At 40.4% G+C, this 288358-nt stretch overlaps 1 protein-coding gene and 1 pseudogene across 5 annotated transcripts; both read left to right on the top strand.

Annotated features, from left to right (window-relative positions):
- The first annotated feature begins 50294 nt into the window (after positions 1-50294).
- On the top strand, positions 50295-285827 carry MCTP2 (multiple C2 and transmembrane domain containing 2). 5 transcript variants are annotated; one of them, XM_026510399.4, is made up of 23 exons: positions 50295-50399; positions 102468-103005; positions 115944-116006; positions 117173-117281; positions 139318-139460; positions 140246-140322; positions 140756-140867; positions 144966-145001; positions 155149-155313; positions 157547-157677; positions 168355-168541; positions 170917-171010; positions 183831-183933; positions 186261-186363; positions 201953-202054; positions 204485-204559; positions 206633-206752; positions 249352-249474; positions 252561-252602; positions 265750-265859; positions 276589-276698; positions 282556-282653; positions 284830-285827. In XM_026510399.4, the coding sequence occupies exons 2-23, from the start codon at positions 102538-102540 to the stop codon at positions 284896-284898; spliced, it is 2640 nt and encodes an 879-aa protein (XP_026366184.1). In that variant the 5' UTR covers positions 50295-50399; positions 102468-102537; the 3' UTR covers positions 284899-285827. The 5 variants fall into 5 exon arrangements, with proteins under 5 accessions (XP_026366184.1, XP_057159608.1, XP_057159607.1 ...); XM_057303624.1 differs by lacking the exon at positions 50295-50399 and adding an exon at positions 50444-50496; XM_057303625.1 differs by lacking the exon at positions 249352-249474.
- LOC125282955 (60S ribosomal protein L7-like) lies at positions 207754-241106 on the top strand (annotated as a pseudogene).
- Positions 285828-288358: the final 2531 nt, after the last annotated feature.

Genomic DNA, 288358 nt, shown 5'->3' with positions numbered 1-288358 from the left:
TGAGCCAAACCAAGAGTCCATTGCTCAACCAACTGTACCCCCAGGCACCCCACATGCGAATTTCCGAGTGTGCAGGCGTCAGCACTCCTAACTCCTGTGTTATTCAAGGACCAACTGTATAAGTATGCACACATGTACGTACACATGTCTGGGGACACACACACACACACACACACACACACGCACCCAGGACAAAAGGCAACATTTAGGCACAGCCGAGGCTTTTTATGCAACTTAGAGCAGAAAATCAGACCCAAATCAAATTACTCTGGGCTTTCTATTTTCACGAACTGTGTGAGATCCTGGAAAGGAGCCTCAGAGATTTCCGCAGCAAAGATGAGCAGAGTGGTAGATCTTTGGAATAAGATGTGCTGAAATCTGGGGCCCCCTGAGCAGCGTGGATGGGGGGACCAGAGCGACTGCACTCCTGGATACGAAGATGCCCGGTGCCCCTGGATACGGAGATGCCCAGCACTGCTGAGTGGGTCAGTGGCATCTGCCACATCCCAAGGAACGGGTCTGCTCAGAAAACCTCATAATGAGTCAGAATGTTCCAGGAGAGAAGGATCTGTGTGGCTCAGTCGGTTAAGCATCTGACTTTCAATTTTGGCTCATATCAGGATCTCAGCGTTGTGAGATCAAGCCCTGCCTTGGGCTCCATGCTCAGTGTGGAGTTTACTTGGGATTCTCCCTCTCCCTACACCCCTCTCTCTCCTGCTCGCCAGCATGCACACTCTTTAAATAACTAAATGAATGGATGGATGAATGGATGAATAAAATCTTTAAAAAAGAATGTTCCAGGAGAGCAAAGAACATCAAATGATTGATGGGACATTTCAAACAGGAATAGGGCAGGGGAATGCGTACGAACATTAGGCCACCCACATCCAGGTCTAATTTTGGCTCCAATCCTCAGGGGTTGTGTGGCCTTCTGCAGGGACCTGTCCCTCTCTCTGGGCCTCTATGTCTTCTTCTCCATAGTAGGGATGATACATGGGATTGTGCTGAAGAATATCTGCTCTAGCTTGCCCCAGTACCCAGTATTAACTCACTTCACCCTCACAACCAACCCACAAGATTGGAACCATTAGCCTGGTTTCACCCACAAGCAGAAAGAGGCACAGAAGGTGGCGTGCCCAAAGTCTCGATCCCAGTGAGAGGTGGCTCTGGAGGTCCAAGCCAGGCCTCTGACCGCCCAGCGTCCTTCCAGTCCTTCCCACGGTGCTGTGGGCCTCCCCCCTGAAGCACATGGTTGTAGGAGGTCATCTATGCAATTTCACTCTGCATATGTCCGCATTTCCGGCAGTGAGAGTACGTGACTTGTCCCGTCTTAAACACCTACAGCCACACTGCCCTGACGACCTCCCTTCCCCCTTCTGATGACACGGCAGCCTTGGCCTGAGCAGTATGTCACATACATTTCCTGCTGTTTCTACGATGTCATTATCATAGCAGGTGGGACAATAGAGTTACACAAGACCACAGAGAGCTGTCAGAGGTCCCCTCGAAAGCCCACCGAGTGCTTAATTAAAGTTTTTATAACTTTTTATACGGGTGAAGGAAACTTTCAGAGAGATGTAATTAAATCGCTAACAAACATACATAAAAGCAGGTGAAAAGAGACTCCAGCGTTCAATAAATAATTGTCACCATCTGTCCCCACTCACGGACCCATCTTGTTTATTATGGAACCTAAGGAAGCCTCAAAACATGGGCGATTTTGGCCACCAAAATATGCTATTCCTAGAAAATATACGTTTTCATCTCCTTTTTTGAGTATAAAAATGAGGATATTGTGCCTTATTGGCAACCCCTGAGGCTTGTCATTGTCAAATCTGGCCAGGATGGGAGCTTCCCTGTGTGCAGGCTGTCCCTAACCTTGGACCAGTTACTTCTCTTCCTTGGGGTCCCCTTTCTCATTTATAAATGGGCCCAATGGTTTTCTCTCCACAGGCTGTGCTGGGGCATAAATAAATGAGCAGATGTTAACAGACTTAATACATGAGTAATATAAACACTTACTCTATCTGCAAAAATGCCTAAGCGGGGGAGGGATACAGATGTAGGGGTGATTTCTACTCAGGGTGGGGACTGTGGTGAGGCAGGACACTCTCAAAACAAAACCCATAGGTGGGTGTCGCATCAACCCGGATCACATACCTGCAAGGTTCTTTACCCATCTGGGACCCCAAGGTTATCAACTGAGCTTATGACCTATGTAGGAGAGCTGTGAAGATAAAACTGAACGATGGCCAGGAATAGGGACAGAAGGACAGTGGGAGGGGGGCCCAGGGCAGGAGGAGGCTTTCAAGATTCCCATCTAGGGGCTCCTGGGTGGCTCAGTCGGTTATGTGTCCGGCTCTTGGTTTCAGCTCAGGTCATGATGGGAAGGTGCTGGGATGGAGCCCTGTGTCAGGCTCCCCACTCAGCAGGGAGTCTGATTGATGTTTTCTCCCTCTGCTCCTCCCCCGACTCACTCTCTCTTGCACTCTGTCTCTCTAAAATAAATAAATCTTAAACAAACAAAAACAAACAAAAAAAAACCCCCTCCATTTCTCCCCTTTCAGCTCCTCCTCCCAACGCAACCCCCAGAAATGCAATGGTGTTAGGAGGAAGAGAAAGCACAGGGTGGCCACCATTAAAAGCTTTGATTTCTTTCCCTTTTATTGCTGCTTCCCTCTGCTTGGGACTTGTGCTAAGAACTTGGACTGTGCGATTTCATATCATTTAAGAAGGAAAGGGTATTAGGGAGCTGAAGGGGCAGCCACTTGGCAAACATGAAAGCCTGCTCCAAGACATCTTTATAAGCTCTAGCCCCGTCGGGGTGCTCCTCAGAGCTGCCTCCCCGCAGCGCTAACTGAGCCTTCAAGACCCAGCTGCTTATGCCCTGCCCTTCAGCACGGGGCTTTATTTTATCTTGTGATTGCTCGGGAGAGCTACAAACAGCATCCAGGGGGCAGCAATAGATAGCCTTACCTGTTTTCATTGTCATTTTCGGTTTCATTTGGGTTCGGCTGCCTTAAGCACTGGAAAAGCTTGACTTAAAAGGCTGGGCTCTGCACTTCCAGGTTTATCAAAATAAAGCAGAAGTCGAGCCAGCTAGTTTTAAAGGCACAAAGGAAAACACAGTTTGGTGACAGGAGGTTTTGAATTATAGTGGGCAAAGATAGCTGGCTTCTGCCTCAGATTTTAAACATCCAAATATTTAAACTAACTGGTATATTTAAAATAACTGCCCCCATAGCCTCCATCCGAATTCTCGTGCCTTTGTTATCAACGTAATACAAGCCACTCGGCCTCAGGTCCTCATAAATTCCAAGGCTTAAACCGCACAGATTGCATTTGGGATTCAATGGCACATTCTAGAATGAAGAGTGTTTTTGTCCAGATGCTTTTCACTCAGGTATTAGTAAAGCAGCTATCCGTTTTTGAGACTTTAATTTGGAAATGATAATAGTTATTTACGGAGTGCTTTAATGTGCTAAGGAGGGACCATTCAAGGACTCTATATATAATATCATTTAACTCTGACAAAACCGAATAAGATACACAGGATGAAGAAATTGAGACTCAGATAATCAACTTGCCAAAATCAAATCACTAGTAAATAATGGAGATCCAGAATACAAGAAAGAAAGGGTATTGGAGATTCAAGGTGACAGTCGACCTTTCACATTCCCAAAAGTCATGCCTTGTCCATCAGGCCGCACCTCTGATGTTTGCAGAATAAAAATTGCCATATTTCTCCAAGTATAAGATGACATCAATTGTAAGATGCTCCTTTGTGTATCACAGGGGGGGAAACAGTCTGTGGATTAAACTGACGATTAATTCCAAGACATGTTCTGACTTCAGAGATGTAAAAACGTAGGGAAAAAAGGCCCTTTGAATATTCATGAAGAATGATCCTTTAAAAGCTAGCCAGTCTGAAATGTAAAGAAAAGAATAGTTAACTGCTGGCCCAGCTTGAGGGCAGCCTGATGGTGGAGGAGGTATTCTGGTGCTCTCTGGCTTCCTCCAAAGCTCAGGGTAAAATTCAATTGCGGCTGTTTCAGGATTTTACCTGCAGGTGGCAGTGCAGGCCACTGGATATGGCCTTTGGCCTTCCCCAGGGCTGGGTTTCAGAGGAGGACTGGCAGAAACATGTTTCCACAGCTTTAGTTTTTATTCACTCTTCTGTGCTGTTCCAAACCTCAGGGTCTTTTCCGCTTCCTTTTTCTACTTTCTGGTCTCTTCTTTCTCCGCATTAACTCTTTTTCTACCCATATTTCCAAAGTTCAAAACAGGTAGACTTGTAATGAAAACAAATGCATCCTCCTTTCCCCCCCAAAATCCAATCAGAAGTTTGAAAGAAGGAGGAAGCTGGTGTCTTATTTCCTATTATTCTATGATGTTTGGGTGTCTTGATTATACATATCTGGAGAATATCCTAGATATAACCTCAAGATAGAGATTATTCTAGGGGCGCCTGGGTGGCTCAGTGGGTTAAGCATCCAATTCTTGGTTTTGGCTCAGATCGTGATCTCAGGGTCTGGGATCGAGCCCTGCATCTGAACTTGTCCCTCTCCCTCCTTCTCCCCCACGTGCTCTCTCAATCTTAAACAAATCAATAAATAAAATCTTAAAAAAAGAAAGAGAGAGAGAGAGATTATTCTAACTAGAGAACATTTCCCAGGTAGGTTTTCCTATCTCTCAATGTAGCTGGTGGTCAAACCCAGTCATATCACTCTCCTCCTGGAATCCTGAAATACTTCCCTTGATTCTACACAACTTCTCCCACTTCCTTGCATATCACCTATACCAGGCTCCAGCTACCTGAGAACACCTGTGAACACATCCTGTGTCCATTCGCAACTCCAGGCCTCTCCCTGAAATGTTCTTCCCCTTAGTCTCTGCCCATAAAAAAGGCTCATTTTTCAAAACTAAGTTCAAGTTCCTTAACGAAGTGTTTGCTCACAACCTCATTGCCCTCCACCATCAGCTCTTTTTTTTTTTTTTAAGATAGTATTTATTTATTTGACACAGAGAGAGAGAACACAGGCAGAAGGAGAAGCAAGCTCCCCACTGAGCAGGGAGCCCAATGTGGGGCTCGATCCCAGGACCCTGGGATCCATGACCTGAGCCGAAGGCAGATGCTTAACCGACTGAGCCACCCAGGCGCCCCCACTTACAGCTCTTAACAGCTCTCTGTAAATATGTTCATTGGTATGTCAGTCTCCTCATTAGATTTCAATGTGGCAATCTTCCTTTCTCTGTCTGATTGATATCCATATCCTTAGCACCTCCCACAGGACTCAGATTCTAATAGATACTCAATTGATATTTATTGAATGAATGAATAATTGAATGCCTCTTTTCTAAAATATACCAGAACTGACAGGAAAATTATTTTTAACTTTTGCACATTAAAAGCTTTTAAAACTCTGGACATCTAGACCCCATCCAGACCAGCGAAATCAGAACTGCTCAACTGACACTTGGGTTGAGCCCAGGTGTCAGTATTTTATAAAGCTTCCCAGGTGATCTCAAGGTATGACCAAGGTTGAGAATCACCTCCATGGCACTGGTTCTCAAAGTGCAGTCCTAGGACCAGCATTAGAGCATTACTATCATCTTATTTGAAATGAAGATTCCTAGGACCCACCCCAAAATGTAGAATCAGAAATGGCAGGGGTGGGGATGGAGGGAGTTGACAAGGCCTGTGTTTTCACAAAGCCTTCCATGATACGAAGTCAAGTTTTAGAAGCACTGTCTCAGAGGTTTACTATAAATAAGTCTGTAAGACTGTGTGTGAATGAATCCCTCCCTCCCTTTTTTCTGATTTGATTCTGGCCCCTGTTTCTTCCCTATGGCCCTGCTTACAAACAACAAGCCACTTTCAGTTGAAGATTTTTTTTTCCCAATCTAGTTTGGTCTTACGATCAACATCAACTTATAGTAAAATAGCTTGAGATCTTTTATGTGCTTTTATTTTCAATCCTTAAAACAACCAGGGAGGTATTCTCGTGGCTATTTTTCGAATCATGGAACAGAAATGGACAAAACCCAGCGTACATGGAATTTGTACCACAGGCCAGGTGTGATGCCGCGGTGCCCCATCATCTTACAATCAATCTAACATTCATCCCACAGATGAAGAAAGAAAGGCTGAAGAGAAAATGATGAGTCCACGGGGTAGAGCAGAGATTCGAACCCAGATCTGTCCTGCCATCCGGTCGTTCTCAGGATTTTCATGACCCCTATTTCGCTATTTTGCCCCTAATCCCATAGTTTTAGTGAGGAAAATCTGCTGCTCTCGAGAATTCCTGGCTGGCTCTCAAGCAAAGGTGGTCACTTGGAGCACAGTTCAGGGTTTTCTTTGTCTCTAAGACCCCGGAAAGAGGCATGGTTTCAATGCATCTAGGGTTAGAGGGGCAGTTTTCTTCTAAAATGGCTACTTCTGTGAAACTCATATGCTTTATTCCAAATCTGTGGTCTGAATTCTTGGAGTCATTATTAACACGGTTCCTTCTTGAATCATGAATGGTACTAAGGTTGTACAGGCTCTGTGTTAGGCGCTGTAGAGGACCAGCAGTGGCAAAGACAGACAAGGCCCCATTTGCTTACCCCCAGGAAGAACCGTGTATATAAAACTAACCAATGAAGACGTGAAGTCTAGATGCTATGACTATGTGATCCAGGGCAACAAGGTAGGGAGGGACTTCTGTAAGTTCAACTATACTGCGTGTGGGTCTTAAGAGGTCTTTTGAACAGAAAGATCTTTGAACCTACACTTCTCTATTTCGGTTTTGTTGGACAACTGGTAGGGATGGTATTTACTTGGGAATTTGAGTAAATATTCCCCAGTTTGGAAGAGTCAGCCTATGAGAAGATGCAAACCCAACATTCTATTTATAAAACAGTTCACCTCAATCATCAAACCTCTGTCTTCGGCAAATGGCCAGCAAACGTCTTCAGCAATTACACCAGTCAGAGGAGAGTTTCCATGAGACTTCTGTGGGCCATAAAGAATCTGATGCCATCTAACTGGAAGGCATTTCCAGCGAAGGTGGCTTCATGTACAAAAGCATCAGAACGGACTGTCACGAGCACACAGCAAACTGTCAGGTCCATCTCGGGACCCAGTCTGTTCAGTGACGCTCATTCATCTGGGAGAACCATCCTAAAGCTTAAATCCAAGCTGTGGGGCAAGTAAGGCACCAAAGGGGGACTTTCTGTGCACACACTCCACTTGCAAACACGTGAAGGAGCCTAAACAAGAATTTTTTTTTTCAGTCTTTTAAACATGAGAGAGCTTATTAGGACAGGGAGGACTTGCTAAGCTAATACAACAGAGAAACTACATATGCAGATAGGTACATAAACTGGAAGAAAGATTTGCCCTAAGGATATTTGTCAAGCCCAGATAATTTTAGATTTCCTTCTGACAGCCTAATGGGGCAAAGAGGATAGGAATGACAGGCGTGGCAAGGTCTTTTTTTTTTTTATAGTAATGGAACTCTTCTAAAATGAGTTCATTGTGATGGTTGCATTATTCTTTCTATATGTTAAAATTCATGGACTTGTACACTTAAAAATGGATGGATTGTATGATATGTAAATTGTATCTCAATAAAGCTTGGGGAGACTCAATTGCTGGGTTTTATTTATTTTTTTAAGATTTTATTTATTTATTTATATGACAGAGAGAAAGAGAGAGAGAGAGCGCGCACACACAAGCAGGGAGAGAGGCAAACAGAGAGGGAGAAGCAGATTCCCTGCTGAGCAGGGAGCCTGATGCAGGATTCGATCCCAGGACCCTGCGATCATGACCTGAGCTGAAGGTAGATGCTTAACTGACTGAGCCACCCAGGCCCCCCCTCTCAATTGCTGGGTTTTACACCAGTAGGACACAGGTTGAGTTTCAGAGAAATTTTAATACAACATATGTACTCTCTAGACCTTTCACTCAATTTTTCTGTAAATCTAAAACTGCTATTAAGAAATCATCTAATGAAAAGAAGAAAAGAAACAGCTTTCCCTGTGGGCGTTTGGCTACCTCCTCCCCGCACCACCAGCCTGGTCAGAGCCTCTGTCCTCTCCTCGCATGGAGCCCCTGTGGTCTGAACGTTGGCAGCGTTCACGACCCCCGGACTGGCCTCGGCTGACTATTCTCTTGTTTCTCTCTCAGGTAAAGGGACTGAGGAGGACAAGTTGCTCATGCTGGAGCCCCCGGGATGGACAAGGAGGCTCTGAGCTGGGTCTGCCAGAGAGATGCCAGGAGAGTGAGACAGGGTTTAATGAAATGAAAGGTGGCAAACTGAGCCCAAAAAGGATCTGCTCCCTCCCCCAGAGGCCCACTTCTGAAGACTACTTTGTGGACCAGAGACCCTTCCAGGGGCCATCTTGGGGGTTGTGGGCTGAAGATGGAGAACCACACAGACCACTGTGGTCACCCCTACAGCAGACCTAATCCCTTCCAGGAATACTTGGATTGAACAAGGACATATTGATTCCATAGAAAATCCATGAAATTTTAAGACTCCGCCAGTTCCAACTCGTTTCTCCTGACTTGCTAGGATTGGAATCCAGGTCTCTTAGTTAATACCTTTGGGGAAACCCTTTCACTCCTGGGCACCTGCGTGCCCAGAGTGGCCTCACACAAAGAAGTGGGAGCCTCAGAAGAGAGATCCCCGGGACCTTCATGGGCAGTGCCAGGCTTCTCTGCAGCAGAAGGAAGCTTTAAATCAGGAGAATGAGCCCCACTCGGGAATGGGGCCCCTACCACTCTGCCCTGAGAGAAAGGGTCAAGGCCCGGCCCTACTTTCACCCCCTAGGTTTCCTGTCAAGCCACGAGTGGCTGGGTACCTGGCTATAGTCAGTCCTTTCCACCTCCCCCCATGCCTGTAGAAGTGAGATCACTTTCCATTTCAGGGCAAAGTTAGGGGGAAACTGTCTTCTAGAAGCTGGCTCCCCTCCCCCTTCCCCAGCCCAACTGATCTGCTCTGGTTGTTTACATTCTAGACAGAGCACCCCCCCAGGGCTCTGAGCTGGCAGTTGAGACCCACAGAACCCTGGCCCTTGGAGGCAGAGCTGTGGAGCCCTACACAGCCATGGAGGCCCTGCTGCCTGCCCTCAGATCCACTTTCCAGTTGGTCCTAGAGCACCTGCGGGGTGCTCTGCTGGTAATTTCCGAAAGCTGGAGACACGTTTCAGATCTCCATGAGTTTCCCTGGGAGATCCTGGTATATACTGCGATACTAGTTTGGACAGTGAAGAAACGACACATTTTAAGAAGTGTGAAGACGCTAGGCAAATGGTGTTTTGCCCACGCTGAGGTCTGTGGAAAAGGTCGTGAGAAGGTGGGACCAGTGACACAAGCTGATGATGCCCTAGGGCTGCCCGGGGTGGAGGCCAGTCTTCCCACACTACAAATCTTGTGCTTATCAGCAATAAATACAAACCACTGTAGGCTGTCTCTTCAAAACACTGTTGACTTTCTGAAAAAGTCACAGAAGAGCCAGCTTCCTAAACTTTCCCAAGTGACTGGTGACCGACCCATCTTAAAGGCATCAGTGAAGAACGGAAAACAACTTTGGAAGAAAATAATGGATGATTTGAACGCAAACACTCAGGTCCTAGAGAGTCCAGAACTCCTCGCCCAAGAAATTGCGAGATGGAAGCAGAGACTCCAGGAAGCCGAGCAGGAGAAAGAAAGGCTGGAACGGTCGAACGCAGGATTGCAGCAGGCCCTGAAAGATAAAGCCAGCCAATTAATACCACTGGGTGAAAACCTTCTTAGGACCATCCCCTGGCCTGATCTCCTTGGAGATCGCTTGGGTCATGTCAACTGGGAAGTCAAGCAGAAGAGGGAAGCAGAAAATGACAGTCACCCTGTCCATCGGGCAGAAGGTGATCTGAAGGGTGTCACTGATGATGCTGATTCCAATGTGTCCCTTCAAAGTGCTGAAGAGAAAAATGAGGAACTAGCCAGAAAACTGTGGGAAGAAAAGCAAATGAATGAAGAGCTTATGGGACAAGTAACAGATCTTCAGGCCGAGGAAGCCTCTTTGCAGAGTGAAAATGCACAGCTTGAAAGTGAGATTCAGCAGTTGAAATGGAAGCTTCAAATTCTGCCTAAATTATATCAAGAGTACACCAGGCAACTTGAGAGAAATTCGTCTGAGAAGGAAGCGCAGTGCTCAGACATTGAGAAGAATCTTTCCTACATGTATAGAAACATCGAGTCCATGTATCAGATTCGCAACTTATACAAGAAGATGGCTGAAGACACCAGCAGAGAATTGGAGGCAAATACCTCGCACTATCTAAAGGGGATCCTCTTCCAAGCAAATAAAGCTCGAGAAAGCTGGATGGCATCTGTGCTGACAGAGAGAAACTTCAAGGAGCTAAGAAAAGAAAATGATCACAACAGGCAAACATTGGCCAAAGCGGAGTCCAACTTCCAGCCTTTCCCAAGTGGCCCTGTTGCTCCTGATGCTCCACCGGCCGCCCACAGAGGCCCAGAAATATCAGGGGACCCCCTGGATCATCAGCACCCCCAGGAAGGAGAAGAGCTAGACCACGAGGGCACAGGCATCCAGGGACACCTGCCAGTTTGACTGAGCTCACCGCAACGGGGTCTTGAACTCCCACAACCACGTCATACCATCTGCACGTGTTCTCTGTCTTTAAAGTAATTTTGACTTATCTCTTTTTGGTTTAGATACTGTTATTTAATTGATACTACAAATGCTTTTATTCAAGTAGATTTAGCATTATGGTTTTCAGATAGTATTTTTCCAATAAAGTGTCATTTCCTGTAATTCTTAAAATATATTATTTTCACATCATCAGACCCTCTAGAATTAGATAATATAAATTTATAATTTATATTCTATATAATGCATTATATATAATATAAAATTCAATATAGATTTGATTTTGTATTTATTAAAGTTAATTACTTTAACATTTATTGAAATTTGGCATGGATGCAAACATTTAAACCAAGAACATTTTTCCATGGCATGAGCATTTTTCGTGTGCTATTTTGATAGCACGAGCATGTATTAGAAGTCTGCACAAGCAATATAACATTTACCTGAATAAATTTTGATTGTTTTTAAAAAATTAGAAAAAAAAAAACCCTAAACAGAAATCCCGTATTCCAACTTCATAATATTTTGATTAGACTAGCCCTAAATTCATAAATTAACTTGGTGAAATTGAAAGTTTACAAACAACTTTTTTCTCCTTTTGTTAGCTTTTTTAAACTTTTTTTTTCTTTTGTTTAAGATAGTGTTTGCTGTTTAAACATTTCTAAGTTGTGTGCAGTGAAAATAAAAGTTTTCCCTTGATGGCAAGCAAACACACACACACACACATCCCCACCATGCAGATTGCAAGGCATTTTGAGTCGGTATGGTAGTAACAGAGGAAAATATAACAGTAAAGATAGCTGCAAAATTTTTAAAATTTTTAAAGAAAGAAAGAAGTCATGCTCACACAATTTGTATACTATGCAAAATATACCTAACTCCTATATACACAAAAGGAGAGTTGCCCGATGTCGGACGCTCAATTCCCCGGAGTTGTGGAAGGAGAAAGGAAGAAAAAGCAGGAGAGACTCCCAGGTGCTGACGGCAAGGGAAGCTGTTCCCACCCCTGGGCCTGCTTGGAGGGAGAAGGGGGGAAAGTGGTGCCACCAAGGCCCAGTGGGGGGCTGTCCTCAAGGAAGGCAAAGCAGGCAGGGAGCAGGAAAAACAGCCCCTCGCCCCACTGGGGTCCTTCCATTTGCTGCAGGTACACGTAGACGCCACCAGAGGGCGTGGGAGTGCAGGCCAGGAAAGAGCACAGATGCAACTTGGAGAAGGAATAGCATTCTTGGGTCTATTCCATCAAAAGTGTGAGTGTGTGTTACTGTGTTCACACATGGCCGTTTATTTAGTACAGGCAGACCTCAGAGATTGTGCAGGTTTAGTTTCAGGCTGCCACAATAATGCAAATGCCACAATAAAGCAAATAATTCAATAATTAATATTTTTCTGGAAATCATTGTGTTTCTGGTTTCCCAGTGCATATAGAAGTTATGTTTATTACACTATAACCTAGTAAGTGTGCAATAGCATTATCTCTAATAAAAAAGTAAAAATTAAACAATATTTAATTAAGAAATATTTTCTTGCTAAAAAAAAATGCTAACCGTCATCTGAGCTTTTAGCAAGTTGTAATCTTGTAGCTGGTGGGAGGGTCTTGCTTTGGTATTGACGGCTGCTGACTGATCAGGGTAGGGGTTGATAGAAAGCTAAGGCAATTTCTTAAAAGAAGACAACTATGAAGGTTGCCCCATCAGCTGACCCTTCTTGTCACAAAAGACTTCGCTGGAGAGGGCAGTGCTGTGGAGGGATACAGAGAAAGGAGCACTGTTGGGTGGGAATGTGAAACAGCGCAGCTGCTGTGAAAAACAGTGTGGAGGTTCCTCCAAAAATTAAAAAGAGAAACACTATATGACCCGGTAATCCCACTTCTGAGTATGCATCGCCCAAAACTGAAATCAGTATCTGAAAGAGGGATCCGCATTTCTGGGTTCATAGAGCACTGTTCACAGTAGCCCACGAGAGAAAGCCATCCAAATGTCCACCAATGGGTGGACGGATAGGCTCCGAGAAGGTGGTATGAATGAATAAAGAGAATGGAATATTATTCTTAAAAGAGAAGGAAATTCTGTCACATGCTATAATATGGATGAACCTTAAGGATATTATGCTACATAAAATAAGCCAGTCACACACACACACACACACACACACACACCCCAAACATTGTCTGATTCCCCTTATATGAGATCTCTAAAGTCATTGAAAAATAAAAATAAATAAATAAATAAATAAATAAATAAATAAATAAATAAATAAGTCAAACTCCTACAAACAGAAAATGGAACTGTGGCTGCCAGGGGCTGAGGGGTGGAAGCAATGGGATTGTTATTTCCTGGGTACAGAGCTTCAGATTTGCAAGACTAAAATTTCTAGGCATCTCTTGCTCAACTATGTGAGTTTAGTTAATAATACGCAACTACCAAACTTAAAAAGAATTAAAATGGTACATTTCATGTCATGTGTTTTTTGCCACAATTTGAAAAAAAAAAAAAAAGGAATGTGAGTGTAGGGGTGTGAGTGGTGGGGAATTAGATTTGAGCTCTGTCTCAGACCAATGACTTCACATCTCTACATTTCCGTTGAAGGAGTTGATCTAAATAATTTGTAAAGGTTCTGTCCAGTTCTAAAATCTAACTGCATTGTACTTATAAAGAGAATATCTTAGCCATTGACTCTAAGAAAAAGTCCTTTATAGCACAAAATGTTGACCTCTTAACTTCCAAAAAATCCCTCCACTGCACCTCGTCAATCTTATCAGAGAGACAATCAATTCACGTTGGAGGCTCAGTGGTCAGCATCTCACTAAAGCAATTTGATCAACATCTCCCTAAAATAATTCATGCTGAAAATAACATGATGATAACTTGAAAAAGGACAATGTCTACCTCAAGCCGAAGGAGTACCTAATTATTACGTATCATATTACGTTCATTATACTTTTGATCACTAATCTTTATTGAATGTGTATGAGAGAGATCATTAGAAGAAAGAAAATTATCTCAGAAATGACCCTGCTGTCAAATGAAAATGGTCTGAATGCAGGAATGCAGGAAGTGATAGAGGAATGGAAAGAAAGGAGGACCAGAGATAAGACAGGTTGAGGAAGGAACTCGGTGGGTGTTAGACACAGAAAAGGATCAGAGGTGTTTCTAAGGCTTCAGTATGGAGGGATAGGGGTAACAATGACATAAGCAATGTTTGTAGAAAGGATGGTGCCTATGTCGAAACACACAGGAGAGAGATTGGGTCCAGGGATGAAGAGGCATCCTGGTGAGACTGAATGGGTACTTTCACACGATGTTTTGAGAGAGAAAAGAACAGCAAGCCTTGGGCCGACCCTTGGTGCTCAGGAGCAGCCAACCCAAACCCTCACACTTGGAACAGGTGCCTTACGTGTTACACAGGGTAAGGAATAAGAGAGCTTATGAATAAGGACGAAGAGGCCCAGACAGGGGTGTAAACAAGGAAGAGGAAGTAGCCAAGACAGAGAAATGCAGCCAAAGGAGCCGAGGGTGGGACAAAAGAGGGCCCTGGACCAGAAGGCAGAGAAGGGGTTGGTGGGGAGGTGTGGGTTAGTGGTATCTTTGCTGCAGAAAGGTATGGGAAGGAGGACGTCCAAAGTGCAAACATTTCTGAAAAGGCAGGAAGAGAAAGATTTCTAGGCTCCGATGAGAGAATTAAGTCTGGAAATCGGGGAGGGAAAGGCGAAAGAATGAGTGTAGAAAGAAAGGCTCTTCGTTGGAATTTATTGTCATAAGCCACAACAAAAGAACTTTGCTAACTCAAGTAAAAAGGAATTTATTTGGAAGGCTATGGGGCAACTCCCAAAATTCATTAAGAAGATCAGATAACCAGACTCAGCAACAGGGCTCACGAAGGGAGACTGGGCCTAAAAAAGACGGGTAAGCTCAAACCACAGCATGAGATTGGGTTAGGCCCCCACCACTGGTGCTACTGCCCCTGGACACACACTGAGAACACATGTGTCATCCGGCCACAGCTGCTGTCACCTCAACGCTGGGAGAGCCTCAACTGTTCTCCCAAGATTCAAAAGCCTGGTGGCAAGGGTCTTCTCAGCTAACCCTCCATCATTGCCCTTTCTCCCGCCGCCATGACTTTTAAGAGTAGCTGACTAGTCTGCTTTGTGAGACATACTTGATGTCCCCCCAGGACACCCAGGGCAGACATTCTTTCAAAAATTAAGGCTCTTACAAAAACAAAGCAAAACAAAAGGCTCATCCAGTCAAAAGTAGCCAAAATAAGAGACACTTGTCTACCACTTCCCATCTCACCATTTCCCAGTCCTGCATTTCAAAAGCAAAACCAAAACAACACATATGATGCAAAAGGTTTCTGCCTCACATAGAAACAGTCTGCCTTTGCACCACTGGAAACACTCTACTTCCCAAACCAAGTCACTAAAATCTCTCCACACCATCCAAGCTCCAGCCCCGAGACCCCTGACTGACACCCTTTCCTTTGGTTTTCATTCTCTAGCAAGCTTGGTCTGGTATTTTGCAAACCACAAAGTAAGGACAAAGTCAGACAACACGAACGCATATGTAAACTTGGTGGAAAGCGATTTAAAAGAAGGAAGTTAAAACATTGACATGAGAGAATAAGGAAGGAAACTCTGGGTAATGGCTCTAGTCGTCTTCTCTGTGGCAGGTCTCTGCTGTGGGTAATACTGATGGCTTCCCTATCCCAGAGCCCTCTCCACGTCTACCTTGCCTTCAGCCAACGTGCTGGCAGCTGGGGGGCACTTAATCATTGGGGTGGCCCTCAATATCGCACAGGAAGATTTCAGCGCTCGGTCATCCTGCATGTGTTGGGTGACAGCAGTCTTTTCAAAACTGCTTTTCACTAACTTTTTTCTTTCTTTTTAAAACATAGTTTCGCTCTATATTGGGCAAGAGCAGAAGTAAGATTACTTGATAGTAAATCAACCCTACCATATAATTACAAAATGGTGCTCTTCACGCATTGTAAGATTTCAGTTCTCAGCCAGCCTATGTCTGATTTCTTCATGGGGACTAATGTAATATTATAGTAAAGATGGCTGTATCCCCACCAGGTAATTCAAATCCCCACTTAAATCCTGCACAAGCAGCCCCAACTTTTCTGTTATCAAAATAAAGACTTTAAGGGGCGCCTGGGTGGCACAGCGGTTAAGCATCTGCCTTCGGCTCAGGGCGTGATCCCGGCGTTATGGGATCGAGCCCCACATCAGGCTCTTCCACTATGAGCCTGCTTCTTCCTCTCCCACTCCCCCTGCTTGTGTTCCCTCTCTCGCTGGCTGTCTCTATCTCTGTCGAATAAATAAATAAAATCTCTTAAAAAAAATAAAAAAAATAAAGACTTTAAGACCCAAGATGGTTTAAGAACAAATGAAAATTCCATAGCCTTAAACCAAACTCTAGCTTTATCTGCATAAATAGTAAGCAGTATTTTCCTCTGATTAAACCATCTTTCATTCAAAGAAATAGTTCACACTTGAAATTCTCAGGCCCTATGCAACTGCTATGGGGTAAACTGTGTCCCTCCAAAATTTACATGTTGATGTCCTAACCCCAGGTAACTCAGAATGTGAATGTATTTGAAAATAGGGCCTTTGAAAGAGTGATTAAGCTAAAATGAGACAATTAGGGTGAGCCTAATTCAATCTGACTGATGTCCCAATAGGAAAAGGAAATTTGGACACACAAAGAGACACCGGGGACAGACACCCAGAGAGAGAAGGCAGCCACTTGTAAGCCAAGGAGCAAAGCCACAGAAGAAGCCAAACATACCTCTACCTTGATCTTGAATTTCCAGCCTCCAGAACTATGGGAAAATTCATTTCTGTTGTTCAAGCCCCCCTGTCCGTGGTACTGTGTTTTGCAGTCCTAGCAAACTCATACAGCAACCCGTTCAGAGAGACCAACTGAATTAGTCAAGGAAACAATACGTGAATTACCATCTGCTTCCATTGGTGTTTTAAACATTTTTCACATGTCATGAGTGTATGAATTTTGTAATTCCCAGTAGGAAAACATACTTGAAAAGCCTAATGGCAAATCAGTTGTAAAATGTTTCTGCCGTGTTGGGGCAGGCAGTAAGGACTGTCTTCAAAGTCCCCCGGCTTACTTTATTAGAAGGCCAGATGTTAGCTGCTTGCATGACTGCGCCCCTCATTAAGGGATCTGTGTGGTTTTTCTTTCAGCAAAGGCTTTATTTGTTTACAAGAAATGAGGCCTGACTTCCGAATTCAAGTGACCATTTATCGATGACATTCGTAAGTGTCCTGGGTCCACTGCCCTCTCCTCAGACTCTAAGACAGGGAGTGTCGTACAGGTGACTTATGAATGAAGTAATCCCAAGGGAAAATTTCTGAGAAAGTCAGAAAGTGAGGAAAAGAAAAAGGAGGAAGCTAAATAAGGACACGCTTTCAGGCACAATTTTACAGACGATGGCTTCAGGTTTGTCCCACGATGGGGATCACGGGATCATTGTTGTATAATTTGCACCGCAGCCCTGTCTTGACCCAAGGCAACAGACTTGGAGCTTTCAAACTCCCAAATCCATCAGTCACTGGCTTAGAGAAGAAGAAATTCCCAGACTCCTACTCTCTGATGTTCTTCACTCTTCTGGACTCTTGGTTGGGTTTCTTTCAGCACTGTGCTGGCACCCTTACTGGAATCCGGTTGACACACACCAGAACAGCGTCATGGGCTGCTTCTCCCCAGTGTCTCAGAAGAATGCGTGCTTTCTCCTGCCACCTCAGGCTGGGTTGAATTAGGACTTACATTCATGGGCCTGTCATGGCCTCCAGTGGGGACATTTAGCTTTTGCAGTCTGAAAAGTCCCTTGCATTCTTGGCCTTTACATTGACTAATTGAGAATTTGGCTAAAGCAGGCATCAGAGAAACGTGAGTCATATGCTGATACAACTTACCTGTGCCTACAGGGCCTGCTCAGGCCTAGTCTTTACATACTGCTTGCACATGGTGATGCTTTGCTCAATGAAATATGTACACAGGTCATAGTGAGTGACTCAGGGCCTAGGGTCACCTGGCTTTCCATAACCAAGAGTTCAGTTTTTATCAAGGCCCAATATCAACCCAAAAGCTCTTTCTGTAGAAGAGAATAAATTCCTGCTAAAGAGTAACTTGACTCAAACCTCAGTGGTCTGGGAGTCTCCTCTTGGGGTCTGTCACAGTCTCCTACGGTATCTTGGTCTACCTCCAAAACGTTAACTGCCATTTCTCAGATCAGCTTGGACTGCAGTCAGGACCATCTAGGGAGAATTTTTCTGGATCCCATTCCAACTGGGGCATTGTATTAATTTTCTGGGGCTGTTGTAATAAATTACCACAAACGGGGTGGCTTCAAACAGCAGGAATTTATTCTCTCACTGTTCTGGAGCCGAAAGTTAAACATCAAAGAGTTGGCAGGGTTGGTTTCTGCTGGAGGCTCTGACGAGAATCCGCTCCATGTGCCTCTCCCAGATGCTGGCGCCCGGGGCACTCTCTGGCGTTCCTTGGCTTGCAGATGAATCACTCCAATCTCTGCCCCTGTCTTCGCATTGGCCTCCCCTCTGCGTCTGCTTGTATCCTTCCCTTTTCTTATAAGGATATTTATCACTGGATTTAGGGTACATATTTTTATAAGAATGATCTGAATCTAGGATGGTTTCATCTCAAGATCCTTGACTTAATTATATCTGCAAAGACTCTTTTTCCAAATAAGATAACATTTACTGGCCCTAGGGTTTAGGACGTGGACATACACTGCAACCCACCACAGAAGTATTTCTGATGACTCAGTTATTAGCTTTAAATATCCATCCGAATATAGCATATATTCTTGATAGTACACAGTACAAGGTAAACAAAGGACATGTCCTTTACTTCGGAAAAAAAGTATCCCCACGTCTCTCAGACTACGAAGTAGTAGAGTTTTCACAGAATTTATGTTCCATTCCATGACATACGTGAGTTTTTTTAAGGCCAAAGAACTTTCTTGTCTTCATATCCTAGCAGCTCACGTCACCAGTATATTTGGCCTGCGTAATATGGCATGAATGAATAAGACAGTCATGCTTCTGAAGACTAAGTTGTGGCATGGAGCCAAACAGTTGAAATAATTCTGAGTGAGGTAAGATGGTTATGGCATGCTGCTAGATATCTACCTAGGTAAACTAAACTATCCCGGTGGATCATTAGGAGGACTTTTATTACTTTGCTCCTTGAAAGAGATCACAGCCAAATAATAACTGCAGTTGGAGTTAGCACCTGCTAAGCTTCAATAATTCACTTTCATTCTCCAAGGCCAATCCGAGATCAATTGACCTGGCCAAATCTGAGCGTTAAGTAAAAATAAAATAGAAATCACCATCCTCACAGCACGTGCCCTACTTAATGCCCATCACCCAATGTGATGAACACTGCATTTTATACACAACTGATAAATTATGGAACACTACATCTGAAACTGACGATGTATTATATGTTGGCTAATTGGATTTAAATAAAATGTTTTTTTAAAAAAAGAAAACACCACCTTAATATTTTCCCAGAATTTTTTTTGGGGGGGTGGGGCATAGCATTAACTTCAGACATTTCTCCATAGAAATTGTGATACCTCTGCATTATTAATTTGATAGCTGGAGGGAGCTCCACAGGCTTCTACTTGGCTCTTCTTACCTTAGTAGCTCTTGTATCAAAATCTGGAAGGCATGTTCTTCCAGGATAGAGGGTATATGTAGCAACTACATGCTCACCAACCAGATAATTGATAACAAAAAGGGTTTGTGATCTACTGGAACCATGAGAAGCATTTGTGACTCAAAACTCCATTTGCTTCTTGACCCTTGTAAGACTCTATTGTGACCAGTGCAAAGCAATGGTACAGCGAGATCCCAAGAATTGATGTTACATATAGCCAGTGTCCAGTGATCCTTGGAAGATTTGAGTAGCTCATTCTCCTTAGGGAAAAATAATCCTGCTACATAGCTGATGGGAAGTTAAATAAAAGATTCAATATGTGTATTTCTGACTTTTTTTCAAAACCTCACCCAGTCCGGGAATCAGGCAGTGAGTTATAACATTCTGATCCAAACTAGGCCTCTAGTCTCTCCAGATCAGGAGTTATTTTTCAATTATAAGAACCATGGGAAAGGGGATTTCCACTTAGGGGCAGATAGACTCTTCCCAATATTTTTCACTATAGACTCTTCTCAATATTTTTCTCTGTTCCTCTTACTAAGTACAGCTAAAAATCCTGGATGTCTTCTCTATCTAAAGGAGAAACAGAAAAATCCACAAATACAGTTGAAGACTTCCAACACCCCTGTCAACACTTGATGAAACAAATAAATAGAAAATCAGCCAGTATAGAGAATACAAGATACTGACAACCAATAGGATCTAACTGATATTTATAGAATACTCCACCCAACAACTGCAGAGCACACATTTTTTAATTGCCTGTGAGACACATATCAAGATAGACCAAATTCTGGGCCATAAAAGAAACCTCAACAAGTTTAGAAGACCTGCAATGATTCAGAGTGTGTTGTCCGGCCACAATGCAATTAAACTAGAAATCACTAATGGAAAGATAACAGGAAAATCTTCAAACACTTAGAAACTAAAAACACTTCTAAATAATACATGGATCAAAGAGGATGGCTCAAGGGAGAAAATACATTAACCTGCATGAAATTATGTAAACCCATCATTCCTTCTTTTAAGCTGTCCCGGGTATGAGAGGCAGCTGTCTGATTCTATATTTCTGGAAGAGCTCATGCTCCATAAACTTGCTGATGGCAGAGACACCATGGCCCCAGTACTGACCCTCAGTGGGCATTTTTTTCCATATGACCACATGCAATAATTACATCAATTATTTAAATGTTTAATGTGGCTTTCGGAATCCTATTTCTTAAGAGAAAAGAAATTTTATTATCTTCAGCCACACCTCAGCCAGAGAGACAATCCCAGGTTGCTACTACTATTCTATCCCCTTAGGCTATACTGTCCTCGAGACACTCCTGCATCCCACACTGTAGATCGTTGGGTGTAGGGACACTCTGTTGTATACAGTAGAGGCCAACTCTGCTGAAGGAGACTTGTTAGCGTCCAGAATTGATGGGAAGCAAGGTAACCAGGCTTTGAAACTCAGCTAGGACAAGGAGAGACCAGACAACAGGAAGAGTAGTCATCTTCTTCCACAGAACTGTCCTTTTAGTTTATCTCCACCAGCAACACTATCACTAGACCTCAACATCACCATTGCGGGACTCTTGATGCCGCCATAGCCCCCCTTGAATAATGTTCCAACTGTCCCTACAGGACACAGGCACTGCTTCAGGAATAAAAGTCCCAGGCAATAACATCCGTCTGGCTCCCGTGCTACCAAGTCAGGATTCACGACTGGATTACTTGACTCCACCCCAATAATTATGCTATCGTGCTTCCTAAGGATGGCCTTTAAGATCTCAGTAAATTAGAAAATTTGTGTGGAAGTAAGGATGATGGGTGGATAGAGGAGATGAAATTGATAGGCTAAAGAAGGTGGATTAAAAATAATCTATTATTAAATTCTTTATTTGCTTCTACCCATTGATTGGCAGCGGGGATGAAATGCCCAGACCAAACTGATATATTTTATGGTAAAATTTACTTTATTACCTTACTGAAAAGACCAAGAGTAAATCTGACTTTAATTGATAATTAATCAAGAGGTTGGTGGTCCAGTCCTTGGTTTTTGTCTACTTCTCAGAATCCATCCCAGTGCCTACTCCTCAAACTCAGTCTTCTACTCCACATGGTGACAAGAAGGCTGCTGCTGCTCTGGGGTCCTGGTCCTCTCAGCTTCAAGCCAAGTAATAAGAGGAAGAAGGGTCACTTTCATATGAGTTCAGCAAACCCTCAGTGTTTTTCGCTGTATTAGCCCAGAACACATTCCCTAAACCCTAACCTGTCACCACAGCCAATATGATGTTTTGCATCGATTGGCCAGGCTGGTCCAATTCCTAACTTTTGGAGGGCTCTAGAGCAAGGTTATAAATAGAAGCCCACAGAGTATATGTCAAATTTTTTTAAAATTATAAATCAAATTGTATGTTAAATAAAATATATTCCACCGTCTTAACAATATACCTTAATGATAACCTGGGAGGAAAGTCTGCATTTAGAATTCTCAGTGTCCTTAGAGTTCTGCTCTGGAATATAGCATCGTAGAAAAGGGTAGCCCAAGGTCTGTTGAATTCTCTCTCCTTTTTCTGGCTCCAGCCTGCAGCCTGAAGGCCGCATAGGCACACACGTGGTCACTCTGGCATGCACATCCACACTTGGTCCACAACACCACAAACAGCTAGCTATTCCCCACCCAGGTAGCACATACCAGCTGCCTGGGCTGCCCTCGGGAGCGGGGCAGACCACCATGTGACTTGGGAGCAGGTAGTTACATTTAGGCAGGTCATTTTGGATCCTGGATACTTAGATCTAGAACATGAACAAAAATGGGAAGTGTGGGGTCCTGTTGGGCATATCGACTGGGCTCAGTGTAGTCTCCACACTGTGCAAATGAATGTGATGCAGGAGAGCTGAAGCAGAATCCAAGACGGGATCCTCCTTGAGCAGATGTTGGGGCAGTGCTGAGCAGAGGGTCAGCTACTTGTCCGTCCATATAGCCAATACCACGGGAAGCGCGGGGCCATTGAATGCAGATCTAGGGGCGGTTCTCCAGGAAGAAATTAGAGACGGTCCTTGGACTTTGGATAAATGGATATCGGCTGGCCAAGAAATAGCAAATGCCAACTGCACGCATGTCATTAAATATGCTTTAAAATTGGATGGGTTTTTTGGCTCCCACTTTGTTGCTTTTCTGTGTCCACTGTGGGTCAGTTTAGTTCCTTTCCAATTTAAATCTCACTGCTTGCCTCCATTAGCCCAGTGCCTTTCCCTGCTGCTCTAATGATTCTGGGCTCTGACCCAGGCAGAGATTCCACGGGACTCTCTCATGGAACATTACCCCAGCCATACCCCTTTGCCTCTCGTCTGGACAATCATAACTGCCTCCTTATGGGTCTGGTTCCCTGAATCCAGTTTTGCTCCCTCACCCTTATACCCGACCCTCTCCCCCTCACTGCTGCTGTCTTCTACCAACAGACGTTTTCCGTTCTGTAGTCAGAGGAAGAATCTTCTAAAAATAATTCTTAAAACGTAAATGTTGCATCTGCTATGAAGATCCCCAGCCCTCAGGAAAACAATGCCCCTCAGTGTGGTTGGCAAAACCTGCGTGGTCTGGGCCAGGTTAACCTCTCTTCATACACCTCTCTCCGCTCTGCCCCACGGGCCCTTCTTCCTCCTCAGTCATGGGGGATTTCATTCACTTCTTTGGATCTCTCTCTCTCTCTCAATCTCTCTTTCTTCTCTTGACTCTCTTATCTCCATAGTTTCCCAAAGAATTTTTCCCTCTCCCAAATCCATTTACATCTCTCTCCTTTCCTTTCACTTTAATTAAATAAATACTCATCATCCTTTAGCTTTTAACATAAAAGTAATAACCTCTGGGATGCCATCCCTGACTCCCCAGTACAGGGTGAGATCCCCAAATGCAGAGCTCCACAGAGGATGCAGCCTCATGGCAAGTCGGATTGTGTGTACAATGACACATTCCCTAAATTAGGCAAATTCACAAAGAATACCACCTTCGGTTCTCACCAGAACTCTAAGAGGTGCTTGGTTTTATTACTGCTTGGAAGATGGGGAAGGACTTAGGACCTTCTCCAAGGCCTAAAGCCTAAAGACTGAAGCCTAAGGACTTAGGAACTGCTCCATGGCCAAGGCTACATGGGTAGCAACATTTTCTCCTCCAAATACCATGAACATCAGCCTGTTATTTGCATCCCTGGTGTGTCTGAGTTTTCCTGACAGTAGAGAGATCATGGTTTCGGTAATTCCTAACACACCATCCTTGAAAGCCCAGGATGGTGCTGGCTGAAGCCAAGAAAAGAGTCAATTAGTGCTCTGTTTGGAGCTGCTTTTTGTCTGTATTACTTCACTCCCTGAAGACTCCTTCCCTTGTTTATCCACGGAAGTTCAGCAGACCCCCTGGGGCTCGCTGTAACGTGGAATAATAATAATTAGTCCAACAATGGCAATTCTATGATAACTTCACTTTTATCTCTGTAGATGCCCAGACACCTTGCCAACACTCAGTCGTAGCTCTGTCTGAAGATGGGACCAACTGTGGGAGGAAGTGGGAAGTCCCCCTATAGAAGCACATGTTGGAAAAGAAAATTGGTATCTGCTTCCTGTCCCTTGTGCATGCATGATATGTGGGGGTTAACAGAATGCACTTGTAATGTATAACTTTATGCTGACAGATATAAGCTTGGCAAAGGCAATTTTGGGGAGGGGAGAGGGATGATTGTTATCACATTTGGAGTGCTCTATGTTTCAGAATTTGATTGTAAATCAATTTATTCATGGCAATCAACTTGGAATGAAGGGTTTCATGGGGTGTAGGACTTCCGGTTTTAAAGCTGGGACAGTCCAGAAAAAATTGGATACACTGGACACTTTACCTAACACAGACACCAGCTACATACCAATGTTTGGCAAATGACCTGCTACTTATTTTTGTAAATGAAGTTTTATTGGAATACAGCCATGCCCATTTAATTATGAATGGTCTATGGCTGATGTCACACTACACTAGCAGAACCCAATAATTGTTTAGAGGGAGACCATAGAGCCCACAGAGCTGAGCGTACTTGCTACCTGGCCCTGCATAGAAAAAGTTTGTCCAATCCTGATCTCTATTTCACTTAGAAAAGATCTTGAAGACGAGTATGCAAAGATGTTCAAGGATTCTGGGGTGCCTGGGTGGCCTGGTTGGTTAAGGGTCCTACTCTTGATTTCAGCTCAGGTCATGATCTCTGGGTGGTGACATCAAGCCCCGAGTCAGACTCTGTGGTCAGTGGGGAGTCTGCTTCTCTCCTTCTCCCTCTCCCTCTGCCCCTTCCCCCACTTGCATGCATGCTCGCACACGCTGTCTCTGTCTTAGATCGATAAACCAATTAATCAATCTTAAAAAAAAAAGATGTCTAAGGATTTATTAGAGATGACCAAACCCACATTCTTTCACAGATCAACCACCATAAAATGGCTTTATATAGCGGAGTTTTGATACAGACATCCAATGACTTCTTAAGAAGAGGGGAATGCCAACCCCTCACCAGAAAGACCAAGAGAACAGTTGCTATTTTATCTTTTTTTTTGTCTAGGTTCTCTTTGTTTTGGGATTTAGCTTCCTGCTGTTCAAGATAGTTTGCAGAATGATAGAATCTCTCAGTGTTCAAAGTGTTGTTTTGTTTTTAATTTTACTAAGTTTTTAATTTTAATCCCAGTAAAATCAGCATACAGTGTTTTATTAGTTTCAGGTGTCCAATATGCTGATTCAACTATTCTATACATTACTCCGTGCTCATGATGATAAGTGTACTCTTAATCCTTGTCACCCATATCTCCCTTCCCCCACCCACCTCAGCTCTGGTAAACTTCAGTTTGTTCTCTATAGTTAAAAGTCTGTTTCTTGATTTGTCTCTCTCTCTCTCTCTCTTTTCTTTGTTCATTTGTTTTGTTTCTTAAATTCCACATGAGTGAAATCATATGATATTTGTTTTTCTCTCTTTTGCTTAGCATAATACCCTCTAGCTCCGTCCATGTCGTGCAAATGGCAAGATTTCATTCTTTTTGTGGCTGAATAATATCCCAGTGTATATGTGTACCACACCTCCTTTATCCATTCACTTATCGATAGGCAATTGGGCTGCTTCCATAATTGGGCTATTGTAGACAATGCCGCAATAAATGTAGGGGTGCAGGTATCCTTTCGAATTAGTGTTTTTGTATTTTTTTGGTAAATACCTAGTAGTGTGATTACTGGATCATAGGATAGTCCTAGTTTTAAATTTTCGAGGAAATTTCATACTGTTTTTTCAAAATGGCCACACCCCTTTTCATTCCCACCAGCAGAGCACAAGGGTTCCTTTTTCTCCACATCCTTGTCAACACTTGTTGTCTCTTGTGTTTGTGATTTCTCAGTGCTCAAAGTTTTAAGATATTTTTTTTTTAATTAGGCTCCACACCCAGCCTGGAGTTCAACGTGGAGCTCGAACCCTGAAATCAAGACCTGAGCTGAGATCGAGTTAGACACTCAACTAATTGAGCCACCCAGGTGACCCAAAATTTTAAATATCAAGTTTTTAACATATAAATTTATATAGATGATTGTCTCCCAAGGCTATTCCTGCTACAATGTTGGCTGCTTGCTTTGTATATAAAAATGGACTCTAGAATTGGACTCTGGTTCAAAACATAGCTTTGCCACTGACTGGTGAGCAGTCTTGAGTAGTTTCTACTCCTTTGGACCTCAATTTTCTCATCTGCTTCATACAAATACTATTATGGTATGTTAAAAGAATTAATGTAGCCAGAGTACTAAGCGCCAAAGTATACATTATAAGCATTCAATACATTTAACCTACTGCTTATTAACATCACCATTACTAGTAACTCCTTAAATCATTACTTGGTCTGAATTTATAAACTTTCACTTCCTTCTTGGTGCCTGTATTAGTCAAGGTTTTTCAGAGCAACAGAACCAATAGGAGATAGATAGATAGATAGATAGATAGATAGATAGATAGATAGATAATGATTTATTATAAGGAATTGGCTCGTGGAATAGTTCAAAGACCTGAGCGCTGGTGGTACAGATTCCGGGTCAAGTGTGAATTTGGAGAACCAGGAGCACTGAGGGCAGGAGGAGATCTCAGCTTCAGCTGTCAGACAGGGAGAGATTCAGGCCTTTAAGGGATTGGATTGGATGATGCCTACCCACACTGCATGGGGCCATTTGCTTTAGTCAGTTCACCTTTTCAAATGGTAATCTCTTCTGGAAACGTCTTCACAGGCACACCCAGAAATAATGTTTAATCAGTCATCAGACACACCCAGAAATAATGTTTAATCTTGTGGCCCGTCAAGGTCCACTCATAAACTTAACCACCACAATGTTCAAACTAAAACACATCACCTCCTGGGCAAACAACTGAACACAGTGGTAATACCTTCCCTCACAGGTCTTCCCGAGTAGCCCTTGCCGAGAGATATTTGTGTTGAACCTCTTGGGACCCACTCTGTCCCACGTGGCATCCCATTTCCATCATCTCCACAGCTCAGCAAGAAGCAGAACTATCCCTTCTCCTGACCTCACCTGAGCACGCCCACATCCCACAGTTAGGGAGCAGTGCGCTTACACCCAAGGCCTGTCCTTTTTCCTAAGTCCAGTGCTTTCTTAGCTGTATTTATTGTCTCCTGTGTCTTTTGAGACAATCCCTAGTGCAAAGGTTAAACAAAAAGCATTAGGCAGTCTTAAACATTGAAACGTTGCTCAAAACTTCCTTAGTAAGGGCAAAATAAACTATTTCTAAAGGAAGAAAGATGAAATTCTATGTATTCAGGTTGAACTTGCTGTGTCCTAGAACATTAGGCTTCTGGGAGTACCTCGATGGCTCAGTCGATTAAGCATTAATCTCTTGATTTTCAGGTCATGATCTCAGGGTCTTGAGATGGAGCCCCGAGTGGAGCTCTGTGCTCAGCGTAGAGTCTGCTTGTCCCTCCACCTCTGCCCCTCCCCCCACATGTGTGCTGTCTCTCTCTCACATTCTTTCCAATAAATATATATATATATATATATAAAAGAAAATTAAGCTTCCAGCATTGTTCTCTCAGACCTCCCGAAACCTCACAGAGATTAGAAGACATTTCAAGATTAAGCATATGTGTCAGAGAACGAGGATAGGAAGGCCTCTTAAATCTCCACTACAGATACTGACTTTAAGCATAATAGTCCTTCAAGGAGAATGTTTAACTGACAGCGTAGTTTTTTTTTTTTTCCCTTTCTTCAGCTACGTCTTGTGAAACCTATTTTGACCCAGAATGTTTATTGTGGACCATCAGTGAATTTTTGGGTTGAAGGGGACTTTAGGGGTAACTTTGAACAATGCCATTTTGTTATGAGCGACAACTGAGGCTCAGGGAAGCTAAGTGACATGCCCAATGTCACAGCCTGAGGAGGAAGCCCCACTGATGGGACCTAGTTCTCTTGACTTTTAGTTCAGGGTCTCTTCGGCTATAGATACTTGTTATATTTTTCTACCAGCTACAAATGGCTTCCCAAGTCACTTTCTCAGAGAGCCATGAGCCTGGAGCATTAAGGATATGCTGTGGGGAAGTCAGCCAAATCCTAAACCCCTCTCTCTGGCCTGCCTGGTCCCAGCCTTGTTTGAGACCCGGGTGCTAGCTTCCATTCAGACTCCCTATTTTTTCTCCTCTCTGTGCTTTTTTTTTTTTTTTTTCAACTATAAGTAGGATTGATAAAGTTTGCTTTTGTCTGCACTCAGGATATTACTCAATACAATACAAGGTCACTTGTGTGAGTGGGAGTCAACATATGGTAGTGATTACGTGATAAAGGAACAAAAGCCCAGCGAGGGACACAAAAGCACATTTTCTGCTGCCAACCAGCCACACTCACCGAGGGAAGCAAATAGTCTGTGTGTAATTCTGTCAACAAGCCTGAGGCACAGACTCTTGAAAATCCCAGAAGTGGATCTGTGAGTGAGGGGAAAAGCACTAATGAAAGAAAATAGAGAAATGAACTCTGTGCAGAGCAGAGTCGCTCCCCATGGCATGGTGATTGGGGCGCAGGCATCCGTCCACACACACTGGGGCTGAAGTCCCGCCTCCCACCCTTGTGAACTTTACATTGTTGGTCACGTGGCACAACCTCTTTGAGGCTTAGTTTATTTTCAACAACAACAAAAAGGGGAATACTAATAATGGGTACTCTGCTGAGTTATTGTAAGGGCTGTAAATAGTGTCTGATGCTGGGCATTAGAACTCAAGACATGTTAGCTATTATTATTATTATTATTATTATTATTATTATTACCAGCACCTGCCATCATCATCATCCTAGTCTAAGGCATCATGATTGATCCTACCTAGAAAAGATCAGTAGTTCATAAAAACTTCCCAACGAGTTATACATACAAACTATTTACATTTTACCGTATGAGTGTTCGTGGATACAGTCACACAATCTTTTATCCAAAATCACAGGTCATACACGCTTTAGAATTCAGAACTTTGGAAATTATTGGATAAGTTACACAGGGCACAAAGTGCATGCTGCGTAACAATCCCAGTAAATTCTGGGGTAGTGTCTTGTCATCAGTCACATTCACTGCAGTGTCAGGGGTTCCCCAAACCACCTCCAGACCTGGTGATTTGCTAGAAGGACTCGCAGAACTCAGTATATAGTCACGCTCATGGCTATGATGTATTATAACAAAAGGACACAAAGCAAAATCAGCGAAGATTACAAAGCTCCAGGGGCAAAGTCCAGGGGAAGCCAGGCGTAAGTTTCCAGAGTCTTCTCCCGGGGGGGCCACATAGGATGCACTTGATTTCCCCAGCTGTAGATTGTGACAACACATGCGAAACGGTGTCTGCCACGGAAGCTCGTTGGAGATTCAGCGCCCAGGGTTTTTACTGGGGACTCGATACATAAACACCTCGGCCTTGCACAGACCAAAATTCAAGACTCCCGTAAGGAAAAACAGGTTTTCAGCATAAACCACATTGTTTCTATGAACAGCTTAGCGTAGTAAGCCACTCTTATGAGTCAGAGAGAGCGGCAACCCTTCCAAACGCAAGTTCCCAGATGCCAGTCATGGGCCAATCATGCAAAGAAAGGGGGAGTGGTCTCAGGCCTGCTGTGCTAACTTTTCCACACGGTTTCTGTAGCAAAATCTGTGAATAATTACATGAAGAGTCATAAAGTCTCTCAGCAGCCTCATGCCACTTTGGGTCAGGCTTCGCCACCAAATCAATTCAGACTAGGTCGGGTCTTGCTGTAAAACATGTCATGAAAATCTCTGGTTTTCAGAGCTTCTTGGGTTTTGGAATTGCCATTAAGAGATTAAAGCTCTGTTTTGTTCCTTCTCTCTCTCTCCTTTCTCTTTCTTCCTTCCATTTTTCCTTCGTCCCTTCTCCCTTTCTTTCTCTCTCTCCTTAACTTTACCTTTGCTCAGTCTTATTACTAAGTAAAATGTATACAGTTGCACAAAAGTCAGGAGGTGAGAAAGGCAAGCGCTTTATACCATTCCAAGCTTTATACCACACACGGTGGTTGAAGGGAGATTGTGACAAATGTTGGGCAAACCCTAAAGCAATGACTAAAATAACCAAATGGTACAGCTTAATGAGCCAAAAAGGAGATAAAATGGAATCACAAAGTTATATTCAATTAATTCCAAACAAGATAGAAAAAGAGAGAAAGGCAAAAACCAAATGGGACAAATAGGGAACAAACAACAAGAGAACAGAGTTAAACCTAATGATATCAATAATTACATTAATGGTAAACAACCCAAGGATTCCAATTTAGAAGCAAAATGTCAGATTGGATAAAAAAGCAGACCCACCTTTACGCTGCCTGGGAGAAATGATCTCTGTAACAATGCAAGTAGATTAAAAACAAGGATGAAAAAATATGTTATGTTCGCACTAAAAAACAAACAAACAAACCCCCCCCAAAAAAACAAAGCAAAACAAAACAAAATAAAACAAAAAATCAAACAGAGTGGGTACATCAGTATCCCACAAAGTAAATTTCAGAGAATATTTGTAGGGATAAATAAGGCAATTTTATGATGGTAAAAATGTCCATCAAGAAGACAAAACAACCGGAAATGTTTAGGTACCTAAGAGAGCTTTAAAATTCACAAAGCTAAATCCACTGAAACTGCAAAAACAAACAAATTCACAAAGAGAATCAGAGATTTGTATCCCCCTCCCTCAATAATTGAGAGAGTGAACAGACATAAAATCAGCCAGGATATAGAAAAATTGAACAAAATTATCAACAAACCTGACTTATTTTACAAACACAGAGCAATCCACTCCAAAACGTCAGAATACACAGGCTTCTCAACCACACATGGAACATTTTATGAAGTTATAATTCGTCCCAGAAAACAATCGCAATAAATTTTAAGCCAGAAAACAAATCTCAATAAATTTTGAAAGATTCAATTCATGCGAAATATGTTCTATGATACATTTGGAATTTAATTACAATTCAAAACCAGAAAGATTTCTTCTAAAATACAGAAACTAAGTAACATACACTTAAGTAATCCATTTATCAAAGAAGTAATCAAAAAGGAGAATTAGGAAATGTGTTGAATGGAAAAAGAAAATAAAAACACAGCATGTTAAAATTTGTTGAATACTGTAAAATAACACTCGGGTGATATTTATACCACCAAACAATTCTATTAAACAGAACACATGTCTTGAGTTAATAGCCTATGTTTCTACCTTAAGAATCTAGGGGGGGAAAAAAGGAAAGGCACATTTGATCCAAAATAAGAAGAAAGCAAATAGAAATGGAAATCAATGAAACAGAAAACAGAAAAAATTATTACTGGAGATAATATATGAAAGTAAAATTATTTGAAAAAATTGATAATATGTAATATTGACAAACTAGCCAGGCTTGATGTGGAGAAAAGTAAAGAAGACCCAAATTACTAATGGGACAGATTACATTACAGCTAATTCTATAGATATTAGTGAACCTCAAGGGAATTTTGTGGGCTTTTTTCTATTTTATTTTTTAGATTTTATTTATTTATTTAGAGAAAGAGAGAGAGAGAGTGAGGGGGGCAGGAGGGGGAGAGAATCCCAAGCGGACTTCTTTGCCCTGAGCATGGAGCCTGCCATGGGGCTTGATCTCATGACCCTGAGATCATGACCCAAGCCAAAATCAAGAGTCGATCTCTTAACAGACTGAGCCACCGAGGGGCCCCCAAGGGCATTTTATAAATAACTCTATGTCAATAAACTTAACAATGTAGACTTTGGATTAGGCGAAAAAAAAATTTTTTTTAGCTCCAACTTCAAAGTGTGGTTATAATCAAAAATTTTTTTAATATACTTCAACATTTTTAAAATGTCTGCTCTTCAAGCAACACTGTCGGGTGGATAAAAATATAAGCCACAGACTAGGAGAATATTTGCAAAGCTTAGCTCAGATAAAGGATTTGAGTCCAGAATATGTAAAGAATACTCAAAACTCAACAAGAAACAGCACAATTTTAAAAAATGTGCAAAACGTCTGATTGAATATTTTACCATAGTAGATATATTGATGGCAAATTAGTATATGCAAACATGCTAGACTCCGACAAGTCATTCAAAAACGCATAATAACACCACAAGGAGATATCACTACATATCTTTTAGAATGGCTAAAATTAAAACCCATACAAAATGCTGGCAAGTGGGTAGAGAAATTGGAACTCTCTTATACTGCTATTGGAAATGTAAAATGGTACCTCCACTTTGGAGAATCATTGGCAGTTACTTAAAACATTAAACATCCGGGTACCATATGATCCATTCTACTCCTAGCTATTTACTCAAGAGAAAAGAAAGCATATGTTCTTTCAAATACTTGTATACAAATATTCACAGCAGCCTTATTTATAATTGCTATACATTGGAAAGAATCCAAATGTCCATCACCAAGTGAATATATAAACACATTATGGTATACCCACACAATGGAAACAACTCAGCAGTATAACTGAATGAGCTGTTAGTATACACTACGGCATGGATGAATTGAGAAATAATTATCCTGAGTGAAAGAAGCCAGATAAACATAGACTATCTTCTGTAGACTTCATTTATATAAACTCTAGAAAACGTGAGTTCATCTACAGTCACAGAAAGCAAGGAAGGGGTTGCCAAGAGGCACACGGAAACTTTGGAAGATGGATATGTTCACTGTCTTGATGGTGGTGATGGTTTCGTGGGTGTATAAATAATTCAAAACTTTAATAACTGTATACCTAAACATGTGCATTTTATTACAGGTCAACAATTAAACAATAACATTGTATTAATATGTCAAAATTATTAAATTGCATACATTAATATGTAAAGTTTATTAAAGGTCAACTACACCTCAATATTTTCTGAGGGTTACAAGGAATACTGGTGTAAGATCCATTTCTAATAACACATTTAATACACTGATCCCGATGAAATTGATTTTAAAGTTTACAAGGGTCTGTGAAAGAGTGCTTTCACAATTTTTCTAAGTTAGTCCTTCTAACCAAAACACAGTTCAACTAGTTAATAAGTTTGCTACACATTTTTGACTTTTAAGACTTAAATGGTTCTATTTGTGTAAGTCTGTCTACTCCCCAATGAAAACCGCAAACACAGCAAACGCCCATCGATAGACAGTGCTGGGAAATGGGTCCTTTAGTGAAGTTGGCATTCCTGGCAGCAAATCCTTGTCATTTGTGTATCCATGGGGCCACCATGGGGCCACCCATCCCTGGAGCTCCAGCCTGTGAGAGGCAGGTGCAGGAGGCAGCCGCCTAGTGCCAAACTTAATTATTTATTCAAAAATATTCCTTTAATATGGGGCATTCGGTTCCCTTTAATATTTCTTCTGAAAGGAAATAAGCATGGCCCATTTTAAACCACCCGTAAAATAAGCAAATTTAAAAAAACAAACAAACAAACAACCCAACTATGTTCACTTTCCTTTGTTCTTTATCCCCTCCCAAACTCACCTAAAAATAAAAGGACTCTGTTTTATAGGAAAAGATCGATGCACACAGATTTATTTTCTTAAAATCTGGCAACTTGACAAAGAAAAACTGCCGATGTACAGACTGCATATGTGAAGGAAAAAATCACACCTCAAAAAGAAAGAGATTAATTTTCATTCGTTGTACACGTATTTTATTTTTTTAAAGATTTTATTTATTTGAGACAGAGAGAGAAAGTATGAGGGCTGAGGAGGGGAAGAGGGAGAAGCAGACTGCCCAATGAGCATGGAGTCCCATGTGGGGCTCAATCCCAGGACCCTGAGATCGTGACCTGAGCCAAGGGCAGATGCTTAACCAACTGAGCCACCCAGGAGCCCACGTTGTATATATATTTTAGAAAAGACCTTTGCCACATGAATTCATGCAGGAAGGTCTGTCTGACATGTGATCCTTTTATCCTTAAAAAGAGGATTACGGAGACTTTTGTAAAAATCTATCCATAACTGCATGAGTTCGAAAGGACTGGGAGAGCCTGAGGCTCTGAGACACAGCTGGGTCTCCTTAATTTTGAAACTTACCTAGGCCTTTTATGTCATTGCATCGGGGCCATGCATCTGCCGAAGAAATGCTGTCACTCTCTACTGGGCTTGCTGTAGGAGGGGCGAGGCATGACTTAGCAAAACTTCTTTGCAGATTACTGGAAGACTGTGTGTTCCTCCTGCTCTGGCTTGTGCTGGGATAAACCAAGCACCATTTAATAGGGCTGGTGGTTTTCTTGTCCTTTCCTGTTTGGAGAAGGAAATTGACAGTAGAGCACGCCAGGTCACTGACTCATGGTCAGTGGAAACTACCAGAGTACAGAATAGAGGACCATACCCACTCTCTAAACTTCATGCTCTCCCTACTTGTGATGAAATACCCAGACAATATCCAAAATTATTCTTAAAATTTCTGAGAAATCATAGGAGGGTGAGGGGAAACATCATCAGTGATAGGTGGGTACCCTGGAACCCGTCCCTACCCCCCACCATCAGGATGTGACAATAAAGGTATCTTTCTAAAATTTAGACACCAGTCTAGTCAATAGAAAAACCAGACCAGCCCAGACGGCAGGACATTCAACAGGACACCAGGCTAGTACTCCTCAAAAGTGTCAAGGTTGTGAATAATAAGGCAACCGTCACAGACTAAAGGAAACGGGAGACGGGACAGCTAGGTGCAATGTGGTCCCTGGAATGAATACGGGAACAGAAAGAGCCTGTTAATTAAAACAAAACAAAACAAACAAACAAACAAAGCCTGATGAAATCTAAATAAAGTCTGGAGTTTAAATGAAAGTAAATACCAATGACAGTTTCTTAATGGTGAAAAATGTACCACGGTATTTTAAGACATTATCAGTGGGGGAACCTGGATGAAGGGTGGATGGGAAGTTTGTGCACTGACTATCTTTGTGACTTTTCTGTCAATCTAACATTACTCTAAAATAAAAAGATTATTTAAAAAGCTCAAAAATATTCTGACAATGGATGTTGCTGAAATTGAAGTGTCCACAAAGAAAATTTACAGCTGACAAGGATGATGGGTGAATAAATGAAATAAAGTTATCTAAGCAGATAACTTAAATCGTTGCCTCTTTGCTCTGAATTTCATTGTTCCCTTCCCCTTCCTGCCCTCCCAAAAAAAGTCAGAAAGGCATGTGAAATTAACAAGTAATTCAAGTTAAAAAAAAAAGTCTTTAGAAAGATAAAAGCCCCCGTGTTTATGTGGCAGGAAGAGCTGGACAATGGAAAAGGTAATATTGCAGTTTTTTTTTCCTGTGCTCTTGCGCAAAAACATCTCCAATGTAACACACAGCATATAATTACTGTTTACACATCTGTCCCTACCATTACACCTTAATTTCCTTGCACGGCAGTTTCTATAGGTTAAAAAGTAGTTTGGGCAATCATTAGATTTAAACATAAATAAATCCCAGCTTCCCAACTTACTAGCAAGGACTCTGAACATTTCTCTAGTTTGAATCATAAAATAATGTAGTAATAACTGATCTTCCAAGGTGTCTAGGAGAATTTCATAATGTTTAGCACTGAGCCAACCCATACACACTCAATAAACGTTAATATCTTTTTTCATAATGGTGTAGAGAAAAATTTGTGCTTCCATGGGAAAGGATGCATTGTCTATGAAAATCCTTCCAGATTATCTGATCTTAGCCTTCATTGCCCTTGAACTATTTTATAAGTTGGTGAATTTTTGGTAATTAATAGCAATGCAGAATAGTTGTTGTGTATAGTTATGTAAATTAAGTCTGTCCATTGAAAAGACAACACCCCCCCCATTCAAAAAAGTGACTTTGCATCCATCCGCATGTTCATTTCAACATTATCTTACTTCATCATTTGAGAAGGTCAGCAAGAGGACCTGACTGCCAGTTGACCCTCAAGCTGGCCTAGGGCCACTGGAGGCTCCACACCCCTGTCTCTGGAATGTATGCTCTGCCTACTATTCCCACAGTGGGAGCCTTTCCAAGGATGTAACCTTGAGAGAGAAAGGTGTTGTTGAGGTCATCTGGAAAATATACATGACTGAACTCTATTAAGGCCACTATGTAAACTTTTGAGATTCACAAGGCAGGTGTAGAGATCTCATCTTGGGGCTGTGCAAGGCAAGCTTGGTATGTAAGTTCCCTTGTTTGTTAAACCTGCCACCTGCCAATCAGGAGTGGCCTGTTTCTTTAGTCTCTCCTTGACATCCGTGTATAGCGAACAGTTTGCTTGCAAACTAAGATCAATATAAATTAGTGTGTGTGTGGTTTTATTTTTTGTTGTTGGTTTTTTGTTTTTTTTGTTTTTTTTTTTTTTAGCTTCCCCCTTTGAACCAGGTTGTAACATTTTACAAGGGTCCCCACGTTAGTAACAAGTTAAATAGAATCTCTGACACTTACTCATTTTACATCCGTAGAATAGCCATGATGTTACCATTTTTTTAAAAATTATCCTTTAATAAGGATATGTATGCTATTTCATTCATCTCTGCTTTCCCCATGTCTATCCCGAAATAAGATGCATAGTAAATGTTCATCGAACAGGGATGCCTTGGTGGCTCAGTTGGGTAAGCCTCCTACTCTTGATTTCGGCTCAGGTCATAACCTCAGGGTCGTGAGATCAAGCCCGGCATCTGCATCAGGCTCTGAGCTCAGCCTGGAGACAGCTTGAGATTCTCTCCCTCTCCCTCTGCCCCTCCCCCTGCTTACACACTCTCTCTAAATAAATAAGTAAACAAACAAATAAATAAAATCTTTAAAAAAATGTTCATCAAATAGAATTGACACTGGATATCAAATACATGGGCAGTTAGGAGGAAGGGATCTTGCAAGAACATTGGTCTACCTATTGAAGATCTTCACAGAGCTGTAGAGAAGGCTGAGTTCCAGTGCAAAGTCAGCAGTATTTTGTCTGCGGGAGGCAGCTGCAGCCTTATCCATTAAGACCCAGAACCCAGCTGGTTTTTGCTTAGGAGGAAATGCAGCTACTTCGTGGCTACGCAGCCAGGAGCAGCCGTCCCCATTTACAGGACGCCGAGGAGGCTTTCAGCGGACGTGGTTTATCGTTAGCATTAGTAATCCTTAATCCATGCCAGCTAATTCCCCCAGAGAGTCAAAGAGCTCGTGCTATCTCCAAAGGCCTATGCGAAATGCTTCAGACCACATTTTAGATTCAGACCAATCTAGGTTCAAATTTCAGTATGGACTGGCTACATGACCTTGGGACTGGGGAGGGTCATTTTCATGGAAAGCTGGGTCTAGCGCACAGTGGGACTCAATAAAAGTAACACTTCCATTGCAGTCACTGGAGAATTGAGGTCAAGTTCTCAATTAAAAAAAAAAAAACCATTTTATTTACTTGATAGAGAAAGAGAGTGAGAACGCACAAGCAGGGGGAGCAGGCAAGGGAGAAACAGGCTCCCCACTGAGCAGGGAGCCCGATGTGGGGCTCAATCCCAGCACCCTGGGATCACGCCCTGAGCCGAAGGCAGATGCTTAACAGACTGAGCCACTGAGGCACCCCCGAAGTTCTCAATTTTTGATGACTCAGAAATTCCAAGGCAATTCAAAAGAGAAGACAAGATAGAGTGTAATTATTTTATTTGAATGAATATCCTAAAATTGCTTTCATTCATCACCGTAGTAGTTTAATGATCATTTCGGCCCCCTGCCTTCATTTCCCTACTGGAAAGCTGATGCCATGAGGGGTCATGGAGGGGCTTTCCCAGTGTGGCACGGTGAGTGCATGTCAGTGGAGGCATGAGAACTTACTCTCCCAGCCTCTGTTGCAGATCTCTTTCTGAAATACGGCAGCAACTCCCAAGTCCAGGATGGAGGGCAGCAGAGCAGCTCTCTGCTTTAAACAGCCCATCAGAACACAGAACACTTCTCTTTAAAAAAAAAAAAAAAAAATTAAAAATACAATGCAACGGGAGGACAGGGAGGATGTAGGTGCCACTATCAGTGTACCTGAGACAAATGTTCTGGACCTGAAGTCCCTGCAATTCTGTACAAGGCCACTGACTGTAATGGCTTCAAGAAGCTGACCTCTTGGCGCTTTGTCAATTACACCAACTATTTTTATAAAATATATTAATGGAGCAATGATTCTATATCATCATGTTCAGTAAAGTGGGGGAATGATGCTCGCCCAGTTCATGCCAGCATTAAGACTGCACTTCTCCCCCCACAAAATTATGGAAAAGAAAAAATCTGACATCTGTATACTTGTTAGCTCACAAAAAGCCTTCTCTGGAAGAGGGAGCAAAATAACTGCTCCGCTTTTATTTTGTTCTTTTAATGCCTTTGCTACTAGGCGTGTGTGTGTGTGTGTGTGTGTGTGTGTGCGTGTGTGTATGCACATGCGTGTCAAGCTTCTCTTTTCAACATTACAGTAGGTATTTGGAGAATAAAACAGAAGGGAAAGACCTTCAACCCCTATGAACTAAAAACCTAATAAAAAAACACATATGTCCAAACAAAAAGGTTTGTTCAAACATGTTTATAGCAATTTTGTTGATAATAGCTTCAAACTGGAAATTGTCAGATGTCTATCAAGAGACTGGATAAGCGAACTGTGACATATCATATTCATATAACAGAATATTACTTAGCAACAAAAGGACAAATTACCGATACACAGAGGAGAATGCATGAATCTTAAAAACCATGAGGAGAAAAAAACAAACCTTCACACAACAGAGTACAAATATATTATCCCATTTATTTGAAGTTCTAGAATAAGCAGAGCTAATCTGTGATGAACAAACCGTCAGAACTGGGTAGCCTGTGTGTGTGTGTGTGTGTGTGTGTGCGTGTGTGCAAGACAGGGAAGCATTGACTGGGGAGAGGCAGGAAGTATGGAGGGTGAAGATAATGTCCTGTATCTTGGTTGCCCAGATGTACTTATTAATCAAAACTCAGTGAATTTACACTTCAGATTTGTATTCTTGAATGTATATAAGATTTATATTCAAAGAAAAAAAATCTAGTTAAAAAGTACTCTAGTTAAAAGTAAACAAGGTGGGGGAGAATGCGGGTGCGGGGAGGGGTGTAAGAATGTCCGCAGTTTACTTTGAAATGTGTCCCAACTTTAACAGATTGGTGGAGGGCTAGAGAGATACATAGTTGTATAGATACGTAACAAAATGTCTAGTGGAATCTAGGTGGTAGATGTAAAGGTTTTCACGGTAAGTTTAACAGGTGTGTTGTAATGTTTGAAATTTTTCATAATAAAATGTTGAAAAAAATCCAACGAATTTAAGGAATTTACATGAAATGAACCTTATCATTATCATCATCACCATCACTGTCATCACTACTATATCCAAATACTCAATTTGTTGGGAGTCCACTTTGGTTCAGATGCATTCAAAATATTTATTAACCAAAAATGAATCTTGGGGTGTAGAGAGTATTTCCAACTCACTCAGAAGGGAAATTAATTTGCTTCAAGTCTCCAGCTAATAAATGGCTGACCTTGAGCTTATAGTCTATACCAGGTTTGTTGTATTTGTTTATTTGCTTATTATTGCTTTCGCTCTTCTTAGGACCACCCTACTTCCCCAGTGTGGGTCAAAAAAACAAATGAAATATGGTACAAGCTTCTACAGACTCAAGTTTGAAGTTTTGTTGTTCAGACTATAGGATACATTGGGTAAATAGGAAAAGGAATAATTAACGTGGATAATAATTTCATGGAGATATATGGATACATTAGGAAAGGGAGCTAATTTGAAGTGGAAATTCACATGACTGATGTTGTTTGTTCTGCAAATGGCTCTCGAAGTGTGAAGTCAACCGTAGGACAGGAGCGGCTAAACTGGATTTGGGATGCACAGGAAAACTGTTAGTCAAAGATAACTTGGATATACTGGAATTACCCACCTGAGTACAGTAACAGAGAGCCTGCCACTTTTACAGAAACCTTTGATGATACATTTGCGCCTTTGTTAGGCTGACGGATGAAAGACGCATAAGGGTACTTCGGATCATGAGTCATATCTTTGATTGCTTGCCAGTTACCTTGGAAGGCAAATTTGCTCAGTGACTCCGTGCTTGGTGGCTTCATTTCCCAGTTGCTTTAGGTTCTGTGAATCTAGAATGCAATGCGTTCTTCTGCAAGTGTCTTGAGGAAAAATCAGCGTGTTCTTGGTATAGTTCAAAGAGAATGAGAAGCAGTGTCCTGACCTTGCTAAGTGTCATTGGGACCTGGAAATTTGCTTGGTCGATGTTAAAGAGACAGGCCCATAGTCAAGAGTGGTGAGCCCTGAGTGAAGTCTTAAATATCACCCCTACTTACACAAAGATACTGTTTAGTACTAGGCAAAGACTGATTAAGACTCAAGCACTGGGCTCATAAAGGCTTATACTTAATGCAAGTAGACTGTTTCTCAGAATAAGATGGCATATGTGGTCTAAGTCTCTCCTTCTTTGTTTTCAGCTAGATTTGGTCAACTCAGCGAATCAACACTGATGATGTCATGGCCCCAAGCCCTCTGACTGCCTGTTAATGACATTGTAAGAGGGCTGGACCTGCTTATCAGAGCTGCCAGCAAGATATTTATTATAACCAAATTGAAAATAATAATAGCTATACATTGAACTTTTTGGGCAAAAATACTAAGAACATTTGATCTGGTCCAGTCTCTCTTCAGGAAATTGTCTGAAAAATGACACTATAATTTGATAAAGAATTGAGTTATGAACTCAGATATCCTGAGTCCTAGTGTATTTCTCTATAATTAAAATTATTTTTAGTTAGGTTTCTTGCACAGTCACTGAGAAGCAATAGGTTTGAGATCAAGTCAAATATCTATAGGATGTGACCTCAGCTTCTGGCCATGAAGAAATAAAAGAAACTAGATTTACCCTCTCACCACTGTAAGAGAAAACAAAAAACAAAACAAAACAAAACAAAAAAAAAAAACAAAGAAACAACCCAATATATATGAGACAATGGTTCTCAGGCGTTAAACAAGAGATAGCACAGTACTATGATCCCAGAGAAAAGGGACAGATATGCGGTAAGGTCTGTGATTGACCCAGCTTCCTCTCTCGTGAATTTCCAGTCCGCAACCTGGGGATGCGGAGACCAAGCAGAGCCCGGTGGTTTCTCATATTTGAGGAAAGATTTGGGAGGCCATGGTAGCCAAAATTTGGGTGTGTTGAGGGGGCAGTATACAGAGGGAAGATCTATAGAGAGGCAGGAAGAGAGGAGAGATACAGAGATCTACAAAGGAGTCCCTTCAAGTGTTCAGCTGAAGGCTAATTAGCTCCTGCGTACAAGGAAACGGCCAAGATCAGGCAAGAATCCCTGGATGGAGCAGGTGGAAAATCCCTGAAGTTCATACAGGGCCAGAAATAGTTCAAGTTTCCATAAGACAGTAAGGCAAGATTTCCTAATACCAGGGTTAGAATCCTTGGAGGGTTTAACCCCAGATGAGAGATTGTTCCGTATCCGCCCATCAAAGCTTAAAAACAACCCTCAAGAGAATCAAACTATTTCCAAGCAAACTTAATCTGCATTCCAGAAAAAAAAGCCCCCAGATATTTAAAGGAATCATCATTTAAAAACATCAGCACCTAGCGATAAAAGATTCACATTGCATGGCATTTAATCCAGATTGACAAGGCAGGCAGGGAAGCAGGAAAAAAGACCTATGACAAGTAGGAAAAAAAATTAATAGAAAAAAGCCCAGAAGCAAAACAAATGATAAGAATTAGTAGACAAGGAAGATAAACAGTATTATCAATATACTCTCTGCATTTAACAAAGTAGAAGAGAGAATGAGCAGATAGGAAAAATAAAAGATATACAAAGAACCAAAATCAAAATTTTCAAAATGAAAAATAAAGTGTCTTTTGAAAATCACATTGGATAGGATTACAGCAGAGAAGATATTGCAGGGGAAAATTAATTAACCTGACCATAGAAATAGAAACTATTCAAAATGAAACACACAGGAAATAGAAGCCTAAAGAAGGAAAAAAAAAAAAAAGTGAACAGGACATTTGTGAGCTCTGGGACAACATTAAGTCACCTCACATATATATGTGTGTGTATTATTATATATGTGTATTATATATGAGTATATTAAGAGTATATACATATAGTTTTCAAAATGAAAAAAAACGGGGTCATAAAACATTTGAAGGATGTTTGAACAGATTATTCATCACACACTTATTGTGTGTCCTAATTAGGCATGGTTGGAGGTCTCTAAATTTATAATCCTGGTCTCCTGGTGTTCATGTTCTTGTGTAATCCCCTTTCCCTGCATATGAGATGAATTTATTGGTTTGCGTCTAATAAATAGAATATGGCAGAAGTGATAAGATGTCATTTCCAGGATGAAGTTGCAAAAAGATGGTGGTTCCATCTTGGTCTCTTCCTTTCTCTCCTTGGACACCATTGACCATAACATGGGGACACATAGGCCACCCATGGAGGTGCCCATATGGTGAGGAATTATGGCCTGCCAACAACCGTTTGAGTGTTTTGAAGCCGATTCTCCAGCCCCATTTGAGCCTTGATATGACTGTAACCTCATGAGAGATGCTGAGCCAGTAACATTCCTCCTGGCCACACCAGGATTCCTACTCCATAGAAACTCGGAGATCGTAAATGCTTGTTGCTTTGAGCCATTCCGTTTTTAAGTAATTTGTTACATATTAATAGGTAATTAACATGTTGAATATATGCATGAATCTAAAATCAAAAATCTTATATTCTATAGTTTATCCTTGAATCGAGAAGGTTTTCCAGAAACATTTGCAAAACAAATGAATGTATGAAAGATAAGACAGGTACAGCAAATGTGTCATAAAAATGAAAGCAACTGTTCATGCTTAAAGCTTTATGATTGGCAAGGATATTGCTATGAGAGTTCTTGGGAGGAGGGACTGCTTCTGGTTGAGAAAAGAGGGGATTCTTTTAGGAGGAGATGGTATTTTGGACCTTGAGGGGATAGAATTTGACTACGTTTTGCTGACAATGAATCTAGGCACTTGGAGTGAAAGACTCAGTCAGAAGGTCTGATGGGAAACCAAGGCTTACATATAGGAAACCATGAGCAGAATGTAGCATGAGAAAACAAGAGGAAATATATTGATGGAATAAATGCAGCTCTTTTAGGCAGATCATCATAACTTCTGTTTTGGCCTCATGTTACAGAGATAGTGCATATTAACACAAAACAGTAGTTCTTGCAAATAACTCTTTTATCATTATACTTTCCTTAGTCACATTGAGCATATGGTATCTCCCTGAGTTGAATTTACAGGCATGAGCTAATGAGCTTTCTTATTCTCACAAAATAACAGATGAGACACAATGGTAGACTACTAATCTCTTCATTAAGCAGAGTATTTCTGTATTTCAAAAAGCTGCAGTGACTGGTATACCTCAGGAGACGTGTGATCACAAAGAAGAAAAATCCATTTTCTTGTCTGACTTACATCACACCTACACGTAGTATGAACTTTGATTACATTGGGCCCCTTTGACTGATTGTCTATATTATTTATCTTCACACTTTGGTTTTCTTGCCCTGATGGTTTATAGTAGTTTTTCCTTGCCAATTTAAATTCTAGCTTGTTTCTCCATACTGTTCATTGATCACTTGCTTTCTCATTTTTAATTTCCGCCCTTTAGAGTCCAGTCACACTTTTCAGGGTGCTGCTAATTCTGTCCTTTATTCTCCTGCCATGTTTCATCATTAAGTGACCATGGAAGTTTCCAGCTTGTTGGGGACACAAGCCTCCTTGAGCATACCTGGCTAAAATGTGCATTTCAGAGCTGTACAAACCGTGAGCAGAAAACAGCACAATGACCCCACAGGCATTTTCCAGATTTTATTTATTTATTTTATTTGAGAGAGAGAGGGAGAGCGAGCATGCAAGTGGGGGGAGGGGCAGAGGGAGAGAGAGAGGGAGAACCTCAAGCAGACTGTGCTGAGCAGGGAGCCCGACTTGGGGCTTGATCTCCAAATCCTGAGATCATGACCTGAGCCAAAACCAAGAGTCAGATGCTTAACCCACTGAGCCATCCAGCCCCCCACCCCAGACGCATTTTAAATGCTGGTCCTCTGAGCCTACTCCTTCTGACTCAATTTGCAGCTCTCTTTAATTTAACAAAACTGACGTTTATGCCAAATACCAAAACACAGTTTGTTCAGGTGAAATAACATGATGTTAGGATTTGCTTGGTTCTTAAGAGAAGTGATTAGTTTTTATTACTGGGGAAGGAAGAGAGCCTGTAAGAAATGAGGAATTATAGACACAAAACTTAACAAAGGCCCAGGGTGTTTTAATCTCCTGTATGGGCACATAGCTTGGATTCCTACCTTAGTTTTATGGGATTCCTGAGCATGTTTTATCACTGAATGTGTGTGGTAAAGCATACTCATTTCTATATATAAGGCCGGGATTTTCAAATGAGAGTCACTGAAGTGGAACTCCATTCTGCAAATTCATCAAGTAGGGACCAGTTTCACCAAAACCCATCAGGAATAAGGAGAGAGGTCACAAACTCATTTGGAGGGTGGGTGCAAAGATCATTGTAAAAAGTTCAAAGCTATCACTACGTTTGTCCGACATTGAATCAGCTGAGAAACTCCCTTTCCTTTTTGATCTAAAATATATTTTGTATTTCACTGAATAGGTTTTCATCCTTCCCATTCTTTGTTTTAAAATCAACCTAATAGAAGTTCAAACTGCCAAAGTTATTTTTTAAACAATAAGCCCTTAACAGAATGTATAATTTTTTAAATATAGAAAAAAAGATGGAGCACATATATACTGAAAATTAAGAAATTCATTTAGTATTAAGGTCAAATTTCTTACTATTTTAAAAAAATACTTCATTTATTTATTTCCAGAGAGAGAGAGAGAGAGAGAGAGAAAACAGAAGCAGGGCAGGGGAGTGGCAGGCTCACCGTTGAGCAAGGAGCCTGACATGGGACTCGATCCCAGGACACCAGGATCATGACCTGAGCCGAAGGCAGACGCTCAACTGACTGAGCCAGCCAGGCATCCCAAATATCTTACTATTTTTTTTTCTCTGTTTTGGGCCCAGAGTTTCTCAGAAGATACAACAATAGTCATAATTATGAACCGGAAAAAATCAGTAAAGCAGGTAATTGTTTACCAAGTCAGCTTGAAAATATTATTATGCACTTAATAAAGCCCATGTATTTCCTGACCAATTTTCAATCCATTAATTAGTGATTCTGTATTTTCTTTGTAGGTCATCATTACAGCCAGTAATTGGGGGCTCGATGAATGAAAACTTACTCAAATTATATGTCCCAACACTCACAAATACAGATTGGAGACTTCAAGTCCAAAATTTATGAATGCCCTCAACTAAAAGCGTTATTATTTCTTTGCATGTATCTATATTTTAATTTTCTGATCACTCGAGTAAACAATCACGGAAGTATTGCTAGACAGGTCTGGCTTCATTGCCTGAATTGATCTCCTGCTGGCGAGGCGTGTGTTCCTTGCAGTGGTGTGCACTAAGATTTAATTATGAGGATCTCCTCTCTCTGCACTTGGGGCTGCATGGAGTCACTGTGTTTGTGAATTCCCTTGTGTATTTTCTACCTGGGCTCCTGCACCCGACTCTGTACTTCACTTGCTGAACCCTGCAGGTGCTATCATGCTATTATGTTTATTCGTTTCCATGTATTTCCCCTTCAACAAACTGTGAGCCCCTGGGGGGCAGGAGCGATCATATCTTATTTATGTATATCCATAGTGTTTACCTTAGGGCTTGACACATTGTTGGTCAGGGGATAGGAAGAGCCACCTGACTTCTAGCCTTATCTGGCCAGCACAGAGTTAATAAATCAGTTTGAACGCCTTTAGGGGGGCAGTTTGTGGGAGTCTCTATTTTTTTGTTTGTGGCCAGTCACACATTTATTTCACCAGCCTGGCCCCTTGTAGGCATCTCAGTCTGTGGCCCTCGTTGTAGCTATTCAAAATATAGTTATGTGAGCGAATGTGTCAATGAATGTGCATCTAATTGCACAGAAAATTACTATTCCAAAATACTGGTCCTGAAAATTCCTTTAGTTTCATCTCAGACTTAGAATAGTAAGGGTAGAAAAATATAACTTTGTTATACAATGTACAAAAAAAACACTGCAAAGGTAGGCCTCTCTGAGCATTCTGGAGGTCAAATTAGAGAGGTAGACCAGTTCAGCTGTGCTATTTGCAGAATTCAAGGGATGCAAAAAAACTCAACTGTATGGAAAAGCCTAGGTTTGCATACCTGAGATGACTGACAACTTCTACCTTAGATCTTCTTAAAACAAGCACTGGGATTTGAAGACTGATAACTCTGGCCAATATCCCAAGTGCAAATCCAACAACTTATTTCTCAAGACTAATTCTAAGATGCTTTAAACTAGGGCCAATGACAGCACACTAGAGAACAATCCAACAAAGTGGTTCCACGTGGGGCCACAGCAATGCTGTACGATATGAAATGCTCTTGTTCTGGTTTAATCTGGGGGAAAGTTTAAGCAGCGACTCCCTGGATGGAGTTCACATCACCAGACATAAAAATATTGGTGATGACAAAGTATTCTTGAGCAAGGTTAAGCTTCACCTGAAAAACTAAATTTGAGTCTGCTTTAATTATCCAATAAATGGGGGACTAAGGCTCTAAGATTTACTCTCCCATGTCTCCAATAATTGTAACTTTTTAAAAGCAACTGTTACCAGATGTTCATCTTGGCCACAAAAATTCTCACCCTTGAAAACTATAATATCTATGAAAATGTAACTGAACAACTTACTACCTGTGAACATTTCCAGCTGATTAGTTTGTGTTAAATAAATGTCTGGGTATTTGAAATATTTTTTTACATAGGCTTATTATTAATAAGACAATTAACTGTTGGTGTTGGTTTCCACAGAAGGATTTTATAATAAATCTTCCTTCTGAGCAATTAGAAAGTAAGACTCCTTTTCTGTTAGGGTCACTCCTTTGTTCAAGAAACTGAAACCCTACCAACCACTGCTGGTTTTGTTTTTTTTTTCTTACCAACTGCAGGAAAACATGTAGTTAAGTGGCTGAGCTAGGAGTGAGTCACTAAGTGTGGTCTCTCTACACCTGCCATTATAAAAAGGGGATATGTTTTCTATAAACTGTCATGACAATTACATGATAAGAAGAAACCGAACTGAGTAAATATAATAATAAAGACGATTCGCACGAACAGTACCAGGAATGCCATTTTCTCAAGGCCATGTAGCAAAGCGCATTTGCTTCTTAGGGCACACTGAACATCTGCCATGTGGATAGGGTGGATTAAATTTTGCCTTAACCATGACATGGATTTCACCTCCCGGAAGGTCTGGATCTATATATTTATATCTCAGTTCTTTTCCCTATTTCAGCTTTTCTTGGCCCAGAAATGACGAGAAGCACCGAGAAAGGAAAATGTGAGGGATGCTGAGTGTCAGGCTTTTATGTTACTGTCAGCAGATCTCACGAGCCTTTTTCTTGGGCTTTCAAGGGATTCGTACTTCCAAGATGAGCTTTGAGGGCTTCAAATAGAGCTGGACTGGACTGACCACGTGGCCAGCTCTCGAGGGATGGCACAAGGAGTCCTGTTGTGATTCTCTAGGAGCAGAGGAGAGCTGGAGCTTTTGACCCTACGCAGTTACAGACAGGATCTTCTCTGTTTTAGAAAAAACAAACAAACAAACAAACAAACTCCTTTAACTCCATGGGCAGGGATCCTAGGTGACTATAGCCACCGAACTTGTCCTATTTAAATTACTCTTGCTCATTCCAACAGGCACAGTGGCATTACTAACAGCTCCAGGGCAGCGCTCCTGCAATGTGACAGGCAGCCTCAGCTGTGGTAGCAAAGAGCACATGGGATCTGCAGAAGACACATCTACCATTCAAAATGGAAAAGAACAGGTGACACTATTAGATCGCCATGCAACCCAGCACATGTCGTCTAGCATCTAAGAGCAATCGTATCTGGTAGGACTCTCGCCTAAATGCGAACAGTGGGAAATCCGCACCTCGAAGATCACATCCATGATAGAGTTGTTACTTCAGGGGCTATACATCTTGCTGTTCATGTGAATTAAGAAAGCAAGACAGAGAAGACCTGAGATTTTACGTTATTTTTTTAGAAAAGTAACAATTACGACATCGAGGACAGTGCCTATAAAACTTGGTTCGAAGTTGTTTACATCAAGAAATTCAATGTTATGACAGTGTATTGAAAATTTATCCGCCACATATGTGAGCGCAGCTGCTGCTCTAAGTGCTTCTTGTGGTCACATAGTGAAGCCCAGTTGGTTAAAGCAGTGATATTATTTCCTGGATGGAACACACTAGAAAGAGGCAGGCAATATATTTGGACAATTAAAAAAAAAAAAAAAAAACCAAAAAAAAAAAAACTTCAAGAAAGCTTGACAGAAGAGTATCTTGTGGTGAGAGATGAGGAGGTATGACCTTAGATTTCTGTCTCTTTAGATGTTTCACTTTCTGCAGCATTTAATGATTGAAAAATGCTGTTAGCCATTTTCAGCTTGCGGTTGGGCTGCAGGAACCACAGAACAGAAACCCCGCTGTGGCAGGAGTTGGAAGCAAAAAGCTTTTTTGTGTGGGTTCACTTAGTATTTTAATTCCATTGTATTATTAGTGGGCTTCCAAGGTGTGGCGGTTATATCTCCTATTTACTGCTCCTTCCCTCCTTCCTGTATCCTTCAGTCCCCCCAACCCCACCCCACTACCTTCCCTGTCTAAGGCAGGGGAAGCAGCCTGCGAGAAGGCCACCTGTGGGAAAACCCAGATGTGCCATAGGCTCTGGGGACACTCCTCTGACTCCGCTAACTTGTTTCATACCTTCAGGCCAATGGTTTCGTGGTTCTGAGGCTCATTTTCCTCATCTTAAGCCAGGAATATTATGAATTGTTTCACAAGTTTGTGAAAATTAAACGTGATCCCGTGTTGCAGGCCAAGCCCAGAAATCAGTGAACAGTGAGCTGTTCTGTTCATTCACTGGGAGCTGCTACTTTAAGTATTCTTTGCATGAAGAGGGCAGCTCCCTTCGCCCAAGTTCTCATGTGTTCTAAATGCTTTTTCTCCTGGCCCCCAACATTTCTTATCGTACTATTATTCTCATTAGACAACGTTTCATAAGTGCGGTTCATGGGCCAGGACACTGTGGTTAAGTCCTTTATGAAAAGCACTTAATTATTTCTCAGAATCCATATAGTAGCTATTATTTGAATCCCAATTTATTAAAGACAAAATGGAAATTCAGAGGCATGAAGTGAACTCTCGGGTTTATACCACCAGTTGCCAAGGCAGGACTTGATGAAGTCTCTCTGACTCCAGAGCCTAGGCTCTTAACCACCAATTACACCAATTAAACTCTCCAGCTCACAGGCCACCCACTCCCACAACCTATAGAACGCCAGGTCTGTCCCACACCCAGTTTGGCTCCTGTAACTCTCTTGCATCTAATTTCTGCTGTTCCGTGGGGGTGGCGGGGTGTGTAGTTCTGACCTTCCGGGAGGCAGGGATCATTTCCCGCGTATCGCGTATCGTACCTCCTCCTGAACCACCCAGCGCCTTGCAGGGCAGACTCGGTCGGTACACAGGAGACAAGGGCTCCTCAATGGAAGGGAAAAGAAACTGACCAGGCAGAGATCAAGAGCAAATAAAGTGCAAGAAGAGTACAGCAGGAAAAGGAGAGGAAGGAGGAAGAAAAAGAATTCAAGGGAAAGGAACCAAGGGCAAATATTTGCTGAACGCCTTAGTGCCAGTCATTGGACCTAAGGATCTCTAAGGGTCTCTGAGTAGAAGTATTCAGCGCGCTGGGTACGGAAATCAGCCTAATGTTTCCAGACCAGGAACCAAGGCTCAGCAAACAGAGCTCAGCGCATCTGGGTGGCACACAGGGCAGGGGTTTAATGGGGTGCCTGGTTCTGGTACCTCCTGCCAGGGTCAGAGCGGTAAAAACGCAGGTTGCGCTCTCCCCACTGATCCCTTAGGGAGTGATGGCACAAAGGGGGCACTCCTCTGAGTATCCGCGAAGACACGTTACTCAGCAATTGTAAGTTTGCAAGTCACACTTGTCCTCTTCCCTCACTTTGAACTCAGCTCCCCTAGTCACTGCCAGACTGCTGGGGCACATCTCCCTCCTCTTTCGAGCCAAGCCAGAAGAGTGAGTTACGAGCGATCTCTTCGTCTTCGCCCCGCCCGGGCCCAGGGGCTGCAGCCGGCGGAGCCAACGGCAGCCGCGGCCGCGCTTAGGTGGGAGGTGGCTCCAAGGTGACGCGCGGCCGCCTCCGCCCCCTGGAGGCGGGGCTAGCGAGCGGGGGCCGAGGAAGTCGGACCGCCCGGGAGGTGCCCCCGCCCTCGCCGCGTCCCAGCTGCTCCTGCGCGTGCGAGCTGCGGCCACGGCGGGTCCCGGCAGGTGAGGGGCGCGCGCCGGCTCCTCGGCGGCCCCGGGGACGTGGCCTCGGACAGGTGAGGGCGGCGCGGGGCTCACCTGGCAGCGCGCGCGGGAGGGGCGCTGGGGTAGCCGCCGGCTCTCTTCCGGGGCGGGCGTCTGCTTGCCACCGAGGTGAGGCGCTGGGGTCCCTGAGGGTCGGGATGGGAATTCAGTGGAGCTCCTTCCCGGGAGCTGCGGGTTCTGGAATCCAAAAGGTGTGCCCAGGACGGGAGGCAGAAAGCCGAGGCGGGTAGTCCTGGAGAGCGCACGAAGGGCGGGCAGCTTGCTCCAGGAATTCTTGGCTTTTTAAAGGACACATCTTTGGTCCCCTTGGGGCGCAGTGGAGTTAGTCACTGCCACCGCCCGGACTCTTTCTGCAGAGGTTAGCCCCTCATTTCTGTGGGATTTGATGCGCTCCCTTCGTGGAGACCTGAAGGTTCCACTTTGGTTCCTAGCGCAGGCGTTTGCGCAGCTGCACAAGAGCGGAGAGCCTTAGGAGACTCGTGTAGGTTACAGAGTGTCTTCAACATTAAAAAGAAACCCCAGAAAACCAAAAAACCCCAATACGGTGATAGTGGTGGTGAACTTGAGAGGCGATTGCTTCCGCAGTTAGTTCCTCAGCGCCCGGTCCGTTTATCAAGCAAATGGGGACGCCGATGGCTTTTAGAGATGGTTGAGTTTCCATAAACGGGTTAGAACATCTGCAGGAACTTCTGTGCGATGGCTGAGGGTTTCAGCGGCGTGTAGGTACTTACGTAAGTGTGGACTGGAAGTTACATTGCCAGGGGCCACTTCGAGTTTCCAAACAGCTTTCAGGTGAACCCTGGCACTTTACAAAAACCTGCTTCCCAGCACACTGGCAGACAGGTTTGTCGATTATGATTTCCATTGCATTCATTTTTCGCTTGGGTCAGCAGCATTTCAATTCAAAAAATATTTGTTGTATGCCTTTTAAGGAGGAACCCCTGTGAGAATCAGGTTGGTGTGCTGTTCCGTAGCACAGGTGTTGATACAAAGGGGCGCTTAGGGCACTCACTCCGCACAGGTGGGTATTCAGAAAGAGCAGTGGCAGGGGGGCACCTCTTTAATCTCTGGTAATAAGCCTTTAAATGCAGGGAGAATGTAAATCTTTGAAGAATATCCGTCATTAGCCTAGTCTGACATCCAAACGGACAAGGACAATCAAAAAACCATCCTCAAGATAAGGTTATTAAGAATCCATTCTATGCCACCCACCATGCTGGGCACTTTATCTTGTTGGTATTATACCAACACCATGTAGGTATTATACCCCCCTGCACAGGTGAGAAACTCAGGCAGAGAGGAATCCAGCAGTTTGTTGAAAGTAATTAGCGGGCTGAGAGCTGAATGTGGGTACTTCTGAGCACAAAATACATGCTTTTTCACTATTCCATGGTGCTGTGAGACGTATAGTGTAAATCTGGCAGATTTAATGGAAAATAATTCAAATGTATTTTCCTAAAACAATCCATGTCAGCTAAAGTGACCATGATGAATAAATTGAGTATTGCTTTCATTCTCTTTGTGTGGTTAAACTATGACCAGTCTGGGGCAAGAGGATGAACAGCCATTTTTTTTTTAATATAAAGTTTATTATGTGTCTTCCTTAACATATTTTTAAGGACCCAAGATATCAAGAGGCACAAATCAGTAAAACTTTGTAGGTATTCCTTGCGTACTACACATTGAAGTAACAGTTATTTTTCATATTATTCATATCCTTTAACATATTTCAGCTTGATTCCATATCTTCCAGATGAATAGAAAACACCGTTGTCACCTAGAAAGGACTTTGTGTGTGTGTAGAAATCTATAATCATGTATGAATATACATAACATTTGTTTTAAAAGATATATCTATTTTTCCTTAAATCTGTCTCTAGAAGTGTAGAGAGTACTGCAGTGCACTTATCTGGGAAGGAATCCTAATATTCCTAATTTAGCCTTTGAGCGAATGATCCATGACAACTCGTAATTTCTTTAAATTCCTGTAAACCACAAAAGTGATTTTCAAACTACAATTATACTGTACAGGATGAGAATGAAAATAGTCTTTAGAATTTTAAATATTTCCTGACATGGGGAGCACTTGCTTTCTTAAGCCCTCGCCATAATTACTAATAATTGTTAGTGATTACACACAGAAATTGAGGGGGTTTCATAATTAAATTATCTTACGGTGTTGGGAAAAAAGTCTCTTTTTGGGTGGGGGAGAGGCTTTTTGCCTGTGTTGGGAGGCTCAGGTAGGATATATTCTGCCTGGGCTGTGCCTGGCACAATTTTTATTTTCTCTGTCTTCATTTGAGAGTGAAACCGACAACACACCTTGAACTCCTCTTTAGGAGTATTTGAAATCCTGCCTAGAATGTGTTTGTAGAAGTGTGATTGGCTTGGTTAAGATGCTCTAATCGAGGGGCTGAGAGTGATGAATGAGAGAAATTTCCAGAAAAGCTAAAGGGCCAGGGAGCGGAGTATGCATGAGATGTGAAATGGGCAGATCTAGATTTTGTGACACCCGAAAGGCAAATGATTCAGGGATCCTCTTTAAGAAAAATCATGCAAAATTAGTTACGAAAGTGAACGCTTCAATAGAATGGAAAAAGAAATGATAACCGTTTGCTGGAGGTTTCTTTCTCTTTCTGCTGAGATCTTTTTGGGCAGTTTACCAGAAATGCTTACATAAAAATGCTTCCTGATTGCAACCCTCTCTGCCTGAGAACACTGAGCATCTCCTAGCAGCTTGTAGCACTCATAGAGGCCTCTGCCAGTGAGAGGCCAGACGCGAACTCTCCATTATCGTCAAAAAGTAAGAGGCCAGTTGTGGCTGGAGGCAAAGGACTCATGGCTCGTTGAGCAGAGTAGAGGTTGGTGGCTGGGGTGGGAGGGATATTCGGCTTATCGGGGACTCGGGGCATTTCATATCTAGTGAAGAGTCTGGAGGGGAAGGCCCAGCGCTGACTTCTAGGACCTTCTACTTTGCTTGGCTCTCCAGGGATGCCTTTGGCTGTTGGCTCTCCCAGCTCTCATGCTACCAGTCATCATTTAGTGAGGGTTTTCTATGTCCCAGGCACTGACTATGGTGAGGTCCTTTTTGCCCGGGAGCTCCTCGCCTCATGGAGCTGATTTCAGTATGACAGCACAGTGTCATAGGTGCTGGCCTGGAGCGTGGAGGGCTGCTGATGGGCTGAGTGGAGTTTGGAATTGTTGGTGGAGTTACCAAGATGAAAGAGTCCAGGGAGGGCATTCTAGGTGCATGAAGGGCTGTAGAAAGCCAGAGATTGGACCCACACACTCTCCTCCATGGATGCAGTGAGGCCCCTTAGTGCTTCTCAACATGTCCTTCCAGACCAGCTGAACCCGCGTGACTGGTTTTAAGGTATTAGAAATGGATATTCTCAGCCCCCATCCCAGACACTCTGAGTTGGAAGTCCTGTGTCTGGGGCACAGTGATCTGCATTTTGAGAAGCCTTTCCGATTGTTCCAGTGTATGCTAAAGTGTGAGACCCACAGCTGTTGGTGTTTCAGAGAGCTGGTAGGGCGTAGACTCCCCTCCCTGGGGAGATGGTAAGAGGGGAACGGGATTCATACTAATGCTAACATATTATGATTGTAATATGAGTATCATCTATACCATGATCTCTGACGTGTATTGAGCACTCAGATTGTACTCAGGTGTTGTGCTAAGAAATAGGAACTCTTTTGGGGCACCTGGGTGGCACAGCGGTTAAGTGTCTGCCTTCGGCTCAGGGCGTGATCCCGGCGTTGTGGGATCGAGCCCCACATCAGGCTCTTCCGCTATGAGCCTGCTTCTTCCTCTCCCGCTCCCCCTGCTTGTGTTCCCTCTCTCGCTGGCTGTCTCTCTCTGTCAAATAAATAAATAAAATCTTTTAAAAAAAAAAAAAAAAAGAATGTTGTCATTCCTCCTAGTGGGAATTTCTAAAGTTTCAGAAGCAAATGGACACAATTGCATATATGTGATTGAATAACATGGAAGTCGCCCTCTTCCCCGTCATGATTATGGGCTCATATGGATTCCCCCCGTGGGTGGAAGGTGGCCTTGTTTTGTAATGTGGGTTTCATCTGGGTATTAGCATGGGGCCTTTCTTCTAAAGCCCACCTCCCTGTCCCGGACACAGAGGGCTTGAAGGTGATGGTGTGTTTGTCCACGATGTCCTGGAAGGTATCTAGAAGAGCTGTGCTTTGCATTTTCACAGGTTTCTTTTTTTTTTTTTCTCTCTGAAAACGATTTTTCTCCACACTTCTATGTATTTTATCACGAAATACCGCCATCATTTCAGGAAGCATGAAAAAAATACAGCTATAGATGTGAGGACATGTGTGAGTGTGTCTAATGGTGGTTTGCTTTTGGGTGTGGACCTCAGGTTACTGAGTCTTTGCTTCTCCTTCAGAGACATATGCTTAGACAAACATTAATTTGAGCGTAGGGCAGGCAGCAGAATTTAATTCTGGGAGTGCTGGCGGTCTCAGCCATGCATTCATGCATCCGCATGGTCATTTGTCGCCTGCCTAGTTGTGCTGAGTGTGAATGTCAGGCACCGGAAGGAGATACAGAGGTGGCTGGACAGATGTGATCCCTGAAGACCAGTAGGACAAACTTGCTCTGCAGTGCTGTGGCTGAATGGAGTCAGATGCCCTAATTCCTGCAGTGAGTCAGCCGGAAAGGAGTTTAAGAAGTTATCTTAGTTCAGGAGAGAGGTTGTAGGGCTTGGCTTAAGGCAATAGAGAAGCAGAGGTGTGTGAGGGTTTGAGAGATTATCTGGGAGATTGCGTAAGTGACCAGGTAGATGTGGGTGATAGGAGAGAGGGAGGACTGGGGCTGAGGTTTGTGCCTTGGGCCCCTGGGTTGGTGTTAGCACCACAAGTCAGGACTAGATGGTTTTCAAAGAGTAAAAATGAGTTTCATGGACATAGTGAGTTTGAAATGTCTGGGTGACTCCAAGACAGAGGTTTGGGTGCATTGAATAATGCAGCAGATAGCACAACTGAATAATTCAGCGGACTGAGTAATATCAACAAATGAATAATGCTGTCTCCCAAGGAGAGGGTGGAAGGGAGAAGCAGGAAATGTGGGCATTTCTCCCGGCGTCAGCAGGGTAGGCACAAGTTCCAATTCCGTTGATGTGAAAGGTGAAAAAAGTTTACTTCTGCTCATTCTTGAGAGGGTGGAGATAAATTTTCTGCTCACTTTGGCCTGTCACATGGTTGGTAGCCTGAGATCTGGCCCGTGGGGGGAGGGTGGCAATATGGAACAGCAAACAAGGGCTGGGCGGAGCAGGGGTGACAAGGGGCTTGTTGAAAGTTTGTTTGCAGAATTGGAGCCCATATAATTGTCATAAGGTAAAATGCTTGCCATCTTTCCCCTTAATCAGTTATTTTCACTTGTTAAAAGTACTCACTATACCTATCATAAATATTAATATCATATTTATTATATATTTATATATCATATATATCCTATTTATTATAAATTAATATGTATCATATTATAGCTATCACATGTATTATAAATTAACTAACTGGATCATCTTGTAGATCATACAGATTGGCCAGTGCTGCTTTGTAGATGCTGCTGATACCAATATTACAAGATTAATTTTTGTACAGAATATTAGGTTTCCTTAGGTGCTCAGGGTTGAGCCGAAGTCTTGTTTAAAACCTGTGTTACAAAGTGGTTGAAATAAATAAATATGTGTTCTTTTATCCAAAAGCTATTAACTGAGCATGTGTTATGCAGAGTATGTGCTAGAGTTTTCATTGTGAATCAGACCGATAGCTTCCTGTCCCCTGAGAGCTTACAGCTAAGATGGGAGGTCGGACAGCTTAACAGGTGCCTACAAGAAAGTGTGCTGTTTGCTAAGGATAAGGCACAAGGTTCTGTGGGAGCCAGGCGGGAAGGGGCAGCCTCCAGAGGCCGGGCTGCCTACACTTAGCAGGACTGGTTGGCTGGAGTCAGCCAGCGGTGGGCAGAGATCCCCCTGCGCAGGGGGCCCAGCACCGAGCAACGTTTGGAAAGAACAGACAGGTTTTCAGAAGTTGATGGATGGATGCTTTTGAGGAGCTAAAAGTTTATGATCAACCTTGTCCATTAAAAGTCAGAAATACGAGAGGTTGTGATCTGGTCAGGAAAAACTAGAAAAGAAAGTATTACACTTATCTGTGTGACTGTTACCACGTTCAGAGCCAAGAAGCAACTGAGGTGACAATATAAAAATAAAACGAAACCCCAATCAGACCGGAAACAAAAATAAGGATTGTGAGGATTATGTGATGATTTGTGTTTTGAGTGGTGATTGGGAGGGGACTATTTTTCGCATCCTGAAAGATGTTGGTGTTTAGTTTGAGAACTTCATTTATCGGAAAAGGACACTGTATTACCTGGGCTGCAGTAACCAACATCATTACTGTAACAGTCTTGCCTAGTGCACAACGTTACGTAATTATTACATATATACGTTTCTAGTCTGAAAATGGCCTTCGGGATCGGTTCTTCCAGATCCTGTTGCTACTTCATGAATGAGCTGGGCCCCGAGGTGCCCCAGGCTTGCTTACCTTCACCTGATCAGTCTGTCAGGTGAACGTGTCTGTCTCTGTCCTACAAGGACGCACTTCACTTGAGCAAGAATCCTTGCCTGTTGCTGGAACAGGCCCTATAATGAACTGTCTCCGTCTTCTCTAAGTCTATGTGTCACTCATTTTGAAGATTTTATTTATTTGAGAGAGAGAGAGAGAGAGCACGAGTGGTGGGGAGGGGGAGAGGGAGAGGGAGAAGCAGACTCCCCACTGAGCAGGGAGCCTGACTCAGGGCTCGATCCCAGGACCCCGGGATCATGACCTGAGCCGAAGGCAGACGCTTCACGGACTGAGCCACCCAGGCTCCCCTTGCGTCACCCTTCTTATTTCCTCTCTGGTGTGGTTGTCATACACTTTGTTCCTACAGAGTTGAGTGTTTTGGATATTGTAGGAATCTTTGGCAGAAGTTGCTTACAGCATTTTAGGCCTGTCCAAACAGGCAGAATTTCTCTGACATTTCTTTCTTTCTCTTAAATCTATTTGGGCTGGCACAGAAATGTTTTAGCTTTAGCAAGGAATGAGAAAGAAAGGAAACCCAGGAACTTTCCTCTGTTAATATTTGAACCAGAAGACATGGCAGAACTGAGAAGGCCCATGATAAATTGTTTCTAAACATCATGAACTATTTATGTGATTAAAAATAAAAAGTTTGAACAGGTCGGTGCAGCCCTGGTCATTAAGAACAGATTGGTATTTCGTTGCTTTGTTAACTGCTTCCTTTCCAACTTCCGGCTTTGGGTCAATTTCTGCCTTTATCGCTGTGAGCTCAAGATCGTAATGTGTAATTGAGCGCTTAGTTTTTGTGTTCATTGCCAGTATGTGCCTTTTCATTGACAATGTTTTTTCTTTTGGTGGAAGAAGTTCTTTTGTTTTCCCTGGTTTATAGGACATATGGACTCAGTATATGTCAGGATATATTTCATTTCATGTGCCAGCTCCCTGGCACTGCTGAGCTTCTCCTAGGAACCTTATTCTCAGGAACAGTGCTGGGTAGGAGTCATCCCCATTTTAGAGATGAGGACACTGAGACCCAGAAAAGCCATGTAAGTTGTACCGGGTCACCCAGTTGGTTGGAATTTTACTTTTTTCCCCCCTACTGTTCCATCCCCAGCCAGGGCTACTGTAACCATTCCGTTCTGACTTATTTTGGGGGGAAGTTGTTTAGCCCCAAAACCAGGGAGTCTCCAAGACCCATGACAACTAAGACACTAGGTGTTTCTTGGTATCGTGGGTTTGGAAGCAGCTGCTCAGTGTATTCCCAGGCTGAATGCAGAGTTGAAACCCTTCACCGCAGATTCTGCTTTAAAAGCCACATCGATAAAGCTTTGGAATCCTGCTAAACCCTGTTCTGGAGATGGATTTGGCAGGATCTTGATAAATATACCACGTTAGAGCAATTTCCTGCCAGAAGATTGTGAGTACATGAAGCTAGATGCTCTGAAAAGGTCTCTGTCTTTCATCTGACCCAACTGATGCCTTAAACACGTAATTGTTATCATACATTCGTGTAGCAAAGCAAGCAGTCACGTAAGTGTAAACGCCATGGTGAATTCCATGTGAGAACAACCCCGTGAGAACAACTTCACTGTGTTTTTATGCTTTTTAAACTGATGTCAGCTTTTAAGTATATACAGATGTTGACATTTTAAAACCCAGATAAAATTCTCGTGGTGCTGTTGATTGGATCTGGGTGCTTTTTTTTTTTTTTGCTATTTATTCATTTATAAGTATTAAGCCCAAATGAGATCTTTTAAGGGTCTGCAGTGTACAGATAGGGTTGGGATATTCTGGTTGATGTGGTCTTGGAGAAGCTAGAGTTACTTCTGCTGAATGTTCTGCTTATCCCCATGGGGACTTCTGAGATACCTCTTGGGAACCTTCCTTTTATCTAGATAGAGAGTCTGCGTTCTCTTAGAACACGGAAGCAAATTCAGAATACATATTTCGAGCTCTATTCATTACACTTCCTCTCGGACTGTATTTTACCTTTCTGCTGAAGCTGATTTGGTGGCCGTGGGAAGCAGCAGGATATGACCAAAGTTGCCCAGCACCTGTCCTCATGTTCACCCATCACAGCTTCATGTGCCTTTGAGTAGAGCACTCATCAATGTTGTCTGTATTCAATCCAATTTGAAGTCAGTCTCTTACAGGGGCGCCTGGGTGGCTCAGTCAGTTAAGCATCTGACTCGTGGTTTCAGCTCAGGTCATGATCTCAGGGTCATGAGATCGAGCCCCATGTTGGGGCTCCCTGCTCAGCAGGAAGTCAGCTTGAGATTCTGTCCTTCTGCCCCACACCCCATTCACACCCCCCCCCCCAGATAAATACATCTTTAAAGAAAAAAAAAGGAAGTCAGTCTATTTCATGATATGCAATGAATGATGAGTTTGTTGTTGTTGTTAAACTATTTTTTTAATGTAAATTTTGCTGAGCAATTCTGGATGTCTTGTTGGTATAATTTTGGTAGTGTCTCTGGTTTGTAGTAACATCCTGAATCTAGCCAGATGGAAAGCCTGCCCTGGCTATGAGATTTTTTTGTTGTTTTATTGTTGTTGTTTTTTGCTAGTGGCTGTGGGTTAGAGCTAATTGTCTTAGTGCTTATAAATCTTTGGTTTTATGGCTGCTTTTAAGATTACATGAGAAAGCATGTATGGAATAGTGTAGAGCAAAACTGCTTTTACATACACACATATATTCGCACTGTATGCTGCTATAGGAATATATTTGTTTTCTGTTAATAAGCACCAAATACATACTAGGGTTTCCGCTACAGAGATGTCTAGTCTGGGCTGAGTAACTTTTCATTGCATCCCTTTCTGCACAATTACAATTTCCTAAAGGCATACCTTGAAAAAATATTGCCAGGGTTAATTGGAGGCTGGGATAAGAGGGCTTTTTCTGTAGTCTTTAAAATGTCACTTAAACAAACTCATCCTCGGACGTGAGAATATTAATACTTTGCATTTGTTCAACTTGGTAAAGCTTTTAAAAAGTCTTGGTATTTATTTCCAGATTTTATCAGCCAAACATCTTCTCCATTTGCGATCAGGAGAACTAGTTCTTCAGCACATGCTACCTGAAACAATGGCAGAGAGGAAAGTGTCCCGAGTGTTTCTGTCCACTCAGTAAACCTTCCTGGAAGTCACTGCAGATGGGGTGGGCATGGAGTGGGACCGCTTAAGACATCCTCCAATAAGACAACGAAGGAGGCTCACACTGTAGCTCCCTTGACTCACCATGACTCAGTTACTGGGAAGAGCCCCAAGTCTGGACAAACCCTGGACTCAAATATCAGTTCTGCCATTTGTAGGACTTCAGTGTCTCCAGAGCTCTGGTTTCTCATTTGTAAAGTGGAGTTTGCAAATACTTACCTGGGGGTGCTGTGAATATTAGTCATGATCCCTGCAGAGTCCCTTGTGTATAACAGGTACTTTATAAATTCCTGTTATTCCAGGAAAAGAGGGAGTCTGGGTGCTTGGCCGTAAGCAAACCTGCAGACTTTGGAGAAGCGAGTGTCTACAGTGTTACTGTAGCTTTTCCCCAGGAATCAGACACCTCTGCACTGTTGGTGTTTGGCTCTATGTTGCCTTCTAACCAGAAGAATGAGAAAGGAGAGGGTAGAAAACATGAATGGGAGCTGGTACTAAATTGCAGAATTTCAGTTCAAAAATTAGCTTGAGACAGATTATTTTATTTTATTTTTTTTGGAGACACATTTTAGGGAGCGATAAAAATTGCCTAACACCAGTCCATTTTACCCAACGGGAGGCTCTTATTTGTAGAGTTGAGACACTACCTCCGTCTTTTTTTCTTTAGATTTTTACTTTCACTTTTAAGGTGTTTTTCCTTTTGCATTTTTAAGTAAGTCTTGACGTTAGAAAGCTGATATTGGACATGCATGCATTGATTGTGTGCTGGATTTAGCATTTTCTTGGTGATTATAGTATAATTTGATGAAAGCCCAGCCATTCCTTGGGGAAACCAGACAATGTTTCCTAAATATCTATGGACGAATTAATACCTTGGAAGGTTGACTTTGGAAGGTGACACCTAATGGCTTCATTGGGTTCACAGCCTGCATTTCTGATTGCTAAAAAAGAGAAGAAAAAAAAAAAAGTATTGATTCGCTAAGGATTTCGTGTTTAAATGGAACAAGGGGGAAAACAAAAGTAGTGTCTGCTTTCCAAAAGCACATCTCCGTGGAGAGTCAAGATAGATCTTCCTGAAAAGATGATTAGTGGCACCGTCTTGGGAGCAGAGAGGCGGGCGAGTTCTGTTTGGACTGAGAAGTGGAGGGAAAATGGGACTTGAATCTGGAAGGATGGGGAGTAAGTGACCCTCAAAGTCTTGTAGAGGTCGCTGGGGAAAGATCAGATTGTTTTCTTTTCTTTTTTTTTTTTTTTTAAGATTTTATTTATATTTAGAGAGAGCGTGCAAGCGAGAGTAGGGAGAGGATCTCAAGCCGACTTCAAGCTCAACTTGGAGCCCCACTCGGAGCTCAGTCCCACCACGGGAGACCATGACCTGAGCTGAAACCAAGAATCGGAAGCTTAACCGGCTGAGCCACCTAGGCGCCCTGAGATCAGCACGGTTTATATCTGTTCCTCTGACACTGCATGGCCTCCTGCAGTTTTGCTGATAGGCTCTTTACAGTGCTGCCCCTTTTAGGAACGGAGACTGTGCACAGGAAGTTAGGGGACAGAGATAGAGGGACAAGGTGGCACAGAGAACAAGAACATGCATCTGGGCTGCTAGGCTTGCGTGTGGCCCTGCGACATATTCACTGTGTCACATCGGACAAGGAGCTTTCTGTGCCTCAGTTTGCCCATCAGTGAAATGAGGCTTCTGCTGGGATCTGCATTATCAGGTTATACGAATTAAAGGACAACATACCTAACATTTCATACGTGACGCGCCATGGTGAGGAGTAGCTGCTGCTGCTGTTCTGGTAAACATTGTCGGTGGGAGGCTCATTTTAGCTTTAAAGAACTACAGTATGTCCTGTTTGCTGGTCCTAATAGAGCCTAGTGATGCATCATATTTAAAAACTCATTCTCAGCACTTCAAGCTCAGTGGGGAGATTTGTTTTGGGTGTTTCAGGGTTGCTCCACACCTTTTTCTAACGGGTAGTCTATGAAATGAGTTGCAGAGCACATGCCATGAGAAACTATAGAACATTGGGAAAGTTCATTTGGGAATTATCAATTGAAGCTGTCATAGGATTGTGTCCACTTCATCGAGCTAGCCCTGGCATTGATGGAATCCGAGAAGCAGGGGGAAAAATCGATATAAGCTTTTTAAAAGATAGATGGTTTTAATATTGATAACAGTGTTCTTTACCTTTTCATTTGAGAGATGTGGCTGTAATGGAATGCCACATAAATACTGATGTGTACTGACTGCATCTGATATGAGTAACCCCTTGGGGTATTGAGACAAAAAGTTCAGTGATCTGGGCAAATGTCACTTTAATGCATCACTAACAGGTTGAGAAATACAGTCTTCAAATAAACCATACTTCATATGAGTGTAGGAAATACCCTTTAATCTGTATTCTAAAAATCTTTTAACCCACAGACGAGGAGAGACTTGGTCGTGTGTGTGTATGACTTGTTTTAATTCATCTGTGGCAGTTTTCTACATTTGCTTCAGATGTTTGGATCAGTTTGGAGGTGATTGAGGCATGTGTCTTGGAGATCTCACCTGTTGCCTTTTCTCCTGCTGGGGACACCAGCTGTCTCAAGACTGAAAAAGGATCTCAGCTTACCGAAATCCAAATGTTGATGGGAGGAGAGAACCGTGGCTGGCCGTGTAGCTTTGCAGTCATGCCCCGTTCAAGGGCCCATCAGCCCTTGGTGGAGAGTTTCAGAGATCCCCAGTTCTGTGGGCTTCTTTCTTTGCTGGAGTTCAAGGGCTTCGCTGGCAACCTCTTGACTGTGACTTTGTAAAGGTGATAAGATAAGTAGATCATTCCATTGATGAAATGATTGGGGAAATCCAGAGGGGAGGCTCGGGCAGATAAAATGAGCTCCATCCTCAGAAGGCTACACCTAGGCTTCAAATGAGGCTGTGTTGTCATTACCGATTGAATCTGCACCCAGCACATGAACCCCTCCCACACCTTATCACAGAGCAATCAGTATATTACCCAACAATAGTTATTTAATAATGAAACATTTATTGAAAAGCTTAACAGTTGTGAAACTTTTTTGTGTTGATGGAATATACTGGTCTCTCTGCTGGCTTGGAGTTCTGATAAATTTTCAGTCCTGATAGTAGAAGGAATTGCCCTCTGAATGAGTTCATTCATTCATTCTGTTCAAACTAAACTACTGTGTACCAGGTACTGTTCTAGGTGCTGAAGATGCAGGGATGAGTTAGTCACACACATCTCCTCAGAAGACTTAGTTATTGGGGGTGGGAGTGGATAGGAGAGACCAAATAAACCAACTAATGAAACAGTTTTGATTGTGAAGGCCATGATGAATGTCAGGTGTGACAGGAGATTATGGTGCAGAAGTGCAGTTTCATACTAGAGGGTCAAGGTCAGGGTGAGGGTGAAGGTTAAGGTTAAGGTAAGGCTCCTGGGGCTCCTGGGTGGCTCAGTCGGTTAAGCATTCGACTCTTGCTTTTGGCTCAGGTCATGATCTCAGTGTCGTGAGATCAAGCCCCATATTCATCTCCGTGCTGGGCATGTAGCCTGCTTAAGATTCTCTCTCCCCCTCTCCTTCTACTCCTCCCCAGCCCCACACTCATGTGCACGCTCTCGCTCTCAATCTCAAAAAAAAAAAAAAAAAAAAAAAAAGGTAAGCCTCCCTAAGGAGGTGATGCTTGATCTAGACCTGAAAGAGGTAGGTGTTTGATCTATAGGGAGAACAGATTATATCACTAACAGGTTTGAACCAACAAAACAAAATCCCTAGACCTTCACTCCAAATGTTTGCCGTACCCATTTTTTCCCTTGTTGAGGGTTGCCACTTTCTCCTTCACGCAGGTGTTACTGTCAGACCTGGTAGGACTGAACATCATGGAAAGGATGGCCTCTCCAGGGCGAGGTCTTCACTGTGGGTTCAGTGAGCCTTCCCCCTTGCACACAACCCAGGTCGACAAAACTTTGCATCCGGCAATAGCTTCTGTTTTTACTTGCTGCTTACACTGGCTGGTCAGGTGAGCCCAGAGCTGTGGCTAGGCTTCCTTTAACTTTCCTTTCATGGCTAAAGCGTATGTAATTTCATGTGACACTTTTAGCTTTCTGCAAATGACACACTGTTCTATTCTCACTTGGTCAAGATTCTACCCACTTGTGTCAAGACACCTGCTGGTAATAAGAGCTTCCTCTTCTTTCATTCTGACTCTTTTCAACTATGGATTATTTTTAGCCTTTTCCTGTCAATTACGAAGCTTGAACTGTATTGAGTATTTATAGAAAATGAATTAAAGCAGCCAGTGAGGCTTTGCAAAGGTGCAAGTGTCTGACTCAAAAATCCTTTATGCTCTGTCACTGGAAACTCTTTCAGCAGTGTAGACCCTGCCATAGTGGCTTGAGAGTACACAACAGTATAATTTGGCCCTTAGAATAGAAAATAATTATAAACCAGCATTACTACTTTATAGGAAAGCAGAAATTTACTAAATAACATATTAAACCCAAACCTAGATGCTCTTCAAACACTTATGTAGATAGATTATTATACAGGTTGTTTTCCCTCTGGAAGTTTCTGTCCTGTATGGAGACAGTAAAATGTGAAAACTTTTAACTGGAAATAAATAAGAATTCTAACAACCAAATAACAGATCAGATTAAATAAATGTCTGTCATAATTCTCTGACACATTTGCACCAGGTGAATGAAGTGACTGCATTCAGTTTTAAGAATTTATTTCCAGGGGTGCCTGGGTAGTGCAGTCGTTGGGCGTCTGCCTTCGGCTCAGGGCGTGATCCCGGAGTTCCGGGATCGAGTCCCGCATCGGGCTCCTCCGCTGGGAGCCTGCTTCTTCCTCTCCTACTCCCCTGCTGTGTTCCCTCTCTCGCTGGCTGTCTCTCTGTCACATAAATAAATAAAAATCTTTTAAAAAAAAAAGAATTTATTTCTAGAGTATTAATTCTAAAACTCTCTACCTGGACTTTTCTATTGTGGCTGTGGGACCAGAACTAATTACCTATGTCATGTTTTGAGTTGCCAAGGCCTCTTGAGTTGATTGTTCTAAGGAAAATCATAGAATACTCTTGATCCTTGGACAGGATCTATGTTTCTGATATTAGTGGCTAGACAGAGATAGCAATTCATTGGTCTGGAGCCACTGTTCCCTTTTCTGAAGCCTAGGGCAGATTTTCATGCTGATAACATCACGTTTCCCACTGAGCCTCAGAATCATTTGCAATAATTGCTCTACAGGCAGCTGCCATCCTTTGATCCGAGCTGGCCATCAGAAATCCAGTTGTCAGCCAAGGTGATTTTGGATTGAACTTTTCCTTTCTGTTGGAGGAAAGCAGACACACACACACACATATGCAAAATACCAGTGCACACATCACTTTTATTTTCATATGCATTCATTGGACAAAATGACATGTCAATACTAAAGGGAATACAATTTTTAAAATTAAGAAAAAAGCAAATATTCTCTGCTTTGAAAAAACTGGCCATTAAAAGTTTTTCCATGTTTCCATCTGCCTAGTTCATACTTACACATCATTATACAGTGCTATAAGCAGAGTTTAGGTACAATTTTGTAGTTTGTCTTCCATTTAAAATTATAAATCATTTTCCGGGTGGCTACATAGCATCAGAGAAATACATTTTAATGGCTGCCGTAAGATTAGTGGTTCATTCTGTCCACAATGCGTGTAAATCTGTACATCTCTGGAATAGTATTCATTCTGCGCTAAATTTTCTAGGCTTGTAGTATGTTTACATTTTACATTAACCCAATTGTCATCTTGTACAACCGTGCAAAAACTGTCTATTCTTCACCTGCGATCACGGACTAATTTAACATTTCACATCGTGAGCGTGTATTGGGAGTTAGTATGAAGCCTGTGAACCATTATTATGGTATGGATTTTCTTTAATATACTCAGAATCTAAAAACACATTAAGGTAAATCACTGGGCTCTCCAAGGAACTAACACCGTGGAATAACCTTGAAAACAACTTTATCTAAGTGAATTTATACCTTACAGTGGGGGACTGAGAGTTGTTTATTTTTCCTTTTATTAGCTCAGTGAGGGTCTTTGTATCTCAGTTGTTTAATTGACATGAACTCCACAAGGTGAAATCATTCAGAGAACAGTCCTAAAGTTAAGGGAAAAGTGGCTCAAAAGAATACATTTTGATTTTTATGTTTATTTATAGAATTCAGTGTGAAGGGACCAAGATAGCACAATCGACAACACAGCCCAACAACTCCGGGGCAAAAACGATCCATTCTAGGAAAAAAGCTGTCTCCGTTGTGTTATTAAAAGTGAATTGGTGTCGAATATTTATAGAGTGAAAGGCAGTAGAAAATGTCCTCATAGTCAAGTTTTAGCAAATATTTTATCCAAATGAGAAGCCGTATATTGATATTTATATAATGACATAGAAGGATGGCTATGAAAAATGATTTGAGAGTAGTGGCTCTTTGACTGCCGGTGTATAAATCTGTGGAAAGTTCACATATGTGTTTAGGCTGGAAACATCTCTTAAAAAATCAGGACAGCTCCAGCCCTGTGCTTTCTCTGTCATGCCTCAGCCCCCACCTCAGCTCAGCCTGCGTAGGTCTTGTTCCTTTTTTGACACCTGTGGCCACCTGGGTGTTTTGACCCTGTTATAGTAACATATATATCTTATTATTTTACCTAATGCAACCTCTTTTTTTTTTTTTTAAAGATTTATTTATTTATTTTAGGGGGGTATTTGGGCAGAGGGAGAGAGAATCTTAAGCAGACTCCACATTGAGCACGGAGCCTGATGCGGTGCTTGATCGCATGACCCTGAGATCGTGACCCATGAGATCATGACCCGAGCCAAAACCAAGAGTCAGACTCTTAACCGCCTGAGTCACCCGGGTGCCCCTACTGAATACAACCTCTTCAAGGTACCACTTTATAAATCCATATGGTTACTCCACCGTGGCTTAAAAATCAGTTTTCTAACTTATGTAAATTTTGTTTTAAACATTGGTAAAATAAACATAAAATTTATCATCTTCACCATTTTCTGAGGGCATAGTTCAGTGGTATTGAAGTCCATTCACATTGTTGTGTAAGCATCACCACCACCCATCTCCAGACCTGTTTTCATGTTGCAGAACTGAAACTCCGTACCCAAAACAGCCATTTCTCAACTTTCCCTACCCCCAGCCCGTGGCAACCACCATTCTATTCTCTGTCCCCATGAATTTGACTACTCTCAGTTAGTAGAGTCATATAGTATTTGTCTTTTTGTGACAGCCTTATTTCATTTAGCATAATGTTATCAAGGTCCATCCATGTTGTAGCATGAGTCAGAGTTTCCTTCCTTATAAGGCAGAGTGATATTCTTTTATATGCATATACCGCATTTTGCTTATCCATTCATCCAGTGATGGACACCTGGGATGCGTTCATCTTTGGCTATTGTGAATAATGCTGCTATCAATAGGGGTGTACAAATAGCTCTTCAAGTGCCTGATTTCACTTCTTTTGGGTATATATCCAGAAGTAGAATTGCTGGAACATATGGTGATCTAATGTTTAATTTTTTGAGGAGCCATTACCCTAGAGCCTGTACCATTTTACTTTCCCGCTAACAGGGCATAAGAATTCCAGTTTCCCTCAATCCTCACCAACACTTACTATTTTCTGATTTTCTTAAGATTTTACTTATTTACTTATTTGAGAAAGAGAGCGAGTCCGGGGAGGGGCAGAGGGAGAGAGAGAATCTCAAGCAGACTCCTCGCTGAGTGTGGGGCCCGACTTGGGGCTGGATCTCACGACCCTGAGATCATGACCTGAGTCGAAATCAAGAGTTGGATGATTAACCAACTGAGCCACCCAGGCGCCCCTGTTTTTCTTAATAGTAGCCACCCCCATGGGTATGAGGTGGTTATTTTATTGAGGTTTTGATTTGCATTTCCCTAATGATTAATGATATTGCATGCAACTTCTTTTTAAAAAGTTTACTGCAGGTGCAAGACACAACCTTTTTCCTTGTCATTGAAAGACAATTACCTGGAGAATCAAAAGCTCTGGGCTTTAACCATATCTCTATCCTAATTAGCCATTTGACCTTCAGTTCTATTTAACAAATTTTAATTAGACCTCTGCCATCCAAATAAGACATGAAAACGGTAACTTAGAGGGAAACATCAATTGTAAGATTTTTGAGGGGGGTGTGTCTATGATTAAAATCTGAATTTTGCATATTTACAATGTCCACTTATTTGCTTTTACATGTCTTCATTTATGACTTTAATTTTTAAAATTTAGCCTATCTTAATGAAATGATACTGTTCATTCACAGCATCTTCACTGGCATATTCTTACGGAGTATCTCTTTCCTCCTCACAGCAGAGCATCCTGAAAGGGTGTCTCTTGTCATATCTTTGCTTCCTGCCTTCCCAGCTTGCTGCCTTCTAGTTCCTGTGTCGCCAAGGTCTGTGCAGCCCTCCCAGTAGCCAAAAACCATGGATGCTCTTCTGCCTTCCTCAGTCTACTTCTGTCAAGTATTGAGATGGTTGCTCACTCCCTCATTGAAACTTCTTCTGCTTTCAGCTTCCTTGATCCTGGTTCCTTTTCCTCCCTGACTCTCTTGTGTCCGCCTGGCCAGTCCTTAGTGTTCATGAAGAGTTGCCTTTTCTCTGTGCTTCCACTAAAAGTCTGTGATACCTGTAATTCTGTCCTTAATCCTGTTTTCTTTTCACTTTACACACTCTTGGGAAGGGGAGGGATGGTCCTATCTTCCTCATTTCTATCCCAGACCTTGTTCCTAAACTCTAAACCTGAATATCCAGTTGGTCTATAGTCTGTCTCAACTTTGGTATTTTATCAGTCTTTGAGCTGAACACATTCAACATGGAAATCATCTTGCCTTCTGTAAATAACTCTTGTTCTTATTTCCCTGTGTTAAATGGAGTTCCATTAGATTCCTTGCTGCCCAAGAAACCTTAGACATTTGCCTTTGCCTCAGCCCTACCCTCCCAACACATACAATAGTAGATGACATATTTCAGCTTCTCCATCAATCCCCTAATCTTCATCCTAATTACTATTCCCTTGGTCCAAGTTCTTACTGTGATAGGTTGATACATCTCTTGTGTGTTCCATTAGCATCTCATTCTTAACACCTCGTAGGTCATACCACCTTGTATTGGAGTTGCTTTATCTGCCTCTCCTACTGAATTCTGAATGCCTTGGGAGAGTAAGTAGTGTGTATTTTGTTCCTTGAGCCTAGGGGGAGAAAACACATACCTTCGTTCCCATTGCACTCTATTTTTTTTAACTCATAAAAAATATGAGCAGTATGATAGTCCCTTGTCTTTTCAGGTTATAGATCTAATTCTATTGTAATATTCATGCAATTAGAACCATTGAAGTCCAAAGATGGAAAAAAGGTTTCTCACCAGCTTAAAAAAATCTGGTGTTGTTCTAATTCAGTGGTGGGGCTGAAACCAACATCTGCTTTTAACGTGCCTCTATATGCTCTGCAGCACACCGTTTACTTTCACCTTCAATGACTCAGATTTTAAACTGTATAGATCAAGTTTGCACGTGTGTGGACAAGGAGGTTGGAGCCACGGTGGGTGACATGATAGAAAATTTTGAATACCTCGATGATGGATTAGTGTTTTCTTCATAGGGTTTGGATCTTCTTGTAATTCTTTTCTAAATTGCTTCTGTTTATTATTGCTACTTATTTCACAGGATAGTTAAATCCCATCCCTTTTTAATTAGCCTTTGTAATTTTCTGTACTGTTTCCCACTGTAATGCACCAATAATTATCATGTCCAGGGTGTCTCTTTGGATTTTTTAATTCTTAATAGAATTATTACTGACTTACCCCGAAGAGAGATTTGATGATCCCCAGTTAGGGATGACAAGGTAGTCTGTAGGTATAAGCACAGATTTTGTGGTTATAGAGAAAGTGGTTCAAATCTTCACACTGCCACATATTAGCAGACAAGATGCTTAATATTTATAATCCTTGATTTCTTCTCGTGTTCATTTTATTTTATTTTTTTAGAGAGGGGGAGAGACCGTGGGGTGGGCGAAGGGAGAGAGGAAGAGAGAATCTTAAGCAGGCTCAAAGCCCAGCAGGGAGCCTAGATGCAGGGCTGGATCTCACAGCCCTGAGATCATGACCTGACTCGAAATCAAGAGTCCGAAGGTTAACCAGCTGAGCCACCCAGGTGTCCCTCCTCTCATATTTAATAGAGTAATTTTACTCACCTCTGTTGTGGTTTGAGAATTCGAAAAATTCATAGACAAAGAGTTCAGTGCAGTGCTTACCCATAGTTACTACACAACAAAGGGTCACAAGTTATCACCCATAAACAAATTACCCACTTGAATTGGAAATTTAACAAATGTGTCCAGTATGTGATTTCTTGAAACAATGATTTCATATGTGGGTGAAATTGACGTCAACACAACTCAACTATACAAATGTTAAGAAAACACAGATTTTATATTCTGATAAATACTAAGTTACAGACATATTTGTTGGATGAATGAATGAATTTAAACTGTCATGCTTGCCCTTATGAAAGTAAGGCTTTAGTTTGCCATTGATCACAGCCTTAAATGATTGATGATTCTTTATTTAGAAATGAATGACTTTGCCAGAGAGAATTTCCAACTCTGTTGCATTGCTTGTAACTTCAATAATGCCACTGTATTATTTCTCTAAAGCTTGCAGTTTTCAGATGGGTTTAATCTGAAAGTTAAAAAAAAAAAAAAGGTGTTATGCTTGGGAATGGTAAATGAATGTGGTGCCAGGCTTGGCCAAACTGGAATTTATGGACATACAACTTTTTAGAAGTCTCCATTTGGGACATCAGACACATTGTTCCTTTTTCCCCTAACGACAACATTTGGTAGATTATTATTGATCAATACTTTTAAAACTAGTTCCTAACTTTTTGATCTTACCACTACACACTAATTTGCTTGGTGAGATGATCAGTTTAGTCAGGACTGTTGACAGAAATAAATCAAATATATCTTTAGGGACGATAGCTAAGTTTCAAGTTTTGTCAGGCAGGTACTTTGGAGACCTACCAGTAAAAAAGGAAGAGCTCTTTAGAATTGTTACTATTTTTAGTAGAGAGCTGGCTTTCATCTCTACAGCTAAGATCTTTGGTATTAGAATCCATTTAATATAGAGGGCTAGAAAGTTAACTTTTTTAGCATTTTTGTTTTTGCCAAGCTCTTCTCACCATCTGAGACAATAAATACTTTAATCATTATTTATTTTATTTGTACCTGTTTTTGCCAAATAGTGAGATAAAGACCCCCAAGAATGGAGACTGCTTGCCATTGGGAATCCTGGGGTGCTTTGGTAGGAAGGAGTGGAGAAGGGCTCTGGGCTTATGCAGGATAGTATTTTTTAAAAGATTTTATTTATTTGAGAGAGAGAGAGAGAGAGTGAGCGGGGAGGAGAGACAGAGGGTGAGGGAGAAGCTGACTCCCTGGCTGAACAGGGAGCTCAATGCGGGGCTCGATCTCAGGACCCTCTGATCATGACCTGAGCTGAAGGCAGATGGTTAACCAACTGAGCTCCTCAGGCTCCCCTAGCAGGATAGTTTTAAGTCAGGACCAGGCGAAGCTGGGACCAGCTCTCTACTGGGCGCTGTTCTGAAGTACCTATTGGGTATCCCAGTAATCTTTGTTCAGGAGGCAGGAGGAATACAGTGCATTTGGGGGGAACTGGTCTGAAAGAAATCATTTTCAAAAGTAGTTGTTTGAAAGCTCTAACATGATCTGGGGAGACATGTTTTCTGCTGACATGCAGCTGGAATTCACTGTTAATGGTCACAGTATTTTTGGTCAGGGTGACTTTTATTTTCTCAGATGTCCTGAGAAGACTTTTTTTTTTTTTTTTCTTCCTCCGCGCTGTCCAGAACAGTTCCTGACATATGGTAGGAATAAAATACACCTTTCTCTCCCCTACCACCCCATGTCTGCGGAATGAATAACAACTTTTACTGATGACACACTTGATTGTCCTTAAGCTGTTCCTGTACCCAATATGCGACTCCTTTCAGCCAGAAATAGAAATCCCAGTAAATACTTGCAAAATTTGCCTGGCGTTGTTTAGGTTGGGAGGCTTTGATAATGTCACAGGTGCATATCAGGAAGGCAACCTGTCTCAGGGATGGGTGTCTTTTCTGTGAGTGTGATTCTCAGCGAAGCAAAGGACCTCTTTGTAAGGAAGTGTAACCTTCCTGTTTTCTTCTTTCCCGAATGGATGGAATAGGCAGTGTAATGTAAAATGTGGTGTAGGGTTGGCATTTCCAGCAGGGCTATGGATCCACTCTTATTGACATCTGAATGGCCAGAAAGCTAAAAAAGGAAAAAACAAATAGCAAATGAAAGTCCCTTTGATCCTTTACTTCTGGCTGGTCTCCTTCAACTCTTGCTCGATATGGGACAGGCTCTCCACAGCAGCTATTGTGATCCTTTAGAAACACAGAACAAATCAGATCTATCCTGTGACCAACCTTCACCTCTCCATCCTCCCTGCTGCCTTGGCTTCCCCGCTCACTTAAATCTAAAGTCTTGGGGCGCGTGGGTGGCTCAGTTGGTTAAGCGCCTGACTCTTGATTTCAGCTCAGGTCATGATCTCAGGGTCCTGGGATCGAGCCCTGCGTCAGGCTCCTTGCTCAGTGGAGAGTATGTTTCTCTCCCTCTCTGTCTGCCCTCCCTCCCCCAAATAAATAAATAGATCTTAAAAAAAAAAAAATCTAAAGTCTTTGCTGGCCCCAGGTCCCTCTCTGATGTCATCTCTTCATACTGTCTGCCAGATCATGTAGTCTGGCTATATTGATCTCTTTGCCATTCTTAGGATACGGGGAGCATGCTTCTGGCTGTGGGGCTTTGCATGGACTCCTCTCTCTGTCTGGAATCGTCTTCCCCAAATAGCCAGGTTTTTCCTTTTGTCACTTAGGCATCTGCTTCTATGTTACCACTTCCTCTGTGAAATAACTCCGTATGCCCCCCACACATATACAACCCTACAGGAACACAAGCCTCCAGGAAGCAGGTCCCCTGTCTGATCTGGCCACTGAATTGATGAGTAAATAAGAGGTCAAGTCAGACTTGGAAAGCTGATCCTGGGAGTTAATTCAAAAGAGGAACTTTCAGAATTTGTGATAGATCAGACCAAATTTCAACCTTATCTCCTGTACATTTTGCAACTGTAACAGTGGTGTACATTAACAATGACCTGGGAGCATCCCAAAGTAAAGTCATTTTGTTTTGGGGAACATCACCACTGAAAGGTTACTTATGGTCTTTTCTGCATATTGACCTTTCCTTGTGCTGCAGGGTCATGAGAGTTTCTGATCCATGTCTGTTATTCGTGAAGTCACAGCTAAAGCAAGACTTCGGTTGACGAGATTTCTCTAACACTGCACTATGGTAAATGGATTTATTTTAATGTTGTGACTTTTATTTTCTGCTCTAATTATGAATGACTCCTCTCTCAGAGGAGATGCAAATCTTTTTTTCCTACCTCTGCCCCATCACCTGGGTCCACAGAGAGGCAGCTGTGTCTACTTTTGAAAATGCAAATGATATGAATGGTTTGGAGGAAGCAAAAGGAAACAGTGCATAATGTAGTTTGTAAGTGTTAGAGTAAACTTGAGACAAATGAGATCATTTGTTGAAATTAATGCTTAATGGATTTCCCTACAGAAACTCCCTTTAACAGAGGTGACAGCAGTATTTACCGAAAACCCTATTTGAATCACACTTCCTTTTTTTTTTTTTTTTTTTTTTTAAACAAGCATCTTGTGTATTTAACCTTGTCTGGGTTGTTTTATGTTTGTTACCTGATCCTTTTTTTTCTGAAAGAAGAGACACAGTTCTGAAAATAGTCTTTGCCTAAAGGGGAAAAGCAAATTCTTTTCTTAGTATTGTAATTTTTTTTTTCAGCAGGATTTAATTGTTTAGGTGCTCTAGAAACGTTCTCTTCATGTTCTTTTGATCATACAGCCTGTGAGCAGATAGTTTTTGAGCAGACACACCCAATATAAGTTTACATATTTGCTTATAAATTATGTACATGTACTATGTGCTGATATTACATGTATTATTAAACGCTCACCAAAATAGAAATTAAACGGACACATTAGATCCGTCTGAATGGAAGTTCCAATATTTTCTTTGCCTGTCCCAGGGTTGTCCCGGACACTCCCTGCGGCATGCTCAGTCCACCCTGGCAGACTCCCCTCCCCACCACCACAGCCTAGAGCACCTCATGGGCTTTGCCAGACCTCAGTAAAAATGCAGCATGAAAAGATGTCCAAAATCTGCAGAGGGAGGCTGGAAGGAGAATAATTTGCTGAAGGTTCTGAAATAAGCTCATTGAACTCTCAATTCTTCAACTTCAGAGAGAACGCAGTGGGGAGGGGTTGGGAAGTCCAAGCTGATGTCATAGGAACACTTAGGAAGCTATTTTGTCTATCCCCTTCAGTGCGAGTCTTGATAGGTTTCACTACGGGGGTGTGACTCAACCACTATTTAGGTTGTTATGTAACCTACACGTAGCTCCCTTTCTAAAATCCCCAGTTCTGAATTCCAACAAAGAAACCTGGCCTAAGATTTTCATAGAAGGGATGGTATAATTGTGCTGCTGTTACTTCTAATTGGAAGCCTGGATTGCCCTGTGCTTGAAGTTCTTGCTGGAAGAGGATTTTGTAAAGGGTGCTTTTGGAGTGTCCTGGTTACTTGTGAAGGCTTACTGAAGTCTCTGCTGTAGAAAAGAGTGTATCTGCCCTGATTTGATCACTTGTACCAGTATTGCCATTTATACTTTGTGATTGGGCAGAACAATAGATGATTCTAGTCTAACCCTCACGTACCATAATGCCCTCCTTACTGCTGCATAGTTGGCTCTTTCCAGATTCCATGCATTTGGTGAGGAGCCTTCTCACCTCCCTGTTCTTTATCCTTCTAAACCCTGCTCTTCCCCTTTGGCTAGTCACCAGCTGGGTCATTTGCTTTAAACACACATAAGAATATATGAAAAGATTCTGCCTCCACCTCCTACACTTCATCTGTGAGTCCAGCTTCCATACTGATCATTCCTGTTTATTCTACTCATAGAACTTTGATGTATCCTTCCTGGGGATTCTGGCCCCTGAGCATCTCAGTGGAGAAAATCTCTGCAAAATACCTCTCCAACTCTGAGTCCAGCGGTACTTCCTCCAGAGTGGTATATTCAATTCCAGAATGTTCTCCTGTCTCTTCGCCATTCCTTCCCCAGTCTGCAGTCCACCCCCTGAGGCCATGCCTGCTGTTCAGCTGTGGGTACCATCTCTTGATCACAGGGCACACCCCTCATGGACAAGCTGGCACGCTTCCCAGAGTGACAGCTCCAAGCCTCGTTTTCCTCCCGGCCTCCCATCTCTCATCACAGGTGGAATGGCAGGACTTGCCGGTGGTGGCCAGGTAGTCAGTGGGGTTTCAAATGCCACATTAAGGACTTTCAACTGTTTCCTGCCGACAGTACTGGAACCATTCAAGGGGATCGCATCTCTGCAATGCTACTGCTCTGGTGGAGTGGAGGAGAGTTTGCAGAGGAGAGAAGCTTGAGAGAAGAGTCAAGAGGCTCCCAGCTCTCAGTTCCCCTCGGTACCCTGTCTCTCATTCCAATTTCAAAATGGTAATTTCATTGACTACTTTACCACTTGAGTTAGTGGAACAGCCTGGCAGAATGGAAAGCACATAGGCCCTGAGCTAGGCAGCTGTGAGTTTCAATGACAGCCCTGCTACCAAAAACAAGGGGGTGACCCGGGGCAAATTCATTTGAGTTCCTTAATCTGTAGAGATTTTTTAAATTTTTTCATCATCCCTACAGGACTTTATGAGTATTATATAAATTTAATTTGTGGCCTGTAACTCAGTATGAGGGACGTAGTACATACTCAGTGACTGTTACTCACTGTTTATTTACCCCCCACCCACCCCTATGAGATGGTCACGCTGAGGTCTGACTTTGAGACATCCAGGCATATGTGGGTGATTCTTCCAGTGTTCCAAATATGTCTCTGCTAATCGTTGTAGATAGCATTGGCTGGAGAATGTTAATAAAATATATAGTTTTTCTTTTTTTTTTAAGATTTTATTTATTTATTTGATACAGAGAGAGACAGCGAGAGAGGAAACACAAGCAGGGGAGTGGGAGAGGGACAATCAGGCCTCCCGCTGAGCAGGGAGCCTGATGTGGGGCTCGATCCCAGGACCCTGGGATCATGACCTGAGCTGAAGGCAGATGGTTAGTGACTGAGCCAGCCAGGCGCCCCAAGAAATAGTTTTTCTAACTGTAGACGAGGCTGTCAAATAAAATCCCTGCTTGGCTGGTTTTTCTGTCCCTCTGGAGTGAATTCATGCTATAGTTCACAGTTTAAAACTAGTGATAAGTTTGTTTCCCATTATATGCAACTTTGGATGGGACATCCTATTTAAACGAGTGTGGTCAACGTGAGGTTGCATTTATTGGAAATTAGATTTATTTCAGGACTTTTGAAAAACATTATAATGATGTTACGTTATATACATTTCTTGTATATACCAGTTAATCTAATTAGGCAACTAATTACTTTTGCAAAACTTTAAGTCAGTGTTTTATTTCCTTTCCCTCTAATTACTGTCATTATACATTGTATTCCAGCAATATAATCTACTATATTCTTTTATTCAGAGTAATGTTGCTTATTTTAAAATTAAAAAAATTAAATTATACTTATGGGGTGCCTGGGAGGCTCAGTCATTAAGCATCTGCCTTCGGCTCCGGTCATGATCCCGGGGTCCTGGGATGAAGCCCCGCGTCAGGCTCCCTGCTCAGTGGGAAGCCTGCTTCTCCCTCTCCCACTCCCCCTGCTTGTGTTCCCTCTCTCGCCGGCTGTCTCTCTCTCTGTCAAATAAATAAATAAAATCTTGGGGCGCCTGAGTGGCTCAGTCGTTAAGCATCTGCCTTCAGCTCAGGTCATGATCCCAGGGTCCTGGGATTGAGCCCCACATCGGGCTCCCTGCTCCGCTGGGAGCCTGCTTCTTCCTCTACCACTCCCCCCTGCTTGTGTTCCCTCTCTCGCTGTCTCTCTCTCTCTCTCTCTGTCAAATAAATAAATAAAATCTTAAGAAAGTAAATAAATAAAATCTTAAAAAAAATTAAATTTACTTAAAAGGCTTTTAGTTGCAGTCACATAAATAATTATAGTGTTATTAAGGACCAGGAAGTGAAACTTCATAATATTTTCATTGTACAATTATCATTAAATACGTTATTCCAGTGTACCCTTTAATATGTATCTTTGCTAACTGAGCTTCATTTGAAAAGAATTGCTGGAAAATTGTAGTTTTTTTTTTTTTTAAAGATTTTATTTCTTTGACAGAGACAGTGAGACAGGGAACACAAGCAAGGGGAGTGTGAGAGGGATAAGCAGGGTTCCCACCGAGCAGGGAGTCTGATGCTGGGCTCGATCCCAGGACTCTGGGATCATGACCAGAGCCGAAGGCAGATGCTTAACGGCTGAGCCACCCAGGCGCCCCTGGAAAATTGTAGTTTTAAGTAGCGTGTCTAGTGTGTGTGTGCATGTGTGTGCGTGCATGTGTGTGTATGTGTTTCCTGATCTGTCTTTCCACAACTTGTAACACGAACTGTTCTTTTGGGTGATCACTAGGAAACTGCTGGAAACATATTGGCCTAGCATCACTAATTAAGATCAGTGATCTCTAAACTCACTCTTAATTTGAACTTTAATTGTGAATGCAACATTTATAGGAGTCATAGCTGCAGTGCTTATGTGTTCAATTTAATATGCATTTAAAATATTTATTGCTCCTCAAAGCATTTTATATATTTATTTATTCTTAAAGATTTTATGCATTTATTTGAGAGAGAGCATGCACGCATGAGTGGGGGATGAGGAGGGGAAGAGGGAGGGGACTCTCAAGCAGACTCCCCACTGAGCACGGAGCCTGGAGCCCAGTCGGGGCTTGATATCAGGACCCTGAGATCATGACCTGAGCTGAAATCAAGAGTGGGATGCTTAACTGACTGAGCCACCCTGGCACCCCACATATTATTATTTTAGTTGCAAAATGAATTGGGCATAACATTCCTTTATGGAAAAAAATTCTGGATTATTATTTCATCCTTATAGTACAAAACAGACTCTTGATGTAAAACTTTGTGACCATAAACCTGTTTCTTAAGCAGGGCAGGACCCATGATGCACTTGGATTTCTGGCTGGATTCTGACTGGACAAAATGTCTATCAAAAGAGATACAGATTGCCTGTTGTTATTCACAGTAGTTATGCTTCACAAAGTCAGGAGGAACATTGAAGGAGTCCTCCTAAAGGAAATACAGAGTTAGGTTCCCGCGAACCTCTGGTCACCTTTTTCTCACCCTATAAATAAATAACCTTGTTTTATGTGCATTTCTGCTCAAAAGCACCTTTATTTAATGTATATCACTGGTTCATTAACATGGAATTCACAGCCCAAAACACCATAACCCATGCCTGAGCAAAGCTTATCTAACGTGTATTTTCCCTGTAACACGCATCACAGCCTTCTTGCTTCTGGTATACCAGATAGAGCTTTGGTGCTATGTGTGAGGGCCATTTTAAACAGGAGAATTAATCAGAAAAAGCAAGGAAACTGCAAAAAAGTGGCATCAGATCTCGAGAAGGACACTTGTTTGCAGAATAAGAGCTGAAACAAGGAGGTGGTGTTTAACCTCAGCTGGGACTGTGCGCACGGGCCACTCAGATTTGTTGCCACTCTGCACGTGTTTGTGAATGACCAGGAAAGTGCTGCTGGGGTTGCAAATACATTTTTCAGTAGGCAGATTCACAAATACAAGGAGGATTGACTGTAGTTAGAAGAAAATGATTTCGAGACCGTGTATGCCTTGAGTTGCTCTTTGAGCAGTTAAACCATTCCTTCTCAAGAGCTGAATCTGGGAGAATCTCTGAATCTCTCCTACCTAGAAGGGCTGGATCCTCTTCCCTGGTGCTAACACTTGTGACCTCTTTTAGGTCACCATCCCTCCTGCATGCACAAGTATGTCACCTTTGCCACCTCTCTATAGTCCTGTAGTTTAGTTTCCCTATCCTGTCACATGCTGTGAGTTTGGAGACGTTACAAGAAAGCAATAATTAAGAGAAGAGCCTGTGGATTCAGTTGGCCTGGGTTCAAATCCTGGCTATACTACTTACTAGCTGCCTGCCCTTGGGCATGGTATTCAAACCCTTGTGCATTGCTTTCTCATCTATCCAATGGCTGTGACAACATTGCCTATCTTGTTATGTTAGTGATTGATGAGAAAATATGCACTTCAGGTATATCAGGTGTTTAAGATGGGTAGCACGTGAGCCCTCAAATATGAGCTATTAATCTATTCAGTTATCCATACTCAACTTCCCTTTCTGTTTTTCTTAAAGATTTGATTATGCATCACCAACAAAACTAGAACCAAAAATAAAATTAAGGAAAAGAAGGGTGCCTGGGTGGCTCAGTCGGTTAAGCATCAGACTCTTGATTTCAGCTCCGGTCATGATTCCACATTCATGGGATTGAGCCCCACATAAGGCTCCACACTCAGAGTGCAGTCTTGGGATTCTCTCTCCTTCTCCCTCTGCTCCTCCCCTGGCTCGCACATGCTCTTTTTCTCTCTCTTTCAAAATAAGTAAATAAAAAAAAAAAAAAAAAGAATGAAGGTGAAAGATACTCAAGAATGAAAAGGTGGAGCAGAGATGATGTTAGAAAAAACTATTAGGTTAGGGAGAGAGCAACTCTCATATTGGCCCTGAGTTCTGACCAGTTTCAAAAAAGAAAGGCCTGAGTCTCACTGTATTTTGGGTAAAAGCAATTGTTCAGGAGGTGCACGGCTAATTTTAGGATGGAGCAGTTTTTTTCTCGGTTCTTCTTGGAGCACCTTGCTATTCAGATGCTTGTTAATTCTGATTTGTAGCGTGAGTACGTGTGTGTGTGTGTGTGTGTGTGTGTGTGTGTGTGTGTGTGAGTGTCCCTCACCCCGGAGTCTTGGAGATCAGATGTTACCTCACTGAACTTTAGGTCTTCAGGCCTAGCCTCCAGACACGGATTCGGCTGCGATTCTCTCCTTCTGATAAAGTGATTTCCAAAACACTTGTTCTTCCTCCAATTTTATCAGGGATCACAGAGACACAACTCTAAGTGCCGGGAAAGGCATCGGAGCCTTGTATCAAGATAGTGAAGGCGTCAGAGAGGCAGATAAAGGAACTAAGTGCAGTGCGGCTTCTACAAGGGGTTATCTGGACTGGGGGACATCGTGACGGGGGCCCTAAAGCCGTAGTCTTCATGCTTTTGGGCCATGCCCCTCTTTTTTCAAATAGTTTGAAGCACATAGGCCATGTATACACATTTATTTACCTGTCGATTCCATCTACTTAGCTCAGAACTACTGTAATACGTACATTGTCATTTGCATTTAAAGAGATGTTGAACAGGAAGGATGACTGTCCTAAAAGTAAATTGTGGTGATGGCTGCATAACTCAGAAAGTTGACTCAACATTATACAATGACACATGTAAAATGGGTACATTTTATTGTATATAAATTACTCCTTTAAGGTAGTTTAAAAAGGGAGGGAATGACACAAAGAGGAAATGAGCAATGTGTAAACATTTAGATCCTATCATAAGTATAAAAAAGCTGTTGTTCTCACCCCATGTATTAACAAATGCTCATTTGCACTAAGGGTAATATGATCAGACATGCCATGATTAACGTTTTTAATCACTTCATTGTTTGAGTTTTACAAAAAAGCTCATTCTCGGAGTATAATTATGCTCTTTGATGCTTTTGCATATGTTTCGTTATTAGCATTATCTTCAGTCCACAGTTTCTTGGCAAGAATCTTTGTCAGTGCCTAGGTAACATCTGTAGATCTCTTTGGCCAGGGGTGCAGGTGTGCGCACACGCACACCTTAGAGTCGTATGCCACATGCCGTATGCCGCACACCAGATGATCCCGAGAGCGTGGGGCCCAAGAATTATCTCTCTGGATGGTGAAACCTGGTTTTTCCCTTAGGGCACCTCCCAGTGGCTGTGATTGGCTGATCTAGGTTTCTTTTTGGCTTTCGATTTCTTCATTACCACCTTTCCCTGTGGGGATTGCGTGCCTATGTTTTTAAAATGGGTGCATTTGTTATTATAATTTCTCCCCTGTCTCCCCTAGGACTTATGCTTTCCGATGGCCGGGACATTGTTTTGTTCATTGTGACACGCCCAGCGCATTGACTGATTCTTGGCACAAATTCTTGGCTCCATAAATATTGTCCAACAAGCAAATCAATCTATGTCCTAAATTTTAGCGACAATGGATTTTTCTCAATTTTAAGGTAAAGATAAATATAGGTAGAAGTTCTGTTATTCGGTTCCTGCCTACACTGAGGTGCTCACTTTGGAGACCACTGCCTGTCGGTGAGTGGAACGTGAATGGCCTAGAGGGAGTTGGAAAGTGTGGAGACAAGGTGACAGAGCGTGTGTTTCTCTTTGGGCATCTGATGTTTGGGACACCTTACCATTCTTCCCTTATAAAAGGAAAGGAAGGAAAGAATATAATCAGAAAACAGAACAGGTAAATGTAATACCTTTCCAACACAGTGTAAGGCATTTTGGAAATACTGTGCAAAAGGCAGCTGCTGGTGATGTTCGAAGGATTTTAGGATTTGAAGGGTGGCATTGTGACAGATGATTTTTCCACATTGGCATGACTGGCAAGGACCAGGAAGTACTCAGGTGAATTACATCATTTCAATTTGTTTTGCAGAACAGCTTTGTAACTTAATTGAAATCCAGTTTTTTCTTTCTTTTTTTTCCAGATCAGGTTTCTTGAGGTATAATTTACATACTACAGTTTACTTGTTTAGGTATATAGTTGTTTGAATTTGAGACACAGAGACATGGGACCATAATCATGATATAAAAGGTTTCTATCATCCCCCCCAAAGTTCCCTTGTTCTTTCTGTTCCCATCCCGCTGGTCCTAGCACCACTGATCTTCTTCCTGTCCTTGTAGTTTTCCCTTCTCCAGAATGTCATAAAGGATGATGTTACACAGTATATAGCCTTCTGCGTTTGGCTTCTTTTAAGATTTTGAATAAAGTTTCCATAAACATTAATGTGTAGGTCATCCTATGCAAATCCGTTTGAGTTTCTCTTGAGTAAATACCACTAAGTGGGATTTCTGAGCCATGTGGTAATTGCAATTTTAATTGTACAAGAAACCATCAAATGGTTTTCCTAAGTGTCTGTGCCACTTTGCATTCCCGCCAGCAATTCATGAGCGTTCCAGTTGCTCTGTATTCTCGCCAGCACTTTGTGTTGTCAGTTTTGCTTATTTGTTTTTAGTCATTCTAGAAGATAGTTGGTTTAGTTGAAGTGTAATGGGATGATTGGGGTCTTACTTTTCTTTTGTTGTCATTACTCTTTTTCTCGAGCAAGCCTCCCCACCAAGCTTTTTCCCTTCGCTGGTTCCATTTGCATAGACAATAGGATTGATACTTCATTAAATACTGTCCCAGTTCTTTGCCTCTGCCTCATAGTATATGTTGCACTTGCTTTGCTCCTCACTGAATTCTTATCATTAGATTGTAAACTTCTTACAGTCAGGTTCATGCTATTCTGATAAGAGCCAGTAGATACTCAGGTAGCCCTTTTTAAAAATAATTATTTTTAACTTAATTTAATTTAATCATTTATTTGGAAGAGAGAGTGAACAGGAGCAGGGGTAGAGGGAAAAGCAGACTCCCCGCTGAGCAGGGAGCCTGACACAGGGCTTGATCCCAGAACTCTGAGATCCTGACCTGAGCTGAAGGCAGACGCTTAACTGACTGAGCCACCCAGGTGCCCATCACAAAGCCCTTCTATATTGATTTTTTAGGGGATAAGAAAGCATAGAATCAGCCCTGAAAAAATAATTATTAAAAAAAAAGCCCTCTTCATTTTATATCTTTTTGTATATAAGATGTTATGGGAGGATTTTTAGACTTTCCCAGTCCCGAATTGAGGATCAAATGGTGCAACACTGTTATTGATATTATTGTTTAAGCTAATAGTATAAGGACTTTTTAATTGTTCCAGCTACATTAATATATCTTCTTCATTTAGGATCAAGTGCTATTTCTAAAGCGCCCATTGAAATGTCTTCTATTGAAGCAATTAGGCTTGGTTGGGCTTGGTTTCAAATTCTGCCCATTTTCAAGCTCTCTTCAAATTTAGCTGTAAGCATAATTAATGTTTTAGACACATAATAATATAAATTTATCCCTGCAACTTTGGTTATCTTGAGTCACATCTTTTCACAGATTGCAATATGAAGATTTAGGCTTGGTTTCAAATTCTGCTAATTTTCAAGCTCTGATCAATATCATTTGCAAGCATAATTAATATCTTAGGCAGATAATAATACAGATTGATGCCTACAACTTTGAGAATATTGAGTCATATCTTTTTCAATGACTGCCTTATAAAGACTTATTAAAAACTGATGTCTCAGTATTAATTTTCAGTGTTTATATAAGCAGTCTCATGGGGGATATAATAGCTTTAAAAGGACAGAATTGATCAGACTCACATGCATATGATTATGCATTGATGTAGACAGTTTCCTAGTAGTTCTTGCTAGTTTTTCCTTAAGCACATTTTTTTTTTAAAGATTTTATTTATTTGACAGAGAGAGACAGCCAGCGAGAGAGGGAACACAAGCAGGGGGAGTGGGAGAGGAAGAAGCAGGCTTATAGCAGAGGAGCCTGATGTGGGGCTAGATCCCAGAACACGGGGATCACGCCCTGAGCCGAATGCAGACACTTAACCGCTGTGCCACCCAGGCGCCCCACTTAAGCACATTTCAATATACCTAGCATTCAGAAGAAAATCTTCTCACCTGAGTATTTTGCACAGAGCCCATTATATCCTCAGGCCTACAGGCAATTGTTTTATTACTCCAAGGTCTCTCAAGGCCCACCTCTGAACCTGAAGAATATTATGTTGTTCTCTGTCCTGGACGATTGTGTTCCAATGGTGATATTTGACAGTGATACTGTTTTAGAATTTGAGACAAGGGAAAAGGTCTACAATAAATGGTTTTGGTGGAAAAATGGTCAACTGTGAAGTGTTTCATTGTCCATCCATCTTTCCTGTTTGTTTTTTTTTTTTAATTTTAATGCATCCATCCATCTCAGGAATTTTGTTCCTTTTACCCATTTTCAGCTAGCAGGATAAAACACAGAAGGGAGAGCTAGGTGGTGGAGTGGGCAGGGACTGCATAGCGGTTCTAGCTAGTGGAAGTAGTGACTTTTGAAAACGTGTATGTTTTTGAGGGTCACAGTGACAAGGGGCATTGCTGATGTGTGGGAGGTAGAGGCCAGGGTTAGTAACTGTCATCCTGTAGTGCGTAGGACAGTCCATACAACAAAGAATTGTCCTAATCTAAGTGCCAGTAGGGCCTCCTGTTGAGCAATGCTGAGATAAGCCTGGGATTCAATTTGCAGCTCAAAAGTTGCATTTTCCTCCTTGGTAAAGTTGGAATGAAAATATGTATTTATAAGATTGTTCTGAGCATAGCCGATGATGTATGCAAAACAGTGAACGCAGGACCAGATACGTAGTAGGAACTAGTAAAGAATCATTGGCATTCTTTTTAACCCTCCATTGGCTTCTCAACCCACTCTGAGTAAAACTCTAGGTCCTCACAGTGGCACAGTGGCACACAAAGACCTGCCTGCTCTGACCCCCTGCTCCCCTCTGAAACTCCTTTCCTACCCGTCCCTCCCCTGGCTCTGTACCAATCACCCTGGCCTCCTTCCCGTCTCTCAGTCTTCCCAGAGATCTACCCAGCTCTGGACCGTCTGCTCTTCCGTGGTCTGTCTTCTGTGTGGAAGGTGCTTCCCCCACATGCATCCGCTTGGCTCTCTGCCTCACTGCTTCTGTTCTCTGCCCACCTTATCTAAGGGGGGCTTTCCTGGGGCGCCTGGGTGGCACAGTGGTTGAGCGTCTGCTTTCAGCTCAGGGTGTGATCCCGGCGTTCCGGGATCGAGCCCCACATCAGGCTCCTCTGCTATAAGCCTGCTTCTTCCTCTCCCACTCCCCCTGCTTGTGTTCCCTCTCTCACTGGCTGTCTCTATCTCTGTCAAATAAATAAATAAAATCTTTAAAAAAAAAATAAGGGGGGCTTTCCTGATGCATGATGTGAAGGTGGCAGCCTGGCTGTCTGCAGTCACCCTTTCCCCTCGGCTCTTGCTCTTTTTGCCTCACCCAACATATTCAATATATTTTTGCTTGTTGTCTGTCTCTTCCAAGTAGAACATAAGTTTCATGAAAGCAGGGACTCTATGTTATTCACTGATGGATCCCCGGTGGCTGTAATACCACTAGTGCATAGGTGCCCCAAATATTTATTGAATAAATGAATTAGTAAAAATAACAAAGGAAAAGGGTATGCTGTGGTTGACAATGCTCGGTGTGTACATATGCTGTTTGTGTTTATCATAAAGTTATACTTTCTTCTAGTTCAATCATTTTTAATCCAGGTGATGGAATTAATTGTTTACTAGAGTCTCCCTATCTAAACAATTTTGACAGACATTACAGATGATAGTGGATACCTGGTTGCCTAAGAATTGGATTTCTCTGTTCTCCTCCATCGCTTGTTTTTTTTTTTTTTTTAAGATTTTATTTATTTATTCGACAGAGATAGAGACAGCCAGCAAGAGAAGGAACACAAGCAGGGGGAGTGGGAGAGGAAGAAGCAGGCTCATACTGGAGGAGCCTGACATGGGGCTTGATCCCATAACGCCGGGATCACGCCCTGAGCCGAAGGCAGACACTTAACCGCTGTGCCACCCAGGTGCTCCTCCTCCATCACATGTAATTGAGGAAAGCATGTGACTTTTATTTCTATATAAGATGGCCTAAGGGTATGACGATGTGATTTTCTTGGAGTATATGTTTTTAAATTGGTTGCAAATCTGTAGAAGCCATCAATAAAATTGTCCACAGCGTATTAGAATTGTTGAGTTGTCCTGTCTTCTTGGAGGAGGTGACAATGTTCTTTGGAGAGAGAGTAGGGATTTGCTGCTTCTGTTGACATAGGCTTGGTGTGCGCTTGGGGAGTGCTTTGAAAGCTTCTATTATCAGAGAAACTACTGGCTTGGTGTTTTGAAAGTAGGGCAATGATAAACTGTGTGTGATGTTTATTTAAAAGGTAGGTATTTGTGTGTAAAAGTTTCTTCTTGCTTTTAATAGGTACAGCCATATTTCTGAAAGCTTTCGCTTTGTATTCTGAAATATTTGTATTGATTCGGTGGTTGACAGGCATACACAGTTTGTTAAACGTGTTCTGTTTCACACCAGAAGTGGTATAAGCAGACATGTCTAAGGCTTCCTTTGTTCTAAATTAATGTCTGTCTTTGGGCTTACCTTTCAGTCACATTTTTAGATCCTAAGATGGCTCCTACAATATGCCATGTACTCAAGAGGGATTCAATTTTTGCTGGAAATTAATGTCTTCCCCTAGTTCTATCCTTCTGCCAGTAAGGTTCTAAAGATACTTCAGGTGTTCTGCTTCTGTGGGTAATTCCTAGACAAACCTTTAAATGTGATAATGTTAGGCAGGACATTGGAGGTTGGGCAGTTGTTTTGCGATGTACATACTGGGTAAGAGATCAGTGTGTGTGGTTTAATAGGAGGCCGTTAAACTCAAGTGTGTGAAGGAGTAAATTACTTTCTCTTACACTTGCTGTGTGTTGTTAAGATTATGCAGTTGTTTACTGAACAGTGCTTGAGTTTCAAAATTTGGGTCTGTAGCTCCATGGTAGATAAGAAATACTCTGATAAGGGACTCAAGAAAACTGTGTGTGTGTGTGTGTGTGTGTGTGTGCACGCACGCACATATGTAGTGGCAAGGGATGGGGAGCAATTTTGTCAAGAGGTAATTATTGATTGAACACTGTAGCCAGAGAAGCATGGACCTTTATAGCAAGAGTATTACATCCATCTACCCCTAACCATGATCAAGTGTCCTCAGCTTGACCTACATTCTTCTTCCCCTTCAGCCTAATTTTATCTTTTGCCTTCAGTTTTTCCTTTCCTACACCCTTCAGAACTTACCCCAGTCTTTCCCCTCCTGCCCCCACGACAAGTCATACTAAGATTACCAGTAAGCTCCGTTGCGCCACATGGATGCTTTCGGGACTGGTGTTATCTGCAAGCAGCTCTTGATGCTCCTGACCACTTCCTCTATAAAATACCCTTCCTTTGTCTTCTCTGTTTTGGTGTCTAGTCGTCATAAGGTGACACCACACTTTATTTCATCCAATCTGGCTTTATCATTTTAATGTCCTTTGCAAGTTTATCGTGCTCTAACAGACTGTTCGGTGCAGGGGTTTCTTAAAGCTCATGCCGTCTTTCCATTTCACACTCTTCTTGGCAAGGTCATCTATTACTATGCCTGCAGTTACCATAATCTGAATGCCAGTGTCTCCAAACTCTTGTCTCTAGACCTGATCTCTCAGCTCCACAGTCATGTACTTAGCTACCAATATAGGTTCTCTAGTGGAACTTCTGAAACACAGAGAAACCAAGACTGATCCCACAGTACGCATTTGTGGGTGAATAGCTCTAGTATTTCTCAGTTGGGCTAGACTCAATCCTCAATCCTCCTTTTCATTCCTTTTATTGAGTCCCATTAACTCAGTATCATTACTGTTGCTCAGTACCTCCCTTCTTTTCTTTACTGATAAAACAAGAAAACAGAAGAATCATGAGAACGTAGATTTAAGCAACACAATCAGCTTCAAATAATTTTTGCATATATAGAACCCAAGAACTGCAGATTGACCGTAAGTTGGGCCATAAAGAAAGCCTCTCTTTGCGGAGGAATGAAAACATATGGATTTTCCTTTCTGACTTAATTCTTAGGAATTAAGCTAGAAGTCAATAACATGAAGATAACCAGACAATCCCATTTCTGTTTTAGAATTAAGCACTATGCCTCTAAAAAGCAATCAAAAAAACCAACCAAACAAACAAAAACAACACAACAAAAACTACCCTATAGAAGAACTTAAAATGGAAATTAGGAAGGATTTTGAGTTAAGTGGTAATGAAAATATGACACATCAAAACTTGTTTGATGCAACTCATTCAGTGCTCAGAGGGAAATTTGTAGCATTAAATAGATAAATAAGAGAATAGTACAGTCCAAAAATCAGTATCTAGTTTTCTGTCAAGAAATTAAAAAAAAAAAAAAAGAACAGCAAATCAAACTCAAAGGGTATAAAGAAGTAAAAAATAAGAACAGGAATCAAGAAATAAAATCAAAAAAGAAAAGTTAGCTTTAGAAAAGTTAGTAAACTAATAAACCCTTTGTGAGACTGATCAGGAAAAACAGTATAGAATATATTGCCAATATCTGGTTACCTGTTGAATTGGAAGCCCCGTTGAGTGCAGAAAGGAAAAAGAATAGATATTTTAGAAAAGATGAAACAAAACTGTCATCATTTGAAAATAATTTAGTGGTCTACTGAAGACCAGAATTATAATTTATAGACAAATTATTAGAATTAATAAATGACCTCAACAAGATGGTAGGAATTAGAATCCATGTATAAAAGTCAATTATTTTCCTCTATACTAGCTACTGAAAATGAAAATACAGTAAAAATATCAATAGCTATAAAACTATGAGGTACCTAGAAATTAATTTGGCAAAATATGCGCAAGTTGCCTACTATGAAAATTTAAATATTTATATATATATAAATATATAAATATATTATACATTATATTTATATATTTATATTTATATATAACTGATGAACAATTGAAGCCTGTTACAAGTTACAGGTACCATATAATTCAGTGATCATACTACTTGGTATTTACCCAAACCAGCTGAAAATTTATGTTTGCACAAATGTTTACAACAACTTTATTCATAATTGCCATAGATTTGAAGCAACCAAAATGTCCTTCAACAGCTGAATTGATAAACAAACTATAGGACATCCATATAATGAAATATTATTCAGCAAGAAAAATAAATGAGCTATCTATCAAGCCACAAAAAGGTACGAAGGAAATGTAAATAAATATTACTTAGTGCAGAAAGCCAGTTTGAAAAGTCTGTGTGATGTATGTTTCCAACTATATGACATTTTGGAAAAGGCAAAACTGTAGAGATGGTGAAAAGATCAGTGGTTGCCAGGGCTTCAGGGGGAGGGGAGGAGGAATGAGTAGGTGGAGCAGAAGGAATTTTTAAAGCAGTGAAACTATTCTGTATGATACTATAATGGTGGATTCATGACATTATGCATCTGTCCAAACTCAGAAATGTACAATACAAAGAGTGAACCCGAGGGTAAATTATGGACTTGAATTAATAATAATATGTCAGTAATAATTCATCAGTTGTAACAAATGTACCACATTAATGGCAGATGGCAATAATTAGAGAAATTTTGTTGAGGAGAAGAGGGGATATATGGGAACGCTCATACTTTTGTGCAGTTATTGTGTATACCTAATGCTGTTCTAAAAAATACAGTCTATTACAAAAAAAAAAAAAAAGACATAGAAAGTAACCATATTCATGGCTAGGAAGATAACAATGTCTTGAACCTGTCATCAGATTAATTTGTAAAGCAACTGCCAACCAAAGTGTTCACCACTTTTATTTGAGATTGGGGGTATTAGATGAATAAATGGATTCTAAAATTTATATGGAAGAGCAGAGAGAAAAGAAACCAATCTGATGGGGGCGCCTGGGTGGCACAGCGGTTAAGCGTCTGCCTTCGACTCAGGGCGTGATCCCGGTGTTATGGGATCGAGCCCCACATCAGGCTCCTCTGCTATGAGCCTGCTTCTTCCTCTCCCACTCCCCCTGCTTGTGTTCCCTCTCTCGCTGGCTGTCTCTCTCTCTCTGTCAAATAAATAATAAAATCTTTAAAAAAAAGAAAAAGAAAGAAACCAATCTGATGAACCACAACAAGTTGTGAACCTTACCCAGCTAGATATCAAACCTGTAGTGATTAATTATGTGATATTGGCACAGGTCTCAATAACCAGGTACAGACCTTATATACGGAAATTATACACCTGATAGAGATGGCTTTGTACATCACTGAGAGGTAGGATAGGTTTCATTAATAAAAAGGTTCCTTGAAATTTGATTATGTACATAGATAAGAAAAAAAAATCTCACCCCCTCTCTAAAACCATAAGTAAACAATTTAGGATAGAACAAATGACTATGAAATGCAAAACTTCAGAGCTCTTCCAGGAAAATATATGCACATATATTAGTGATCCTGAGGATTTTTAAACCATAGCCACCACATACATGCCACACACACAAACACAACACTCAGAGAAAAAAATATTGATAAAGTGAACTCATCAAAATTTTTTCAAATGTGAATCTTGACACCACATACATTTTTTAAAAAGCTACGTACTGGGAGGAGAGTTTTGCAGCTGAAAGTGCTAAGGAAGCATTATCAAAATTTTAAAAGCACTGTTTCCAATAAGAGAAAACAGAGCTATCAACCCAATAGAATAATGGGTCCGCTTTCACAATTTCAGATTGGCAAATATTGAAAAAAAAATCTTGCAATAGTAGGTACAGGCAAAGACGTTGCACAACAGAACTTATTGGCTGATGTCAGGTATATTAATTAATATATCTACTGCGGAAAACAGTTTGGCAATACCTAGCTAGTCAAGTTTAGGATACACATCACCTACAAGTCAACAATTCAACTCTGAGATAGGGTGTTTCTCAATGAGGCTCTGTTAACTCGGGCAGGACAAGTCTCTCTTGTAAGACACCTTTCATATCTCTGAGTTGCACCCACCGTGTATGAGTTATGTCCCCTACTGTGGTCATTAAAGCAACCATTCTTCACATGTTTCTAACCACTTTGAGTGGGGCAGTCCAGAGCTGATGGAAAAAACTCTGGGAAAAACTAACATTAGCACCAGTAGACAAATCTAAGACTAGCTTTTAAAGTCTGTTTAGCTCTGTTTTTAGTAGTAAAATAGAGTAAGCGTCTTAAGTATCCAGCTGCAGGAAAATTAATAAATTATAGCACCTTCTCACAACAGAACATTATACCACCTTTAAAATGACTTTAATAAAGTTACATTTATCATTGTGGATACAGTTCCTGAAGGTAATGTTGATTGAAAAGCACAGAATAATATACTACTTATATAAAACATATAATAAATTGAGTTTATAATCTTGAAAAATAGTACTGTGTTTATTCTTGAATAATATATAACACACTACATGAATACAGTAAATGCAGTTTTAGAATATTGATTACTTCCAGCCGAGCACAATGGGAAAGTCATCAGAGAGGAGCACACAGAAAATGTAATTGTATTTAAATTTTTATTCCATAAGGTGTGTCACTAGTATGTTCCTGTCCTGTAATTTTCTATACACACTGAAGAAATCCAAGTATAAAAGAACAGCAACAGGAGTGGATGTGGGAATACATAACCAAGGCTGAGAATGTTTGAATAGAGCTAATCCAGAGATCTGAGAATTATTGCAGACTGAGTAGAATGAAAAATGTCAGGCAGGCCAATATGTATGTTCAGAGGGCTTTACAACTATTTGGAACAGGAAAAACGAGGAAAGATTAGAGAAGACCTCATGGAGGGTAAATATGGTGATAAAGTGTTGGAGCATGTTTGCAAAGCACTTTGATGGATTTGATCTCCCTGGATCCTACCGAGGGATATGGTGATAAAACAAAAGACATAAGTAGGAAAAGAAGTCCATGGTACTTGACATAGGGGTAAGTTACTACTTAGCTTTTTTACTTGACTTAATTTCTTTAGGTGCAGTTAAAGTGAGATATAGCATGCTGAAGAAATTTACATTTATGGTCTCCAAGAGCCAGTGTTTATACTCTTGTAATGACTATAAAGAATTAGAGAGCTGCTAGAATTCGAGACTGAGATTATTTAGTTAAAGAGATATGGTAGAAAGCATTAGGAAAAACAATGGCCTACATGGTCTCTGTGTTCCCTGATAACACTGAGATATCCTGGAAGGTATCCAACATGAAGCTGCCTTAATTTTATCGCCAGTGCACCACCTTTCCCCAGAAAGTTGGGTTACTTCTTCTCAGCTGTTAGGTGTCTGGTTCTTCTTGGACGTTTCTGTATGCCGCTCACAGTTAAGCCTGGCCTGTAGATTACCGCAGATTTGATCAACTTGTTCTCATCTCTCAACCTTCCTTGAAGACCCATCAGTTTATTCCTTAAGTTGAGCTTCCTATCTGCTCTGGATGGTGTTTTTAAAATTTCAATGCTGTTATAAGAGTTTGCTCTTCTTTTCCATCTCCTCTCCCTCTCCCCCCTCCTCCTCCTTCTTCCCTGTTTCATTTTCTTTCACTCTTGGTAAGAAACGAATCAGAATAATTCAGAATATTTCCACTTCTTCCAAAATCCTTCCATTTTGGCAGCTTAGGCTAAATAGCGCATTCAAGTTCCGACTGGGGGTCCCTAAGACCGCTCCCAGATTTGGTGGCTCTTTAGGAGAACTCACAGGTATCAGTATTTGGACATACAACTATGCTTTACTCTAGGAGAGGATACAAAACAAAATCAACAAAGAGAAAAGTACACAGGAAGTCTGGAGGAAACAGGCACAAGCTTCCCAGTAGAATCAGATAGGATATATTTAATCCCTCTAGCAATGAATTGTGACAACACTTGTGATAACGTTGTCTACCAGGGATGCCCATTAGAGAATTTTTTTTTTTAAAGATTTTATTTATTTATTCAACAGAGATAGAGACAGCCAGCGAGAGAGGGAACACAAGCAGGGGGAGTGGAGAGGAAGAAGCAGGCTCCCAGCGGAGGAGCCTGATGTGGGGCTCGATCCCGTAACACTGGGATCACGCCCTGAGCCGAAGGCAGACGCCCAACCGCTGTGCCACCCAGGCGCCCCTAGAGAATTTTTTTCTATTGGGTTTTTATTGGGAACTGGTCATATAGATACCCTCTGCCTAGCACGGACCAAAATTCCAGTGTCTTAGGAGGAAAGCAGGTATTCAGCATAAATTGTTTGCATGTACAATTTAAGCACAGTGAGTCACTCTGACTCTCACAATGAGTCCTTGTGAGTTAGGGTGATTGGAAATCTTCCAAAATCTTAGGTTCCCAGATACCAGCCAAGGACTAACCTTGCAAGCAGGATTAAGAGGTCAGCAATCTCAGACCTGCTAATTGTGCTTTTCTGCACAATTATTTTATTCTTTTGTTGAATGGAATGTTAACTAGTCAGGGCTTGTTTAAAAATCATGTATACCTTTTGTTAAACTCATTCTGGTCATTTCGGAGAGTGTGGTTATCCTATCAGAGGTTGGAATAAGAACGTTAAGTCCAGAGATCTGAATGCTTCAGAAACCTCAACCCCTTCTCCTTTCCTCCAATCATCTCCAAGCGGAGTATGAATTATAAATGACTGATAAAGAGAGGGGCAATTCTGGGACCTTTTTCTATAGATGAGACTTTAAGAGACTAGTGGTGGGGCAGAGTATGGCGTTAACCAGAGGAGACAGGAACTGCTTCTCTGTTAATGCATTTTGTTTTTTTCCAAGAACGTATATAGTGGGATTAAAAAATGCATCCAGTGCTTTTGGTTGATCTTAATTTTGGAGGGGTTTCTGTCCCTATGTTATATTTAATAGTATGTCTAATATGTAGAATGATCTCTTCTCCCTCAGTTGGATTGCAAATTCAGTAGCACGTTGAATGATTGATTGGGAAGCTGCATTTTTAGGAGAAAAGAGCCACATTTATTTTAAAAGCAGATGCATTTTCTGTTTTTTATATGAAACTGATCTGGAGAGACCTTTCTATTAAGGATAGTCTCCTTTAGATGATGTTTTTATGGTAGGGAAGTTGTTTCTACTACGAGCACAATTAAATATAGTCAGATGTAGAGTCTTATCCCTGTTCTATCAGAATGCTAAATAATCTTGCCATAGAATGTCATTTGCCTTTATGCTTTCCCATAGGATGAGTGTACGCCATCAGATTTTCACTTTTATTGAATTTAGTTTAAAATTTTCTTTCCCTCCCATTGTAACAGGATGTGATATGAAATTTTCTTTCTACTCTTGAAAAAAAAAATATCTTAGGGGCGCCTGGGTGGCACAGCGGTTAAGCGTCTGCCTTCGGCTCAGGGCGTGATCCTGGCGTTATGGGATCGAGCCCCACATCAGGCTCCTCTGCTAGGAGCCTGTTTCTTCCTCTCCCACTCCCCCTGCCTGTGTTCCCTCTCTCGCTGGCTGTCTCTATCTCTGTCAAATAAATAAAATAAAAAAATCTTAAAAAAAAATATCTTAATGATTAACTACAAAGATAGTAATGACATATTCTTACTAGTCGTAACTACTTGCTCTGTCATTTGATATTTAGATGGTGAAAACAAGCCCTTTTCTTCGTATTTATGCTAAAGGAGAACTTTGAGAAGCACAGTCTCCATCAGCGTTACTGAATAGTATGCATAGTAATCACTTATGCTGTTGTCATTCTCGGACCTCTTTCCTCCTTTGTGTTTCTTATTCACACAGTGGTTGTGGGTATGTTCAATCAGATACTTTGGGGCTGGCATTTAAAAGGTTTGCTGTTCTTTTTCCATTTGGCCAATTGCGAGCTGGGGAGGATGTCTGGGTTAAAACCATAATAAATGAAACTTCCATTAGGCTTCTTGGCTTGGGGCCGCTTCCTGTAAAGACTTTATCCTGCCGTCAGTGGTTAGAAGAAGCAGAATGTTCTTTTCGTTCAATAAATGAAAGCTGAAGTTGGCCAGGTTGGGTAGCAAAGGTGTCTCGTTTTGTGAAGAGATTCTGCTTCTAGTGCTGATGCTTGGGTCACATTTTAACTTGGAACTCTTTGGATGTTGTGATGATAACCTATGGACGTATGTCCTAGGAGAAAATGGAACAAATATGTCTAAATTTGTTTCTTAATATTCTTTGAGGTGAGGAAAAGTGAATATTGAGATAGTTAGATTATCTCACCAACTTTTTCTTCAAACCTAACTGTTCCTTGAATTTATTCTTTCTTTAGACTTTTCTTTATTCAGAGGAATGCATCGTTGATTGGAGGGATAATGTTTTCAAGCATCGAAGAGACCACAGTCCAACAGTGTATTAGGTTTATGCGCCCCTTTAAGGACACTTTTCTTCTGGGCACATATTTTAGTATTTATATGTTTGCAGTTCTGTACATCTCGTTCTGTACTACTTGCACACCTGGGGAAATTATGGTCAGGATGATTTTGCAAAACTCACTAAGAGAGTTCAGGTTTCAGGCAAAATGGAATAAAACCACTCTAACCTTTCCCCCCCTCTGAACACAAATATGAAGCCAGGGCGAAATGCTTGGTGAAGCTAGTTGAGCTCTCTGAAAAGTAAATATCAGCATGTAGATGAGGGAAAACACCAAAATCTAAATACCGCTGAACTCAAGGGGAGTTTACCATTTTCCCCTCTCTGCTAATCCCCCTGCCCAAATTCAGTGCAGTCTACAGTCTAGGAGTCAGTGTTTCGGGGCACCCAGCTGGCTGTCTATAGAACATGCGACTCTTGATCTTGGGGTTGTGAGTTCAAACCCCATGTTGGGCATGGAGCCTACTTAAAATTGAAACAACAAAAACAAAATCTAGGAGTCAGTTTTGGAAGCAGACAGAGAAAGAGCCAAGAGACACCCTCTAGTTCTGGCTCAAGCAATAGAAAAGAGAAGCCCCAAAGTTCAGAGAGAGGGGAGAAATCCCTCATCTTTTTGTCTCGCTTCTCTCTGTTTTGTCATGCCCTGGCAATCTTGTGGGAAAGGCAATAGCCACAGAAGCAGCTGGCAGTGGGAAACAGCAGGAGCCAAAGCAGTGAGTGAAGGGGGTGTTCTTCCTATTTTGTGAAGCTGCAATTGTGAGGGCGGGGCTAAATCATTGCTTTCTTTTCTTTTCCTTTTATTTATTTAATTTGTTTGCTTTAATCTGTCTCAATCCTCCCACTACTCTGGTGGCATCACAGAAGTGAGTTGTTTCTGATTAGAGGATTGAAAAGGGGAGTTCCAGGGTCCCAGAGAGTATCCAGGGAGACAGCTGAGAGGAAGGACTCAGGAAATGATTCCATAAAGTTTGTAAATGTCTGAACTCACTACAGCATGCATATTCATGCATCTGATCATGATTAGCATACCATCTACTTTGAGAATGAAGTTACTGAGACATTGTAACTTCTACAGGTGTGCACCCAGGGCAGACTTGAATGGCCCTTCCTAGCTTTTGAAAACGATACTGACATCAGTCCATGTGGGTTGGAATTTGTGGTGAGAAGGTAATCAAATCAAATGCCTGGCAAAACAATAATATCGACATTCTCCATGGATTTAAATAAGGCACAAGATTTTATAAGGATATTCAGAATGTCTAGGATGTAATCCATGTTGGAATATAAAGGACTGCAAAATTCTCAAATCACATGGGAAAAGACAATGGATGACAATGAAAATATGACTTTAAAGCAGCTGTTATAAAAATGCTCCAGTGAATATTCATGAATTCTGAAATAAAAGGCAAATTGAAATGTACCTGTAAATAAATAGGAGATATGAAGTGGAAACAAATGGAAATTTTAGAACTGAAAAATACAATAGTCTCTCCACCTTGCCCTCTCCTACCCACCCCCAAATTTTCTTACTATATAAAGTCAGTAACAAAATGGAGATGACAGAGGAAAGAACCAGTAATCCTGAAAGTAAACCAATAAAAAGTGTGAACAAAGGAGAGGAGAATGATTGATAAATATTGAATAGAGACCCTCAGACTGTTGGACAATAACAAAAGATATTATGTTTATATTATTGGAGTCCCAGAAGGAAAAGAGAAAGAATGTGGCTAAGAAGTATTCCAAGAAATAATGGCTACAAACTTTCCAAGTTCGACAAAAGATATAACCTTATAGAGTCAAGAAGCTAAGCTAGCCCAAACAAGATAAACCCAAAGGAATACCCACCCAGGCATATAATAACTGCTTAAAACTGAGGGCAAAATCTTGAAAGCAGTCAGAGAAAAAGTGACACCTTATCTATAGGAGACAGTGATTCAAATGACAGATTTCTCAGCAGAAATCATGGAAGCCAGAGGAAATGTCCTACCATTTTTAAAGTCCTGAAAGAAAAGTACGGAGTCCAGGATTCAATGAAAATATCCTTGAATGTGAAATGAAGATCTTCTCATATCAGGTAAAACCAAGAGAATTTGGAGTCAACAGACTTGTTATAAAATAACTAGGTGAGGAAATTTTTTAGACTGATGGGAACTGTTATGAGAAATTTGGAATATTAAGAATGGAGGAAATGGTAAATATAATATGCCATTCTTCTCTTCTTGAATTATTTAAAATATGGTCCATGATTGAAATCAAATTAAAACCTTGTCTGATAGGAGTTTTATAAAAAGAAATATAGTCAAAATCACAATTGATGAATTAAAATGAACACTAAAAAAAGCAAAGGAAGGAAGGAATAGCAAGGAACAAAAACAGAAGAATAAAAAACAGTGGAAACAAATACATTGGGAAACCTTCCTATAATACAAACATATCAAATATTACGTTAAATGTAAATGGTCTAAACAAACCAACTAAAAGATAGAGACTGTCATATTGGATTTAAACAACAAGAAGATATCACAGTTATAAACATGTATCCAAATAATGACAAAACTTCAAAATACAGAAGCAAAACCTGAGAGAACTAAAGGAGAAATATACAAATTCACAATTATAATTGAGAGAGCCAGCACTCCTCTCTAGGTAATACTAATAGAAAGAAGATCGAGAGTGTAGAAGAATTGAACCATCAACCAACTAGATCTAATAAACATTTATATAACACTCCATTAAATGCTAATTGACTAATATTTCTAAATGAATATAGAAACAATCCTTTTTAGCATATTTGCAAGTTAAGCTATGAGATGTGAATTAAATAATGTATCTGTGTCTTGCTAATGTGAAATACAAGTTTGTGTTTCGAAGAACATTTTTAAAAAGCAGGAAAAAGTGGTAAAATATTTTCAAAGCTAGAATGACTCAGTGTGAAGTAAGTGAAATAATAATTTAAAAACTAGTTAACATTATCTTAAATATTTACTCTGTGCCAAGCACTGTTCTGAACACTTAATATAGACTAATTCATTCAATCCTCATAAGAGGCCAATGAGGTAGTTATGGTTAAGCTCTGTAAAATTCAAGTAATAATTAGATACAGAGCTCTTGAATAAATTAAGATATCAAAATTGGAAATTATGACAACGGTATCAATAATGATAAAAAACAGCTTTTCTTGACTGAATACTTTCTCTGCATTTGACACTGTGCCTTACGCTTTGTCTCATTTTGTTTGTACACTAGATATTATAATCCCCATTGGATAGATGAGGACATTGAGGCTTAGTACAATGACTTGCCCCTAATAGTACATCTAAGTAAAATGTAGCAAAGCAAAATTCCAACCCATGGAGTCTGTCTCTGGAACCCAAGCTCTTCATCTCTGCATTACCTTCTGAAGATACCCATTCCATCCTGGAAGAAGGGCTTGCCTGTAGTGGTGGTCCTCCAGTGATCCAGCAAAAGCTGTACTCTCACCGTCCTGCTCCTCAAAAGGCAGTGACTTCCCAATGACTAAATATCCTGTCCTAGAGTAAGACAGGGATGGGTACAAATGCTTGGAGTCCTTGATTTTAGAAAATGTGTTTTCTTGTGGCTCTTGGCCTATTTTATCCTCAGGCAAACACGGCAATGTAAGTACAGGCCAGGTCAGAATTACCTGACCCTACTGTTCTTTTTCATATTGGAAGGATCTATTATGAGCTATTTGACACATGGAGCAAGGTTTATTTCTCCAAATTTGATTTTTTTGGATTAAACCCCTAAGGCCTCCAGATAATTATCTTTTTAAAAAAATCATTAGTTTTCATTATTATAAGTGTACTCTTTAATCCTTATCCCCTATTCTCCCCATCTACCCACCCACCGCCCCTCTGGTAACAATCAGTTTGTTCTCTTGGTTTCTTTGTCTCTCCTTCCTTTGATCATTTGTTTCCTAAATTGCACATATGAATGAGATCATATGGTATTTGTCTTTTTCTGACATATTTCACTTAGCATTGTACTCTCTAGCTCTATCTATGTTTTTGCAAATGGCAAGATTTCCTTCTTTTTTATGGCTGAATATTACATTATGTGCGCACACGTGTGTATGTGTATCTTCAGCCATTCATCTATTTTTAAAAAGATTTTATTTATTTATTTGACAGAGAGAGAGAGAGAGACAGCGGGAGAGGGAACACAAGCAGCGGAAGTGGGAAGGGAGAAGCAAGTTTCCTGCGGATCAGGGAGCCTGACATGGGGCTCGATCCTGGACTCTGGGATCATGATCTGAGCCGAAGGTGGATGCCTAATGACTGAGCCACCCAGGCACCCCCCATTCATCTCTTGATGGACATTTGGGCTGCTTCCATAGTTTGGCTATTACAAGTAATGCTTCAATAAACATAAGGGTGCATGTATCCCATTGAATTAGTGTTTTGTATTCTTTAGGTAAATACCCAGTAGTGCAATTCCTGGATCAAAGGATAGATCTATTTTTAATTTTTTAGGAACCTCCATGCTGTTTTCCACAGTGGCTGCATCAATTTGCATTCCTACCAACAGTGCATGAGGGTTCCTTTTTCTCCGCATCGTTGCCAATACTTGTTGTTTCTTGTGTTTTTGATTTTAGCCGTTCTGACAGGTGTGAGGTGATATATCATTGTAGTTTTGACTTGCATGGCCCAGATGATGAGTGATGTTGCGTATCTTTTCATGTGTCTTTGGCCATCTGGGTATCTTTGGAGAAATGTCTGTTCATGTCTTCTGCCCATTTTTAATTGGATTATTTGTTTTCTGGGTAATGAGTTATATAAGTTCTTTATATATTTTGGATACTAACCCTTTATCAGATATGTCATTTTCAAATATCTTCTCCCATTCAGCAGGTTACCTTTTAGTTTTGTTGATTGTTTCCTTCACTGTGCAGAAGACTTTTATTTTGACATAGTCCCAGTAGTTTATTTTTGCTTTTATTTCCCTTGCCTCAGGTGACATAGCTAGAAAAATGTTGCTATGGCCAATGTCAAAAAGATTACTACCTGTGCTCTCTTCTAGGATTTTTATGGTTTCGGGTCTCACATTCAGGTCTTTAATCCATTTTGAGTTTATTTTTGTGGATGGTGAAAGAAACTGGTCGATTTAATTCTTTTGCATCCAGATTTGACTTTGATTTGATCCCTAATGAGTCCAGTCTGTAATATGTCAAATTACCTCCTTTCCTGCATAGCATTTAATGCTCTGTATAATTACATATGTATTTGTGAAGCATTCCTGTCATTCAACCCAACTGTTTGTGGGAAACACTTTCAATCATACATTCTCAAGCTAAAGCTCTGAAGCTTGCATTTCTTGAGATTTCCCTTATAGTTTTGTCATTTTTTCTGACTTGGTACATTGGAACAAGAACAGACCTTTCACTTCCATAAATGCTTTTCTCTTTAGGCAACCTTATTTTACTATGAAGTTTTAAGGTATCAGGTGGAATTTTTGTTGACATGAGTATGTGTTTGTCCTTCAAAATGCACCTGTCATACTGGAAAGGAAGGTGTTAAGTTTAAAGCAGGGATTGGCCAACTGCACTCTGCTGCATTTTTGTAAATAAAATTTTATTGGAATATGGCCACACTCACACAGATGTTGTCCAGGTCTCCTTTGGTGCCAAAACAGAAGAATTGAGTAATTATCACACACCATGTGGCCTGTAAAGTCTAAAATATTTACAACTGGTTTCATAGAGAAACTCTTTGCCTACCCTGGTTCAGACATTGAAAGGCATCGGTTATTTGATCATACTGGTTAAAGATGCTGTTATTATGGTAGTTTTAGCTCTGCTTTCCCTGGAGAGGACATAAGAAAGTAGTCTTTTTTCCCCCAAGTTTTATTCAGGAAACAAACAAATATTATATGTGTAGAAATTACATGTATATATACATGTATATGTGTGTGTGTATCTATATCTATATCTATATCTATATCTATATCTATATCTATATCTATATTTATATCTATATCTATATATTTTTTTAGGGTATACAACATGACAATTTAGTTATATATGCATTGTGAAATGAGTACCACAATCAATTAACATATCCATCACCTCACATAGTTACAATTTGTGTGTGTATGTGGTGAGAGCATAGAAGATCTACTTGCTTAGCAAACTTCAGCTATACATGGCTATTATTAAAAACAAAGCAAGAGATCACAAGTTTTGGGGAGAATGTGGAAGGAAGAGAGCCCTTATGCACTGTTGGTAGGAAGGTAAACTGATACAGACACATGGAGAACAATATGGAGTTTCCTCAAAAAACTAAAACTAGAAGTATCCTATGGTTTTGGGTATATATATCCTCCCAAAATGAAATCAGCATTTCCTCACTCCCCTGTTCACTATAGTATTATTCACAGTGGCCAAGGTAAGGAAACGATCTAAGTGGTTATTAAGGGATGAATGGGTAAAAAAATGTGTGTATATACAATGGAATATGAGTTAGCCATATTAAAGGAGGAAGTCCTGCCATTTGCAACAACATGGCTGAACCGGGAGGGAGGACATTATGCTGAGTGAACTAAGTCAGAGGAAGCAGTCTTCTTATGAAATGTTCTTTTCACATCAACCTCATAGTTCCATTCATTACTAGAATTTTTCTCTAAGTACTTTGATAGAAATCTTAAAAATTCAGTTTCTTTTTTTTTTTTTAAGATTTTATTTATTTATTTGACAGAGATAGACAGCCAGCGAGAGAGGGAACATAAGCAGGGGGAGTGGGAGAGGAAGAAGCAGGCTCACAGCAGAGGAGCCTGATGTGGGGCTCGATCCCATAACGCCGGGATCACGCCCTGAGCCGAAGGCAGACGCTTAACCGCTGTGCCACCCAGGCGCCCCAAAAATTCAGTTTCTTAAAAATGCTTTTAAAAAAAAATATTTGTAGACATTACCAATCAAATATTTCAGTCTTGGTCACTTAGTGGAAAGGTGAGACTTTCTAGTCACGTTTTACACTTTGATGGGCTTGGACACCACCAAGAAGGCTCATTTATATTCTCCTTATATTGTGTTTTCTAGGAGCCGCTGAAGTTGTTTGCTCTAGAAAGGCGCTCTCTCATGGAGTGACTTTCTTGGTCCTCACGCAGTCATGGATATGGATAAACCGTCTGTCTGGGGCTCTTTGAAACAGCGGACCAGGCCTTTGTTAATCAACTTGAGCAAGAAGAGAGTGAAAAAGAACCCGAACAAGCCCCTAGACCTAAGGGCACGGCGTTCCCTGGACCGCCGCCTCAGCCTCTCTGTCCCTGACCTCCTGGAGGCTGAGGCCTTGGCCCCAGAAGGGAGGCCTTACTCTGGGCCCCAGTCATCCTACACCTCGGTGCCCAGCAGCCTATCGACGGCAGGGATCTTTCCCAAGAGCAGCAGTAGCTCCTTGAAGCAGTCTGAAGAAGAATTGGATTGGAGCCAGGAAGAAGCAGGCCACCTCCACGTGGTGGAAACAGACTCCGAGGAGGCCTATGCCTCTCCTGCCGAGGACAGGAGGCCTTCCAGCAATGGCATCTTGGATCTGCTCCAGAAATCTCCCATTGGAGAGGATGCACTGGGAGAGCCAGAGGTGAGACCAGGGCTGGGCACTTTCCTATTCCTTTCTCTTTTTCTCTCCTTTCGAAGTGTACTCATTGCCCTTGGAAAATTTGGTTGAGTTATTTTTGTGGTTAGCTTGGATGGAGAGGATGTCATTTACAAGAATTTAAATTCAGGTAATATTGATTGCACCCACTGCTCCCATTCGTTTTAGGGTTGACCTCTATGTATTTTAAAACTCGTACAAATAACCTCTCTGGGATACTTTAAGGCATTAAAAGCCCTGTTGGATGAGTTTTCCTTTTTCCGTCTCCCTGGCAAAGAAATTAAAAGCATAACTTTTCCTCGAACTTTTTGCTTTAAGTGTGTGTGTGTGTCTGTCTGTCTCTCTACCACTGCTCAGTCCTACTGTAGACAAAAATGCATGTTGATATTCTTAAGAAATGTATGAATGTGTGTCTCCCTTTGACTGTCGGAGAGTTTGAACTTGCTCTGGTCTCACGCATATGTGTGTGCGTTTGGCTGTGCTTGTGCCCATGTGGACAAGACTCACTTGCCTGTGGACAGCTTCACTTGCATTCTCTTAAAAAACAAAAATAAACTGAAGGATGCAAATCCTTATGGATTCATTGATTTTGCAAAGCTTTAGTATTTCGATAAGATAAAAGAGCCAAATACAATTATGAGACAGATCTTGTATTTCTAGAATAAGTTTAAAATAAATTCAGCCCCAGATTACTAAATCTTGGTGATCAGTTTAATCAGTTTTTTTTTTTTTTTTGTAAATTCCCCATTAATGACACTACAGTAGGTTGCAGTTTTGAGAGAAGAAGTTAATTTTTTTTGTGGGGATTCCAGGTTGCTGTTATAACTGCAATACAAACCTGGATATTCAACTGGGAGTTTTGGTTTTTCTTTCAGAACCAAATCCCATCATATATTGGGGTGTCATATATTGTGTGTCATATATTTATATTTAATTGTGTGATATATTTGGTTGTCATTACGGAATTTGGAGGATGTTGTGACCAGATTCCTTTAGAAACATGATGATAAGTCACCATTAACTGGCTTAATTGTCTTTTTCCTTACCATTTACCTTTATGAAATTCTTTTTGTAACAATGTTATGGTTTTTACTGTTGTTTATAAATTTGAAATATGTATTTCCACTAATCAAAATATAAATCAGGTGAATTATTAAACATAATTAATAATTCATAGTTCAGTGTGAAACGGGTAACATGTCGAATTGGATACTGAAGTTTTTTTTTTTTTTTAAAGATTTTATTTATTCGACAGAGATAGAGACAGCCAGCGAGAGAGGGAACACAAGCAGGGGGAGTGGGAGAGGAAGAAGCAGGCTCCCAGCGGAGGAGTCTGATGTGGGGCTTGATCCCATAACGCCGGGATCACGTGGATACTGAAGTTGATCTTAACCTTCTTGTTACATTATTAACTGATCAGAAAAACTGGGTGGGTTTCTTGGCTTTGATAAGTTAACACTCTCAGATTAGAATAATTTTTTAATATTACTCTTTTAAAGATTTTATTTTTATGAGAGAGAGAATGAGAGAGAGAGCAAGCATGAGCATGGAGGGAGGAGAGGAGGGAGAGGGACAAGCAGACTCCCCACTGAGCAGGGAGCCTGATGCACAGCTCCATCCTAGGACCCTGAGATCATGACCTGAACTGAAACCAGGAGTCAGGCATTTAACTGACTGAGCCACCCAGGTGCCCCTAGAATAATTTTTTTTAAGTTAGTGCTGTGAAGTTGTTTTGCTGACTATATATCCGAATACCTACCCTAACTCAGATACCATAAAGGTTATGACTTGAAATAGAGATGGATAGGAAAGTGACCCTGTCTTCAAGTTATGATGTATTAAGAGACAGCTTTGTATAGCTCTAAAGGTAGCATAAGAGGCAAGAAGATATTGGAACTGTCTGTGCAAAACATCTAAGCCTTGCCTCTTGGCAGCTTAGTGGATGGAGGATATCAGTGCATCGGGATTGACAGGCATTCGTGTGAGTTTGCTTTGTGCAAACTGGCGTAGATTTGATAGGTGAAGAAGTATGGCTGACACAGGCCTGAAGTGTGGGTGAGGTAATTGGGGGTGGTGAGCATTTTGCTGCACCTGACATAGAGGTTTGAGGAACTTTCTGGTGTGTTGTGTGCTGGGAAAGGTAGGCTGTGCTGAGGGGATGGTTCGCAATGGTAAATGGATGGTTGACGGATGGTTGTTAGTGGTTACTTTCTCTTCTCTGGGCTACATGCAAAAAAATCTTGGAATACAGAGTTATTTTACATAACTTTCCTTTTTAACTCACCCACTTAAAAGAAAACAAACTTTTTTTTTAAGATTTTTTTTTTTTTAAGATTTTACTTATTTGACAGAGAGAGAGACAGCCAGCGAGAGAGGGAACACAAGCAGGGGGAGTGGGAGAGGAAGAAGCAGGCTCATAGCAGAGGAGCCTGATGTGGGGCTCAATCCCATAACGCCAGGATCACGCCCTGAGCCGAAGGCAGACGCCCAACCGCTGTGCCACCCAGGCGCCCCTAAGATTTTATTTTTAAGTAATCTCTGTACTGAACATGGGGCTCGAACTCACAACCCTGAGATTAAGGGTTGCGTGCTTCATTGACTGAGCCAGCCAGGTGGCTCCAAACTTCTTTTTTGAATACGAATCTTTTGCTTCTCTTTTCCTGTTCTAGGATGTACAAGGTAGAAACTGAGACTGATCCCCCCATGGCCACTTGAGTGCTGTGTATTTGCTTGGTTTCCTGTTTGCAGAGGATGGAGGGCCTGGGCTGCAGCTAATCAGACCTATAGGATCACATGTGGTCAAGTCCATTGCCCTGTCTATCCCCATTTTGAGCTCCCTTCCACCATATTGGGTAGGCTTCTCCCACTACCTGAGGATCTAGAGTTTATTACGTGGTATAGAAGTTAGCCACTCTCTTGCTTATCTTCCCCACTAGGCTATGTAATTTGGTCTATGGGTAGGTCTAGGGGAGTCATGTCCAATTTCTCTTTGTTTTCTTAGGAACTTGTTGTGTGCCTGACACGTAGCATGTGCTCAATCACTATTTGTGTATGAGGAAATCAATGATAGTAATGTGCGTATTCAGGTTAGTACAGCTTTTGTCAGTGCCTTTATTGTGAGTTCTGTTCAGTTTATGGTTTCATTAAAGTCAGACTTTTTTGTTTATTTTTTGGGTTTTTTTGGAAAGAAGCATACTGTAAATGAAATTTCTTTCTGTATGATATTAACTGAAAACAGAGAGATTTAGACAGGTGTAGACTTTTCAGCCCAAGTCCGATACGAGCTTTAAACCTGAATGTGTTCTCTGCCTTTTTTTCAATGAAGACGGAAGTCCCGGTGAATCCATCATGTGAGTTTTGGGGTTGGTGAACCCGTACCTAAGATATGGGTCATCTGTTTTCTTCCTAATGAATAGTGGACAGGGTACTATCACTTTCGTGGAATGGGAAAAGCAATGAGGAGGGAAGAAATGGTTGGCATGTGACAAGCCTGGTGTACCACTAGGACAATCAGATGCTTGCGGAGTATCCTTGGTGTAGCTGATTTTGTCTGTAGCTTTCCAGAGCGGGGAGGGGTAAAGAAAGGAACATCTGTGATCGGAGTACCCATTGATTTTGTCTCACATGTTTTATGTCCAAGGGAAACTTCAAGGCTGAGCCTGAAGCTGTGGGATAAGACCCCCAAATAATGGTGTCATCTGAATGGCTTCCAGTTTTTTCCCAGTCCTGCCAGGATCAGCAATGAAGTGAGGCGTGTGCTTGCAGTTATGGGGAAATGGAATGAGAAAGCAAAGAAGAAAATCAAGAGGGAGGAGGAACAAGGAGGCCACATGGAACCCTGGGATAGTCTCAAGGCAGGTGCTTCAACCAGCCCTAAAACCAAAGTGGAAGAAAGTAGGTTTAGAGTAAAGGATGCATTTGTGAGAAGAAGATTCTCCAGACCTTGTCTTGGGCCCCAGATTCATACCACACTGGATAGTCCACAGAAACCCGATCTCAACTTCTGTTTTGACAGAATTTTGTCTCTCTGAAGTGCCCTGATGGATACAGACTGTTGTTTCTTGGCAACATCACCATTATTCACTTGGTGGCCCTGGTGAAAAGCCTGTGAATGATGTTAGACTATTCCCTTTCCTTGCTTCTCATGGTCTCTGTAATCTTCATTGATCCGTCTCACATCTGTCTTTTTTCTTCTTCTCTTATGGAAATCCTCTCACCCTTCAAGGCCCAGCTGTAATTCTCCTTTCCTGCCTGGGTTTTCCCGATTGTGCAATCAATATCATCACCCTGCCTTTGTACGTAGCATGCCACTTTTGCTGTCATTGAACATTAACCTCATTCTGCTTTCTGTAGAATTCTGTAGAAGGAGAAAGGGTTTGGAACAGGTAGAGGGGGTAGAGAAGGGAAGGCAAATTGGTAGTCAGCAATTGGTGTCACTGGGTAAGACCCTGAGAAGATCACCAGCCTCCAAGACCTGTACTAACTGTCCAGTGACCATCTGGCTCGGAGGACTGACTCATGATAACCCAAAACCCATGACTCACTGTTTCATTATTGTCAAGTTATTTGAGGAGTCAAATCATAATCAGCATCAACTTCATTCAAGTGGAGTGAGCAATAATTATATCAGGGCCTGGAAATACTTTGGAGAATCTGTTGGGTGTATTGACTCGTTGAAGTCAGTCTATATGAGAAGTCACATAGAATCAGGAGATTGTTTTGTGAACACAAATCCCTGCAAGGAGAATGGATAGGTTCTCCACTGAATGGTGTCTGGTATGCCATCCATTTCACAATAGGGATTGAACTCCAAATGAGAACTTGACATACTCACACTTTGCTTGGGCCAACGACGTCCACATCCACATGCCATTCTGCCAAGGCCATGAAGCCAAGGTTCTTAAAGTCCTGTGGGATGGGCTCTCTTTTCCCACCATAGGGTTCAGAGGAAAGTCCAAACTTTCACCCAGGCTTTCTTGCATGATCTCTCCCCCCACTTTTTTTTTGACACATTATTTTATTAGCTGTGTAATTATCACTTTCAGTCAGGCTGATAGCCTTGCATGGTTGCCTGGCAACCAGACTGCCTCCTTAAGATGACTTTGTATGTCTGGCCTCTGATGGATGAAAGGTGGTCTTACAGTTTTATTCTGCTTGCCGTTGTCACCAAAACTGGGCATGGGAGGTGGTAAAGGACACCGACTGTACAATCAGTATCATCACCCTGCCTTTGTTTTGCCAAACCCATCCACCACCTTGTATTTGGTTGGTTGTTTAGACGTTGACATCTTTTATTAGATTGGAAGCTCCCAAAGAATAGACACGATGCCTTTTTTCTTCCTGTCCCAGCTTTTTGCAAACCTTGTTTATGTGAAAAAAATATATATATACATATTTTAAAATATTTAATCATTTATTTAAGAAGGGGGGGAGAAGGAGAGGGAGAACGAGAATCTCAGGCAGATTCTGCAGGCTGAGCGTGGAGCCCTGTGTGGGGCTTGATGTCACAACCCTGAGATCATGACATGAGCTAAAACCAAGAGCTGGATACTCAACTGACCGAGCCACCCAGGTGTCACTACATGACGTATATTGACTCATGTTTCTCCGCAGCTGATTTTCAAGCCACAGGCCATGCTAGGTGCTGTGGGGCTGCGAGAAGTTCAGCTGGGTTGGGGAAGGTCTTGAGGGGAGGAGGCCTTGAGGGGAGGGGGTAAAAGGGGGAGGACGAACTCTAAAGGTGTTCCTAAATGTCAGATTAAATATGAAGAAGCTGCAGTTAAGGAGACCCAGAGGGAGAGTAGCTTCTTTCTTCTTTCTTTTTTCTCTTGCATTTTCTTCTCACTTCATTCCCCAGTACTTATTTTAAAAGATAACTCTCTCCTGCCTCATAAACTCAGGTATTTAGAAAATACAGAAAGTTGCCACTCGTTCCCGTCCTCAGGGTTGTGGTGGAGTTGAGAGTAGGCCCAGATACCGGAAAAAATGACTAAGGATCGTATCTGAGGTGGTCCCATCCCCTGGTCCATGCTAGATGACTGGTTGTGGTGAGTGGAGAGGAGTCACATAGCAGGTGGTCAGGAAGGGCTTGAAGAGGGGGGCATGTTGCCTCAGACTCAGATGGGAAGTAAAGCCGAGTAGCTGAGTTTCGTGCAAAGTAAAATTTTAAGGCTGAAAGAATAGAAGGCTGTTAGTCCAGAAATATGTGGCAGCACAAACACCTAACATGGACTCCCTGCTACGATTATAGTTGTCTTTGTTAGAGTTATTATGGTGGTTTTTATCATTACATTTTCCAGAATGTCATGAGGGCTGAGAAGGTTTAATGGCTTACCTGATGTCGTCAAGCTAGTAAGTGTTAGAGCCAGGAGCTAAATCCAGGATGGTTTGAATCCAAGCCCTGTGCATAAAACTCTGTGCGCATCAGGAGTTTGGAAATGCGACAACTCAGAGCTGGAGATCTAAAAAAATTGGTAATCAAGGGAGGTTTTTTTTTTTAAGATTTATTTATTTTAGAGAGAGAACATGCAAGTGGGGGGAGGGGCAGAGAGAGAATCTCCAGCAGGCTCCCCACTGAGCATGGAGCCCCAATGAGGGGCTCGATCCCACCACCGTGAGACCATGACCTGAGCCGAAATCCAGAGCTGACCCTCAGCGGAGTAAGCCACCCAGGCGCCCCTCAAAGGAAGATAGTTATTTTTGTGTGTCCACTGTGTCCTTTTAAAGGCGAGGGTAATTATAGTAGTTGAATGGCCTTATTATCATGCTCAGCAACTAATAATCCTGAATGGAAGGATTATTGCCCCCCAACACCTCATCATCCATGTAATCCCCCACTGGGGATTTCCTGACATTTCGTTTGGCAGTTGGGGTTTTAAATAACTAGATTTGGTGCTAGCTTATGCAGATTAGTTGAGTGGTTTAGAGAAGCACCGTATCGGGATGTTTCCAGAAACACTACTAGGCAACCACAGAGCTTCAGTTTAGTGACCACAGAGAAGCACAATGACAAACCAGTACAGAGGAAATAGTCTACAGCTGGCACAACTCAACAGGTACATTCGTTTCTTTACCCTTCAATGACGTGTTCCTTACTGTTCGTGACTTATCTGCAAAATCATTACTCACCATCATGGTGTCAGCGAACCAGGCCCATCAGCCACATTCCAGGGTCTTTCACGGGGTTGGCCTCTTTTTTCTTCTTCCCGCACTCCTTTCTCCTCTGTTGAGTGCCTACTATGTGGCTGCTGCTTAGGCACCAGGAACACAGCAGTCAACAAAGCAGACAAAAATCCACTTCCTCATGGAGATCTCATCCTGATCCCAACGGGGGCAGCCTACAGATATGTTCAGAGAAGGCTAGGTATGATGGAGACAAGCAAAGCAGAGAAGGCGATTGGGAGTGCTCGGGTCATGGTGGTAGTTTTGAACAGAGTGGTCTGGAAAGACCTCTTCTGGGTTGGTCGTATTTCTCCAGAGACCCAGAGAAGGCGAGGAAGTCAGGTGTGTGCGTGTCTGGAGGAAGAGTATCTCTGGAGGAGAGAACAGTAAGTGTACAGGCTTCGGGGAGGCAGGAGAGTGCCTGGTGTGTTTCCAGAATAGCAGGGCAATGGTGTCAGGGGGCAATGGTCGGAGGCTGAGTCAGGCAGGCTGTCCCGTTCTGTCGGGCAATCCTGTGAGACTACCTGGGGGAACCAAGGAGTAGGATATGAAGGAGCCCTGTGGGCTCAATACTGGTGTTGCTCATAGGCAGGGATCGGTAGTATACAGCTGGTGCTTGTAACACCTGCTGTAGACCCTGGGGATAGCAGTAAGTGGAAGGTTTGCCTTGGAGGAGAGCCATGGAGGAAGCATGTCTAGGCCAATGAGCCATGCGTGAAAAGGGACACCTCCTGAGACTGTCCTGAGACTTCATTAGCCAACCCCTCTCTCTCTGTCATGATGGAAGTGTCAGAGTGGAAGGGACAATTGGAACGAAGGGAGGGGCTTATTTGGCTGACCACCTTCTTTGAGTTTTTTTCCTCCAGTCTTCCTAAACACATCCCCTGTCTTAATAATAATCATACTAGTAATATAACATACTAATAGAAAAGCAACACCAGGACCACTTTCTGAGAGGTTATATATAAGGAACTCTGCTACGTACAGTATATGAGTATTATCTCATGGGACCGCATCTGTTTGCCTCCCTCTGCATACAAGTAGCCTAGTGTCTGGCCCGGTGATAGCCTTTGAATGAATGAGTTTTTCTACTAACAATCTGTAAGGTAAGTATCTTTTCTGGCCCTTTTGGAGATGTTCCCATGTCTTGAATTTTAAGTAAATGTTTGCAAGGACATAAAACTAGGAAGTAGAACAAGTGGGATTCGAAATCAGGTCTTTCTGATTCCCAAGTCTTATCCACCCTGCAAAGAGTTGGGCGTTCTATTTTTGGATTCTCCTGGATCCGGACACGGTTGGGACACAGTGAAAAGAGTGGAGGACCCAAGACACTCAAGTGAAGGCCTAACTCTTTGGTTTCCCTTCAGCAACCAATTATCCTTTTCGCTTTGGCTCCCTTATTTGTAAATTGGGGATACCCATGACAGCCTGTTGGCCACTTAATAGGTGCGTTGTGTATTTGTAAATTGTAAAGTACTAAAGCAAATGTAAAGGGGACCATTATTCTTTTAAACCACCTACTGATAACTAGTGTGAAAACAATGCGTGGGAGGTCAGTGGACAAATATTACTGAGCATGAAAAGAAAGGTTGATTATACAGGGGTTGGCAAACTTTTTCCACGAAAGGCCAGATAATAAATATGTCTAGTTTTGTGGCCCACAATACCTCTGTTGCCACTTCTCAGCCCTGATATTGTATCATGAGATCAGCCATAGACTATATATACATGAATAGGTGGGGCTGCTTTTCAAAGTTTAAACCTTATCTATAAAAACAGGTGGTGGGTTGGACTTTGCTGACCACTGCTTTATACCGACATGTGATTGAATAGGGTATATATGTACACGCGTGCACACATACACACGCGTGACTGTGTGACTTCCATTTTGCATATCATTATTCCAGGGTAATCACAGAGAACAATCTTGGGGGTGTTGGGGGGGAACTAAACAGGTAGCCCTTGATTGTATGATCAATAGTCTCCTGAAAAGTTGTGTACAAATTTAATAGGTAGACTCAGCCAGTTGGTAGACCTCATTTTTTCTGAACAGACATATTAATTTTGTCCTTTTGGTGCCATCTGGGTTGTTTTGATTGGTCACCGTATCCAGGCTCTGCCTTGGGGTGTTTAGCCATCCCATCCCCTTCACTCATTTTGCTACTTCCTTTGTCTTATATGTATTTGTGTTCATGAATGCTGTCTTCCAGAGTGTTCCAATGCTCAGGAACCTCGACAGGTGCAGTCATTAAGTACATATGTATCCCATGTATTTTTTGCTATACTGACACACTCTTGAGTATTTTTCAGAGACTGTAGAAGTGCTCTTCTCGGCCAGCATTTTACTCGTTTAGCTTTTCTGGGTGTGGGTTTATGTCTCCTTGTACTGAAGTTTAAATACCCAGTGATTGTTTACATGGTTTATAATTTGACTTCCTGTGTGTACTTCATGGTGAGAGCCTGCACATGAGCCACGTGGGAGGGGGTGTTTGTACAAGATCACACTTAGCGTACACAAAAGGAAAATGTTTACCCTCCTCAGTGGTTTTGCTCTTAAGATCCTTGGTGAGTAGGGGAGATTTTCTTTTTTGATATAATTACCCCATCCATGCTAGTATCTCCCCATATCCTGCTGAATCTTAATATATTTGCATTCTTGCCGATACAGGACTCTCATCTAAAGAGAATGCAAAATATATTACCTTCCCACCAATTTCTATTTAGGTAGAATGGAAATACCAATGCAAACTCTCTGTCATTAAAAACAAAACCAAACCAAAAGCATAAAACCACTCATCCAAGAAGCAGCAGTGAGAGATGTGTGAGAGATGGCTAACCTTGTACTAATTTTCATGCCAAGATGTTGGTGCTGTATTTTTCAATGTTTCTAAGTAATTAGCCTGTTTTGTCATTTTAAACTTTTTTTTTTCTGAGAAAGAGTATGCATGATGGTGGGGTGGGGAGGAGCAGAGGGAGAGGAGGAGAGAGAATCTTAAGCAGGCTCCACACCCAGGGCAGAGCCTGATGCAAGGCTTGATCTCACAACCCTGAGATCATGACCTGAGCCGAAATCAAGAGTTGGACACTTAACTAACTGAGCCACCCAGGCGCCCCTGTCATATTAAATTTTTTAACATTGATGGTATTCAAAATTATTTATCTTTCCCTGAGTCCTTGGAAATCATTTGGTTGAAATTTTTTGAAGCCAGCACATATTGGATAAACTATGGCACATGTATACAATGGAATACTAGTCAACAATGAAAAACGTTTGAACAATTTATACAGAGGACCACTTGGATGCGTTTCAAAGGCATTGTGCTGAGTGAAAGATGTCAGATGTCAGGTTTGCATACAGAGTGAGTCCATGTGTAGAATATTCTGGAAAAGGTAAGGAAGACAGGTAACTGGTTGCTGTGGGCTGGGGATGGTTTAACTCCAGTGGGATAGCATGAAAGAGTGTTATCGGGGGAGAGAACTGTTCTGTCTGGATTGTTGTGGTGGTCCCACAAATATACACGTGTGTCAAAAATTGTAGTTCTGTACACATACGCCAAAAGTCAGTTTTTTGTATGTTAACTTTTCAAAAGTAAAATAAAAAAACAGAGTGCTCGATTAGGCTTGTTGAGAGTAGCAAAAATACATTCTAGATTGTGGGATACCAGGGATTCCTATGAGGAAAATCGTACTTGGGCTCTTTTTCAAGAAAAACTCATTGATGTAGTCACTAGGTTTACAAGGAAGTGAAATCATGTGACTTCTACTCAGTGGATAATACGTTAGGCTGTATGTAGAATGGAAGGGAATATTCAACGTTATGTGTCCCCCAGCGGCCATAACTTGGTCCTCGGTGCCTGCGTAGCATTTCTGCTCTTCTTTACGGTGATCGCTTTCCTTCGTTGGTGTGTATATATGGCGTGTGACAGTTACGGTGGCTGTGGGAACCATAACTTTAAGTTCTGTGACTTTTCTGTGAGTAAAACCAGCCATAATATTGAATTAATGTCATTCTTCACATTTAATTTCCATGTTGTTGTAAGTGGAAGACTTACCGCATATTTGAATAAAAGCTCTGTGTTCATTTTTGATAGCATGTAAGTGGCGGTGGTTATGTGGACTCATTTGGTCCCTTAATTAATGTTATCATTAAGTACAGTGAGGCCAATTTGGGGGAGAGCGTGTTTGGTGTGCCCTCTGAGGGGTGACGGCTTCAAAGCTCCTAGCCACCTGCTGTTCTCCTTGGCAATAGAAGATTCTGGACCACCATGATCTTTGGATCTTTGGCTAATAACTATGCACTCTGGAAATTTTGAGCCCAGCGCTGGTAGCTTTGTGGAACTACCTTCGAACAGGCTTGATGAAGTGGAGTTTTGATGTATTTCCTAAAATGGGAGACATTACTGATGGGTCTCAGGCTACACAGGATCAGACAGCAGATTGTACTTTGTTGGCTCTGCCCTTGAAGACGTGGCCGGTCTCTATTGGCTTTGTAAATCAAGCAGAAGAGTTGCCAGGCTTCCAGGAAATAATAGTGTGCGGTGTAAAAGGCATGAGGGCAAATCTTTAGAAACTGGGGGAGTTGAGTCAGGTTCTGTGTAAGGTTCCTAAAGCAGTCTTCAGGTAGTCCTGTCCAACCTACCTGGGTGTGTTTTTACATAGAGCAACATAGGAGGTATGAAGAGCCAGAGGGGGAGGTGAGGAGAGAAGACCCTGCTGGTGCCCCTTTTCCGGTCTGCTAACTGGCCTCCCACACTGGGGCTCAGGGCTCGTTTCCTCGCTGGGCAGCGGTGGTCCTTCCAGGGTCGGGGGCCTCTAGTGACCGCAATGCTGGGAGCCCTAGGGGAAAGGGTGAAGTGTTGGAACTCACCCTTGATCCTGGTGAAAGATTCTGAAGTAAGTGAATTATATTCAGGGACAGTAGGGCTGGGATGGGAATACACCAGCCAAACAGGAATATATCCAAAATGCTGCAAGACCATTAGCTCACTTCCCTTCCACTCTGCCTTTCCGTGCAGACAGCCATCCTTATCTCCAGTCCAGAAACCCTCAAGGAGTCCAAGAGCTCCTCTGGACCCTGCATTTGTGCATATAAGACAATGGACATGCCTACTGTGTCCTCCACTAACTACTGACCATTGCCCATTTCATTGCCCTGGGGGATTGTTTCGTAGGTATCTTCAATTAGGAAACCCACACACCTTCCATTCTGAGACCATCCATTCCGAATTTGCATTTCTTCCTTTTTGGTTGGTGATTGTATGGACTCAATGAAAGTATGGTTGCAGGAAGGTCTCCCAGCTCACATTTTGAAATATTTCCTCCTGAGCAACCAACCCAGGTCTCCAGCACGTGATCTGTCCACTTCTCGTTGGTGGCAGAGGGCCAGGCAGTCCCACCCTGAGAGGGACCAGGTGGGGTGACTCTGCTGCTCCTATTGCCTTCACCAGAACAAAGCTGCTTGCGTGCTAAACCCTGGATGAACTAGGGATAACGGAGCAGCCTAGTGGTAGAGCAGAATAACAGCCTTACCCACACTCTGATCGATGGCTAAGGTGGTAGAGAGGCTGTAGCCAGAGGGGCCCCACGGAATCAAACTTTTATTGCCAGGACTTGCCACACGTGCCGCCAGGCAGCCTGCACACTTGAACCTGAGCACACAGATGGCAGACTCAGAGGGAAAGACCCGATAAAGGATATCCCTGTAGGTTGATACCATTTTGCCTTTTGAAAGCGGGATTTTTTTTTTTCTTTCTTTTTTACAGAAGCTATGTGGAAGTGGTGATCTGAATGCTTCTCTGACCTCCCAACAATTTGAAGAACAATCTGTGAGTGACGTTCCTTAAAAACAAACACTAAAGGAAATATTATTTCTTATCAAATGTGTGGATCTGTATTTCCTTGCCTGTTTTTAAAGCACATGGACCCGTACCCACCTTCGGGTATGGACAGGCCTTGCACATTAGAGCTGGAAAAGATTAATTCAGGGTCTATCGATCTGTCAGACTGGGACCGATTTTTCTAAAAATACAGCAGCTATGCAGCTGAGTGGGACAGTAAAGGAGGCGAAGCCATTCTGAAGTGCTTTGAAACCCGGATGGGGGAACTTTCAAAAGAAGGTTGTCAAGGGAGGCCCAGCCACAAAATCAATTAATTGAATGTCCCATAAGTGAATGATCAATTACTTTATCTGCCCTTTCTCTTTGGAAAGACAAAAATTTGAACTAGTGCAACACTGTAGTTCAACACTTGACTTGGATTCATTGAATATTCAAAAATGGACTTGGAGTTGACCTTGTGGCTGGTAGGAGCAGATGCATTCCTGGACAGGGAAGTGAGCCGTGTTGAGGGGAGGCAAGACTGAGGGTAAATGGAGGAGACACCACAGTGCGGGCCAGGGAACAGAGGAAAAATATGCAAAGGGGAGAGCACTCAGAGTGTGTCACATAAGGACACGGGAGGGGCATGCACCCGACGGACGTGCGGGCCCAGGAGGCTGACAGCGCAGTGGTCGTGAACGGAAATGTTTTTATGACACGTGGAGGAGGTGTGCCAGAGAGGAAGGGCTTGGTGGGAAGGGGAGAAAATGAAGAAGCCCCTTTGCATCTGAGTGTAGATACGTGTCTGCAGGACACATGCGGACACCACAGATGCCACTTCCTCTGGGCTCCACCACGAGTTCTAGAAGAAAGAATCCTGCAGGAAATCACTGAGCTTAAGGGTATTTCAGATACTGGCCTACCACTTGTGTGATTTTTTTTTTTTTTGGAGGGGGGAGCGTTAATATTGCAAAGATATTATCAGGAATTCTGATGAACTCCCACTGGGGAGAAACATAAAGGATGGGTTAATAATCACTGTAACCAGGTCACCAAGGTGGGGGATGGGAGATGAAGCTTGAAGATTGGCCTCTGTAGTAACTTTTGCTTTTGTCCTGAAATTCTCTTCCTCGGTCCCCAAACAGCAGACTGAACTTACTTCTCTGTCCCTATAGATGTTTGGGGAAGCTGGCGATGGCTTGAGTAACCTGCCCAGTCCTTTTGCCTACCTTCTCACCATCCACCTGAAGGAAGGCCGGAACCTGGTCATCCGAGACCGCTGCGGTAAGCCCGGCACTGCTATGCCATCTGTAGCCTGCACACCCATTTCTCTCTTCTTGTCTCTACGTCGTTAGGCCGCCTTTCTCATCTTCTGCAACGGAGCGGAGCTCAAATCGACACCTCTTGTGTATCAAGGCCTTTGCAGCAAAGCATTTAAATCCACTGACTCTTATTTATAATATATATATATATATATATATATATATATATATATATATATATAAAATAACATATATGTTATTAAATTAATAACAATAATGATAATAGTAATAATCACATAAAGTTGTTTTAAAGGAGATAAGGCCACTGTAACAGCGTTACACCTGGCATAAAGCAACTGCTTAAGAAAATGTTCCCTTGATTCTACTTTAATTATACATAAGAAAAGATGTGAATACATCCTTAGTGTGATGCCATCAAATGTACATGTAGATGGAAATGCCCTTTGAACTCCATGCCTCTCCTGCCCTGAAACCCACTGGGCTTCCCTCCCTCAGGATAACATCCATTATCTGCATATGATTTGACTCATTCACTTTTTCTGCCTGTTTTTTTGTGCATTTACACACACACATAAATACACATGTGTATATTTTTAATTACAATACTGCAATGTCCATATTATTCTGCAGTAAGCGTTTTGGTGCTTCACTAAATGTGTTCAAGACTGACTATGTTTTTCCATGTAAACATATCTCCCTTCTTTTACATAGTTCGTAATATTCCATAGTATGATGTGTTATTCGTTTGTCTCTCTACTGGCAGTTGATGCTTTTTCCTACTTTTTTAGGATTATAAATGATACTGTGATGAGCACCCTTTGTATGTTTTCATACACAGATGAGAATATATCTTATAAGAAATAACATGTGTTTAAGAGCAGACAGTCCGGACAGACTGCCTGGGCTCAAATCCTGCCCGTCTCCATTTACTGTTGTTTAAGAGAAGTTCCTTGGCCCCTCTGTGACTTAGTTTCCTCAGTTATAAAATGAGGATAGTAATAGTAACCTTCATTAGAGGCTATTAGGAGTATTGAAGATAGTAACTTCTATAAAATACTTAAAACTCCATCTGGCTTCTAGCATTTCACGAAAGCTAACTGTTGTCAGCAGCCAGGACAGAGCCTGCAGATGGAAGTCAGGATCCAGGGGATGCACACTGTTACATTTAGGAGATCCTGGCAAATTGCCCTCCAGGAGGAACGGATATGCCCTCTCTTACAATACGTTTACCGTTTCCCCACCTCCTCACTATCGAGTATCTATTTTTATCGCTCTTAGTTTTTGGCAATCTCATAGGTTGAGAGTCTCCTTGTTTTAATTTGTACTTTGAGGATTATCATGGTAAAGAACGTGGTCATTTGTATTTACTTTTCTGTGAGTTTCTTCTGTAACATTTGTCCAGTTTTCAGTTGGGCTTTTTCTTCCGTAATTCTTTATAACTTCCAGCATTAACAGTTGTTTGTTAGAGATCGCAAGTATTTTTTCTCTCAGTCTGTTGCTTATCTTTTATTTTTATGTCTGTTTTTGTCCTTCAGTAATTTTGCATTTCCTTACAGGCAAATATAGTTGAGTTTTGTTTATGGTATTTTTTTTTAAATTATTTTGTTTCGTAAGGAGGAACTTTTTATTCTAAGGAATTGAGTGTTTTCCTTCAGGTCTTGGGTAGTGTGTTCTGTTGCTTCCTTTTTACTCTGTTCTGGAACATGAAATGGAGAAAGTGCCTCCTAGACCCTTCTATCTGTCCTCTATGCCTGCTAGCTTTTCTTTCTCATTCTTGTCATGACTTTTCCTTCCAGGGTGAATTCTTCCATTTGGCCTTCCAGCTTTCTCTTTGTCTTGTGCATCATGACCACTGTGCCATCCCATCCATGTATTGAAGTGCCATCTTTTAAATTTTTATATCAGCTTATGATTGTTTCATAAGTGAGATGATGCCATCTTGTTTCTGAGAATATTAAGTAGACATTTAAAAGCTCCTGTTCGGTGCTTTATCCCTTAGATATTCCGGTTTGTCATGTTTCCTGCTCATCTTAATGTGTGTCTCTGTGTCCCTGTCCTGCCATCCATGGATGCTATTTTTGCTTACTGTGTCCTGTCTTCCCTGATAGCGAGGAGGGCTGGGATATGCGACTGGACTGGCTGAGCCGGTAGTTCAGACTTGCTCCTTCCCATTCCTCCCAGTTATCACTAGTTCCTGTTACCACCTATCACCTAAAGCTTTCCTCTCTGGCTTACTGCCCGTGGTCACGGCTCATGCTTGCATTCAAGGGCTCTTGCTAGTCATTGCTTGGCACCAAGGGGAGAGGACGGTGCTATCTCAGCCAGCTGGTCTACATATGCTGTGCCAGCCAGTGACTCTGATAGTTTCTCTGGCCATCTTCTGCTTCCAGTATCTCCTGCCTGCAAGCTCAGAGCATCCACGGTTTACCTGCCACGCACCCTTACATTCTCCCACCTGACCCTGCTTCTGAAAACTTTTTTGCTATGACTTGCTTTTGCTCATGTTTTAGATGATGAATTTATCTATCATTCTGATCTCACCTGACTTCCATCTTTCAGGCTACATAAAATATTCCCACTTTCTTTTTTTAAGATTTATGTATTTAATTATTTGTTTAAAGAGAGAGAGCACAAGTGGGAGGGGCAGAGGGAGAAGGAGAGAAAGAATCTCAAGCAGACTTTGCGCACTGAGCATGGAGCCCTATGTGGGGCTTGATATCATGACCCTGAGATCAAGGTCATGAGATCATAACATGAGCTGAAACCAAAAGTCAGTCGCTTAACCAACTGTGCCACCCAGACACCCCTCCACTTTTTTTTTTTTTTAAAGATTTTATTTATTTATTCGACAGAGATAGAGACAGCCAGCGAGAGAGGGAACACAAGCAAGGGGAGTGGGAGAGGAAGAAGCAGGCTCATAGCAGAGGAGCCTGATGTGGGGCTTGATCCCGTAACGCCGGGATCATGCCCTGAGCCGAAGGCAGATGCTTAACCACTGTGCCACTCAGGCGCCCCCCCACTTTTTTTTTTTTTTTTAAACAACATTACCTCTCTCTGTCTCTCTCCTTCTGTCTTTTTTAATTTTTTCAGATATAGGATTTCAAAGTAGTGAAAAAATATCTCATTTTTTCCCTGTTGGTAAATTGTGTTTTCTATCAAAATCATAATTTCTTATCTATCAATAGTGTGACTTCCAGTGTTTTACGACTAGTGTGCTATCATTATAAACATATTCATTTTAATAAATACATCTCTTCTGTTATTTTTAATGATTTGGTCAGATAGCATTTCACACCTGAAATAACATCTGGGGAACAATCATAAACCAGTGTGAAGTTAAATCCTGATTCTTGCTCTGAATTTGCAGAGTCCTGTGGGTGCGTCTGTCAAACTGAGATCATTATCAAGCTTGTTTTGTGAAAGCTTATCTGGAGTGGGGAAGTGTGTTCCATGGAGAGTGCATTTAACTTTACTAGAAAGAAGGTATTCTGAATCTTTAAAAAAACATATTTTGTTTTAAATTTTTGGAACTCCTCTAATAGTTTGTAACTTCCCAATGGGCACAGGCCCTGGGCCACTTCTACAGACCAACTACCCTCTTTCCAGTTGACCCACCTTCTCTGGATCTTTCTCCCAGAGTGAGTGATTTGGCTTCACCCTCGTTGACATCTCACAATGATAGACTTACAGCAGATCCTTAGTAGATGGTCTGTAAACTTAGTAGATGGTGAAGAAGACATTGTGCACATCAGAAAACGACCAGAAGAATGGGGTGTGTGTGCTCTTGCTCCATACCTTGCCCTTTTAGAGGTGGAAGAGAAGCTGTAGTGTGCACTCTCATCCCAGCCATTGTCATCTCTGAATAGTTTCATCAGAGTTAAACATCTCTGGCTTTATCTTGTGTAAACTTAATATGATCCAAATATAATACCTAGTAAGGCTTCTAGGTCGTAAACTGTGCTGTTCCAGCCCCTATATCTTTTGTAACCAGTAGTGACTGTTCTTGTCTGTTTTCTTTTATTTATTGGGAAAGTTAATCACTATTGAGAAATATCCCTCTCCCAGCCAATTCTTTTTCTGTACTTGGAGGTGTGGTGGGACTTCCTACACGGTGACCCTATTCATTGCTGCTTGATTTGCATAAGCATCATGTTAGTGATCAGGGAAATGTTCCAGAGACCACACAAGGCAGGACAGCATTCAAGTGAGTGCTGTTGACTTAGGCAGGAATCGTAACTACTATCACACATGCTCCCACTCCTGACTCCTTGCCTGGGACGGACATTCTTTATCAGTACAATGATATTTTCTATGGGACCCAACCCAGCATCAGAATTTTATCCAACACCTGACTTTTATCCTTTGGACCAATAGTTTCCAAACCTGAATGAACATCAGGGTAGCCTGGAGGGCTGATGAAAGCACACATTGCCCACCCGGCGAGTTTCTGATTCAGCAAGGCTGGGGGGGGGCGTGTGTGCGTGAGGGTTTGCATTTCTAACCAGTTCCCAGGTGATGCTGTGCGGGCGGTCCAGAAAGCGCACTTGAGCACCATCGTTCTAGGCAGCCATGGTCCACCAGTACGTGTTGGCACGCGAGAAGAAATATCGGCTTCTTCTGGTAGGTAGAGTCTGCTAGCACGACATCTTTTCCTTGTTACGTATTCTCGCTCCAGCATTCTTAATTCGTATGCTCTGACCGTAATTTAATTTGGTATTAGCCTAATTAACACAATTAGATACAGAGAACTGTATGATCTGCCAAAATACTAAATACAAAAGGATTTTCGGATTAGCCACAGATTTACCGTATTTATTCTACAAAACACGTCCTCCAGTTCTGTGGATGGAAGCTTGATAGCCGATCGATACAATACTAAATATCCTTCAAGATTCATTCAGATGTCACTTCTTTGTCGTCTTTTCTATTCATCACAGACACAAGTTCTCTCTCATCTCAAGCCTATAAAAATGTTACCTCCGTGAAACAGACACTTTTACCCTTAACTGGATAAATGACCAAGTTGCCCTATTAAGATATTAGCATTATATTAGCTGGACGGCTGATTAATTCATCTTTGTACAGCCTGTGTCATGCTGATGCTTTACACATAGAATGCTTTTCATGAATTTTAGTGCTTCCTTAAGGAAATCCACCTGGAGCACTGGACTTAAAGAAAAGGACTGTTAAAGGCTGTAGTAAGAGGGAAAACGTCTTCCCCAAAAGGAAGAGAATTCGGTCACTCGTCCTTCCCTCCTTTACTTAGCCAGCATGGTTGAGTCCCTTCCCCGCAACGAGCGCTGCGCTGCTTCTCTCCCGGGACCTGGTGGTGAAAGTCAGGGAAAAATTTCACATGATTTTAGAAATGCAGGACCTCACACAGAGCACCTGCTTCGATGGCCGATCCAACAGAAGGTTGAATCTGGAGACTGAAGTCCAGAGACTAAAAATGACTTACCAAGGTCACATAAGGAAGCAGCAGGTGGGGCAGCACTCAGAGCAGCCTGGGTGGCTCCAGGGGCAAGGAAACGATTGCACATTACAGCCTGCTTCCCAGCTTGGGACCTCCTGTGGCAACTCCCTCTACCTCTCTGAAATTGAGTTTATCCATCAGTAAAATGGGCATGATGCAACTTGCCTTATAATGGAGTTGTTAGAATGAACAAAAAGGAAGTAGGTATAGCATAGAGCCATACGTATAGAAAAGAGTCAATAAAGGATAATGCGGGTTATTGTAGTTATTAATGTATAAAAGTAATGAGAATAGCATATATTCCTGACTCTCAGTAAAGAGCTTGTTCCTCTGTTCCATGTCAACGTCCCCATCAGTGACCTTGGAACTTGGTCCTTAGCCTGTGTTATTTAGTTAGACCCCCTGTGTCCTCTCTTTATGCTCCAACTGCAACATAGGGGTTGGTTTGTATTTTGTTTTGCTGATAGTGAATCATGTATTTAATGTTTTAGCCTAAAATAGAATAGATCAAATTGACCAAATATTGAGTCTCAATTATGGCAGGTGGGCCTTTGGCGTATCCTTGAAATGCTTCATGCCCTTGGCTCTAGAGGAACTGCTCTGGGTTATTTAAGTCAGTTGCACGGTCTCATTTTTGAATGTTTAGGGAGAAAAACCATTTTTGATGAATCATCCTCTGAGGAAAGAGTTTGGTATTTTCTTTAGATTGTTACATAATCAGTACCACTTATGTAACTTTCTGTCTAGAACACGGATTGGCAACTTTTTCTGTACAGGGGCAGAAAGTAAATATTTTTGGATTTATGGGTCATAAGGGCTCAGGGACAACTGCTTATCTCTGCTGGTATAGTGCCAAAACAGCCATTATCTTTAGATCCATTTTAATGATTCATTTCCTTTGTGGTCACATAACTGTATAACTGAAGCGGAAAGAGAGAAATCATTGAAAATATGACTCTTAGGTACCAATAATACGTTGTACTAAACTGACAGAAGTTATCCAGAGTACTACATCACAACTTGTTTATTATTTAATGTTTTCTAAAGTGAAAAATGTTAGTGGTTTTCCAAACAGCCAAATAGAAATCATTCTTGGTCAGGATTAGCATCTAAAGATATGCAAAGTGATGGTCCAGACTATGTTTCAATACAACTTGATTTACCAAAACAAGCAGTGGGCTGGATTTGACCTGTGGGCCAAAGGTTGCCAACCTCTGTCTTAGAATATTATGATCTGATTTTGGAGTTTGGCTCAAAGAAATGGCTTTTGAGTGTAGCAGAGTAAAAACTTGATTTAAAATAAAGGAGTTGTAATCTAAATTTAGGGAGCGATCAAGTTTTGAAGCTCATGCTTTCAGTTGAAGTAGTTAGGAAACATTTCAGTACTATGACCTCAAATAATGAAAAAAAAATATCTGGAGATATTAGGTGGTAAAAAGCCATTTTTTTTCCCTATATTTTTTATTGGGCAGTAAAGTGGAAAGTCATGGTATCTCACTTAGGAAAAGACATTTCTGACATCCCTCAAGAAACAGCCTTACAAGGAGCTTACAAGTTTGGTGACTGAGGATTGGAAGCTTTCAGTAGCTTGGCCCATCCAGAAACAAGTGGGGAGAAGCCTCTCAGACACCACAGCACCCCTCTCTGTTATGATGCCGTCAGCCAGGCCTGGACAGCGGACTTCCCTCGTGTAAAGAGTGCTGTGGACATTTTATCGAAATCTCTCATTTCTCTGGCTCAAACACAGTGCTGGGTTGTTAAATAGACAAGCAAGGTGGAATGTTGAGATTTTCTGGGGTTTTTGGTGAAGTTTGTTAAACCATAAGCTTGCAAATTGTTCTTTGGGCAGAATTAGGAGGGAGCTCTGGCTTTAAAACAGTGGACAGGCTTAGTACTGGGGTCCAGAGCATAGTGTTACATAGTTGGTACCCAGCACATCAGAGGGTCTTTTGTTGTCGACTGGTCTATCCCTTGTACGGAATACGTAGGCGTGTTGTGTGTGTGGGTACACTGAACCCAGCAAAACCTACAGGTCATTCAAAAGGACTGAAGTTAGTGGGCGACTAGGCACTCATTGCCATGAGCGTGCCTCTACCTCCATGCGTCATCATGCGTCATCACGGATGCAAGAATAGCACCTGGGAGGCTGAAAGGATTTAATTAGGTTGTGCTAGAAGCGTGGCCACGCTTCGAAGATTGCCCCTTACAGGTCATTTTCTAGTTCTTCATGCATTTCCTTCTATTCCTTGGCAGGTGGTGTTTTAGCCTGGCCTGAACTCAGTCCAGTATTGGGGAGCTCGGTATTTATCAACCAGCCCCCTTCTTTTTGCCAAATGTGTGGGCTGCTATTGTAGTCTTTCTAGGAATGAGCCTTACTTGAATGCTGTCAATGTCCAGGCTTGACCTTGAGCTTGTCTTCTTGCGCAGTCTGTGGGAGGAAAAGCATAGCATCCCCAGCTCCCTGCTGTCTCCCAGTTACTGCCTACGGCCTGGGGGTAGGTCTTTGTGGAAGCCCGGCTCCTGCCTTGTCATCTTATTTTTTTTTTTTTTTTTTTGCTCTACTTCCCTTTTTCTCATCCTTGCTTCTTCCTTTATACTCCCCATTTCCTTCCCTTTTTTTTTTCTCTCTCAGAGGTTCCACTAATGTTTTTCACCAAAGAAGGCACACACTCATTTTGGTTTCTCGATCTAAAGCTAGTAAGTCTTTCTGATGGCAGAGTAATATTCCATTGTATATGCAAATAATTAATCATGGAACATTGCATCAAAAACTGGGAATGTACTGTATGGTGACTAATGTAACAAAATAAAAATCATGAAAAATAAATAAATTCATTCATTCATTCATTCATTCATTCATTCTCTAGCAGGCAAAAAAAAAAACAAAGCTAGTAACTCTTGGGGGTCTTATCTTTCTAGATTGGTAAAAAGAAGGAAGATGATTTGACCAATTTTAAGTCCTTCTACTTCATAATAAGGCCGATGCATAGAGTTTTAACTTGGACTCAGTTTCCGCTTGTAAGGAAATGTAGTCAAGAAGATATTTTTGGGTCTTAAAGTTGGCCCTGCTTTCTAGGCCTGGGGTGAGTACCGCTCTGTGACATGGGAAGGCCTCTTATCCTGGGATGAATGCTCAGCTCAAATCCCATCAAAACCTAGAGCACTGGGGCACGTGGGTGGCTCAGTCATTTAAGCGTCTGCCTTCGGCTCAGGTCATGATCTCGGGGTCCCGGAATCGAGCCCCATGTCTGACTCCCTGTTCTTCGGGGGAACCTCCTTCTCCCTCTGCCTCTGCCTCCCACTCTTTCTCTCTGTCTCTCATGATTAAATAAATAAAATCTTAAGGAAACCCCCCCCCCCCACACACACAACCTGGAGCATTAATTCCTGGAAAACAAGAACCCTTACATTAAAACCCTGTTTTTCCTTGATGTGAAGGCAGTTACGGTAATACCGGCCCTGCCCTGGAAGAACACTGTGTTGCTGATGCCCTCTGGTGGCCACTTTGCAGTGTTGCAAAAGGGAAAGGAAAGTCCTCAGAAGGAGTTCATAGTAACATGATCAGGGCCACAAAAATCCCTTTTGTGGGTCAACTGAGGGTTGAGGGTTGATGGTGGTTCTTTTTGATGTGAGTTGTAGGTGATGAAAATTCAGGACCCAATTCATCTAGCAAACTTCCCTCTCTGCTTTTCCAGCACGGGTAGATGGTCGACCTTTGTTTTCAGTGTAGTAACAGCTTTGTTTGCACGTTGTAGAAAGAATATGTTGGATAAGTCGTTTTCCTATTTGGAAAGAATGATTTAGACAAAAGATTAAAGAGGTCCCACTAGTGTGAAAAGCCTGCCGTGTGATAGGTGTTTAGTAAATTACTGATCTGCTACCAAAATGTTCAAATGTCTGGTACCTCTGATTTCAGACCTTCTTTCCTTTTGCAATAGCAAAATAGGCTAATTTTTATCCTTTTAATTTTTTTTTATGATTCTGTATTTCTTCTTTAAAAAGAAAAGATACCCTGGTATTAGAGCTAGAGGGAAACCCATTGTCCTCTTTGCAGCTGTAATTGAGGGACACATGGTATGTTTCTAGAACTTTCTACTTAGTGTTGTATACTGAGGAACAGCTATATGGCTTCCTGGCAGGTGTGTTCTGAGTGGTGTTAGCTTCTGGACAGCTCTGCTGAACCTGGGCCGGACCCCCAGCAGTACTGCTGTGTCCAACAAAAACCATCTTTTGCTTTTGTGTCATAATACAGAGTTTTGGTGAATGTGAGTCCTAGACCCTGGGTACAGACCACCGGGTTTGGGTGCTGACTCAGATACCATCTAGCAAGGGTTGTGAAGATTCACCTGGTACAAATGCTTGCAGGGACACAGGGGATGTCGGTGGGGTTGGAAGAAACACAGTAGCACACAGTAAACAGTAGGTATTATTAGGACTGTGTCTAGTTACCTTTTTCTTGTTGGCATTTTATTTTTGCATTTTCCCTCTGGGAAGGGAAGGGCTCATTGCATTTCCACCAGTCTTCTAATGACCTTTCTTCCCAGCTTCTTGATCATTTTTTTACCTTTTACATATCTTTCATTTTATCTCTTTTTGCAATAGATTGTTTCCTCCCCCCACCCGCCACCCTGGCCTGGCTCCCCTGCCCTGACGGTGGGTGCAAAGGGTGGTGGTGGTGAGGGTGTTTTCTGAGAGCAATTCCTACTTTGTGTTTCTGCAACAGCAGAAATGAAGGAAAGGCTGGTTTTTAGTGATTGGAATGAGGACTCTATTATGGGTTGATGTTTTTATTTTCCCCATCTTAAATTTGATTCAGAAAATGCCCCTGAAATTTCATAGTGACCAACCTGGGCAGACATGGCAGGATGGACAGCATCCTCCTCAGTCACTCACTGAGATTATTATTATTATATTATTATTATTATTTTTACTGAATGTACCATATCTGATCTGGTATTTAAAGAATCTATTTTACTTTCTCAGGTAAATAGGGTCTAACATTAACCTGCTTGATCACTTGCTTTTTTTCACCATGAGTATTTTTTCCCATATGACAAAAATTCCGTTTTGAGAAGAAAAGAGAAGATTAATAGAATACATCATTCTTTGTTTAATCAATGTTCCAGTTTCTTTCAACATTTTTATTATAAGTGATAATGCAACATGCAAACATCCTTGTGCCTAAATCTGGGTGTAACACTTTCTTTTTTATTTCTTTCCAGATGTGTTGTGTCCCATGATCTGAGCATTTCAAGATTCTCATTATAGAATTGTCAGCTCACTCTTGAGAAATATCTCCCTATATGGCTCACCCACCAATAGCATATACGTGTGGTCTCTTTCCATTTCTCACCTACACTGGGTGTAGATTATCTTCATTAATTTGATAGAGAAAAAGTATTATATTTGTTTTGATTTTTATTAGTAATTTTGGTCCCTCAGATGCATTTGGTTATGAGCCGTTTGCTTCTCTTTGGTGCAAAGCCTGTCCCATCTATAATTGCTGCTCATTCTTCTCTTAGGGAACAGAATTTGCCATTTGCCGTCTAAGTTGTTTATAAAGTTTTGTTGCAAAAATCTTTTCAAGTCTTACAATCCTTTCTAGAGAATTTCTAACTTTGTTTTGATACCGAGAAGGGCCTTTCTGTCTTGGAAGGGATACACACCAACCTATATTTATTCTCTTTGCTGTTTTGTTTGACATTTGCCCTTTATCTCTTTGATCTGTCTCAAGTTTATTTTGATTTCTGGCTCAGAGTAGGAACTTAGATCTACTTTTTGCCAAAGGGCTATTTAATTAGCAAGGACTAAATATTCCTTTCCCTAATGATTTGATTGCCACTTTTTAATTGTCTATTAAAATGCAATACGTATTAGGGTTGGTTCTTGGATTTCTCTTTGAATCCTACGGATGTGTTTTTTTTGTTCAGATGCCAGCACCACACCAGTGTTACTGTATCAAAAGATCACCATCGGTACTCTTGCAAAAATTGGGGTTGGCTTCACGTTGGAGTACCTTCTCTGAACACCAGGTGGCGTGAGATCACTGGCGTGCTGTGTGGGAGCCACAGAAACACACAGCTGGCCAGAGGATGAGCGAACTTGAGACTTTCAGAGATGCAGACGCCCCTCCTGAATCACAGGTGGTGGTTGGCTTTTCTCCACTTGTTGGGTTTTGATAGCCTACCAAGCTCCCTTAGCAAGTAAGTGGAGCTGATTTTTGAAACCCATTTCTGTTGATTCCTTTTTCACTTTGTACAGGGTGTCCTTGGTTGGCCATGTGTGTCCGTATGGCCTTTAATGTGTTCCCACACCAGAGCCCTTTCCTCTGGAGATTTCTGTTGTATTTTGTTTTGGGATGCTGTGCTTCCTGACCAGCTTATTAGAAGATCTTGATACCCTCCCGTTTTATAGAGTCAGTTAAGCTATTCGTTCAGGGGGATCCCATCCCAAGTCATAGGAAGTGCCTTGGACGGAGACCCGTATGTTGCCTGTACTTGTTGCATGTGACAAATTGCCTTTTGCATCCACCTGCAGATCATTGACTTGCACTTAATGGGGCGCGTCTTCCATTGGTTGAACGGGGCTTCTCTGTAGTGAGTGGTTTTATCAGTTGTTCATTTCTGTCTCAACGTAACATGCGCCGCATTGCGTGCTGTGTTTTAAGTAGTTCTGTTTACTTTGTTTCATTGTGACGTTGATCTGGTGTGTTCTGCTGCAGGGTGTGTGGGTGTTCTATGCAGAGAATTACATTCAGAGGGTGTATCATGCATCACACCTCAAACACTCACAACTCACACCACACTGAATTTGAGGCAGAGAGCACAGCATGCGAAGGCGAGGGGTATTAGTCCAGAGACCGTCCCCGTGTAACAAGTTACCGCAAACCTTAGCAACCCCACGCCACCACATGCTCGTGAATTCTGGGGCTGGGAATTTCCACAAGGCACGCTGCGAATGGCTTCTCCTGGTCACACGCCATCTGGCGTCTCCGCTGGGAAGACTTGAAGGTTGAGAATGACTCCCCTGTTGGGAGTGGTCATCTGGGGGCTCGAAGGCCTGTTGATACCCGCTGGAAGACAAGGTCTGTTCCACCCGAGGCCGCTCCGTGAGGCATGGTGAGTCGGAGTTGTCATGCCTCTTATGTGGCCGCTGAGGCTCCAGGACACAAGGCAGGAGCCGCCTCCCCTCGTGTGGCCCAGCCTTGAAAGGAAAACTGTGTGACTTGGTCCACGCTGCCTTGGCTGCAGCCGTCGCCCATTCAGAGGGATGGGACAGGTTATGCTTTAAAATTTTGGGGCGCCTGGGTGGTACAGCGGTTAAGCATCTGCCTTCGGCTCAGGGCGTGATCCCAGTGTTCTGGGATCGAGCCCCACATCAGGCTCCTCTGCTGGGAGCCTGCTTCTTCCTCTCCCACTCCCCCTGCTCGTGTTCCCTCTCTCGCTGGCTGTCTCTCTCTCTGTCAAATAAATAAATAAAATCTTTAAAAAAATAAAATAAAATAAAACTGCTCTAGTTACGAAGGCTTTGCACGGACTTGGATCTGTATCTGAGGCTTGGCTCTGGGAACTCACTCACTTTCCTAGTCTTTAAAGCAACAATATAAATAGTGCCATCCCTTGCAGTTTTTGGAGGGTTACACGAGAGCATGCCCATCATTAACGTTATTACAAAGCTCCAATCGGTTGTCTGTTCTCCATGGAGGCTGCTGTCTGTTTCATTAGATTTTAAATTTACGCTCAAACAATAGCCTGGGCTGAGGACATTTTTAGGATTTGTATGAAGAGGAAGGAGAATGTTAGGGTATTAATCATTGCGTGTGCTTTGGCAGTGTGGATTTCTGGAGCACCCAGTGCTGACCAACGTACAGATCTGGTAGATTGTGCCCTTTGCTGGGACTCAGGGCAGTCACATTCATTGGTCGCGTGGCTACCTCTTGTCTTCTTTTTTTCCCTGACCCATTTTATAGTCTCTTTATATGGCTGTGTCCTGGTCACTGCCTCTGCTCTCCTTTTTTCTATGTTGTTAGGCCTTTTCCTCACTTTATCTGGGCCCTTCCTTGTTTGATGTTACAGGGACCATCGTGCATGATGCATGAAGCAGAAGTTCCCACCCCTGATCTGACAACATGGGTGCAAACATCTCTCAATGCCCACTTTGCCAAAAGCCAATTTGTCCAATAATCTGTTCACCAAACAGCCCATTTACTGATTTACTGAATCCGTCAGTGTATTGACAATGTTTTCCTTTAATCCATATTTATAAATTGGTATGTATAAAGTTATCAGATGAGAACTTTTATAAACAGCTGAAGGTCACTAGGTCATATTCATTAATTTGTTTATGAAGACGGAGTGAAAACACAATATTTAATTTGTCTCAGGCCAAAAAAAAATAAAATAAAATAAAGGGGAGCGACTAGACATGCCATAGCCTAGGCTGCAGAGCCCAAAAAGGGGATGACTGAGGACAGAGAAGAAGAGGATATTAGGGGGAAGACAGATGGGGAGGGAAGTCTGGGTGTGGGGTAGGTGGAGCTGAAGAAAGTTTAGGGAGGCCATGGTGCAAGAGGGGAGTCTGAAGGTCCTAGAAGGACCTTACTTCCAACAATTCTATTATGTCCCATTTTTACTCAATACAAACTTATAAATAGTCAAAAATAAGCAAGTTTTGGTAAATCTTTATAAATAGTTAAACAAGTTTTGATAAAACAGGTATTTTCAGATCATTGATCCCATTGTAAGTTGGTCATTGGAAATTGTTTCAGATACTAGATTTTGGTAAATTGCTTTACCATTACATTGCAGGGTCCATCCATGGGCAGGTCTTAACCAAAGTGCCATTGGGGTATTTTACATGGCAGGTTCCCTTAGAAGAGAGGAGTCTATCATATTCAGGAGAAAACTCCAGGAATAGTTCAACTAAGATGTGCTAAGTGGCAGAACACATAGAGCAAAATGCTAAAATGGTTGGGTAGGAAACTGTTCTGTGGTTGGTAACAAGAGAACAGCTCCAGGAAGCATGTGGCCGCCATTTGCAGAATGATGGGTGAGGGCGATTCTGGGAATAAGCATGTTGCCTTCATTTAATTGTAGTGGATAAAACAGGGCGAGGAATTCGGCTAGACTTGAACATAACTGCTGTCTTAAGTAATACAGAGTTTGCTCTACAGAGGAAGAGTTGTTTCTTCTTTCCCATGTGACTGAGGAAGAATGCCCTCTGAATTCCCCTAAACGCCCATTATGGTTTCCCGAGGTCAGTCCAGAATGCCACCCTTGGCAGGACTTGATGTAGAAATCTCAGCTTCACCGCTAGGGGGCAGCAGCAACTATTCAAAAATCATCCTAGCTGTTTTTCTGGAAAGCAGTTCTGGCTCGCTCTTAGCTGGCTTCAAAGAAAGTCAGCGCTTATGGGTCCCCTATAAAAATGGCTCAGGTTCGGTTGTTTTCTGGCAAGGAGAAAAATTCTGAGTATGTATAATATTGGGAAGACTCTAAATGTATGCTTATAAATAGTTTGAATAGTCACTTATTACTCTTAAGCCAGAGGATAAGGGAAAACATCAAATTTATACTTTTCATGTTTCCAAATAGTGTTTATACAGGATGAGTTCATCGATGTGTATCTCAGTTTCCCTGAAGACTTGGCAAATAATTGCTGGCTTAAATCAACTCTTAAGATCTAATAAAAGTTATCAGATACTATAAAATGTGAACTTATTGTAAAAATGTAGAGATAATTTCTTTTCACAAACAAACAACTACTCTGAGAAATGCATTTAATTAGGAAACTTTTCTAGCCTGGCAACCTTTCTTTTGAAGAAACTGTATGGGTAACATGTTTTTACTTGGCAAATGGGCTTTGCTGATAGCAAATGAAGAGGTTTTTGCCTACAAATATTACTTTTGCATGGGTTTTTATTTTGAATCAGGAATGCTAGTTTTAAAAAATTATATTATATATATATATATATATATATATATATGCACAAATATACACATAAACGACCATTAAGCTGGTTTATAGAAATGTATTTATGGGCACAAAGGAGACTGATAGGTTATTGACTGAAAAAAGCAGGTAAAAATATAATATGAAGGCTGATTCCTTTTTTTAGAAGATTTTATTTATCAGAGAGAGAGAGAGGTAAAAATATAATATGAAGGCTGGTTCCTCTTCTTAGAGATTTTATTTATCAGAGAGGGAGAGAAAACGCATGAGTGTGTGCCTGTACATGCTCGGTGGGGGAGGGGAAGAGCGAATGAGAGAGAGAGAGAGAGAGAGTCTTAAGCAGACTCCTTGCTGAGCGCAGAGCCCAAAGCTAGGCTTGATCTCACGACCGCAAAATCATGAGTTGGAAGCTCAACTGACTGAGCCACCCGGGTGCCCCAAGGCTGGTTCCTTTTTGTGAAAAGTGTGTGAGTGTGTAACGTCTAGGTACGTATCACTGTATTACTAGATGGTAGTAATTTTCTTTCTTTTGAGTGCATCTTGAATTTCTGCTCTTTTTTTTTTTTTTTTTTTTTACCATGGCCATACATTATATTATAAAAAGCAAAGAGAAGTTGTTTATAATTAGAGCTTCATTACAGATTTATTTTATTTGCATATTGGATTGATTCTTTAGCCAATCAATGTGATATGGTCTGTCCTAATCACTTCTGTTGCTCCTGACCATTTTTTTTATAACTGTCTGAATGTGGTAGTAGATAAATAAAATGCCAAGAGAACAAATATGGCTCTTGATGACTCTCTCCTTATGATGGACTTGAGTTATTCTGTGACCTTCTCACTGAGCTGTCAGTCATTTTCATCAGATTCTATTTGCAAAGTGATCTGAAATTCTCAATGAATAACATGAGCACTGTAGGTAGGGTGGTAGCCAGTACTCATGAATACTTAGTGCTGTTAATTTTTAATACAATCCTTTCTTTCCAGGAAAGCTCAGATTGTTTCGAGGAAATGTTCCCAAACCACATGGAATCTTGTAAAATGTATGTAAGGAATTTTCTGTTCAACTTCTGCAGAGAAAAGGTGATAGGAATTTCACAGCTTCAGAGATGGTAATAGAAGGGACATTACAGAGACAAATTGGTACATGTGATCTTGGATAGGTAAAATAAATGAGTATTTGATTAATACTGCATATTTTGTTCTGTACTCACCCCTTTTTAAATTAATTGAGTAGTAATACTAAAAATAATAGCAATTGCTGTGGGACTGTCTCAGTAAATGGCTTTAGTCTATCACTGAAGTATATTGGTTCATTCAGTTCTTGAGATAATCCTAAGAGGTTGGCATCATTTTTTTAAGATTTTATTTATTTATTTGAGAAAGAATGAGAGAGAGAACCAGAGAGAGAGCCCAAGTAGAGGGGAGGGGCAGAGGCAGAAGCAGACTCCCCACTAAGCAGGAAGCCTGATGTGGGACTCGATCCCAGGACCCTGGGATCATGACCTGAGCCAAAGGCAGACGCTTCACTGACTGAGCCACCCAGGCGACCGAAATTGGTATATTTTTTATAAACAGGTGAAGATAGTAAGACGTAAGGAAACTGAGTAAAATTGCCCAAGGAAGGAAGTGGGATTTTACTAAAAGTAAGTTATGGAAAGGAGAGTATGGGATTTTCATCCCCATGCCACCTTACTTCCAACGTCATCCATCCATCGATCACGTATTTCTAATACCTCTACCATGCACATTAGACGAGTTTTGGGTATACATCTGACTTTCTAGAGCTTTGACTTGGAGAAATCTAATATTATGTTCAGAGATGCTCCTAGTAAAATAAAATGATTTTTATGCTGAAATAATTTTCTGAAATACAGGGTAGAAAAGTTTTGAGCTGTTAGTATTGTTATTGTCTGAACGTCGTTCTTAGCAGAGGTCAGTATTCTGCTCTACACTGAAATTCCGAGGAAGTAGTAAACAGCATCTCCCAGTGGTTTTTGATGACCTAACCCTTTCGGTCCATGGGAGCATCCCTCCAGGTGAGCTTCTGTGGAGCACGGTTGGTGAAGCCCCAGATTGCCTCCTTTGTGGTCCGGGTGCCGCTGCTTCTCAGCTCCCAACTCCCCGGGGCGGCCTTATCTCAACCACCAGCTTTTCTTGCTTTCGTCAATTTCTTCTGCCGCCTACATTATAAGCGGCTGCCAGATTTATATTTCTAAAACTAGGCTCTGATCGTTTTTACTTTCCTGTTCCTACCTCCACCTGACTTTCCTTCCCTCCTCATGCTGAAATCATTCCAGATGGACGAAGAACTTACGTATAATAAAGGAAGAACTACAAGATCAGTGGAAGGAAACATAGCTGAGCTAATTTAAAATCCTATAGTGAGAAAATTTCTTCCGAGCAGAATGTCAGACTACAAAGCCATAAATAAAACTTTGGTAAATTTGACTAAAACAAAAACAAAAAACAGAAAAACAAAACAAAACAAAAACAACTTATTGCAAGAAATAGCTTAAGCAGAAACAAATTATGACAGGATTTATAGGCAATGACTGATTTCCATAATTAAAGACTCGTTCAAATCCTGAAGCAAATAACCATGAGATCTTAGAAAAATAGAGAAATAATATGAATGTGAATTTCCCTGACAAAGAAATACAAACGTAGGTCACTGAAATATGAAAGATCGTAAACTTTACTCAAAATGTCGGAATTAGAGAAAAATAGAGATACCATTTTTCCACCTGCTGTTCTTTTAAAATGAAGGCATATAACATCCAATTTTGGGGGAGCATGCAAAGAAACAAGTAGAAAACATACACTCTAGGAGACAATATAAATTTGACAAACTTTGGAAGAATAACGTGACAGTGTCTATCCAAACCAGAAAAGGTTTGGCTATTCATGTGGCTGGCAGTTCCAAAGTTAAAAATTCCCTCTGACTATACTTGTACACTCCAAGAGAGTCATACAAGAACACTTCTTGTATTGTATTATTAGTATTGCTTGCACTAATAAAATTGGAAGTGATGTAAATACCCATTATTGGGCAGCTAGTTACATAAGTAATGATAATTTACGCAGTGGATTATAAAAAACCCCTGGTGAACCTGTTTGGCTTTAATTGTGAAAGCATGAAGTCCAATGCATGTAAGATGATTACATTCAGGTTAAAATCATTTCTTGTATTTTTTTTCCTATAATAAACCTATGATACCAGCTCATTAGAGGAACGGGAATGAGGAAAGTCTGAGAGAGTAGAGACTCTCTTTTTCATTTCATACCTTCCCAACACCAGTGCATGTCTTATATGTGTGTTAAGAAATTAAAAAACAAAAACAAAAAATGAAAAAGAACAGAAAACACAAAACCACCCTATGGTTCTTACAGAACAAAACTAAACTCCTTATTTTGTTATTTTAAAGCACTTTGGCCTCCGACTCAAGCCTACCTTTTAGACTTTATTTCTCATTATATTTTTTCCACTTACTTTCTAGATCGATTGAAATGCTTGCTTGGCACCACGCAGGCCTTATCATTTCGGTCTCCTCCCTGCTCTCCCCCAGCTTCGATGCCAGTGGCTCCTGCTAAAGTGACCTCAGTCCTCCTCCACGTGTTCGAGTCCACTCATCTCTCAACCAGCACCTTTTCTTTCAACCTTCACGGGCACCCCAGCTAGAGCTAATGTCTCCCACCTGGGAGCTAGTATTACCCCTGAGTTCAGTTCTGTTTGGACGCTTACCTCTTGGGCCTTGCGTTATATTTACGGGATGCCTGCTGCTGGCCGGGTGCAGGAGACTGGGCGCAAGCAGGCTCTGGGACTGATGGACCTTGGTGACCCCCCATCATGCCTAGCACCGAGCCTGGCTCTGACGTCAGCCGTCAATGTTTGTGGCACGTGAGCAATGTCAGCAGGCTTGACAGACCCTCGCGTCATTGAGCAGGAGTAAGGACGGCCACACGTTGCGGTCACGAGTATAAACTGGTACAGCACATTTTGGAGGACCAGTGAATGGCTGTTAGTCTGTCTCGGCAAGCACTGAACCCCCGTGCGTTTGGAGTGCAGCATGAAACTCAGGCCCTGGGTGCTTAACACCTTGCTCTTCTAAATCTGAGCTGGTGTGCGACCCCCGTCGGGTCCACATGGCAGAATTGGGGGCCGCGCCAGGACTCAGGCGCCCGTCCGGCCTCCTAGCTTTCTTCTCCTCCCAGACTGCCACGCTCCCTCTTTCTTCCAAAGAGCCTCATTGTTTATGAAGCTCCCCGTGAAAAAGGTTAAAGTCCACTCATTCAGGCGTCATCTCATCATTTGTATAAGCGGGGAGTTGCATTCCTGAGCCACCGACCCCTTTTCAGAACCTGCCTAGTTGAGATGTCATTTCCCTGACAGGGAGGCACTTAGGCTCCGAGAGAAAATCACAATGTGCTCCCCCCTTTCTCAGATTTTCCCTAACAATTAATGCCACACTAACTTGACACCCTCTTTCCTTGTTTGGCTTTGTAAACCCTGGGTCCCTTTTTCTATTAATTCCAGACATTAATATTTTCTTTCACGCAACTGACGCCATTCACCCGTGAAACCGTTTGAACATTATGTAGCTGTCAAGATGCCTGGGGATTACCCAGTATGCTTTGCTTGTGAGAAAGTGACACCACCGAGGCCTGGTTTTGAGATGTTTATTTTGAGAGTACGCTGACAAGCATGAAGGCCCGATCCCAGAGTGGCAATTTCATTTAATTAAAGGCCTCTTTTTATTATAGTTTTCCCCCTGCTTTTATTTATATATATATATATATATATATATATATATATATATATATAAATCAGAATGATGGTTAAAGTCTGACTTGCCAGTGGTGTTCTCATGTTCTAGAAAAGGGAGTAGTGGGGAGAGATGGCTCGCTCACTCACTAGTGACGATGCCACTGGATGGCTGTGAATTCACTCCTTCTTACTGTCCCGGTCAGAGCTGCCAGTGAACACCAGGCAGGTGTGTGTGTGTCTCTGGGTGTCCAAGTCTTGAAAATAAAGACTGTCGGGGGCCTTCTGTCCCCGTGTTGCCAAACTTCAAATGCGAGAGTCGGATATGTATGTGTGTACGTGCACATTTTCATTTCTTCGTTTCAGAGTTAGAAGTCTTGGAACACCGGAAGGCTACCACCCAAATTATACCTTGGGTCATCTGTGAAGGCTTCTAAACAATGTGTATTATCTTGCTTTCTAGGGAAATCTCTTTCTGTTAAAATAGTTGGGGAAGGTATCGCACTCGTGTTCATGTTTAATATGGCAGCGAAATAGAAACGACAACAAAAAAGGGAGGTAATGCAAATAAAAGCTTAAGGTAATGAAGAACGGGTATTAATGATTTGGTCAAGGTTTGCCGCGGAGTAGCCTAATTAATTTTTGAGATAATATCTTCGGCTATTTGGGCTTGACTTTATAGCAGGAATTCACGTCCATAAATACATGGGACCTGTGTTGGGACTGTCCACGGCACCTGAGATATATACCAGGGAATATATGTTGGTCTTTATACACTTATATATGATTGTTTCACAGTTGATTCTAATATCCTAACTCCTCACGTTAGATTCTTTTCCTTTCTTTGTGGCGTTATTGGCTGGCCTTCATTTCTCCCCTCGCTGATTGTTCATTTATTTGTGCCTTCTTTACTCACCGTTCACCGGGTATCAATGCACAAGTATGTCCCAAGCATGATGGTGTACTTGGAGCCGTGCAATGCACACATACAACACAGAATTCACGGTTTACGTTTACAGGCTTCCCCCCCACCCCCCAAGCTGATCTGGAAGTGGGGAGGAGGACTCCTCATCAGCCCTTCTTTCTTGCTTTGGATATCCTAGCTGGAGGGACATTATTCATTCTTTCTGGCGTCTGTTTCAAAGCTCCCCGGGAGGAGCTGGGCGGGTCAGGGGTGTCTGCCCTGAGGCCAGCTGAGGGCCGGGCTGGTGTGGCTTTCATCTGGCCAGGGCGAGACAATGTTCGCTGGCTTTGCTGCAGGTGCAGGAGGCGGCAAAGAATGGCAACTTTGTCAATTTAATCTCTATGCCCCCAGTTCTAGTCTTGGTCCTGTTGCCCTATCTTTTGAGCCACCGGTTCCAGAGATTGATTCATTTATTATGATTATATTGGAAAGTAGAGTTCTGTGGAGTCAGCCATCTGGCCGAGTGTTCGAAAATGGTTTCTTTCCCTTTTCACGGACTTGCTGCCATTCTTGGGAGGGGTGGGTTTCTCCCCAGGACTCCTGACACTGTCGGCTGGTGCCGGTGGATTTTGTTTCTGGAATTTTTGTGGGTAGGGTAGTGATGACATACCCAGAATGAAACAAAACAGAAAAAGCTCAAGGAGCCCATTTGTATTCTACCACGAAAGGCAAAGTAGAATCAGTCATTTACCCCAAATTGTTTCCTTTTTCTCTCCTCTCTACCTCTGGGACCTTCAATCCCTGCACAGGGAGACATTTTTTCTGGGTATGCTCAGTGAAATGCTTTGAGCCAGGGGAGTGTGGAAAGAATCTTTACTTAATGGAGATCCTGGGCTTTACCGTATATTTTTAAAACTTTTCTCGCTCTCTTTTTTCTTTTAAAGGCACAAGTGATCCCTATGTGAAATTTAAGCTGAATGGGAAGACACTGTACAAAAGTAAAGTCATATATAAGAACCTGAACCCAGTTTGGGATGAGATAGTTGTACTTCCGATTCAAAGCCTTGATCAAAAGCTCCGTGTGAAGGTAATCACAGATGGCTTCCAGTTCTGCTCTTTTGTTAAAACCATGGATTTCTCAGCAGTCTTTGCTCCCTTCAACAGGCAACGTCCCCAAATATCTTTTATTATCATTAAGCTCTGGGTGAAAAATATTAGTGTGGAAGGGATTATTTATACCCTTTGTTGAAACTGTATGCTTTTCTCAGATCAGTGGTGTATACTCTGCAGAAAATCAGAGTGAAAATAATATCTCCATTGATTGTATTTAAACTTACTGCACATGGAAGAATTATTACAGCCGGTGCAGTGGCGACAAGTCGGAAAGCCTTTCTCATTAGGAATAACTTTATACTTAATAGAGCTTTAAGCTACTGGTTGTAAGCATCAATTGCTCTAACATCTGGGTTAAAACTGCATGAGTTGAGTGGAGGATGGGATTGCCGTAGAATATTTAGCAAATTTCTATTTAATTGGCAGATCTGCTCACCGTGGAAAATACTAAATTTTAACGAGAGACCGTTTAAACTACAGAGAGCGGTCCATTGTGCGCAACATTTTAATGCATATGAATTCTGCCTTAAGAGTATTTTCTGCTCTTGTTTTGGCTGTGGTAGGCAAAACGGGCATGTTTGAATAATCTTTGTCCTTGCCATCGGCTTGGCCTAATTCCTCCTTAACCGTACTGTGCAAATTGTGTTTGAGATCTAGAAGACTGAATTCAAAATTCCCAGCATATTGCTTTTATTAATAATTTGATAAATTCGGTTGGTTTACCTTATTAATGTGTGTTACTGGCCTCTTCCTTTGTAGGTTTATGATCGAGATTTAACTACATCCGATTTCATGGGCTCTGCATTTGTCATTCTCAGAGATCTTGAGCTTAACAGGTATTGTATTTTTTCCTTCTAATTGTGACTTTGAGTTTTAGAGGGAACGCAAGATAATGTTAGATGACATTTGTTTAGATGATGGGTCAGACATTCAATCTTCCACAATGTGTTCTGAAATGTGTATTGGATTTTGAGCTGTTAATATGCAGGTTCATTAACCTACCTAACCTAAAAATAAAATAAGTATTTAAATTTTATTTGGGCAGTAAGAGCCAAGAATCCATTAACCAACTGTTGAATTAGGCAATGCCGAACAGTTCCTCTACTCTGAAGATGACTGGGTTATTTTTACTGAATTTGGTGCTTTTTAAAACTCGTGTCTCGCTCTTACGCAGAGGTGGGAGACTTCTTCCATAAGCTCTCGATGCATTGTAAGATTATATAGTACTGCCCATAAGTGCTAATGTTAATTGTTGCTTTTTGCTTGTAGAACGACTGAACATATTTTAAAATTGGAAGACCCAAACAGTTTAGAAGAAGACATGGGGGTGATTGTATTAAATTTGAGCCTCGTAGTAAAACAGGGTGATTTCAAGAGACATGTAAGTGTGACCCTTTTGTTCTTTTCAAAATTCTTCAGTGTAATTGCCCTTTGATAATTGGGTTACCAGATGGCTGGAATTTTTTGTAATTGTTTGTGGAGGGAAACAAATAATTGTATCAAGATGTAAAGTACCTATCTGTGGTTCTATGCATCCTTTCTTTTGGAAATCTGGAAAGAAAATCCTTTAAGGAATGATCTCTACTTTGGCTAGGGATGTGGATATTGCTTTTATTAAAATGCATGTGCTTTTCCTAAGTGGTAAGGTTTCCATTAACTGTTTTCTTAGGTGCTGGATAACTTAGACATTATTCAGTTATGCAAAGCAGTTCCCGGGATTTAATTATTACATTGTAAATTATTAAGGTGATCAAATACATATTTGTAGCATCCCAGTTTATTTTGTTTTCTTTTAGCTATCACATTTTCTGTCGAGAGTACTTTCGGGAAGATATAAATTTTAATATCCCCTGATCTATTATTACATGGATGTTTCTAGTTACTGCATGGCCTATTGAAGATCTCTCTAACACCAACAAAGCACTAGATTTTATGATGATTTGACTGGGGCTCTGTTCTCCTGAGCAAATAGATGACTACAAATCATAATCTTATTTTATATGCAGGGATCAGATCTCATAATTCCAAGAATTAAAATAAGAACAAAAAGTATCTTTGATCATAACCTATTTGAAAGGTGTTTCTAAAGCCAGCTAAAATATCTGCTTGGAAAGGGACTAGAATGTGTTCAGATTTAAGCATGTTTAGACTCTGGTATGAAAATCTGAAGCCTGTTTATAAATTAGGCCTCCAGTAGGTACTTCTTGAATTGAGTCAGTGGGGTCGATGAGGAGAATATTCTTCATCTTGACATCACCTTTGCTTTTAGTTGTAATTTATTTTCATGCTGAAAATCAGGACTGATTTACTAGTAAATTCACAGAAGATAGCAAAAAGGAATAGCAAAGCTGCACAGTGATTTCTCAGTTGCCAGAGAATCAACTCAATCGTTGCTATTTTTAATTTGAATTCTTTACTTAGGAACATTTACTTGACAGTAACCTGGGGGAAAAAACCCTCCCATTTATTAATTTTTTAAAGATACAGTCCTTTTGAAACTGGAAGCCTCCATAAACCTGATATTGTGATGCTAACGTATCTTAAATTGATGATGAACATAAACTTTTTTTTTTTTTTTTTCTGTCCAGCATAGTGAAGGAAGCTTTTCTTTCACTTCTCTCAGCCTTGACGGTATTGCTGTTAGATTCTGTGTCCATGTGTGTAGTAGGTGACTGGTTCCTCGAGCCAGACACCATGCTAAAATAACATGCAATGTAAATAAGTATCACTGGCCCCATCATTGAGCAATTGCTGGCTGATACATTCCGAAAATTTGCTAACATATTTAAGTGGGGTTTGGAAAGTTGGATAATTTCTCATGAAAATAGCTGCCTATGTATTCCTGGTGTGAATGTTTCTGTAGTAGAGTGGATTATGTCCAGCGGTCATAGGGCCCTTAAAATATATTTAAATATTGCCAAAATTTGGAGTTTTAAAGTAATGCCATTTTAGTTAAAATGTATTTCAAATCGCAGAGGTATATTGAATTTGCTTTTGTAAAGCATCTCAAAGGAAAACTTTTCAGAGTCCTGAAAGGAGCCACGCTTGTCATCTCACTGAGTTTGGCCCTTTTTAACTTTGCCCCCTTCCCCCTTTTCAAGAGTTTGCCACACTGTATATCTGCTTGCTCCTGTGCTTTCTTGTTTTCTTTGTTCTTTGATCGTCTGGTAGAGGTCTAGGGTACAATATATTTCTTGTATATATATTTTATAGGACATTATAATATAGAAAGCCCTGCCTGCTCTTGTTTGTTCTGATCAGTAGTTTTATTTTTCTGTTTATGTACTTGATCAAAGTATTCCCCAAGCAAGGAATCATCTATCCTGGGCCATGTGTGGTTATTCAACTTACACAGAGTGTATGGGGGCCTTTGGGATAGAGCAGGTATCAGAAAACGTTTGTTCTTTTCGTTAAGTGAATACTTAAAGACATCCTTATGTGGGGGTTTTAAAAGACAATAACTAACACTCAACACTGGCAAGACAAGAGATCATTCGATTGGGAATCACTTGTTTGTAAATTTCCATCATGGCAGTCTTTGTCACTTGAGAACCAGACTGACAAAAATCCAAACACAAGCAGAATGTCTGTGAACTCACCCTCACGTGAGTCCAGGGATTTTAAGTGTATATGGGCATACTAGAGTCGGAAGGAAGGTGCTGGGTGGAAGGCTGACAAAACCACTGTCTGTTTCTTTTTCTTGGTTTGTAGTTAGAATTGTGGGCTCCGTCATCAGACGGCCTGGATTTGAATCCCAGCTCTACTACTTTCGTGCTTTGAGAAGTTAAGTGATCACGTCACATTCACAGAATTACTTAACCTCTCTCAATGACAATCCTCTCACGTGTGAAATGGAGATTAAAAAATATATATATATATTTTACAGGATTGTGAAGACGGAGATTGTCAAATATAGTGTTTGGCATGGGGTAGGCTGTCAATATATGGTAGCTCTTAAAACTATAGTAAGCAGGGGCGCCTGGGTGGCACAGCGGTTCACGTCTGCCTTCGGCTCAGGGCGTGATCCCAGCGTTATGGGATCGAGCCCCACATCAGGCTCTTCCGCTATGAGCCTGCTTCTTCCTCTCCCACTCCCCCTGCTTGTGTTCCCTCTCTCACTGGCTGTCTCTATCTCTGTCAAATAAATAAATAAAATCTTTAAAACAAAACAAAACAAAAACAGTAGTAAGCAGACAGAGATACTTATTTTCCATTAATTTCCTTATCTATTTTGTTTATCTTTTATGATTGTTTAAAAAAAGTCCAATGAGTTATATGTCAGAGAGTGCTAGACATGTGTACTTCTAAGATGGTAATTAATTTTGGTTGTTGTTTGAGGGGAAATATTTGTCAGTATGATCTAGAGAAAATAGAAAAAAAACTGATTTTAATACCCAGATTGTAGCATCCGTAACTGCATCCCATGCTAAATGTTGGAACTCATAGTTTCACCAGGGGGGAGTGTTTTTAATAAAGAGTATGTTCAAGTCATTTCTGTACCAGTGTTTCTAGTTGCTGGTCGCTGAAATGTAAGTAGATTTCCCCCAAAGACTGTTTATTTTCTGGTTTCTAATTGATTGGGAGGATGTATTGGCAAAGTGGATAGGTCATTTGCCTAAAGGTATTTTTTCCTTAAGCATAATAGTAAATGTGGTCTGCTCGATTAGGTTCATAATTGCGCTGTAATCTCCCAAATTTATCCAAGTTTTAACATCCAGTTAGCTGGTTAACCAGCCAGAGTAGAGCTTCGCAGTCCTGGACGGTGACAGGGGTAATGAGAGGATTTTGCTAGGAAAGAATTTTAATTGTAGACGAAATTCAGCAGCCTTAGCATGACAAATGAGAGATCAAAAGAGAACAGTGGTGAAGTTACTTGCTGTTCAGAAAATTTGTTCTTCTCTCCCTTGGTGCTGTATTAGCCTATTTTTCTTAATTGTGCAGGAACAGCTCGGATTTTTTTTCCCTATTATTTTGAATATTGAGATTTGATCATTGGGGGTAAATGGAATGATTTTTTTTTTAGTATCTAAAACTATGGAAGCTTAAACATGCACTGACATTGTCCATGAACTTCCTCAATATTTTTACGATATTATCTGAATATTTCAAGTAGGAAAAATCTGCCTTCGCAATTTGCTTTTAGACAGAAATTATAGAGCTTTAAGGCAATTAAAAGCATTTTAAAGATCGAGAGCCTTCTCATACTAAGAACTGGTACTTCTAAAGATTGAGCAGTATTCATATGTCCTGTCTTATTGAATACTAGGAGAAAATGATGTCCCTCGACCACAGAAATGTGATTTTTCTGTTTTTATTTTCTTGCTCAAACATGTATTCTCTGTAACCCCCGAACTCAGGTGTTAGTTGTTTGAATAGAGTATGCATCATCTAACTAATAATAACGGAGTTATGTTACTAATGAATCTATTTCTCTCTTTCCTTTTGCCATTTTTCACCATTCAATGGACTCAATCCTTAGCGTTGGTCAAATCGGAAGCGGTTGAGTACCAGCAAGGTAAATATCCTTGTTTTTCTCATTACATCATCTGGGGGAAAGTTCATCTTTGTTGCAGACACAGATGTACACAGGACTGGTATTATCCAACCTTTATACGTGGTGACAGCGTTCTGTTCTTCTCACTGTTGCTACGAATAAGGAAACAACCTCCCTTTTAGATTTCATTTCATAGGGGCGTAGCCAGATGTGTGAACTTATACATGTTTTCGTGGTGAGATTTTACATGTACCAGCCATGGTAGAATGTTACACTTCATTAAGCCCGGATTATTTGGTGTATTGTGCTGTTAAAATTAGTCCTTTAGGAAGTTATATACCACTAGATGGAAACTAGCTTTGGTGTCGGTAGGGGCAATGAAAAGATTAACGAAGAGAACAATGTGGTATATTTTACAAATCTTTCTTATATTAGTCTTATTTTACCATTTATTACCTTTGTTGCCGCGAGTTTCTGGGAAGATTTCTTCATGAAGTACTGGTGTATTTTTTTTTTTTTTTTTACATTGCTAGTATCCTTTTAAGCAATTATAAACTGTTGTCCAATTTGTAAAAGCTCTCCGTGTACAAGGTAAGAAAGCATTGTTAATTTATCCGGTGATTAAATTAGTATGTCGTGAGTGACTACATGTCAAAATTGGTGTGAACATAAAGAAAACCAGGAAAGTATTTATAACTTAATTTCGCTGCTCTGCTACTTTTTAAAGAGAAAGAACCAACATGGAGGTGGCGGTGATGTGTGTGGCTATTTTGCAGAAACACGGGCAATTTCTGTATATACATTGTGTATACATTGACACACACACGTACCTGCACAAAGGCCTGTCTGCTCTCATTTCTAACCTCATGCTACTTCAGTTGTTTACTTCTCTGTAAAATAAGGCGATTGAAACAGAGGCTTTGTGAGTTTGTAAAAGTGTGTGTGTGTGAAAGAGAGAGAGACAGAATTGTCACCTGACCAGCGCTAGTCATTTGGGAAGAAAGGCACACTTTCCAAACCTTGCTTTTTAAAATCCAAAGGAATCGAAGCCCACCTCTTAGGAAAATGTATACACTTGGCATGTCGAACATCCTAAAAATGACCACAATAAGTTGTTTTGTTAACCAGTTCACTTGGTTTACAAGACTCTAGTTTTTTTTGTGTTTTTTTTGTTATGTTTTGTTTTAGAAATAAAATGAAGAGACAATAAATAATAATGTGAAGCTGTCTCAGAAATTCCTCCAACTTTTGTCTTATTCCTTTGTAGTCACTAGAGGGTAGAAGAACATCATTTCTTGCCACAGAAGGGAGCCCAGCTCTTGCTCTCCCATATTAAGAGCTTCTGTAACCATCCGAAGCAGTAAAGTTTCCCGGCATGCTTTGGAGAAGCCTGACAAAGCAGTATTTTCTCGTTTATTGATTCTTCTGCTGCACTAAAACACTGGTATTGTACATCAATAACCATCTTTAGTTAGGGAGCTCCAGCCTGTGGAAGAGCTCTGGCAGTTTGTGGGAGAACATAAAGGCTAGAAAGAAAAATTGTGAGCTTGGGGAATATTGGAGTCGAGGGAGGACAGGAGAGGTTATGGGAGAATGACCAAAGGAATGAGGAGGGAGAGAAGAAATGTTGACGGCCTGGATAAAGATATCACAAATACGAAAGGCACAGAGGATCCTGGAGAGCAGTATTTATATCTGTACTGCAGACTTGTGTCTTACCACTGAGCTGCTGTGTTCTTTTTTCCCCTTCTGTGATTGTTTCTAGAATTTTGACTTCAGTGTGCTGGGCTCAGAGACTTAAATGCCCAGACCTGGGGCCTGTGTTTAATAAAACCTTCGATGAGTAGAGCTCATCGAATGCTGCTCACGATCTTACGTGAGAGATGCGGTTTATGTGTCGGTGAAGAATTTCAGTTGTTAGGTTGACTTTTTGCTACTTAGAGTTTGAAGTTTTTGCAGAGGAAGAGAGGGAACTTCTAATTGGACTTATGAAAATGAGTCCCGTGGAAAATCTGTAGGCACGATGATTAACCCTCTGTCAAAGTAGTTAAAATACCCTGATCAACCTATCTTGGTATTTTTAAAACTGTAAGCTGCTTCTTCATTTTTTTTTTTTTAGGATTTCAATATTATATTTTAAAATGAAGGAACAGAAGTTTGACATGGAGAAGATTACTATACCATGAGTATCTAAAATTTTTGCTAGTCCTCAGTAATATATTCTCTATAAAATGTCATTGACTTTTTCACCTCAATCTTATTCTTTTAATGGCTTGACTTTATTTAGGTAATTGCCTCTTAAACCCCATAAGTTTATAATTTTGCACCATCCAAAGGGGCCCAGAATGGCAGACTGTCTTCTAAACTGTTTTCTTACTCTATTGACCTTGACTGTAATGTAGTAAATACATAGAGATTGCCTTTAAAAGTAGGTTTTGGTTTCACCTAGAGCCTCTGTTTACCTTCTGATGAGCATTTTAACATGAGAATTGAGAATTTGATTTAACAGGGCCTGAATCAGATAACTAGCTCTTTTTAGATATTTATTATACATAATCTTTTCTGTGAATAGATTTGTTTCCAAATCTTACTAATGTATGTAACACTTAGAGAGAAAATTAACGGCAGTGACTTCTCTAATCAGATAGTTTAATGGGGGAAAAAAACTCACAATGATAAAAGATGGACTTGAAAAGTCACTGATTGTATTCAGAAATCTGTGCACACGCACCCACACCCACACCCTTCTCCTGTGCTTTCTTTGGGTCTTTGCAGGTCATCTGGCTGACCATGGTTACCCTTTCCTAGCATTTCCTTTACTGTACATTCATTTGCCCTGTGATAAATACCAATTTTTTACATAGCCCTTCTTTTGACCACTGGTTTATACCGGGTATACCAGTAATCCGAAGTAAGAGATCTGAACTATACCACTGTGACTTTTTTTATGTATGAGATTAGTTGACTAGTGGTGACAATCTTTGGGCTGTTCAGCTTCATATTCTTATATCTTTGTTCCTCTCTGTTATTACAGAGGCTGATACCACAGGATACGTCTTCTAGGTTTCCCTGTCAGGTAGCCTCCAGCTGGCTTTATACCATGAGAGATAGGGGTAGGATACTACCGGGTAGGAGAATTTCCAGTGTATGTCTTCCTTTTCCCTCTGTTTCACGTGGTATCTGGACATGGACTGTATTTTGCATTTTCCCTTAGACCTGTCATGGTTTCAGCTTCTACCGGGTGAGCCTGACCCTAGTATTTACTCTTTTTGTCTCACTATCCAGGGCTTGCAAATCCTCAGCCCGAGGGCACAAATCCAGCTCTATGTCTGTGTTTGCAAGCAATGTTGTAACACAGCCATACCCATCTGTGTAAGCATCGTCTCTACCTGGCAGCGGCAGAATATTGTAGTTGGGGCAGAGACCTAACAGCCTGAAACCTGAATACTTGCTCTCTGGACCTTGGCAGGGAAAGTTTATCTTGTCCCGTACCACTCCTGAGAGCGTTGGGGAGAGCTTCCTTCCGTTGCCGACCTTAGATTTTCTTAGCCCTGTCTATGTGGTCTCTCAGCCATCCTATACCTGTGAGACCAGTTCTTTGCACTATATCCCTTCTATTTTCAGTACCTGTTGTGGTTCTCTTTTCCTGTTGGATTCTGATGCAACCTATAGGGGCTAAGCCTTTGCTGTTGGCTTTTTTGAATACTTTTACAATTGTCATTACGTTGTAAGAATCGTGAATCACAGGATAAGGGTTCCGCATGAATTTAGGTTATACCCTCTCTGTTTTCCTTCCCTTTTATTCCTTTTGCTCGGTCTGTCCCTGTGTTTCTGTCTGACATCTAGGACTTATGGAAGGCAGTCTATAAATCTATAAAACTATCTCTATCTCTATCTATCTATCTATATATCTAATCTCATCTGCCTAATTTATTTGTCTATATATCTGTCTGTATCTCTTTAACCTAATTTATTTGTCTGTCTATCTATCATCTATCTTGACGTTACACTGCATTTGCCCAATGCCCTGGGCAGAAGGACCTCTAGGGGCTTTCCTTATTTCTGGGGGCCTCAGGTAGGGCCATGAATCTGTTGGCACTCTCTAGTCTCATGTGTGCTCTGGACCAGAAAAGCAGAGCCACTGCCTCCCTAAACTTTTCATTAAATGTCTCCTTTCTATGACATAAGAGTCCACTTTGGCCCAAACCCTGTCACTATGTGCATACTAGGTTGGCCGAATACTGTCCTGAAGATTCAAGGATGAAACTGACTTGGCCATTGTAATTGCCGAGTCAGCGGGAGACAAGGGAGTAGGGAGGTAAGGGTATTCAGAGGGCGTGGTTAGACCCTATGCTAGCCTTGCAGGTGGGCTGAATACTGGGGACAGATAAAGACTGCAGCGAACCTTCCCAAATGAGAGGGAAGAAGAAGTGAATTGAGATATGACCATATAAAATAATGTGGTCCATGGCAAGTACTCCAAAGGATTTAGTATCAGGCTTCGGCCAATTAGCTTTCCAAAGTAGAGCCCCTGGGACCAGCAGCATCAGCATCACCTGGACATTGTTAGAAATGTGAATTCATGACCCACCCCCGCCCCCAAACATTTTGGACCTCTTGAATCAGAAACTCTGTGGATGGAGCCCAGCAATCTTTTAGCATGCCTCCCAGGTGATTCTGAAGCATGTTCAAGTTTGAGAACCACTGGTGTGAACTTGGGTCTGACGTGGGGTATTGGGAAGCTAGAAGCTCGAAGGCAAAGCTGCTAAGTCTTAAGTAGAGCTGGGACTAGGATGAAGTAAGTCCAGTGCCCAGAGCACAAAACATCCGAAGGTACTCAGGGGCCAGCCCTGCCCGTTGCAGAAGACTGAGAGTGAGTGCCTTGCCTGCCTCACGGTATAGGGAGGTATGGCAGGTTCTGGAAAGGGATGCCCTTGAAGTATTGTACCTGAAGGAAAGACATAGAAATGTGCAACACAGAAGGGAATCCAGAAATACTGCATACGGTGTTACTACATACGAACACAACATTTAACTTTGAACTCTCCTAGGGTTAGGGAGAAAAAGAAAATCTTGTTGAATCATGTGAGCTTCATTTTTTTTTTTTTTCCACTTTAGCTTTTAAGGATAGGAAATGCGTTAGAAGCATTTTCCTGGTCCTAATCCCTGAGAAGTGGGTATTTATAGACTTTATCAATTTTTTCAAAGTCTTCGTCTTTAATTTTGGAGTGCGGAAACTGAGCAATGGCATTTTTTTTCACAAGGAAAAAATGTTAAATTTCGTATAAAACTTTTCTAGCTAATGTGTCTGTCCGACCTGCAGGTTATTCATTATCCTTGGGACTATAATCTAGTTCTCGCGTACGAATATAAATCTCATGGTCCATGTCCATGTCCTTGTGGGAAATTTAAAAGGCTTTCTTTACATCCTTACGCAAAGATTTTTTGTGTGGTTCTCAGAGAATTTATGCCGGCAGGATCCTCTTTGGATGATATAAGAAGCTGCCAAGAGGAGCTTCTCTGGAAGCTTGTTCCATGAACGTATGGATCTTCTCATGTCATTCTATAAAAGCTGTTGACAATGAACAGTTGTTTTACATGTGAAAAAAAAAAAAGCTTGGAAGGAATATTTCAGGGAAACCTTTTATAGACTGAATGTTCTCCCTTAGCTTTTCTAAGCAATGCCAGCAGAGTTGAATCTTGTTTTATTGTTCATTTAGCTTACAAACTTAGTCAGTTTTTTCCCCATGCATTTGTTTCCCCTGACACCTCCTTTCTCACGATGACTTAGGAAAACTGCTGAGAGTCAAAATGGGCATTGGTGGCATTAGAACACTTATTTTTATATTCCCGTAACTGAGCTCATAGAAAAAGTACCCACACAGTATTAGGCACATGATAGGTATGCCTTCCTAGAAAAATCTAGAAAAAAAAATATTTTCCCGCTACCCCTCTTTTTCATTTCTATCTTTGAAAATCAGGTTGGTGTTTTATCCCACCCAAGGGAGTGCTTTGGATGATTGTCCCGTGGTATTGGTCAGCATGGTCTGTTCTGGAGTGTGGCATAGACAGCTGTCATGTTGCTTTTGATGACTACAGGCTGTGGCCCCGGCTCCTGGACTGCATGCTTCTCCTTTTAAGATCTTTCTTTATTCCTAACCTCTCTGCCATTCCTCCTGGCCCACGACAGAGTGGAGGCACCTTGCTGACATGCCTGTCATTTCTGGGTTTTCTTTTGCAATCATGCCAAGAGACTGGAGTCCATATCACTGTCTCCCCAGCATGCCACTTGGCCAAAATCCTCCAATAATGCATGTGGTCAAGCTGTAATCCATTTTCTAAGTCCCAGGAATGGCAGTCATTCACTGTTTGGAGAGTCTATGCCCAGATCACAAATTTGTGAAGATGCTCCACCTGTTGGGAGTGGAAGTTTACAACCCTTACCTTTAGCTTTGCTCCCTTTTTACCCTTCTGTCCTTGTCCCTGGGATTGTCATGACCCAGAAGTAAATTGTTCCTGAAGCTTTCCATTTTTCTGAAAGTCAGTATTTTTCTTCCTTTTTCCTTTTTTTCTTTTTTAAGATTTATTTATTTTAGAGAGAAAAAGAGAGAGTGAGTGCGTGAGGAGGGGGGAGGGACGGAGGGAGAGGGAGAGAGAGAATCTCAAGCAGACAGATGACTCCCTGCTGAGTGTGGAGCCTGATGTGGGACTAGATCCCACAACCCTGAGACTAGACCGTGACCTGAGCCAAGAGGCGGACTCTTAACCAACTGAGCCACCCAGGTCCCCATGAAAGTCAGTACGTTTCTAAGTTAAATATCACACCTCATAGTCACTGATAATAACTAATGCGTGTGCTTCAGATGGAAGTCACGATTTCTGTTCAGGGGAAGGGCGTGGATTTGGTAGAGGGTGGGGGCTGAGGAAGAGAGAGAGCCTATGAATGAAACAACACAGAAATGGTGAAAGGTTCTGATCCTTTGGGAGGAAAGAGAAAAATAACAAAACCCTGATGTACTCTATTTTATCCTTTATGTCGGCTGAGAAATTAGGGTCAGGACCCAGAAACTTTGCTCTATCTCCTGGTGTTTGTTTCAACTCAGGTGGGGTGGGCTTCTCCCTTGATGGGTCATTTCCTTCTCTCCTTTCACATTCCAAGCTGCATTACGATGACAAATTTCATTTATAGGCTCAGGCACAGACATGAAAACCTGAGCTATGAAGTTAGCTGAGTGAGTGCAGAGGAGTGGATTTATTATGGGGAGAAAGGAATTGTTCGAAGAACACAAAAGATTTGGGGAGCCCAGCTCTGCATCAGAGCACACCCAGGATGGCCCCTATAGTACCTGCCCCTCCCCCACGGACTCCGCTCTTAAGCCTCATTACTTGTCTCAAGGCTAAAGACAAATAAATGTTAAAGTAATTAAGACACTTCTTTCAAGCAAACACAGACACCCAGAATATGTTGCTGTCAGATGAAACTTTTTTGGACATAAACTTGTAGTGGGTTTTGCAGAAAGATTGAGGGGAAAATAAGGAGAATAAAGGCCCTGTGTTCCTTTCTATCTGTGAACTCTGCAATAAATAGTTCACTTTTCCTACGCTGCCTTTAGTAAGGGGGAAAAAAATCTTGGCCGGCAAAGACCAAGTCCGTCACATCAAACATGACTGCGTTAAATACTAAAATGTTCAAAGTCCGACGGAGATAGATAAAGGCTTTGATGGAAAGTGGATGTTTCCCAGGGACATTACAAGCAATAATCCAGATGTTATGGTGTAATGCAACGAGTGTCCGTGGATAGATCAGGAGCTCCAGCCAAGCCGCGCCTGATGTAGGCCTTAGCCTTGCCCTCCCATGCTGTTCCGCCATATGGAACCTATCTCTCGGCCCCCTTAATAACCAGCTTTGGATTCCATTTTCACAGAGCTCATAGAGCTAAGTGGGGCTGTTTTATGGACAAGTTAGATAGAAGCCTTTCCAAGATAAACATCCAATTTGAAATTAGGACATACCAAGCCACAAAATTATTTTAGGGCATATTTCATGGAAGCACTACCATTTTTCTTAGGCAATTGCCAGACTGTAGGATGCCCTTTGATCCCTTGTGGACATTACTCCCTTCTTTATAAAAAGGATTTTGAAATAGTTGCAGTGTTTAGGGAGGAATATATCTGTCGGAGCTTTGAAGCATGGCCATGGGACAGGTCATGCTTTAGCTCGTTGGTTGGCAAGTCAAACTGTAAGAAGAAAAAAATTTTAAGAAAAGGGAATTGTAGCAGGATATATGAATCAAAATCTCATTTTCCTTTTAAAGATAGACGTTTTCAGCCCGTGCACTTAATAAGCTATAAAATGTATTCAGTCTGTCCAGAGCTATACGCTCACATATAGATTTATAAACACATACGCATATCTGTTTATATGTGTGTCTATTTATAGGCTGTGTTTTTAATAAACATGAAATTGCCTAACTTTAATTATTTCATCAAGTTTCATTATCGAATATATTCTATCCACAACTGAACTGGAAGCAGAAGTTAAGCAAGAACTGCCCATGTTCTCCAGAGGAAAAGGATTTTTCTTTTTCTTTCTAAAATCTCACGCGCCCTCCCCGCGCGGTCTCAGCCCCTCCAAAACGCGCGTGTGTCTGTGTGTGTGTGCGTGCCCGCGTGTGTGTGCATTTTAAGAGAAAAGCAACGCAGATGTGAAATTTGAGAGTGTGGATTTCCCTAAGTGTGTTTTGTTTAAGGTAGTCACAAAATGACCAACCAAATGCATGGTGTGGCTCTGCTGTGCCATTTTTAAAAGTGGTGGAGTGACGTTGGATGAGGTAAGCTGGTGTGTAATTAATATGATACTGACATACCATTTGTTGTGATAAATCGTGACTAACTGGTGTCCGAGCAAATTGGTGTCTGAATGATCTCGGAGATATACCGAGTAGATGACAGGAATGATATATAGTGTGAGAAATTCATTGCTTTACTGTGGTACTTGATGCCATTTACATTCTTCAGTCCATTTATTTCTCCTTCAAAGAAAGCAGTCTATGCTTGTACCACGTCACGTATGGAGCGGCGAACGTAAATGAACTCCGCCAACTAAATTCAGACAAACTAGCCATAAAAAAGACATGGTTGAGACCTTCAGGGAAATGTGAATACATGCTGGGTATTTAACGATATGAAGGGAATTATGGTTACTTTTGTGGAGTGTGATCATGGCATGGTGCTTAGGGAAAAACAAATAGGGACTTTTGCTTTCAAATATTTCAGCCAGAGAAAAAGAGGGAAGGGATACATGAAATCAGATTGGCAAAATGTTGAATCAGAGGAATAAGTACGTGGAGATTTCTATACCAGTCTCTCTGCCTTTGTGTATGTTTGAAAATTTACATAATGGAAATTAAAAATAAATAAAGGGTGCTTGTCCTCTTTATAATTTAATAATAGGGGATGTTTGCTTTTTTCTATATTCTGTTTAAGGTGTGTGTGAGTGTGCATGAGTAATACAATTTATAAAAGGAAAAAAAAAATAAGTTAACAGTTACCGAGTCTCTCCTGGATCCCAGGCACCATGCTAAGTGCTTTCTACATCCTTCCCCTCCCTGCAGGTCTGCAAAGCTCATTTGGCTGGCCAGCAGATTGTAGGCTGTATCTGGAGTTGTGAATCTCACAGTGGTTTTGGGCTTTTTAGTAGTAGCCCAAGGAATACAGGGAAGTGTGGACAGATTCAAGTGTGAAGGATAAATTCAAAACCATTATTTCTAAATACCCAGAGGAATTTTGTTTCCCTGCAAAGCAGTGCCTTGCTCTTCTCTCTCTGTTGCCCAGAATGCCTTTCTTCCCTTCCTACTATTAAAATAGCTGAAGGCCTCGATGAAGAATTCCTACCAAGGAGCACATCTGGGTGGGAGTATAGGCCAGTGCCAAATTCAAGTGTTGCTCCCAGTCATCCTTCACTGTATTGTTACAAGTCCAGTGCTCGAGAGGGAAATCACATAACTGTGCTTGCAGGTTTGCAAAATCAATGAAGACTAATAACACTTTCACCAGTCAGGGAGTGCCATTCATAATCCCATATTGAAAGCTGGAATTCCTGTGATCACCAAAGTCACACTCAAGAATTATCAGCAAGTTTATATGTCATCTTCATTCTTTGCTTTAGTCCTCTTTGATACGTAACCTGCGGCTCTCAGAGTCTTTGAAAAAGAACCAACTCTGGAACGGGATTATAAGTATAACGTTGTTGGAAGGGAAGAATGTCTCAGGAGGAAGCATGACAGAGATGTTTGTCCAGTTAAAACTGGGAGATCAGAGGTATAAAAGTAAGGTAAGTTCTGTCAATTCCTTAAGAAGAACAAGATCGTTCATAATAAAGGAGCTGAAAAAAATGTTTTCCACTCTGAATTTCACAAGAAGAGGAGAAATTTATTTTTAGCCCTCGTAACTTTATTAGGAGCTTTCCAGACAACAAAATAATTGTATAGCTGTGGTCAATTAATATACCTATTGGGTTGCTTAGCATAATTTATTTTAATATAGTAACTGGAGCTAGAGAAAGCTTATTAAATAACGGATTTGGATGTATGATTTATTTTCGTTTTGAAAATAAGCAAACATTGTTTCAAAGATTGCAGGAAGAGGATAACTAAATATTTTCAAAATCCTACAAAAACAAAGTCATGTAATATATTGTATTTGGGTGAAAATATTCAAGATAATGAAAAATATTTTCAAAATCATATACTCTTTGCTTTCTCTTACTTGTTAGTATTAACACCAAAAACAGACATTTGATGCTGGTGGTGATTGTATTTTTTTTTTAACTGAAATATTAGTGATTTGTTTTGAACAAAAGTAATGGCATTTTTAACTGCCTTTAAGACTCAATCATCTTATTCTCCTGAAACAAATTCCACTTAATTTTTAATCTTAGTAATTTGGTGTGGTTTTTATTTCAAAAACCGTAGTCTCCAAACCATGGTAATGAATTCGTTTTGCATAACTGTCAGACAGGAATATTTCCTAGGTTTTATGGATTGAGGTAACTAGGATATTTGGAAGTGAAGTCACTTGCCAAAAGCCACATTAAAAAAAAAAAACAACAACAAAAACCAAAACCAACAACAACATTGGTGGAAGATTTCGAAAATAGACCTGAGGATATTTGCAATTTGGGCTTTCCAGTATAGAGGACATAACGAGGACATAACGCATGCAGACAGATGCAGTTGGGAAATGATTTAGAGAGCAAGAGGTTGTCTCTGCTGCACACTCTTCAGTGGAAAATCAAACATTAAACATCACTTACTCCACCACAAGGAGTAAAGAATTGAAGTTCACACTGGAGAACCATTTTCGAGAAATGTAAAAAATTCTGGGCGAGTTACAGGAGAATTAGGCAGATGACTATTTTAATCAGGTAGTTTCAGGCTGTACCTGACAGCGAATGTATCCAGAGTGAACACATTTCTCCACTAAGATTCCTTAGGCAGCCAGGGTCAGGCTAAGGACTTACAGAAAAATTATTCATCGCTAAGTACCCTTAGCCCTTTGGACTAAGGTGAAGTGCAGAATTAGTCCGGTTTTTGCTACAGTCCCCCTTGGGGAATATCGCATTTAATTTGTGGTCGAATATTTTTTTCCCCGTGGTGTCTAAATTCTGTGATCTGATATATTAAGCTCAATATGAGAAAGAGCTTAAATGATATTACACGATGTTGGCTACAGCCGGCATCTGGGTTGTCCCCATTTTCCCTGCAGGAATAGTTCGGTGCTTGGATTTAACAGTTGACATAGTGCTTTTTAGAACCTGATCGCCCGTGCCCAGTGTTCTTGCTCTGTTTTATTCACAAATTCAGTCTCTGGGTCAATGAAACAAAAGCGAAAAATGCTGCTAATGGATCAAACACATAAGCAGTTTGCAGTCACTGGGAGAACACAGAAACACTTGGGGAGTTCTCAAACCAGGCTGTTTACTTTTTCGGTGGGGCTATAGGGGGTCTTCTTCGTCTTTGTCTCGCTCAAGTGACTGGATTCAGTAAACTCAGATTTAAAAACAGGCAGCAATGTCCCTGTGACGGGTGTCTCATGCAATGCAGGGGACAGACCTGAATGAACACCTCAGCGTGCTAATTTATATACTTCTTAAGCCGGCACTGAATGAGTGCTAATAAAACCGTTACTTACTTGCATTCAATTAACCAGTGAGAGGAGTATCTTTTGTAAGAGAGAGCAACCGTAACTGTCTATGGAGATATGTTTTATATGTCTACAATATATATATAATTGATGGTTCCTCGTGGGGTAATTCTGGTGGGGTCACTCTTGCTAACTGGCTGGATAAATTCTTGAATCTGCGGGTGAGCTAAACGGGTAGCGATGCTTTGCCAATTCCCGAAAGCTCCAAGTCCCTTTCATTCCAAAATGGAAAGGTTAGCTTTCTAAGGGAGAGGCACATCGTCATGATCTCCTGCCGTGTAGAAATGAAATGAATGTATATAGCTGCTGTAGCGATGAATGGTATTTTAAGAAAATAAATATTATAACTGCATGTTTTCTAGACACTGTGTAAGAGTGCAAATCCGCAGTGGCGGGAACAGTTTGACTTTCACTACTTCTCTGACAGGATGGGCATTTTGGACATTGAAGTATGGGGAAAGGACAGCAGAAAGCACGAGGAGCGTCTGGGCACGTGAGTCTGCTCGCTTTCTAACTCGTGGGAGACGTGTGTGGAGCTGGTTTCTGCGTGAGGCTGGTCAGAGAGAATGTCATGATCTGTTTGGGCTTAGAATAAAACCTCACATCCCCACCCAGCCGCCATAAGTAAGCTGGAGCCTAACCTGGGGAAAAAACTTTATTTTATTTTAACTGGTAAATGTCATTTCATATTGATTAAAACAGAAGAAAATAGTGTGTGTCGGAAATTCTCTAAAAAAAAAAGTTATTGTGCCATCTCATGCTGTGTGAGAAATGTTTATGCACGGCTCGGTCCCCTTATACGCGATTTTTTTCCTAATAAATACGGTACAGTACTGTAAATGTATTTTCTCTTTCTCATGATTTTTTTAAAAGTAATGTTTTCTTTTCCCTCGCTAACTTTGTTGTGAGAATACAGATAACCTACAAAATATGTGTTAACTGTTGATATTATCGGTAAGGCTTCTGGTCAACAGGGGGCTATTATATAATAGTTGAGTTTTGGGGGGAGTGAAAAGTTACGTGCAGGTTTTGGACTGTGCACATCTGACCCCTGCATTGTTCAATAATCAAGTGTGTAGATTTCCAATGCACCCTATAATTTTGGTTTGCCACTTAGTAAAATACCATATAATTTAGTAAGAAGATGAAGCTAGGTGTCTCAAAATGATGGGAAAATTTTCAATGTCCTTGATGAGCTTCATGGCAAACCGTAATGAAATCTATTGAGGCAAGATCTGTTTTCTTTCATTTCTTTACTCTGCACCCTCCCAGCTTAATTGAGGGGCTCACCCATATGTAACTGCAATACCATGAATATTATGGCTTCCTTGTTGTAGCAATACCGTTAAATGAGATTGTGTCTGTACCACGGCTGGCCCTTGAGAAGTACCATGGAAATGGTGGTGGAAAGATCATCTCTGATCTTTCAAATAGGCCTGCAAGTTAGCAACATTATTCCTGTTCTGTGGAGGAAGGAATAGAGTATAAGAGGCTTACAAATGACTTGGCCGTGGACTTCAGAGCAGCGAGTGCCAGGGCTAGGATTTTGTGTTTTCCAAGACCGATTTATTTCCATCAAATCATTGCCTTTTGTTCAACCCATATACATACAATTTGTACCCAAAACTTATATCTAGGATACAAGCCTTCAAAGGGCTCTCAACAGCTGTGTGTCATCTTCTCCAAACCAAGGTCTCTGGAACCCTGGGTTCAGAGAGATAGATGCCTGCGGCTCACCCCTTGGAGAATGGGGGGGGGGGGCGTCTCCTAAAACCTCTATCCTGAAGCCAGAGCACCTCAACTTTTACCCCTCTTCTGTATTGGGGTTCTAATTGAGGGAAAGTCTTACTGCTGAAAGCTAAAAATTGAAAATGACTCATCTAGTATAACCCCTTTGATTCACTGATGAGGGAATGCAGAGGCCCAGAGCAGTGAATGTTTTTCCATCAGCAGGGAACTTACAAGCAGAAATGGGGTGAGACCCAGCTAACCCAATACCTTGTGCACTGCTTTTTCAGTAAAATACTGAGCACAGCATCTGGCATACAGACTGTTAGCTCTTCTTGCCTTCATCACCCCATCCATCGCCAGCAGGTCTCCTGAGATAGATGGGTGTGGAGTTTGGTACCCACAGAACACTCCTGTCGTGTTTCTCAGCGGAGGCACCATGTTCCATGGGACTGTCTGGCATGTTGCAGGATGTTTAGTCAATCTGGCTCTCACCCACCTGATACCTGTTGCATTCCTCAGTTAGTGTGCGGAAAATATACACACAACACATCCGCATTCCATCACGCATATCCAGACACCCCCTAGGGGAACAGCATGCTACCAGTTGAGTCCTCAGCTCTTCAGCCTCCATGTGCCATAGCTGTGATTACATGGCTTTGTGCAGCCCTCATCGCCTACACTGCTTATCCCACAGGGGGCGGTCATAGCTTCATGGACAACCCCATGGGCCAGGTTGGTGCTTTGGGATAGCAAACGAGGCCATGTCACACCCTCCAGTTCCTGCAGGAGGTTGTCCCCTGGTCATTTTGCAGATACTGCCTCTCCGAAGACTTTAGCCTGGTCTCGTCTCTCCCTTCTGTGCCTATACAGGGTAACTGAGACACTTCAGACATTTCCCGGGACCTCTGACACTTGTCACCACTGTGACATACCAGTGTCCTGGCGACACCCATGGCAGGAGGATCAGAAACTTTGTGCTAGCCCACGGAGCCAAGGATGAGTTGCGTAAATGCACAAATGCAGAGAACTCCGTGTCCCAAAGCGTTATCTGAGTGGTGGGGATTTGGGCTTCCAGTGATGAATGGCCAATGTGTTATTTTAGGAGGTGCAAAGAATAATGCCCTTCTCATTTCACACATCACTGTGCCGTCCTGTTTCCTTCACATAATAGGAAATGTTTTTCCAGATGAGTGTTAAGTTTCTTCACAGCCACAAAAAATAATTTAAGATGTCCCTTTTCTTCTATGTGTTGTCACTGGACTCTTCCTTTATTTTAGCTATTTCCTGTTTGTAACTTAGACATGTACCTGTCCTAGGGATCATGATGTCCTTCCTCTTCACGGATTTTAAAGGATCTTTTTGGTATCCTTTTCCTATTTCCTCTCCTGAGGTACAAAAGATAACAAAAGCATCTCTCGGGAGCTGGCTACACAGCATTACCCTGCAGTGGGGTGAAACCTACCCTAAAAATACATACTGCTTCTCAGAGTTAAAGACGAGGTGGTATCCGCATGTGCTGAACAGCACAGACCTGTTACATACTGTTCCTTCTCACTTTCAAGTTCTCACTTATTTTCTTCTCTTTTCATTTTCTTTGTTGTTGTAATTTTAAGGCTCAGTTATTTTATCTCCCCGTGGTTGGGAAATACCCTTTTTTGCATGAGGAAACACTTTGACAGTGTGAATGAGTCATAACTGTCTCTTAAGACCTGTTTCATATTTTGTTTTCGGAGAGCACCTTGATGCTAGTAATTTAAAGCCCTACCCGGCCTCTCTGAGGAAATTCTCATCAGTGAAGCTTCCCTTTGCAGGCAGTTTGACATGAGGAAAGGAGAACTAGCTTTGAGTTGCACAGTCAGGCCTTGCTGAACTACAGAGTTTCCTAGCTATGTGACCTTGGGCAATGAATTTGCTTGTGAAATCGGGCTTTCTTTCCATGCAGTGGGGTCCGGTCAGCAACAGTGTCTATGGGATACCTAGGTCTTTTTTCAGCACTTAAATGCTAGATATTATTATTATGATTAATTTTGAGATGTTTCTGTATGACAGCTGTGGATCCCCACAACATTTGCAACTACAATTATGTGATTTAAGAAAAGGAAATTTGGCGAGTAAAATTCAGTGTGTATATATATATATTTTTTTGTATATATATTGTATATATATATTTTTTTCAACACAATATAGACATTTTTTTGAAAGTTTTTGAGGAAGTTCTCAGTGAGTATCTTCCAGGGCATGGTGCAAAGGACATTTGTGGACTGAAGGATTGAGCAACGGCATTGGCATTGGTGGGGTGCTAGCTTAGTGATGGTTCAGACGTGGGCCTGCCTAACGGCCAGCCTTCTCCAGGCTCTCCTGGGTCACGTGGAGCTTTCTGAAATCCCCTTGTGTCATTGTTCCCCTGCAGTCTAACACTGAGCCACAAGTTATTCCTGAGGGGGTCAAGGCTGATCCCCAGATCCAGCGTCCTCTGGATCATAGTGCCTACGAACTCTAGTGTTTATTCATGACCAAAACCAAATCAAAACAAAACAGAAAAATTACTAAAAAAACCCAAAAAACAAAAACAAAACCTCCAAAATACCCAACAACAACAAAAAAACCCAAACCAGTCTCTGATTTTAAAGTCCATCAACGGGCCAGAGACAGTGAATTCTTCAGCCAAGTAAGAAATAAAGCTAAGTTGAATCTGCTTCAACTTTTAAACAAGAGGGCAAGAGTATAAATAGAGATTATCCCATTGTAAACTCGGGCCATTTCAAAACAATTGTATTGTTTTCTTAAAGCCTGTTTTACTTTTCAAGGTGATTTTAGAGATTCACTGGTTATAGAATATTCTAGGCTTTAGTTTCAAAAAGTGACGAATGAGAATGTTCCAGTGCATTTTAACTGGGCTCCCTCAGAATCAACCCTCAGTCCCACATGGTGCCCTGGAAAGTGACTCTGACGTGCTCCCAGTTTATTAGTGACTCTGTTGTAGTGGAGAAGTGGGGCTGGGAAATTTCTCTGGACAAATTGCACCGCATGTCGTTGATCTGCTTTTACAACCAGGCTTGACACATTCACCGTTTTCTTGGTGTTCACCCCCTTCCTTTGCCTCTGAGATTTACAGCTTTTAAAACTCCAGCGCTCTTTTCTGCCCCTTGCATTTAAGTTAAAAGCTGGCCAGTCTGTAATATAAAACAGGGAATTATGGTAATGAATGAAGAGGTTAAAAGCTATCATGGCAAGTGAAACTTGAGCAGGTTTGGGTGACTGATACGGCAAAATTATGTGTTGAATTAAAACATTAAAATGCGGCGGGATTAATGGAGAAAGACAAAAACAGCAGGTCAGAAACAATGCTAAGTCAGCACATACGCTGTCTGTAGGCTAGAGGGGAGAGCTTTACTATATGCCTGTTGCAGAGACAAAAAGAAATAGTCATTAAGTCCTTGTCTTCTTCAGGTGAAGAGAACTGTGGACTCTTCAGTCTGGGAGGCACCTAGTAAATATATTTATTTCCATTCCTTTCTTAGGTAAGGGAGGATTAAGAGAGTGCACAGTATTTAGTTGGTTAACAAAAAAACACATGCCTCTGTCATTTGGAGTTTTTGACTTTGAACTTCATTATGTCACTGGCCTCCATTTTTTGTTCATTCTATTCAAGAAATCATTAGCAGATAGTCTGCCAAGATAGCTGGGGATTCAGCAGAAAATGACAGTGATGGACGCTGTCCTCAGACACTAAAAAGTTTGGGACTGCTATAAGTAGGCGGGCAGCAGCTTGGGGCAGGGGAGGGGCGGGCAGGGAGCATCTTCCTGGAAAAACAGAGGTCTGAGCTGGAGCCCGTAGAGATGGGGAGGTCAGCCTGACGAGGAGACTGGAGGAAAAACTTTCAGGAAGACAGAACAACGTGGGCAAAGGTCGAGACAGGAGAAAGAAGGCATTCTGAGAGGCTTCAAGAGATGAGAAGTGTAAGCGGTGTTGTGAGATGAGACCCGAGAGCAGAGCAGGGGTGAGGTCACAAAGCCATCGGATTCCATCTCCTGCAAAGAACAATGGTGGCTCCTCTCTAGACACAAATGCATGGGGGGCCCTGCTGTTTTGTTTCCATAATATAAAGGTTGTTAGTGTAGTGGGGCTCTTACTATTTTCAGATCAGATTTTGGAGTGAGAATTTCCTGGTGATCTAAGTGCCAGTATGCACCACCTTTGAAACGACTGTCCAAACACGGTCTCTTCTCTTGTGTGTGAAGTCACACATGAAACCACAGGAACAGACCTAATTAGAGAAGGCTCACTAATCACATAGATGCTCTGAGTGTGTGTTTTCCACATTGTTCCAACAGAAAGAAGAGCAGTTTTGTAAGTTTTATTGCTTTATCGGTTTTTATTCAGGGCATCATTGGATATTGGCCAGAGTTTCTTGGGCTATGGTGAGTTAACAGTAATACGTTAGGGGCACCGGGCTGGCTCTATCAGAAGAGCATGTGACTCTTGATCTTGGGGTCATGAGTTCAAGTCCCATGTGCGGTGTAGGGATTTCTTAAATAAAAAAGAATTAAAAAGTTATGCTTTCAAAATTATTTTTAGGTCAATTTCCCTGATGCCTCGTCACTGTGTTTGTATTATCAGCAACCAACCTTATAAATTTTTAAGATGCTAACATTGATGTAATTTGCCACAAATTACTAATATGTCTCCAGATCAGGGGTCAGCGAACTAGGGCCCATGGGCCAAATCCAGATGGCTGCCTGTTTTTGAATAAAGTTTTATTGAATAACAGCCTCATTCATTTGTTTACATTATCTATTATTGCTTTCATGCTACAAGGGGACTTGAGTAGTTTCAACAGAGACCACATGGCTCATCAACTGTAAATATTTGCTTTATGGCCCTTCATAGAAAAAAATAGTTTAAGTGCCTATCTATTGATTTGTTTATTTATCAATGTGATAATTGAAAAATTAATTATGAGAGCCATTTAGACCATATACCTGAAAACTGAGCTTATTTTACAATGAAAATTTGTATATATGCTAGTAAGCTCAGCTTTCATAAATGCTTCTAGAAGGTTGCCATTTGTGTAGAGTTTGGGAAGAAATTTAGAGGATGCAAAATGGAAGAGAAACAGATCCATGACACCACTTGTAAAATTCTGGGATTAGTGAATTTGCAGTATTTACTGGAATGAGAAACAAGGGAGGCATAGATGGTGTGTTAATTTGCCCTTGAACCTGGGCTGAGTCTGTTCTCCTAGCATTCTCAGAGGCTTATTCTGCACTCCACCCATAACAGGTAACTAAACAGATAAAGCCTTGGGAAAGAACAATGGATTCTGTTGTGATTCAGTAGTACCGAGAGAATTAAGAGACCCACTAAATCATTTAGTATTTTCTCAGGGCGGAATCCGATACCCTTGAGAAAATGGAAGGCACAACCTAAATTCTCCTTTCCAAATGTTTGTATTAAAAATGTCTTCCATGAATGTATTTCAGATTATCTATTATATCTTAAAGATTTTAGACTTTGGAGTACTTATCTTTACTTGAACCTCAAAAAAACAAAAACAAAAACAAGACGTTTTGTTCACACAATACTTACCTTTCTTCAGGAGGTTCAGTGAATATTATGGTGATAACGTCAGAAATTCTGAAAGACAAAGCTTTTGTATTTTTTATTTATTTTTATTTTTTTATGTTTTTATTTTAATTCCAGTGAGTTGACATACAGTGTTATAGTCATGTAAGGTGTACAATATAGTGATTCAACACTTCCACACATCACCCTGCGCTCATCATGGCAAGTGCCCTCTTCATCCCCATCCCCTATTTCCCCCATTCCCCCCATCCCCCTCCCCTCTAGTCACCATCAGTGTGTTCTCTACAGTTAAGAGTCTGTTTCTCGGTTTGTTTCTCTCTCTTTCTCTTTTTTCCTTTGGTTGGTTGTTTTGTTTCCTAAATTCCACATATGAGTGAAATCATATGGTACTTGTCTTTCTCTGATGACTTTCACTGGGCGTTATACTGTGTATCTCCATTCATGTCATTTGCAAGTATCAAGATGTCATTCTTTATGGCTGAGTAATATTCCACTGTATATATATATACCCCGTCATCTTTTTCCATTCCTCGATCAAGGGACACTTGGACTGCTTCCATACCTTGGCTATTGCAAATAATGCTGCTATAAACACAAGGGTGCGTGTATCCCTTTGAATTAGTGTTCTTGTATTCTTTGGGTAAATAGTAGTGCAATTGCTGAATCATAAGGTAGTTCTATTTTTAACTTCTTGAGAAGCCTCCACACTGTTTTCCGCAGTGGCTGCACCAGTTTGCATGAGACAAATCCTCTTAAAATTTTTTTTTTCATCTGCTTTTGCTGATAATGCAGTACCTCTCCCTAGCTTGGAGTTAAGATAAATAATTCTTCCAGCCTCTGGCTAACCTCCAGAGCTTCTGGTTTTCCTTCAGACGTGAGGATGAGCTAGAACAATGTGGACTGAGATTGAAATAGGGTAAAATGGGAGGTCTGGAGGAGCGGTTCTTATATGGAATTCATTTCTTCTTACTTCCAGCTTTCCTCCTTTCTTCCAGAATGGGGAAGTAAATGTGAAAGCCAAGTGGGTAGAAGAGAGGCAGAGGGTAATTCAGTTGTAGAAAATTTATAGAAAGTCATCCGTAGAGGGGGTCCCTGGCTGGCTTAGTCAGTGGAGCATGTGACCATTGGTCTCAGGGTTGTAAGTTCAAGCCCCACTTTCTGTGTGGATCCTACAAAAAAAACAAAACAAAAAACAAAACCAAAAAAAAAAGCCGTTTCTGGAGGGGAGCTAGTTGTTCACACTAGGGAGAGGGTAGCTTTAAATTAATCGTTGATTCTTAAGATATCAATTCGCGTAATGGGGCAGGTACCCTAGGAGGCTGGGTCATAACCCACATGCAAAAGGATCACTGTTTCATTATGATTGACACGATGGCGATCTATCAATTTGTTCTTTCAAGTCACTGAGAAAGTAAAAGTATTTGGCTGAATCCACTCGTTAGTTAACTGAGTAGGTAGAATCCATGAAGTTTGTGCAGAAATCCCCAATCTGCTGTTTGCGGGGATTGTTTTATCTAGAACAGGCAGGGCTGTTTTCATGCCGGTGCTCTTTCTGTACCATCCAAATAGTCCTTGGAAACGGAATAGGTGCAAAAGTTTCACAGGGGAGAGACATAACGAAAAAGTTTGTGGAAATGTGTAATTGCTAAGACGAAACCCAGTGTTGACTTCGCATTTTGTCTGGTACATGATTCAGCTTTTGTTAAAAACAATAAACTGCCCTATTCTGATGAGTTGTGCCTTGAAACAGGCACTGGGCGAGTGTGCACAGTTACTGTAAAAATGCTAATATTGCTCCCAGTCTTTTTAGATGACTTCTTAGAATGAACGTAAGGCTCATTTTGTGAATTATCCAAGAAAAACTTACTGTGTGTATCATTTTTAACTCCCAAACATTTTTGTCTCTTGTCTCCAACTAACTTCTGGTTGCTCAAAAAACAAGCAAAACCACCCCTACAACAGAAAGGTCGAACTCAAAGGATGAAAATAAATTGTCATTACTCATGATACGAAGGTGACTGTGCCATGCATAGGTCATTGCTCATTTGGAATAATGAAAGTGACCACCAGAAAAAAAATTCTTACCGAGCTGGATCGTTTATCTTTCCGTAAGAAAGAGCTTTGTTCAATGAAAGTGTATGTAACGAGTAAAATAAAGCTTAGCAAAGTGTTCTTAAGCAGATGTGCTATTGCTGTATTGGGTAAGAATTTGTGGGTATTTAGTTTTGTAGAAATGGCTTAAAGCACGTGACATTTCTTTCTTTCCAAGCAAAATTAATTCCTCACTTACATACATGCTGATGAAATAAAAATATTTAGTAACCCCTCTTTTCATGGTAGCAAACTTTAAAAGGTTCTGTATTGCTACACACACAAAAAATGTTTTGATTCAAAGCAGAGAGGATTATTTAAAAAGATATTTTGTGTGTCTGTGTGTGATGTGTCTAGTAGAAACGCTTGATGAATTTATTACATGCAAAAGTCCTAATTGCCACCTCTTCTCATAACTGGAATCACTTTTGGTAGTTAAGAAATAAATACCCGCACATATTTAATTTTATTGGTACATATTAGTATTAAAATATATATTTTTTATTCTGTAGTAAAAACTGGCATAGACTTTTAAACATTATGGTTATTTTTCTCTTTAATTGGGAAGGGACTGCAAGGTTTCTAAATTTATTAAACTGGAACTCATTAGATATCATGTGGCTCAAAATTGTCACTGTTTTATATGTTAGGCAAGATTACCTATTTTTAATTATCTGCAAACATACAAAGTCCATTGAAGATTTAGGGTAAGAATCCGTCCTTGTCCCACATTGTGAGAAGCAGTGCTCCCTTTATAAAGTCTCGAATATTCATCTCATTCAATACCTATGGAGGGAAAATGGGAATTACACACACAGGCACACGCACACACGTATTACAGCTGGGAACCACCACTGCCTACCCTCCCTCCCTTGCCTTGACCCTACCTTTTCCACCCACCTGTGCATAAACAAAGCAGGTGTGGTCCAGGCAAACCCAGAGTTCTCAGTGTTAAAGCAAATAAATGGCTTAGCACCTCAGCCCTCTTTTTTGGTGTTTGTTTCCGTACATAAATGTGTTTGAGGTTTTCAACATCGCCAGAACATTGGCTGTTAAGAGACGGAAAACATGCAATTTATAGCAGATGGGTGAAGCCTTTTCCTGGCAGTGTTGCTGAAATGGGATCAATCAACAGCACTTCATGCTCCATTTGTCCAAAAGCAATCCACCTGGGGAAACCCTGTGGAACTGTGCCTATTAGGAAAACACCTTAACACGTTGCTTTAAATAAAAACTCACCAGTTGGTATTAATCTGGAAGAAAATAGTTTCTCCAATGAACCCTTTGCCACTTGAATTTCTTTTGTCTTTTCTCCCCTTTTTGAACCGTGACCCTTTATTCTCTTTGCTGGTGAAAGACACAATACAGAGAGGCCATACCGATAGACCCCTCGTCCTTAATCCTTGAACTTGGAACTTTTTTCTATTTCTTGAGCGCACCTCCTTTCTGCAGACCTCATGGGGCAAAGATCCGACTCTTCTCTTTGCACTTACCATCCCCTCCGTGCCGCCTTCTGTTTGGTTTCTTTACCTCTTGGACTCCTTAATCTTAGAGTGTGTTAGGCTGGGAAGAGAATGAAGAACGGGGGGGGGGGGGCAGGGGAGCACCCACTACCTTCCCACTACCTTCAGCATGTGAGAAACCCATGCTGAGACAGAGTGAGGTTTGGGGGATGAGGAGATACAAGTCAGGTACTCTGGAGGGTCAGAAGCAGCCCTGAGTTAATCCCTTTTCTTTCTTTGATTCTTCCAACTTTTCCAGATGCAAAGTGGATATCGCGGCCCTGCCGCTCAAGCAAGCCAACTGCTTGGAACTGCCGCTGGAGAGCTGCCTGGGGGCTCTCCTGATGTTGATCACACTCACTCCCTGTGCCGGAGTCTCGGTCTCAGATCTGTGCGTGTGCCCCTTGGCAGACCCCGGCGAAAGAAAGCAGATTGCCCAGCGATATGTGAGTGCTTGGCCTTGTTACGCTGCTCTCCGCCACCTCCGCTTTTGAGTTGAAACAAAGTCTGTGAATTAAAAAAAAAAAAAAAAAACTGCATGAAAAGAGATCCTTGTCCAAAGTTTCATGGCACGTCTCATAAAACAAGACATCAGATCCAGAGGTTAATGCATTAGCGAGAAGGTGAAAGTAGATTAGAGCTGGCGATTTTCAAAGCCCAAAATGGTATTTTGAATTTTGAGGTTTTAGAAACTCTTTGGAGAAAATGGAATTCCACAAGGAGGCAAACGTGTTTAGCATGTCTGCCTGTGTATATAGGAATTTTAATACAACGTCACAAAAGTTCTTTTTTTTTTTAATTAGCCATAATATTTGCAATGTTAGAGCTACCTTTCCAGAACCTCTCAGGATCAAGTGATAATGTGCTTATGTCTTGTAAAGCAAAGCAAAGCCTGGACAGGCACACAAAGCTGTTCTGTACTACTCTCGATAATAAAGGCAGTTCCTGATTTTTGCCTAAGTGGTTGCAAAGCGCTTAAAAGTCTACTCAGCATTTTTAAATCAAATGGCTTTATGCTCTTCATTTATTTATTTATTTTTTTTGTAGTCTGGCTTTCTAGGTGCCTTTATTTGCGTTCTGTTTTTATCCCACCTTTTTTGTAAATCAATACGTTTATTTTATGGCTGCACACGAAAGGCGTGTTTTAGAAAAGTGGCCCGAAAATGAAGCCAAGATGAATCCCTATTTAATGGAAATATTATTCTCAGCATAAACTTTAGTGCCTCCCAAATCCTTCACTGTGAGGTGTATTGATTAATTGAATAATTCTTTATCTGCGGGAGTACAAAAGCCTAGCCACACGTCTTATTGTCAGCATAGACTGCGTGCCCGGTTGGCGTGCTCTAAAGGACTTTCTACAAAATCCACGATTAACATTCTCTCTGATGACTGCAGTAAAGCAAATAAAAATTTGATGATAAACCTTAAAGTTTCTCCCCAAACTTTCCCATGGACAAGTTGCAAAATTTACCAAATTCATGAGGGGTGTCCTATATTTATAAGGTGATTTTAGATAAGATCATAATGACTGCTTTGAATCATGCCTCAGGATGTGAGGCGTACTCAGGGAAAACAGGTTTGAAGAGGCCAATCAAAATAGAACTATCAAGTGTTTTGTTTTGTTTTCTCAGCTAGAGAGCTGGCCAGCATGTTAGAGGGAAAGAATGCCCCGTCATAAAACACAAGTTTCAGACCTCTTGTTTTTTAGCTTGCAAGAGTAGACCATCTTGAAGGGATTTCCACATTTAAACTATACAAGTATTTTATTTCAGATGTTTTCAGATTAGCGTAAACTAGGGTTTTTGGTTTTTTTTTATGTTTTCTTTTGCTTTGTTTGTTAGGTTGAAAATACACAGTAGAAACAACTTTGAAAGGTGCCTAGAAATGATGCAAATGAAGTTAGTAAAACCTGAACTATTATTAAGTTATTATTCTTCTATCCCGAAATGCCTAAAGAATAGGGATTTTACTGTCTTCTCACAAATCCCCAAGGCCCGCTTATCACAGGATTTGAGTTATCCAATGATAGCGGAAGTACATTATCCAAAAGTTTGAAAACAGAATCTTTTCAGCAGATGTGTTCTGGGGGCACGCAGAAATAGCTTATCTGCTTTCATGCACCATTTCGGAAGGAGACAGCGTATAGACACAGCGAACTATTGCTCTGCATGCTTTAGAATGATCAGTGATACATTCAAGCATTGGCTCGTGCAAACTAAAAAATCAAATAAGTGTGAATACCGGGTGATGCTAGATGCTCAGTCCCTAATTTAATGAGCTGGCTAAAAACGTGGACCAGAAAATGTACTGTATTTAGATCCTTACTCTCTTTCCGGTGGTAATAAGTATCTGTGAAGGGTCCAAGTTGAGCCCTCTGGTATCCATAAAGTTTGTACTAATGAGGTCAAAATAATGTTGCCTTTTTGAGCAATTTAAAAGTTTCATTCCAGAGAATGAAGGGGGGAAAGAGAATGAATGGAGCTCCGCACACATTTTCCCCATGGGATATCTGTGCTATCATCAGGGGGCAGTGTTAAAAGTAGATCCTGGTTTATCTGGAGGCTGTAATTAATTCTCAGTCACTTTTAATCTGGTTGTTGTGAATGCCTAACTGTCCCACTGGCAGATATAATGCACTCTGGAACTTTTCTAAGCTTTGCACGAGAAAGGTAATGATAAATCCAGAATGTACTTCCTGTAGAACTTGATGGCATTAGTATGTTAGAAATAGTATATGAGAATAGTATATTAGTATATTAGTGTATTCTCATAGTATATTAGAAAGCTATTTTCATGTATGATCTACTTTTCTCCCCCTCAGTGCTTACAGAATTCCCTGAAAGATATGAAGGACGTCGGCATTTTACAAGTGAAGGTTTTAAAGGCGGTAGATCTCTTAGCAGCAGATTTCTCAGGTATAAACATCTTTAATTCATTTTTCTTTTTCCTTATTTCCTGTTTTGAAATGATCTGATGGGAAAGCAAAATGTTTTAATAAGTGGAAGCATATACAAGCAATCATGCTCTTTCAAATAGAGTAATAGAAGAAAAAAAAGATGTAGTCAAGCAGTTTTTTCACTTACTGAATTTTTTCACAAAATTATGTTTTCAAATAATTTTACTATGATTAGATAATGTACGAGTCCAGCTGGCTTTCAGATATATTTGTGGATGAATAGTGCCATGACTTCTTTATTCGTTATATTAATTTTCCGAGAAAATTTTACGATAGTCCCTCAAAAGACAGATTCGAGCTCCTGCCGTGCTCCTTGGGGGTACTCTGTACTAAGAGCTTTTCATTCTTTACCATAAGTAAGAGGATGTGGTGGTTCGTAAATTTAAGCATGAAAGCTCATCTAGCTGGCACTGCTCTGCAAATAATACCAAAGTCTTGACCATGGGACCACTTTGCAGTTGACATGGTCTTATACAAAATTTCTCTTGGTGCTTCACCAACTTCAACTTTTAAGACAGAGGCAAGAGCAGACATGTTTTGTGCTGAGTTCTGCTTGACTGTGAGGAGAATAATCGAGACATTCCAATGTCTGATCGGAGGGGTGACTCTCCTCTTATTGCCAGATTAACCCATTGTACTAACACTGGAGACACCTATGTGACAGTTGGTATTTGCCGAGCAAATTGATACATACAAAGAATACAACGTATACAAAGAATGGTGGATAGGTTTTATGCATGGGCAAGGAATTGCAAGACTTACTTCCTCTCCTATTTTCAGAATGTGGTCTACTCTTTTCTACTCAGAGAGTTACACTGTATGACAGTAGCCTCTGAACTTTTGAGCCTGAGGTTGAGGAAGATCAAACTTTGGAAAAGAGGATTTTAATTTTAAGCACTTTCCATTACAAAAAATGATTAAAAAGTGTTGGGAAGTATAAGCTTAGTTTTTTTGTTTTTTTTTTTAAAGGAGTTGTCTTCACCCTCCCTTAAAAAATGAACCAATAGAAATCACTACTGTATGAACTGAGAGAAATAAGATGATGTTAATCCTAAGGAAATACCGAGGGAGAAGATCCAAAACTGGTATTTTGGCCAGTATGAATAAATGAATTTGGGGGGTTGTAGATGAAATACTCAGATGATTACTTCTAACATTCATTAATTTAGTTGCAAATGTTGATAGTCTCATATTGATTCAGAAATTTTCCTTTCTTTTAAAACTTGCTTATGGTTTATGAAAACACTTAATTCACTCCTTTCCCATGTGCCTTTGGCCTTTAGAGTTTTGTTATCAGCACAGCACATTTAGAGTTATCTACCAGTTTTCCAGAGCCAATTATTTTTACTTCCATCTGAATGTTTCGATACAGTACTTTTTGAATCTATGATTGTTGATATCTCAGGTAATGTTGTCTCAAACACAAGAACTCATTCATGCCTTCAAGCAATATTTTCAAAAATTCTCTCTGTTGTATGTTTGGGGATCTCTAGGAACTAATTGCAGTGCATTAGAAGTTTCTTTTTAAGTCTTGTTTACAACTACATGCATATGTGGAAACACTTTTTTAAAACCTTTATTTTACCCATCCTGGCAGGTGCCCCTCTCTACAGCCCCCAAAACCAGTGTTTATGGAGGTGTTTCAGGCCAATGTCACTTTTCCAAGCAGTATTTTGGCCATTAAAATAAAGTGAATAGGAGAGGAATCTGACCCCCCCCCCAAAAAAAGGGGATATTTGGAAAGACCAGAAAACAAGGAAAAATCCTCTTTTCAGAAGAATAATTTTGGGGGGAAATGTCGTTTTGTCATTTTCTTTATATTCAAGATTCCAGGAGATAGTTTTGGAGTGGATGAAGGTGAGTACCAGAGGATTCCAGTAACAAAAAGCAATGGTTACAAATCCAGTCATGCTGTGTGGTTTGACTGCATGCCCTGGTGTTTTACTGTCTCTGCATTATTTATGAGAAAATTATCACTCTTCTGAATTGAAGCAAAGATCCTTGTCATTAGCTAAACATGTCTTTAGACCATATTGATCTTTATTTTTAGAACCAAATTTCACAGTCTGTGTTCTTTATAGGTTGGCAGGCTCCTGTGTGAATCCTCCAGTCTATTCTCAACCAGAATATTGCTTTATGGCAACAAAGTGGACCTAACACAGAGAGTTGTAGAGTAAATTTTCTATGTAAAAAAAAGAAATGGATTCAGAACACAGGGAAGTAGCAATAGGGATGTAATTAATACCTCCAAGAGGTTAGCTATTGTATCGTACGGTGGGGACTCACACATTATTGTTGCTGTTACTGTTCGCTGTTAGAATTCACTTGATATGCAGTAAAAAATGCTGGCTGATCTGCAATCAGGAGAGGTGTGTGTACCCATCATTGTCAGCACCAGGAGCATTTAAGAAGTAACTACTTATACCCCATACCCAGTGTTCGATTGCAGTTGCTCAGGGAACCAAGTATTCACCCCTGTGAATAAATGAGAAGTCTATTTACTCTGAATAACCAGGAGTATTCTCAGAGAGTGATGGTCATTTTAAACAGAGACCAAAAGGGAACTTTCTAACCTTACTACTTTTGTTTTACATTTTTTGGATAATTCTTTCTTTCTTCAAAAACAATGCCAAACACTGACGCTTTAAGTGTGTTTCACCGAAGATTCCAGGGAACCTGATAAAGCAAAGGTCCAATGAGAGACCTTGGTAGTATTCTGGATGGAGGTTACTGTTATAGTTTGCAGAGTACAGGGACCTCTTGTCCTGGGAGGGCGGGGGGTTGGTGGTGAAATGAATGCACTTGGTAAGCCTTCTTGTCAGTGGTTTGCCCATTTTAAAGTGATCTCTGTATTAGCAAGGAACAATTAGAAAAAGAAAACATCAGCCGTTCATTGCCACTGTGCTCAAAGTAGGATATTCCTTATTAGCGGTTATTGGTGTTACGATTATATAGTCATGAAAAGAAATTAACTTTGGAGAAATTGAATCCCCATTACTTTGCCAATATTTAGAACATTGGAATAATATATGTAAATATTATACATAATATACTATATTATAGTAGTATATACTATGCTATATATACTATGCTTTATACATACACACACGCAATCATGTACTAAGGTGAATTTCTTTCCCATTAAAAAATGAAAATGTTTTTATATAAAGAAAAAATATTGTATCTTTCCAAATGTGTTAAAAGATATAATAACCAGGGGCACCTGGGTGGCACAGCGGTTGAGCGTCTGCCTTCGGCTCAGGGCGTGATCCCGGCGTTATGGGATCGAGCCCCACATCAGGCTCCTCCGCTATGAGCCTGTTTCTTCCTCTCCCACTCCCCCTGCTTGTGTTCCCTCTCTCGCTGGCTGTCTCTATCTCTGTCGAATAAATAAATAAAATCTTAAAAAAAAAAGAGATATAATAACCAAAATCTATGTATATTCCCAATATTAAGATATTTACAAAAGATAAAGACTTCAGTGCTCTAATGTATAAAAAAGATGTTTATCATTTTTTAATTAATTCTTTTATCCATATGCTATTGTGTGATTGAACCGATTCAACACTGATACATTTGAATTTATATATAGCTTGGCATTTTTTTATGCCTGACATTTGTTTGTATATAAGTGAGAAGACTTTTTAAAGAATCTGAAGTAATTTATCTTCTCTTACAGCCCATCCCTCTAAAACTGGTGAAAGACATTTTAATGTTCTCTATAGCTAATATTAGATGTGGATAGCCATAAGCAGTCATTCTAATAGAAAAGCCTGTCAGATATTTTTATTAAAGAGTTTGTCTCACAAACACCTTGTGCCTAGCGTAACCTAAAATTTTTAAGTAATAGGTTGTCCATTCTGATGCTATTACTTCCGTAGTAAAGCAGACTATAGCCTTGATTCACGGAACAGATGATAAATTGTACTTTGAGACTCAAGGTGAGCCTAGCTCTTTGTAAGGCTTAATTAGACCCCCATCCTCCACTCAGCTGCCCTCAGTCTTAAAACTCAGCTGTTTTGAGAAGAAAGTAACCCACCTCCTAATGATTAAATGAGAAAGAGAGGAAGGCTTTGTTCAGGACCGAGGTGGGGAATGATGTGTGGGACAGGTTCCCTCTCCACGGTAAAGGCCTCAGAGATAATGGGGCTGTATCTTCTACTTTGCCCAGGGTTGCATCAGATTCATGAATTAACACTGCTGAAAAAAAAAAAAAACCAACAGAGTTTATTTCATAAAAGATAATAAACTAGGCGATAGATACGTAGAAAAAATTGTTAGAGAACTGAGATCTTTTCTGGTCAGAATTGTATTTCAATACAAATGACCATGCTTATCTTACCTATTGAGAGATCAGCCAGTGAAGATTAGGCAACTATTTAGTATATGTTCAGCACATATAGGGAGAATTGTTCTGGAGAGCCTTGTTATAACTGATAGACTATTGCGAGGAACCTGTTGGATTTTAACATGTAGGGGTTGCTTCAGTGTATCAGTACTGAAGCCATGATGACTACCATTTGCATAAGGTCCCTGCCAAGTTCAACACCTAGTCAATGACTCTTCTCTTATATTCTCAGAATCAAGATGTAGGTTTCACACTTCTTCCTCCCTGTTAATTAAGCCTTCTTTTTATTCTTTAAAATAAATCTTATATGTTGATTCCTTTCCCCTAGGGAATCTTCTAGTGGTAAGACTGGTTATTGTTTGGTCTCTCTCAGCTTTATTCTTTTACCCTGTTATCACTACCAGGGTGCTCCTAGCCATTAAGAATTCTGGTGTGAAATGGGGAATACAGAAATGTAGGAGAATTTTCTTCATCTTACCGCGCCGACATAGGAAAAGAGCACGTAGGGCGGCACTGCAAGCCCACCTCAGTGTAGAATGATAGTAAGTAATATAACGATGTAACATAGGTCTCAATATTTCTGCTTTTTGTAGCACAATCCTATCTTAATTTTTTCATGTTCCTATCATAATAATCTGTCTGCCATGGTGAGAAACTGGGGAAGTATCAGGAAACAACGAAGGAACAAAACTGGAAATACCATCTTTGCTCACAGTCTGGAGTTACTTATTCTCCAGGCATTTTTCTTTCATCCTTGCAACTTTTCGGCACATTTTGCCCTACAAAACCACCCATCAAACACAAAAAAACTTTCCAGATATATCTGGATCTTCCTGACTTCTTGGCCGTAAGGTTGGCACTTGGATCCTTTCTCAGTTTCCAGTGTCAATAAGAGAACTGCCAAATTAACTTAGTGTCAAAGTATCTATCAGAGGAGTGGAAAAGACAGTGTTTTCAGATGACAACAAAAACATGCAGGTTATTGTGAAGTAGCCTTATTTGAGAAATAAACATGATAGGAGCCCTAATAGTGCGTGATTCAGGAGAACAAAGATACATTTAATTCCAGAATCCCCAACTTCTCTCCAGGGGGCCCAGTATAGCTTCCCAATTGCTTGTAAAGCTTGTCTCATCTTAAGAAAAGCCAGGTTGGTGGTAGATCTCACCATCTTCAAGAAATACTCATTGAGGACCAACTGTATTTGAGGAGCTCGGTCACTTCAGCCTTCCTCCTCTGCTGCAGAGTTGCCCATAGGGGGCAGCGTGTATCATTGAGGTGGATGAGGACCTTGCTCAAAATCTGGGTGGCATTTCCAGTTCCCAGTGCCATTAGGAGGAGCTCTTGGTCTGTTCCACACACAGGGTTGCTCTCCTGATCCATAGAGTTCTCCATTCATTCAGGACATGAGCCCTTTCAGTGATTATGACTCATGCGTTAAATAAATCAACATTCAGTTCAATGATTTATTCATCAAAGATGAAAATCAGTCCCCATGTTTTTGCCCTTTCTTTTTTTTGGTCTCTGCCTTTCACTTTCATCCTTACGTATTACGGTGTAGAATCTTGCTTCTACTTCGTGCTGGTTTGGGGCCCACTTAAGTCTCTACTTCGTCATGGATATTTTGAGGGTTAATTAAAACCTACGTGAACATGTCTGACACATATTGCATATTTACTGCAAATACTATTTCCATTTTTTATTAAATTTATCTGCTTAGAGTATAGTTGATGTGGGAAATTCCACAGGTTATTATCTTAATATTTTGTTTATAATTTTTCTAATTTTAAATAATGTCAGGAATTTCAGCATTTCTAATCACACTTGGCTTTTCAACCACTTTGAGAAATCGAGTTACCAATCTAAAATATTTTTTCTTTTTGTTCTGTTTCTACTGCCTGATAAAAGTCAAGGGAAAAAATGTGCTTCATAGTAGGAAAATTCTCATACTCAAACCAGTTTAGTGCTTGCGTTCACATTTTGATAATCTCAATAATAGTTTTATCCATATAAAATATTTTTGTGGGCTCATCAATTTTTTTTTTGTTACACACAAAAGTGCTATTCTGAGTAACTGTTGACCAAAACACTTCATTTAGATCCCACATTATAGAAATAGTTGAGCCATATGCTATAATAATGACTTTTAAGTAGTTTCTATAAATTATAATACTGGCCGTAAGTTTCTTGTTATTTTTTTTCCCCAAAAACATGACTACTTGTGCCAGAGGAAAAATAGTCCTGTAGTTATTGTTCACTGGGGATTTTAAGTCACCTGTCCATTTTCTGGTTTGTTTTCATTGTCCGTTAGAAGTTGTATCCATAGCAATACCTCTCCTCTTAAAGATACCCTATTTTCAAAGGGACGGCTGTAATTGCAATTTCTAGAAAGCTTAACAATAGTGATTGAATGCTTTTAATTTCCTTGAGAACCTCTTGGATAGCTGAGCTCAAATCAAGACCAACTTTTTAAAAACACATCAAAAACTATATAAATCTGTCTTTGGCTCACCATCTGCTTTAATAGTCTGCCAAAGAACATGGGCTCTCGTCAATGCAGAGTTTGGGAGTCTATGTAAGATTTAGCAGTTTTGAACTTACTGGTACGTTGAGAGTGAATGAACTCAGTTCATTTTTTGTTCTATGAATTAACAAAGGAATCACTTCGATCTTATTAGTTGGGTATTTAGTAATTAGTTATCTTAATTTATCTAGCAAATATACCTACTCTATGTGAGAGGCTATGGTCGGCTCTGGTGATGTCGTAGGGGGTAGGAATTGTTCTTTACCTTCACATGAAGTGACCGATTAAACTGTTAGCATCTACAATTGATTCTTGAACAATGAGGGGCTTAGAAGGGCTGATACTCTATGCAGTCAAAAATTGGAAAAAAATTGGCATATAACTTTTCACTACTGATGGCCTATTATTGAACTGAAGCCTTACTGATAACAGTCAAGTAACATGTATGTGTATGTGATAGGTGTTATATGCTGTATTTTTATAATAAACCAGAGAAAATATTACTAAGAAAATCATGGAAGAGAAAATTCATTTACAGTATTATACTGTATTATTTATTTTAAAAAATCCACATGTAAGTGGACCCACACAGTTCAAATGCATGCTGTTCAAGGGTCAGTTGTATCGACAAGGTCAAGAACAGGGTGTCAAGGTTCATTGAAGGAATACCTGACTCGTGTTCCTACAGGAAGTGATATTGTAGCTGAGATGTCAGAGATGAGTTAGCACAGCAGAGGTAAAAGAAAGGCATTTTATTTTATTTTATTTTATTTATTTTATTTTTTTAATTTTTTTTATTATATTATGTTAGTCACCATACAGTACATCCCTGGTTTCTGATGCAAAGTTCGATGATTCATTAGTTGCGTATAACACCCAGTGCATGCAATACGTGCCCTCCTTACTACCCATCACCATTTTAAAATGAGGAAACAGCATGTCCAGAGCCTGCAGGGCCTTTCCAAAACATGGAAGAAAGTAAGTGCCTAGAGGAGTGAGGATTTTGAGGTTGTCTCAGTGGAAATGAGGAGATGTTGGGTAAATGTATTGGGTGATTTTTTTTTTTTTTTTTTTGGTTGGGGGGAGAACTCAAGAGTGGTGACAGGGAAATGGAGTTAAAAGACAGAAAAATTATTACGTCACTAGTTCTTATATATTCTGCGTTTGTGCCAGAATAGTAGAATATCATAAATTTGGTTAAATAACATTTCAGCAAAATTAAGTCCTTCTCATCCTTTGTGGATCTCACAGTGCTAATACAGATTTGTCTGCCCCTTGCTTGGACATCTGCAAGAGTTACGTAAGGAAGTCCTCACGTGCGTGACTCCAAAGAGGCCATCGTTTGGATTCCAGAAATTTGCAACCACTCGGGAAGGCAGGACATACTTGAAAAGCTAGACCCCGCGCCCATAGAGATGAATGTTCTTCAAAAATCCCTCCTAGCTCCTAGCACAGTGTTTTCCATGTTGCAGGGATCATAAATTGTTGACTAAAGGAGCAGGCATATCATACAGTGAGGCATTATACTTTTCAAAGTAATCATCATAGGAGTTGGGGGGAGAGGGAAGGCTCCCAGGAGCCTCTGGTTGCAGAGAAAGTTCTATGAAGATGATGCATCTTGAACTAGGTCTTGGAGGCTAATTGGCCTTCGTGTGTTTGGTTAGGAGCAGGGGTTGAGAGAGTGTTGCAGGGAGAGGTCATTCCACATGCAAATTAGGAAGCCTGTCTGAGCCCCACATCTTTGCATGCCGGTCAGGAGTGGGGAAAGACACACCAACCTCGACAAAGGGTTTGGGATTGGGGGATAGATCGGGATGGGTGGTGTAGGGTAAATTGTCAGAGAATAGATTTTCAGGATGAGCACTTCGAATTTGCTCCGATATGCCATTGTAAGGGTTATAAGCATCTGGTTGGAAACAAGGCATGAAGGGAGAGTTTGTGGAAATTTAGTCTGGCAGAGCTCTGTTGGCCTCTTCTCCTTTCCAGCTTGTCTGAGCTATGATGATCCATGCTTAGCTTCAGGAATTATCTTCCTCTAGAAATCCTTTCTTCTAATCCTGCCCCTTCTGCTGACAGTCTGCGGTGGCTCCTGGCTGCTGGATGAGAAGAAAAGTTTGCATTTAAATGAAAAGTACTGGTCACAGCCTTCAAGGCTTCAAGCTAATCTCAGCATTTATTTATCCATATCTTACATATCTTGATTGCCACTATTTATCTGTATCTATCTGTGTGTCTCTCTCTCTTATGAATAAATTTAAGGCTCTCATCTGTCCCTATCTTCTCAAGATTATCCACCCATTTCTGCTAGCCGAATGAAGCCACCTCCTCAACCTTGCTTTAAGATTCATTTCCACTATGAAATCTTTCTGGCCTTGGACCAACCACAGTAAATCTCTCTGAACTTTAGGTGCCTCTTCTGCAAAATGACCCAAGCATTCCTCACCTCTTGGAGTTGATGTGAGGACTGAAGGAGAAGCTGCCTGAAGCATGGTGACTTGCATAGGGCAGAAGGAGCCGGGTGGCCCCCTCTACCAGCACCTGCAGTAGGAGCCCCAGGACTCTCTCACTGGGGCATGGCGCTCTTCACGGGGGATGGAAGGGTATGCATGCCTTGGGTGTGCCTGCGTCAGACCCTTAAATGAAATACAGGACTGAATATGGAACAGGAATGGACAGATGTGGAATATGAGAAGTAGAAGGAAAACACACAGTCGGAGATCAGAAAATGGGAACAACACAATATCCGGGCAGGGAGCAGGAGGAAAGTTTTCATTGAAAAGGTGACATTTGCTGAAAAGCAGAGATTATTATGAGAGTCCCTTGAGAGTAATGACTTGGTGGTCTGTGTACATCAAGGCCTGGTTCAGTGCCAGGAGCAGAGTGGGTGCTTAATAAATATTTATCAGATGAATGGTATGACCTCTACAGTACATTTATTACTTCCCTTCAACTTCTGTAACTGATATAAAGGTAAAATTATTTAAATGAGAAACCTCTACTTGCCATCCAAGGAACAGAAGTGAATTGTAAAATGGTGTTGAAAAGTGGCAAAGGCTATTGAGTGCAAGGTGCCAAAGCAACTCCATGAGCCTGAATCACCAGGGGCATAACCATGTCAAGGTGACGTGCCATCTGGGTGCACAAGAGGTCATCTAGATGTTTGACCTGTAGAACTAGGTGGCGCAGAGACAGTGCAGACCCAAGTGTGCACATGTCAGTCTGTCTGGTGCTGTTTGCTCAGTACCATTGGGAGAACATTGGGACATCTCATTTATTATGGGAGATCATTTTTATCTCCAATAAATGTATTCATTATTTAAATTCTAGAAAATCCCCATATAACTGGAAGCTTTTAAGGGAAAGAAAGCAATCTGTAAAGTGTAGATAAATGATTCTATAAATGTTTTAATGTCTTTGTTTCTTCTTCCTCCTCTCCGCCTGTTTATACTGTAATATTAATAAATGCAGCATTTTAATGAACTTTGATGGAATCACCTTCAGAGAGTTGGTGCAGCATGTTCCTTGGAGACGCATAACTGAAGTTCCCAGTTTCTGGAAGGAAGTCTGTTCCTCATTAGCTGGGACAAGCTAAGAGTGTGCCGGCTCAAGAGAGAGGGGGCCACAGCTCAAGCCCACCTGTGCCTGCACAGGACCGGCCCCGTCTCGGCCCTGCTGTGGAGTAACCCCAGGGCTTTCATTAAAAGTGTCAGATGGTTTCCCCGGAGTGAGCGCTGATGGCATGTCATGTCGGTGTCTCTGGAGGAGCAGCCCTGACACCTACTAACAGTCTGACAAATGGTTAAGTAGCTGTTTCGGCACGGGTTGAGGGAGCCAGCATCCTCCACCTAGCATGAGGAGGAGAGCGCGTGTTCTCTTCATGTTCCTGGTTGTTAAAGAGGCAAACCTGCTCTCCTCCGTAGCCAGCTCCTCCCCACCCAAAACCTGCCCCTTGCCCTGCAACACACACTCCCAGAGTAAAACCATCTTTAATTAAGCAAGACATTTTTGTAAGATGCAGATGGATTTTTTTGGTGTTGGTTTGATTGTGGCTGCCCAACAGTTGGAACCCCTTGAAAATTTGGCGAGGTTCCCATTGCAATGTTTTGGAGAAGAGGTCAGAGTCCCCTTGGTGTGGGCAGAAGGTGAAAAGCCAGTACTTTTTTTCTGAGCCCTGGCATTTAGGGCCTGGGTACTTGGCGAGGTGGGAGCAGTCAGAGGCTTCCTCGGAGGCCTTTACATTTGTATCAAGTGCAGCAAAGAAGCAGGAGTAGGTAATTCATATTAGAGGCAGCCACACGCAGGGTCCAGTAACGCGCGTACCTGGGAGGCCAGTTCTCCTGGGAAGCAGAGGCTAGACTTTTCCTGGGGATAGAGAGTGACTGAGGTTCTTGTGCCTGAGTATTTGTAACCATTCTTTGGTTTCTAGTGATTTTCAAGCCTGATTTTACAATCTTTGCAATGATTCTGAGCACTCTCCGATATTATTTTAATAAATTCCTCCTCCGCTACATTTAGACAGGGGCCATTTCCATGTTTATAATCGACAACCCCGGCTCATTCATTTATGTCCATGACATGGTCATTGTCTACTGGCCACTGAGATTATAGCATTGGCTTAAAAGCTTTGGCCAGGCATCTACATGTCTAGAGCATGAGTCATTGAATAAAATCTCCTGTTTAATACCCTTCCTCATACATCTGTTCTTCTTCTTTTGAAATAGAATCTTCATGCAGTCTCCTGCACGTGTCAGTCTGGCTAGTGATGTGCGTGCGGTACCTCGGAGCTCCTGGTTATTAAGTTAATTAGATGTAGGTTCAGTGACCTGAATGGTAGACCAGTAGGTCAAGAAGCCTGAGTGCTCTCGGCATTAGGCATCAGAGCCTGGCCTGGGATTCCTGGGCCATGTGTTGGCAGAGCATCTGTCCTCATGCCCCCAATTAATTTAGTACGCATGCTTTGTAAAGGGTCGCTGTGCCGCAGAGGCAGGCAATGTTGTATGGATGTTATAGAGCATCCATTCTGTCCCTGACAGTTATGCTTCTAGATCCCACTGTCAAAACCAGCAAAAGGGGAGAGCATTTGTGTGTGTGTGTGTGTGTGTGTGTGTGTGTGTGTGTGTGTGTGTGAGATGACTTTTTGGGTCCAACTTTGGATTTGGGACTTTCTGAATTTATTTATTTTTTCTTTTGGAGCATGTGTGAGGTGGGGTGGAAAAAGAAGAGGTGAGATGAGAGAAGTAAGGGTTAAGCTTCATTTTTTTTTTTTAAGATAACAACTTCGAACTTGGTTTGTGGAATTCAACTTTTGCATGTTTGTGAGCCGCAAAAATGTAGCATCTGCATTCTCATAGTGCACCGAACATATCAGATCTTACGTGTTGGTGGCCACCCCCTGCAGAGCTGTTTTAACTCCTAAATAGCCGTGTTGATAGTTTTCCTCCCTTCTCTCACGACCCTGCGGAAGCCTCTAGGTTATCATAGGCTTCCAACTATAGCCGAGTAATTGCCTATATTGACTCAAGGAGAACCTAGGCAGGAAACAGAGGGGAGCTTCTGTATTAAAACAAAACACAAAACTGGACTCCCTCCCATGCGAGACTGACAGCCGCTTCTGTGCAGCCCGTGTGGTCACTGGCTGTCAAGGCTACATCTGGGTTGTGTATCCAACCCTATCCATTAAGTATGCTACAGTTCCAGAACTTATAGGTTCTCTCCGTTTCCGGAATTCCCACACAAGCCTTGCTGGAAAGAGCCGCTCACTTTTGCTCTTTCAGCAAGCACAGTTTTATAAACTGTGGTATAAACATGCATGGCTTTTATTCACTTGGCCTCTCTTACTTTTGAGATTCATTTGACTCTGACCAGGGAGATTCCTTTGCCTTGACCAATGTCCTTTGTTCTCTTTCCAGGGAAGAGTGATCCTTTTTGCTTGTTGGAGTTAGGCAATGACCGACTTCAGACACACACCATTTACAAAAACCTCAACCCCGAGTGGAACAAAGTTTTTACATTGTAAGTGTGTTAGCCTCCAGAATATCAAGGAGTAGTTTTAACTTAGAGATCAATTACCTTTAATATGTTTGGGGCAGACTGGGGCTCTTGAGTGGACTTTCTGTCCATTTTTATGTGTGAAGAATGAATTTTATTGTTTTTTTCCTTCTGAAAACCTTTTATCCTTTCATTTTATAGAGTATAGTGTTAATAATAGAAGAAGCCATTTAGAACTGCAAGGGAGTGTTATAGGAGGCATTTGTAAAGTAGATCTTCCAGTAACCCAGTTAATCTGTGAGTAGATGGAAGCTTCCATATATCCAGGCTAATTCATTCCTGGGTTAAAGAAAATTACAAATGTAGACCTGCTTTAAATTCAGGTTTTTATGTTACAATATTATTGTAATGCCTAAAGGCTTGTTTTATGGCAGAGTCTTCTGGAAAATACAGATTATCTGTGATTCCCCAAAGAGCCCCAAAGACTCTTTGTATTCCATCTCTGCTCCACAGAGATGACCTGTCCACTCTTTCAAACTCAGGCATTTAGGAGACTGGATATATTTCCTAATGTGCTTTAGATTCTGAGGTACCTGGCCATCAAGGGGAGGCACCTGTTGATTTGGGTCAAATGGCAGTTCACTGTCCCCACAACCCCGAAGAAATGTTGTGCTTGTAATGGAAAGAATATGTTTTGAATGGAGGTGATGATTCTCAAGTAGAAAATTCCCAAGGATAAAAATTGAAATAGTAATCAAAAAACTCCCAACAAACAAAAGTCCAATACCGTGTGGTTTCACAGGTAAATTCTATCAAACACTTAAAGAAGAGTTAATACATATTCTTCTCAAACTTTTCCAAAAAGTCGAAGAGGAAGGTAAATTCCCAAATTCATTCTATGAGACCAGCATAACCCTGATACCAAAACCAGATCCCCACAAAGAAAGAGAACTATAAGCCAGTACTTCTGATGAACATAGATGCAGAAATCCTCAATAACATATTAGCAAATGGAATACAACAATACATTAAAAAAATCATTTACCACAATCAAGTGGGGTTTATTCCCAAGATGCAAGGATGGTTCAATATTTGCAAATCAATCAGTGTGATACATCACATCTATAAGAGGATAAAAGCCATATGATCATTTCAATAGATGCAGAAAAAAATTGACAAAATATAACATCCATTCATAGAGGAAACATACTTCAATGTACTTAAGGCCTTATATGAAAAACCCGCAGCCAGCCTCATACTCAATGGGAAAAAATGAGAGCTTTTCCCACAAGGACAGGAAAAAGACAAGGATGTCCACTCTCACCACTTTTATTCAACATAGTACTGGAAGTCCTAGCCACAGCAATCAGACAAGAAAAAGAAATAAAATGCATCCAAATTAGTAAGGAAGAAGTAAAGCTTTCACTATTTGCCGATGACATAATATAGAAAACCCTAAAGACTCCACCAAAAAGCTACTAGAACTGATAAATGAATTCAGTAAGGTTGCAGAATGCAAAATCATTATACAGAAATCTGTTGCATTTCTATATACTAATAATGAAGCAGCAGAAAGAAAAATTAATAAAACAATCCATGTGTAATTATACCAAAATAATAAAATACCTAGAATCAAACTTAACCAAAGAGGTGAAAGACCTATACTCTGAAAACTGAAATACTGATGAAAGAAAGTTCCCAAAGATCTATGAGAAGTGGATTAAGTTGTCTAATAAGCAGGTTTGCAAATTGCTATATGAAAGAGTTTCTTGTTTACTCAACACATTGCTGATGACCATGGCTCCATTTTTCATTATAGGTGATGTCTGGTTTCTGGTCAACATAAAAAATATTTCTAAATATGCATGAGATTTTTAATAATTTTGTGTTTCAACAATGGGAAGCTTTCTATGGATCTCAGTAAATAGTGATTTTGATCAACTTTTTGTGTAAGGGAATTTTTCATTATTTTTTTCTTCATTAATTTAACATAAAGAAAATCTTATTGCCTATTTGAAATCACTGTCCTTTTACCCTCTTCATTCTGTCTCTTATTCTTTATCCTCCTGTTTCTTTAATAGTCCTACCCTTGAGTGCATGTATACATGGAAAATGTCATAGTAAAAAAGTTGACTTTTTTTTTTTTTCTCATATGGATGTCTGAATCTTCTATGATGGAAGGTTTGGGAATACAGTTCAGTTTGATTTAATTTTTGGAATTTAATTAAATGGTAGTTTTATACTCTAAGGACATACAGGCTTAATTAGTGAAACCGTGTTTTCAGATCTTCATGGAGCAGACTCCACTTGTGTGTTTTTGTATATAATACCTGGTACATTTCTTGTTTCAGTCCTATTAAAGATATCCACGATGTTTTGGAAGTGACAGTGTTTGATGAAGATGGAGATAAACCTCCTGATTTTCTTGGAAAAGTTGCCATTCCCTTGCTGTCTGTAAGTTACTGTAGTTAATACCCAGTTCGTAAGTCATTTTACGGTTGACAAGTTTCTATGGTCTAGAGTTGTTCTATCTTTGTCAATCTGGGGAAAAGATCCTTCCGGCTATATTAGGAAACAACTATTTTATTCCTTATCCCTTTCTAATATTTTTAGTAGTTTCAGATATAAAGTAACAACTATTTAGTTGAATATTGGTTTAAGCAATGAAAACATTGTGACTCATCTTTCAATTCATTCTCAATCTTAAGATGGGAGTTTCTGCTTGGTTTCAAGGAATACAGATCTATGACTGATTTTCCATTTGTTAATGAAAAACATATGCATGTTTCTTTATTACCTCCTTACTACCCATTTCTTCAAAGATTAATTGCTGATAATTGCAAAGTTGTTCCTAGCTCCACTGAAGACCATTTTCTCAAAAGTTCTATTTGTCTTTATAGTAGTAGAGTTTGCTTTCAGTCTCAAAAAAATGCTTTGTGGAAGAAAGCAGAGAGCTTCTCTTGGAAAAAGAGTGCTATTTTAGTTAAAAGATAACATACCAGAGTAATCTAAGAGCTGAATGAAAAAGTCCTCTGAAGTCAGAGGGAAGCCAGGATCTGAATTCACCTATTAATTGGACATTAATCTTTGTACCAAATGTATTCTTCCAGAAGACAGAATTTCAGTTTTTCATCCAACAATTAATGTTTCATTGTGGAGATGTCATGGTCTTATCAGTCAATAAGGCTTTTTTTATTTCTTCCCAATGACTTATTTCTCCAAAGCTATTAGTGCACTTGTGTAGCAGGAGAGATCCGTGCTCTAACTATGAGATTAGACTAGCTTGCATGATGCTTACAGTGGGAGAAATGCTGCATCTCTCAGTATCTCTACCAGTTTTGATCACCTGGTTAATTTCTCCCCAAGTTCTGTTATCCCCACTGTTCCTCTAAGAGAAGGGGTGAAGCAGCTGCCCCCTTGTCCATTTGGCTCTGACCCATCAGCAGTAGACCACACCGACTCTCAGGGAGGAGACAGCAATTTGGGATTTTTCTCTTTTTTTGTTCACAACTTTTTCAGTTATTCCTGAATTAATACATGTAACAAGATCATGGAATACAATTTTAGAGAGGTCTGAAGGGACAAGAAGCAAAGACTCCTTCACAATTCAGGTTCCTTTTTTTCTCAAAATTTTTTGGTGCGACAGAGACATTTCTCCTCTTGATTTTTTTATTTTAAGATGTATTTATTTTTGAGAGAAAAAGAAAGAGAGAATGTGTTTTGGGGGACAGAGGGAGAGGGAGAGGAGAATCTCAAGCAGACTCTTCACTGAGTGCAGAGCCCAATGTGGGGATCTGTCTGGCAACCCTGAGATCATGACCTGAGCCGAAATCACAAGTCCGTTGCTTAAACAGCTGAGCCACCCAGGTGCCCCTGTCTCTTGTTTTTATAGATAAACCTGTAGTACTATATTTTACTCCTTGCTGGGTGAATACTCCTTGGTGTCATTTTTAACCTCGCTCTGTTTTCCATATAAAAGTTGTGTGTAATTGGTTTTCTGTAATACCAGCAAATTGACCCACTTACTTCCCTCCCTTCTTCCCTCATGATGTGCAGTGTCTCTATGCTGTTGAGTTAGATCTAAGAAATTAGCTCTGGCAAATCCGATGTGGGGTTTCTTAACTTTACCATGGTTGACATTTGGGGATGGATCATGCTTTGTTGGGGGAGGGCGGGGGGCTGTCCCGTGCACTGGAGGATGTCTAGCATCATCCCCGACATCTATCCAGTAGATGTCAGGAGAACCCACCCGCCCATCACTGTTGTGACAATCAAGATGTCCACAGACCTTGCCAGATGTTCCAAGGAGGGGCAAAATCATTCCCAGTGGAGAACCACTGATCTAAGTTAATGCAGTTTTCAAACTGTATCTTTCAGGGATGCAAGGTAGAATGAGTTTATGAAAGACTTTGTTTAAATGCAAGGAGCCCCCTGACCTCCGTAACTTCATTCTGGTTGCTGATAAGCTGCCCACGATCTATACATTCATTTATTTGAGGAATATTTATCAAGTGTCCAGTTTATTCCAGGCATTGGTCATCGTTTTAGGTGGCAATGTCCTAACAATGACTGCGGCGAAGGTATCTTCTCTCTTGGAACTTACATTTTGGTTGTAGGAATCAGTATACAGAACAAAGAAACCAACAAAAAGCAAGATGGCATGTTAGATGGTGAAAGGTGCCATATAGAAAGCAAAGCTCCAAGATTATGTCTGTGGAAGGGGTGCAGTTCTCTGTGGACCAGCCAGGGAGGAACTTGCTTCAGAGGGCATTTGAGTGAGAACTTAAGGAAATGAGAAAGAAAACCCTGTGGATATCTGGGGAAACTCTTCCAGGCAGAAAGTCGTCCAAGTTCCAAGACAGTGCCCTGACTGTCCAGTCCCAAAAATATCAGGGTGGACAGTGTGGATGGAATGGAGTAGCCTGGGGGAGAATCATGAATGTGGACAAGAAAGGACACAGGGACAGAGTGTCGTGGAAGAGTGGTAAGACTCTGATGGTCTGAGAGTTTGAAGGACTCGGGCTCTTTCTTAGTGTCGATGGGAAGCCACAGGGAAGTTCTGAGGCAGGGAGTGCTTGGTTTCATTTACACTCTCTGCTTCTAACATAAAAGGGCGGTGGCACACAGAGAAATAAACCCAGATCTGACTGTTCTCTACCACGTAAAGTGTAAAGTCAGCGTGGCCTGAGCCATGTTCTCATGGGAGGCTTAGCGGGCCAGGAATGTTGAGCTGAAGATGTTACAGCAACTGCTCTTCAGCGTGGCTGCTTCCATTCAGACTCATTTCCGATTGACCGACACACTGGGCAAGTGATCAGACCTTCAGAGGATCTATTTCGTCTCTTCCTGATGTTCAGTGGTCCACCTGCTACACGCACGCTCCAAATAAATTCATTCTCTACCTCAAGTGCAGATATAAATATGATAGGAAAAAAAATGCCATAATCCTCAGTATTCATAACAGGCCGATTTTCAGTTGTTTATTAGTTCACTGATCATTCCAGTTTTGAGTAATTCTAACTTGTGATTTAGAGAGTATGTTTTCACATTTAGATCTGTTTTTTTAATTTAATATCCATTGCATCATGCTTAACTAATCAGCCCTATATCTTATGTGAAGTCATTAATTTTCTGAAAAACTAATTTGGCATGCTTTATCATCATGGCTGTTTACAAAATAGGAAACTGAGGTACAAGGTTCTGCTGGGAAGTAGTAGAGGCTGGATTTGAAATAGGCAGTCTCATGTCTGAGCCTGGGCTCCTAAGAGGATGTTATGCCGCCCTGGTGAGCCCCTGTTCAGTAGATATCAGGCCAAAAGCAAGAACCAAGATGTGTTTCACACAACCACTCAATGCAATAGAGTGTGGACAGGTAGGACACGGAGCTGAAGACTTGCGTATCTTGGGTGACGCGTGTGGAATGAACACAGAAGACTTGAAATGCGTTTTTTCTCTATTGAAGTATAGTTGACATAGACTGTCACGTGAGCGTACAATACAGTGAAGCAACAAGTCTACCACCCGTCACCAGACAACATAGTTACAATACCATTGATTGTAATCCCCTGCCATCAACACCTTTCATCCCCATGACGTACTCCTTCTGTAACCGGAAGTGATGACCTCCCACTCCTTCAACCATTTTGTCCATCTCCCACCCCCTCCCCTTCCCTCCGGCAGTCACCAGTTTGTTCTCGGTGCTTATGCAAGATCTGAAATGTCAAGCGCTAAATCAAAGGAACAGGAAAACAGAGCAGGAGGAATGGATTTGATTTTGGGAAGACTGTAGGAAGTGGGGAGTTTGAGCTGGCCTAGGAGGATCCTGCTGTTGGTCCTGACTGGTGGGTGAGGTAAAGAAAGAAGGCCATTCGAAGCAGAGGGTAGAGCAGGAATGGAGAAGCAGGGAGTAAGAGAAAGGCCACCTTCTGGAAACAAAGAGGGGCCTTCGTGCCTGGTGCTCAGGGTGAGCGGGGAGGCTGGAGAGGGAGGACTGCAGACTGCTCAAGAAGGGTTGAGGGAGGTTGGGGTTTATTCTGTTAGCTGGGAGAACCCAAAGGCTTTCAGCCTGGGGTTGGAGATATCAGAGCAGTAGACTAGGAAGAAAGTTTTGGCTCCAGGATGAGGCAAGTTAGGGAGGGAGACTTTTCCTGGAGGGATTGGTTGAAACTCCAGAAATAAGCATCAAAGAGAGAACCCTTCTATTGTGCCTCTTAGGAGAAAGTCTTATTTCTCTGCTTTTTTAATATAAGAGAGAATTATAAAAATGGGATAGTCGGTGCTTCACTCTTACCTGTATAGGATATGAAATCGTATTCAATAATGCCCTTTTTTTTCTATTTAAAAACAAAAATTGTATTTCTTGGAGAAGAGTATGAATATCTTTTTGTAAGAATACATTTTCTTTAATCAAGTCATAAACTAAAACTTGATTTACACTTTCAGAGAAAATGCAAAGTACATTTCAAAATGTCTAAGTATAAAGTATTGAATGTACTTCAACTTTTAATCTCTCTCAAAATGATAATGTGCTAAGTGCATTTCAGCCTGTTAAATAAAAAGCCTGTTCTGAATTCACTGTATCTTTTAATCAGGGTGAATGTGTTGGCTGACTATTGGCTCATTTAAAATCCATGTTCTAAAATCAGTATATCTGTTAATGCAGTGAATTGTTCAGAGTATGTACGTATGCTTAGATAATACAGAATTGAAAGAATCCAGGCCACTGGGTCATTTCATTTCTGTTCAAGTTTTTTAATAAAATAGTTGGTTTTGAAAGGGTTCTATAGATATGTAAAGGCTTGTTACTCATGATTAAAAACAGAAAATTGCAGCTGGCCTAGATTCTCATCTGAAGACTTCTAATATTTGCCCATTTTCACATAACTCCAAATATCTTCTAATCAATAACATAGTGAGTGTGCATTGGAAAACGGTAAAACACAGAGTTTTAAAATATTTCCAGCATAGACACCATCTCCGAATTATTAGCCTAGTCCATTAGATTTATTTAAACATTTCTAGTCTCAGTTAAGGAGTCTCATTTTGTCCTGAAAAATCAATCTGGGTTCTTCTCCTCCAGGACATTTCTTTTGAGGCAGACGTGTGTTTATCATCTCGGAAATTAGGGAAGGGCCCCATGTAGGAAGACTTTGAAAATCAGCTCTCTGGAAAATAAGGAAGGCATCTCTCTCTTCATTGTTATTTCCTAATATCTAAGAAAAAAAAATCATCTGTAACCTGAGGAGGTCCTACCTTTTGATCCAAGTGTGAGACCTCCTGTGTAAGCCGTGCCAACACGTGCAGGTGAATTCATGATCAGAAGCATAGGATTTGTGCAGCCCTTAGCATTCTCTGTGAATTCACGTGCACAGGAATAGCTTCACCTAATTAGTTTTATGGGACAAATTTTCTGTAATTGCTTGTACAGAATAAACGTCCATACACATCTTCATTTGCATTTCCAATTATTTGCCCATTTCACCTGTGATGGGTTTTGTGTATTGTAATGGACATGTTTACACAATCATATATTTTTTAAAGTTCGTGATGAAATTTTGGCCATTAAAATAAATAATATTTATATTTTACTTTTATATTTATGGATGTATAGCCACCTAAATACTCTTAAATGGCTAAAACATAAACATTCAACTCTCCTTCCTGCCAGTCCTGCTCCAATATGTCCTTGGAAATAAAGAGAAAAAAGATAAAATGAGGCTAAATTGTCCATGGCCCTGGAAACTTGGAAAGGGTGCTTTTAACATGTTGGGAATTATCATGAACCAAGGAGGATGGGATTTGGTTAGGATGGACAGGCTAAGGGAGAAAGACTGCCTCGTGGATTTCCTCGATGTCTTGGCACAAGAAGGTAGCAAGGATAAATCTAAGCACCCTGCACATGATGGTAAGTGCTGAATGGGTTAAACTTTTCTATTAAATGGAAAAAACCTCTTACATTGAGTAAAAGAGTAAAATCTAGCTGCTGCTGCTTCGAGAGGCCTCAAATGTGGTCAAACAGAACTGGGTGGGCAAAAGTATTACACGTGGATGTAAATAAGTGGGAAGTCAGAAATATACAGAGGAGGTTATTTCCTGAGTCCAAAAACGATTTCATTGCCAATAACCTTATAGCAGACATGAATCTTTATGGGAATAGTTTCCCACGGAATAGTTTCCCATAGAATACTTCCCACAGAAATATTCAAAAAATATTTGAAATACAAGTGGGGCACCTGGGTGGCTCAGTCAGTTAAGTGTCTGCCTTCAGCTCAGGTCATGAACCCAGGGTCCTGGGATCGAGCCTGGCATTGGGCTCCTGGCTCAGTGGGGAGCCTGCTTCTCCCTCTGCCTGACACTCCCCCTTGTACTCTCCCTCTCTCTCTCTGACAGATAGATAAATAAAATCTTAAAAAAAAATTGAAATACAAGAAAAAATTACCAACTTAGAAACACAAAATGAGGGGTGCCTCGGTAGCGCAGTCGTTAAGCGTCTGCCTTCGACTCAGGGCGCGATCCCGGCATTCCAGGATCGAGTCCCACATCGGGCTCCTCTGCTGGGAGCCTGCTTCTTCCTCTCCCACTCCCCTGCTGTGTTCCTTCTCTCGCTGGCTGTCTCTCTGTCACATAAATAAATAAAATCTTAAAACAAAAAACAAAACAAAACAAAAAAGAAACACAAAATGATTATGTTATCTATGCAGCTTTCAAAATATCAGAAACAAAAAAGAAGGCTATATGGTGATGTTTCTTAAAGGTCCAAATGTTTGAAAGTCCAAGTGCCATGAAGCGGATTCTGATAAATTTCAGCTATGAAATTTCTGGGGATGAGACTCTGGAAAGTTCCTTTTTCAGCAAGTTCTCAGGTGAAGTTTTGGCATGCTAAAGCAGTGATTCTCAAATTTTAGAGAACAAGCAATAAGGTTGATCTAATGTAGTGTGTATACACACACATAATTATATAAAATATTCTCTTCAAATACCCATTTAATGCGCTTGAATATTGACCATGTTGTGGGCTCACAAATGCCTCAATAGATTCCAAAAAGTCAGAAACTATGTGTGATCGCAGTGGTGGGCAAATATAAATTAATAACAAAAATAAAACAAGTATCAAAACACTTGGTGGAAAAAAAAAGTCCCAAGTAGCTAATGTAGACATCAAAACTACATCTGTAGACTTTTTAGAAATAAGCAATGAAATACTAGACATACACGCTATGGATAAGGGCCAGAAGTGTTATTCAGAGGTAATCCTTACCTAGAATGCTTTTAGAATTAAACAACAAAGGTTGAAAATCAATTATGCATCGCAACAAAAGATAAACGAAAATTAAGAAAATTATAAAGGAATTTATGAAGATTTAAAAAAGAACAAAAGTGTAGAAAATATGTGAATGGTATATCTGATAAATCCAAGTATTTGTTTCTCTAAAACCCAATGAAATGGAGAGGCCAGTTACAAGGTTAATGAAAAAAAAAGAGAAGCATATATTATTAAGAATAAGGAAACAAGAACTATGGGAATCACTATGAAGAACATAAATTTTACTGAAGAGTAAGGAAGAAAACTTGAATAGGGATATACCATGAGGGAGCTTGGGTGTTACAGAGGTATAAAATCTCCCCAGATTACTATAAAGATAATATAGCTCCCCATTTGGAAAAATTAATGGGTAAAAATAGCAAGAAAAATTATGTTTAAAACACAATTAGAGAAACATGAATGTCAGGTACTGAATGCATTCTTTAGTGAAATAATTAATTATGGAAATATCAGTAGAAAATCATCAGGTAAATCCACACTTTTCTCCCTTCATCTTCTCCTCCAAATAAGAAAATAAAGATTCAAATTGTTTAATGAGTGAGTTTTTTAAAACCTTAAGGGCCCAGGCAATTCTTACACTACTCAAATATATTAAGGACATAAAAGAAAATGGAAAATTTGTGAATTTATTCCTTGAGACTAGAAGAATTCTGACATCAAAAACACAAAGTTAACAAAAAAGGATATCCTATACCTTTCATGGAAGACCATTAGAAAAGACCATGAAAGCACATTAGGAAACCTAATTGTGTAATTTATATTATTAATAGATTAAAGGAGAAAAAAAGACCTTGGCAATTTCAATAGATGTTAAAGGGACACTTGATAAAATTTAACATCTGTTCTTGATTGGGAAAAACAGAGTCTAATAAAGTAGTAATCGGTGAGTACTGCCTCACCGTGATGAAGGAGGTCTATCAGAAGCATCACAGACATCAGACTTACTGTTGAACGATTAGAGAGATTTCAGATTTAATGAGGTTCTATGCTTACAAATTAAAATAAAGCTTTTTATGTCAGACCCACCCAATGGAAAAATATAAGAAATTATATTTTAATGAAGAAAACAGTATTAGCTATCTGATGTCAGCTATCATCTATATGTAAATATAAAGGAAATTAATAAACAGCATCTTTTTTTTTTTAAGATTTTATTTATTTATTTGACAGAGATAGAGACAGCCAGCGAGAGAGGGAACACAAGCAGGGGGAGTGGGAGAGGAAGACGCAGGCTCATAGTGGAGGAGCCTGATGTGGGGCTCGATCCCATAACGCCAGGATCACGCCCTGAGCCGAAGGCAGACGCTTAACCGCTGTGCCACCCAGGCGCCCCAATAAACAGCATCTTGAAATAAAAAAAAAGGTCCGTGAGGTGTAAGCAAGATCAAAATTAAGAAAAAAAAAAAAATCAATGGCCTTACCCAGTAGGAAAACATTTTAAAAACTTAAAGCATAGAAGAGTTAAAAGCAGGAAACAAAAACAACTATAATGCTTAAGACCCATGTGAGGAAGTTCTAGAACTATATGAAAAGACATGGAAAAACGACGATGAAAGAGGAAAAGGATAAACGAAGTGATCACTGTATAATGGATTCTGGGAAAGTCAGTTGCTTACTCATCAGGGAAAAATGCGTCAGTGTGTTACATCGAACACAGTCACTATTTTGCCATGAATTAAAGGTCAAACACTTGGAACAAACTTCCTAAATAAAACTGTTAAAATAATGGGAAAGTCCTATATAAACAACCTGAAAAACAGGAATGATAAAGGGGGAAAAAAAAAATCTGAAGATGTCAACATGGTGAAAACAAAAATTGCCATTGTAAATTAAAACACAAAGTCAAAAGTACTTGCAACATAGAAAATTATTATTAAAAAAAAAGTCAGAGGAAAAAAAATACTTGCAACATAGAAACAAGTGGATAATATCACTAACAAAAGGTTTTTGTTTTTTAATCTATAAGGAAGAGATAAGTCAATCTAGCAGAAAAGTTAATTCAAACAGGTGGAAATCCAAATAGCTAATAAGCATATGAATGGCTCCTGCTTTATTCAATAATGATCATGGTCCTTAAAAGTGCAGAGATTAGAGCCAAACTACCTGGGTTGCTCCCCAGTGTTTTCTCCTAATTAGCTGTGTGATAATTGACAAGTTACTTAACCTCTCTGTCTGCGTGTCTTCCTTGATGCAATGAAGATAATGATAATGTCTGCCTTGAAGGCTGTGCTGAGGATTTAAATAGTTTGAAGAATGTGAAGTGAGTACAGTAGAAACAGGACCCACTTACAGCGTAAGCTATCATCTTCATCACCTTGCAGGAGTAACTGATTTAGATGATCAGATTGGTTGAAGCAATTGCATTAAAAAATATGGTAAAGGTTTTTCATTACCAGTAATGATGAAGGACTCTCTCCACTGCTGTTGGAGGGAACGGGACTTGGTACAAGGCTTGCAGAAGGTGCTTTGATAAAATGGGTTAAAATTTAATCTACACATCTCTCTGAGCATTTATATTCTAGGTATCTGTTTTAGAAAGGCAACGGAACCTGGGAGAGATACAGCAATTACTCATGGCCACACAGATGCTAAATGCCAGAAATGGGAATTGACTCTAAGCCTGACTTCCCAGGCCTACCATGGCCCACTGTTAATAAACATAGGAAAGACAATGTTCAGTCTCATTAGTTGGGGGAAAAAAAAAAAAGCACATATTAAAACAACCTGAGGCCATTTTCTTCCTATGAAATTGCTGTATATTAAATAAAAATGCTTGCAGTTGGCAAAGTTGCAAGGAAATGGATAGGCTTATTCACTGAGGCTAGGAGTAGAAATTAATATCACATTTTAGGAGGGCTAACTGGTAATACTTGGCCAAAACCTACAAGAATAGGTATATCCTATGACTCAACCCTTCCACCTCTAGGAATTTATTTTTGGGGATGCATCGTAGACACGCAAAGTTAGCTACACATAAAATTATCGCAGGGTTTACAGTTAAAAATTGGAGATAGTCTTAGTGATTTGCAATGAAGGATTGGTTGTTAATTATAGAATCTTCATAAGGTAAAGAACTATTCTGAATTATGTACAAGAATTAAGTTATTACATTGGGGAATGCTTCCCCTGGTTTTTTTTTTTTTAATCTAAAAGACAGTGATTAAAAAGTATATAAATTAATATAAGACTAAAAGATATTATTTAATAAGCAATTTCTACTTGTCACCGTTCTTTACTGCTGTCTGATTATTTCATAGCAACCTCTGAGATACACATCATTTTTTATTCACATTTTACAGACTAGGAAACTGATGAACAGAGGGAGTTATGTAACTTGTCCAAAGTTATTCAGCCAATTTGAGGCAGAATCAGAATTTAAACTCAGTTCATCTGCCTCTGGAGTCCCAAATTTTATGCAATACACTACATTCCTATTTTCACAAGATAAGGAAATACAAATGTACATTAAAAACTAGATATGTGTGTTTTCTTGTTTAAAAACATGTAATATTGTAAAAACTTTTTATTTTTTATTTTATTTATTAATTTTTTTAAGATTTTATTTATTTATTTGACAGAGAGAGACAGCCAGAGAGAGAGGGAACACAAGCAGGGGGAGTGGGAGAGGAAGAAGCAGGCTCCCAGTGGAGGAGCCCGCTGTGGGGCTCGATCCCAGAATGCTGGGATTACGCCCTGAGCCAAAGGCAGACGCTTAACGACTGAGCCACCCAGGCACCCCCGTAAAAACTTTGTAAAACCATTTTTATAAATTTTACACAATTCTTATAATTAATATATATTACTTCTGTAAGATAGCTTATATTTTAGAGAGAGGAGTTGATAAATGCTGGCTGGGTACACCAAAGTTTTCTGCTATTTCCATGGTTCAGAGCTGGGTTTTGGTGGGATGGATGGCCTTGGAAGGGAGAAGTGGTGGGATATAATTGGTGAGGGTCTGGGGTAATGAATTCAATGCCATCTCCACTGGCTGGTGGTTGACTTTACATCCAGGCAAATAATAACCTTGTGGGCATTGTAATTTCCCATGCTGTTTGTAACTCATGCCATTGGAAGCACGCCTGCTTCCAAGTAGGGATATGAATGTGAATCACTACCAAGTAAAGAGTATTTAGTTTCCCCTTACCCAGGCACATGTCTGTCCTCTTCACATTTTATTGGAGAGTCATTTTGTCTGTGCCTCAGCTGGGCCCAACTGTTGTAATGTTGTCACATTAAAGCATTTCCCCCTTTGCATGGAAAGAAAAGTGTCTGATTAGTGGCATGCTTGTTTATACCCAAATGTTCTCCACTTTTCCCATGAGGGTCAAGCTGGGGGAATCAGTAGGGCTCTTCAGTTTGGATTTTCCTCTTAAATATATATCTTCCCTCCCTAAACCAATTGATGGATTTATTCATGGATATTGATTCTGATTAGCTTTTTCTGTTGCATCAGTTGGTAACTGGTCACATCAAGGAAATTTATAGCAAAGCATAATAATGATGATTCTTTAAAGGGAGTTCGAGATGAGAAAATGATTTTGTTCCCTGTTCCACATAACTAACGTCTGTTACACGCAGATTTTAAAAAATCCTGTCTTCTAAAAAATGAATGCAGTATGTTTTTGACTAAAAAATAGTTTATTCACCAAGCTTTTAGAAAGTTACTCATAAACATGATGCTAAGCTTTTTAAAGAAGGTTTTAAATTCTTTTAAGTAGGAAAAAAAAAGTTGAATAGTTTAAAGATGATTTCAGGTCAGATTAAAATCTAAACCAGACTATCTTCTCTGTAACTTGTCCTCTGGCTCCAAAACCCTGAATCATTACTCAGAAGCAGACTTCCTGTACTCTTGTATTCACTGGCTAATTTCACCAGGAATTAACTGTTAGCATGCGCTTCATAAAAGCTTTCTGATAGATACATTGTTTATGAAAAGAAAGGGACATGCAAATACCCATTTCCCTGATTGTTGAAGTCAGATTTCTAATTAGATTAAATCTGTATTACTGTTCTGCAGAGATGCCTTCCCCAAAAGATTGCCTAATATCTGTGCTCTTCACCTATGAATAGGCAAGCATGCAAAAATGTGTGTGGTAAGGTCAGTCTGCAAAATTTTCTCATAACAGTAAAGACTATCTATTATTTTATTCAATGACCCTTATCTTGGAGTGAAACTAAATCATCCCAGATGTCAAGTCAAGAAGACTCCCCGGATGAACTTAGAGACCTCCTTTGTCACAAATCGAAAACTATCATTCCTTTTTGCCTTCATCAACAGAGACCTAAAAATTAAGCTTACGTCTTAATTTAAGTGACTATCTCATATCTAAAAGACAAAAGTATATATAGATTCTTTGCTCTAACTTTTCTTTTGGCTGTGGTTTAACTGTCCCGCTATTTAACAGAGGTTTTATAATCATAAACTGCCAGAAATGATTTTCTGTGCTCTAAGTATAAATGATAAACATCCTTCTCTCGACAGGAAAAATGTGGTTAGCTTTCCTTTCCTGTTGGATAGATGTTCTCATACAGCAGTTTGGCAAGTTGGGTGTTACAGAACTTTTTATTCTCTATTCTTGTGTTAGAAGTTCAATTATATAAAGACTGAAAAATGAAAATCTTTTAAAAATACTACCTTTGATTACTATTTCGGTGTTTAATTATAATACTAAATATTCAAATACATTGACCTGCTCTTAACTGAAACATATCCCAGTACAAAGTAAGATATTTCCTCTTTCCCTTCCTCTTTCCCTTTTCCCAAAAGATACTCCTTATGGCAGATAGATTGAGAAATTGGAATCAACCAAATGTTCATCAATAGGAGAATTAATAACTAAGTTCATATTCTGAATATTATATAGCAGTTTAAAGAAAAGCAGATCTGGGGTGCCTGGGTGGCACAGTCGTTAAGCGTCTGCCTTCGGCTCAGGGTGTGATCCCAACGTTCTGGGATCAAGTCCCACATCGGGCTCCTCCGCTGGGAGCCTGCTTCTTCCTTTCCCACTCCCCTGCTGTGTTCCCTCTCTCGCTGGCTGTCTCTCTGTCACATAAATAAATAAAAAATCTTAAAAAAAAAAAAAAAAAAAGCAGATCTGTATACTGCATACCTATTATCAAGTCACATTGATAGATACAAAGTGAGGTTGCAAAATACTGTTTCACACAGGCAAAAAATTTAAATTACTTTTTTCAAGGATTTATTTATGAATATAAATTCTTAATATAAATTTAGGAAGGCTACATGCCAAATTCCTATCTAATTTCTATGTGGGGGAAGGAATTGTGATATTTGTGGAAGTTCAAAGGGACATTTTTTTTTCTGTAATTTTTCAAAGTTTTTTCAAATGTGTAAACTTGCAATTGATAAGTTTTAAGATACTATTATGTGAAAGTACCCAATATGAATAGCCTATGCTATATCTCTAGCTTCAATAACTGATTTAATATCCCTGGGTGGATTCTGTGTTTTGCTGACACAATACTAGGACATTGAAAAAGAGGAAAAGATCATTTACAAAAAATCAAAAACCGAAAAAGAAATTACCATAAAATATATTTTTTCTACTGATACCTCATATTCTTCTGTTGGCCTTTCCTAACCCTTAAGAAATCATGGAAATTTTAAGATAACAGTACAATGACTGTGGGTTGAGGCACAGCCAAATTGGACTGAAGTCAGGTTGGCAAATTGTCATGCTGTTTTTGTATTTATTTCTTTCAACTTTAACACCCACAATTTATTAAGTGAGGCTGTGGATAAAAGAGGAAGCTCAGAATCCTGTTTGGACACCGTTGAGGAAGGAAACCAGGTCTTTATGGGGCACCCCCTTCCTCTTAGCCACTGGCCAGGAAAACCATCTTTCTGTTTAAAACCTATTCAATCTGAGAGGTGGGGTAACTTTGGGAAGGAAGATAACCTCTTCCTTGTAAAGTGGAATGACTCTGTTTCCCTCATGACTTATTCAACTCATTTCCACCACTGTTTATAAGAACACTTGTGCTGAATGCTTGTAGTGACAGCAATAGTCAGTTAAAATATGGCTCAAATTTCATGCCGTCAAATTTCCTACGTTATTTCAAATCTTTGATTATTACAATCCCAAGTGGAGCTTTTGGTTAGTTCAAGTTTTGCAGAGGTCCTTTTGGAGTTAACAGGGATGCTTCTTACAAACCACAAGTTTAATCAATGCATAGACTACTGTGTAATCATAAAAGCGTGAGTGCCCTCGAATCTGGAAAGAGAATGCCTTGGTGGAACCCACATCATTTCCAAAATGGTACAGGAGGTATTTTTCTGGGATGCCTTACATGTTGGGGTCCATTGGCAGGTTAGGGTATGGAAGTGATGTGACCTGCTGGCTGAGAGAGGATATCAGAGGGACTTGTTTATTTTGAAAACTTCTCAGCATTTTGTGCACTGTAAATATCTTTGGATTTTGACCTCAGATTCAGCTACGTTCATGGATTTAATGTGCATTGCTCCATGGCTGTGAAACACTGATCATTTTATTAAAATCAGTTCCTTTATTCATTTCTTAAAAATACTTTAATAACCTCTTTACTTGGGGATAAATTTAGATTTATAGGAAAGTTACAAGGATAATCTAGAGCTCCTATACACCCTTCACTTTGTTTCCCCTAATGTGAATTCTTCACATTGCCATGGTACATTTGTCAAAGCTAAAAAAAGAAAACAGACACTGTGCATTATTGTCAACTAAAGTTTGGTCTTTATTTGGACATTACCAGTTTTTCCACAGATGTTCTTTTTCTGTTCTGGGATCCAACCCAGGGTACCCCATCGCATTTAATCATTTTGTCTCCTTCTGTCTTCTGAATTGTGACAGCTTCCGAATCTTTCCTTTTTCTCATGACCTTGGCAATCTTGAGAAGTCCTGGCCAGGAATTCTGTAGAATATTTATCATTTTTAATTAATGAAAATGTATAACCTCTGGGATTTTTTGAAGGAAAGCCCATGTAAACCTACTAATAATTTATACCACTAGTTTTCCATTAATAACCCTGTTTCAGCCTGTTGACTGTTACTTTATCTTTTTATCAGTTATAACAGCATTGTAGAATTTAAAGTTGATATATGATGGGTTTAATATTTGCTGAATATCTACTTAATCTGTGTGTGCATTGTACAGTCTCAACTTTGCCAGTTCAGTTTAAACCCCCTAGAAAGTTGGTATTTTATCTATTATTCATGACAGATTCGAGATGGACAACCAAATTGCTACGTGTTGAAGAATAAAGATTTAGAACAAGCTTTTAAAGGAGCTATTTACTTGGAGATGGACCTCATATATAATCCGGTAAGTCTAGCTGGGCCAGCCATACCTCCCAACTTCTCTGTACCTAAGTAAAAGATGACCAGCCTAGCGAGACTCAAATCTGTGTAAAATGTTTCAGAAATGTTGCAGCTAGAGAGAGAGAACAGGGTTCTAAACCTCAACTATAAAATCAGTGTGGGACAATCCAGTTTTCAACTGGTATTAATCCCCTTGACCAGTAGAAATGATGGTGTTTAATTCCCAGCACATCCAAATGTCAAGGAAAAAACAAAACAAAAAAATAAATAAAAGGAGAAATTAGTTTGTTAGCTTTATTTCCAGTAATCTTCTCCAAGGCCACAGCTGGTGGTCAGACAGAGGTATTTTCAAGCCCCTGACATGTAATTTACTTGTTACGGTCGATGTCCTGCTATCCACCACTACCAAGAGAAGTAGTTACTCATTTGGAAACCACAGTTAAAGGAGGAATTTTTAAAACCTATCTTCAACCTTTAGTTTAATATAAAATATTTAAATACTCATTCGCCAATCTTTAGGTATGGGCATAAAATCTGTTTTTTTATAGCATGGACTTATTATGTTTAGTTCTGTCACATATTTCTTGCATAAATATTACCTCTAAAATAATATCTAGTTTCAGGTTTGTTTTTTTTTTAAGTGGAGATCTACTTTAAAGATACAGGACAATCTGAATATAGAATTTTCCAGTCTGTTTTTTTTTTTTTCCATAAAATCTTAACCTCAGTATCTTTTTAGGGACTGACCTTTATCAAGGCTTTCTAGAGCAACACGAATTTCAAGTCTTCTGGTCCATGCTTGGATTTCAATGATTTATATGATAATTGATTAAAACGTGGAATTATAATAATGGGCAAAACTGGCAGAAACAAGATTGGGAGTTAGCGCAGATGATTCTCGGTAGGCATGTGACTTGGTTATTGTGAGCTGAGCAGACATTCCTTAGCATGCAGAGACGTGGCCTACTTAGCTGGGACCATGCATATGCCATGGTATCAGCGGCAGGTTCCGGAAAGGAAAAGGAGAGCTCAGGTTAATCCAGTTAGCGGTATAAATGAATGTAGGGTAATGGAGCTTTTACAGTAATTATAAGAATGGCAGCCATTTAGTGGCCACCTACAATGGGCCAGGCTCTGACATTATTGCATTTAATCCTCCCAATAAACCTGGTAAATAGGTATCATTAATGCCATTTTATGATGAGCAAATGGAATTAAATAAGAGAGCTGATTTACTAATAAATGAGTGAGTCAGCATACAGATCCAGATCCTTCTAATTCTGCCGAGTCCTATGCTAACCCACTTCTTGTTTAGTTTATTTAAGAAAGGGGGGTAATCAGAAGGGAGAATGAAGCATGAGAGACTATGGACTATGAGAAACAAACTGGGGGCCTCAGAGGGGAGGGGGGTGGGGGAATGGGATAGACTGGTGATGGGTAGTAAGGAGGGCACGTATTGCATGGTGCACCGGGTGTTATACGCAACTAATGAATTATCGAACTTTACATCAAAAACCAGGGATGTACTGTATGGTGACTAACATAATATAATACAAAAACATTAAAAAAAAAAGAAAGAAATGATTCATAGAATCAATGGCAGGGACGTTTTTCTATTTTTTGTCTCCAGTCTGGGGGTGGTGGTGTTAATTCCTAGGTTTTCCCGTTGAGTTCCCTTTCCCTTCAAGGAAATCCTCTGTGCGTGTTTACTACCGATGACCCTTCATGTCCTGTTTCCTTCTGGCAAGCACTTGTATTTAGACCAGGCACACAGGTAAAACCTGAGTTTTAGGGAAGAAAGCTTTACCAAGCAAATATGTCAGTTCTGTCATTTTTCATTTGTCCATCCGATGGAGTGGAGAGGGACTTGAATTTTTTTCATTGAATTTTTCTTCAGGACGGTGATTGGGACAAGCCAGGAAATCTCTCTGAACCTCAATTTCTTCCCCATAAAATGGGTCTCAAATGACTCATCTACTTATTTTTCCATAGACTTGAGAGGAAATGAGATTCTCTGTGGAAAGATGTTTTTATAAGCGGGAAACCAATTTTCATAGACAAGGTGTTTATTATTGGTGAAAATTGTGCAAAACCTTGATCGGAAGGAAGTTTTACTTAGAAACTGGTTCAAGTCTCCTGAACCCAATCTCCACAGTGGTTTAAAATACCTCCATTGATTTGCAAAGTGGGTACAATGCTCTTGGAGTCTCCTGGATCCAGTCTGACCTACCCAAGTGTGCTGGTGAAATGAGATCCCCGGGACCACATGCAGAGCCCAGGGGTGTCCTCCAAAGCTCTGCTCCCTGCCAAAGGCCTGAGAGTCAGAAGATATTGGTTTCCACATTCTTCCCAGTCCTGAACAAGAAAAAGAGAAGAATGAAGTCCATTTAAATGCTGCCCTCCCCCCTTTTTTTAAACAATGATGTCTTTCTAGGTCAAAGCAAGTATTAGGACCTTTACTCCCAGAGAAAAGCGCTTTGTTGAAGATACCCGCAAGCTATCCAAGAAGGTAGGTGGGTAGGTAAACGGGCTCCTGGTACACTCAGCATCGGAAGTGCTTATTTGTCCTTACTTCGCATCTCTCCCCACCTCCCCCTTTCCCTTCCTTCCTTCCCCTCTCCCTCCCCTCCTTCCCTTCCTTCCTTCCTCCCACCTTCCTTCCTTTTTTCCTCCTACCATCATTCTCCTCCTCCTCCTTTTCCCTCTTCCTTTCTCTCTCTTCCCTCTCCCTCCCTCTCTCTCCCTCCCTCCCGGTCCTTCTCCCTCCCTCCCTTTCCCTCCCTCTTCCTCCCTGTCTCGCTCTCCCCCTCCACCCCCTTCTCTCAGCTTCTTCCCATCCCCTTTCCTTCCTCTGCCTCTCTCCATCTGTCCCACAACAAGGACCTCAGGCAGCAGGATCAGAAGGAAAAGACTGAAAACATCGATGTTGGATGAAGTAGAAGGTGTCAGCCCTCCATTCACTTCCTGAGCCATTCTATCAAGGAACATTCCTAGTGTCAGCCTCTGTAGGCTCTCTGACTTGGCTTGGTCTGCTAGCCTCAGTTAGGGCCCTTTCCGCCCCTGTCCTCACAGGCTCGCAGGGAGTTTTTCTGCCCAGGGAGGCCTTAACAGCCTCAGCCCAGTGGCCCTTACTGGCATCTAGCCTCGAGGTCCCCCACGCTGCTCCGACCACTTTCGTATTGTCTAAATGTTTGGAATGTGTTGGCGGTTTACCTCACTCGGAGTTCACTGTCTCCCTCTGCCTGTTTCCCTTAATTCCTCTCTCAGTTTAACAAAAAGGGATGATCAGAGCCCAGAGGGGAAGTTTTGCATTTTTTTAATATGACCTTTATGTTTCTTTTCGGAGTCCCTCCCTGTCTTGTTCAGAAGCAGTCCAGGATTTCACTCTGTACCTATTGTCCCTCTTCAGTTGTGTAACAAAGAACAAAGTGTCCCCTTTTCAAAGTGTTTATTACTTCCACCACTTCCTGTGGGGTGAGCAGCTGTGGGTGACATAAAGCAGTTAAATATAAATGCATCTCCTCATCCTTTTGTTTCCCGTGAACTTCTGGGCACACTTGGGAAAGGCCTGGAATGTCTTCTGAAGGGAGCATCGCAATGGTTTGTTTTGGTCTGCCATAACATTGAGTGTAATATTTATTTGGCGTAATCTGAGTAAACGTCTTTTAATACTATTATTATTATTATTATTATTACTGCCTTGTGCCCTATTTACTTGAAAGGTAAAACCTGAGTCGAAATAGGTGGGGTAGCTGCTTTGCAAACAAGTTGAAATGAATCTGCCTACAACTGGGAGAAAAGACGTGTCCTTTGCCAAGCATGACCTCTGCGTGGGATGGCTTTGGGCTCTGAGATCTCCAGGGGACTTGGGGGCTGAGATCCTGGGGTCTGTGTCTTTCACGACGGTGTGTCTGCAGAGTTTTATGCTTATGAGGCAGGTACTTGAGGTCACTTACTATGTGGCAGGCACTTTCAAAGGCCTTCAATTTTCTTTACTGTCTGCAAGGTGAATATTAAGATCAACCCCATTGTTTAAGACAAGAGAGGTTAGGAAACTGATTGGAGGTTGCACAGCTAGGAGGTGGGAGAGCTGGATTCTCCTCCCAGAATTAGACTTTCCTATATACTTTTTCTTCTGGACTGCATGAGCTAGAATCCCTGTACATCTAGTTTCTACAAAAATCCATCCATTTCCTTCTTAACTAAACAATATAGACTCTCTCTCTCTCTCTCTCTCACACACACACACGCACACACACACACACACACACACATACACACACACACACACACACCAAATGCCCTGTTCCTGTAGCTTTTACCAGCTCGGCTTTGTCCTGGATATTATTGAAACAGGCTGTTCTCCATCAAAAGAGCTACAAAGTACATTGTATTTTTTTCCTTCTATGGATGATGGTGTTTTAAAAAGAATTTTAGAAGAAGCATTAGGACTTTTCCTTTCTATTATTTTTTTTTAATTGGCAGCTATACAAAATATAATTTAAATGACTGAGCTGCCTGATCTGAAGAGAATATTTGGAGTATTTAAATCTAGTTCCTTCTTTTTCATTTTTTTTATTAGATCTTATCAAGGGATATAGACCGTGTGAAAAGGATCACCATGGCAATGTGGAATACAATACAGTTCCTTAAAAGCTGCTTCCAGTGGGAATCCACGTTGAGAAGTGTCATTGCGTTCGTGGTAAGCCTTGATTTTATGTTCAAATTATTTGCTTCTGAGTCCCAAATCCAAATGCAGATGGGTTTTATTTTACTGACATGAAGCAGAGTAATACACATTCAACGTAGCTGAAGTTCACACCTGTAAGGAGACTTGAAAACATAAATGGTAACCATTCATCTTTCTGAAATATATTACAGCATAGATGAATAGATATCTTTCTAAGACTATACTTACATCAGATTTATCCTTGGAAATCCCTTAAATTACCCAAATCTTACCCATGTACTATCTCTCAGTAAGTTTAAGAGACCTAGGTTCTATATATTTGTAAAAATTTTTTTTCACTCAAAAATGTGTCTTTATATACGGCGGTTATTGTTATATTAACTGTGTCTGTATAGTTCCTCCATTATCTATATTTCTCCCCCTCTGTCCCAGCGAATGCGAGTACTTCTTGAAAAATGACGGTTGAAAACTCACATGATGAAATTGCTTTAATTTATGTTTTAAGTATATCTTCACAAACTTCGATAAAAAAACATCGATTCATAGCAAGCCACTTGAGTCACATGACAAGGTGACCCAACACCACGTAAGACAGTGACTAATGTGCATGAGATGTACTCTTCCTTCTCTCTGACAATGCTGGCCCATCCTTAGGAGCGAAATAAAATCACAGAATCTCAGAAGACCTGCAGGAGATCTCAGAACCACCTCAGTGAACCACCGAGGGTCCAGGAATCTTGTCAGGACTTGAAAGTTAGTGCAGTGCCCTCACCTTACGGCTCTGGGCACCCTCCGCCATTTGTAAAACGACTTGTTCTTGATGAGATTGGTAGTGTCAGGCATGGAAGGAGAAACCAAATCTCTCAACTGCTAATCTTGTCCCTTTTTTTTTTCTTTTATCATGCCATTAATCTTTGTACCGCGCAAAGAGCACAATAAGGCCTAATAGGATGTGTGAGTGGTTCTGAGTCATGATCTTTGGTAAATCATGAATCTTCTGTCTATGGTTTTTTTTTTTTTTTTTTTTTTTTTTTTTTTTTTTTACTGTCCATGCTCTCTCCTACCTCACAGGCACATCGTCATTAAAAATTTGTTAAAAAAAAAAAAAATCAGCCCAAGATGTCAGTGAGTTCAAGGTCACTCCCATCCTTATTCCTTATTCCACAAACAAATGTATCAGCTCTGCATGAGGCTTTTTCTTTGCCGTGGAAAACATTGTTTGGTTTCATTAATTTTAGATTTTTGTTGCGTCAAGAAGTAGAGGGCCGTTGATGGCTGTGACCTGGACTTTTAATATACTTTTTCTTTGGTCTGAAGTTGCTAAAAACAATTGGCCTTCGTAAAAACATTAATAAGAATGCTATTAATCCATAGCTGTCTCGTCTTGGCATTTATTCATCTACTTCCCTTTCTTACAACGTTCTTCTCAGCTGGGAGCTTCATGCGTTGGCTTCTTCTTCAGCCTCCCCACCTCCGCTTCCCACCTGAATTCTCTTCAAAAACTTTCCACGGAATGTTCTCTTGTGATTCTGGGCAAAAGAGGAAAGTCGGCACAATTGGTGGCTTCTTCCAGTCAGCACCCCAGCCAGGCCCTGTGAGGAGGAGAGGATTTCCTCTTTCTTGAGCTCGATTTCTGGCACGGTGATTTTTAGAAAAACAGAGCTCTGTTGCACTGGCTTATGTAGGAGAATGACAGAAATGATTAATGGGCTGCCGGCCTGATCTGAAGAAAGATTAGAACAGATGAATAGAAATAGGGTGTCTACTAGAGGGGGCTTCGAAAGGGAAAGGGAGCTTTGGCAACGGGACCACCGTGCGGTCCCTGCATGCGTCCGCCCTGAGGGCACCACGCCGGGAAACACGCTCCTAGGCTGGCAGACATACGTAGGCGGCCACTTCATCCTCTCAAATCACTGTGGCCCACAAAATGGAAGAAAAAGGTGGTGCTCTCCTTGCTGGTTCCCCACAGTGTGATTGTGCAAGCGTTCGTGAGACTGGGGGAGTCTCCACTGCATGTGTGTATTTACTGGGAGACCTTTCCCACTGGACATCACTGAAAAAATGCAGTCAATTAGGAATGATACATGCATGAACCTTTTCTCCGAAGGGACTAGAATGAGGACTGCTCCCTTCAAGGCCTTTAGTTTTCAGTTTTAATTGGAAATGCTGTGTTCGAATGTTTATCTCATGTCTACTTTGACCAGCTTTGGCAGATCTCAGAGATACTACAGATAGAGACAGGTGGTTTCTCCTCTCCCTAAGCCGATACAGTGTAATCTTATTAGAGAATGTTTTTGTGACTACGATCATCATAGCCATTCCAAACTCTTTCCGTTCCTAAAGCAAGAGTGTACAAAGGAAAGGTACTTTTAGGATAAAATAAAACTATGTATATTAGTCTCCCTTATTATATTGTAAGATTACGGATAGCCAAGCCTTCATTTTTGGGGAGAACATTTTGCTTTTATGCCTCTTGCCTATATACTTCTGGATGTTAGCCCTCTTTACAGGTGGGTAGTGTCACGCACTGGTGTGGTACTGTGTCCCCGACTCGGTGGGACCCCGTTAAGGGTTGTCTTTCTGCAAAGCATTGGATCCTCAGGTGACCTGGGCCAGAGAAAGGAAGGGCTCCTAGGATGCTGAAGCCCTGCTTCTTCTCTTCATTGTTCCACTGTGGAGAGCGCCGGGTTTGTCACTGGTGGTTCAGCCTGATTCCTGTGATCTACCGAGGACAGGATGCTGTTACCTGTCCCTATTCACTGGCGTGACAGTTTGTTCATGCTTCGTCCATTTGCCTTGGCGTTACGGGGGCGGAAGAGTTTTGTGATGGTCTGAAGCGAGGTGTCAGTCCAAGGTTTTACTAAATAAGAGGGACTGCATTTGAAGGCCTTTCTATATTCGCAAGTAGGATAAGTGGTATCTGAGGGTTCACTGCACAGGTGTGTGAAGAACCATTTTTGGTGGGCTAGTTCCCAGTGGGGCTTTGCCTTCCCCTCGAGGTCCAGGAAGTGACTCTAGAACCTCAAGATAAGGGCAAAGCTATAGTAATTTTTTTCTTATGTTTTGTCAGATAATATAAAATAGCCAATTAACATCATGTCAGTGTCTCTATTTTCAGATGAGACAAAGCATGAACACTGTAGGATCATGGCTGTTCATTTTAGACTTTATGAAAGAAAAGCATATGTTTTCGAAGGATTCCTGGGGGTGTGTATACATATATCAAACTTGTTGAAAGCAGGGTTCAAGACAAGTGGCCTATAAAGATAGAAGTCCACATCGTGTCTGGTCAGAAGTGGGTGGACAAACGTGGGATTTTTTATCTTACTAGACTGTCCAGGCGTAAACCCCTCCGATGTGGGATTAATTCCCTCTCTACTTACCCAGAGTGGCTGTATTCCCAACACTTGGAGAAGAAAGTTGTCTTTAATTCACTGACACGTGCTATGTGAATGCCGCCTACAATATTGAATTCGTTGTTGTAAGAAATTCAATTTGGACTTTTTCAGAGTGGTCGAGTCATTCCGAATCATTCGTCTACAAGCTCGGTTTCTGTTTTGTTAGCATGACTATGGAAATTTTTGCTCATGTTGTCTCTTGAGTCTTTCTCTTTCATCCAGATTCTAGATATTTTACTGTGCTGCATTTTCTGAGCTTGGCTTGTTATAAATTAAATATGTGTATATTTTCTTTTTTCTGCTCAGAGAGTCCTATTCTCAACTTTTCCAGCGGGAAAACAAATTAATAGGAGATGTCAGTTTATTGACAGAGGCCAAGGGTAACTAAAAGTCATGCCTAGAAGAAGCACATCTGGGTATTTCCCTGTGAATGGATTTGTAATTACACGTGGTGTTTCATAGACCTGCACATGGCCATTGTCAGACACAGACTTTCACCTCTAAGGGTCTTTAATAGCTCATGTTTCAGTGCTGACTGTGGGTCGGGCGCTGTCCGAAGCCTCTTGCAAATGTTACCTCATCTAGTTCTCACCAATACCTGCTGATGTAGGTACCGGTTATTACCTTCTTTGTACAGATGAGAAAAATGAACCCATAGAGGTTAAATAGAGTGTCAGGGCTCATATGCTTTTAAGAAGCACAGCTGGGATATTAACCCAGACCATCAGGCTTTCGAGTCCATGTGTTTAACCATTGGGCTGTACTACCTGTCACTGATGTTCAGAATCACAGTAATTGTGGTCCTGGTATTTAATTAGATGATAATGACTCTAGGGACAATGACATTGGCCATTTCAGATATGTATTTAGATGTAATGAGTGGGAGTTAAGCCTTTTCCAAGATGCTTTGGGGGTGGGGGGATACCCTCATCGTTTGGGTGGGAATAATTCATGGTTGTTACATTCACAAGAGATGGAGCCAGGACTAAAGAGGCATAAGGTGGAAATGTCTGTACCATCCCTGGGGACCAGCCCAGACTCTGGGAATCACATGCACAGGACATCCTTGGAATCTAGCTTGATGGTCTGGAAAATCTCAGTGGCTGGTTCCAGGCTGAGCCCCAGATTGGAGACTGAGTTATTTTTACCCACTTTGCAGGGGAAGCTCTTAGATGATGGAGAAGGGTTTTCAAGGGGTGCATGAAGGCTGAAAACAGCTACGTGAAAGGGTCGTGGATGGAATCTATACTTCTGCCAGATTCTTTTTGAGAATTCCAGGTTGTTCAAAATAAGGACTAAGAGTAGAGACAAGCACATTTATCTATCCATCTACATTAATGCATTCCTTCAAAATGTCTTAAGACAACAGCTATCAGAGAGAGAGAGACCCATATTTCTAGTACATGTGGGGGAGTGGGGGTACTCTATAGCCCATCCCCATGTTTTGGTACAAATACATTACTTAATGATAGTTAAGATGAATTGGATTTGTTCTCAAAAGATAATTCTGCACTGTGATGTCTATACTGTGGAACCAGTCATCTACAGGGGGTTTTTGTGTGTTTGTTTTATTTTTCTGTTGGGTACATGTATTTTACAAACCCCAATACTGTCTATGAAAAGACCTAAAGTTACATTATGGCATAAGTGAATTATTTTTTTTTTCATATGACAAAAAAGCATTTACTTGACAGATGGCATCATCAGAAGATTATTTTAAACACCAAAGGTCTCCTAATGCTGTAAAAAAGGATTGCATTTTTTTTTCAATTTTCCACTAGTCTTTCAGGCACACACCTATTGCTTCAAGGGAGGCAAGTCTGTGGGGCATTGATGGATTCCTTATTTTATTAGATTTTTACTTGGACGTTTGATGTTAAAAAGTAATCTAAATCTACCATATATCAATGGGTATCTTCATAAAGCTATGATTTTAACATCTGTGACTTTTTTCCTCAATTTTTTGAGTGTCAGAAAATGAAGAATTTCTTCTTCAGAGTCGACAGGGCCTGCAATGTGATATATAATTTAAAGCATCAATCAACCTTCCCTCCTCCAATAAGGTTAAAAATACAGTTCCCCACTTGCTTAGTGAAACCCCGTATTTAGCATACATGGAATTCTCAGCTTGTAGTGATCCTGGAATGTTGAGAAATGTGAAATGATTTCACAGCAAATTTATAAACCACAGCACCAGTGACAGAATGGACCCTTCCAACCCACATGCCATGTGTGTGCGTAAACATAGACAAATACACACACACACACACACACACACACACACAAGCAAAGGTATTTGGGAAATAGCGAAGTTTCACCATGCAACATTTTGTGAAAATCGTTTCGTTAGCATTTCATATGAGACCTTGAGGATTGCTTCTGCCCATGATGCATTCTGTGGTCTAATGAATGTTCAGGTTGAATGTGCTTTGCTACCAACGACAATGCTAACGGGAATTTTGTTTTTAAATCAGTCTCTTAAAATAGTGCTGGTCCATGTCTTCTTGATGCTTTTGATACTTATGTGTTAACTGTGTCTAAAAGATTTACTTCTTCTTTAAGTTCTCTCATCAATTTATTCACAACTAGATGCACCTGCATTTCATTAAACATTTGGTGGCTGTTTCCATATCCACCAGAAGTCAGTTCTATGTGCAAAACAGACCTCACTCCCTGTTCAGTAGGTGTTTGCGCAGTTGGAGTTCAAGATTAACAGTATTTCTCTAAAGCTGAGAAAAAAATCCAGTTCCAATAACCATTTTGTCTGGAGGAGAAGATATTTTTTTTGACATTTTAAATGCATCCATATCTACTTGTGTGCAAAATGTATAAATATATTGTGTAAAAGGCTTAAAATATTTGACAATTTATTGTTTTATTTAACATTTATAAGGCGATTTCCCAAATCTTCCTTTTCACAGAGGACTACATAATATACCTTCAAAAATATGTTAAAGGGTTTTCTCAGCATTTTTTTTTTCATCAGAACAATCCATCATCGCACATTGTGATTATAATTTTTACAACATAATTGTACCTTCTATTGACAACTTCTCAGGCATTAACTAATTATGCCATTTAATAAAATTACAGTAATTGCATTAAAAGATTATCTGTTGAAAATTTAAAAGGACACTCTTAACTATTCTAGCATATTTTCATGTTTATATTTTCAACTTTATAATTGAATTGCACTTTCAGACAGAATCATAGCTATGCTGACTGAAATCAGTTGGTATTTTGGAGTGTCCCAATTTTGACGAGTAAGCATTAGAACTTCATTTTTTTTTTTTGTATTATTCCTAGAAGAGCATACATTGCCAGTCTTCACATGGCCCCATTAGATAAGAAGTGAATGGTTAACTCTCACTTTTGTATGACAGCTGCCAGGTCTATATGGGAATGCTTTCGTCTCTACCTGCTGCTTCCTCTGTGCTTTCTGGTGGGATACACTGACACACATACTCGTTTTCTGCCTTCTGTGAGTTTTCTGGTTGGGAGCCATTGTCTTTTGCAGATTCTCAGTGAATTCAGTCTCATTCTCTCTACTGTCCAGAGATACCCTACTGTTAATTTCAACTTGGTCCTGAGTGTAGGGTCTTAAATCTTAGAGAAAGAAGAAATCTGGAGGTCATGTCACTCCTTGACCCAGCCAATGCCCTCTTCAAGCTTGCCCCATTCATTCCCTCCCTCGCTTTCTACAACCATTGTTTGTCCAGCGTCTCAAGCATAGTTAGGTACTGAGATACGAAGATGAAACTGTCACGCTAAGTCCTCACCAGTCTCTTATCTGCCTCCCCTCTTTCCCCATCTCTCTTCATCCCTCTCTCCCTTCCTCCTTTTCATCCATCTACCCCTCCTCCCAGCTTCTCCCAGCCCCCCCATTTCTCTTGCTGCACCCCACCCCCGCTTCTTTCCACTGCCCTCCTCTTATAGTTGAAACCACAGCAGTGCCATTTAATGATTAACGCACACCATACGAAAAATTAAATTTGTCCTTTGGAGATCAACTTAATACACATTAGAATATTTTAAAAATATGAAATCGGCTACAAATGTGGGTGGAAATTATTATCTGATCTCACTATTGGTAGGTATGGTGTTGTTCTCCTAACTCAGAGAGAGGCTCGCTAAAGCAGGTGCACACACACGCATGTGCATAGTTGCTGCTTCATCACAGAGGATGACGTGTGAGGACTTGTGGACGACCTGTTCCAGGATGGGGGGGGTGCAAATCATTGTATTATATGCCATATATTAGTGTTCGAGAGTCAGCTATTCCTAGGGCTGTTTCATGTGCATAGAACCACCAAATACCAAAGCATGCAGCTCTGTCTTTAAAGCTCTGAGAATACTCTTCATGTTCAACCTAGTAAATTAGTTCTTCACATCAAAAATGGAGGAATTTTATTTCTATGACCTAATAATTCAGGTTAATGTGAAACACTGAAGACTTATTCAGTGTAACTTAGCCATATGTTGGAAGGATTGTTTTATTTATTTTTTTTAAGATTTTTTATTTATTTATTCAACAGAGATAGAGACAGCCAGCGAGAGAGGGAACACAAGCAGGGGGAGTGGGAGAGGAAGAAGCAGGCTCATAGCTGAAGAGCCTGACGTGGGGCTCGATCCCATAATGCCGGGATCACGCCCTGAGCCGAAGGCAGACGCTTAACCGCTGTGCCACCCAGGCGCCCCTGGAAGGATTGTTTTAGGACAGTGTGAGCTACAGAATGTCAAAGGTCCCATCTTTTACCTCTGCATATGTCCTTATGGTTTATGTGTTGGGTACACAGCAGGCTTCTAATCTATGCTTCTTGGAAGAGTGCTAGAACCAGTACAAACCATCTGTTAGCAGATACTGCTTTCTTTTTATTCTAACTCCTCCTCTGGCCATGACAGCCTGTGGCCCATCAGAAGGTAAAATCCGTAGACAGCCTAACAGCTTCATCATAATCTTGTCTAATGTGCATTTTTCTAGCTTTCTCTCGATGTTGCCCATCCAGAGGGGTGGTGCTGATCTACAGCAAAAGGGCCAAAAGGCAGCCAGCAGCTGGAGAACCAGGGGGAAGAGGAAGGGAGCTGGCAAATCTCTAACCCAATCAACAGCCCCTGAATGAGGGGGATTTTATTTTTGATTCTTACAGAGATGAGTGCTTTTCTCCCCCCCTTCTCCATCTGTTTCTATATGTGACACCTGGATGTGCAAACATTTTGTATGATGCAAAAATAAAAAAAAATCTAGAAATAAAAGAGAAGGAGAGGGAGAAAAATCACCGGTGTGTGTGAAAACAGTTATAACCTGTTCCCTGCTTTTGGTCCGGACCTGTTGAAGAGCCGTGATCAGCAGCTGTATTTCTGGCTAATTTGATACTGCCTTTTTTTCTTTTTTTGGTCCGAGCTTTGTCATTTGTTTCAAAGCTGTCATTTTTATTAGTCTCTCTGGCTGATCTTTGGGGCTCCCCATCAGGTGGCGTGTGCTCTCCGTTGTCTGGCTGGGCTTGGCAAGCTGATGGCCCTTTTATTGCCATGTGCAGTGCGGGCGTGCTTGCCTTAGCCTGTAGCCTGTAATTAGACCCACTACAGGCGACAGTTATAGGAGAGCCTGGTAATCATTCTAGCCGCCTGATCTGATGTTTATGGAGAAAAACCTTCTTTGTGGTCTGGTGAGGGTTTACTATGCTGTATTGTACTTTTTGCCATTTGATTTATGACTTAGGAAGTTGTGTTTTGCTACCTCTCCTCCTCTCTCAGTGTTGTGTCATTGGCTTTTTAAATAACAGCTAATTTGGGGTGGGGGGAGACATTCAGTGGCCTGATATTCCAACTCTCACTTTGATTTAAAAAGTTGCAAAGACAATTAAAATCCAATTCAATAGGTCCTCATCTAAGCCATGTTTCTGTACAATGTTTGCTGATTTTTAATCTCACTGGGATTTTCTTATAGCCCAAATCCATATATAACCAATATAGACATAGCCCAAATCTATCTATCTATCTATCTATCTATCTATCTATCTATCTATCTATATATTCTGGCCCTTTAAAATGACTTTTCTATTTCTGAGCAAGCTTTTTAAAATTTTTGTTTCAAGTTATTGCCAAAGATGCTTCATTTTGTCAAGGAAAAAAAAAGAAGAAAGAAATGCACTTCTTAGCTCACTAGGTATTGAAAACAACACCCTCATGGCTACTGTTTTAAGTCTGGAAAAGCATGGAGCTATAGAATGTTACATTAGAGGGTCCTTCATATTCAGTAAAGTGATTTTCCCAAGGCCTCCTGGCTTGTTAGAACAGAGGTTGCTGCTCAACCCCTATACACTTGTCTAGTATGTGCTGTTTATGGTCATGAACTTCACAAGTATGGTTTTAGTTCATGAGTATGAACTATGTCTACACGATAGCCATGAATTATGTTCTTAAAAATAAAAAACAACATTTTTCCTGAAGTCTTACATTTGAGCAATATTGTATATGTCTGCAGACCTGCTACTCATAAGGGTGATATGGCTGAGAGGAGCAAAAGTCTCGAAGTTACTTCATATGCATCTGGCTGACCCTTCTCTTGCAGGGGATGGATCCTTGTTTTCGTTTCATTTCTTTCTTTTTTTTTTTTTTTTAAGATTTTATTTATTCATTCGGTAGAGATAGAGACAGCCAGTGAGAGAGGGAACACAAGCAGGGGGAGTGGGAGAGGAAGAAGCAGGCTCACAGCGGGGGAGCCTGATGTGGGGCTCGATCCCAGAACACCGGGATCACGCCCTGAGCCGAAGGCAGACGCTTAACCGCTGTGCCACCCAGGCGCCCCCATTTCTTTTTTTTTTTTTTTTTAATTTATTTATTTATCTACTTTAGAGAGAGAGAACGAGCATGCATGCGTTGGCGTGGGGATGTAGGGTAGAGGGAGAGAGAGAGTCCCAAGCAGTCTCACCCCGCCCTCGCAGGGCCCAAGGAAGGGCCGCTGGGTGGATTCCAAGACCCTGAGATCATGATCTGAGACAATGTCAAGAGTTGGTCACTTAAACCAACTGAGCCAGCCAGGCACCCCAGGTGATGGATCCTTCTAATCCAAACTTTATGTTGATAGTGACGAAAACATGAATATGGTGATGACGATGGTGATGGTCTGTGCTTTCGTGTTGAAGCTTTGACATCTGCTCTTAAAACTTGTTCTTTATTGGGTTACAGTAACACTTAGCAAAATACTATCTAACCTTTGTCTTTTGTTTAAAGAGCAACAAAACCCTAGGTACGAATTTGCTGTTACTTTCTTCTCTGGTCTATTTCTTCTCTGCTATAAGCCAGGTATATGCAGTTATAAACTTTTTTTGTAAACTGTTCCTTAGAAAACCTGCTGTCCTTGGAAATCATTGAAGTCCTCATCATTTTGGTAAGGAAAATACTATAGGCTAAGTTTCCATCAGAATTTTAGTTTCCAGAATTGGAGAATGTGATGTGTGCTTTGCTGTTTAAAAAAAAAAAAAAAAAAAAAAAAAAAAAAAAAATGGCTGCCTGTGGCCACAGTCCCCTACACCTTTCAGTAAATTTAATTTTGCATTTTCTTGGTGATTTTTACATGTTTAATAATATATATTGTTTCAAAAGATAAATAATTGATACCCTAGAAATTTAGTGCACACACACAGGCGTACACAGACACACACACAATAAGAGGAAGAGGAGGAGGAAGAAGAGAAGAAAGGAAAAGACGAAAGAATGGCAAGAGCCTGACCATTGCTTGGCTTTACTTAAAGATAGTCCTGCAGGTGGCGATAGAAACTCATAAATGGTAAAAGTCCAAGGTAAATTTCTGTGGATTGCTTCTTGGGGATTTTAATTTCAGCAATTTATTTTTAATTTAATACAATCATCTACAAGCAGAAATCATTATATTAGTTTAAAGAAAAAAAACTCAAGTTTTGGCATTGCGTAATCTCTTTTTATGATAATTTACTCAGATATTCTATGGCATGTTCATCTTTACGCACAAGGGATGAGATCCGAAATAATGTGAAGTTGGTACAGATTTCCTAGGACAACAATTTTAAGCCTGTTTTCCCTTTTATTTTTAATTTTCTTTTCTTTTTTTTTTTTTTTTAAAGATTTTATTTATTTATTTGACAGAGATAGAGACAGCCAGCGAGAGAGGGAACACAGCAGGGGGAGTGGGAGAGGAAGAAGCAGGCTCATAGCAGAGGAGCCTGATGTGGGACTCGATCCCGGTACTCCAGGATCACGCCCTGAGCCGAAGGCAGACGCTTTAACGACTGCGCTACCCAGGCGCCCCTATTTTTAATTTTCTTAACTGAAGTTGTACGCCTATGCCATTGGTCAGGGTTATAAAGTCCTTTGCTATTGTACTAAATTGCTCAGGCATAGTGCTCTGTGTGTGTGTGTGTGTGTGTGTGTGTGTGTCTGTACACAGATACACCTTCTCATCAGAGTATTAAATCCAGTCGGTTCCAGAGGGCATTTCCTTCCTTAGCTAATTGTTCATGGTTACCTTTAATCTGAATGGAATCACGAATTCCTTGAAAGCAATTTTACCCAGGGATTAAAAACATAAACAATTTCTTTTAAAACATTAGAAGATGCATAGTCGATATGGTAACATTTTTTCCAGTTACTTTCTTTATTTCATTTTGAATTTTAGGCAGTGTTGAAGCAAAGTTAAAGCATTCAGTAGATCTTTCTTTATTGCTAGTTAAGGTTCAAAAGTTCTTAAATTGCTTTTCGTGGGTATATATTTTCATCTGCCATTTTTTCCTTCTCAAGTTGGGGTTTGCAAATGCTAACTCCAAAGTGATTTGCTGAAACATAAAGCTAATATGCAGCTCTTCTCTTTTCTTGCAGTCTCATTTGAAAAACCTTGGCAGTACACATTTTCAAGGGGGAACTGCCTTGATTCTAAGAAAATGTAATTATTTTACTTTACATGCTATAGGCTTTAAATGCTAAGTGTCATCAACAAAGCTGTGATAGTCTTGAGCAAATTATGTCAATTTCGGCCTTTGTCTCTCTTGTGAACATTTCACTAAGTCTTGTGATAAAGTTCAAAACCAATAAGGTCTTGTATACCATAAGCTTGGGTACAGAATTTCTTATAATGGAAGGGGGAGGAAAAGAAAAAAGAACAGAAAAGAAACCTTCTAGCCTTCTTATATTCTGTTTCAATTGCTATTCCAATTACTCATGAGGGAGAAAAGTGGAAAGTAAGTCAGAGTCTCAGAAAACCTATTTTGCTGTCTTTGTATAAAGAATATTCAGTTCTCTGCTCTGTTAGCAGCTGACCAAAATCTAATCCATTAAAAAATATATCGTGGTAAGCAGTTCTTGAAAATGTTTATAATAAATGGTAAAAGCCAAGCTTCCACTGTGAGATTAGCAGTTGGAACAGGATGTGTTCATCAGGAAATAGGTTATTGCCTGACCAGTGTGTCTTGCCATGTGACCTGCAGGACAGATGAAGATTTAAAAGCTTGGAGTGCAAGGAGTTTGATTCCCCCCTCTTTGCTTTCTTTTGCATATTACAGTACTGTTTATCTCACCTGGAATTTTTTTTCAGTGAGTCGATTCTGAAGTTCATTTTATAGACAAAAAACATCAAACGTTTTGGAGGTTACCCCCCTCCCTGCAGCCCATGCTCATCTAATGACCCATCCATATTAATGCAACTACGGTAGTCTCCCCTTCTTCGCAGTTTTGCTTTCCATGGTTTCGTTACCCGGTGTCAACTGTGGTCTAGGAGTAGAAGACCCTCTGTCCGATGTCTGTCAGAAGGTCACTAGTAGGGGCGCCTGGGTGGCGCAGTCGTTAAGCGTCTGCCTTCGGCTCAGGGCGTGATCCCGGCGTTATGGGATGGAGCCCCACATCGGGCTCCTCTGCTGGGAGCCTGCTTCTTCCTCTCCCACTCCCCCTGCCTGTGTTCCCTCTCTCGCTGGCTGTCTCTATCTCTTCAAATAAATAAAAATAAAATCTTAAAAAAAAAAAAAAGAAGGTCACTAGTAACCTAGCACTCCGTCCCATACAAAAGATATTTTGAGAGAGGCCACATTCACATAACTTCTGTTATAGTATGTTGTTATAATTGTTCTGTTTCGTTACTCGTTATTAATCTCTGTTGTTAATCTCTTACCGTGCTTAATTTATAAATTAAATTTCATCATTGTATGGGAAAAACACAGCATATAGAGGGCTCAGTACTCTTTATGGTTTCAGGCAGCCACTGGGGGTCTTGGACAGTATCCCCCGCAGATAAGGGGGGAACTACTGTAATTCACTTTTACAGAACAGACTTTGTAGCTTTAAAAAATAATAAGAGAATTGTGAAAGACTATTTTCCAGAAGTCTAGACTCCCCTCCCACCCCCCATCTTAAAGATACAGGAAATACGCAGAGGATTAAGGTGATTTTCCTGCTTTTGCTTGATTGCAGTCTGGTCTCAGACCTAGTGGACAGTAGTGCTTATGAATAATGCCTTCTATGTGGATGATACCTATAGTAACACACGGAGTGACTAAGAGATCAAATATGCTGGCTAAAAAGCCTTAGGGAAGCATTATGTGTCTGAGGTCTGATCTATTGTCTGGGAGGTCGGAGAGTGTTAATGCACTCTGCAAAGATTACACTCCCTCTCTAATTGCTCCGACACTTCCTTAAAGGATTTAAACAGTCAGGAAAGGTGACGCTCCTTGTCAATTTTTGTCTTCTGCCTGCAGTTGAAGTTTATCTGTCTTTCCACTGAGACCACTAGATCAAGTAACCCAGCCATTGTCAAAGGCATAAACTCTGAATTAAGAGTGAAAGCAATGAGAGATGTTATTTACAGCTCCATTATTACTTGCTCTTTAAATGCTTTGCATTCCATTTCTAGTGTTTACATTGTGAAAATGACAGCATATCCGTGTTCAAAATGGGGGCTGAAAAGAGTCTAAGGCTTCACGTTGATTTTTGATCAGATTTGTTTTCGTAATCTTTTCTCAATGCCGTAAGGCCCAGTATGGCATCTTGCATTTAGGTTATTTCCATTAAAGACGTGGAGGATGGTGAACTTTAGCATTTCCTCTGTGCTGCTGCCCCCCTGTGCCCCCAACACACACACACACACACACACACACACACACACACACACCATTCTGAAATGTTTATCCTGAATTAGGCATTTACAAGATTGACCCACCCGAAGGACCTGGTGACTTTGTCCAGACCATCACTGTAAATTTCAAACGTTGTGCAAACACATTTTTAAAAAGCTCTCTTCTGCATTAGAGAATGCTTCCTCGATCCTGTGTGTCCAGGAGCTGATAGAGTAAATTTTATCAGAGACTATGTCTCTTACGTTGCTTTGATTATAACTCAGTATTTTGAAAATGACACTGAAAAGCTTAAAGGAAGGTGTTACCCGTTCTTCCATCACAGTAGTTTAGGAAATATTGGGGATTTGTATGTTTGAGCAAGCATATTGAGTCCTTAACTGCATGGTGTGTATAGCTGTAGGAGTGGGGAGGGCAAGCTTGCATTTCACCCTGAGCAGTTTTTACCCACTATGCACAACTGCATCACTGAGAGGTAAGAATTCGTCTCCGATCAGTTCAAATCACTAATATATGTAGCTTAGAGCCTACAATATAATATTTATGTAGCTTCCGGAAGAGACTTGGGAGGATTCCCTATAATTCAAGATGGTAGTCTGAATGATGGGTGTAGAAGGATTTTTTTTTTTTTTTTTTTAAGAAATCCTTGTTTGTCCCATGGGATTTTCACACTTTTCGGCTGACGGCACTGTATTTTACTCATACTGTATAAAGCTGTCAGTGTATTCGTTATATGTGTCTCCTGAAGCCTCGGAGCAGATGACAAGAACAATTGCTAGAGGGGAAAAAACACATTTGAATCAACATCTTCAGAGCAGAATTTCTCTGGTGTCTCCTGTTCCTGCTCCTACGTGGACTGTCCCTCGCACTTTCCTGATTGCATGCTCTCTCACACTGTTGGTAGATTACACTGAATGTTTCATCTGTATATAAAAATTAAAAATTCAAACTAAAATCTGGCCCACATGAAGAACAGGCCCTTTGGGCATATGGTTCATTATGCATATTCGTTTAATTACTAAAACACTTGGGATGGCTTTCCTGCCCTTGCTTTCAACTTGCAAAGCTGGATCTCTTCTGTTGCACAGAAAATGTAGCACAGACTTCTGTAGGAGAAGAAAAGAAAAGAAAAAAAAATAGAGCCTTTGAAGAAATTACTGGAATTCACCAAAAGGAAGTATGATTCTCGATAGGAAGCCAATGGAAATAAGGATTTCTCTCTCTCTGTCTCTCTCTCTTTTCGGTCTTTTTCCTCCTCCCATTTCTACCATTGCCCCTGAAGGCTGGTTTTACTGTGGTTAGTTTATATGAATGCAAGCAGGGCAGGAAAGCAAGACTAAGGATTCCGGTTTCAAGTACATTCCCTGTGAGGGACTCGAGTCTCTCGATGAAGCTGGCTAGGTTTTATTGGTTAGAAGGGGACTACTCTGAAAGTGTGACTTTAATTGATTTTTCAAGGCAAACAGGTGGTGATGGTTTAGACATGCCCTAGCCTCAATGCCACTCCTAACTTGGGGCTGCACATATAATAGCTTTGTTAAAATATACAATCTCCTGGCTTTGCTTTTACCTGAACATCTGCCTCTTGGTTTTTAAAGGGCCTTTTAAAATATTTTCATTCTGTGCTTAAGCGGATCATATCCTAGAAAGGCTGGAGGAAGACTTTATTTTCTGTTCATGTCATCAAACTTCCTATTTTTGGTTTGAAATGAAAGGCATTAAAATTCAAGCAGCATCTTTAAATAGGTTCATTGTTGTTTCAGGGATTTTTGTTGTGGGGGTGGTTGCTTTGGGCACATTTATTTACATGATGCAACAGATTTTGAACATAACAGGCCAAAAATTGAATTTGTCAGTGCTGGGTTTTGATTTGAACTTTTATTGTGGGGAGCGAAAGATTGAGTGAGAGAGAGAGAGAGAGAGAGAGAGAGAGAGAGTGTGTGTGTGTGTGTACGTACTTAAAGACCCTATTTTGCGTTCCTTCCTGGTTTATAGTGATGTCTCAGTGTCGTAGCAAAGCTCTCAGGATCCTCCCGAGAGAAATTCAGGACCCCTAAAAGCATGTTTCAGGGAGAGGAGGACCCAAACCTGGCTTCATGCTTGTGTTTGGTGGCAGGAATGTGTGGCTCGGTTGTAAGCGGTCTTCCTTTTGATGAAGAGAATAGGTAGGCTATCAGAGTAGCAGGAGACCATCTAAGGCATTCTCAAACAGATTCCTAAAGGGTTGTACTTTGCTTCTAAATAGCATCACTCCCTAATCACTCTTGGAGGCTTCCTAAATTGAAGCACCTTAGTCTGTTTTCAGCACACGGAGTATGTACAGAGCTATTGCAGGCTTAATGTGAGCGGATTGCAAGCCTTCTTCTTTTAGTGCCAGAAATAAAGCTACAGGCAGAGTAACTTAATACAGTGAACTGCTTTACTTGATCACTGCACTAATGCTAATTAGATACACTTGCTTTATTACCCAGAGCGATTTTTTCCTGTATCCATTCTGATCTGATCTTTCTATGAACATGGAGTCAGTCGTAAGTGTGAAGTTTAAGCTTTTTGTCACAATTGTAGCCTGATGTTCATGGGACCAAAGTCAGAGAACACTTTTCGAGAATGCTTTGTCCACTGACAGTACAATTAAAGCCCCATCTGACTTCTGCCATGAATGGTGCACCCTGTGCCAACGGTTACGTGTCTGAAATAATATTTATAGGTACATGTAATGGGATTTTTCCTTGACCCCTTCAAGATACCCAGCTTTATGGGGAGTAAATAAAAGTGTGAGGATTTGTCCTCCTTTCCTTTAATCAGAGCAGAGAATATGCTGATGGCTTTGGAAGATATATTTACCAAAATCAGCCTTTCAACTGCTCAATTACCAGTTTCTGCAAAAACGCGTAATGAGAAATTTATTGTTTGGTTGTAGACCTGAAATTATGATCATTCCAGGAGGAAAAAGCTGATAGTTGCAGCCCATTAGTTGCTCTCTTTCATTTAGTTCAGTGCTTTTCTACTTTGCAAACTAGTTGCTCTGCCTTTATGAGTGGTGTAGGGACTTTTATTGGGCCACAGGCGATCGTCTGACCATTTTCTGTTTATATAATATCATCAACAAATGTAAAGTATAGAGTGGCCAGTAGCATGATACAAACATGAAAGTGATGGGATTTTAATAAATGCTTCATATTTCAAGGGGGGAAGGATTATGTATTTAGTATTTGGGATGTATAAATACAGGTTAGAAGCATTATTTTCTGTTAAAAAGTCCCGTAAGGGGCACCTGGGTGACTCAGTGAGTTAAGCATCTAGCTCTTGATTTCACCTCAGGTTGTGATCTCAGTGTCATTGGATCGAACGCTATGTCTGGCTCCGCACTCAGCGTGGAGTCTGCTGGAGATTATTCTTTCTCTCTCCCTCTCCCCCTCCCCCAGCGCTTGTGCTCTCTCCTTCTCTCTCTCTCTCAAATAAATAAATAAATCTGTAAACAAAATGTCCCATAATACATTCAAAAAGGGAAAATAAAAGTCAACAAAAATTCCATGTCTAGAAGAATATAGTCTAAAAGTCTCCAATTTATAGTTAATTTTAGGATTATATGGACTTTTGTATGGACTTCTAGAACCAGAATGGAATTAGCTACATACATCCATGGAAATGTCCATATGTTCTTTTACACAGAAAAGTGTTACCGTGAAATTGGAAGTTTGAAAATTATACATATTGTTTATTCTGGCAGTCACAGAGGATAATAAAAATCGGAAACATGTAATTCAGGTGTCCTTCTGCAGAAGTACGGGGGGCAAATTTCCAGTTAGGGTTGTTCCCACATAAAACTAGAACTAGTTGGTGGAGTTTTGTCTTTAAGAGATAAGGTGGGGGCGCCTGGGTGGCACAGCGGTTAAGCATCTGCCTTCGGCCCAGGGTGTTATCCCGGCGTTCTGGGATCGAGCCCCACATCAGGCTCCTCCGCTGGGAGCCTGCTTCTTCCTCTCCCACTCCCCCTGCCTGTGTTCCCTCTCTAGCTGGCTGTCTCTCTCTCTGTTAAATAAATAAATAAAATCTTAAAAGGAAAAAAAAAAAGAGATAAGGCAAGATGCCCAGTTTGACGTTTTCCCCCCAGTGGACTGACCAGACCATTTTATGTCATGTAGAAATAGTCCAAGACAATGTCAGATGAACACTAGAAATGGCATATTTCAATGCTCAAGGAAATATATGGTTAATGAGTCTTGATTCAGATAAGTTTATACATATATATAAACTTATATATACACAGCAACCAGAGCATGACTTGGACGTACGGGTTGAGATATGAAGTTTTTATTAGAGGACAGGGGAGAAAAGGGAGGGTCAGGGCAGGGAAGGGCATTTCAGTTCTGGGCCCGATCAGAGTTGACATTTGCCAAAGCCTGTCTTCCATGATGGTTTTCTCTATTCCCCTTACCTCTTCCTAAGCGGAGATTAGATCAGGAGGAACAAATTCCTTCCTAGACCCTTGTTCTTTCCAAAGGTGTGGAATTCACTTTCTGGCCAGTCTAGACAGCTCTCTCCAATTTCCCTAGGTATGTTCCCCCTTTCACATTATACTACTTTATTAGTTTCCTGTTGCTAGTATGACAAATTACCATATATGTTAGGTGGCTTTAGACAGTGCAGATGTATTCTCTTACAGTTCTGGAAGACAGGAGTCTACCACAGGTCTCACTGGCCTAAACTCAAGATGCTGGATGAGATACATTCTATTTTGGTGGCCCTAGGGGAGCATCTTTGTCCTTTCCTTTTCCGGCTTTCTGAGGCTGCCCATGTTCCCTGCCTCATCGTCCTTTCCTCCAGGTTCACATCCAGCAAGGGCACATTGTGGAGTCATCACATGGCATCTCTCTGGCCTTGCTTTGCCCTCACATCTTTTCCTGGCTTTTTTCTTCTGCATCCACCTTCCACTGGTAAGGACTGACCTTGTGTTACACTGGCCTTAGCCAGGTAATCCATGATGATTGCCCTATGTTAAGGTTAGATGGTTAGCAATCTGCATTCCATCTGTAACCTTAGTTTCCCTTGCACTGAAATGTATTCACAGGTTCTGGGGACTAGGACATGGACATTTTTTGGGGTACCATTATTCTGCCTACCACAACTAGGCCCTTCATTGCAATCCTTCATTTATGTTGCTTATCTGATGGATAAGGATTTATGAAGCAAGCATTGGCTCCTTGCATAGGAAGTAATTTAGTGAGGCATACATTTGGAAGGAGGGGAGAGGTTATGGACTGTGGACATTTCCATCAGAGAGTGGCCAGGAGAACTGCAGTTACAAATATACCAAAGTCATATGTTAGCAGCAACTTGAAAGATTTCTGGTATTTGCTTAGCTCATTTGGCTTCCTCCATGGCTGCTGATGTATGGCGGAGGGCTTTACATCTAGGAGGAAGCTATGTGCCTCTCCACACGGTAGATCTTAGATATAAAAACCCCAACAAGGAGAGGAATGGGTAAGCTAATTTCATAGGCCAACCCAAAGGGATGAGGAGACCAGGAATGACTCTAAGAGTTGTCCAGAAATCAGAAGTAATTCCTGATGAGTAAATAAGTATAACCAGGCATCAGATCCATAGTGTTTCCCCATGTGGCTTCCCACAGTTCATCAGAATCCATACCATGTTTAAAAAACCAACAAAAGCCTATATTCTTTTTTAAAAAAGATATATTTATTTGAGAGAGAGAGATAATGTGAGTGGAGGGAGAGGATGAGAGAGAATCTTCAAGCAGACTCCCCACTGAGCATGGAGCCCAATGCAGGGCTTGATCCCATGACCCCAGGATCATGACCTGAGGTGAAATCAAGAGTCAAACGTTTAACCTGACTGAGCCACCCAGGTGCCCCCAAAGCCTATATTCTTTTAAAACATCCCTTAGCATCCCAGACAGAAGTGATCTTGCCTTTTCTCCTGGGCTATTGCAGTTCCTTCCTAAAAGGTTTTTCTGTTTCTCATTTCATTACTCCATTCCCATAATTAAGGGTACTCTGCTACCGAAATTATCTAATTAAATATCCGATCCTGTTATTTTTGTGTTTAGCTTATAATCACATCTTCAACCTATTACCATTTCATACAGGTCTTTCCACTAACTGGCCCCCACTTTGTACCCACCCTTATCTCCAGCCCCATATCTCTATGATCCAGCCCAATTGGTTGTCTTACCACCTCTAAGCAAGGGAAGCCTTAAAAAAATTTTTTTTTTACCACTGTCATGTCTTTTCCTTGTGCTTTCTTTCTCTTACTAAAGAGAAGGTCTAAACTAAGCACTGTCCCTCTCTAGCATTGGGAAAATACAAAGGAATAACTGAGTAAACGTCTTCTCATTGAACGAATGAATGGCCAGAGTGCTTTTCCACAGAAATTAGTGACGTAGAGACCAACAAGCCTTATCTTCCAAGTGGCTTTCTTCATGCTTCTATTACTGTCTTTTGACTTGGGTGCAGTCATTCATCTGCTTTAAGAAGCATGGCAGTGATGATGACTCCTCCCTTCTATCATTGCCTTGAGTCCTCTCAACAGGGCTTGAGGCAGATCCTACCATTCTCATTTTACAGACGGAAAAAGGTTATGTAATGTTTCCAAGAGCACACTGCTAGGATAGAGAGAGCCATGATTTAGAGCCAATCAGAGTGAGTATGTCCCAAGCACCACTAAATAAATTCTTAATGTTAGAAAATGTAATCACCTCAGAACTGTTGAAAATAACACAACAGGAAAAAGTACAGCGTGGTCGTTAAGAGCACTCGGCTCCATAGTCAAACTCAACCACAAAATTATTAACAAATTTATTTTCTCATTTAAAATGTCCTTTTGATTACTGTGTGATCATATATAATGAGTTACTCTGGTATTTCTATTTACAACCATATATAAGTAAGACGTGATCAGAAATTCCAGGTGTGTGTGTGTGTGTGTGTGTGTGTGTGTGTGTGCGCACGTGCATGCACGTGTGTGCATGTGTGAGTTTGAGATAGTTTATACTGGTAGCTGCTGGATGACAGAAAGTATCTTATTCCATTTTTAAAATAGAAGCTGGTGCCCCATACATAATAAACACTCCATGAATGTTGGTTGAATGGATGTTTGAATTGGTTAATCAGTTCAGCTGTTTTAATTGATTCGGAACCTACAGTATATTTGCCCACCTTGACTTTCTGGGGATTGATGTAGACTGGAAATAAACCACTTGCCAGAACTTTCTCCTGCTCACCCACACACAAATGTTCACCTGGGGGTTGCTGCCCTTGGGGGTTATTTGTAATTCATGCATCTGGAGTATCTCAGGTTTTATCCCCTTGCCTTTGTATAAAGCCATTCTTTGGATTCTGATTTAGGGCTTCCTGGTCTGCCCTCCAGACCACTACAAGCTACCCAATGTTGTGACTTCACCCAACCACAGTGTTGGGTGACAGGTTGTTCAAATGCAAAGGATTCGGTTAGACTTTTAATGCTCATTTTGACTCCTGTTTCAATTTAATAAATCTTTGAGTATCTATTACATGCAAGACCATCCTATGTTTTATAAGAAATACAGATATAAATTATATATGCTTCAGGATTTCCAAGAGTAAAACTTGAACAAAATGACCATGATGCCAGACAAAATACATTTACTTGGTATTTATAGAACCAATTATAAGGCATTATGAAACACTGGGTAACATAATGGCTTGTTCCAACCAGGGCAACCAGTGAGAAAGATAAAAAGAACATTCCTAGGGGCACTTGGGTTAAGGCACTGAGAAGGAAAACATAGGCAGTTTTTTTAAAAAAAGAATTTATTTATTTGAGAGGAAGAGAGAGAGAACACATTTGCACATACAAAGGGGGGGGGGGGGCAGAAGCAGGCTCCCGATGAGCAGGGAGCCCAGCGTGGGGCTCAATCCCAGGATCCTGGGATCATGACTAGAGCTGAAGCCAGCCACCCAACCTACTGAGCCACCCAAGCGCTCCCACAGGCAGTTTTTAAGAATGGTAAATTTTTGTGCCTGGAATATAGAAAATATGGTAGAAGAGAGTCCGAAAGAATAATAAATATAAGTTCAGGCCCTATTTTGATTCGATGCCCTTGAAAAGCATACCAAGAGTTTTAGACTCTGTCTCTAGAGAGTGGGCAGATATAAAAGGCTTCGAGCAGGAGTGCACCACAATAAGAACTAAGCTTTGGGTTATTACTTTGGCTTTGATGTGAAGAATTAGAAAGTAGAGAAAAGTATTATGATTAATATATGAGTTAGAAGTGTATTAGAGTAATCTGGGCCAGAGGTTGTAAACTGGCAAATAATAGGGGCCATATTTGGTCCACTGTGTGTGTGTATGAGAGAGAGAGTGTTTTTTTGGTTGCTGTCTTTTCTCTTTTTCTTCTTTATTCCCCACCCTGGCCTTCCTCTTTTTTAAAATCAGTTCTTTGTCCACAGCAGTTGTAACCAAATGGAATGGTTGCTTGGGAACCCTCAACTGCATGCCTTTTGAAAGCATTCCTAGGTCAGTGCAAAATCATACCCTTTTGTTTCTAGTAGTATGCTACCTGCCGTAAAAAAGAAATTAGTATAAAATATATTTGTATATACAAGGGAGTTTATAAAACTATACATCTCTGTGTACGATTTAAAGAATAACAGTAAGAAACACCTATGTGCCTATCACCCAACTTAAAAATTAAAAATTCCCATTATCTTAGAAGTCCTTTATTTGCCTCTTTATCCTCTTTATGATTGGATCCTTCTTCATCCCTCACCCCCAGAAGTAATGGTGTTACTGAATGTTGTATCATTCACTCACTATCCATTGTAGGTTTGCCACCTTTGTATCTGTCTCTGAACAATGTAATTGAATTTCGTCTGTTTTTTGAAGATTTTATCAAAGCCATCACATAATACGTTAATGTCTTACTCTGTGGCTTGCAAACTCACTCAGTATTGTTTTTGACATTCATCCACGGGGTTCATCTTCATTCTGTATGACATTTAACTTTAGGAGTAAATTATTACTGTTTTTTTGTTTTGTTTTGTTTTTAGAGAGAGAGCATGCAAGCTGGGGGGAGGGGAAGAGGGAGAGAATCTTTAAAGATTTTATTTTATTTTTTTAAAGATTTTTATTTATTTATTAGAAAGAGAGAGAGCAGAAGCAGGGAGAGCAGCAGGTGAAGGGAGAGAGAGAAGTAGACTCTCCACTGAAGAGGGAGCCCCATGCAGGGCTTGATCCCAGGACCCTGGGATCATGACCTGAGTTGAAGGGAGACACTTAACCAACTGAGCCACCCAGGTGCCCCTTATTTTTTTATTTATATTTTGAGAGAGAGAGAGAGAGAGAGAGAGAGGGCATTTGGGGGAGAGGCAGAGAGCAAGGGAGAGAGAGAGAAAATCCCAAGCAGGCTCCACGCCCAGCACAGAGCCCAACATAGGGTTCGATCTCATGACCCTGAGATCATGACCTGAGCTGAAACCAAGAGTCGAATGCTTAAGGGACTGAGCCACCCAGACGCCCCATTGAGTAAATTATATTTATCCATTCTACTTTAGAGAGACATTTGGATTGATTCCAGGGTTTTTGTTGTTGTGTTTTTGTTTTTTTTTTTTCATTTTTGTTTTTGGCTATCATGAAGAGTGTTCTTGAAGATACTGGAATGCATTTCATCTGGTGGGCACACGCAACAGTTGAGAGTCATGGCTCGTAATGTGTGGTACCTGGACAGCAGCATCAGCAGCACCTGGGAACTTTGTAGAAATGTAATTTCCTGGGCCCCACCCAAACCTGCAGAACCAGAAATGCAGGGGGCGAGGCCCAGCAACCTTGTTTAAACCAGCTCCCTAGTACTTCCCAAGTACCCTAATGTTTGAAACCCACTGCTCCCAGATTCATACCCAGGAGTGGAGATACTAGGTTTATCTCATCTGCACATTGTGTTTAGCTAATGCCAACCATTTCCCAAGTGACTGAACTTCAGTTATCAAATAAAAGTTTATCCTTGTTCTGCATGTTGGAAAACTCTTGGGATTCTCTGACTTTTTAAATTTTATCCATCTGATGTGTGAAGTGGTACCTTGGTGTAGTTTTAATTTGCATTTTCCTCATTACAAATAAGAGTCATATGTTTGGGGGCCTTTGTGCTCTTTTTTAATTCTTCCTTACCCCCTACCTTTTTATTGATTTATAGAAGTGTCTTATATAATCCAGATAGAAAGTCTTTGTGAGAAAAGTATCTTTTTCACGTTTGTGGCTTATTTGTTCACTCTATATTAACTTAACTAGTGATGAAAAAATTCTTGTATTTCATGTCAGATTTATCGGTTATTTTTTCTGTGGTTTATGCATTTTGTATCATTGAGGATTGTTCCTTATCCCAAAGTCATAAAGATATTCTTTAATTTTTTATGGTTTTTTACATTAAAGATTTTATTTATATATTTGACATAGACAGAGAACACAAGTAGGCAGAGCAGCAGGCAGAGAGAGAGAGGGAGAAGTAGGCTCCCTGCTGGGCAGAGAGCCTGATGTGGGGCTCAATCCCAGGACCCCATCATCATGACCTGAGCCAAAGACAGATGCTTAACCAACTGAGCCACCCAGGCGCCCCTACATTACATTTTTAAAGCTACTTTTGATTCCATTGTTGTATTCTGGCTATCCAGTTAATGTAGTTCCAGTTCTTGACTCTTCTACTTTTTTCCCAGTGATCTGCAATTTTCAGAAAGTCATAGATCAGGTTTCCGTACGTGGGTGGGCTTGCCCATTGGTCTCTTGTCTGTACCGGTAATGTTACACAAACATCATTTGGCTTTAGCGTGGTTCTAATTTGTTTTTCATTTTCAGGAATGCCTTGGCTATTCTTGGCTTTTTGCCCTTCCACATAAGAGTTGGAATTGATATGCTGTATTCCACAAAATTAGAACAAGACAAAACCAGTATTGAAAAATAGTCACACTCAAAATTAGCAAGTTAACTGTCAAAATCAAGACATTGAAAAATTACAGCAAAATGAAGCCAAATGAATTAGAAATAAAAATAAGGGCAAAATCAATGAAGTAGAATACATGTATAGAATAGAAGGGAGTATAAAATTAAAAATTGTCTCTTCAAGAAACTAATAAAATCGATTATCTTCTGAAAGTTTTCAACGTACAGAGTAAAGGCACAAGAAAACAGTATCTGGTATTAAAACGAGAAAAAACCTAGATAAACCAGAGATTAAACATAAGAGGATACTATGAAATCTTATGCTTAAAATGTTAAAAAAAAGTACGAAATAGATAAAACTTGTAGGACAACATATCAAAGTGACTGGAAAAGAATGAGAACTTGAGGGACCCTAAAACCATTAAATAATTGAATCGGTAGTTTAATATCTTTCCAGAAAGCAAAATACAAAGCCCAGGCAACTTTAGGAGTACATCTTACCAAACTTTCTAGGAGCATATAAATCCTCTCATACATACATTCCTTCCAATTGTCTTCTGGCTCTTCTCATTTTTCTGGAAGAGTCAGTTGTCAGTTTGATTGTAGTTCATTGGAAGGACGTGCTCCCCCCTCCACCCCAGTATCTGCCTTTCAAACTTATTTTGGTCACCAGCTATGTGCAGTTTTGCTCTGAGGTGCCTACGTGTGGTTTTCTTTCTCTTCATCGTATTTGAGGTTCTTTAAATCTGTAACTTCGTTTCTTTTATAAATTTTGGGAAATTCTCATCCAATAACATTTATAGCTTTTTCTCTATTCTCTCCTTCCTCTCTCCTCCTGGATTCCAAATTTTTAGGTGTAAATTAAACTTTTCTCAGTGTGCCATGTGGCTTTTGTACTGTATTTTTTTTAGCATAGTTATTCGTTTTCTACCAATACACCAAATCATGAATCTTCTCATTTCTATTCTGCTATTAAATTCATTTTGTGAGTTCTTCCTTTCACATATCCTTTTTTAAAAATTTTTTATTATTTTTTTATTTCTAGCTTTCCATTAGATTCTGTTTAGGAGATCCTAGTTCTCTGCCGAGATTCTGCATGCTGTTATCCATTTTCATGTATGTAATAATCAAACTATTTTAATATTCATATCCAGTGACTCTAACATCTAAATCACCTGCTTGTCCTGGTTGTCTGTTTTTCTCTTGATTTTTGGTCTTTTTTTCCTAACCATGACTAATTATTTTTATTAATTACTGGATAAGATGTATTAAAATGTTATAGGGGATAAGGGACTGTGTTGTATTCCACCAGAGAGAATATAGAGGAGGCGGTAAGGGTCTAACAAGTCTGTATGATACAATTAAGGTTGAAATGATCCAAGATAGGATTTCAAGCATTTTGAGGATGGGTCTATTTCTAGTTACCCCTCCGCTTAGTGCCTAGTCCTTCAGGTGTCTTAATAAAAGTCCGTCGTGTTTCTGAGAGACCTTGTTTCCTACTACTCCTTCACAATCAGTGAGATTGCTGAAAGCTTTTAGTTCTTACTTTCTGCCAGGTCTCAACCTTTCACCATAAGCATGCGTGCCTTAGAAAATGGTAAATTTCTCAGGAGAAATGCATGGAGAATGTTGGGCTTGAATCTCTCCTATTCATTTTGTCTCTCAAGAATCAGCTGCCATAGTTTCTACGTACTCCAATTTTTAGCTCCCTAGATTATTAAAATAGAAGCAAGCTCTAAGCTATTACTCTGTGCCAGGGCACTATGTCATCCCACATAGTGAATTGGCAAAAACAAAACAAAAGGAAACAAAGAAATCCCTGGAGGAGATAAAGCAGTAGCAAGCCAAGCTTCACGCCATTACATTTGTCTTCCATTCTTTTTTTTTTTTTTTTTAAGATTTTATTTTATTTATTTGACAGAGAGAGAGACAGCCAGCAAGAGAGGGAACACAAGCAGGGGGAGTGGGAGAGGAAGAAGCAGGCTCCTAGTGGAGGAGCCTGACGTGGGGCTCGATCCCATAACGCCAGGATCACGCCCTGAGCCGAAGGCAGACGCTTAACTGCTGTGCCACCCAGGCGCCCCCTTGTCTTCCATTCTTGATCTTGTCTCCGTGGACCCTGGGTGCCTTTGTTGCTCTCAGAGGTCTTCAACCAGAGTTTGTTTATTTGGTATATTATCCAGTCGTCACAGTTGTTTTTGGGGTTTTTGTTTGTTTTTGTGTGATTTCTGTTTTTTTGCAGGAAGATTGAGGTAAATCTTCCACTTCATGCTGAAAAGCTGAAGTTTATGTTTCTCCTTAACACACAGGCTTAACATGAGGGTGTCTTAGAATTCTTTAAATCAAGCCATACCACTCCCAATCTATGGGTTTTACTGGCTCCCTATTTTAGTTCTGGATTGTCTTATTATACAAAAATTAGCCTTTTTTGGGGTAAGTGAATGTTTATTTAGATTGGCGTACACATTTATCATTGCTTTTGAGTACATACATTCTTGCATTCAGCCTTTGGACCAGGAACAATTTTCCTTCTCTTTAAAATAAATCTTATGTGCACTTTCACCAGGGTCTTTTGGTGATGAGCACTGCTGGCTCATATATTTCCAAAAATGTCTTTGTTTTACTCATAAGATAATTTGCTAGATACACTATTCTAAACTGAAAGACTGAAATTTAATATATGCTATAGTGTCTTTTTGCTTTCCTTGTTCCACTGAGATACAAAGTCACTCAAATTGCTTTTTCTTTGCAATTGAGCTATTTTTCTCTCTTTAGTTGCTTTTAAATGTTTCTTTTTTTTTTTTGTTCCCGGTGTTTTTCAGTTCTACTATGGCATTTTTAGGCCTAAATTCTTCATTTAGGATGAAGGGATGTAAGGATCCTTCATTAGGATGTAAGAATCTTGTCTTGTCCTTTCTTTTCCTTTCTTTTCTTTTCCTTTCTTTTCTTCTTTCTTTCTTCCTTTCTTTCTCTTTTTGTTTCCTATATGGGTATCTTTATACAATTTTTCAAAATTCTCGGGCATTTTATCTCCGTATATGTCTTCTTTCCCATTCTATCATTAATTCTTTCTCCCCACCCCGAACATCTTCTCCTTTGTATCATCCCTATCTCTTAACTTCTCTCACGTATTTGTATCTCTGTCTCTCTTGTCTACATTCTGAATAATTTCTTTGAAATCATTTTGCATCTCACTAATTTTCTCTTCAGCTGCTTCTAATCTGTTAATCAGTACACTGATTTGTTTAAATTGCATCCTTACCACACTTTATATTGTTCCTCACCAATATCCAGCTCAAATTCCATGGTCTGCCTTTCAAATAATTTCCTTTCATTCTCTACCTTCATTATATTCAATTAGAGCCATAGGTAAGCACAGCTATGGAAAAACACATTTAGTGCCTCTTGACAAATGTAGTACATTTCTATAATCCGTTCTCCTTTCCTCTCTTCTAGATTATGTTATAATGTCTGTCCTCAAGCACTAATTCCTCCTCCCTATCCTCACTCAGATCATGACATTGGTTGACATAAGTGCCCTTCTTCTGCTCACAGCCCTTCAACAGCTCAGCCACTCCCTTAGAATAAACTTCAGAGACCCTACAGTCATGGACCAGGCTCCTCAAGACTGACTCCTGTTCCCTTCTCACTTCTGTTCTCTTTCTAAGTGTCTTACTCACTCTGCTTCAGCCACAGGGGTGCTTGCTGTTCCTTGCACATACCAGGCATGCTCCCACTTTGGGACCTTTAGATCTATTAATCCTTTTGACCAGAAACAACTGAACTGGATTTTCACACTTCCTCCAAGGACTTGGCTCACATGTTGCTCTCTCCACAAGTCATTCCCTGGTTGCCCCCACTTATAATTGCACCCCTTTATCTGTTGCCTCATATTCCCTTCTTTTCATCCCTGCTCATTTGGTTTATTTTCACATGCCAGTTTTTATCATCTGATTTATAATATATAGTTTGCTTATTTATTTTACCGATTTCATCCCTAATCCCCAAATACAATGTAGGCTCTATTAAGGCTGTTTTGTTACTGCTGATGTTGTGAGGGGTGGTGATTGGTTTGCTGGTTTTGTTTAGCGTTGTGTCTAAATCAACATGGTTCAGCTCTTTTCTGGCTGGAACCATGGAGGATACAGAGAGAAGAAAAGGAAGGTTCCTGCTGTGCCAGCAACCCTTAACGGAAAAAAAAAAAAAAAAAAGCAATTTCACAGAGTTGAAGATCACGCATCTGAGTAAGAAGTTTGCCCAAAAGATGCTTTGAAAGACAAAGAGGAAGTTTATCTATGAAAAAGCTAAGCATCACCACAAGGAATATCGGCAGATGTACAGAACTGAGATCAAATAGCTAGGATGGCAAGAAAAGCTGGCAACTTCTACATACCTGCAGAACCCAAACTGGCGTTTGTCATCAGGATCAGAGGTATCAGTGGTGTGAACTCAAAGATTCCAGGATTGTGGAACCATATATGGCATGGGGGTACCCAAACCTGAAATCAGTGAATGAATTGATCTATAAGCATGGTTGTGGCAAAATCAACAAAAAGTGAATTGCCCTGGTAGATAACACATTGGTTGCTCAGTCTTTTGGTAAATACGGCATTATTTGCATGGAGGTTCTGATCCATGAGATCTCTACCATTGGAAAATATTTCAAAGAAGCAAATAACTTCTTATGGCCCTTCAAATTATCTTCTCCATGAGGGGGAATGAAGAAAAAGAGCACCCCTTTTTGTAGAAGTTGAAGATGCTGGCAACAGGGAAGTCCAGATCAATAGGCTTGAACTAAGGTATCTACCATGATTATTTTTGTAATCTGGTCAGTTAATAAATGACTATTTCAAATTGAAAAAAAAGAAAGAAAGATAAAAAGAATAAATCAGCATGGTTCATAGTGTTCAACAAATGTTTAATGAAGGGAAAATGAACAATGAATTTATACATGAAGTAAAGCAGTGGCAGTAAGATGGGGTTAGTATGTAGTGCTCTGGGATGGGTTGAAAAGGAAACACGTCCAAGGTGATGAAATCCTCAAGGAGTAGCTTTCTAAATGAGTGAAAGGTATGTTCAAAGGCAAAATTCTGAACACCATTTCATGTATGGGGTCTGCAAATAGTTTCTTGATTGTGAATGAAGAATTTGTGAAAGATATTGGCTTATGAATTATAGTCAAGTATAAGCCAGTTTAAAGAAAGTCTTAAATATTAAGCTATCATGTCTAAGTGTCATAATGTAGGCCAGGAAGCAAAAGAGACTTTTAATCGGATGAATGGACATTAGAAGACCTGGAGGTGTTTTTTGGTGTATACTGTGGTTTTGCTTTATTATAGTAGTACGTACAACGCTTTTTTCTCTTTTCACAGCAATAAAGGAAGTTACATTTTCTTGAGAAGGAGCTGCTTACTGATTTGTTAGAACAATGAATGTGTACTTGGTCAAATTAAAAACAGATTCTTCTATTACTCTCTATTTGTTTAACCTTGGAGTTCTTTGGAATAGAAGTAGCATAGCTTTGTTTCACCTTACCTAATACCTTTACTCTAAAATAATCATGTGTATGAGCGTCTCTTCTCAAATTATGCCCTGTGATGACAGGATGGTTATTCATAAAGACTGTATGATTATTTCAAGAGACACTCTTTTTAAAAATTTTAATTTGTATTGTAACAAACCATTTTTCACAATATTGGGAAAGAAGTGTGTGTATTTTTTTTTTCTTCTTGGTCATAAGGCAAAGATCACTGTTGGTTTTCAACGAAAGTTAGTCCCCTCTGCAGTATTTTGCAGGTGAAACACCTTCTAACCCCTTTGAATATTAAATCCAGGTCACTGAGCTTTGAAGCCGTAGTGCCTTAACCAAAATAACTCAACTAGCCCTTCCTTTGTGCTTCTGGGGATATTGCCTGACAGTATGGTTTTGACTCGGTTGCCTAATAAGCTTTGGGCTCGTAGCAAGGAAGGTGAACATTGGGTTAATTTTCATCTGTTTTCCTTCCAAGATATCTGTTCATTTTTACTCTGATGTTAAGCCTTAACTGTATTTATGAAATGAATCTTGACCTCTTTTCAAAAACCTCAATGTTTAGTTTGAGTTGTAGGCATGAGTAACTTAGAAAGTAGAATGTTCATGACTGAAACTTGATGTAAAAGTTTTTCAGTAATTTTCTACCAAAAGTGAACTTTTTAAAAAATCATGTGCTAAATGTATTTATGCCATATTAAGTCATCCTTTGTCATTCTATTATACAGTAGAATAACAATTTAAGATTACCTAGTTAATCTGACCAATACTGGGTCAAGGTGATATTCTGTAAACAGTAGTCATATTATCCTGAGCCTAATCTCAGTGGTGAGTCTGATGATTTATGAGAACAAACAAAAATCCATCATTTTGTATGAGCAACCCAATCAAAACATATATATTGAAATGAGGATCTTGATTCCATTTTTCAGTTTCTTTTAACATTACTTTCATGGACAATGTGTAGTTCACAAATGACAAACACAAATCTGTAATCATATTTTCTATGTTTGTTTGGTTTGTCTCAACAAATGTAGACTTTTTAGGTTATCCAGAGACTTGGCTTCACGTAATCTGGCTATTTCCTAGTCTTAAATCTACTCTTAAGGGACAGGACAGAATCTTAATATAATTTTAAACAAGGCTATCCCAGGGTATTTGGGAAAATAGCAGTGCCATCGTACTTGGTATCCCAAGCTAAATACTTGGAAGTGAGACATCCTCGTGGTTGTGTAGAAGATAATTCAGCCATTGGATTGGTCGATTACTTCATTATTTACAAATCACTTCATAATGGAACCTGAGGAAAACATAGCCCAATTTGTGCTTTAAAACTTCTTGTGAGGTAAGATAACATGCTTCTCATGTCATACCTCATGAAACAATACCTAGAGGATTCGTACAAGCGTCTGCGGCAGTGGTGGCTAAGTTTATTAGTCACAGCTCCCTTGGAATCATGCACTCTTTCTCACATGTTTCTATCTTTAGCCTTTTCCCTAGAAAAACACAAAGTGTCTTTGTGAATCACTTTTCCTCATCTGAGATTTGACATATATATATATATTTTTATCTATCCTTATAAAAATTTTGACAAATTTTGAGGCAAAAAGTGAAGAAATACTTGTAGGGGAAGATTTGAGATTTCTTAAAGTTATGTTTTGGTAGAAGATATAGACTGGGTCACCTTTGCATCTGCGTTATGGAATGTAGGAAGGAAACCCACATGATAGAGTAAGAACCTTTCCTGGTATCAGAGAAATAGAGAGCTTCATGTACTGATTCTGACATTTTGTAGGTGTTTCAATTCTGAGCAGTGTTCCATTGAATGGATATATTACATTCACTTGTTGGTGGACATTTGGGCTCTTGCCAATTTTGCTGTGATTTGGAATAAAGCTGCTATGCTCTGAACATCTGTGAACAAGTTTTTGTGGGACATACATTAAATGTTATATGTTAAATTTCTACATTTCGGAGTAGAAAGTTTATGAGAAATTTCCAGGTGGTTTTCCAAATCAGTTTTATCATTTTGTATTTCTACCTGGAGTGTTTGAGAGAGCTAGCTGTTCCACATTTTCTCAATACTTTCTCTCTTGTCAGTGTTTTCAACTGTAGCTTTTCTTTTCTTTTTTTTTTTTTTTTTAAGATTTTATTTATTTATTCGACACAGATAGAGACAGCCAGCGAGAGAGGGAACACAAGCAGGGGGAGTGGGAGAGGAAGAAGCAGGCTCCTAGCGGAGGAGCCTGATGTGGGGCTCGATCCCGTAACGCCGGGATCACGCCCTGAGCCGAAGGCAGACGCGTAACCGCTGTGCCACCCAGGCGCCGCTCAACTGTAGCTTTTCTATCATGCGTGCACTGCTATTTCCCAGGGGTCTTCACTTGCACTTACTTGATGGATAATCATGTTGTGTATCTTTCTATGTGCTTTTAGGTATTCACATTCATTTCTGTAATGTGTGAAGGGCCTGGCCAAATCTTTTGCTCATTTTTTTGGATTATCTTCCTGTTAAGTTGTGAGAATTCTTTATAAATCCTGGATACAAGTTGTCTTTCAGTACATGTATAGATAATATTGTTCCCCTTTTTGTGACTTGTTTTTCCATTTCTTAGCTGTGTCTTTCAAAGAGCAAATGAAGATTGCTGCCAATAAATTCCATTTTTTCTTTTATTTACATTATTCTTTGTACTTTTTGTATCTTAGGAAATGTCACCCAAGATGGCGAAGGTTTTTCCACATACGTTTTCTTAAAAATTTTAAAGGTTGAACACTTATATTTAAATATTATAATCCATTTAGAGTTATTTCTTATATGTGGCAGTTGGTAAGGATTAGTGATTTTTTTTCCCCTATACATACATCCAATTGGTCCTGTCCACTTGTTGAAAAGACTCTTATTGCTCCCGTGGAGTTACCTTGGCAACTTTCTTAATTAACTGCATGCATGTGGATCTATTTCTGGGCCTATTTTCTGTTTCATTGATCGCTATGCCTATCTTCTTGCCAGCACCACACTGTCTTTATTACTATATATTTAAAAGTTGTGAAATTAGGCAGTGTAAGCTTTATTTGTTCAAATTGCTTTAATGATCCTATCACTTATACTTCCAGATAATATTTAGAATCAGCTTGTCAATTTCTACAAAATAAGAATTGCTTGCATCTATAGATCAGTGTGTAGACAACTGCCGTCTTCACAATATTGAGTCTTCCAACCCATGAACTCGTGGCATATCTGTCCACTGATTTAGATATTTTATAATGCAAGTTTTTATAATTTCCAGTGAAGAGATCTTGCTCATGTCCTGTGAATTTTATTCCTACATATTTTATGGGTTTTGATGTTACCATAAATGGAAAATTTTAGATGTCATAATCCTGGGGGTTTTTTGCTACTAGCATATGAAAATGGAATTTACTTTAAAAAATAACTTTATACTCTGTGACGTTGCTGGATTTAATTATTTCTAGGATTTGCTTTGTAGATTCTTTAGAATTTTCTATGGAAAAAAAATCATGTCATCTATAGAAAGATAGTTTTGCTTTTCTCCTTTTTGATACTTGTGCTTTTATTTCATTTCTTTTTTTTATTTTCTTCCCTCCTTTTCTGTCTTTTTTTTTTAATAATACTGTTTTTTTATTATGTTAGTCACCATACAGTACATCCCTGGTTTTTTTTTGTTGTTGTTGTTTTTTGTTCTCCTACTACCTTTGCAATACAGAGCAGCCGGGGTGGGTGTTTATTCTGCATTCTTTTTTTTTTTTTTAATGATTTTTTATTATATTATGTTAGTCACCATACAGTACATCCCCGGTTTCTGATGTAAGGCTCGATGATTCATTAGTTGCGTATAACACCCAGTGCACCATGCAATACGTGCCCTCCTTACTACCCATCACCGGCCTATCCCATTCCCCCACCCCCCTCCCCTCTGAAGCCCTCCATTTGTTTCCCAGAGTCCATAATCTCTTATTTCTTTTCTTTTACTTTATCATAGTGTTTAGAACATTTAGTCTAATGCCGAATAGAGGTAGTGAGAGCAGGCATCTTTACATTTTCCTTAATTTTAGAAGGAAATCATGAAATTTTAATTCTCATCTCTGCTTTCTATGCTTATAGTATTTATTCTGTTAACATTTAATGTAACTATTGATATCATTGGATTTAGGTAACCATTTTATTATTTTCCATTTGTCTACTATGTTCCTTATTCTTTTTGTGCCTTTTAGCATTCCATTTTAAGTCATCCATCTTTGTGTATTCCTCACTGCAGTGTTCTTTCAGTGATGGCTCTAGGGATTAAGCTGCATGTGTGAACGTATAATTCCCTTAACTTTTGATGGTCAATTTAGAATTATTATTTAATCACTTCACCTAAAACATAGAGACATTGCAATTCATCTAAGTCCATTTACCCCACTCCTCCGTACCTCCTTTCAGGATGTCACATTATCTAGCCCACCAAGATGATGCTGTAAACATAGCTTTAAGCAATCATATGGATTCTAAAGAAGATAAAATTTAAAAAGTCTTTAATATTGTCCTATGTATCCACCATTTCTGATGCTCTCTGTTTCTTCCTGAAGTTTGGGTTTTCATCTCATTATCTTTTTCCTTCATTCTGAAGAACTCCTTTAGCATTTATTAATATGAAGTTATACTGGCAAAAAATTCTTTTAATTTTCTCTTAACTTGGGATGCCTGGGTCTCGGTCATTAAGCGTCTGCCTTCGGCTCAGGGCGTGATCCCAGGGTCCTGGGATCGAGCCCCGCATCAGGCTCCCTGCTCCGCTATGAGCCTGCTTCTTCCTCTCCCACTCCCCCTGCTTGTGTTCCCTCTCTCCCTGGCTGTCTCTCTCTCTGTCAAATAAATAAATAAAATCTTAAAAAAATTTTTTTTCTCTTATCTAAATCTTTACTTCCCCTTCATTCATGAAGGATATTTTCACTGGGTATAGAATTCTGGGTTGACAGTTTTTGTTTCTCTTGTTGTTCGTCTTAACACTCTAAAATTGTTTCAATGTCTCTATGGTTTCTAATGTGAAATTCATGTCCATTCAAATAGTTACGCTCACAAACATTGCAGAGTGATGTTTGTGTGATTACAATCTAGTGTGTGATTAAAATACAGATGCCTAAGCCTGGTTTTCTTAAATATTTTCAGGTTGGGTTTCTCTAAAAAGTGTTCAGCCATTAGTTCTTTACATAATTTTTAACTTCTTTCTTTCTCTGAGATCCCAAAGACCTATGTCAGAACTTCTGAAATTATCCCAGACAGACCATTCACTTTTTCCAAACATTTTTCTCTTTCAGATAAGATTTCATTTTTTTTAAAGATTTTATTTATTTATTTATTAGCGAAAGAGAAAGAGAGTGGGGGAGGAACAGAGGGAGAAGGACAAGCAAACTCCATACTGAGTACAGAGCCTGACATGGGGCTCCATCCCAGGACCCTGAGTTCATGACCTGAGCCAAAATCAAGAATTGGATGCTTAACCAACTGAGCCACCCAGGTGCCCCAGATAAGATCTCTTTTGATATATCTTTATATTCACCGACTTTTTCTTCTTAATGCTGCTACTGAGCATATCCACTGAATTTTTTGAAAATTTTAGATATTATATTTTTTAGATGGATAGTTTTCACTTTTATTTTTTATATTTTCCTCATATTTACTAATTATCATTCATTTTATTAGTTTATTTTCCTTTTCTTCTTTGAGCATATTTTTAATGGGTGGTTTAAAGTTCTTGTCTTATAATTTCATCATATAATTCACCCTTCAACAATAGCCAAATTATGGAAGGAGCCCAAATGTGCCTATTGACTGATGAATGGGTAAAGAAATGTGTGTGTGTGTGTGTGTGTGTGTGTGTGTAATGGAATATTATTCAGCCATCAAAAAGAATGAAATCTTGACATTTGCAATGATGTGGCTGGAGCTAGAGTATTATACTAATCAAAATCAGAGAAAGACAAATACCATGTGATTTCAATTATATGTGGAACTTAAGAAATAAAATAAATGAACATAGGGTGAGGAAAAAGAGGAAAACTGAGAAACAGACTCCTAACTCTAGAGAACAAACCGATGGTTACCAGAGGGGAGGTAGGCAGGGGTTGGAGGTGTGGATGGGTTAAATAGGTAGTGGGGATTAAGGAGGGCACTTCTTGTGATGAGAACTGGGTGTTGTATGGAAGTTTGAATGACTAAATTCTACACCTGAAACTAGTATTATACTGTATGTTAACTAACTGGAATTTAAATAAAACTTGGAAAGAAGAAAAAAAAAAAAACATAATTCACCTTGAAGTTGGCATCTGTTGATTGCCTCTTCCTTGAAAATGGATTACATTTTCCAGACTCTTTGTATGTCAAGTGATTTTTAATTGTGCCTTAGATACTAAGAATGTCATGCCGTGGAGACCCTAGATTTTCCTACATTCTTTCACATAAGGTTGATTTTATTTTTTAAGAAGACGTTTAACTTCATTAAACTCCAACTGCAAATTCTGTCCCACCTCCTGTGGGTGGCAGCTCTGATCCCAGTTAAGACTGCTTTAGGTCTGCCCCACATCTATGGCAGAGACTGCCACAGAGTTCACATACAGAATTTGGGGTTTTCCTTTGCTTGTTCTTTCTTTCCAGTGTACCTCTATACCATGGCCCTGATTGTCCCCAATTTCTTTGCCTGTTTCATCCATTCAGAAAGATGGCACATTTTTCTTTTGAGTTTTAACCAACTGGTACTACCATTGTCACTGCAGCTGCTCTTGAGGGAAAGATGCAAAAGCATTACAGTGACCCCATGCATATCTGATTTCTCCTTTAAGCTTTGAACTCCCCTGCAAAGTGTAATAACCTTAGAGCAGAATCTTAGGTCTATCTACCAACTATCAGAGTCTACCAACTATCATTGGTCTTTTTTTTAAAACTTGTTTTCAGGGTATTAGTATTATTAATATTATTATTATTTTGCTGGAAGGTGCTTATTAAGAAATTAATTCTTCATTACAGAGGATTATTTATTTATTTATTTTTAAATATTTTAAAAGATTTTATTTATTTATTTGACAGAGAGAGACAGCCAGAGAAAGAGGGAACACAAGCAGGGGGAGTGAGAGAGAAAGAAACAGGCTCCCAGCGGAGGAGCCTGATGTGGGGCTCGATCCCAGGACCCTGGGATCATGCCCTGAGCCGAAGCAGATGCTTAACAACCATCTGAGCCACCCAGGCGCCCCTATTTATTTATTTGTTTATTATTTATTTATTATTTTTTTTAATTTTAATTTTTTTAATTTTTTTTTAAAGTAAGCTCTACAACTAACATGGGACTTGACCTCACAATTCTGAGATAAAGAGTCACATGCTCTACCCACTAAGCCAGCCAGGCACCCCTTAAAAATATTTCTAAGAGCACTAGTGTCTCACTCTGAAAGTTGTGAGTCCTTTAAATGTGATGTTTAAATGCTGCTCGATTTTTGTTATAAAACACTTTCTGGGATTACTTAACTATACTTGATAGAGGTAAATGTTATGGCAAATGAGCTGTCTATCTAGCACAACAGCCGTCTTATATTAATTGATGTACAAGTAATTTTGTTAAAGACATCTTCTAAATAGCTTTATGATGAAGAAAATAAATTAAAAACACGCTATTTCCTAATTTTTCCCAATAGTTTCATATCAGCCTCTTTTCACTTGAAGTTATATTTAGCAACATAAAAAAATAAAATAAAATTTCACTTATCCAGTAGATAGACCTTAAGGACTAGTTTCCATTTAGCATACAGTTAAAACTCCTAGTCCTAAAAGAACTTTAAGAATAAGGAAAGAGAACTAGGTGACAGTTAGAAAAATCTCTAGCTTTATCTAGTAGAGAAATCACTGTACTATTTTCTCTGCTTTTCTCTGTTGTTCATATCAAAGCAAAACAAGACATAAAAGTAAAAGAAACCTTTGAAAAGTATAGGAAAATACAAATTATAAAACAGTAAATAAAGCTGATAAAGCACACCAGATTAACAGCCTGGAGGAAATCAACAACAATAATATGCATTGATTCAAAAAGCATTTCAAAAAGTCTATACTTACAAAAAAAAGTGTAGAGATTTAGCACTAAAGGAACATGTAAGTAACATCTAGATTGGAAGGCAAAAGAAGCACTGTCATGATTTGCAGTTTATGATTTTCCTCATCAGATCTCCAAAAGGATAGATTTGGAATCTTCTATAGCTGATAAGAGGGGTCAGAAATAATGTGAACAACATATAAAAATCTATGCTCCTATGCCCAGAAGTAACCAATTAAAGTATATAAATTTAAAATGCCCTCATTCATAATAGTATCAAAACTCTCAAGTTACATAGAAAAATAATAAAACATATGCAAAATCAGTATGATGAAAGTAATAAAATATTTTGAGATATAGAAAGGCCCTGAATATATGGAGAAATAAATAATCCTTATGATTTGGAAAGCCAGTATCAAGATATCAGTTCTCTCCAAAATGATACATACATTCAAGGCTATCCCAGTGAAAATTTCATGAAGAATTTTATGGAACATTACAAATTGGTTCTAAAATACATGTGGAAGGGTAAAGAGCAAAGAACTACCCAAGATAATTTTGAAGGTGAAATAATACTGACTTGTTCACTCAGATGTCATCTGGTTATTAAACTATAGTTAAAGGTGTGGTCTTGGTAAAATAGAAAAATGTATCAATGTACAGGATTAGAGTGCCCTGAAACAACAAACACACCCATGTGGGAATTTGGTAAGTAGAACAAGTGGCAATGGAAACAGTGAACAAAAATAGGGATTGATACCACAATCTAGTTGTAAATGTTGGCTATCTATAAGGGAAAAGTTCAAATTGGATGCTTGTTTCCAACTATAAACCAAAAGAACACTTGAGGCAAAAAATAAGGAACACACACACATATAATTATCTTTTGGGAGAAAACAGAATAAAATAACTTTATCATCTCAGAGTAGAATGTGATTCCTTAAGTAGAATATTGAACATTAAGAGCATAAATTTTAAGGTTGAAGATGTGTATGTTTGACTACATTAGAAAATATTACCACTGTTTTATCCTAAGTTTTCAATGATGAGAGTAAAATGGAATGGGGTACCATATATGAGCTAAAATGAATATACTTTTTTGAAAAGATTTATTTATGTATTAGAGAAAGAGCATGAGTTGGGGGGGGGAGGGAGAAGTGGGCTCCCCGTGGGGCTTGATCCCAGCACCTCAGGATCATGACCTGAGCGGAAGGCAGACACTTAACTGACTGAGCCACCCAGCTACCCATAAAAATGAATATACTTGATTTATACCTATACCATCAACAGATCTATGGAACATAATATTGAATAAAAAATTTCAGAATGATGGGAACATTTTAATGCTTTTATGTTGTTTCTAAAATAAACCTTAGATGTCCTCAGATGGCAAGGATTCACACCCATTTTCAGACATGGTGGCCTCTGGGAATGGGAGGAGTAGGTTGAGGGTAGTAAGTGAAAAGTTGACAATGGAACCAATTATCTGACATGTTTTATTTTTAAAAAAGACTAATACATAAATTGGGAAGAAAGTGACAGCACATTGACAAGTCTTAATGCATGCAGGTTCATGGGCATTTGTTAAATTTGTCTATGTACATTTTTTTCATTCTTGGAATATTTAGTAATATGACATGAAAATATTATCCTTGGTATAGAGAAAGAAAGAATGGAGTGTACCAAAAGAATGATGCCAAAATAATCCTAATACCAGAACCTGAAAAGAAGGAAACATTAGCACATGGGTGTCAATGCAAAACATCTTCAAGTGATAGTGAATAAAATACAAAGTACATCGTAAGACCATTACAGCCCACTAAACGGGACGTTTCTTCCAGAAATACAAATTCACTTCAATATTAGGAAATTATAAATACGATATACCATGGTGAGGTTCTAAAATGAGAAGGAAAAAATCCTCTTTATTTCAGAAGATAGTGAAAGAACAATAAGTTAATCATTCACCCTCCTCCATTCCTGATTTAAAAATAATAAGAATTAAATAAATCCTTTTTAAAATTGATGTAAGTGTTCTTATTTAAAAATATTTTCCTTTTTCAAATATTTCCATAGAGGATTCATAGATATTTTTAAATATTAAGAATAATAAAATGAATGCTTGTATGTAAACTTTCTAGTTTTTTAAAAAAGGTTTACTTGCATATTCTTAATACAATTGATTTATATAGCCCAAACTAAAAGTCAACATCATGCTTAATTGTAAAAAAAATAATAATAATAAAGCATTTTTTGTAAAATTCAGGAGTTAGACAATATCCCTCTCAACAGTTTTATTTAAAATTGTTTAGTAGTAATGAAAGACGTATACATATTAGAAAATAAATTGTAGATATTAGACAAGAGGAAACAGGAGCCATTCTTTATTTGTAGATTGTGTGATTATATTCTTGGAAACCTTCAAAAGTGAAATGAAAGCCTATTTGAAATAGTAAGAAAATTCAGTTACTAATTAAAAAAATTAATATGTACAAATTATCAGGTTAAATTTTATTTATCTGCTTGAAATATATAATGGGAGAAATTATTAAGTTTAGAATAGTAAGCAAAAAATCAGCAGAAAATACACATTATCTACAAAAATAAAACTTTCACATGGTATAAAATGTTTTTAGTAATAGGTAAAACAGTATTGCTTTGAGAAAGATTCAGTATTTAAGATGCAATAATTTGTCTCTTCTAAGTTGATGTTAAGAGTGACTTTTTCAAGCACTTACAAGCACTAACAGCCGATAACCACGAATTATCTTATTTCATCCTCTGGACCACCTGTGCATTGGAAAAGAAAGTGAGGCTCAAGTTTTGAAATCATTTCCCCATGATTTCACTCCTGCCTCATGTTGTAATTATCATGGGTTTTTTTCTTATTTGTCCAAATTTGCTTGTTCCTTGGAGGTAGCTCCCATGACCATTGTCACATAGAAACTTGGACTCCAACCCAAGCTCTTGCTTGTCCTTCTGTAGGACTGGGTCACAAATCCAAGGCTGACAGCAACTGGGCAGGTAAAGTCCATACCTGGTCTGATGCAGGAACTTCTGGCCCATCATTTCCTTGTGACCATCCAGCCTCAAAATTGGAACATTTTAAGATTTTTAAAGAGACTTTGGCTACCTGAAGTTTTTACCTGAAATATTTGGATTTTTAACCATTGGAAGCCAATTTATGTTGGCAAAATTTGGTCTGTGGCCTGACTCTGAGCCCTTGGATTTTTCCATTCTACTTTCCTAAATTCTGGTAAATCTCAGAGCAAAAAACCGAATACAGTTGATGGGGTGATGGGATTTCCAGGTATGAGGCTACCATATTGTCTACTTCAGAGTGTGACTGGCCTGCTCATTTCTCTATCTTCCTCATCCTGCTGCCAATTCTAAAACTGTTCATCGTGTGTGTGTGTGTGTGTGGGTGTGTGTGTTTGTGTGTGTGTGTGAACCTGTCTGCAACTGTTCCTAAAGCTGCTGTAGGGAGACTGTCCTGGATTTAATTCCCTTAAGTCAATATAAAGGATTTTAAGATCACTCCCATACTGATTTCTCCAGCAATGGTTTTGTCTTGTCTTCCAATCAGGTATTTTTAGTCACTGTCTGGAATTTCGAACTGTATATGATCCCCCTGGCGTTGTTGCTACTCTTCATCTACAATTTCATCACACCCACAAAAGGGAAGGTTGGCAGCATCCAGGACAGCCAGGTGAGCGAAGAGTCCAGTAATTGTGACGTTTGACTAGAGAAAAATGTGTGAACAATGACAAACCACCACCAAATCGTGACCCAAGTCCACTTGGTTTGAGACGTGAGGAGGAACACTGCACATACATTTATGTGATGGTGGGGATCTTTGATTGGCTATAACCCGAAATTATCCTTCTATGTTATGTTCCTGAGACCTGGCTTACATTCTTAGCATGAAGAGAGCCCTCTGGTGCTTGGTTATCTTTACTGTGGAGGCAGCATATTTCACTGTGTGCCTGTCTGGTTATCTGTAAGGTTCCTACGAATAACATTCTCAACCACTGAAAAAAACCCTTTGTATGTCCTTGAGCTCCTTCAGGGCATGGAAAGCATCTGCGAGGCTTCCTTCGGCCTCTCCACCCAGACATCCTGTGCGGTATTCACCTCTAGCCTGAAGCCTTCAGAGGCTTGCCAATCAGAGAGTGGGTGGGCAGGGGCAGCTCAATTTTGGGGTGCCCAAGTCCTGAAAATCTCAAGCTTCCCATGGTCTTGAAGGAAGCAAAAGCAAGACATCCCCTAGCATCTACTTTTCATACTTACTCTCTGACTCAGCTTCCCCTGTTCCACTTATCCGAGGAGGAGCCGAGAGGATCTTTTCCTGGTCTGAACAAGAACTTGTATTTGTAGACTTGCTTTATGGCATCATCTTGGAATTCCAGATTCAAGAAACAAATTTTTAAAACAAAAATCTAAGATTTCGAGACTTGATAATAGAGGACCTTCATATTGGGTTTCTCAAGACTCAAAAGCTGATGATCTTCACCCATTTTTCTGTACGATGCTATTATTCAAAAAAATCTCTGAAATAATGGATCTGAAAGGGATGTTCTGGTATCCTTTGGGGGTAGAAGGGAAGTAGAGAAAATGAGTTTTTTGGCAGGGTGTAAAAACCTCAAGCAAATTCAAAATTCTATTCTGTTTGATATTTGATTGTTTAACGCTGTAGGTATGGGCATATATCAATAATGAGGGACCTAACAATGCTAGAACCAACTAATAAATAAATAGCTTTAAAGTACAGGATTGTTTAAGGACTAAGTTGCCCACAGATATGGATGATGGAAATTTTTACAGAGAAACATCTTTAGTAAAAAATGCTGTCAACTAACACTTTTACAATTTTTGATCAGATTTTAGCTTTCCAGCTATATATATGACATGTATGCATTTGTAGGCAGGTATATACACATGTATTTATGGGTACATAAGAATACTTAAGGGCATGTGCTTACAAATGTGTGTATGCGTGTGTGTGTGAATAAAATCTTTTTAATTTACAGAACACTTTCAAATTCATTTCCTATTTTAATCTTGATAACACAACCATGAAGGAGGCAATAATTACTATTTCTATTTTATGCTTGAGGAAAGTAAGGCCCAGAGTGGCAAGCTGATTTGCCCAAGGTCACCCAGCAGGACATGTTTGAACAGTGTCCCAAGCTGAAGACTTTGTCCCAAGCTGGGCTTCTAACTCCTAATTACAATGTTCTTCCTCCCACAACATGTTTTTATTATGTGTGTTGTTACCCATTTGCTTTCATGAAACGCGTGCTGCCGATGGTGAATAGGTGAGTTCTCCGGCATCCATGGAGCGTGACACACAGTGCTCGCTGTAGCTCATGGGAATTCTGGGAGGTAATGGAGTACCAGTCTTGGAGAAGTTGCTTGGTAACCGCTCAGTGGTTTTATGGAGTATAGCAGAGTATTCTCTGGATACTTCCGGGTTCCTCTTTCTTTAAGAACGTGATGTTCACAATTCTGTTTACTACTGGAAAGATGGCATCTAAACAGCATGCCTGAGCTTTGCAAGGTGGTTGAGCACAAAGGTAAGCATTCAGGCTGCAAACAGACTCTGGTTTTCTAATACCCAGCATTCTGTCTGAGCTACTGACCTCCTCCTGGACTGTGTTGGCTTTTAAAACTGAGGGCTTCAGAGGGGAGGGGGGTGGGGGATTGGGATAGGCCGGTGATGGGTAGTAAGGGGGGCACGTATTGCATGGTGCACTGGGTGTTATACGCAACTAATGAATCATGGAACTTTACAGCAAAAACTAGGGATGTACTGTATGGTGACTAACATAACATAATAAAAAATTATTATAAAAAACAAACAGATAAATAAATAAATAAAAGAATAAAAGAATAAATAAATAAATAAATAAATAAATAAATAAATAAATAAATAAAATGTTCTCCAGACACTGAGAAAGAAGGTGAGTCCTGTGTAGGATACACAGTTCTATATACTATTTATTGTCTTTATTACATGTATTCAGATCCCTTCTGTACTTTGTCATATGCTTATGAGAATTAAAGTTTTGCATTACTGTAAATAAATAAATAAATAAATAAATAAATAAATATTGCAGTGATACAATTAAAAGTTACCTGGTAAATAGTCAAGATTTCTAAACCAGTCTGAACAAGCCTATTCACAGTACCTGGTGCTTCGCCCCCCCAAACGAAAACCAGGTGCCTGTTAGTGGCCATCAGAGCCTGAGTTGGCTTCTCGCACCTGCCCCCGCCCCCCTCCCCGAATCCCAAGGAAAACAATAATAATGCTCAGAAACCTGTAACTTATTCTTGAGATTGATTATATTCAGACTAATGCATTTCCTACTGTCTAATGTTTCAGTAATGGCCCCAAAGGAAAAGAGCAGTCATTATAACAATGAGCCTCGCACAAACCCAGTACGGTGTTCTCAGCCTTAACATAGCAGTTGGCTCATTTGTCAGAATAAGAACAAACTGTTTACAGAAAGTGCAGCCCGGCAATGCATTTTTAAAGCTGGATGCCTTCAAAGGGCACTCGCCTAATTGTTTTATTTATAGTTACGTTTTATGTAGATTATGCATATTGTGTATAGTCTTGCCACCGTGTCCCTGAACTTTAAAAGCATTATTTTTTAAGAGGTTATAATGTATTTAAAAACCACCAGTGCTTCAATTATGTAGAAAAAACGTAAAAAGTGTATATGGTTTTAATTTGCATTGAGTAATTTCAGGGGATGTTATATTAACAAATGGTGCTTTTTTCCCTTTCAGGAGACCACAGACTTAGAGGAAGAGGACGATGAAGAGGACAAGGTGAGTGCGCTCAGGGAAGCTCAGGAAGGGGGTGTGTTAACGTTGTCCGCAGAAAGCGCTTTTCTGGTTGACTCAAACCGTATTTTTTTTTTTTTTTTTTTTTTTAGTACTAGGGAGTGTCCGGCATAGTAATATTTTTGTAATTTATAAAGGGTATCACTTTTTAGAGATCTTATTAAGTGAGGATAAAAGGGGGTAACATATAAGGAATTACGAAATATTATAAAAAGCGTACCTTCACGCAAGCGAAGATCGCTACAGCCTGCCCCTTGGTGGATAAAAGGTAGATAAAAGGTGGTCGAGGGAGTCAAAAGTGAATCAAGGAAAATTGCTGTTCCTTTAGGTCCCGTCTGTGCTCTGTGGGGTGGTCACCCACTTCAGAGCCTGTCAGTTTCCCAGCTGTTGCTGGCAATGTTTTCAGCTATATGTCTGTGTACATCTGTCCTTTTTCTTCTCCTGGGAGAATCTCTCAAATCTGCTGCTTTTGTTGTCATTACGCTTTCAGACAAACCTTCTGGAATAAAATGAAAAAAAAGTGGAAATGCCAAATGAGATGCTACCAGCTTAATGGACTTCCAGCCCCCCAGAACCTGTGGGTGTATGGGGTTTGTGATAGCTGTGGCCAGGAGGCCTGCAGGAGGGGAAAAGGGCAAAAGGGGGGATCTTAAGAGTTAAGTACCCAAAATAAAATACCCAGAAAATAGCAACGAATTTAAAAAACACTGGCTCTATGACACAAACAGTCCTAAAATTAATTGGGTGAGCCAGATGGTTTTGCCCATTTGAAGCAAATTGGGTGGATTACAAAGCGAATCGTATTTGTTGTGCTAAAATGATCATTAATAGCGAAATAATAAAATAAAGTATAATATTTTTTAAAAATGGAATTGACTCTTTCCAGAATAAGGTCACACAGATGCAGCTTTCTTCCTGATGAGTCGATGTGAGCTGCTTCTGAGTAATGTAACTCCTGAGCATGAAAAATAATCATAGCCAAGCCAACCTGCATGATGATGGAATGTTTTACCACAAGAAGCACAAGTATTAATGAAATTATTTTAAACCTTTATCAGGCAAAATTCTAAATTTTATGTACCAAGGCTTAAAGTGAGGAAGATTTTTTTTCTGCTTGGCTATGTCTGTTAAAATGAGCCCTCTGTAGAAGCGGGCCTCATCTGTCCTTTAGAGATCATTGTGACCATGTGTTTTTGGCCCATCTGATAAAGGAGGGCATCCAACAAGAAGGAAATGAATGAAAAAGTGGTGTGAACCGGCAAGCAACAAATTCAGGCCATGGAGTATAGACCAGTGGTTGTCACAATCCAGCCTTTTAGTGAGGTGCCTCAAGGACTGTCTGGGGATCTGGGAGTCTGGAAGGAGAGCCGGTTGGGCTGTGCTTTAAGCCTTCCTGGGCAAGGATGGCTGAGTTGGAACCATAACATCTACATGGAAGAGCTTTGGAGCTCTTGTGTTTATCCAAGCATTGTCGTCCCCACGACACGTGCGCCAAACCTGCTACACACAGGCCATTGGCATCTGGGTGTTCCTCATTTCCCTCAGGGCAATGCCGTTCTTGACATACTTCAATTGTAGTATTTTCATAGGGCCTTTAGCAGCCATGGCATGGCCATGTTTATTTGCTCCCTCAATTTTATAGGTCTATGAAATCATCCAGATAAATAAATCTAAAATGAAATTTTGACTTCTATTTATACCTCGTTCTGCTTAACGCAACCCTTCTGCTGTTCGGGAGACTGGTGAACTTTGCAGTTCTTATCCATATCTTTGCAATCTCACATCTCTGAGAGATTTGTAAAGCATAGAGGGATTTTCAACTTTAAGACTTCTGGAGCCCACATCATCCCAATATATATTACAGTCCATCATTTCTTCTCCACGTAGAGCAGACTCAACGACCAAGATGTGCTCGTCATAGACCTCCACACACAACCACTGGGACAACTGCCCTCCATCTTGTGCCTTGCTGAAAGGCTTACCCACAGAACCCTCCTGGCTTCTGTTGCATGTTAGACATGACAGACCCTGCCTCTGGGACCTGTAACACACCCAGTGAGCGATGAGCTGTTTACAAATTATAAACACACAGTCATTTCCTTCCAAGCCAGAAGAAGAAAGGAAACTCCTTTCTATCCAAACTATCCATCTTGAAAGTGACACTCCTTAATTGCCAGCGCCCCTTCCCACCAAATACCATCACAGGCGACTGTGGAAGATGAAAGCACGACAGGGCCCCCCCAGCCCAGCTTCCTCAGGAGATAGACGCGTTCTGTATATTCTGCAAGTCTCTAATGCACAGACCACGACGCGGTCTGGGGTCTGTCATACTTTTATTGTCTGGAAGGGGGGGTTGTTGTAAAATGACATCACTGTAGCCTCTTGCTCCTTTTCATTGTCAGAAGTCCATGGTGGTGATCCGTGTGAGAAGCCAAATTAGATTTCACAATTGTGTGCCTGTGTGTGTGTGTGTCTAGACTTTCATATATAATGTAGAACCTTCAGGTAACTACTTTCTTGGCTTTTAGGAAACTAACTGTACAAACTAAACTTTGAAGAGAGGAAATCTTTCTTATTCCTGATGGCCCACGCAAGAAATTGCTTGTTACAAGTGTAGTTTGCGGGGGACCCCTGAACAAACAGATAATGGCTAAGTTCAGCCAACAGCAATCAGCTGACATTTCCTATTTGTATTAGACTCCAAATGTGGAATTCTATGTGGACCTTATTTGTACGGATGGATTACAATGAAAATTGCATTAATTTTCTGCACAGTAAAGGTCAGTAATTGAAGCATGAACCAAGAAACTATTGTGTAAAATGCTGTATCCCATACTTAGGAAAGGTCACGCAAAGCAATAATATCTTGTTTTCATTGCAGAAGGTATAAATACTTGCATTAGAGTTTCTTTCTTTTTCCAGCCCAACAAATGCTTACATAGAATATTTTAGCATTTAGTATTAACATCACCAAGAAGAAATCATAAGGGCATGTAATAAAAAAAAAAATCCCGTCTATTGCTATATCATAAGGAAACTGCACTGTAATGGCAGCATTGTGAGTTGCCGGGTCTTTAACTCAGCTGTCAGAAGTAGGACTTGAATGATCTGTTCGAGGGTGATCAATGAGTGCACGATTGCCTTGCAGTGTTTGGGGGGGGAGGGGAATTGCCCTTCTGTGTCAATTGTGGGCGAAAAACAGATTGGATGTTTTTCTTAAGAAAGTAAACATCTAATATATGTTTGTGGATCAGTGGTAGAACATTTTATAACGAAAGGGTACAAATGAATATTATATCTCTATGCTCTTTTCACAAATTAGGATGTCATCATTAAAACTTAAGTACATTTTAAACCATCAAGTTCAGTGTTTAACACAGTTTCCATCCTGCAAACTGGTTAGTCCACTCGTCTCAAGCAGAACTTTCTTAGGGAAAGCAGCATGTGGCCTATGTATTTAGGAGTTCTTGCTGTAATATAACCTGGATGGTCCTTTGGATGAGTGGGTTAGGCCCATGATGCCTCATTCCCTGTGTTTTCTAATTCCAGAGAAAGAAGGTGATCTATAGTGTCCCAACCAGAGGAGACCATCATGCTTGGAGGGAGCTTTTTCTTACAATCTCATCACGAGAGCAGTTTTGCTTATGATTCCTTTGTACCTTCTTAAGAATGTCCCAAACACAGCAAATTAGTTTGGTTAGTGATTTTTTTTTAACCTATTGACAGAGCAGTGGTACTTTAAAATGATAAAGTGTGATATTTTTAAGAAAATACGAAGTCAGTATCTTTGAAAGGTTAACAGTAGTTGAATACACACACACTTTCAGAGCATATGCAGTCTGTATACAGGGCATATTGTAGAGGGCATGTTTAAGGAAAACTTTCAGGGGGGTGCCTGAGTGCCTCAGTTGGTTAAGCATCTGCCTTTGGCTCGGGTCATGATCTCGGGGTCCTGGCATCGAGTCCCACTTGGGCTCCCTGCTCGCAGGGCCCCTGCTTCTCCCTCTCCTCCCTGCTCCTGCTCGCTCCCATTATCTCTCTCAAATAAATACATAAAATCTTAAAAAAAAAAAAAGATAACTTTCATGGAAATAAAGTAAATGGTTGCTCTGATTTAACTCCTTTTAATTTGATTTAATGTGATTTTTAGTGATGAAGTGATTTAATTGCTACCATTTCTACCATACCATCTTACTTTCAAGACTTTAGTATTAGAATGGATTCTAGCCAATTCTTAATTGTCAGTTTATGCATGTTTTGAATGAGAAGGGATTGGCTTCCCTATTTCCCGCAGTCTTTTCTCTGACACATTGACTTGCTCAATTTTTTCTTTTAAAACTGAAGCCCCCATTCTGAAAAAATTTGTTGGCTTTACTACCTTTTGAAGTCATCCAGAAATGTTACTAATCTGACCTTTTGGACCATTATTCATCACACTAGTATCTGGCTCACTAATATTCCTAGTACTTGTGTATTTTCTTTGTGATTTCTACCGTCAGGATTATACGTGGTGTATTATTCCCAAATACTGTGAAATATGGTATGCCAAACTAGAAATTAGATGGATTGTCTATCCTTCTATTAGTTTATGTGCACTGTCCAACAGAATACAGTCAGAGGCTCTGGTTTTGTGGACTATACTGAGTCTAGATGTTTAATTTCTCATTGCCTAAAATGTTTATATCATGGTAATGTAGAATACATTGGGCATTGTATCTCCATTATCCACAAGTCATTGTTTTTCTGAGGATAGTGTTCCTCTTGTCTTTCTTAATGAAACCCCCTCTATTCCCTGGTGGTTGGCCCTAAATCCCAATTATCCAGTGAGTTTACAAGGTAATTGATAGGTGAAGACCCCTCTTTTTTCCGCAAGGGAAAAGTAATAATTTAAAGTAAGTAATAAAGGATACAAAAGTAATAATATAAAACAAGATTATTTTGAATATAAGCTAAATAATTATATTTATAAAAATATTATTAGTAAAGGGTTTATAATTTACATCCTGTTTCTATGTACTTTAGCTCATCCAGTACTCAGACCATTAAATTTGATACTATTTCCCCCATCTATAAATTAAGAGAAACTAACTAGGTAGGATCGTAGCAAAGCTCAAATCCAGTTCTTCTGACCTAAATCAGATTTATCTTGGACCATGCCACACTGTCATGAAGGAACCATGTCATTAATTTATCGGTTCATTTTTCTGCATTGTTAAGTATTTATGGAGTGTTTTCTCCCTCTCTAGGCCTCTGTAGGTACAAAGATTCAAACTATAAACATGGTCCTCTAAGTAAATAATCAGAGTATAGTGTGGTTGCTACTTTTGTTGAAATTTGTACACTAGGTTGGGCAGTGAAGAGGAAGTGTGTGTGTGTGTGTGTGAATCAGGAACTCTGAAGGAGGTGATGTTGGAGCTGAGTGTTAGGGTAATAAGAATTGTTGCACTGCTCGATCGCATTAATGTTCTATCTTGCACCCCTCTCACTCCCCTACTCAAAGAAAACTAAAGGACACACACAGTAAAATCCGCAACTGCAGCTCATTGTGTGTCTACTTACAGTAGTTACAGAGAACTACCTCCAGTACTTACAGAAAACCACTAGCCCTGTTTGCCTTGGGGGGAAGCAGTGGGCACGCCTGCCTCTGTCAGTCGGCTCAGAGAAACCAATGTTCCTGAGGTCTAAATGCCAAATAATTATTGTAGACTGTTTCCAGTTTTTCATTTGTGTTTTATCAACATCATCTTCTTGATGTTGTTCATTCTTTCACATTTTTCAGCCCTTCCCTGTAATACCAGATGAGATTCTTGTTGCAAGCCAAGAAAACATGTTGGTAAATACCAGTCAGTGTGGAGGCGCTTTCTGTAATGAACAGAGCAGTTTAAAAACCACTTAGAAATGATATTGATTGAAAATCTGGTCTGTTTTATATTTATTTCTCTAAGCAAAAGTATACTTGAGACGGAAGTGTGCTCCTGAAAAAGTACAGAATTTTACCCCCATTGTAAGAGCATACGCCGTGTTGACCGTGTGTATGGGCCTGCGCATGCGTAGGTGAAAGCACACGGGCGCATGCGCACACCCCCCACATCTCAGGGGAAGAAGTCCTACAGACCTTCCCCAGTGCAGTAAGCCAGGCTTCGCAAAGAACTTATTTTAATCTCATCTATCAGAAATATTGCTTCTTATTCTTTGTTATGACAGATCCTGAGGTTTTGGGTTTGTTGTTGTTGTGTGTTTTCCATGCTAAATTCCACTCAATCTATTTCTGGCATTTATAATTCTTCAAGTTTTCAAATTATAGGCTTTTAATACTCTGTAGGATAAAACAGACCAAACATACTCCCATTGAAAGTCCAAAGTTATATTTTTGTGTCTTTGCTCTAGAGGGCCAAAATGATTGGAAAGATCTTGAGACAGAATTTTGCATTGATCCCCTTCGGGAATGCTTCCCATCCTGTGACAAATACTACTCAAGTTTTAAACACGTCGAAAAGGATTTTTTCTGACATGGTCTATTTTCAGGACTGTCCCCCCGGTTTTGCTTAGGTACTTAATAGAGAAATGAGGATTTTTCCTAAATCATAACATGTGGGAAAGATTTAAAGTAACATACTGATTATATAATTAATTCTGAGTTGTAAATTCATTTTGATGGTGTGAATTCTCTCCCAGAGGCTCCAAGCTGGTTTATTACACCTCCAGTGCCTTAGTCATTGGAGCCGTGGGGGTGGCAATAAGACCTGAAGAAGGATGGATTTGCCTCCTGATTTATTTTTGGTTTTGCTTATAAAGAAAGCACATGATTTGTTCTTAATTCAACTGCTTTACAAACTTAGCCAAAAGACTCGGGTTTATTTTTCTCGCATTTTATAAATGAACGGACAATGAAGAAAACGGTGATCTTGTTGCATCCGTCTCTATATAATAACATATATTTTTAGGTTGTAGAGATGGCATTTGTCATCATTATTCTTACAAGGAGTTCCAGTTTTTCTTTATGGTATATCAGAAAACAAAGGAACCTAATGAAACTGGAATTCTGTATCTGAAAAGTTCCACGCTCTCATCTCTTCCATTATATTGTGATCCAGGCTTTATCATGAAGTGGACCTTAAATCACGTGAATTGACTTATACGCCCCGCTGGTTTTTCAAGTTTGTAATAAGAAGTAACATCCATTCTTTCTCAAATGTAAGGCTCTGAGAGTGCGGTGCGTGGTTGGTCACAATTTTTTTGTGCATTTGTTTAATCACACCAGTGGCCACCAGTCTTCCACTCTTTTTATTACACATTTCCCTCTATAAATCAGAAGCCTCCTATGTTAAGGAAACACACAAGCAATGTGATAACAGTTCTGTCTTTCTGAATGGATCTGTTACTCTTCCCAGGCAATTTGGTAGCGGCAGCAGATGTAATGTTGTGTTTGCTAAACTGTTATCACCACATTCCGTGGTTCAATCTGAGACGTGTAAATAAAGCCAGCATGATGCAGATAAAACTGCCAGATGATCTTTCGTACAGCTCAGGGCAACATGAGTAGACTTGTCTTGGAAGATCATTGCTTTCGAAGCTTAAATTAACCCCAGTATTCTCTCAACTAGATCGAAGGTTATTCATTCTTTTATCTCTTTGCATTCTCGAAAGGAAGGGACTTATGTTTATGAAGTGCCTAGATATCTTTACATATCTTATGATACGAACGATATTTAATTCTTCAAACACTCAGTCGGGAAAGGATTAGGCTCTCCCTTTTCCCAGATAGCAAAATCAGGATTCAGAATGGGTAAAGAATTTGCCATGACCACAAAAACTGGTAGAAGACAAGACAGAGTTGAACCCAGTTCTCTCTGCCCCCTAGCCTGTTATTTACACAATGTGTAGGCCTGGGTAGAGTTGGTAAGTCTCATGGTTGATTGGTCTGTTTGTTTTTCTGGTTAGCTTTTCACGTGTTGGTGCAAACAATCCCCGGTTACCCCAGCTCTTAAATATAAGAGTGGAAAGAAATGTTTCGGAAATATTTTCAAAAGGCATCCTTTAGCATACACTCTCGTGAGTATTGGGCAAAATAATGCTGGAAAGAAAGAGCAGGTGGCAATATGTAACTGAATGAGGTATCTCAAAATTATATATTTGATGGTATGGAAAGAGACAGAACAGAAACCCATAGATATCAAAGAAGCAAATGCCAAAAAGAACAAGTGTGAGCTGAATGCCTACCTTGTGAAATGTCCACTAGACATTTAAGGGGCTTTTTTTTTTTTTTTTAAGGGACTCCTTATAATGGAGATACACTTACTCTAGAGTTCTGGACTGGAATCCTATGCCACATTGTCCCTATTTGCCCAGAAAATTTCCATTTACTGCTTCCTCCCCATTTTGTTTAAATACTAGGTATTGTAGTTAATATTTCCATTCAGATACACTGGGATGAGTTGCTTAGGCTTGCCATTTGTGCCTTCTGTTTCTGCTGTGGTTTTTACTAGCAGCCCGGGGTTGCATGTGCAGTGACCAGAGATCTCACTGATACCAGGTTAAATCCAACCAACAATCAGGGATAACCCATCTATTTTCCTGACACTTTTCAGGGGCTAAGCCACTAAAACCTAGCTTTAAAAGAAAGCTTTTGGATGGTCACTGACAAAAGAAAGTACTCTCAGATGCGTTCACACTTCTTGTCTCAAGTGGTGATGGAGAAGTCTTTGATGCTCCCCACCCCCCACCCCCAGTGAGTCACGTGGCATACCAGCCTGTTGGGGCATGGCTATTGCCAAATCTGTGCGATGCATAAAGGCTCCAGACTGCCAGTTCTAGTTGGGTTAGTGGAAAAGATGAAAAATTGTAGGGTGAGTATATGTTAAATATATGCAGAATTTAAACAGTCCTATGGATAAGAGAATAAAAAGTAGTCAGAACACTTTTACTATAATGTTTTGTTTCACTCATTCCAATGAGTAAATCTGCACTTACTTTTTTTTTTTTTGCTGTTTGATAAAGCTTTCTCAATGAGTAAATAATAAAGTCAGAGTTCATGTTTAAGAAGTAATCAAGTAAGATATTCTATTTGTCAAGATAACTATTGATGAGCTAACTGACAGATGTGTGTGTACAGTTTTTGCCTGTCCCCTGGGGCCATGGTCATATCATCTTAAGTTGCAAATCTGCTAAAGAGCCTTCAACAGTTAGGAGTTACTGTAAGAAGACCGTTTCTGGAAACGTGCTTTTATTTACATAGCTGAAAAGTTGTGTTTACATATCCGTCTGTGGAGTATGACTTTTCTTTTAGATCAAATGACTATTCTGCATTTGTTCTGATTTTCCATTGCAAGGTTTCATTGTACATGTATGAGAAAGGTATGAGCAAGGTAGCTGTGAATATGTTGACTCCAATAGCACCAACATATGACAAATCTTGGGCAGAGTCAAATGGTGGCATCGAGCGATTCAAACAGAATATCAAATAAGTTAATTCTAAAATTATTTTGATTTTTTTCAACCAATATATGGAACCAAAACAAAGCTTTTCTAGTTAGTTTTACAAATGATAAAATCTCTGATATCAGGAATGCCAGTGTAAAGTGAGTCGAAACATTTAGCATTGGGGATTATTTAATTTTGTACGGATAGTATAAACGCAAACTTTGATGGAGGACAGCATCATGGCTAATAAGATACTCTCACTAAATGAAGGCATCTATGAGGCAGAAATGTACTTGGTTTGGGCCACAGTGCCCCGATTATCCATGATTGTGTACAGATGAATGATAATGCTCTATTGATTGAATTAGAAGCTGTCCTGTCCACACTTATAAATATCTTATATATACAGTAGCAAAGATAAAGTTTTTGTGACAAAGAGATTTCAAATATAAACAATGCACTTTAGTGTGGCAATGTGTACTCTGTTTTTTGCTTCTGGTCATCAATTTGAGTTTAGGAATGTCTGAACATTTGAAGAGCTCTTAGTCAACTTAAACATTTCCCAGAGCTATTGAATGCTTGTGAAAAAAGAAATCTCCAAAGTTTTTGTTGCATTTGGGTCATAATCATTTGGAAATTTTTAATCAGAATCTTCAATGACTGAAATGCTAAGTAACTTTATCTTTGAAAGCTTTTAGTGAGTGGAAGTGAATGTTAACAGAACTGGCAAAAAAGACACTGCATTTTTTTTTCACAAAAACAAGAAATATTTAGCACAAAGTAAACTATGAGGTCAAATGCTGTGCACGGTTCAATATTTAATTTTGAAGTTACCCTTTGAGATATCTCAATTTGTGGAAAAAACTTTTGACTTTTAATGGAATAAATATCTATTTTACCTAAGAATGGAAGGAAATTGAGAAGCCATTTATTTATAAGCATGAATTGTGTGAAACATTCAAAGGAATTACACATACAACTTACTTGAAGTTTTGTCCTCAAAAAATGTATGAGAGAGAACGTTCTTATGAATGGATACAAAAATGCAGTGCCTTTGAAAATATTTGGGCTAAAATATATATGGATCTCAACATTTAAAAATTAAAATTGATAATAATTTTCTCCATGTAACACATTTTTTTGGGTGTGAGATTTCAAGGTACTTCAGTGCCTGTAGAGAGAATATTTTCATAATTAAAATTATGATCCACAGTAGAGTCAATTAAAGGTGTCAATTTAATGACTATTAAGTGCAACTCTGAAGATGATTAAGAACAATTTTCTGAAATATATATAAAAAGATGGTATTAAAAAGTACATTCTTTTGAAAAGTACCCTGACCTGGGATTATAAACACATATATAACTAGGAAACCAGTTAAAATATGTGAATCTGTAGCACAAGTAATCATTCTTTATGTATCATTTAAAGATGTCCAGATAACATAAATAACTTATTTATATGTTATATTTCATTTTAATATACATAAAATATGCTTTAAAATTGTTTTGAAGTAACGTATTTATAAAAATAAAATGAAATAATTATGTGGATCCACTAATATGAAATCAAGTTGATAGTTGATAAATATTTCAAAAATTATATAATTCTGGTTACTTTTACTCTTCAAAGTGTAGGGATTTCGTTGATAAATTACTATCTTGTTAGCCTAGATATGGTGGGACTTTTAGCCTTGTCTTTTAATATTAAATATGCAAACTAAAACATCAAATTCATTAAAAAGTAAAAGGACATTGAGACAATCATTTATTATTTTAGTTTACTAACTAGTACTTTCTTTACAACCAGACCCTGGGCATTTGGGTGTTTCTTTGGAGGGGAACACACACACACACACACACACACACACACACACAGTCAGTCAGTCAGTCAGTAGAACTAGGACGTTTTTATGAACTTGAGCCACATGGAAATTTGAGTCATTTTCCAAGAAATTGTTTTGACCTAAAGTCTATGCTGCTGAAAAGAGGAAGCTACTTTTGCCCTTTGGGTCAAATTCCCTGGTGCTTTCAAATCCTCCTTTATAAACATGAATACTTATGTAGCAGACAGAGATGGTTTTCACCATTGTGCCCATTAATAGATGTTGCTGAGCATGAATTAGGTTGCTCTGGTGGCATATCTAATTTTTAAGGCAAGCTGCTTGAAGAATTAGAGAGTAAGGGAAATAAAGAATTTTAAATTGGGGTGAAAAACTACAAATGTCTTGCTAGTTTGATGTAGCAAAAGGACACAATAAGCCTGCCTTCTCCTGCTATACGGAATGCTTGGATTGATTAAGGAGTTCAGCCCAGATGGTAAGAGGTCCTTCAAACCATCCCAGCACCCTTTACTAAAGAGGGACTGGCAGTGGTACGTTCTAACCTCTGCCATCTCTGTGGTCTGTTTCTGCCAAGTAGCTTCATAATCAAGGACAGGTGGGAGAAGGGAGGTTTGTGCTTTTTTTGACATTTCTGCCATATTGGTGCTTTTACCCACAATCACTAATCAGGTGGTGGATTCTCCTTCCCACTCAAGTTGTGTCCACTTTGGTGGAACAGAGAATGCAAGAGGAGAGTGAAATATTTTCTTCTGCTGCAGAGAAGGTTATTCTTAAAATGCTCTCTTAAATTTAGAAGGTTTTGCTCCATAATTTAGTACAATTCTAACTCAAGTAAAATTCTAGATAGAGGAAAATTTGAGTTTTGGGGTATTATATATTAGATGTAGTGGCTACAATGACCCAGATAGCCAAGAGCTGAGAGGATATGAGCTAAATCCCAGTTCCAGTAGAGTTCCCAGGGAGCTAGATTATGGTATCAGAATATAAGAAATTGTGTAAAAATACCACTCTTTAGGAATCATCTTTTCTCCAACATTTGAGTAATTTCTCAATTCTTTTTATAAGCATTAGCTGTCTAACGTGGTAAAACACACTTGAGATTTTCTATAAGCAAAGTAAGGACAATATTCTTAGAAGGCTGAATTCTGTTTCACGTGAAGAATTGGAGGCTGAGGAAGATGAACTTGAATTTGCTTGTACTTCTATGAAGGAAAACCCAGTCAATCATTGAGCATCGTCCAAGGGAGTAACCTGTGTAGGATTCAATCTCCTGAAGTGACTTTGTAGTCTGCCTCCAGGTCCCTCCTCTGTTTCTAAGGTGGTTGCCAAAGGATGACTGAAATGTTCATCAGACTTGCGGTGGGTTTAAAACATGACTAAAAATGCAATAGAGTTTGACAAAGAAGCCACAGTTCTAGGAAACCTATCACCTGGATTTCCAACATACTGTGTTGTCACCTGCTGGAAACATCTCTGAAGGACTGTAAGAGGACAGGGGTAAGGTGAGCTTGCAGATAACCTTGTGAAGCCAGACAGGAAATCAGGGTCAGCCAAATGGAAGAGGTCACAAGTTCTCTGACAGAAGCAGTAGCTTCCACAGAGAAATGAAGCTCTTGGTTCTGTGGGTTTCCACACATCATCTCCTCATGCTGAGGTACTGACTGAGACAAAATGTGAATGGTTGCATCTGAATGAGTGGCCAACAGTTCTTTGGAGTCAACAAATATTTTAAGTTGTGAAAAATGTGATTCATCACTTGGAGTCACTCTGTTGATAATAACCATGTTATCATAACACGGTATAATAATTTCTAGAGCAGGACGATAAAAATGAAGTGACTGAGCTAAATCTTGCTTTTATGTTTCCTAGGAATCAGAGAAAAAGGGGTTAATTGAAAGAATCTATATGGTACAAGATATTGTTTCAACTGTTCAAAACATCTTGGAGGAAATAGCTTCTTTTGGAGAAAGAATTAAAAAGTAAGTTCTACGTTTGTGTTGTGTTCGAAGTAGAGCTGCCATCCATTAGGACAGCAGGGGTAGAAGGGTGGGGAGTGCAGGGATCAGTAAATGCATAAACAAAAGAAACAAAAGCTACAGGGTTGGAGCAACCCTATTTCTGTTTGTTGGTTTGTTCTTTGGGCTTGTCAGCTTCACAGTTGGGTAGTGCCTCGGAACCGGGGCGACCATATGGCCAATTCACACCAATTGCCCCAGCATAATATATTTCGCTCTCAAAAGTATCCTTGTTTGGGTGATAAATTATAGATTAAAAAAACTGAGTGTCCTATTCAGAAATAAAGGGGAAAAGGGAAGCAAATATGCTCTAAAATTGCCTTTTTCAACTGAGACATGGAACACAGTAAATGCGTTTTTCTCAACTTACCAAAGAGCCGTACATAGCTAGTAGCATCATGGATACAAAGATGTAAAGTTAATTCGTCACATTCATGGGTGCCTGAGGACAGGGGTCAACGAACTTTCTTTATGAGAGGCAGTGAGTAAATATTTTCATCTTTGTGGACCATAACTACTCAACTGTGTTAAGTATAAAAGCAGGCCTCATTGATACCAAAACGAATGCCTGTGTTATGTGTTCTAACAAAACTTTATTGACAAAAACAGGTGGCAGGCTAGAGCTGACTTAAATCCAACCCATAGCTTGCCACTTCCTACCTTAGGTTATAAAGACTAAATCTCTAATGGAGTCTTAGTTGAGAAAGACTGCTTCTATGATTCATGTTTATTTTGACATCATAAACTCTGTTTAAATTGGTCTTCATTTGATACCAATGAACAGAGCAATTTAAAATTGTTTTCTTTTAATTTTAAACTTATTTCCTACTTCAAATCCAGAATTGTGTCAACTGTGTTGCTCTTTTTAAAGATTCATTGATACTTTTTTTTTTCTTATTTTATTGTCCAATATGGTTTCTTTAAGTAAAGAAGATAATATTTAGAAATTGCATGGGTAAAGGTGCCTGGGTGGTGCAGTCGGTTAAGTGTCTGACTCTTGGTTTTGGCTCAGGTCATGATCTCAGGGTCATGAGATCGAGCCCCGTGTCGGGCTCCACGCTCAGTGCTCGAGAGTCTGCTCAGAGTCTGCTTGAGATTCTCTTTCCCTCTACTTCTGCTCCTCCCACTCGTGCTCTCTCTCTCTCTCTAAAATAAATAAATAAATCTTAAAAGAAATTGCATGGGTAAAGAAGAGATTAACATTAGTGCTAAAATCCAAGAGAAAGTTTTATATATCAAGATGCAGGGGAATCGGTAAGTTATAATGAACATAGGAAATATAAATAGCTAATATGGAACTTTGTATGGACACTGATCTTTCTCAGTTCCTTATCAAATCCAGTTGCTCTTATTGTGGCCATTTATTATTGGCATAGTAAACATGTTCATTTTGTTTATAAAATAAGTTATAAATCATCTTTAAACAAATTTGGTAAGTTTTACTGAATTTACATGTTGCCATTCCCATTATCAATGTCTTGGAAGAAAAATTAAAGAGCAGGAGGATTTTTGCTTACATATATTGGTGCCTATCTAGATTTCCATATAAATTGACAAATGATTTCTGAAGTTACCCTCGAAATTGTTTAACAAAAACATAAGTGACAATAGGAAATAATCAAATAACGAGGAGGGCATTATACGTCCTTCATTCACTCATTAACTCTCAGTTCTGAGTGTCAGGCACTGACCTGGTCTACGAACGAGGAATATTCCATAACACCATGATAATAGCAACATCAACTCATGTCATATGCCAGCTAGACACTGATGTAAACCCTTTACACAAAGTAGTTTCTTTAAGAAGTTGCTGACAGGAATCAGATTAAATGATTCCAGCAAACCTAGGGATTAAGGATTGTTAATATACCCATTTTACAGATGAGGAAATAGAATCACAAAGTGATTCACTCTGTAGCTTAAGGTCACAGAACTAGGAAGCCAAGAAGCTTAGATTTGAACCTGCCCGCACTACCACACTAGAAGGTCATTTTCCTCTAGGGATCTATTTTCCAGTGAGGAGAACAGTAATAAGATAATTAGAAATCAGTTGCACTGATACAAGGTAGAGGTAAGACAGGATATCAGGGGAGGTCTGACCAGCCCAGAAAGGGATGTAGGGGAGAGAAAGACAGACAAGGGACACTTCTGAAGAAGGGATATCTTATCAGCATGTCTGATAATGGGAAGAGATAGTTGGGCAAAGAGTTAATGAATGGGGACTTCAGTAGACGGGAGACTTGATGCAAAGGTTCAAAGCCCAAGACCACACTAGATACAGGGAGATGGATGTATGGGGTTTAATGTCTGTGTGACATGGATGGTATCGCCAGAGCTTGAAGGTGAGGCAGATCGTACAGGACCCTGAGTGGATAGAAAAGGTCAAGGAAAAAAATTGAATGAGGGCCACTCTGGCAGCAAGAAGGATGAGAGGATGTGGAGCCGGGGCAAGACTGAGGAAGGAAGGCCATGGTGTTTTGTAAAGCCGTCTCCATGCTTGAAGGTCTCTAATAGACAAATGTGGCCGTTGTGCGATTGATAATGGTCAAGGAAATGTGTCTGATGAGAGAAGAAGGCAGGGTGATTTAAACAGGCCCCCATCTCTGCAGTGCGTCTGAGGGGCGGCTGTGCCCAGCACAGCTGTGGTGGCCATGTCTGAGACGTCTTTTCAGCCATGAACAGAGTACTGTTCTGCCCAGCTGCAGCACAGGAAGGAAGGCCCATAAGACTCCCCTCCTATTAATTCTTTGGCCATTCATTACCACAGTGACCTTAAAGTTCCTGCTGGGCATTCAAGTGGGATGGCATGTGTAACTCTGTTGGAATTCCATTGTAATGCAGTGTTGACGGACCAGGAAAACTTTTACCCAACTTCTGGCAACTAGTAAATAAGTAAGCTTGCATAAAACTCTTAGAGCAGGGCTTTCCAGTTACTGACCCAGAAGACCCCAATTGTATTACATTTACACAGAACAAACGATATTTTCTTTTTCTACTCTACTTTCTCTAATTACCTTCTCTAATATTATACAAATTTCGAATGTATATCTATAACAAGCTACAGTATTTACTGAACATGTAGCATCTATATTATCTCAGACAGAAGGCTGGATGGGTCAGAGAGGGCTGTATTTTATACGTCCCCTCATTATAGAGTGTTACCTTCAACACTTGTATTTTTGAGTGCTTAAGGACATCCCCATGGAGGGGATAATGAGAAACCTAGGACAGGGAAGTCATCCCCGCAAACGTTCCAGAGTCAGGTTTGGAAGGCATATCCATCGGAAGGAGATCTTCTCTAGATGGGAAGAGATGTTGAGAAATACTAAGCACTCAAGATGAGGAAGGAGGTTAAGTGCAGCTTGAATCACGGTGAAGACATGGGGAGTGATAGACTGATTCACCTTCTGTTTATTCTGAGAGTGGTATGTTGGAAGGAACAAAGAAAGAAAGCAGAAAGACCAAAGAGTTGGCCAGACATGAGGTATGAGAAGAAGGTTCACAAGCTAGAGTAAAAACCATGCCTTGTGAACGAAAGCATCATGTGGTGTCCATTACAAAAGAATAATCTATGGGATTATATGATCAGTCATTTCTGTTTCCATGGGTAGAGGAGTCAGAAGACCTTATTTGTCCTAGCCTGAGAAGTGAGGAAAATCAAGATTCTACGGGCATAAAGGTCAACTAGTGGGACACCCAGTCGGGGGAGGAACTGCAGGATGGAGCTGTTATCCCCCTTTACCGGATGTGGTCACAATCATCTCTTGTTTAGTGCTTTGGAGCTTTGAAAATGATATTCTTAGGACATGTTACCGTGTTACTAAGCCTGAATGGTTGAATGAAGGAAGGAGATTCATTGAATTTTTTTTTTTTTTGAAAGGTTTGGTTCATTTGTCTCATTACTGTCCAAGTCAAGGATTCCTTTCTTTGGGACTTAGGGAGCTCTCAGGTTAGGAAAATTAGGGAAGTCTGTGAAAATGTTTAACAGAGTATTTGATTTTGAGATGGAAAGGGTTTTTTAACCTTGGGTGTTCTTTGGAAACCAGCACAAGATACTCCATGTTAATGGAGAGAGGGTCTAGTAAGTTCTTGAGTGTTAGAGGAATTAACAGTATAATGTCTTTGAACTAAGTCCTCAGTGTAAACAAGAGTATTAAATTAGATGAGCAAAATGTACCTTTTTACATTTTCTAAAGTGCCTATGGTAGAGGCAATGAGAGTGGGCTCTTGAACTGACTTTCTGAATTCAAATCCTAGTTCTGTCACTTGTACTGAGAGTAAGTGATTTGGTGCCAATTATTTAACTTTTATGACTCAGAGTCCTCATTTGTAGAATGGGACTAATAATTATTCCTCCTTCGTAACATTTTTGGAAGAATTAAATGAATTGTGCATATAAAGAGCTCAGACTAGTGGATGGCATGTGTTACTCACTTAAGAATATTGACTATTACGAATATTATTTTTGGCAAACTGCCTTTACTTTCTTTTTTCTGTGTCTTAAATTAAAAAAAAAAGTTTTTAAAGTGAATGTCTCCCTTTAAAAAAAAAAAAACTTTTAAACACTTTCCACTAAAACTGTGGGTTGCTGAGGGGGAAACGCAAGAGTTAACTGACTTGGCTGTTGGGAGAGCAAATCTGCCAGGGTGTTTGTGAGAGTGTCTGATACACATCTTCATTAGAAATGAAGCATACAACACTAATACACATGACACATCGCACACTTGCACACACAACTATTGAGATCTTTATAAGGATTGCATTAATTGCAAAATAATTGACATCTTGATAAAATTTTAAGTTTTCTAATAATGTCTTCTGTCTTTTTAGGTCATTTTGAATTTATTTCAATATTATTTTAGAGTTTCATGTATAGAAGTTTGACACATTTTTGTGAGATATACTCCTAAGTACTTGATTTGTTTCATGATATTTTAAATGGTATCTTTTTTTCAGATTTCATTTTCTACTTGTTTGTTGCTAGGATATAGAAGTGAAATTAATTTTCCCACATGGACTTTGTAACTGTAAATTTTGGTAAACTTAGTTATCTTAATTTTTATCTGAAGATTATTATTATAGATTTTCTATTGCATAAACGTATTATCTAGGAAGAATTTTTTCTTCCTTATTTTCTAGTCTATATACATTTTTCTGTTTTCTTGCTTTATTGTACCAGCTACTAGCTCCAGTAACCATGTTGAAGAGAATTGGTGTTGGTAAACATTCTTTTCTCCTATGTGATATCAGAGAAAAAGCTTTCAACATTTTACTCTAAGAATGATATTTGCTATACGTATTTGTAAATACAATTTATCAGATTAAAGAAATTCCCTTTTATTCTTAGTTTACTAAGAGTTTTTACCCTGAATGTGAGCTTTGTCAAACTTTTTTCCTGCATTCACTGGGATGGTAATTTTTCTCCTTTACTTTTGCTAATGTGGTCTGTTATCGTTTTTGATTTTTACATGTTAAGCCAATTTCCACTTACAGAATAAACCCAGCTTTGACATGTTATACACTCTCTTCACTTATTGCTATTTTATTTACTATGACTTTGCTTAGTATTTTTGCAGCTATCATCATTAATGAGATTTGAGCTGTAATCTTCTGTTCCTAAATTCCTTATGGAGAGATTATTCTAGGCTCATACAACATGTGGGGTATTCTCTCTTTATCATTCTCTGGAAGAGTTTGCATAAGTCTGGTGTCATTACTTCAGGATTCAATAGAATTTGCTGGTGAAGCATCTGGACCTGGAGTTTTATTTTAGGAAAGATTTTAATTGAATATTCCATCCTTGTAAATTATATAGGTGTGTTCATCCATTCTGTTTCTTCTCACATCTCTTTCTGTAAGTTGTCCTTTTCTGGAGTTTGTCCATGTCATTTAAATTTTCTACTTTTTATATAAAGTTGTTAATAAAATCCTCTTTTATTTAATAAAATCCTATCTTTAATGTCAGTAGGATCTGTAGCATTGTTCACTTTTTTATGCTTGATATTTTTTTAAATGGAGAGGTGGGCAAAGGGAGAGAGAAAATCTTAAGCAGCCTCCATGCCCAGCACGGAAATGGACGTGGGGCTTGATCTCACAACCCTGAGATCATGATCCGAGTCAAAATCAAGAGTTGGCTCCTTAACGGACTGAGCCACCCGGGCACCTCTATGCTTTGATGTTAATTGTGTTTTCCCTTCTTTCTTAATGGAGATTTATTTATTAGTCTTTAGAAAGAAATATCACTGGCGTTTGTTAATCTTCCCTCCTACCTGTTTTATTTTTCATTAATTACTAGTACTCTTATGTTTTATTACTTTCTTCCTTTTACTTTCCTTGGGATTAATGTAGTATTTTCTTTTCTAACTCTTTAAGATAGATCACTGGATTACTTACTTTAAATCATTCTATTTTCCAAACATTTAAAGAACATTAAAACTCTACAATTGCTTATAAGCATAACTTTAGCTCCAGGCCAAACATTTTGGTGTTGATATTTTCATTATCATTCAAGCTTAGTAGAAACTTTTTTTCTTTCTATTTTCTATTTTTATTTCTTCCTTGGGGCAAAGAAATACACTGCTTAATTTCCAAGTATATGGAGATTTTCTGTTTATCTTTTTGTTCCTGATTTCTAACTTAATTGCTTTATGGTCGAAAATATTGATCAAGAAAATGACCTACTTCTGTAAACTCTCCATGTGAGCTTGAGAAGTTATTGAGTGTATTGTTATATATATAAAATATGCATGTCGTTTATATATATATATATATATATATATATATATATATACTGATTAATTTTGTTGATTGTGTTCAATCTTTTGTATTTATACTGATTTTTATTTTTTGTTGGCTTCTTATATCAATTACTCAGAGATGTGTATTAAAACTTTCCACTGTGGATTTATCTATACCTCCTTGTAGCTTGGTCAGTTTTTGCTTTCTGTATTCCAAAGCTATGTTATTTAGGTCATACATTTTATTTTAAAGATTTTATTTATTAATTTAAGGAGAGCGAGTGAGCGGTGGGGAGGGGCAGAGAGAATCTCAAGCAGACTCCATGCTGAGCACAGAGCCCAACATGGGACTGGATCTTACAACACTAAGATCATGACCTGAGCCAAAATCAAGAGTCAGATGCTTAACCGACTGTGCCACCCAGGGTGCCCCTGGTTGTACATATTAAAATTGTTATACTTTCCTAGTAAATTGGATTGTTTATAGGAAGTGACCTATTTATCTCTAAGCAATAAATGAAATTATGCCTTAGTATCTTAACTAGTAATAATATGGCTGTACCATCTCCTGCTGATTGGTTTCTTTATAATATATATTTTCCTACTGTTTTCTTTCAACCTATCCATTTATGTTTGAGATCTCTTTCTTATTTCTGACAATCACTATCTTTTCATTGTACCATGTAGTCCATTCAAATTGAAGGTGGTCACTAATATATTTAGATTTAAATTTATGGTTTTTATTGTTTTCTTTGTCCTTGTTCTAAGTGTTTTTTTTCCTTAATCTGTGTTTTTCATATATTTGCTCAGAATGTAAGGACTCTCTTGCTGTTCTTTTAGTTGTTACCCTAGAGTTTAGACCATGACTTACCACAGCCTAATATAAATTATTTTTTCACTGTCTAGCTTTGAGCCTATGTGTTGAGGGGCAGAGTTGTTTGCGTGCGTGTCCTTTTTATGACCTCATTATTTTTTAAAGATAGATACAGCTTCAACTTTAGGCTAAGAAAAAGAGAGAATAAAGGTCATCTAGGTCTGTGTATATAGTAGATGCTTAATTCTGAATTGAACAAAACAAAAATCTGCATGATACAACAGAGTAGAAATCTATTTAGATTTTTCCCTTTATTTTTTAAATTTTTAAAAAAGATTTTATTTATTTATTTGGGAGAGAGAGAGCATGCACAAGCCAGGGGGAGAGGCAGAGGGAGAAGCAGACTCCCCGCTGAGCAGGAAGCCTAATGGGGGACTCGATCCCAGGCCCCTGAGATCATGACCTGAGCCAAAGGTGGCAGACACTTAACCGACTGAGCCACCCAGGTGCCCCGATTTTTCCCGTTATTTAGATATCGTGCTATTAATGGCACCAAAGCGATTTTCTTTTTAACAACTAGTAACCATTCCTGTGGCATTCATGCACTGCCCCTGTATCCTTGTGCGAGACCTGTAGGTTAAACTTCCTGCCATGGCATAATTTGGGGCATTAGGGAGTCCATATAACATTTCTCCAAATGTGAAATCGGCCTCCAAAAAGTTCAACTAGAAGTTTTACTATGGAAGAAAGTAGTTGGAAATGGACCTATATATATATGTATAAATTTAGAATAGCGTAGAAAAAAGCATGAGGACGGAGTGGGAAAAATATCAATTATTCAGTCTGTTGGTGTCAAGTTGCTGGACTGGCAAAGTCTTTGGTAAGTGCTACCAAATCTAGAAATCAACCAGGGAAAACACTTATAAATTTGGTCATGTAAAATATGTAATTTTCTCTTTAAAAATTTATAAACCAGATAAAAAAGACAAGAACGCAGCACATTGGGAAAACACTGTAACAAATATGACAAAGGACTGATTTCTTTAGTACCCAGAGATATTTTAAATCACTGAGGAAAAAGTCAAGCAAAAACAGCCCAAGGCACAACAGACAAATCGTAACTGCTTTCCATTTTCTGAGTTTTTACAATGTGCTGGAAACAGAATGTGCCAACTACCTTCAATGCAAGTTCCTGTTTAATTCTGGCAGAACTCTATGATAGAGGTATTATTATTATCATTATTATTCACATTTTGCAGAGCAGAAATATTGGTGCAGATTGATTAAATCACTTTCCTTTAGCTTATTAGAGATGAAGCCTGAACTCAGCCTGATGTCAATATGCTTAAAATTCCGTTTTCTTAAGCACTTTCCCAAAGAGTGGCACCTCACGAAGAAATAAACTAGAAATCACTTGAGAAACAAATTAAAACGATGCACATGCATATTTTATTTTTTTAATTTTTAAAAAAAATTTTTAATGATTTTATTTATTTATTTGACAGAGAGAGAGACAGACAGCGAGAGAGGGAACACAAGCAGGGGGAGAGGGAGAGGAAGAAGCAGGCTCATAGCGGAGGAGCCTGATGTGGGGCTCAATCCCATAACGCCGGGATCACGCCCTGAGCCGAAGGCAGACGCTTAACGACTGAGCCACCCAGGCGCCCCTGCACATGCATATTTTAAAAGGTGTTTAAATTTGCCTATAATTTTGAAAAGTGAGAAATTAAAAACACACGTACCTCTCTATGGGCAAAGATTAAAAACATTGATAACAGTCTGTTACAAGAAGGTGAGGTGACGGGGTTTTTCTTAGACTCTTCATGGAATTGTAGTTATTTACAAAACAAAACAAAATCTCTCTCCGCTTCAATTTGCTCATGTGTAAAATGGGGATAATCTTTCCTCGGAAGAGTTATGGTGACCATCACAATAATAATATGAAAAATATTAGCACAATGGCACATATTAAGTGCCCAGCAGCTGTTATAGGTTAGTCCCTCACCTCCCCCATGATCCCCCTGGTGTGAATACGCATTAAAAAAAAAACAAAAACAAAAACAAAGACTAAGAGACAAATCTTTTACCTCTCTGTGTTCCTAGCCACAAGGCCAAGGGTCAATAGACAGCCAAATAAATGAAGCTAAAGACCAGGCAGAAGAAGGACCCTAGGCTCTCATGGGCTCTCTACATGACATGGGATTTACAGATCATTTTCTAGGACCATGCAAGGATTCCACTGTTTGTTCAATTCTACATCCCATGTTCTAGATCTCCATTTGCACGCAAGTCAAAGGAGGCAATGGACATGCTGAAAGGAGCCAGGGGACCCGTGAAAATAATGTGTATGGTCACGTAACCTGCATTATCTATGGGCTGGTGGCATAATGGTTTATAGTCAAATGCTTCCAGCCCATTTCAGGGCACTGGGAACCTTCTAGAGTCAATGAGTCTGAAAATTCTAAAAATAAGTTATTAGAAAATACAAAAGTTGGGGCGCCTGGGTGTCTCAGCGAGTTAAGTGTCGGACTCTTGATTTCGGCTCAGATCGTGATCGCAGGGTCCTGAGAGGGAGCCCCATGTGGGGCTCTGCGCTGAGCATGGAGCCTGCTTGAGATTCTCTCTGTCCCTCTTCCTCTGCTCCTCCACCACCCCCCCAACCCACATGCTCTCTTTCTATCAAAAAGAAAAAAAAAAAAAGTAAACAAAAACAACACCAGAGCACCTTAATAATATCCTCCCTTTTCTAAAAACTTACTGGCAACCATATCTTCACAGAGAGAATTGTTGACTTTGAAGTGGCCTCACTAACCTTTCGTTTTGAAGATCTCCCTGCACGGAACCATCATGACCACGCTGTAGTCTTTCCTCAGTTGTGGGAGCCGGAGCCCTCCCTTAAAGACTGTTGGTTCCAGGAGGGCAAAGTCACCACAACTCTGACAAGTTGGTCTTGGGACCCGCCCCTCGGGACCTCAGGGATGTTTTTGCTGTCCCCAGCGTGGCAGACCTTTCTCTCTAGGTTTGTAGAGAGACTTCTCCAGTAGACCTTTCTCCTGTGTGTAACTAAGAAACAAACACGGCAAGAGGAATGTGTAGCTGCTGAGCGCATCAGAGAAATGACATTGGTGTGCTCTGTCCGCAGCACGTTTAACTGGACGGTCCCGTTCCTCTCGTTCCTGGCGTGTCTGATCCTGGCAGTGGCCACCATCACTCTGTATTTTATTCCACTCCGATACATCATTCTAATCTGGGGTAAGTCTGGCATGGTCCTTTTGCTAGCGGCCAATTTCAGGTAAGAACCAATGACTCATTTGTAAAGTGCGACTATAAACTTTAAATGCGCTCTTGTTGGCAATTAAACATGAGATTAAGGAAGGCATTTGGGGAACAAAAACTTCCAGGACCTCCCTGAAAAGGCCAGTTGCCCGAACGATCAGCATAGATATTTATAGGCCTCTTGCTTAATTGCAAATAAAAATGTGATTGTGCATGAGATTTCCCTTTGGGCTTTCATAGTCATAAATACTCTTGAATAATATATTGCCGTGGCCGGTAACTTTCAGGCAACACTGTTATTCAAACAGTGAGCAAACACCTGCATCTCGCCCTATATATTCTGTGAAAGTAGATCTGGCCACTGCCATTGTGCCTCTGACACTTCATCTCTCCTGGAGGAAAAATAACCTGACCCCATACTTAAATCCAGAAGTGGTAGGGAGGAAGGGAGGTGGTTACCTCCTAACCAGTGCCTGAAAGAAGAGGAAGCTGTAATTTAGCAGGGTAAAAGGTGTGCCTGTATAAAGTTGAGCTGCTTTAAAAAAGTAGGAACAAAAATCACAAACCGAAATAAACGTCATGACTTGATTTACTACTCAAGCTAGCAGTTGGACGAAAGACAAGCAGCTTTGTGAATATTTGTGTCTGTTGCTGGGCGGGCTCTGGGTTGAGAGAAGGAGCGTGCGTTGCAGTGCATTAATTGCTGGAGAAGCGATCAACCCTTTTTCCTAAGAGTCTGCCAGTCATGGTTTTCCATTCCTGGGCTCCTGTGACTACTGCTGAGTTCTCAACCATAGCCACCCGCCTTCTAGGGATCCTCAGATGTTAAGGTGTTCAGAGAAGTTACACCTACACGTGACCGCTAAGGTGCAGTCATCTTTAAGCAAAAACTGAGAGCTTGCAAATGTCAGATAACACGCTACAACCTTTCTAAAACCATTACATGTAGACCTTTTCAAAGAGAACCTACAGGAGTAGAATCCTGCTGACGAGGAAAGCCAAGTGTAGACATTCTGAATTGGGAAAAGTCATCAAAAAAAAAAAACAAAAACAAAAACCAGAATAACTCCTAAAACTTCAGAAGTGGAATGACTTTGAGAGAGCATAAGCCACTGGTTCTCTGTTTCATCCAGGAAGTGAAAGTCCCGTAATAAAGAAGTTTCTCTTTAATAGCAAGCCTGAGAAAAGAAAAAGATAATTTCCCTGTTTAGGGGTCTGTTTTAAGCCTTGATGACCCTCAGTCTTGGGGAAAGTCTTCATACTTAGTTTTTGTTTATTTCTCTGTTTTGAAACAATGTCTGCGTGTTGGTCCATAGACCTTTAGAAAGAGAACGTGAAGCTCTTCAGGGTCCATTGATCAAAAAGAAACATTTTATAAAAGTATCTCCCTGAATCCCTGATGTACGAAATGTTATCTATATAGACGGAATAAGCTCACTCTTTCTTAATTGTTTTCATTAAGAATTAGCTTACAAATCCATTTACTGATCACATTTAAAAAATAGATCTTAAAACTGTTGTCTGACCCTAATCAGAAAATGATTCAAAATTACTATAACCATTTGGCCAATATTTTGTTCATTTTTAAGCTGGTGTAAGTTAAATGCATAGCCAGCTTGTCCAACACTCTTTCTCATGATCTCCTCATCATTCTGGTACATACTTGACTTGCTTTTCTGCATCTTTCCCTCAACAAAAAAGACTATGCTGTATTTCCTCCTTTGATCATCGGTTTTGGAATTCCGATCCCTCTTTCTGTTTATGCCAAATTGCTTTGACTTCTGCTCTTATCCTCCAAGATCTTGGCAACTTTCCAACACCAACTTTTTGCATCTCATTAATGAGATATTGTTCTATGTATCGTTCAGCTTATGGATGAAATTATTAAATAGCATGGAGTTTATTATGTTCTCCTGGGCTGACAGTAACCCTTTGAGCTTTGTCTTCTATGTCTGGGTCTTTAGTTTTATGTTGTGGACAGAGACTTAGAGTTTATTGATGAGCTCACCATATACATTGTAGTCAAAAGCCTTGACAATCAACACGTGATCTATTACCCTGTTGATTACAACCCACCATGCCATCCTGGAATATACTCAGCTAGAATCTATTAGGACTTCTTTTCCAAGACTCATTAGTGATTAGCTACATGGACCCAGGACATTCCTTTGCACATCTCCTATGATTGTATCCTTGGCAGAGACTTTCTCATGCAGAAGATGACTTCGTATGTCTTCCATTTCTAGTGTTCCTTTTAACTTTATTAAGGATCAGAAGATCACTGCTCATTCTGAGTTACTTACTCATTTTCATTGAGCCCTAAAAGTGGTGAGTTAAGATCCTAAGATTTTTTTTTCCTTTGGTCCACTATTTTTAACCCTTTGAAACAAAATTACTTCACTGTATGTTCTGTATTTCCAAATTCTATACACTGAAATAATATTTTTGTAGATCTACTTATTAAGTACCAGGATTATTTAACATAAGCCTCTGAAAAGCAGCCAGATTTCATGATGGCTGGAAGGAGTATTCCTTGACTCACCAACTTTGTTGTAAGGTTTTGAAGGGTGAGGCATTTTTCTTTCTTCATCTTTAACCTGTAATTCCTAGAAAAGCTGCATACAGGCAGTGGATCTTTAACAAGTACTTGACAAATACTTAATGTGTCTGCAAGTTTCACACCTGCGATCTACAGGGATGGCATTTCTTTTGAGCCCACCACCCACCTCTCTTGTGTGGGAGTGTAGATTTTGAAAATGATGTGAAAAGTGGCTTAAGAGGGCTATTTGACATTTTCTGAAGGAAACCATATCTACTGAATTCTGATCACCTATTTGATGTATTTCTAGAAGGCAAGGCACTTCTTAGGGTTAGAGCCCATGTGGATTTTCTGCCCCTTTTGAGAGGTTTCCCATATTCCTTTCATTCTGTTCTTCACCATAGATGTTTCAGTTCCAGTCTGAGGTACTTCTGTTGTTCCAAGGTAGATAGGAACTCCCTAAGCTAGATTGTGAACTTCTTGAAAAGAAGACCCATGACTTATTTAACTCTGTTTCTCCATTTGATAACACGGTGTCTTTTATGTGGCAAACACTTACTGTTTGATAACATGAGCAAGCAAGGACCCTCCGCCCCATCTCAACACTCCCACCAATGTACTGAGGTCAGCACTACATGCTAGGCACTCATACAAGTATCTGAAAAATAGCGTTATAATTCTGTTTCAAGAGTTTATTCGCCTGTGGCCATATGTGCAAAGCAGTTATGCAATTTTTCCAACTTTCTCCAAGAGTTTTTTGTTTTTTTTTTTAAAATACTGGATTGCTCATTCCACTCCACTGATCTTCAGTCTGTGATCTGGGACCATTAAATGACAGTGTCTTTGCCAAATGTTATCCCTTGGTATTTGGATCCTGCTTCTTTGGCTGTGCTAAAAAATTAAGATTCACAGCAGATAGGCCATCTGCCTATCTGTATTTAGATTAAAAATATCTAAAGGTGTGTCTGTCATGCTGATAAAGGTACAACTTCCAAATTTGCTCCCATGCCTAATAGTATAAGGATTCTTCTCTCAACACCCCCCTTTGTTTTTTGGTTGTTGACATCTAGAGTGACGACGGTAGCCCCCCTCATTGGTATGGAACTCCAGATTACAGAATCCCCGTGCTTACGTTGTCCAATGTGATTCTCCCATCAACCTAAGAAACTATATAGGGCAGGTCTTTACTATTCAGATTGTAATGTAAGAAATCTGAGGCACAGGAAGGTCAAGGGGTTTGCCCGAAACCACACAGCTGATGTCTGGTGATGCCAGAGCTGGGGCCCAGCTATTCCTGGTCCCTAACTCTTGTCCCTTGCCCCGTTGTCCCTTACTGAGGACCCAGGAGCACATGAGCCCCTGTGGACACTTGGGCTTACACAGTAGATAATATTGTAGAATTACTGACATTTGACAACATAAAAAAAAAAAATAAGGTGTGCTTTTGAAGCATGCAATCCGAGCGCCTTATAATTTTGATTCTAACTAAGTTTTTCAAACACAATCTCCGTGCATCGTGGGCCACTTCAGCCCTTATTGGTGCATTTGAGCTACTGTGCAGGTTTATAATTTTATAATCTTCTCAGTGACTAAGAATGCAGTGTTTTGACCGGCTGGGAGATTATCCCTGCCTTGCCGTTCATTGTAAAGACTCCAGATGCGCACACTATATATAATTAACAATAGAAGATATATCTTTTCTCAATAAGTCTTTGTCTCCCTTCATCATTTTGCCTTGTCTGTTTTCTTTTGCCAAAAAGCCCATGCTACAATTAAGTGTCTTTAGAATAACACAGTGAGAGTATTTTAGTTTAAAGGAGCGCTGGGAGAAATTTTAGCTAGAAACATGAAGCTTGCTGTGGGGGGTAGAGGGAAGAAAGGCATAGTGCAGCTTTGACTTGAGAGAAAAAGGATCATTTGCAAGAAGCCTTCCCCAGCCCCACCACCAGGCCACCATTTTACTCATGAACAATGGCCGGCTCCCATTTGCAAAGCAGATGTCAGTCTGACCCTCTAAGGAAATGACTGGAGGTTGGCATTGTGTCAGGTATAATGTCACTCAGGAAGTTCCGTCCTTAGATGAAAGGAAAATAATATTTAATGAAGAAAAACATCAAAGTTTTTATGGGCCGAGGACCGTCAAAGAGTGAACTGTTACCTTGGCTCTGAGGGAAGAGTCAGTCAGGGTTCATCTAAGGTGAGAATTCACTCAGCATCACTGGGATCGACCAGGGCTTCAGCTACGATCCTCGCTAATCAAGCACTCTGTGGCAAAACTTCCAAAGCCCACCACCTTCGTCTTTCTGCTTGGAAAACTCAGCGTGAGAAAGAGTTGACCTTTGGTGGAAAGACAACAGCTCCTGAGCTCTTATGAGCAGCTTGGAGGAACAGAGGAGGAGACACAAGGGCGGCTGAGAGCTACATCCCTCTGGAGCAGAAGCCACGGGTGGAGCTCGCCTGAGGCATGCCCGCACACCCAAGGTGTAGCCATCAAGGACCCCTTAAGGGTTGAACCCCCTCTAATTACCACTGTCCCCGTCCTAAATTAGCAGGGACTCCATTGACTAGACAAACCCGCACACCACGTCGCAGTCCATAAATTAAGTTAGCAGCCATAGTAAGATAATTTCCAATAATAACTTTTCACAGTTTCCTGCAGCATCAAAGTACAATCGACATGTCAAGTTCTGTTCTGCAGTGAGAGAAGAGAAACCTGTGAAAATGAGCTGGAGTGGGGGGGAGCGATTTCTGCAGTTTCTTCTTAACAACAAAAAAGCGACTCCCGCACTTCATCTCCCACTGCTGCATTTGGTCCAGAGCCCCCAAGCAGAGACTTGTTGGGGCTAATGAAGGCCTTTTCCCATCTGGGACGTTTGTTTTCCGAGCAGAAGAGGCTGTTAATCAGCGTAGTCCAAAAAAGCCAATGAGCTCCGCAGTTTTAGTGTGTGTTTCTGCCGCCCTGCTGCTGGGATTGTAATGGGATTTTCACAGTCGAAGAAGGCAGAGCTCCTGTCTGACAGAACCACCCCCACCCCTCCTTCCTTCCAGAAAAGGCATTTGTGAATGATTCCACATGACAGCAACGTGTGTGTGTGTGTGTGTGTGTGTGTGTGTGTGTGACTTGAAGTCTAGTAATTGTTTTACACTAATTTTTACTTGTGACTCTCCCCCAGTCAGGAGAGTTTTTAAAGATAGATGGATGGATGGATAGATAGATAGATAGATAGATAGATAGATAGATAGATATACACACAGAGACAGATAAAGAGATCTCCCTGTGTTTCTATTTTTCAGGCATAAATAAATTTACGAAGAAGCTTCGAAATCCCTATGCCATCGACAATAATGAGCTCCTAGACTTCCTCTCCAGGGTACCATCTGATGTTCAAAAGGTACGTAATGAACGAGCACCACCAACGGGGACCCCAGCACTGAAGTCTGGCCAGCCCCAGAGCCAGAAGAGCACAGGGCAGTGTTTGTATAATTGAGATAACGAATCACAAAATCCTTCAAGCAGCCTGGCTTGCAGGGAGGTGACAGGAAAACCTTTGTCCAGAGCATGAGATGATTATGGAAAATTACCCCGAAAAAAGGGCTACTTAAGAATGATCTGGAACTCATACTGCGTGGTTATAGTGTGATGGTGTTTGTCCATTTTTTGATCGCTTGCCTCCCCAAAGAGGATAAGATGGGCTCAGGGAGTGGGAGATTGGGAGATCCCAAGCTAGGGGAGGATTGCTTATTTTCCTCCTCTTCCGGATGGCAGGCATTTTAGTGGAGGTAGGGGACAAGAGGATTATTCTTTTTTATTCTTGCTTGCCCTGATTATGTCCGAGGCTTCCCTTCTATCCCTTCCCCTCTGAAGACTTAGGGATGCCGAGGGCAAAGCTCCCACCCACTCTCACACACATAGAGGCAGAGACGGCGTGAAATAATTGGAGATCGATCGGAAGTATTATTCACAGGTAATGGTCACTCAGTCCAGCAGCATCTGGTCTCTGTGAATGCATAGAGATTAAACCAGGCAATAATACCAGAAAGTCCTGGAAGGTAGCCGAGCCAGGCCCCTGCAGATCAGGCTGCTGTAATTCCAGAGGAAGGAGGGCAGGCAATGATTTCTCTAAAGGAGAATGGAGACCATAGAAGAAGTAGATGGGGAGACCATGGTGTGAAATATCAACACGATGACCAAAGACACAGCCCTTTATCATCTGAGAGAATCTGAATCATGTATCGATTTTCATCCTTGGGCCACTGTCACAGACATGGTTCCCAGCAGCTCTTGTGGAGACAGCAGTGACTCGGGGCTGAGAAGACCTGTAGTTTCTTTCCCCTTCACTCTGCGTTCTAGAAATTAAAATGGACTCCATAGTGCCGTTTTTCTTTAACCTCCATTTTATTATATAATTAGCTATTACATGCGTTCTATGAATATGAGGTTGCTCGTTAACATTTGTATTACATGATTATAAAATAGTAACCTGGCCCCTGTTTGTTTTGCATTGAAGATTGGCAGGTATGTCATTCCCTGCTCCCCTAGGGGACCTTCACCAAACACTCTAAGGAAAGGGTGCTTTTTGCATGTATCTGCTTTTGACGAAGTGTAGCTCAACATATGTGATGGGGCATGGTGTCCTTGGGGAGTTTGGCACAAATTCTAAAACCCAGTGAGCACATGTGGTCTGTAATACAATACTTTAAATGAAGCCATTCCGCCGTCAGCCAATCAAAACCCACACACCAAAGCAATGAGACTGAGTTGCAATGTGAGTTCGTCCCTGTGTCCTCAAAGAAAGGAAATCACCATCCAGCACACCCCACCACGAGGACTGTCTCTGCATAGGCCAGGCACCAGCCCTCCGAGCGGCCATCCAGTTGGAGTTGACATGAATACAGAGGGACACTACAAAAGAACATTCGAGGAAGATATACAGTGATGCTAGTAAGACCCTCCGTGTATCACCAAGAGCACTTTCGAATAACACAATAGACAGTCTGCCCCTGGGGACTCCCCCAGTGCTCATAGCCGTCACAGATGTTTTAGCCATTACATTGTAAATGCAATTCATTTTTAAGAGAAATCTATTTAACTCTGTGGCCAGTATCAATTTCAACATTTTTTTTTCCTTTCCCTGGCAACATAAATGTCTATAATTTGCAGAGAATTTTTTCCCCAAGACTTTCGATGATTTTAAATGAATATTTCTTAGTAAGTTTTGCTGTATCATATACTAAGATAAACATTCCCAAGAGGCAGTTATTAAGCGTACTTGTGGTTGAAAACGGGCACACACAGAACTCAAATTATCTGGCAGGGCCGAGAGCAGGTAGAAACCCATGCATCTCATTAGAAAAATCTGCTTTTAATATTTTGGTCTCAAGAAATGATGCATGACTTCTCAAATCCTTCCTGCAATTAATCCCTCCATGTTCCTGTGTTTAGAAAATGATTCATTACCTTTGAACCTTCCTTCCTCTGCCTCGGTCTGTCCTTGGGGAGCCATTAACGCACACTGTGGTGAGCTAGGGTTACCTAACCACCAGCGGCCGGTCTGTTTGTTTTCACAGGTGCAGTATGCAGAGCTGAAAGTCTGCAGCAGCCAGAGCCCCCTTCGGAAGAAGCGCAGCGCTCTCTAGGACACACGCCAGCCTTGGACACCAGCCCCCGATTCCCTGTTGGGTTGATTAGACCAACGCTATCTCTGTTTCCGTGGTGGTACCCATGGTGTCATTCTGAAATGCGTGCTGTGCGGAGCCCTCCCTGTACTCTCCCCGCTTCTCCGTGCGCGCCGATGCACACACGTGTGTGCACATCCACACGCATGGGTGTGCTGGTGGCTTAGCGGCTCAGCCTGTCAGAAGGAAACAATCCAGCGACTGTGGAAGACTGTGAGGTCCCTTCTCAAACAGGAGGGAAAGCAAGGCGGCCAGGGGTCTGAACGGCCGGGAGACCACCTGGATGCAAGAGTGACTCTGACCTTGTTTTCCTACCTCCAACAGAGTCTCCCTAAGATTCCGTTGTTTCCACTTCCGTTCGCACACTCCTTTCAGATTATCGTGCATGTGAGTCCGTTTCTTTCTCTGAGTTCACATGTCTTTGGTAGTAGCCATCATCTCCCCAACTAGTGTCTCTTATAAATAGGTTTTTAAGTAATTACCAGGATTCACCCAAGTCGTTGGCAGTCCTTCCGCCATGATTACTGAAGGCGTGTGTGTACAATGGCAGTCAGCTGCCCGCATCGGGGTCCATTGTGGGCCGTGGAAGGCTCGGGAAGGTCAGAAGGGACCACTCATCCAAAAAGTGAAGGTTTCATGAGGGTATTTGGTGGACTTCCAAACGCCATGTCTTCTGACTTGACTTTGCTTATTTCCAAAATAAAATGTCAATATTAGAGCTTCAGAGAGAGGGGGGATGAAGGAATGAATTCTGAGAGTATTCAGGAAGACGGATAAAGGCTGAGGAGCAAGGGATTTACTAATGACTGTGGCTGCTTTCCCTGATTGTCATAATCACTGTATTTGCCCGCCTTTTTGAGCACAAAGTAAAAATAACTCAGCTGTCCAAATCGATCTTTCCTTCCTGAGCAAGATAAGCTACACATAATGCATATATATCTCAGAACCCCGTTCCTAGAAAAGCACCACCCCAAGGTCGTCTTGAAGAATAGCTGATTCCTTCAGACCCCACCATTTCATAGTACCCCCCAAGTAAAAACCCCGATTTTATGCATATATAAAATACACGCAAATATCTTTCTGTTCAACTGATATTTAAGTTGTAAAGACTGTATTTTGTTGACACATACTTTGTGCAGTTATATATATATATATATATAAAATACATATATATATATAAAATACAAATACATATATATATGTATTGTAAAGAAAAGTTGAGGTAAAAAGACCTGATTTAATAGTGGTTTTACTATTTTTTTTTCTCTCTGGGTTGTAATTTAATAATCTTCAAACAAAATGTTTATGAAAAATGCCAAAGATTCTAAACCTTATCATCCTGTGTCTGTTTTTCTTCATATTATATCTTCCCGGGTTTCTTTCTGGCTGAGCCAGATTTCTGCATGATTTGAGTTGCTTCAAGTTAATGAAGCTGGCTGGAAAAGAGCCTTGCAGAAATTATAAAAGCTCCAGTAAATCTCTTAGTTGTACATACAATAGATATCCAAGAACCTCTTTTGTTAAACCAGTTACTCAATCTTCTGTGTAAACAATGCCTCATTGTCTCACTCCCAACTATCATGTAGTTTATCACAGTCTGTCATTTTGTAACGACCTAAGTCAGACATTTTCAAACAGACATGTGAGATCTGATCAGTCATTTGAATGAAAACTTTCAGCAGCAAAATAACCCTTTATTTATTTAAGAGTGGAACCGATACTTTATTGTTGTTCTTTTGCTATACAATTTCAAAATGAAATAATTTGTCCAACAAGAAGGCATCATTAGTTAGGCTTATTCCCTCTACAGCCCAATAGGAATTCTGAGCATTAAGTTTAGGACATAGACAGCAGCTGGGCTACAAGAGCAGGACTGAATCAACCTTTAATAAACTGTAAATGGAAAACAATTGTTAATTGATTAAGTAGACTTTGAACGTTAAAAAATGTTCGTTGTAAGGGAAATGTGAAGATTAATACAAGAAATCAAACTCATACGAAAGCTTCCAGAATGTTATTTAGATAAAATTTATGGATTGTGGATTCACAGTATGATAATTAAAGGTAATTTAGTAGGAATGTTGAAGTTTAGCCAAGCTCTTCTGGTTCTCAAACCTCACACTCCCGTTTCCAGCTCTGTCTGGATGTCTTATAGGGATTTCTACCTCAGTGGGTCAGAAACTCTGTTATCTCTCCCTCCATGTTTTCAGGACCCTTAAACCCATAGTCAGTCTCCTTCTAGCTTCCTTATTTCCTTACTGGCACTCGCATCTTCTAGGCTGGGAAGCACTGGGCATCCCGTTTTTTGTTCCTCGTGTTTTTTTTTTTTTCTCCCACCTCCCACTCCCAACCCATAAACTTGTAGATCGAGTGTTGCCGTGTTATCTTTTCCATTTCTATCTTGTCCATTTCTGATCACCACCCCCTAAGCCACGGCCTCCAAAACCTCTTATGAGACTTGGTAATGGTGTCGATTACATTACACCAGATTAATCCCCATCCCGACTATTTTTTTCACTAGGAACACTTTCTCACAAGTGTCTGTAGAAATAAATTCTACTCTCTTTTAAAATTTTCAGAAGGTTCCTGACCCAAATAGGATTTCTTTCATTTCCTTGGCTGAATTAGATTCCACCCTTCTCTCTTGCACCGCCCCCCCATCTTTCATATCTTTCTGGCATTTGCCATATTCTGTGATAGCCCGTTGTTACCAGAGGCTTTGACTCCCTCTGTCCTCTACTGGGTAGACCATCCTGTCTGGAACCTAATAGACACTCAGGAAATACATGATTAATTGATTGGGTCATAGTCAATTTTCTTCTCTGCCCTTTCATGTATACAGAGGGCCGAGATGGGCAGATTAGTGTGGTCTATCAGAGGAAGTAATTTCTGGTATTTAACACACAGCTTAGACCGTGTGATATTATTTGTAAACTTTGGCCATGTCAACTCTAACCTTTTCAGTGATGTCTTATATTGGAGAAGTCATTACCTACATACACAAGAAAATGTATTTGTGCATGGTAAAACAAACAAAAACAAAAACTTTGATTTTTCTTCTTCTAATTTATCATTTAATGAACATATATGGGACACTGATCAACCCGAACAAAACAGACTACATTCCCTTGGGAGAGCCAGACGTGAAACAGATACTTTTGAAACGTGGCATGACATCTGCAGATTCAAGTTTTAAAAAGAGTATTCTGGCTGCAGTGGGTGGACCAACAGCTATGAATGTTCAAAGAAGAGCTAATTTGAATAATCTTGATAAATTGATGGTCACCTGGACCTTCAAATAGTGTCAATGGAAAAAACTACGGGTGAAATTGTGAGATGTTAGGAGGAAAAATGAGTGGGACTTCTCCGTTGCTTGACTATGGGGTGAGAGAGTGAGTAGAATTCAAGATGGCACTCAGTG

This window comes from Ursus arctos, unplaced genomic scaffold (assembly GCF_023065955.2).
Source record: "Ursus arctos isolate Adak ecotype North America unplaced genomic scaffold, UrsArc2.0 scaffold_28, whole genome shotgun sequence".
Taxonomy (NCBI): domain Eukaryota; kingdom Metazoa; phylum Chordata; class Mammalia; order Carnivora; family Ursidae; genus Ursus; species Ursus arctos.
Note: the sequence above shows the minus strand (reverse complement) of the source record. Positions and strands in the feature narration are given on the sequence as shown.

Excerpts from the sequence above, each read along its gene's own strand:
- MCTP2 (XM_026510399.4), top strand. The coding sequence starts at position 102,538 with ATGGATATGGATAAACCGTCTGTCTGGGGCTCTTTGAAACAGCGGACC. Across the intron at positions 139,461-140,245 it reads ATCAAAAGCTCCGTGTGAAG|GTTTATGATCGAGATTTAAC; the intron begins GTAATCACAGAT and ends CTTCCTTTGTAG. Across the intron at positions 282,654-284,829 it reads TACCATCTGATGTTCAAAAG|GTGCAGTATGCAGAGCTGAA; the intron begins GTACGTAATGAA and ends TTGTTTTCACAG.